Here is a 288358-nt window from a genome sequence, read left to right on the forward strand (position 1 = left end):
AGAAGAGGTGGAAGTTTCAGTAAAGAAATTATAGCCAGAGTTGAGAAACTCAGGCTTGGAATCAGGGGTGTGTGAGTTTGAACCCCAGCAAAGGGACTGCAAAAAGTTCTTGAGTCCGTTTCCTCATCTGTGAAATGGGAGTGATTTCCATCTCCAAGGTTGAGAGCAGTCACTAAAATAAAGTCCTTACCATGGGGTTAGCACTCCCTACGAGTCAGGGTGTGAGCAGGAACCAGAGAAAGAAGAAAATGGAAAGATTAAGCATATTCCCAGGAGGCGTGGGTCCTGAAGTGGGGGGCAGGGATCCTCAGGAAGCCCAAAGCCTTTGCTTTACCCGGATTTGCCTACTGCCTTGTGAGGGAAATGGGTGAGCTGCTCACGACAGCCACAGCCTAGTCCCCGCTGCAAAACATGCTTCCCTTTCACCGACGCTTCCAATTCCCCAGCCTCCCTCACCGCAGCTGCCCGCCCCACTCCCACTCCAGCAGGTTCTGGAAGCCAGACGCGCATGCGCCTTCTTGGGCCCTTGCCCAGCTTTCCACGTTTCACTTCCCTCCCTTTCCCTCCGCAGCTCCAGCTCCACCGCTACGATTGGCCAGCCGACCTCCTCGCCTTGCCCAATAAACGCCGGCCTCTCGCCCCCGTGTTACTGGGTAGAACAAAACAAAAACAGCGAGAGGGGCCTGAGACGCTACGAGGCAGCGGCGGAGGCTGAGGAGCAGGGTCGGGTCAGCGGACCAGGGACCTGGGCGAGCTGCGGCGGCGGCCCCGGGGGTCAGTACCGACGCGGCTCGCAAGCTCGGGAGGACTGCGCCCTCTCCCCCCAGCCGGGTCTCCTCCACTGCAGTCGCACGTTGGGAGGGGGAGGGGGTGTGGAGGCCGCGGCTCCGTGCGGTCAGGTCCCTGTCGACAAGGTTGGAGTCCGGCCACCCTCTCCGAGCCCCGATGGCCCCTCTGTGCCCTCCCCGATGCCCTGGCTGCGGGGAGGCGGCCCCACGTTTCCCCCTTTTGGGCTCGGGCCCGGAGCGCGACGGCGCGGGCCCGCCCCCTTCGGGACCCCCTCCCGGACCCCCTCCCCACCTCGCCGGGCGCGCGAGGCGCTCCCCGGAGAGGGGCTCCGTCTGGTCCCCGCTAAGGCCGAGGCTGCTTTTTGATCTGGGGAGTGGGCGTTGGGAGGCGCGTTTCTGGGCCGACTGAGATCCTGAGGGAGGCTTGCCCCTCCTGGCCGCCTTGAGGGTCTTCGGAGGCGTCGCCTCCCGGCCAGGCCTGCCCTGGCCCGGCCGCTTCCCGCTCGGGACCGGTGGGACCGGCGGTCGCCGGGGGCGGGCCTGTGCCCGCCGCGGGGAAGCGGGCGCGACCGCTGCAGAAGGGGCAGCGCGCTCCCCGGGGGCGCTGGGAGCGGACACGTGCCCGCCGCCGGGGCCCTGCGCGAGCTGCGCTTCGCCCCTTGTAAGGCAGAGGGTCGTTTTTTTTTTGTTTTCAGTTTAAATGAAACCCCCCAGAGAAAACAAAGGCACGAAGGGAGCCCCTCTTTTGTGAAAAGCATGCTGTGCTGCATTTGTCAGATTGGTGCTGCAGCGTGCACGAGAGGGTTGGGTGTCGGGTGTGTGCGTGGTTTTGCAAGAGCTTCAAAACCGGTTTGCTGAAGTCCGTGTCGCCCGTCTCCCGGTGTCCTGATGGGAACTGGCTGTGTAGCCAGCAACAGTGTACTACCTACAGATAGTTAAAGCACTTAAAATTGCAGCTTCCTGTGGATGAATCAGTCACTGTCTGTTTTTATTTATGTTTTCACTGTTGAGTTTTAGAATTTTGGCATTCTTGCTAACGAGGCTTTTTAGGAAACCACCATATAGACTTAAAAAAAAAGGAGGAACCAGTGCCAATGTGTTGTAAATTTGTTTATTGGTGTTTAGTTCTTTAACCTTCCTTTATTGTACGTTATTAAATTTCTTAACATTTCAGCAGGCCTCTTTGAATTACATTCTGACCGGTTTTTCTGTTGTAGTAATAAAAATGGTGGCCAGGAGTGCAAAAGTAAGTGACACTTTGATATTTTCTGTGGTGCTCACTTTTGCATCATTGTGGTTAAATACTTGAACCACAGAAAGTGTCAGAATGGATTATCAGGTATATTTCAGGAAATAGATTTTTGGAGGGAATTGGGTGGGAGACTGAGGCTCTTTTAGGGAACGATTGGCAGCTGAAGACTTCCAAGTATTTCTGTGAAACACTTTGGAAAACTGAAAACAATGATTAATTTAAGCATTAATTTTAACACATGTATAGTTTTTTCTCATTGAAATTTAATTTTGTAGTTTTGGTATGAAGGATAGGGGTTTAAACTTTTTTGCTTTACGTTTTCTTAGGTTTGGGGCAGAGATCTCAAGGGTTAAGTAAGCTGGGAGAAAGCCCACTGCTTCGAAGAGAGTAAAAACAGGGAACATACCTTTATCCTTCTCCAGATGTCTGTGTTGCTATCAAGCGTGACCGAGTTCTTGATTGCATTATCATTGCCTGAAGACACAGGGCTTTTTTTTTAAATGATTACTTAATAAAAACAAACTTGTAAATATAGATGATAGTTATTAACCTGATAATTTTCTTTGCCCAACTGAATGTCTTCTCTATAATAGTTTAAAATAAATATTTTTGTTTGGAGAGCAGTACTTAAGAATTTGCTGTAATATTAGGAGTCTATATTTTAATAAGCTTTTCTCTTTTAACCCTAGGAAAGAATATTCCTGTGATATACTTAAATTTGGTATTGAATTGTGCAAACAGTGCTGGATTTAGAACGTTTGGGTTCTAACCTTGGCTCCTGCACTGAGCCCCCTTTCCTGTGGACAGTCACCTGCCTTCTCAGAGTCTGGTTGTGTGCAAAGTGGAGTACCTACCTCAAGACTGTTCTGAGAGGTACAGGAAACAGTGCCTGCAAAATTATTTTTGAATTAAAAAGGGCTTTGCAAACATCAGTTATAATCATTTCCTTTATTAGCTATGTTCTGCACAAAGCGTTTTCTCATGAAAAAGACTAATGTAACTATAGTGTAAAAAACTCACATCATACGTTTTCACTTCATTGTAACATATACTTTTTATACAGAAATGAAATAGATATGGCATTTTCAGCCATGAAGGACACTAAATGTTTAGATTTGCAAACTTTTTATTCACATATCTATATGTATCTCTTCACACATTTTAAGGTCATTTTTTTTCTCCTAAATCCAGATTGTGGGAATTATGGTGTTAAAAGATATTTATATAAAATCACATACGTCTTTTATTCTGAATAGAATTGGAGTGATATTACTATTTTGTTAATTTTTGAAGCAGTGTCATAGTATCTAAGTAGCCTAAGGATTAGGTCATAGTAAGAATTTATGAGTTTATGACACAAAGTGTGTGTTTATTTTTGTTTTACAAAACAATACCCTTTTCTGGAGAACAGGGCTTTGAACTTATGAGATGTTTGAATAGTATATATTGAGGAATTTAAAAGTCAGTTTCACCTTTGAGTTCCAGTAGGCATCATATATCATTATTTTAAAATAATGTATGCTTTTTTGGTTTTGTTACGAGAAAAATACACTTTTCTGTATAGCTTTTCATTTTTGTTAATTTGTGCATTTTATATTTTAAAGGAAGAGCATACTGCTAGTGAAATTATTGTAAATGACTGGAAGGATTTAGATGTAACCTATAATACCTAAGTATTGTAAGCCACTGTTTGAAAAAGTATTTCCAGATGAATTTTGAAATCTTATTCAGTAATACCTTCTGGCAATAGTTCTCATGAAAATATGTTTTGATAAGTCTTTCAAATAACACTGAATTTATATCACTAAGTTAAGTCTAAATAAATAAGGTAACAGATTTCATCAAAATCTTTCAGCATTAGTAATTGTTAAGCCATTTTGAAATTGAGGTCTAAAATACTGAGATGCTAATGTCATTGTACTTCCTTTCAAAATAGGTAAGATTAAAAAATGCATTTTTCAGATTATAAAAATATTCTTGTTATAGAAAACAAGTTAATTTTTTCCCAATCTCAAAGTTGTATAACAGTAATTATAGATACTTAGGTAATGAAATGATAGATATGTCTGCCTTCAGATATGCTATGGAGTGAAAAATAATAGTCACATAATTTTCTCATTAACCAAAACTCTATATTTGTGTTTTGTAGTACTCATAACTTACTGGTAGCAAACTATCCAATATTTATTTATATTAGGTTAATTATGAGGCCTGTTAATTCATTGGAAGTGTGTGCGAGCTCCTTTGACTTGAAATAAATATGTATAACAATATTTTTTAATTCCAAGTTAAAGGTGTAATGTGGCACATTGAGAAGTATGAGCTTATTTTTTTTCTTGACGCAGATAAACTTATTAAGAAGATTGAAATCAAATATTATTTAGGGTAAGCTATCTTTGAAAGTGAACTGTTTTTTTAAAAAATGGAATTAGGTGGTAAATTTTTTGCCCAGTGTTAAGTAAATTGAATTTACCTTAATTATATCAGTTTGGAAGATATTGAAACTTTTTTTTCTTTTTAAAGAAATAGATCCCAAAGGAAGACTCCTATTTGGTAATTTAATCAGTGCAAGTAAAATTAAGGAATAATGGATGTAGAGAATGAGCAGATACTGAATGTAAACTCTGCAGGTAAGTATTAATATTTTGAACCTTGATTGTATTAGGAGCAAGTTTCAAGCCATATCAAACTTTATGAAAACATGATATTAAAACTGTCTTTACTTTGCTCTGACTGGTGCAGCTCAGTAGGTTGAGCACCATCATGTGAACAGAAAGATCACCAGTTCAATTCTCAGTCAAGGCACATGCCTGGATTGTGGGCCAGGTCCCCAGGTTGGGGCGTTAAGCAACTGATCGATGTTTTGTTCCCTCTCTTTTCTTTCCCTCTGCCTCTCTCTAAAAAATAAATAAATAAAAATAAAAAAATATATTCTTTACTTTATAAACAATCTTACTCATGCTACAAGAAAATAGGTCATATTATTTTTAAAACCAAGTTTGTGATTCTTATTTTCATCCATTACATGTCCTTAATTTTCTGCCTATCCTACATCCATACATTCTTACATGTACTATATATAATAAACTATTGTGCAAGATGGAGAATAGTGAACTTGCTCATTAATATTTTCATATGAGCTAGGTAGTGATTTCTGTAATAAACTGTTATTGGTATCTTTGATATCTTTTTAACTAATAATTTATATTTCATAAATACTTGTATTTTCTTATTTCTTACTGTGCCTTAATAGCATATTACTATGAAGATGGTTTTTTGAAGTAGGTACCCAAATGCAGAGTAACTTTAGACTATTTAGGATGTATTTCTTAGCTTTCAGAATAATCATTGTAGAGAATTAAATAGGATTTTGAAATACTCTGAATAGTGAGAACTTTTCATATTGGTATAATTTAGATAATTGCTTGCTTATAACTTTATTAATAATTGAAAACATTTTTTATCATTTAAACATATTTAAATTTCACTTTTTAATAGTACAGCTTCATTTTTTCCAAAAGACTAATTCACTTTTTGTATATGTTAATTTTCTTCAAACAGACACTTTGAAATTAAAATTTATTTGCCATCTTGTATTTATAAATCTCATTTCAAGTGTGCTAAAAAGTTATAGTTGAGAAATTGTTACAAGAATTAGTGTTTATTTTGGTGCTGCTATATATACAATAGCTATATGAGTACTATACTTATTTTTTAAGGTTATGAATGGGTATCATGTATCTCCTTCATTGAGGTGGGGTGGTAGTGATACAATTTAAGAATATATCTCAGGTATAGGTAATTGCTTCTTTAAAAACTTTATACATATTTAAAATCTATTGAGCTAACACTGGTTAATATCATATAATTTTCAGGTAAATAAGACTCTAGTTCTGTATCTGTGTATTGTGTACTCTTCACCTAAAATCTAATTTCCTTCTGTTTATATATTTGACCCCCTTCACCCACTCTGTCTTCCTGTACCCACTTTCCCCTCCAGTAGCCACCTTTCTGTTGTCTGTATCTATGAATTTTTTTGTTTGTAGTGTTTCTTTTTGTCTTATATTCCACATACAAATGAAATCATACGATTTTTTCTTTTTCTATCTGACTTATTTCATTTAGCACGATACTGTCAAGTTCCTTTCATGTTGTCATAAATGGCAATGTTTCATTTTTTGTGGCCGAGTAGTATTCCATTGTGTGTGTACACACACACACACACACACACATGGTAATTGCTTCCTTTCTGAAGTGCCTAGTATCATTGCCACTCACAGTTGTGAGTATGTAAAACACAGGTTAATTCTTGTATTATTATTTTTAATTATTTGTATTACAACTATAAACCTACTTTTGCCCACACCTGTCTTTGAAAAGATACTAAAATAGTGGAAATATGTTTAACTGAGTATATTACTTTAAGGGACAGTTTAAAGCACTTAATATATTTCTAAGTCTTTTATTTTCTGGATGAGTTTGGTGGTTCACCTTAATTGTAGAATAATGAAAAGCAGTTATGTTACAGGTAGAAGTTTAATGTTTTCTACAACCACTGCATTTAATTTGTCTGAGCTCTGGTCCTTCTCCTTCTTCTTAATGTTTTGCTTTCCTCTCTTTACATTCCCCACTTTGTTCATCTTGTGTCTTTAGCTGTCACCACTCTGCTGTACTCTAGCTTTGTATTTTCTATAATTATAATAATCAGAGATTCACATGTGGGTTTGAATCCTGACCACAATTCATTTTAAGTATGTAACTTTTCTACAAAACATCTTCCTTCTGTAAAATGAGGATAAACATCTTCATTACAGACTTTGTGAGGATTATAGAACCATGTATGTAAAATGCCTAGGGTGGAACCTGATTCCTAGTTAAGGTAACAATTGTGATGGTAATGACAAAAGATACAGTAGTATTCCTGTGATAGTTTAGTTATGATGATGGTTATGATGATACTATAAACTCACCCTCCTAAATCTGGCTTTCTTTGCTAGTCTAAATTCTGTAAGATATCATTTTATTTTTCTTGAATCTATTTTGTTGAGAAGCTCTTTATTTTTTTGTTGAAAGCGTCACTTTCTTACCCCAAAGATACTACCCTTTTGACTGACTTATGGCAGTATTTTCTTAGCTGGTCTCCCACTTTATACTTTTACTTTTTTTCTCATATGCTCTGCACTCTTTTCCTATACTAATCCCCCCATTAGGTCAGTAGGTCAGTAATGCTCACATATTGGTATAGCATATTCCCCTGCTATGGTACCAAATCTGAGGTCTGACCATTTGAATGTAGAGTGGTCAGGATTTATTCTGATGTTGTAAGCAGAGGCGAGATCATAAAGGACCTTAAGTTACAAGGTAATGCATTTACATTTTATTTTGACCCAGTGGGAATACGTTTAAATGGTTTTCAGTGGGCATGTTTTAGAAAATTAGTCTCCATGCAGTTTGGAGAATGGTGTGAGGACCAAAAGAATGAAGTGTTCTTATCAGACTAATGAAATAATTTGACTCTACTTAATGTTCTTAATGTTTGCTTATTACTATGAGGTTTGTTTCTAAATTTTATATGTTTTGTCAAGAATTATAAAGATTTTGCCCTGACTAGTGTGCCTCAGTTGGTTGGGCATTGTCTTGCAAAGTGGAAAGGTCACTAATTGGACACATGCCTAGATCAGGGCACATGTCTAGGTTGCGGGTTCAGTTCTCGGTAGGGGTACATATAGTTGCTTTGGAGAGGCAACCAATTGATGTTTATCTCTCATATCAATGTTTCTCTCCCTCTCTTCCCCCTTTCCATCTCTCTCTCTCTCTAAAAGCAATAAATAATAAATGAGAACATTTATTTATTAACATTTAATAAACATTTTACATGTTTATGCTTTTTAAAGGCTGACTTAAAAAAATTAGTTTCAGGAAAACTTCCAGCCAAGATGGAGCAATAGGTAGATACTCTTTGCTTCCTCACATGACCAAAAGTAGGACAACAAATTTAAAAACAAAACAACCAGAACTACCAGAAAATTGAACTGTATAAAAGTCTGACAACCAAGGAGTTAAAGAAGAAACATTCATCCAGACTAGTAGGAGGGGTGGAGATGGGCAGCCAGGGTGGAGAGGACGAGAGACAATGTGATGGACCAGGTGGGCGAGGTGGCAGCTGGCAGACTGGAGGTCCCACATTCAAATGTGGATAAACTGGGAGGAACACCTGGGGAGCAAGACAGACTGCACAACCCAGGGTTCCAGCATGGGGAAACTAAAGCCTCAAAACCTCTGGTTGTAAAAACCTGTGGGCGTTGCAACAGTGGGAGAAACTCCCAGTATCACAGGAGAGTCTGCTGGAGGGTCCCACGGGGTCCTAGAAAGTACACAAACTGACCCACATGGGAATCAGCACCAGAAGGGTCCAATTTGCTTGCGGGTAATGGAGGAAGTGACTGAAAAGGTGAGAGAGGAGCGAGCAGCATTGTTCCCTCTCTGACCTCTCCCCCACACAGCGAAGTGGGATGCCCTGCTCTGGTGAAATACCTAAGGCTCTGTCCCTTAAAATGTAACAGGCGCATCAAGACAAAGAAATATGGCCAAAATGAAAGAACAGATCAAAACTTCAGAAAAAGAATTAAGCAATGAGGAGACAGCCAGCCTGTCAGATGGGGGGTTGAAAATGATTGAGTATGGATGCAAAATAGAGGAAGAAGTGAAGGTTATACAAAGTGAAATAAAAATATATAGGAATCCAACAGTGAAAAGAAAGAAATTGGGACTCAAATCAACGATTTGGAACAGAAGGAAGAAATAAACATTCAATGGAAACAGAAAGAAGAAACAATTTAACAAAATGAGTGGCTTCGGAACCTCTGAGACAACTTTAAACATTTTAATGTATGAATCATAGGAGTGCTAGATGGAGAAGAGAAAGAGCAATAAATTGAAAACTTCTTGAAGAAATAATGAAGGAAAAGTTCCCTAATTTGGTGAAGAAAATGGACTTCCAGGAAGCTTAGAGAGTCACAAATAAATTGGACCGAAGGAGGAACACACCAAGGCACATCATAATTACATTAGCCAAGATTAAAGATAAGGAGATAATCTTAAAAGCAGCAGGAGAAAAGGAAAAGAGTTATCTACAAAGGAGTTCCCATAAGACTGTCAGCTGATTTCTCAAAAGAAATCTTACAGGCCAGAAAGGGCTGGAGAGAAGTATTCAAAGTCAGGAAAGGTAAGGACCTACATCCAAGATTACTGTATCCAGCAAAGTTATCATTTAGAATGGAAGAGCAGATAAAGTGCCTCCCAGAAAAGGTCAAGTTAAAGGAGTTCATCATCACCAAGCCCTTACTATATGAAATATTAAAGGGACTTGTCTGAGAAAAAGATCAAAACTATGAACAGTAAAATAACTCACAACTACCAACAACTGAACCTAAAAGCAAACTAAGCAAACAACTAGAACAGGAACAGAATCACAGAAATGGAGGTCACATGAAGGGTTAGTGGGAAGGGGGAGGGGGGAAATGGCGGAAAAGGTACAGGGAATAAGAAGCATAATTGGTAGGTTCAAAATAGACAGGGGGAGGTTAAGAATAGTATAAGAAATGGAGAAGTCAAAGAACTTCATGTACAACCCCTGGACATGTACAACATGGATAATGAACTAAGGCAGGAGGAATACTGGAGGGAGGAGGGTACAGGGCAGAAGCATAAAGGGGAAAAAAGAAAATGGGACAACTGTAGTAGTGTAGTCAATAAATGCACTTAAGAAATTAGTTTCAACATATTAGAACATGTTGAAACCCAGATACATAGACTTGACACGTCCTGATTACATTTAGGAATATTTAACACCATCTGAGGAATTGAACTCTGACTTGAGTTAGCCTAAATGAAAAAAAACTCAGGTCCAGGGTAACTAATTTAGTAGCTTTCTGACTTACTGTGGTAGAGTTTTTCAGAGCAAAGCTGAGTCTTTTTGTCATTTGATCTGCACAGACAGTTGATTTTGATGGAATGAGGGATACTCTGCTAGGTGCTGAGGATAAAAAGTATAGGTTGTCTTTTGGGGGTTATTATTTTGAAAAGCAGGACTACGATGTAAAAAGAAATACAGAGATTTTGGTGATGAGGTTAATGAGCACTATTTGAGCATTAGTTTTACTGTGGATAGAATTGTTAGGAAAGATTCTCTTGACGTATATCCTCAAGGATTTTGGTAGCTAAAAGAGCAGTGAGGATGACATTTTAAACAGGTGACTGGGAACTCCAAATATGTTGCTGTCTGTCAGGGAATAATGTGCAGATCTTATATAGGCTGGGAGATTTTCATAGGATGTTTTAAGTTTGGAGAGATGAGTTAGGACTTTGAGATGATGACTTTTAGAGAAGCTTATTTTTGAAAGCAGTGAACAGTTCAGCTAAATATTCATGTGATCACTTACTTGCCAGATTAGTATTTCCTAAGTATCTGTAATTACTCATGAGATATTTGTTATTTAAATATCGCCAGCCTTAGTTTCTTTATCTGTATAAAAGATGTAATAAGTAGTTTTCACACTGTGGGTACATGAAAAAGTGCCAACACAGCGCTTGATAAATAATACTAGGCATTCTCTGCATATTAGTTTATTTCCCTTCTCTCAAGATTCCTAGTCTTATATCTCCAATTGCTTAGCTCTCTTAGCTCATAAAGTCTAAAGGTTTTATATTTGGTGTTAATGTTAAGATAGATTGCGTGATCTAAATACATGAGATAACATGCTTTCAGTAAACTTTGTTCATTAAAATTCAGCCCTGGCTGGTGTGGCTCAGTGGATTGAGTGCCAGCCTGCAAACCGAAAGGTTGCCAGTTTGATACCCACTCAGGGCACATGCCTGGGTTGTATTCCAGGTCCCCAGTTGGGGGCAAAACTGATGGATGTCTCTCTTGCACATTGATGTTTCTCTCCCTCTCTTCCTTCCCACTTCTCTTTCTAAAAATAAATAAAATCTTTAAAAAAATTCAGTGCCTTAGTTTACTTTCTATGATAATGTGAAAAGTAATCTATTTAGTTGTCACTTATTACAATGAACCATATTAAATTGCTAATATGTGACCATTGCTGACATATAAAAATGGTAATTTCATGTGATTCAACCTAATATAATTTATGACTATAATTGGTATGACAGCAGATTGTTAAAATACTTAAAATTTTCTTTCTTCATTTTTCTCTTTAAGATCCTGATAACTTAAGTGACTCACTCTTTTCTGGTGATGAAGAAAATGCTGGGACTGAGGATATAAAGAACGAGATAAATGGGAATTGGATTTCAGCATCCTCCATTCATGAAGCTAGAATTAATGCTAAGGCAAAGAGGCGACTACGGAAAAACTCATCCCGGGACTCGGGCAGAGGCGATTCAGTCAGTGACAATGGAAGTGAAGCCATTAGAAGTGGAGTAACTGTACCAACTAGTCCAAAGGGAAGGTTGCTGGATAGGCGATCCAGATCTGGGAAAGGACGGGGACTACCAAAGAAAGGTTGGTATATACCACATCCAGAGATACCAATGGAAAAAATTATTGTCTGGTTCTTGTACAACAATTGCCTTGTTCTATAAATAAGAGAAATGTAAACAATGATAATGTACAATTTTGTGGTCTGTATATATTTCTACATGGTACTAAACAAAGGGTCATCCATTTTTTAAGTTGAGCCTTTTTTTCTTGTTTCAATAGACTTAATGTTATTGAGCAGAACTTAATCATTTCCAGCAAAATACAGTCATACCCCAGTGCTTGTCAACTTCAGAACTCATTAAAACCTGTACTTGCCACCTTTTGATGAGAAAAAGTGTTTCAGCACTCAGTGCTTACTCACCACTCAGCACCCCCCTCTCTTGATGAAACAGGTCCCTGTGTCAGTCTTATGGTAACTTGCAAACAGTTCAGTACTCGTGGGTTTTGGCACTTACCATGATTTCTGGAACGAATTAATTGCGAGTACCAGGGTACCACTGTACACGCTGACATTCTTCACAGTTATGAATTGTGCATGTACTCTCTAACTTTGCTTGAAAGAAATAGGGTCAGGAATTCATCACACCTATTCTCTAGTGAATCAATTTATGTCCATTGTGAAGAATACACAACATGTACAGATTTGGTAATAATTCGCTCAGAATTTTAATGACTTCATAGATTTGGTTCTGAGTTTTCTTAGCTCTGTTTATCTTGGGTACTGGAGTGGAACTATCTGTTTCACTGCTTTGTCTCCAGTGCTTGGAGTAGAGACTTGTAATGTAGGTAGTTAAATATTTGGTGAATGAGGGGTCTGTCAGCTTTTGTCTGTGGTAGGATTTTGATACAGTATGATGATTTCACAAGCTTGTGAATGGTGGGAGCTTCAATTACAGCCTAGGATTCCTGAAGAACTTTTTGTCATCTGTCTAAAATTGTTATTCTTGTTGAATGGCTCTACAGCTATTGGATCACCGTGGAACATAGTTCTCAAATTCTGTTTTGCTCTGGTGACAAGGATTATACTCTGGATATAAAATAAAAACCTCTCAGAAATATTGGTGATACTGTAAACTTTTAAAAAATAATTTAATATTTTGAGACCTAATGAAAACATTAAGTTTATGTAGAAAAGCAACTTTGAAAGTTCCATTTGTTAAACTTCTGGTGCATAGAAGTAGAAAAGGTTGGTGCTATTAATGCTTAAATAGCAATTATAATATTTTTAACATTACTAGTTACAAAGTATAACTTAATATAATCTAAAGAATATTTGACTTTAAAATATTTGATGGTGGTCACCCTGCTTCTTTGTTAAATAATTTCTACTGAGTTTTCTATGCATCATTTTACTGGCCCAACATATTTTTTTTTTGGTTTCAAGGAATGCCAAATAAAATTTAGAGCTAAACTGGCACGTCACCTCCTTTGAGGTCTCCGTTAGAGCTATTTTTCTGATCTTTGTTTTGTTTTTGCTTTTAAAGAAGCTGCCTTTTTAGTTTTAACCTTATAAGCTATTTCAACTTGATGTTTTGGAGTAGGTTGTAAAATATCTAATCATTACTGAAAAGGTAGTGATCTGAATAAAAAAGGTTTAAAGCATAACTCTCAACTGGAAAAAAACTAAAAAAATACAGTGTTTTACCTGTTATTTTAATTAACATCTGAACAATTAAAACAACTAGAATTATTTCAAATTTTCATCAAAATTAAAATTTATGCCCTGGCTGGTGTGGCTCGGTGGATTGAGCACCAAACTGTGAACCAAAGTGTCGCTGGTTCGATTCCCAGTCAGGACACATGCCTGGGTTGAAGGCCAGTCCCCAGTAGGGGGTGCTCGAGAAGCAACCACACATTGATGTTTCCCTTCCTTTCCCTCTCTAAAAATAAATAAAATCTTAAAAAATATACAATTAAAAAAATTTATGAACTATGAACTTTGTCTCTTTCTCAATTCAAAACTTTTCAGGTGGTGCAGGAGGCAAAGGTGTTTGGGGTACACCTGGGCAGGTGTATGATGTGGAGGAGGTGGATGTGAAAGATCCTAACTATGATGATGACCAGGTATCAGTATTTTTGCTTTTTCAGTATACATTTAAATACTTACAAACTCTTTTGGTCTCATGTTCGTAGTTTATTCATGACGTTTGTCAAATTATATGCTCCATATTTATAATTGATAGTTGTCAAATCATATATGTGATTATATATACACTAATGTGTGATGTATGTGACATGACTATGTATGTGTATATATACACACACATTAGTATATTCATGTAAGACATACACATAGTTCCTTCAGAATTTTAGTTATTTTTGGATAGGAAAACAAGATAACCGATAGTAATGTTACATAATTTTCACTTGGTTTCTAAAGTGAGTCAAAAGTAGATCTTGACAAATTCACTTAGCATTATCAAGTTGAGTATTTTTCAATAAATTTTTTGAGTTAGTGTAATTTCTATAGTAATGAGAATTGAGAATATTCTTTTGAGTATCATAAAAGACTTACAGGTATTAAGCTTTTAAATATTGCTGTTTAACATAGTAAATTTGGTAATTTTGAAATGTGGATCTTTTTCTAGGGATAGTGCTGAGAATATAAATTTTTAATGGATTTTTCTATTAACTACATATATTTACCTTTTTACTGGAAAATCTTTTTACTTATATGATAGTAGAACAGTATAATGAACCTGCTCGTACTCATCTTCCAGAGTTTACCAACTTTAATCATTAATAATTCATGGCCAAACTTCTTTCATCCTGTATTCCCATTTACTCTTCCGGTTGTGCCTGCTCCTCCTCCTCACCCCCACTCCTCTCAGTTCTGGGTGAGGTACTGTCTGTGTGAGATAAGATGTGGCGATTACAATTTTAGGAAATGATCAGGGTATATATATGTTAGATTGTTTTTATTGTGCATCATTTATGTACTTACCTGTTTTGAGTAATAGTTGGATAAGGAAATATTTCTAAGACAACATGAAAAAATATATTTTCAAACCAGTAGGATTCAAATACTGTAGAAAGTTTGCTAAGTGTTCTAGTTTTAATATACAATCTTTCAAGTTTTTGTTGTTAGATGGAAGCCAAGTTACAAGTTGCATATAAATATTTCAGGGATTTTTGCATGGGAGAAGGGGAGATACTCTTTGTGATTTCAGTTTAGTAGTGCTTTTTCTTAGAGAACTTTTTTGTCAACTACAACATAAATTTTTGTTAAAGGGACTTTTTTTGGTAAACTAATCATGAAGGCTTTGATTCCTGCTTCATTTTTTTTTTTTAAAGTGAAGTTTTAATGAAAATACTAGGTGTGATAAGAAACCATCTTAAAGCTTTTTGGTAACAAAAGGATTGGTTTTGTGGGAGATACAGAATTGACAGAAGATAGGAGTATTGGAAGCAAGTCATATTTGCTGTGGTTAGTGGTTCTAATCTGTATATTTATTTGTTATGATTAGATTTTATAAAAAGGATCGTGACAGATTCTATTTTTATATGTGATAAAAGCATGTAGCATGTCTTCTCTCCCAGAATTGGGATTACTAACCAGTTGGAATATAAAATTATAAAACCATTTCAGTTTATATGAATATTTTGCCTATTAATTTATAACTCTTTCTCCCCCTTTCCTTCCCAGGAGAACTGTGTTTATGAAACTGTAGTTTTGCCTTTGGATGAAGCAGCATTTGAGAAGACTTTGACACCAATCATACAGGAATATTTTGAGCATGGAGATACTAATGAAGTTGCAGTAGGTTTAAAGTTGCAATTATAATTTATTTCGTACAGGAGTGATTAAAAGCAAAACATCATACCTAGAATGATCTTGGATCACTGAATAAGAATTTTCTTTTTTGCCGTGGTAGGGTAGCTCAGATAGTTAGAGCATTGTTTCTGTATACACAGGTTGTGAGTTCGATCTCTGTTCAGGGAACAGATACACAAGAAGCAACCAGTGGCCCTGACTGGTATATAGCTCAGTGAATTGGCGTTGTCTTGCAAACTGAAAAGTCGCTGGTTCGATTCCCAGTCAGGGTAACAGGGCACATGCCTGGATTGTGGGCCAGGTCCCCGGATGGAGGCGCATGATGTTTCTCTCACATACTGATGTTTTTATCCCTCTCTTTCTCCCTCCCTTCCCCTCTCTCTAAAAATAAGTAAATAAAATCTTTAACAAAGAAGCAACTAATGAACACATAAATAAGTGGAACAACAAATCGATATTTCTCTCCCCTGCCCCTTCTACACTCTCTCTAAAATCAAGTTAAAAAAAGTTTTCTTTTTTATAAATGAATTTCTAACCAAGAAATCGAGTAAGATGTCATGAATTTAGGTGATATTTTACCTTCTTGGGATCTGATGAGGGCTATGTGCCATTTCCTTCCCTGGAAAATAACAATATTTTTATAATTTTTATAGTTGATACTATCAGTTGTATAATTTTAATGGTTTGAAGGCATTTATGGATCTGTTGACATCTCTTCAGGGACCTCAGTTAAAAATGCCTGACTTAAAAGTTCCATTTTCTTGACATTCACTTCAGTGCTTAGGATTTGGATAAAAATTATCATTTTTTTAAAAGATTTTATTTATTTATTTTTAGAGAGGGAAGGGAGGGAGAGAGAGAGAGAGAGAGAGAGAGAGAGAGAGAAAGAAACATCAATGTGTGGTTGCCGGGGGTTATGGCCCGCAACCCAGGAATGTACCCTGACTGGGAATCGAACCTGGGACACTTAGGTTCCCAGCCCGCACTCAATCCACTGAGCTACGCCAGCCAGGGCTTAAAAATTATCATTGTACTCTGTCCAAAACAAAGTACACAGATAAAGACTTGAAAAAGAATGTATACAGAAACCAAGAGAACAAATGTGGTAATTGGTTATATGGGAATATTTACTGTGTTAATGAATTTATCATAAAGTAAATCTAAAAGGCTAAAATAAAATTATTGGTCTAGTTATTAGGATTGCTGACTTAAAGCTATAAAACTGCAACTCTTAAAAGACTTAGCTTTTTTTTTTTTAAGATTTTATTTATTTTTAGAGAGGGAAGGGAGGGAGAAAGAGAGAGAGAGAGACATCAATGTGTGGTTGCTGGGGGTCATGGCCTGCAACCCAGGCATGTACCCTGACTGGGAACCGAACCTGTGACACTTTGGTTCGCAGCCTGCGCTCAATCCACTGAGCTACGCCAGCCAGGGCGCAAGACTTAGATTCTTTTAATTCAGACTGGGCTTTCTTGGTTTGTTTGATACCATGAAGTTTGATACTTTCGGATTTGTAGGGTTTGAATATGAAACAAATATTTGTTTAGTGCATTCCATGTGGAGAAATTTATAATAGGTGATTCCTGCCCTTTTGAAGCTCAGTGAAGTGAGGGAAATGATATATGAACATTAAAATATAATGTGGAACATTCTATTGTGGAAGGAAACTAAGTCCTGTGAAGGCAGGGACTGTTGAAAACAACTTACCTACCTTGCATGGGATGAATAGTAGGCCGTGTTTTTATTAACTGAGTACTACTATGAGCAGAGTGTTATGGAGTCATAAAATGGGGAGTAATAGAGATGATTCTGAGCCATCTAAGGATGGTTAGGAGTTTGCCAGGGTAAGATGGTTGGAGAGGGTTTTTTAGGAAGGAGGAGTCTTGTGTTCAAAGGCAATGATTTAGCTGTTCAAGCACAGCCCAGAAAGATGAAATGGAGTTGGAATTTCTGAAACAATTAACAAGGATACAATTAGGTGCTTGTGAAAATAGTACTGGCACCCTCTTAGCAGTATACTATGATTTAAATATTTCGAGAAAACTTTTAAGTAAAAAGGAAGGCACCCTATGTAACTAAGTTAGAATTTAGCCTCTAGGGTCAAAATGACTATATTCCATTTCCAACTTGGCCACTCAAGCTGTACGCTCTCGGCAAATAATTTTTCTGTGCTTTGTGTATGAGTATGGTGATAATACTGCCCCTCAAAGGGTTGTTTGAGTATAAAATAAGATAATATAAAAAACAGTGGTGGTTATAATGCCTGATACATTGTAAGTAGTGAGTATTAGCTGTAGGTTTATTCCAACATTTAAAACAATAATCCTACTTAAATGTAATAGTTTAAGATCTTGTTTTAAACTTTACACGACAATATAAATTTTTGTGCAAGAAGAAAGCTTTGAAGAAAAGTAGAGTATAAACAGCTTATGATGTAAAATGAACTCAATAAGGCTTATAAAGTAATATTTTTAGAAATAACATTACTAGATTGTAAGAGAGGATTAGTTAACTCCTAGCACCAAACTTAGTAATATTATGTGATTTAATAAACTATTTTAGGTGTATAATTAACATTCTTGAGTTCAGTGATTTTCAGAGTTAAAGCTTGATAAAGTGGGTCAATATGTAATTTACATAGAGAGTAAGATATTTATCCTATCCCTCAAAATATGACCGCTTTTCTGGTTATTTCTAGGTGGGGGGAGGTAAGGATATATAAAATTTTGATTTTTCAAAAATAAAATTTTTGAATAGGAACTTTTTTTTTGAATAGGAACTACTAAGAGATTTAAATCTTGGTGAAATGAAAAGCGGAGTACCAGTGTTGGCAGTATCCTTGGCATTGGAGGGAAAGGCTAGTCATAGAGAAATGACATCTAAGCTTCTTTCTGACCTTTGTGGAACAGTAATGAGCACAAATGATGTAGAAAAATCATTTGATAAGTTGTTGAAAGATCTACCTGAATTAGCATTGGATACTCCTAGAGCACCACAGGTATGTGTGATTTTCCCTGTTCATTCTTTGCCCCATGACCCTTGCAATTATAGAAATAATACATGCTCCTAGAAAATTGTAGTAGATAAAAGAGGAAAATATGACTTGTATTTCCAACCACACAAAAATGGCCTTTTAATATTTTAGTGTATTTTCCTGGAGCTGCTTTTTCCCCCAAACAGAGTTTTCATCATACTATAATTTTATATCCTACTTTCCTCCGGATGCTCTGTGTAGTTTTTAAGTCATACTTTTTTTTGCTGTCTGTAAATTCTCTATTATGTGTAGTTAAATGGTTTTATGATCTGGGATTTAAAAAAAATGTAGATTGTTATTATTGAGGATTGACTTTTCTTAACTAATGTTTATTATAAAAGTAATCATAAGTAAGACTTCCCTTTTTGTAGCATTGTGGGGAAATAGAAAATTCATGGTTTATGCTTCTGTTTAGGTTTTGTTCTCAAAGGCTTATACTTTTATCTATTATTAGACCTAATATATGCTGATATTATAATATGACTTTCTGGTTTGAAATTAAAAATGTATGAAATTGTTGTTTACTTGACAAAGTCTTAAATCAAGGTAGGAGCACTTTACTTAAACATTAATTGAGGAAAAAAAGTATAGGTAGGTTAATTCCTAAATGCTGTTTCTATTGTATTTTCCTATGACAGACAATAGTCAGTGTACGTTACTGCACTGTGTTTCAAACATGGACTTTTTTATACCAATACCCATTCTTAAAAAAATGATTATATAAGTTCATATCCATTATAGAATTTTTGAAAAACAAAGAAAAACCTAAACCACGGATATCCAACCTTTTGGCATCTCTGCGCCACACTGGAAGAAGAGTTGTCTTGTGGGTCCTCACATTAAATACATTGTGCATGTAATCACAAAAAAATCTCAATGTTTTAAGTAAATTTATGATTTTGTGTTGGACCACATTGACAGCCGTCCTGGGCTGCATGTGGCCTGCGTTCCCCAGGTTGGACACCCGTGAAACGAAGAAAAAGGCCAGCAAAAATAATCACTTTACATTTTGGTGTTAAATCTTCCATTCTGCTTTCTGTGGGTATAAATGTATGGTTTTTACATAGCCTTATTTTTTTCTATTTTAATAAAAAGTGGAATCATACTGAATCTGCTATTTGTAAACTTGATTTTCCTTATACTATAAAATGTAAATTATTTTTTCCTGTGGCCAGATAGTATTACATCCTTATATATATGTAGCATTTAACAACACCTTTATTGTTGGACACTGAAGTTTCCAGTTTTTATAAGAAATAATGCTATGAATATACTTTTGGATAAAAATTTCTGTACAACTTTTCACCATAAGATCATTCCTTTAATCAAACATTTTGTTGTTGTTGTTGTTGTTGTTGTTGTTGTTGAGAAAACCTACTCCTATTTATTTTTTCCAGAAGAGAGGTTTCTCTTGACTTTAAGTCATGGACTTTCCAGTATTTTTGGTCACTTACTGTTTGAGACATGGTGCAAGGTTTTGGGGATTCAGTAGTGAGCAAAACAGATGTGGGCCCACCCCTAGTCTCTCTTAACTTGAAGGTTAAGATGTGGGAGTGTGTGTTGAACATAATTAGTAGGTGCTGGATAGATGTGTTTTGAATATTCCAATCTGTTTTAGGTATTGACTGGTTGTGTTCAATCATCATTATGTATTTAGAAATTGTATCCTATAAAGGTTTATTTTAGATTTTTTTATATAGCTCTTTTTTTTTCTTATTATAGTTGGTGGGCCAATTTATTGCTAGAGCTGTTGGAGATGGAATTTTATGTAATACCTATATTGATAGTTACAAAGGAACTGTAGATTGTGTACAGGCAAGGTAAGTAAATTAATATTCTTACTTAGAATTTCAAAAGAGGGGAAAGTTTTACAGGATTCTATTGAAACAATACATGAATTAATCAGACTTGTCAGTTGTTTGTATTCTCCACATTAAAAAACAAAATTGAGAAATTGTTGGCTTGATAAAATAGAAAGAGAGCAAACAGTACTATAATGCAGAAGTTCTGGGTTTTAGCTAAACCATTAGCTATCTTCATGTCAGGCCATTCATCTCTGGACCTCAGTTTCCTTATTTATAAAATTAAAGGATTGGACTTAACAGTGTTCTTTAATGTTCCCTCAGGTTTTAACTTTCTGTAATTTAGTACTCTAATAAAATGGACAGTATTAACAACGAAGCGCCATTTCAATTTTATTTTATATTTACCTCCTATAGAAATTTTAAGAAATAATGTTTTTCACACTTGTTCTTGATATATAATTAGTTGTAACCTAAATGTGATATATGGGAGTTACGCTATATGATTTTTAAAAACTACCTGGAAACTTAGGTTTGATCTTAGCCATGTCTTAGGTTTTGTTAGGTGTAGATGTTAATTTTCTAGTACTGCTATAGGTCATAGTGGAGTGGTCACTCTGGTGGGAAGGCATGTATTTAAGTAAAAGTTTTATGTGAAATGTTCATTTTCATTGTAGATCACTTATTTTGTAATGACATTATCTTTCTGTTGACTAAGAAATGGAAGTAGTAGAGTATGAGAATATTAACATGAGACACAACTTTTAATTTTGCTCCCAATTTTTTATTTTGAAAAATAATTTTTGAAAAACTTTTGAATTTTATGGGTTTATTTTTTTCAACTTTATCTGTGATTGGATCAACCTGAAGCATGCCCAAATGTAAAAATTAAATTAATTAATACTTTTATTTTTTTTTTGTAGAGCTGCTCTGAACAAGGCTACTGTGCTCCTGAGTATGTCTAAAGGTAGAAAGCGTAAAGATAGTGTGTGGGGCTCTGGAGGTGGGCAGAAATCTGTTAATCACCTTGTTAAAGAGGTAGCTATTGGTTATTGTCTTTCACTTAATTTATATGTATTTCTCTAGAGAAATAAACTATGTCCTCTAGCTGGTATTTTTGTGGACAAAATTTAAGTCATTCTTACAGCTTGCAAATGGGAAATTGGATAATCTTTGTATATTAGCTTTCATACCCTTTTGCTATAAATTCTACAGTAATTATATAATTGTTATTAAATTTGTATGGTTTCCTTGACTTGAAAATGAGATTGCATTAAAAGGGATTTTATGATTAAGAGAGCTATGTGTGAACCTCAAAAGAATGCAATGAAGTCTTTTTCTAATATTGATATTTAATTTTTTTTCAGATATTTTTGAAATAAGACTTTTTATTTTGTAGTTATCCAGTATTATCCATTTTTATGTGAGCAGTTTGAAACTGGATAGTCTCAGATGGTTGATTATGAACACTAGGGTGGATCAGAATGGTAGATTTTTGTAAGGAGGATTTCACTACCTTTATGCATGCTTTGAAAGAAAAAGTAGTTAATTTAGTACATTAAAATGCCAGGCTTGTTCACTGGATTATTTTTTTCCTGGCAGTAAAATGATGTTCTGTGTCAAGAAATCAAAAAGAAAGTTTCAAGAACCAGAAATAAAATTTAGTCTTATTTGCAGATTTTTAAAGAAAATTAGAAGATTTTTAGATCATGTGCTTCTGATTTTAGAGTGTAATCTTTACATGTGGCTATAGTTTTGATACTTAATAAATTTCTTAATGATATGCATATCTTATCTCTGTGTTAAGGAACTTAAAATCTAGTTAAGAGCATTGACTATTTTTGCTTTCATGTGTCTTAAGGTAAATGAGTTGGTGTTTGTAATATGATTGTAATACCTTTTTTAAATTAAAAATTCATTAGAACAATTGTACAAAAATAAGATACCAGGGCAATTGGGCAATAAATTGAAATAAAAGGCACCAAGTTATAAAGGAAGTAAAATAAGTAAAATTATCTCTAGTCACAGCTGATATGATCTATCTAAGGAAAACCAAAAGAATCCACACACATACATACACACACACACACAAAACCAACAGAAGCAAAAAGCCAAACTATTAACTAATAAACAAATTCAACAAAGTAGCAGGATATAAGATCAATATACAAAGTCCAGTTTGACTTCTGCAACTAACAATAAATGATCTGAAATGAAATTAAGAAAATTATATTTACAATAGCATAAAAAAGATGACACTGTAAAAACATTGTTAAATTAAAGAAGACCTAAAAAAAAGAAAGATATCCCATGTTTATGGATTAGAAGACTTAATATTAAGATGGTAATACAGATGGTCCCCAAATTTGGATGGTTTGACTTAATGATTTTTTTACTTGATAATGGTGTGAAAGCTATACACATTAGTAGAATCTGTACTTTGAATTTTGATCTTTTCCTGGGCTAGCACTATATGCAGTATGATACTTTCTTGTGATGCTGGGCAGTGGAAGCAAGATGATTTTGCCTAAGTGTAGGCTAATGTAAGTTGTTCTGAGCACATTTAAGGTAGGCGAGGTATAGTTAAATGCATTTTTTGACTCAATGATATTGTCAGTTTATGAGGAGTTTATTGGAACATAACCCCACCGTAAGTCAAGAAATATCTGTACTCCCCAAAATCAGTATTTTGAGAAACTCCCAGACTATTTTATGGCGTGAATTATCTTGACAAAAAATGATCAAGATAAAAATTGAAATAAAACTACCTAGTATTTCAGCTTGACATTATTTAGATATTCATTTACTTTTACATGGAAGGATGAGTCGGACAAAGAAGATTTTTAGAAATGTATACATGTATTCATAATTTGTTATTCTCAAAACTGCATGGAACCTGATGGGAAATATTTAAAAAACTTTTCTTTTAATCCTCACCTGAGGATATGTTTATTGATTTGAGAGAGAGACAGAGACAGAGAAACATCAGTGTGATAGAGAAACATTGATTGGTTGGTTGCCTCCTGCACGTGCAGTGACCAGGGATCAAGCCCGCCACCTAGGTGTGTGCTCTGACTGGGGAATCAAACCCCCAGCCTTCTTTTGGTGCGTGGGATGACGCTCCAACCAACTTTGCCAACTGGCTAGAACCAACATTTAAATAACTTTTTAAATAACAAAGTTTAAAAAACTAAGTAATAAAATTTAATAAATACTCATTATAGAGTGAAAATGTTATTGAAATGACATGCTTTAAATATTTACTTTTTTTAAATAAGTGATTTATTTTTTTTGAGGGTTTAAACCTTTTTTTTTTTTTAAGAGAGAGAGGGGAAGGGAAGTAGAAAGAGAGGGAGAGAAACATCAATGTGTGGTTGCCCCTCACACGCCCCCAAATGGGAACTGCCCACAACTCAGGCATGTGCCCTGAACAGGAATCAAACCAGCGATCTTGTGATTCAAAGGCGCGTGCTCAATCCACTGAGCCACACCAGCCAGGCTAAATATTTACTTTTCTAAAGCATAATAGGAATTATCAGGCTGTATTCTGTTAATCAAATTTTATTTTACCTTTTTATGAAATATATTGTAGACGTGTGAAATATGAAGTAGAAAATACATGAGATTATTTTATTTAGTTAGCCAGCACTGAACATCAGCTAGGTGTAAAGGTGATTTTAATAGAACATGTGTAGGGGAGAACATTTCTAGTTGACATTCTCATGCTGAAAAACTTTTCCCCTTTTGGGTCTATAGATGTTTTTGTATAGATTTGAATAGTCAAGACAAGACTTGCCTATTTAGCTATATACGTGGTCTGTTCAGTGGTATCCAGCCATGTACTATGAAAAATACAGACATTATTGAAGAAGATACAAGAAACATTATACATAGGACAGTGATGCTTCAGTTGTCTTCAAAGTAGGCACCTTGGGGCCTTATGCAGTTCTCTCAGTCGTATTTTCCTGAATCTCATTGACTGTCTGAAATCTCTTCCCTCTCAAAGGTGATTTTAGTTTTGGGAAAAGGCAGAAGTCACAGGGTGCCAAATTTGGGCTGTAGGGGGGCCGAGTCACCTGGGTGATTTGATGTTTCACCAAAAAGCTTTGCAGGAGACATGATGCAGGAGTGGGCACAGTTGTGATGAAGCTGCTAACCACTACTTGTCCATGGCTGCGGCCTTCTAAATCATGTGAACAGTTTCTGTGGAAGAAGATTCAAGCTTAATGCAAAATCTGATCGTTGGCTCTACTCACTTATTTTGAATGTGATGGCCACACAATACACATGCTCACTCATTGGCATCTATCACTCCCACTGACCGGTACAGTGAAGTTGTCATTGTTTACACATGTGCATTCCAGTCCACTCTCCTTGGCTGCCAGGTTACATTCATGTCGTGCAAACCGCAAACCGTTTTTGTTCATTAACAATGGCTGGACTTTTTCTGGACAGACTTTGTATAACCGGAAGCTGAATTACTGATGAACGTTTTAGATAATAGGTTTCAAATTCTTAGTTGCAGAGAAAAGTTTATAGAAGTCTTTGTCCTGTTTAGTAAAGCACTGATGCCTCATTTTTTTAGCTTCCAGTGCAATTTAAGTTCATCTTGATGGAAGTGAGAGTTGGTGCCACGTTCAAAGTTCATTTTGAGACTTTCAGTTAGTGCCCTCTAGTGGTATTTAAAATCCCTTGTTTTACAGGGAACATTGGAGAATTACTGTTTCAACTTCATGCACATCTGAAGTCTACTCAAAAATCTCAGTGATTATTAAAACACACTGAAACACGTCATTTTCTTCGTAATTACAAACCATTTAAAAATTGGGGATTTTTTTAAGTGTGAAAAAATTCTGTTACAGTGTCATATCAAATTTATATGTTATTAATAGCTATTTGTAACCTATTTCATCATGTATTGTAATATATTGAGATGAGGGTAAATAAATTCTTTAGGAAAAGCACAATTTTTTAAAAAATCAGAAATTCTAAAACATCTCAATTTTTCAATTTAATAGATTGATATGCTGCTGAAAGAGTATTTACTCTCTGGAGATATATCTGAAGCTGAACATTGCCTTAAGGAACTGGAAGTACCTCATTTTCACCATGAGCTTGTATATGAAGTAAGATTACTTTGATATTCCAAAGAGAATAATTGTGTTCCTTTATGCATTACAGTGACTTAATGCTTCTTTAATAACATACATCTTTTTCTTTTAAAAAATTGACATTAATGGAGAAAGTTTTTAAATTTTTATGTTTATTGTTTTGTATTAGAAAGGATCTGATTCATTTTAGGAGCAGTTTCTTATATGAATTAATGACCAGAAATACATTCATTCATTCAATTTTTAGGCCATTGTAATGGTTTTGGAGTCAACTGGAGAAAGTACATTTAAGATGATTTTGGATTTATTAAAATCCCTTTGGAAGTCTTCTACCATTACTGTAGACCAAATGAAAAGAGTAAGTGTAACATTATTTTGAACAATTTTAAGGCTTATACCTTAAATATGTAATGATTGAATAAAGATTATGAATTGTTAATGAAATATTTCTTTAGATAGGTTTAGTGGTATTACGTCTATAGTTTTTTTTTTTTTAATGGCAGTGTTTATGTTTGAATCTCTTCTAGTCATTTTTTGGAGAGTATTGGTTCTTTTAACCTGAATTTTATTTTACATTTTATTTTAATTTTTATTTTTTTAATGTTAAATAAAAATTTTTAAAATTTTTTCTTTTAAACCTGTATTTTAAAAAATGTGATTGTTCTTCCTCAAGCGTTCTATTTCTAAGATATGGTAATTTGTTTGTATCTAGAGAGAAACATGAACATTTAACAAACTACTTTTAAAGTACATAATTTATTCCTATTTAGAGTTGTATGCATTACTATTAAAATGTTGGTGAGGTTCTTTTTATTTTTGAAAAGTACAGTAAATGTACAGGGGTGGGCAAAAGTATAGACTTAAAGTTTTGAGTATGTGAAAGTTTATTTTTGTACTACTTACTAATTTTTTTTTATTTGTGTTACAACTGTAAACCTACTTTGCCCTCCTCTGTATATAGAGAAGTTAGCTGGGGAAGAAATTTGTCCAGTATCTGATGTCTGCCTGAAGATCTGTTGAGAGAACAGTTTTAAATAAAACTTTATATAAAAATGTTCCTATTATCTATACTTTTCAAGGTTTAGATCTGACTTCAGTCTTATATGAACATTTAGCCTTAAATATAGCTTGATGACAGTAATGAGTTATATGACATTACATATTTTATATAGGCTAATAATTCTATATGTAATTTCATTGTTTTAGGGTTATGAGAGAATTTATAATGAAATTCCGGACATTAATCTGGATGTCCCATATTCATACTCTGTGCTTGAGCGATTTGTAGAAGAATGTTTTCAGGCGGGAATAATTTCCAAACAACTCAGAGATCTTTGTCCTTCAAGGTACTTTATTTATTACTTTCTCAACCTAAAATACCAGCTGAGGTGATTGGGAAGGCTAAACTAATTTCCTGTCATTCCAGTTCTGTCAGAAAAATAATACTATCTTTCCTGGACCCATTCAGGAGTGAAAATTGTCTATTTTGTGTTTATGGGAAAAAAAGGGCGAAGTTTATTTTGCCCCCTTGTGAATCCAAACAGACCTACCTGATAAAGCCACTGGAAGGAAACCAATTTTGTGGAACAGTTCTGTGTACCAGGCTCTGTTCTAAATAGTTTAAATATTATTTCTGTATAGATATTATCATCAATAAGATGAGAAAATGAAGGCTTAGGAAATTGTAACTAATGTACTTTTTTCTAAGGTTACACATGTTAGAGGCCAAGGATGAATCCAGACTTTTTCTGGCTTCAAAGATCTATATTATTCCTGTACTCTACGTTGCTTCCTTTTGCTCCATTATAGAATGGAGAATTGGGGCTAATTGGATCTTAATTCACTAGAAAGTGTATATGAGATTCTTTGGAGGTAACATACTGGGTTGGGCAAAAAGTCTATCTGTTTTTTTTCTGTAAAATAAAAGACACTTTTTTCATTTTCACCAGTAACTTTACTGATTTGGATATTTTGAGTATGTTGGCTATCTCCTCCATGGAATAACATTGTTTGTTCTCAGTCTCTCTATTTGACGCTACCAACTTCAACTCGTCTACCTGACACTGGGGTGGAGCATAGTCCAACAAGAAATCTCCAGCACAAAACTTCACAAACCACTTTTGACACATTTAAACACCTTCTCCATATACTAAACTTTTTCTGCATTTCAGTTGCGTTTTTTTACCTTTCTTGAAATAATAAAGTACAATATGCCAAAAATGTTGCGTATTTTCTTCCATTTTCAGTGTTTAAATGACTACACAAAAATTCGCAAATTTTTATAAGTTGCTCTTTTTTAAATGCACTCTGATATGACAACTGTCACAATATAATCTAACAAAATTGTTTCAAATGATGTTAAAAACAACTAAGCACTACTAGCACCATGTTGTGAAAGAAACTAAACAAACTTTGATCAACCCAATATTTGTGCTACTAGCATCTGACTCTTTAGTAATCACTAATTTTCTTAATGTCGGTCTATTTTTTGTACATTTTAAATTTTTACAATTTTTATCAAAGAATTTCTAAGCTTTGCCTATTTTTATTTAAGTGTATTGTGAGTGTTAAATGTCAGAAAAGTATTTCCTGGTAGAGTCCTTTGTTCTAGAAAGTAGGAGCCATTAAGAGAGAAGGAAAAGATAACAGTGAAAGGTACAGTTTATAGCTTTGATAAAAATGTTTGAAAATATAGAACTCTACTTGATGATGGCACCCTTTATGTGCTGATGCTCCAAGTGGTATATACATCAGTAAAACTGTCTGCTTAGGCAAGACTTCCTTCTACTTACTGCTTTGTTCCTCAGCTGGTCTCCTAACATTACAGTCTACACCTTTATGTTCATGAAAATATAGCTGGTTTCCACTTGGTATGAAAAGGGGTCAACACCTTGGCACTGGCTTTTTAAGTTTCAGGCTCTGTTCAAAGGTCTAACTGATTACTTCTGTTGTGGCTTTACTCTGAAGTATCATTTCAAGAGATACCTAAACTTTTTATGTATCCCATACCATAGAACTTTGAATTTTTAGCCTCTCTTTTTTGCTTATTTAGGTGAAGTGCACATTCGTGGTCTCAAATGCCTTTGCATGTTGGTGTAGGGTCAGAGAATAAGGGCTAATTCTGCCCAAGCTCTGTTTTCTACTTACCACTTTAGGCTGTTGGTCAACTATTTCTCCTGGACTGTTGCTGCTACACATAGCTAGAATGTGGTTCTAGTACAGAGCAAGGTCACTTGAGATTGAAATAAGAAAATTCCTGAAATGGGGCATAGACTAGACTTAATTTTATTCTGATTCTGATTTATTTTTCTGTATTCAAGTTACGGCTTTTCTACATCTGAAACATTTTAAAAAACATTTTTATAGGGGTATTTGGATAGGTTCCTTAGCTCTAGTTTGCATAATTCCAGATTATATCGTTTCCCATTTGGTTTATTGTTTAGCTTTCAAATAATATTGATGACATAGTAGAAATAAATATTAAATTTCTTAAATAGGAAATGTTTGCTTTATTTATAGTTTAACTTTTTTACATGACTCCCTTTGAACAGTGAACTTAATTCAATAATTAAGCTTAATTTATTAAAGTAAAAAATGCAGTTCAGATTAGCAGTTCATTTGATATGCCCTAGTTGAGTCTTTTTCAAAAGATTTAGAGGCATACTGACCTTTCAAAACTTAATGAAGAACCAGGAAATACCAAGTTTTACGTTTTTTAAATTGACCGTTAGTCAAAATTTATATCTGTTTTCATGTTTATGTTTTTTGCATTACAGGGGCAGAAAACGTTTTGTAAGTGAAGGAGATGGAGGTCGTCTTAAACCGGAGAGCTACTGAATATAAGAACTCTTGCAGTCTTAGATGTTACAAAAATATATATATCTGAATTGTAAGAGTTGTTAGCACAGTCTTTTTTTTTTTTTTTTTTTTTTAAGCACTTGGGTACAAGGCATTTCTGAAATTTTATAGACTTAAATTTAAGGGGAATTTTTAAAGGAAGTGTTTTTCTTTTTCTTTCATTCTTTCTAAATTTCTTATTGTCTTTATTTTTTTGACGGTATAAAGGAGGGACAGAAAAGTAACCACTTGTTAAGTGGAATATTCTCATAAGCTACCTTTTTTAAGTGCCATGTTTATGACCTAATCATTCCAAGTTTTGCATTGATGTCAGACTGCTACTCCTTTCTTTCAAGGACAGTGTTTTTGTAGTAAAATCACTGGTTTATACAAAGCTTTATTTAGGGGGTAAAGTTAAGCTGCTAAAACCCCATGTTGGCTGCTGCTGTTGAAATACTGTGCTTTGGGATTTAAAAAAAAAGTTATTTGTCTTAAAGAATTTTAAGAAAATGAGTTAGTCATGAGACTTATGCATCTTTCCAGGGAACATAATGATTGGTCTTAAAAGACTAGACAGTTAAGTAAATGGTGGCTGGAACATCTTATTTTTCTACAAAACTGGAAAATTGAACCTGGTTCTAGAAGAATGTGTGACAAAATAAAACATGTGAAGCAGTGTTGATTCTTTATTGGGAGTACATTTATTTTAGGCTTTAAAAAATTTATTTCACACAAATTTTAAATCACATAAGGTGTGTATTTGAACCTAGTGAGTTTAAACTTTGTTCCTTAAAACTTATTTGCTGCTGTTCTTCTCTGCCATTTCTTGTTGGCGAATCGTTTCCTGTGCTGCTTGTTGCATTTTTTCCAGTTTTTCCAGAGTCAGAGATTTTAAGGGTAAAAGTTTGGGTTTACACAGCACCATTGTGGTTATATCTTCCACAGACAACTGACCTAAGTTAAAAAAAAAAGAATTAATTTGATTGAGATAACCTAGTTATTTGGTGGTTTGGTGGTTTGGATTTGCAGGTAGAATGGAGGTCTAAAAACTTGATAAAATCTCTTGTTTCTCATAGTTTACCCCTGTAACATTTCTTCAATATATTAAAAAAAAAATTTTAATGCTAGGGAGAGTTTGTGAGGAAGACAAGTTTTGAAATTTCTACCTAAGATTCTAAGCTACCACAGGACACAGAACTTTTTGTTGTCAAATATTTAATTTGAAAAGATTTGGGAGAAATGCATAGTGCTTAAAAAGACTTGCATAGTGTCTAAAAATTACTCAAATTACTAAATGTTTTACAGAAACCTTCAGCATTTCTTACTATTGCTTGATTGAGGTTTCTTTCTTTTATTCACATTCAGACCTTATTTAATATTGTGGATTATTACAGAGTTCTTTTTCATTGAAAATTTAGTATTGTAACCTATAATCTTTAGTATAACAGGATTTCTAGGTTAAAGAAATAACACTTTGTCACATTTTTATTGGGAAACATAAAAACGTGATGGATTACTTGACAATCTACTCCTGAAAGAAGCATAGTAGAAATGGACAGTAAATGTGGGATATACATAGCACAGTAATTTCATATTTTTAGCTTTTGAGCCTACTATGTGACACTGCCAATTACTTTTTTAGGTCCCCATAATATTCTGTGATCTAAGTACTTGTGATTTAAGTACCTTGTTTTGGAAGAACTTCCCGGAACATGGACTTCACTTCTGCCATATCTGAATTGTTAAATCCAGTTTTTCCTTCAATGAGAAATCAAGTATTAGTATTATTTAAGAATGGATTCCCCAACATATTGCTTGAGATATTTCCATCGTAATTTAAGAAGTAAAATCGCAATTCCCATATAAAAAATGAACTACTTATCCTGGTATATTTTTTCCCTTAATTTCCTGTGGATCTTTTAACTGAAACAAGGTTGAGATAGTTCATGCAAGCATCTAGATCTTGTCAACTTCTACTAGTCAGTAGTGGTGTTAATTGGAAGGCTGCATAGTCTACATTTTCCCCCTTCCTAGTGAAAAATTTGTACGGCGTTTGTTTTAGATGATGGTAGTGATCCAGTAGTACTAGCTGAGGAAAAATAAGGGCATTTATGTGCATCCACCTTGATGTACTGATAGCATCTCCTCTCAGTGCCTCACTTAAATAACATGACCATTTGGGAGGTGGTTAAGTGGTAGGGAAAGAATGAGGTAGGAGGTAAACATTTCCTAACTTTCTCACTTCTCTTAGTAGCTAACAGCTGGTTTCTACTTTAACCCTTGTGCTATAATGACAAAAGTATCCTAAGGATAAGTTAACTTGGCTGCACAGCTGCAGGTTCTAAGGAAGTAACAAACAGGTGAAATTAGGCCTTGAACAAGTTGAGGTATGCTTTCAATTTTGTTTCCCTCTGCAAAAATACCATATGCTAAAGTACCCACAAACACCCTCGTTTGAGTCTTTTGTTAGGACTATTCTAGCATATATGCCATTTTGGGCTGATGACATTTGTTCCCACTGTTACATCCCAGATTACAGATACGTTATATATTCAAGGTGTTCTGGATGTAGTTTGTAGCATGGTCCCTTTCTAAACAGGTGCTTCTCCAGATAGTTCCACCCATTTTATGATATTTCGCCATACTGATGCATCCTTACCATGTGTCTTTCACAACATCACCAGCACAAAAGATTTATTGTTTGTAAAGTGGTAATGCTGGCCTGGTGCCTGCCTTAACCGCCCACTGCAAATGAGCTGTAATCAAGTGAAGCTGCTTCTGGTCTTAGTTATTCCCACTCCACTACTACATTCACGTTCCTAGTAAAAGCTTCCTACTTTCATTCACCAAGCCTCTCCCTGCTCAAATTCCCATTCTGGAACATCTATGCAGCAACTTTACCCTACGCCGCTCTTTCCAGCAGTGAAGATTAGGGAATGGGCCAGGAATAAAGCAACTCCTCCCTAACTGGAATGTGAGATAAATATGCCATATGTATGCAATTTCCTTAAGAGTGCACAACTCCTCTTGAGACATTTTTTTTCTTCGTGTACTTCGGCCTGCCAGTGATAGGTACATAGTGATCATTTCCCCCCTTTTTTTCCCCAGATTATGTTGAAGGCTAACAACATTGTCAATTCCTGATTAGCTTGAATATAACCAAAATGACATGAAACCTCTCTAAGATAAAAGCAATGAAAACATGCATTAGGCCCTTATTTGGACCTAATCTGACAGGACATGCCACTGAAGGGGAGGATATACAGTATAGGTGTTGATAAATGTGAAAGAAATAACAGCTACATGTTTTTATATTACCAGATATTTTTATCACCGAAATGCTAAACTGGTGGGTGACCCAAAATCAATTCTTAGCTATTTTATAGATTAGCAGTGCAGGCCACCCAGAATTCAATCTCTACCCTTTGCTTTCTGTAGTCTATCTCTTTCACACCCAAAATCTGGCCTGAGGAAAACAGTGAAACCTGGTGCACTCTACCAAACCTTAGTTCTCGGTTGCTGTTGGTATAAGAAGGGGTGTGGGGATTGGTGCCATCACCCGCCTGGGTGGAATGTCTGCTTTACTAAGGTTGGTTCTTGTTCCTAGTCCCCTCTGTGCGTCGGCGGGAGAGGAACAGGAAGGGAAGGGCTAAAATAAGCATGGTGGTGGCTGGATGGCCACACTGGCGAGGCTGTCTTGTTAATCAACTGCCCAGGGAGAGGAGGAAAGAGCATTTATTTCCTTGTCCAGATGGACTACTAATAGCCAAAGGTGGGTGTTTTGTTTGGTGTAACATGCCATAAGGAACTGTGTGGCTGCTTCTAAGAGTCCTTTCTTATTGGTAAGGTAAGATGTGTGTAATACTGGAGACAGATGGGCCAAAGAAGAAATATCAGCTATGGCTGGAACTCATGTTTATCATACAACTGCTGGGTCATTCAGTTCAATAAATATGTGTCTGTCATGTGCCAGGCTCTAATCATTAGTGAACAAAATAGACAACAAAGACTTTGCCCTTTTGGAGCTTAGAGACTAGAGTAAGAGGAGAGAAATAATAGAATGCTAGAAGAATGTGCCATAGAAAATAAAATTGTTTAAGGGGATTTAGGAATGCTGGGGGTCATGGTATTGCAATTTAAATAGGAAGATCACTGTGGGCTTCATTAAGGTAAAGTTTCCTCATTTGGTGCGTATGTTATGTCTCTAAAAATCACAAAAAAAGTCAAGAGCCTGTTAGTATTTGCATTTAGGGAGGGTACAGAGAAATCGGTGCTCTCCATGGTTGGGTGGGTTTGTCTGTACAGCTCTTTCAGAGGGTATTTTGTAGTAGCTACTTTGTAGTATTTTACCAAAACTAAACATGCACATTTCTTTGACCCAAGGTTTCTAGTATTGAGCCCTAAAGAAACAAAGCATGAATGTATAGAGTAACAATGCTCCATAAAGCACTGCATTGAATAGCAAAATGTTCAGCAATATGTCAAAGGTTAAATTATGGAACAGGTATACAATGGATTACTATGTCAGATTTTTAAATGACACTGCTTGTGGAGAATGTAGTGTCAGTCATTTTTTGAAGCTCTTGGTCTGGGTAATTAGAAAATAATGCGTGCTTCCTTTTCTCCCATGGTTCCTTTAGTTTATAATCTCTCCTAGAGATAATGGGTTTAGGTGGGTAGTACATTTGAAAGACAGGACAAAGTAAGCAAAGCCATTTGGGCTGGATGTCTAAAATTAGAAGAATCTGGAGGGAAACCAAGTCTTTGTCATGAAATATTTTACTAAGCCGTAGGAGTGAGACTCGAAAGACACTTAAGTCTAGAAAGGATTACTGCTTTAAATCAATCATACACATGCTGAGAAGTAAATCACACAACTAGTGTAAGTTAAAAATAGCTAGGGGGATTTAGTCTGGTAATGAAACTAACTTTTGGGTGTGGGAGTAGATAAGAGCAGTGAAGCATGCTTCTGATCCTTGAGAATACATATTGGTGGCTCTCAAATTTTATGCTTTCATAGTCCCCTGAGATTTTGAAAAACTAGGTAGAAAAACTATGTACTCCTTTACATATTTGTAAATTGACACACAAATTTGTTATCAGTTTAAGTAGTTACAAAGGATATAATTTCCAGCATACTTAAAAATAACTCATATCAGTCTTTGAGAAGTATATCCAATGTAATTTAAATATTATAGCAGTTTGATAGCTATCACCATCTATTAACTTTAAAAGGAATAATTTATTTTTTAGATATTTTACATTTTCTCCCTAGATCTCTATTTCTAGTCCACTTTATTTTAATGTAATGCATTTTCCTGTGTGCACACATTTTAATGATCATCCTACCATACTTCTCTGCTACAAAAAATGTAAATGAAAAAAATTTGAATTGAGTTACAATTAGTGGAAAATTGGTTAAAAATTACACATTAATAAAATAATGACTGAATATAAAAAATAAAGTTAATGGCTGTGGCTAGGGTGGCTCAGTGGATTGAATGCTGGCCTGTGGACCAAAATGTCACTGGTTCCATTCCCTGTCAGGGCACATGCCTGGGTTGAGGGCCAGGTCCCTGCTTGGGGGCACACGAGAGGCAGCCAACTGATGTTTCTCTTTCACGTAAATGTTTCTCTTCCTCTCTTTCCCTTCTCCTCTCTCCAAAAATAAATAAAATCTTTAAAAAAAAAAGTTAATGGCTATGTTAAGGATGGTGCTTTGGATGGGAACATTGGGCAGTAAAGATAAGTAGAAAAATACACTGTTTTTGGTGACAAGAATTATCCTGTCAGAGTGGAAAGTAAATAGAAGTGGAATTTGGGATCATATGTGCCAGTGCAAACAGACTTTTTCTTTCAACAAAGATAGGAAATGTCAATAATGTGCCAGCCACAGCTAAATGAGGGAGATACAGTGGATAAGAACCAGTTCCTCTCCTTGAAGAATTTGAGGGAGGTGGGATCAGGGAGAAACACTTGTAAATAAATAGTTACAGTGGAAAATAATGTAGTTTAATAGAAGCATATCTACTGTGCCTTATGAAACCAAGAGCATGAATGACTTGGCTCAGGGTGTGACAATGGCTGGTCTCTGAAGAATTACTACACATGATGTGGACTAGTCCCAGGAGGATAAATGGGGGTTTACTATGAAGAGAGGTAGTTGTCTAGCAAGGGGAGGGTGTTCTAGACAAAGTGAAAAGTATGTTCAAAGAAAAGCATTAAGAAAAGCCCAAGGAAATGGGAATGGTGTACACCCAGTATATGTACTATGGTGGGACTGGCTGGGTGGAGGCTGGTCGTGCTCAGCCTCCACTGCCAGGACTTGGAGTTTGAACTTCATAGATAGGAGGGAGGTAATTGGATGGCTCTGAGTGGGCTTGTGACATCTCATTTTTTGGAAAGACATTCTAGATAAAAAGGAAAAGACACTAGAGGCAAAGAAATTAGTAAGGAAGCTATAATTGTTTAGGTGAGGTGATTAGGGTATGAACAAAAGCAGTGATAACAGGCACTAAGAAGATAACGAGGCATTCCAGGATATATGGAGTTGAGGTTTAAACCCCCATCACCACTCTCCCTGTCCCCCCCCCCCCCGCCCCCGCCTTGGTGATAAGGAAATGACCAAAGTTGACTGACATTTCAAGCTCTAACATGTTTGAGTGGATGGTTGCAGGTATTAATTCAAGTTAGGAACACAAGAGAAACAGGAGGAAAGGGTAAAGACCATGAATTAGGTTCAGCCCCACTGAGTGTGGAAGTCCAATAGGAAGGTAAAAAGGACTGGAGGCCCACAGAGCCAATGATACAGTAGTTTAAGCTACAGAAATGGATATGATCTCAATTAAGGATGTGGAAGGATGGTAGATGGTGGTAGGACTGGTGGTGAAGAGATAAAAACAGTGTAGTATCTAAGAAAAGGATCGGGAGTCAGATTAGTCATTTGAACAAATTAATTGTCAAAGCCTCAGTTTAATTGGTAAAGATTATAATAGCACTGATGTACTGAATAACATAATTCATATAAAGCCACTAGACCAGTCCTTAGCACATGGTAAAAGCTCAGTGCATTTCAGTGACTCTTACTGTTTTATCATTACAGAGACATGTATTAGAGTTATTGAGGCTTATTAACAAAACAAAAACAGCAAGCAGGAACAGTTTATAATTGTCCACTCATCTCCTTTACACCCATATTGTCTTAAAAGTTATCTTGAAGAATAGTTTCAATATCCAGAAATCTATTTTAGCTTCTTTCCTTTAGTATAGCATAGTGGCCCTTACATTTTAGTTTGCTTAAGAATAACAGCACAGTGTTTTAGTACAAAATTATATATTTTAACTACATAGACATTTTAAGGGATTTCTGTAGTAATTTTGGAAATAACTTTTACCCTAAGAGTGAATTTTGGAATTGAATTACCCATTTATCCACCTCCCAATGCATCCCCTCATACATACATATTAAATTTAACAGACTCAAGCCAGGTCTAGGAAAAGTTACCTTGTCCAATATCACATAGTTGGTGAGCAGAGAAACAAGACTTGAATTCATATCTGCCTGACTCCAAAGCCTAGTCTCTTCAGTTTTCTCTATGCTGCATCTGTAGGAATGGCCTGATGCCCCCAAATGGATTTAGTATGGTGCCTCACTGCAGGAACACCCAATACTTCAGATGATGTTAGGAGAGTAGACTATGGTGTGTAGAAGCTAATGAAGGTTAAAGTAACACTATCTTTAATACCTGACAAAATGGGCAGTTTTAAAGCTGCTGATGACCTTTGTAGAGGAGGATGAATGTAAAATGAATCAAACAGTAAATCTCACAATAAAAATGTAGGTGCAGCGTACTAACTAGAAGCATTGCCATCTTCTCTTCGGGAATTGTGTCAAAATCAGACTAATGTATGGCTCTAACCAACACGTGGTTTTCCCTTCTCACATACTCCTTAATTTGAGGATTCAGCATTGCAGGGGTCATGTTTGATACTCCCCTGAAAGAAATTCAGCAGGAAAAAATACTGCTTTTAGTCTGTGGATTTTGTTTATAGCATTAGTTACTATTTTTTAAAAGATACCACTGGAAATTTTAAAATCTCAAGCTTAATTAGAAATGTGCAATATTTTAAAAGCATAAAAGTTTTGTATATATATATATTTTACAGATATATAATATGATGTGACCAAGGTCATGGGTTAAAGAGCTGGATGAAACTACTAGCTTTAGATTGTGCCTTAGTTTTTTCATCAGGGCATCTGGAAAATGCAGGCTTCAGTCAAATAGGGGCAGACAGAGAGAGGGAATAGATGACTAAAATCCAAATTCAGCTCCTGGCAATTCAAAGTGTTATGTACTATAGATCAGAAATACCAAAATGAAAACCATACTCTGGGTGCCACAGCCAAGTCTCAGTCTCTAAAAATGCTCAGGACAGTATTTGGATGCTGTAAAAACTGTCCTCCTAAAAAACAAACAAAAAACCCCCCAAAAAACTGTCCTCCTAGGTTGTATTAGTTTCCTTAATCCACTTGTAGCCTTTCCTAGGTGCCCCGAGGAGCCACTCTGTGGGTCAGTGTGTCCATGGTTATCCTCCTGTGTTCCTACCACTCCTAACCTGCCATTAATTCTTCATCATAATTTTTTATACATCCATTCATTTATCTAAATCTTATCAGCTTATCCTAACTGTACAAAACCCCATTTTAAAGTTTGAATTTAAATGCTTCAGTGTTCTAGAGTTCCAAGTATTTTAAATAAGCTGTGACAGTAACATCCAATGTATGATTTAAAACCAAACTTCTACTGGAGTTTCATTTTTTTCTAATCATCACATTTATACTTTATTTAAATTGGGCTACAACTTGTATTCTGGCTCTACTGCTAACTGTGTCATCTTGAATACATTTCTTAACCAATCAAAAGTTTTATTTTCTCACAAAAAATGTTTGGTATCTGTGCTGGGTTTCAAAGTTCAAGTGAAAAGCAGATGTGAAAGTGCTTAGAAATGTAGTGTGACATTTATTATCCCAGCTCTTATTTTTATATCACTATATTAAAGAATTTGTTCTAGATTTCCCATTAAGTACCTTTTAACTCTAAAACAACTTTGAATCCTCATCAACACCATGGTACCTATAAGCATGAAGGTGTTTTCCTATTCAAATCTATTCTACTTAATTTACTCTTCAAGAGCATGTGCTGCCATGTTTAAAAATCAGATTTCACATAAAGTCCACATTTCAGATCTTCTTACAAGTATGACACCACCAGGCCCGTATTCCCACACGGGAACATTTGGCCACGGCCGGGAAGTGATGCCCCACTTAGATGAGCATGGGGAGTTCTCCAGTTTCTACTCCAGTGTGTTGTTTCCCTTTCCCTTACCTGCCCAGCCACGGCAGGCACTTGATTGCAACTTCAGTAAAATGCAGAGCCACTACAACATGTTGTATGCCCTGTCCTATTTTATAATTAATGGGTATTCAGAAGCAAAAATACAATCTAGGAACCAAAGAAGACACCAGAAGAAATACTGTTCATGTAAAGGAAAAAGATACTTTTCTTGTATGAATATTTAATAAGTTCCTTTTAAGTAAATTCAATCTGGCCAGTATAGGTCATGTGGATGGGAGTAAAAGGAGTGGTGGGAAAAATAGCAAAAATTTTAAAATCTTTTGTTATCCAAGATTTGTGGTTAATTACTAGATGAATTTTCAAACACAGATTTCTGAGTGTAAATTAACATGAGAAAAAGGTAAAAGAGGGAGCTCAAAAAGAAAGTATTTTTCAGCAGACACAGTGTAGTAACACTCACTTTCACTGAAGTGGCTACCCACATGCTAGCAGAGTGCCTAATTTGGATTGATAATGTTCATCCGGAGATGCCAATAACGTCATATGTCATGTAGTTGGAAACCATAGTAGATTCTATTCTGTTTTGCTACTGGGCATCTCCTGGTAGAAAAATGTTGCAACATGCTCCGTTTGGCTAATTAATCCAGACTCATGTGAATAAAATGTGTGGTGTCTAGCTTCTGGAATGTGCCGAGGCTGAAGAACAGGAACTGTTCTTCCTGGGTGAACTTGGATGATGGCATTGGTTTTTGTATACTCCAGTAGCAGACACTACTACTCGGCAAGTAGAAAATGACACAACATCCTACTCATGCAAAATGTCTTTTTCTAATAATTTTTGCTATTTTAAAATCCAGTATTAGAAAGTGTTCCTAAAACTGTTAGCTATTAACCTTTTTAAAAAGTATCTGAAGAACTTTTTCACATTCTCAGCATCTGAGATATCTATTTCAACAGTATGCAAGGAAGGGGACTGATCTTTAGATCACCTGCATCAAAATTCTCTGGACAATTATTTAAAAAGTATAGATTGTTCTGGAGACTCTCAGAATCAGAATCTCTATTTTATTTGGTTCCCCACATGAAACTTGGAGAACACTATCTTAGATTCATTCTCACTCAATAAATATTTCATCCCTACTATGTGCCCAAATTGGTCTAAGAAGTTATTGGTAATATCTACCACACAGTGACTACATACCATGAGCTATACACCTGGTAAAGCACTTTATATATAGTTATATATAGTTGAGTCATTCTGTTCAACAATCCTAAAGGATTTTATGGGTCCATTTAATAGAGGATAAATAGAATGAGTCAACTGTCCGAAGTCACCAGCTAGTGAATAGCCCTGTTCCTGAAGCCCAGGTCTGATTCTAAATTCTGTGGTCTTAGTTGCCTTACTTGAATCTGCAGTCAACTTAAATTCATTTCATAGTCCCACACGAGCAAATTTCCTTCCACACAAAAGAAGTGACTGATGGAGTGCATCACTTACCTTTCAATTTCTGCCCTCCCAGAGCATTTCCTTCTGCTCCCTTAAGTGTATTTTCTTCCTTTCGCTTATCTTTCATGATCAAATATAAGTCTAGGATATGAGGAGTACTGAGTGTGGCAGTTTCGGAAGTCTTTCTCTTCTGATTATGAAGCAAATTGTGCAAGCACTTTGCTATCCATTGGGCAGAGAATTTTCCTAATGTACTAAGTGTTAAGTACAATTTTGATTTTGTAGTTTTTAAATGGCTCTGATGAATGTTACCAAAAAGCTATCACAAGAACACCAGGACCAACTAGGACTAGCAAGAAAATTTCAAGGGGAAAAGTAACATTGCCTAAATTGGAATGTGGCCAGATGGCCAGCAGTTGCCTTGGTATTTGCTTTGATAACATCAAGATTCACATGTATTTGAACTGCAGAGCTCACACATCTTTTCATCAACAGTCCTCTGAGTGCCATGAGTCGAAACTCATGAAACTATGCTGACATCAGTACTTTGCTGCAGATTGCATTGCATTAGCTCTACGTGTAGGCAAAGTAGCAGCAACACATTATTAAAGGTAAGCAGTCTATGTTGCCAGTCCAAGGCACTAACACATACTCTATGCTAACAAGATTAAATGCTAAACTCTTTGAAAGATGTCATAGAAGATTGAGTGTGCTGAAAAATGGAATGGATTCAAATCCATGGGTAGATGTAGCTGCATTTGAGAAGGCTTAAAGTATCACTACTGTGAGGTAATGCAAAAAATGTTAAATAGAATCTAATCAAGTCTTTAGACCAACTTCAGAGTTATAAGAAATAAGAAAAAAAGGAGACAAAGACCCTGGTCTGAACTCTTCAAAATGCCAATGTAACAAGGGAAAACAAAGAATGGGGGAACAACTATTCTACATCAAGGACGAAGAGTTACAATATCTAAACACAGTACAGAAACCTTGACTGGATTCTGTTTTTCTTTTCTTTTTTTTTTTTTTTTTTGGCCAGGAGGGTGGAGAAGATATAAAGATATTCTTGGGTCAAATGAGAAAATTTACATAGACTAGGTTTTAAATATTACAGAATTATTAATTTCCTCAGTTGTAATAATGATGTGTTTTGCAGAACTTTATAATTCTTAGGAAATACAGACTGGAAATTTAGGAGTGTCTACTTAACAATAGGCGTCTGCAACCCATTTCTAAATGATTCAATGACAATGAAAAAGTGTGTGAGAAGGGATGAAACAAATATGGCAAAATGTTAACTGGTGGACCCAGGTGAAGCATATATAAATGTTTATTGTATTCTTTCAACTTTTAAAATGTTTGAATATTTCTTTTAATAAAAAAATTGGGGGAATAGATCATGTTTGAAATCTTCAGAGGGGAAGCCTAAGAAAAAGCTGAGTAGTAAAGACAATGCTGAATTTCTGATCAACTGAAGTTCCATAACACTTTGCTGGTAGTGTCTTGGGCATCCAGGAGACATCTCAAAATTCAATCTTTCAATACTTACCAAAATATTATGTGCAGGATAAAATAATAGGTGGATGAATCTGATACCATTCTATTTAGACATAGCACAATGGTGAAGCTAAGAACATAAGCAGCTGTTATATAAAATAGTCTGTCACATAAGAGATACAAAAAGTGCTAGGTAAGCTCAGAGAAAATTACTTCCTGCTGGGGAGAATCTGGAAATATATCTCGAAGGAATCACAAAAGGCTGGTGCTTCAGTGATTAACCTTAGAAGAAACAAGTAGTTCATTTTGGCTGGAATATGAGTAGTAAGGAAGTAGAAATTAGGAAGGTAGGTTTGCTAAACAAGTTCAATTTATCTGAAAGTTCTCCTGGTCTTTTTCCTCTGCAGCTTTAAGCATCCAACCTGGTATTACCAAATTGACTGACAAGTTTTGATTCAAGCCTACAGAACGAATTACAAGGGATAGTGTGTGACACTCTTGTATTTACAAGCCATATAAAAGTAATTCTGTATTTTTATAGATATTCACAAACACTAAGTTTTTAATAAACTGTAGACATGCAGGATCAGGACAGAACTACAGTCAATGCTGACAAACCCTCAAGAGAGAAGGGAGGGAGAAAATTCAGAACTTGACGGAGGCAGGGAAGTAAGGCTGAGAGGTGCTGCTGCAGTGGTGGGGGATCATCCTTTTCCTTTATAGTTGAGAACGGAAAATGATGTTCTCATAGTTCTCCAAAAGTCAGGGATTGAAAGTACTTAATAGGAACTTGTGGGGGCGTGGTCAGGAACTCAAAATCGGAGTTAGGTTCTCCGCCCGCAGCCGGTGCCCAGGCCCCTCGGGTCTCGGCGGGCCGCAGCAGGGCGAGGGGTGCCTGTACAGCAGCCTCGCCCGACAGGGAGCCTCAGAGGGGTGGAAAGAGGGCGGGCCGCCGTCTGGCCAGCCCGGAAAGAAAAGCTCCTTCCAGCGGAAGCGGCTTTGATTCCCGCTCGCCTCCGCGACTCTCAGTCTTCCAGGGACCGTCCAGCCCAGGCCTGCACCACTGGTCGAGGCCGACCGAGGGGCACTCACCTCACTTTGCTACTCCAGTTGGAATGGGCACTCCCTGGGGTGCGGGGAGCGCACGCTTTCCCCACCCTTCCGCCATGACCCCATACAGAAGTGCCAAACGCAACTTCCGGGCAGAACAGAAATTATTGGAGCCCTAAACTCTTGTCCACCTAGGTAAGTGACCAGACGTCCCAGCAAACTAATGGCCTGGAAACCTGCTCCCTTCTCTCCCCGATCCCAGGCAGGTAATCCGGAATATTAATTAACTTGTCAAACATGGGATGTCTGGTCACCTTTGGTTCCATTTCGGGTCTACTTACAGGTAATTCTCTTCCCAGACCGCTCAACTGTTGCCCGGGCAACGGAGGGATTGGGCGAAGGGAAAACTACGTCACACGGGAGACGCGAGGCCAGAAAAAAAAAAAAACAAACTCCCGGTGCCATTAACAGTTATGGCTACCTTGGCTTCAGCGGTAACTTCCGATTGAGAGTTGTCACTCTACCCAGCTGGAGGCTTACTCTGTGACCAGGCTAGCCAGCGGCGCCCAGTGGGCGGGAGAGAGGGCGCAGAGGAGCGGAGGAAAGGAAAAGGGCGGGGAGAGGAAAGCTGGAGCCAATCTCTTACTCTCGTCCGCTGGCGCCAGTGCCTCATCCTGATTGGGCAGCGTCGATATCTCTTGCTCCGCCTGTTTTTCTTCCCTAGCAAGTGATCGGCCGGCGCCGGAGGGGTGGGGCGGCGCGGTGGGAGCGAAAGTGAGTGGAGGAGCGAGCGGGGCGGGGCGGGGCGAGTGGGGGAGGGGCGGGCGGGGGGCGGCGGTTGGGCAGCGTCGCTTCTAAGGCGGAGGAGGAGGAGGAAGGAGGGCGAGCGAGGAGGATGGCGGAGTCCGGGCTCCTGACGGTAACCCGGGGCCGCTAAGGCGGGAGGGTGTCCGTGGGTCGGTTCTTTCTGCCTTCCTTCCTGCCCGTCGGGCAGTCGGGCTGACTGTCGGCAGGGGGAGGCCCCGAGCGCCCTGACAGGCGCGAGCCGGCGGGGCCGGGGCGAGGCCCCAGGGGCCGGGGCCCTGGGAGGCGCCGCCGCCGCCGCGGCTTTCTTGGGTGCTGTCGCCGGGAGGCCTGGGTCCTTGGACCCGGCTCTCCGTGCGGGGACCGCCGCCGGGCGCCAAGAGCAAGCCGGCCGGCTCTGACAGCGACTGGAGCCAGGCCTGAGGTGGCGCCGGCGGGCGGCCGGGACAGCGCCCGGGCGAGGGCGAGCCGGCGCGAAGGCGAGGGCCGGGGGCGTCGGGCGGACCGTCCTGTTCCGCTCGGCTCCCGGAGCCACGGGGTCCAGGCTGCTGGGCGACCCGTGGGCGTCCAGGAGGGCGTGTAACTGGTTGGCGGGGACCCTGGCGCTGCGGTAGTGGTACGGGGTGGGGTCTTTCCTTGTCCCCTCCCTAAAGCCCTCCACGCTCTCCTCTCCTCGTCTCCTCGCCCTTTGGCGAAGAGTGGTGAAGTAGGTTTTGGGTGTGTTGCCTGGTGAAGCGAGTTGTAGACATCCAAGACTGCCCAGTTGGACATGCTTGATGGCAGCCTCTTTCGCGGTAGCCTTTAGGGATAGAGAAAAAGTGCTCTACCCCCTGTCCCCCCCCCCCCCCCATCCAGCTCAACGCTAGAGGCTTCAGGACACAACGATTTTCCCCCAGCCTCTCAGTACCCATTGTTTTGTACCATCCTCCTCCCCCGCCCCGTGCCTAGGTAGAAGAATAATGACACTAAACCATTAATTGCTCCCCCCCCCGCCCCGCCTTCAGCAGCGGATTTGTGTTATTGTGTTAGTGTGGATTTACAAGCAGGTGGAATGAATACTGATTCGGAATTTGTGTGTGAGTGTGTTTTTGAGCTTACAGCTCTTACAGTTGCTGATTTGATTTTCTATCTGTTGCTTTGTATCATAATGGGGGTGATGAGAATAAAAGAGGAAGCAATGTTTTGCAACCTACCCAAAGAAATGTTTTCTAAGTCTCTGGGGATGCTGAAGCAAAAGTGGGTTGCAGATGTAGACAGTATAGTATTTGCCTCCATCATAACTACCAGCAGTCTATAAGTTTACACTTGCACACTTTTGTACATTTCTTAAATGTCAGCAGCTTCTAGTAGCTACTCAGAGATTATTGTATCTAAAACTTATTTTTTGTTATGTTTTGCAGAATCCTAGGGTACACTTGTGTAACAAAGTGTTTTGCATCTGAATGTAACATCAACACTGAACCAAAATTGCCTTGGTTTTACATACTTGAGTTTATTAGTGTACTAATCTCCAGACTTCACCCTTCCATGCCATAGCCCTTATAGCTGTTACTTTGTATTTGAAGAGACTTAGCTATTGTGTACAATTTGTAACAGTCAGTACGTTTACATTTATAGTTTGAATGTATTGTGTTGAGGTTTTTCCATGTGACAGTGACAAGAATTTTGAGGATTATAAAGTATGTAAATAACTATTACCAAGATATGGAACTTAGACTTTTATGATAAAGCTTTTAATATAAGGTACACTGAGGTGCTTTTGTTTAATTATGAATACACATTTGGAAAATAGACCACAGACAAATACTTTGTTTAAGGTTTGTAACTTTCTAATGGCTTAAATGTGATACAAAGCTAACGTGTAAAACTATAATCTTTTTTCCAGAGTTACTGAGACATAATTGACATACATCACTGTATAGGTTTAAGGCATATAGCATGCTGGTGTGATTTTTATGTATTGTGAAATGATTACTACACTAGGTTTAGGTAGCATCCATCTTCTCATATAGGTGCAATAAAAAGAAAAGAAAAAAAGCAAGCACAAAATGTTCTCCTTGTGATAGAACTCTTGGGATTTACCCTCTTAACTTTCCTCTTCATCGTACAGCTGTGTTGGCTATATTCATCATGTTGTACATTACATCCCTAGTACTTATTCATTGTATAACTGGATGTTTCTACCTTTTGACCACCTTCCTCCAATTCTCCCTCCCTCCATCCTCCACTTCTGGTAACCACAAGTCTGATTTTTTTTTTAAAGGTTTCACAGCTAAGTGAGATCATACAGTAGTTATCTTTGTCCAGACTTATTTCACTTAGCATAATGCCTTCAAGGTCAATCCATTTTGTCTCAAGTGGCAGGAATTCCTCATAAACCTATATGCTTGAAATGCTAGTTTTGAGGTATGGACCTCACCTATTTCTAAGGTTGCTGCTTTTTCCCAAACTGCGATTGTGCAGTTTTTGAAGAAACAACTACATTTATGTCAGGTTGGCATGTGTTCTCTGGCGTCATTGTTAATACAATTTTCAAGAGTTTAAAAATTTCTCTTAATTCGTATAACATGTTCTGGTTTAAAGAGTGATATTAACAGCTTGCAGCTGGGTAATTTTTTTAGTTTGTAAACATTCAAAAAGTTGATTGGAGCTCTTTTGATAATTGTAGCAAGTAAGAGTCTTACAACAGCTTGTAAACTACAGTCAGAAATTTGAAATATTTCACTTTTCAAAAGAAACAGCAAAATTAGAAATTCTTTTGTTAGACTTGCTGGAATCATACTTTTTAAATAGTACTATCTTGGGTCAGGGCTTGTTCCACGTTCAAGAGACAGAAACTGGAATTCTCTGTAGAATACTCCCAAAGATGGTTTCTGAATAGTTGCCGGTAAAGTTTTTGCCTTGGCTCACCCGTGTGTATTGTGGGGGAAGGGTGAATAAAATTGGAATTCTTCATTATCCAGGTAGTTAATTGCTGTCATTTTTGTTTTGAAGATATGCTGGATTATCAATATCTCTCATGTAATTTAATATTTCTGTAGGAGTTGTGTTCTTTAAACAATTTAAATAAATTTTAGTATTTTTCTAATAAGAAATTTAAATATAAAAATAATCTGTTGTGTTTTTTACTAAAAAATATACTCTAACCTGTACGTGAAGGGTGAAGATTAAATGAAAGACTCTATCTTTAGAATTCAGTTTACTATATCATTCATGTATGAAAAAATGTGACATAGTGCTTATAACATAATAACCATAATGGAAAAACCAAGACCTCCCCTCCCCCTAAAACCCCCCAAAACAATAAAAAACAACAGATAAACAAGTTCACCCATAAGTCCTTCAGTGAGTTCCAAGTTTTGTAGCTTGGCCTCGGAGGGAAGTGTTCTTGAACTAGTTTATAATATATCTATTAGGAGAGTAAATTTAGATATATAATAAACACTTTGACAATTTCTAATAAGACTAGTAGGGAATTGGTAAATATTTTGTTATAGATGAATTAGATAGAAATTGGCTGTGATTTAGCAGCAGAGTGATACAAAATATTTTTATGTGGTACTTGAAAAGTGAGTAGTGCAAATATGAAATTGGTTGCTATTTTTATTGTTAGACGTAATGATTTATGCATTATATTATGCATTAGGTATGTTATAATGTAAGGATAAATCTTTCACATATAGATGCAATTTGTTATTCTGTTATCTGTCTTCTGACTTTTGTTTTGTCTACTTGTTACACTGCATCGAAGTTATGCCCTATTGATCTTTCTGGAAATATTTTCTCTGTTAATAGAGTGGTTAAATTTTTGTATTTTCATATCTCTGTCTACACTGACTTTTAAAACCTGAAAAATGTGTAAGTTCCCAAGTGACTCATGGTGTGCTTGAACTTGGTATATTATAAAGTTTTCTGAAATATAATTGTCAGTCAGTGTAGTTTGAAAAGAACATGCATATAAGTCTGAGAAACTGATTTACATTCTAAAATGTGTAGTTGCATTATTTTAAAGTAAACTAATGTTTATTATGTCTTTGTTAGGTATTTTCCCCTGATTTGCAACTTTTTCACAAATCAGAGTTCTAACACATGAAAATAATATTCTAATTACAAAGGACTCTTCAGCTTTTGAGATGTTGGTAACATATGTGCTTTTTAAGAAAACATGAAGTTCCCATTATCAAGAATTAAAAGAACTAATTAGCTTTCACACTATATGTCTCATCGCAACTTTTCTAAAGATCAGCACTGGTTGCAAAAAGTATTGCATGCTATAAAAGGCAAAGGTTCTTTTCTCAGGAAGAATGAACATATTTCTTGAAGCTAAAACATAGGAGACCTTTAAAGGGTATAATTGGTCCCTATGTGAAATGAACCTGAAGGACTTGCATGAAGTATTTGGCATGTCTATCTTCTAATGTTTATAGCACCGTGAACACTCAAAATTTAAGCATTTTATTTGTCCTCAAATACTATTTATAAACCCTACAATTTTAATTTAGTAATTTTACATTTGACCAAGATGTATCTTTTCCCCTTAGCTTTTCTAATATCTTGGAGGTAAAGTGTAAATGACTTGTTTGACACTGAGAATGTTTAGAATTTGGAGTGAATTTCATCAGTTAAATTTGGGCTTTCTCAGTTCCATGTTATACAGTATTCCTTCCTGCTTTTAAGACTTTCACAGGTTTTAAAGATTTTATTATTTAGTTTTAGAGGTAGGGGAAGGGAGGGAGAAAGAAGGAGAGAAACATCACTGTGTGAGAAGTACATGGATCTGTTACCTCTCACTTGCCCCCAACCGGGAACCTGGCCTGCAACCCAGGTGTGTGCCCTGGCCTGGAATTGAACCTCTTGGTTTGCTGGCTAGCACTCATTTCACTGAGCCACACCAGCCAGGGCAAGACTTTTGCAGTTTTGCATATAGTCTTTATGCTAACTTTTAAATTTTGTTCTATAAATATTTCTCACTAACCATAGTTGCGCATTTGGTAATGTCATAGATGTACTGAGTGCCATGTATTTCCTACACTCTGGGGATGCAGATGTAAATATACTGTTTCCTGCTTTCAGTAAGTTCATTTTGTTGCATGAACTGGACACATCAGTAGTTAATTGTTTTTTTGTGACAAGTGCTTTGATAGCACTATACACTGAAGAATTCAGCTGAGTGAAGACTTAGACTGCATGTTTAAGCAGCATTGCTTACTGGAAGACAGGACCTGAACTAACTCTTGAGGAGAAAGTAGGATAGGTAAAGGTTAGAAAAAGCACAGGAGTTAGAGATGTTGAAGTCCATTTGGAGAATTGCGGGTGAATAGCAATTTGGCTTCTGTGTATGACCTTCATGAAAGCTCATATTTTTAGAGACTGTTATTTTCTGTATGCTTAATTTAATTTGGGCCTTGAACTGTAGACCTCCATTAATGTTAGGGAACTACTCCAAATTATTACTTAAAACTTAATAAAATTTTTATTTTATTAATAGTTAAATTAAATACAAGGAGGACATATCAGAATGATGTGAAATAATTTCCAGACTTAGAAGGTGGATAATGACAATATGTTTCAAAATTGAAATTAAATCTTTTTCTCAGCATTTATGCATGAGTGTTGAGTAACATTTATGAATTATTTTAGAACTCATTGTAGGTTTTTATTATACTAACATTTAAAATTTGCTGTTTTGAGAATTAGAAACAACCACTTCCCAAATTTACTTAGAAGTGCCACCTTTTCCAGTAGGTAGGTCAGACTGTATGATCAGTAGTTACATCCTGGTAGAAGTCATTTCATAGTCTTAAATAATTTAGAAATTTTCTGAACTTGTATATTAAGTAATTTTTCATATAGAATGATTTGATACTTTTTCAAGGGCACAGTGAAGCCTTCTTTACTATCCCAAACTTCATTCCCCTCAAAGTATAATTAGTACCCCAGTTTCCCGTTTTAAAACACTCTCATGCTGCTTTTCTTTTGGTTTTTGATACTTTTAGTTATTTTCATTATAGAAATTTGAGAAATTTCTTTTTAAAATTTTCGCATTTTAGCAATTACCTTATAAGTGTTCTAATACCTCATTATTTTAAAGTTATTTATTAGGAAACTAAAACTTTCTGGTATCAATTCCTTGGATAGAACCCAATGCAGTGTTCACCTGGCTAACCTAATTGCCATTCAGCCTGCAATGTTTCTTCCCTGGGGAGGCCTTCTTTGATTTCTAGGTAGATTCTTCTGTTAAAGGTCCCTTAGCACCTGTACTTCTTTTTTATTCCACTCATCATTTTTGTAATGGTGTGTTTAATGTCTGTCTTTCTGCTAGACTGTAAACTTCATGAGCATCGAGTATTTCTCTGGTATCCTAGACTTTGTAGGCTCCTAATGGAAAATTAGTTTAAATTACCACTCTTGAGCCCCCAAAACAAACAGGACACTGAAAAGGACAAGAGATGTCATTGCTCTTAAACACATTTCCTGTTCTTAGAACCCCTCAGGACATAATTCAGGGCTTTTTTTACTCTCATAATGTACAGCTTGGAAAACAAATGTAAAAAGGCCTGTGATATTCCTAGAGGCCATATGAGAGTTGAAAATAAGAATAGAAGAAAGCAGTTAAAAAGCAGATACAAGACTCTAAAAAATATATCAGTTTAAGGCAACTTAATGTTTTGATAAACATTTAGAATCTTTTAAGACACCATTTGTTTTATATGCAGAACAGTATAGCAGTAATGAGGTAAGGTTATGAAGAAAAGGTTATTTGCTATTAGTGTATTTTGTTAAAGGTGACACAGGACTATGTATTGTGATTCTGAAAGGTTTCTATCTAAAATGATACAATTTAAAAATTTTAATGCATTGCACTTTTATTATTGGAAAGATGTGCTCAATGAGATGAAATATAGTAGATACCATAAGTATTTGAGTAAAATTAAGTAGAAGCAAATAATTATCTCACAGTACAGAATCAGTGCAGTGTAATATTACAACCTTATAATTTGCAGAAGTAGGTTTATACCTAATGTGTTCTTTGTTTACTTAGCTGTGAAATATGTAAAATTGAGTAACATGTTTTTCTTCATCAGTTTTGAATGAAAACATACCTGTTGCAATGATATGACAAAATGACGCATTTCTGCAACTTCTGTTCAAGAGAATAAGCTTAATCTCTTGGCATTTCCTGGTAACCTGGACTGGAAAAATTAGATTGGAGGTCATAATTAGTTTTTTGCCAGAAGTATGTGCAGTTTAACAGATTGAGTGACCTGAAATAGATTATATTCAATTCAATTTTGTTTTATATAGCTTCTGGGATAAAATGTTGCTTTAGTTCTGGGTCAGATAAATTTCATTTTATCTTAATATTGTAATCTATTCCATTCTTTGACAGTGTAAGAATAGGTAGAAGAGCCACATAATTATTTATTATTTTGTTGCTAAAATAAATAATGGTTTATCTACTATGTGTTAATTACAGTTTTGAACTCAGAAATAGAATGCTTATATACTTAGGCAGTTTAAAATAGTAAGGTTTTATGATTTAATCTTGAAGACATTTATTTCTGTACTTTGGAAGTAGGGATTTGAAATTTTTAATACTAGAAATATGGCCTAGTTTCAGAACACCCACTGAGCAACTGTGGGAAAGCATGCTTAATGGCTTGTAGTGCTGCAGTATTTTTTAATCCCCACCCCCACCTGCTGTTACATAATAGCTTATAGTAGTACACACTGAACATGAGTATTTGGGACAAGAACAAAGTTGATTGAAGCCCCCAAATATGTGAGACTGTATTAGGCTTTGTGTTGGGCTCTAAGGATCTAAAGGTGATCAAATGTAATGATTGCCAGTGAGTGCCATAAATCAGGTGGTTACAAATAAGGCATGGAGAGCGAGAATAGTTTTGGGGTTTGAGGAAAATGACTTTTAAAATGGAGTAACTGTCTTTGAAGTAAAAAAATTTTAAATGCTATTAAAATTTTAAAAATAACTTTGACATAAAACATTTCCATGAAGATTGTGTACATGACTTAAAAATGTCAGTAGAAATAATTTTAAACACCTCCTCCAGAATGTTGTGCAATATTATGCCAGTCTGTGAGACTGAGCTACTAAAACTGTTTAGAGACTAGCTATAAGAATGAAATTTTCTAGTTTACATACATTGTTCAGAAAGGTATGTTTGTAAAGGCATATGATAAAACATACTTCTGCCAGCTTATTAAGTAAAAAAGGGCCTGATAATCTGCACTAATTGTAATATCTGCAAATGGATATTAGAGTTAAATATTTCAGTTTAAGGGTTTTTATGATATGAAAAAGGAAGGACTTAATAAATTTGCTTTAAAAGTCAGCTATATAATTCTTGTAGATTTAGCTCTGAGAGTAATGCCTTAATACATGACTAATTATTCACATACAGAAATATAAAAAACTTAGGGCCTTTTCTCAACTGAAAAACTCAGTTACACCTGACATTTGTATGTTTTTGTGTGTGTGTGTGTGTATGGTAATAATTGATACAATAATAAGGGTCCTGTGGCAAGATATTAAAAATTTTGTTTCATTAAAGAAAGTTGAAATTAAATTTAATGTAATTGAAGTTTGCTATATTTTATTATACTCAAACTCTTTGAAAATTGATACTCAAACTCTTTGAAAATGCTAGAATCCTACGCTAAAAATAAAAACTTGTTAATTAGCCCACCTCTTTCCTCACTACCATTATCCAGTTTTTATATGTAACAATTTGATATTTGAGTTGCTTCTAAGAGTAATTAAAATTAAGTATTGTCAAATAATTTGTTTTCCTTTCTGGCATGGTTTAAGTAACATATCACTTGCTACTAGCAAATTACTACATGATTTACATTTTTTGTGATGTAATAATTTTTTTACATCAGTGCTTTTGTAAACTTTGGGATTCATATTTTGGGATTACAGTCATAAGATAGTTACATACCAGTTGGAAACTGGTTGGGTTTAATGTGTTAAATTACAAAAATAATAAAATGTCCTTTTACATATATTCAAAAACGTAAGCAAGGGCTGCCTTTATTTTGAGTAGCTTCTGATGGGAGAAATTGCTTTACTTTAAGTTAAATTGGGCCTGGCTGCTCAGTGTATTTCTTTTAATCTTAGATTTTTTTCTTTGGGATATTTTAAAAAATTAATAAAGAGATGTATTTTTAAAGTCCCAAATGTATTATGTAAATCTTATTTTAAAAACTGTCAGGATAAGTAGATTATGTTGTCTTCATCTAAGTAGTTTCAAAATGTGAAAAAGGCTATTTTATAGTAATGGCAACTTTCTAAATATTGATTCTTAGATGTAAAATACCTACCTTGAGACCACACAGTCCTCTAATTTTGTTACATATATCATTTATTTTTGTCTGTATATTTCTGACAGTTTCTGATAAGTAGTTTATAGAGCGAGTAATGGAAAGGCTTTATAACCAGATAAGACCTAGTGAAGGAATGTGTAGGTTTATACAAACAAAAATGAAGCCGTTAAATTTAATTAGTTTTTAGCTTACAAGTACTGAAAATCATTTTTTAAGTTGAAAATACTTTATTGAACACTATAGTCATCTTAGTATGAATAACCTAAGATAGCAATTACATTTTATCTTTTTTGCTTTACACTGATAACTAAGTCACCAATTTATTGATTTATTGCCAATTTGCCCCTAGTAAATAGTAAATTATATTTTGGGAATACTTAGGTTGTGCATGACATATTTTGAATTCCTTGGCAAGAAAGGCAGTTTGATCAGTATTTGGAGGTAAATCTTTTTTGGGGGAGTGTTTGTGTGGCATGAATTTTTCAGATATTGTTTGGTCAAGGATATTTGATGTTTACTACTATATCTTAATTCATATTGAGACATTTAAATCCCTCCTACACCTTTCCTGCTTTTCATTTTGATACTTTGCTGGAGAATCTTGGAGTTTATATACAAGGTGAATTGAAGTATTGTACAAGAGAGCTGTAATCCCAATTATGGTTTATATTGTGTGTTGGGTAAACAAGAATTTTCAGTTCTTTGCTCAAAACTTTTGTTTGCCCAAAATCAAAATTACATAATAAGTCTTATGCTTTCTCATAAGAAGGAACACAGATTTCCTGAAAAACTCTCATGTATTTGCTGTTGTATAAAAAATTACCGTACTTTGTTGTATATAATGCCACCCATGTTTTTGTGTGCATTATACATGGAATTATTATACCCATGTTGTGTAATTATTATACTCATGTATAATGTGCATCCTTATTTTTCTCTCAAAAGTTTGAGCAAAAAAGTGTGCATTATACATGGCAAAACACGGTAACCTTGTCTCTGTCCATGTCAGTTCAAACTATTTCATTTTGTCTCCTGACCAAAGGGGAGAAAAAAATTGAATGAATGAGTTTGAAGGTGCTGTGAGTTGTACATTCTTGACATAATTCTGATAAACAGAGGGTTATTTATTTTTCTTCACAGACAACTATTTCTTGAGCCTCCATGAAAACTGCTCTTAAGGATGCTGATTAAGGATGTGTTTTTTTTTCCTCTCTGAACAATAATGTTACCTTCTGCATGTTAATATGGGGTGCTTTTTTGACCTTAGGTCTTCCAGTTTTAAGGATTCCTTTTTAACTCCTGAATATGAAAATATTGGCTTGGCCAAAGTCTGTATGTTGTTTTCTATAAAATAAAAGATACATTTTTCATTTTTACCAATAACTTTATTGACTTGGATATTTTGAATATATTGGCTAGCTCCTGAGTGGTATAACAATGATTGTTCTCAGTCAGTGTCTCAGTTTGATCACTGTCAACTTCAGCTGTTCTGCCCGACTGTGGATCCCAGTCCGCAAGAATCTCCAGCATGAAACTTAGCAAACCACTTTTGATATGTTCGATCAGTTAAAACTCCTTCTCCGTACACTGCACAAATCTTTTTTGTGTGTTTTGGTTGCTTTTTTACTTTTCTTGAAATAATAAAGCATAATATGTATGCCAAAAATATTGCCTATTTTCTTCCATCTGCAGTATTAAAATGGCTACACAAAAATTTGCCGGTTTTGGTAAGTTTTTAAAATGCACACTTATATGACAGCTATCACACTATAATCAAACAAAATTGTTTCAAATGAAGTTAAACAAGTAAGCACTACTAGAGCCATCTTACAGAAAAAAAAATGAACTTTTTGGCCAACCCAATATATAGTTTTATTTAATTTGGAGGGGTGACAGTTTATTTTTGTCATTTAAGCTAATTGATAGAGTAAGGAGTGTTCAGATCTTTATAAATACAGGAAAACAGACATGAAATCTTGCCATTTTTAGGCATTTATTTAAAAATTTGAGTGATGTAGCCCTGGCTGGTGTGGCTCAGTGGATTGAATGCCGGCCTACAAACAAAAGGGTTGCCTGTTGATTCCCAGTCAGGGAACAAGCCTGGGTTGCAGGCCAGGTCCCTGGTGGGGGGAGCACACAAGAAGCAACCACACATTGATGTTTCTCTCTCTCTCTTTCTTGCTTCCCCTCTCTCTAAAAATAAGTAAATAAAATGAAAAATTTTTTTAAAAACCTTAAAACATTTGAACGATTTATAATTTTAAATGGAAACTATACATGAGACAAGGTTTTAACCTGTTTATTGTTTGACTGTCTTCATTCAATAAGTGTTTATTGAGCAGTTATTGTGGGCTTAAAAAGTTCATAATATTGTTTAACTTGTCCAGCACTTTATAGAGTAAAAATTGCCTCTTTAAGTAAGGACCCTGCTTAAAGGGCAGATAAAGCCAAGTTAACAAATATTTGTAATTCTTTAAATAAATATATTGGCTATATGTGTGAGGCATTATTTCTAAGGATACAACCGTAGAAGAGAAGGGTCCCTATTTTCCCATTACTTTAAATGAGGGAGTCAGACAACTAACCTGGTAAGTATAATACAGTGTGATACATATTTTGATAAAGGGGAGTTTCAAGTGGTATCATGGAAAAGGGCGGGATTCAGAAAGGCTTCCCGACCTCTGAGCTGAGATCTGAAGAATAAAAAATTCACCTAGTGAAGAATTGTAAATCTGTGTTTCTAGCAGAAAAACTTGTATGAAGTCCTAGGGACATAGCACAACCTGCTGTGGGATCTGAAAGAAGTTCTGTGGCTGGAGTGCCAAATGGGAAATAGTAGAGTCATGGCTGGAGAAGCAAGCAGGGGCCACACCTTGAAAGGCTTGGTAAATACTGCTAAGAATTTGGGTTTTATACTGAGAGCTATGTTTGTGGGGGCCACCCACTCTTCCTCCAAGTGTTTCAAATTGGACAGTAACCTGATTAGATGTGAGTATTTGAATGATCACTCTAATTACAGTGTAGTGATTAGGTTAAGAACAGGATGGGGGAGTGGATGTGGTAATAAGACCAGTTACAAAGCTATTAGAGGAAATTAGGTGTACCCTGGAGCAGGGTAGTGGCAATGAGAATGAAGAGAAGTTTGAAGGGTTGGGAGAAATTTGGGGAGAAGAATGGATAGGATTTGGTGATTGTTAGGATGTCAGAGTTGAAGAAGAGAAAGGAGTCATGATCACTGCAGGATTCTTGACCCTCCCCACCTTTTTAGTTGATTTCTCCTTAGCTTTTATCTTTTATTTTATTTATTTTTAGAGATGGGGGAAGGGTAGGAGAAAGAGAGGGAAAGAAACAGCAATAGGCTGCCTCTCGCATTCGCCCCATGGGGACAGAAACCACCACATGTGCCCTAAGTGGGAATTAAACCGGAGGACGCCTAACCAACTGAGCCATGCTAGTCAGGGCTCTTTAGCTGTTATTTATTTATTTTTTTTTAAAGAAGCCCTTGTGGGTTCTCCCAACCTGTAAGAGTGGTTTAAGTGCCTTCTCTTGGTGTTGCAGCAGTTCTTACCACACTCTTCTTCGCCTTTTCCGCTTGTTTGTAAGTTCACAGGCAAGACCTGTGTCTTGTTATTGCATACTAAGCACCTTGAACAGTGCATGACACTTAGTATATATTAAAGTGTTGAATGAATGGAAATATAGTTTTTATACTTATAAAATTTAAATATTTATAATTGTAGGAAAAAACTGGTTTTCTGAACTGTCACAATCCAAAAACTTGGTTTATAACTTCAGTGAGTTAGATCACTCCATGCGCTTTTGAATCTTTTGTAAAAACAATGTACATTGTAATTCACATCTGAAGTGCTGGGTATATTTAATTCTTCATTGGCTATCATGGACTATTTTAAGTGGGTTTTGATATTATGTTGACCTCCTCTTGTAGCATACATCAGCTTTTCTTTATAAATAAATTTTTAATTACTTTGATCCTATCTCAGTTTAAAAGTAAACATAACCAAGCCAGCACTTTTAGGATTTTTTCTGTTCAAAATGAAAATAGCTTTTTTTCACCCTTGATTATGAAAGGGAATGCTTATTATATATATTTTAAAAATAATACAGAGGTAAAGAGAAGTGAAAAACATCCTAATACATTGCAATAATTTGATGGGTGTTTTTCTAGACTTTTAGTATTTTATGTGTATTTATGAATGCCATGATTAAGTTAAAAGAAAAGCCATCAACGGAATATTTATGACATACATTAATGTGCTCATTAATAAATAAAAGGTATTGATGGTTTTCATATGAAGAATACAGATAACTAATATATAACCTAATAAATTGGGAAGCCTTGTATATTCTTCACAAAATGAATTATTATATTAACAGCATTGATAATTTCTGCTGTAAAAATAGAATATAATTATGTTTGAAATACATCTTATCCTAAACCTATTTGACCATGGAACTAAATGTTGTAGAAATAGATTTCGGGAAGTTCTGAGAATGTACTACTGAACATTTTCAGATTAGCATGTTATTAGGTATTCCAAAACATGTGTTTGCATGATAGTTATGATTACCTGTAGCCATGGATAAATGGAATGTAGATAAACTCAGAAAGTTTTAAATGATTTTATTTATTTATTTTTAGAGGGGAAGGAAGAGAGAAAGAGGGGAGGAGAAACATCAGAGTGTGGTTGCCTCTCGTGCGCATCCCCCACTGGGGATCTGGCCTGCAACCCAGACATGTGCCCTAGCTGGGAATCGAACCAGCGACCCTTTGGTTCTCAGGCTGGCACTCAGTCCACTGAGCCACACCAGCCAGGGCTCAGAAAGTAACTTTTGTATACCCAAAATTGGTCTTTGAAACTACTTTCTGTTAAGACTTACAATTGGAGTTTTGGAGCTTTAAGGTTCCTAGAGATCATGTAGCTCCTAAACTCCTTTTTTCAGATTAAAAAACCTGAGGCTTGAAATATAGCATTTCCCTAAGGTTGTATTGCAGTTTATCAAGGGATTCGGAACCCACATCCATAGCTCCAAATCTTTTGGTCTTTTTCACTCCATTTTTTCAATATGTTACCTTTAATCACATTCCATTTGAGGTAGAAATAGCTAGAAGATAAGATACCTTCATTTAACTTGAGAGTTGAACATAGAGTTCGATTTAAGGTAGGTCAAATTTAATATAGATAAAACACCCCAAGTAAGTGCCTGGACATCCAGTCTCCCCTCACTTATCTGAATTATTCTCTTTTTTCTAGACAAGAGAAAAATAGTTTTAAAAGATGCATGTACTCTTAATATTACTACTAAAGAATAATCAGTGATAGTTTTTAAGAATCAGTGCATGGACTAAGGATGAATGAGTCAGGTTCTTTTCTGAATTGAGCCACATTGCGTCATCACTTCCATAGTGGTCAGTTATAGAAACATTTATGTCTACATTCTACTATTAATGGAAAAGAGGACCTCAATGACTATAGAGTTAGACTCTGTGGTATTGAATTTAAACTGATTTATAAAATATATTCTTTTTATCATACTTTTCAGAAAGATACTGTTCAGTAAAAATAATTGAACTCAAGGTTATGTAAATTACACACTTAGACATATAATAATATATTACTGGAAGAAATGCCTCTGTTAAATGCCAGAATAATCAGTAAACTACTAGTGTACTCTATAGGATTAGGTCTTAAATGAGGTGGGGAAAATACTTTTTAAAGATAGATATTCAGATTTTCTAGAGTATTTTGTTGTTGGCTCTTTTTAGTCAACATTTTCTCAGGCTATAGAAAGCAATCCTACCTTTTCAAATTTTGTTCTGTGAACAGTTTTCTTTGGTTCAGACATCTAATCCTGATTATTTACGTCTACTGAATATATTCTGAAATAGTATAGTGTAGTAGTTAAGACACGGGTTTGGAGTCAGAACTATGTCAGGCTTGTGAATACCAGTTATGGTCTGTGTGATCTTTGACTAGTCATTTGATTGTCCTTGAGCCTCAGTTTATCCTTAAAGATTTTATTTATTTTTAGAGGGGAATGGGGGGAGAGAGAGAGAGAGAGAGAGAGGGAAACATCAATGCGTGGTTGCCTCTCTGCCCCCTACTGGGGACCTGGCCAGAAACCCAGTCATGTGCCCTACACTGAGAATTGAACCAGCGACCCTTTAGTTTGCAGGCCAGCACTCAGTCCACTGAACCACACAGCTAGGCCAGTTTCGTTATCTTTAAATTAGGATTAATCTTCCTCAGAACAGCTGAAAGCACTTAGTACAGTGTGTGGCATGTAGTAAGTACTCAGTAAAAACTATCTGTTGTTATTAGTGGTATTGTCAGATTCACATCATCCTATTGGGCAAATAATTTAAGTTCCATAAATCTTGGTTAACTCGTGTTAATGGAAGTAACACTACTTGTGGTGACTTGTTTACAGGCTTAATTTGGAAATCAAATGTGATCATGTGATAGTAGCTTATAAACTCTCAACCTGAACTGAGGTGACAAGTCTTACACCATTAGGGCTAGGCAGGTGAAAGAAAGAGTGGAGGTTTGCCTTTGGGAAAGGATTTAGCTGAGGGTTTGACGACACATCTGTCTTCCTTCAGTACTGTCACACCGAGGCGCATGCAAACATATAAGTTCCTTTCTGGCTCAGTCAGGCCCAGAATTCCTATCTATTTCCTCAGTGTCCTTCATGCAGTGTTCATAAGATCCAGGATGAAGAATCTGTGGCAGAGTCCAAACTTTCCAGGGAGGGGGGTAAGTACTTAAATAGAGTTTGGGATATTTTCTTTTATTTCTTCAGTGGTCTTACACAGATGTGTAACTCTCACATACATTTGTGTTTTTCTTCAAACAAACAGGTAAAAATACCCTAGTTAGTCATATTATGGAGAAGCCACATGTTCAGAGAGGCTCCTCTGGTCGTATGCCCACCAGTGGACTATGATGGCCGATTTTTCTGTATCCTCACCAGCACTGTTATTTTTTATATTTTCATCAATTCAATAGATATAACATTATTTCTCATCATATGTTTAAATCAGTATTATTTTAATGACCAGTGAAGGTACCTTTCTCGATCTTTCAAACAGCCAGGGAGGGACCAGAGTTCATTTGAGCATTTACTTCAAAATGGAAACATAGCTTTGGATTCTGTGATTCAACTTACCAAGCATTGGTTTAGCATACTACCTTACTGTGGTTGTTACCCTTAACTATAGCTCAGAAATCACTGTTCTAGATTTGATGTTTCTCAATCCTTTAAGTATGGCTAATCTTTATATATAAATATCTGCAATGTATATTTTCATATATTTTAAAACTTTATACAAATAGAACCATTCTTTTTAAAAAAATTTTAATGGATTTGGGTGACATTGATTTATAAAATTACATAGGTTTCAGGTGTATAATTCTAAAATACATCATCTGTACATTGTATTGTATGTTCATACCAAGTCAACTATGCTTCCATCACTATTTATCCCCCGTACTCTCTACTACCTCCCTCCACTCCCGTTTCCCTCTGGCAATTGCCATACTGTTTGTCTGTGTCATAGTTTTTTTTCCTCTTAATCCCCTCACCCAGCTGCCAGCCTCCTCCCCTCTGACAGCTGTTAGTCTGTTCTCTGTATCTATGAGTCTTTCTATTTTGTTTATTTTGTTCATTAGATTCCACATGTAAGTGAAATCATATGGTACTTTTCTTGTTCTGACCGGCTTATTTCACTTAGCATAATACTCTCCAGGTCCATCCATGCTGTCACAAAAAGTAAGATTCCCTTCTTTTTCATGGCCAAGTAGTACTCTATTGTGTAAATATACCACAGCTTTTTATCCCCTCAGCTACTCATGGGCACTTGGGCTGCTTCCAGATATTGGATATTATAGATCATGCTGCAATGAGCATAGAGGTACATATGTTCTTTTGAATCAAGTGTTTGTGGTTTCTTTGAATATAGTCCCAGGAGTAGAATCACTGGGTCATTTTTTGAGGAAACTACATACTGCTTTCCACAGTGGCTGCACCAGTCTGCATTCTCATCAGCAGTGCATGAGGGTTCCCTTTTCTCTGCATCCTCACCAACATTTGTTTGTCTATGATAGCCATTCTGACAGGTGTGAGCTAATATGTCCTTGTGGTTTTAATTTGCGTTTTTCTGATGATTAGTTATGTTGAGCATTTTTTTCATGTCTGTTGGCTCTCTGTATGTTCTATTTGGAGAAGTCTGTTCAGGTCCTTAACCCATTTTTTAATTAGATTGTTTGCTTTTTTGGTGTTGAGTTTTATAAGTTCTTTGTAAATTTTGAATATTAACTGAAAGGTTTTCTTCGGCTCTGCCGAGGAATAAATGCCAATCAGCCACAAAGTCAGGCAGTATAAAGCTTTTTATTAGAGTTTGTGCTTCCGGGCGAGGTTCTCTGGTCCAGAGAAAGGGGGCCAGAGAAGTTGCCCCGAGCAGGGAAAATGGCGGGGTTTTATTTTGGGTTGGCTCTCCGTGGGAGCTGGAGATTAGTCCCTTGTGAACAAAGCGGCATCATATCATTGGTGGTTCCCCTTGCGCCCTGGTTTGACGGCAGCCATCTCTTCTGGGTTGTAGTTCAGCCACCATGATTGATTGTAGTCCAGCCACCATTTTGTCCTACCCCGCCCATCCTGACATTAACCCCTTATCAGATGTATCAGTGGCAAATGTGTTTGCCCATAGAACCATTCCTTATGTATTATTTGCAACTTACATGTTTCTGTTTTTGTTGTTGTTCACCATTGTTTCTGAGATTTGTCCAAGTTGCTTCCTGTAGACTCAGTGATTTTTATCATGGTGTAGAGTGACTTTGCCACAGAGACTCCTTGTGCAAGCACATAGAAGTTTTCCTACTGTAAATACCTGCAAGTAGAATTGATGGATCTAATGGGTGGATATGGCATTTTCATATCATCAGGTTTTTGCCAAATTGCTCTCCAAAGTAGTTTTAGCAGTTGATACTTTTACCTGTAGAGTAAGGTTTTTTTGGCTGCATATTTTCCAGCAATAGTTGGTTTTATCAGACTTCTTACTTGCTAACCTGATGGCAGTGATATCACTAAATGTTGCTCAAATTACTAGTGATACTGGGTAGTTTTGAAACAATATTGGATTGGCCAAAAGGTTCATTTGTTTTTTTTCTGTAAGATGGTTCTAGTAACACTTAGCTGTCTTTAACTTCTTTCAAAACAATTTTGTTAGATTATATTGTGACAGCTGTTATGTCAGTGTGCATTAAAAAAATCTTACCAAAATTGGTGAATTTTTGTGTAGTCATTTTAATATGGAAGAAAACATGCAACATTTTTGGCATACATATTGTGCTTTATTATTTCAAAACAGGTAAAAAATGCAATTGAAACACAAAAAAGTGATTTGTGCAGTGTATGGAGAAGGTGCTGTGACTGATCGAATGTGTCAAAAGTGGTTTTCAAAGTTTCATGCTGGAGATTTTTTGCTGGATGATGCACGGTTGGTCAGGTGGACCAGTTGAAGTTGATAGTGATCAAATTGAGACATTAACTGAGAACAATCAACATTATACCACATGGGAGATAGTTGACATATGCAGAATAGCCAAATCAGTAAAGTTACTGGTGAAAATGAATAACATTTTACCAAAAAAACCATATAGACATTCTGGCCAACCCAATATTTATTGACTGTTAAAGTATTTCCTGTGATTTACCTGCCCACTTTTTAGTTCCATATTTGTATTATGGATACCCTTTCACTTTGCTTGTTTGTATTCTTAACTCTTCATGCCACGCCACCTACCCCTTATCTACCCAGTCGTCCATGTAGACATCTTCTGTACTTACCCCTTATATTGTAGTATGACACACTCACTGGTCCATTACCACCTGTGCATGCTCTTTTCACTCCATTCAGTCTCTGCTTCTCCATGCTGAGTCATCCCTCTCTGCGGATAGCCATGGCCACCTCACTTGGCCTCTGAACCTCTTGTGGATTGCCAACATATGTTATGTCCACTTTGTCCTGGATGGGTTCTGATTACCATGCCTCCTGTGCCCCTCCCCCCATCCACACAGTGAGCTGACCCTTTGTGGGATTGTCTTTCTCATCTCACCCAGGCTCTGAAATCCAAGATGGGGGTTAAATTTTCTGTACTCTACCCTCTTTACTCTGTTTAGGCTCTGACTTTCTGTTATGGGACACTTTGATTTTTCATCTACCATGACTGGGGGGGATGCCCACCTTGCTCTGCAATACTTAGTTGCTTTAGTTTTGACTTGACCAGGATGGGGAATGGGTGTGTTTAATTTTCTTGACACTCAAAAATGTTATTACAGTTTTATTAAGGAAATAAGAAAAATACAGCTCTAACAAAATATTATATATGAAAGATAAGTATATTGCTGTTGTGAAAGTTAACAAGAATTTGAGGTGTATAAAGATTTACCTATGAATTAGAAATAAAACTGTTAATTAAAAATATATATTATAAAGTAGAAGACATTGGTGAGAGCTCCTGGGGGTTATATAGCCTAATGAGAGCAATGTAGGAAAGACTTTCTGGAAAAAGTGACTCCCAGAAGTCTTAAAGGTGGCTTCATCTGGAAAGGTGGTGCCTGGAGAAGGAAGAGGTGTGAGGGAAAAGTAGGAGAAGGCATACAGGCAGGGGAGGAAACAATGAGAGTATAGACGTGGAGGGAGGAAACAGCACCATATATTCAAGAAACTGAGAATACTGATGAGGGTAGCATATAAATTGTATGACCATGGAGACTAGGGAGCAGAGGTAGAGAGGAGGGAAAGGATCATCCAAGCAGAGGGAGCAAGCTGAATAAATATGGTAATGCAGAAGCACTTTGAGCTGTCGATAGTAGGTCACACTGGAATGGAGAGTGTATTGGTACAAATGGTAAAGCTGGAAAAGATAGATTGGAGCCTGATTATGGAGACACTGTACACACACACGTAAGTGTGTACACTTGTATGTGTTTTTAGTGTGGGAGTGATTTCAAACCAATGATTTCTCAGAAGTGCTGTAACATATTGCACTCCTCTGAGGATTTAATAATATATTATCAACTACTTAGTTGTCATATGTTAGTGTTTTGGCTGTCTAAACTCGAACCTTGTATACGGTAGTACCCAAATTCTCTATATAGAAATTTTTAGCACATTCCTGTACACTTAGATGAGCAGTTTTCAACTGGTGTGCCGAAAGAATGTTTAAGACATGCAATACCTGATTATTTAGTCAGGCACACTGACCTCTTTTCCCTTAGCTTGTGGTACAGCCAACAACACAATAGCCTTCCCATCTGAATGACTTGAAATTATACCTATTTTTTTGTCAGATCAGCAAAAAATAGATTTTCTAGTGTGCTGCAGAATTTCATTAATTAGTTTATATAGGCCATGAGATGAAAAAGGTTGAAAATTGCTGACTTAGACTATCAAGTACTTTTTGTGGTTTGATAAAATTTTATTAACATCTTTTTAACCTCTTAAGCTAATCAGGTAAGATGTTATCGTTGTGTCTTTACTCTTCAAGCCCTAGTACCAAATAGAGATCAGTTATAAAATTAATAATAGAGCCACAAAACAAAAAATGTATTTTAAATTTTGAGATATTCAGGGAGAAGTACTTCACGAAGATTTTACTCATCTTTCCAGCCTTAGTGGATCCCTTTAGTTAGTTCTTTTACCAGTGAACATTTTTACCTTTAAGAATGCTTAACAACCCTAACTTTTTCAGTAGAACATAGACATCATTGGAGCTTGCTTTTTCTTAAGGTTTCTGAAAGGTGGTGCCCAGATCTACCTGCATCAGAGTCATCTAGAGTGTTTATTTAATTGCAGGATTTTTCATGCCCTTTTTCCTGAACTATTTCCTCATTTTGTTCTTTTGCTAGATTGCTTTTTTCTATATATCATCATGCTTGAAATCCTTCCTGTTACTTAAAGCTATCTGGGCTATCTGGTAATTACCGGTAGTTGCAGGCAGGGCAGTGTCAGTGTAGTGGTTTGGAACCTAGGCCTTGGATAATTACTACCAACATTGGAATCTCAGTTCTGTCACTTTTCCAAGATTACAGTGCTAGTTACTTAAAAATATTTCTGTGACTCAGTGTCTTTATGAATAAAACAGGGATAACAATTTATATCATAGGGCTGTAAAATGTATTAAATGAATGAATATTTATAAACTTCTTACAGTAGTGCTTGTACATAGAAAGCACTCCAACATTAGATGCTGTTGTGACTTTCCCCCCTTTTCAGCTCTTAACAAAGTTTTGTACTATGGTAACTTGTATACTTATCTTACCTCTTTCTGTTCAGGTTGCAAATTCTTTGAGGATAGGACCTAACTTACTAATTTTTATAGCTTGTCAAAAGATTTTACGTAAGTGATAAATATTTACCATATAAAAATCATGGGAAAATGGCAAAATTATCAGTAGGATTGTTTTTCAGAGCTCATTTGCTTAATATAAATTATAATCTAAAGTATTAATACTCTCTGTATTATGTTTCAGGAATTCTAATGAATCATTGATTGACCAGCACCATTTTACCAATTGGAATGAGTTATCAGAAATGGGAATAGATTCAACATGTAACAGATTGGCTCTTACTCCATGGTGATTACTTCTTCAAGCCAACACTTTTTTTAATTCCATAGGATTTTTGTCTCTTCATCTTTGAATTCCAGTTCCTATAGGCAAATAAAATAAAAGGAGTTCATGTAGTTTTTGCTCAAGCTTGAGTAACCATGAGTAGTAGCTTAGGAAAAGAAAAAGACTCTAAAGAGAAAGATCCCAAAGTACCATCAGCCAAGGAAAGAGAAAAGGAGGCAAAAGCCTCTGGAGGTTTTGGGAAAGAAGGCAAAGAAAAAGAACCTAAGACCAAAGGGAAAGATGCCAAAGATGGAAAGAAGGACTCCAGTGCTGCCCAACCAGGGGTGGCTTTTTCAGTTGACAATACGATCAAACGGCCAAATCCAGCACCTGGAACTAGAAAAAAATCTAGCAATGCAGAGGTAATTAAAGAGCTCAATAAATGTCGGGAAGAGAACTCAATGCGTTTGGACTTATCCAAGAGGTCTATACACATATTACCATCATCAATCAAAGAGTTGACTCAATTAACAGAACTTTATTTATATAGCAACAAATTGCAGTCCCTCCCCGCAGAAGTGGGCTGCCTAGTAAATCTCATGACACTGGCTCTGAGTGAAAATTCACTTACCAGTTTGCCTGACTCTCTTGATAACTTGAAGAAGCTACGGATGCTTGATTTACGGCATAATAAACTGAGAGAAATTCCTTCAGTGGTGTATAGGCTAGATTCTCTCACCACTCTCTACCTTCGCTTTAACCGTATAACTACTGTGGAAAAGGACATCAAAAACCTGTCAAAACTCAGCATGCTTAGCATTCGAGAGAACAAAATCAAACAACTACCTGCTGAAATTGGTAAGGGGCCTTGGTTTACCATTATTATTTTTAGTATTTGTTATGCTAAAGAATTTAATTGAGTGCTCTTCCATATCAGAATATATCTGATACTTTCCTAAAACCAGCCGGTTTACTTTAATTATTCAGTTTTAGCCATATTAATAGTACATGGTTTGAGATTTGAGGTCTTCCATAGACTTAAGAAAATGAGTGAGAATATAGATGTGATTTGACCTTTTTCACACAAACCTAGTCTGATTTCATTTTCATTGAAGAAAAAGGGAGTTTGAAGCAGGAAAAAGATGTTTGCCTAATTAAGTTGTTGCCACCAATTTTTAAGATATTTACACATGCAATTTTAGTGCACCCATTAAGACTATATTTTCTCATTTTCTGACTTCTTTACCTGAAAACTGTTTAAATTCACATCACTTTTCTACCAAGGTTACTACAAAAGATTGGCCTAACAGAGCCTTGTTAAAAAGCAGTGTTGTAGAAAATTAAAGAGGTGTTTTTTTTTTTTCATTTCGATAGTACTCATGTACATTAAAAATAATCCATGAACACAGAAAAGTCAGAAAAGTAGGCAAAAAGTCAGGTGTCCTAAATGCAACAATGTTAGCATCTTAGTAGATTTCATTCCAGTTTTTGTATATAAAGCTAAATTGTACAGAAATGAAGGAATGTTTTTAAAAGAATGGTAGTAGGAGAAAAATAAGTAATGTATATGTGTAATTAGGTCAGTACAAAGAAATGTGTTGTCTTGATATTTTTAATTATGGAGAAAAATTAGAAACATTTAGAATATAATAAGCCATCCACTTACCAATTGTGGGAAATTGATAAAGGTATTAGTGGGCCCTTTTTATTAATTTTTAAAAATTGACATAAAATTGATTTTCCAACTTTTTAAGGAAACTTTTCTTTTTGTGTGAAAGGCCAGTTTATTCTGAATAATACAGGTGAATTAAATATTTTGTTGCTTTGAGCATTGGTCTTATAGTGGGTAATAAAGGAAACTCTCTTTTTAGGCTCAGATTTGTAGAGATATGATATTCTGTGGGTATTTAAAACATTTTATCTAGTTTTGAAAAAGATCTGGTTTAAGTTTTAGGTATGTTTGTCTCTTACCTTTAAAATCTTAGTTTAATTTTGATTTATTTAAATGCACTTAGACAAATCATGATAGATTTTCTCAAGCAGTGCTCTGTACTTATAAAGTATGACTCACTTATGAGATATTAAAATATTCCCAGGAATTTGAATAGAAATGTTCCTTTCCACGTGTTCAGATAAGGGATGTGGTTGTTGAAAGACTTGATTTTATACCAGATTCAGTCAAAATTTCACCTGTGTGTATGGCTTATTGTGGGATAGAATTATAGGCTGTTGAAGAAAGAAATGCTGACTTTTTATATAGAAATAAAAAATGTTATTTCCTATCTTTGTTCTTGTTTTGTGTATGTATTATATATTCCATTCTAAGACTTCGGCTTTAATTCATTTGAAGTCTCTTTTTAAGTATTTTTTTCCATAGTGATGTTATCAAATTACATGGTAATTAAGAAGGCACATTTCTTAAGCAAGGAATTATTTCATGGGATTTTAAACTTCTTTTGTTCTTGAGCATATAGATATTTAAGCATTTTTACTAAAAAGTCAATGTATTTTTTAAACTGACAAATTTTATTTAATTAAATGATTGATATTTGTGGCTCCCTATTTTTGACTCTTATTCCTAAAGTTGTTATTTAAAAAATAACCATAGAATTTGGTTTTTAATGAGCACTAGTGACATTATTAAAGGTTATGTTGTAACTTCTGTATTTCTGTAAAACTACTAGCATCATAAATGTTATTTATTTTTTTCAAGAAGGGCATCAGGTAGAAAGTACAGTGCTTTTTAAACATAAAACTTAATATTTCATATAAGGAGTTAAGATTTATATGGTTTAACTGAGATGCATGAATTTGGGGCAGACATCGCTAAAGTTTGCATTATCTGTTTCCTTGTAGGGTAACGAGAAAATAAAGGTTCAGTAAAAATAATATAATTGTAGTAATAATAATGGCTGTTATTTTAGCATAATATGTCATATACCATTCACAGTTCTGTACATATATACTTTACATATATTATCTTACAAAATTGTTACAGTAACCCAAGGAAATGGGTGTGTCTCTTGTGCTGCACCCCCTCCCACCCCCCATTGCACTGAAGAAGGAACTGAAAATGTAGAGAGATTAGATAATTTACTGAAGATCTTGCAGCTGGGAAGTTAGTTGGCAGTAAGAATGCAAACCTAGGTCTCACTGTATTGCCCCCACTAGTCTAGAAAAGTGGACCCCATTCCCATAGATTATGATTTAGTGGTCCGGAAGGTCCAGGGAATCTGTACTTTTAAAGAATAAGTTGAGTTATTCTGCGTGTAGCTGCAGTTGAAAGCCATTGCATTAGTTTTGTTTTGTTTTTTTTTGTTTTGTTTTTTGTTTTTGAGGTGGGAAGGATGGAAGCAGCTTGAGATATAAATCATACACCATTCAAGTCACAGACTTGATGTGTACAGTCCAATGGTTTTTTAGCATGTTCACAGAGCTGTACGACCATCCCAAACAATTTTGGAACATTTTCATCACACCAAGAATCTGTTTTAGTAGTTACCCACTCCTATTTTCTCCCAACCTTCTAGCCCTAGGCAAACACTAATCTACTTTTCATTTCTATAGATTTTACTATTCCGGACATTTCATATAAATGAAATCGTAGAAAATATGGTCTTGGTGATTGCCTTCTTTCACTTAGTATAATGTTTTCAAAATTTATCCAGGTTGTAGCATGTATCAGTACTTCATTTCCTTTCATTGTTAAATATATTCCATAGCATGGATATACCTCATTTTATTTATCCATTCATTGTGTTGAACATTTGTGTTGTTTCCACTTGCTAGCTATTATGAATAAAATTACTATCAACATTTTTTGAACATTTTGCATGTTTTTCTTGGGACATTTATTTTTATTTCTCTTGGGTATGTACCTAGAAGTGGAATTATTGAGTCATATGGTAATTTTATGTTTAACATTTTGAGGAACTGCAAGAATGTTTTCCTAAGTGGCTTCACCATTTTACATTCCCAGCAGCAGTGTGTGAGGGCTCCAGCTTTTCTACATCCTCAACATCCTTGTTTTCTGTCTTTTTTATTATAGCCATTCCATGACTGTGGTTTTGATTGCAGTTCCCTTATGACTATAGACTTGTTTTAAAATCTTGAAAGTGATCTTTTATTATGAAGGACAGAGTTATTTTCTGTGATGCATATCTTCCTTTACTACTTTTGAAAGAAAATGAATAAAGCCAGCTCCTTTGAGCATATTTTCAAAATAAGACCCAGGCACAAAGATCAAGTAAAATGGAAATTTGACATTTTTTAAAAGTGTTACACACCTTTAATATAATTTGCTGAAACTCATAAGAGAATTTAGAATCCAAAATTTATGCAAATTATCATTTGGTTTTATAAGTATGCCACTTTCAATTATGCCATCCAGTTTGTGTTTGGCAGTGTATTTGAGGAATGTGAGAAATTAGAAGATTTTGAAATACAGCGACTATTTAGTTTAAATGATATATTTGGAATTTAACCATTACACAAGGTTGTACTGTGCTGCTGCCTTATAGGGAAATTATATTAAAATTAGAACATTTATCTGTTTTAACATTAGTGGCATCTTTATTAATGCCATGTGATTTGATACCAGTGATAAATTTTCACGTGGGTGAAAGTTGGCAGAAAATAAATATAAAAGGATACTGAACAGAGAATACATGTCAGCATATGAAGAGCCGGAGATAATATATCAGAGTAGCCAATAAAACTCTGCACTTGGTAATGTTCGTTTATTTTTGTTCTTATACAAAGGCATGTAGATAGATGGAAATCTTAATTATTACTTATTTTTATGGATCCATATTCTGTTCTTTCTTCCCATACCTTTCACCAGTTGCTTCCTTGAAAGAGACTCTTCACATACACCAAGAGTCAAGAAATCATGTTTTCAGAAGGAAGACAGTAAATAACCATCCCCTATCCCTCAAATTGTCCTTTGAGTTTCATATTAGAGATGAGCTCTCGTAAATTTTCTTTTTCTGCCTGGATGGATTAGATTGAGGGCCATCAGGTACTCAGTGTAAATAATGATCAATTTAGTTTAAGGAAATTATGGACAAGGAAGTTTTAAAGAATTTCTAGGAAGGAAATGGTTACTCTTTCAGATCAGAAATAAACTTCATCACTGTCTCTTACTAATATTCCTACAGTTTATTTTCTTTCACTGAATTATGACCTATTTCAGGATTTCTTTTTCTTAAAAACTTCCCCCTAATATATTATTCTTTCTAAGACAGCTAGGTTAGAGGGACCTAGCGCCTACCGCTAATTGTTTTAGTGTAACAATTTCATGTGAATTTGTCAAAATAAGCCTTTTTACTTAGGAGAATAATCTGGTATGTTAAAAGCATACGCTTTTTGAGAACTCATCATTTTTGTGTATTTAAAAAACAATCCACAGCATTCAGGTACATGAGAAAGTAAAATCAGTACATTTTTTTTTTTACACATTTGACTCTAACATTTGTTGAAATAAAAATCTATTGTTATACCGCAGTGTTACATTTTATAAGTCAAGTTAGATATATAATCAATACATAATAAATATATAAATAATATCTACAAAAATACAAAGAACAGAATCAGCAATTTTTAAAAAGTTTAAGGATCTCAGAGATTTTCTAACACCCAATTTTGTAATTTTCTATGAACTATAGTAGAGAATAAATAATAGATTTTCAATAAATGTGGCTTGAAGTGAATTTAATGATGCCTAGCACTATTACCTATTTTTCAGTATTAACTCAAATTGTAACCCTAGTCCCTAAAATTTTTGAAACTCTCCCAGAACTTCCAGGGGTAATACAGTTGCTTTCATGATCCAGTCAACATTATTTAATTATCTCATTTGAGTATTTCGTACAAGTGTTAATTAGTAACTTAGCTTGGCAAGAAAAATAAATCAGGAAAGGGAATTCAGAGTTGTTAATAACTCCTTTTGACTGGGATTCAGTATGAAACCTTAGAGACCTAGAAATGAACTGTTGATTTTGTTTATTGTTATCAAATTATCAGTGTTTCATTAAACAACAAAAACCTGGAAAAATTATTACTGCTAAAGGAGAAAGGAGGAAAACAGAGAAGATACCACTTGAGCTGTCAGAGAAGGATTTTTTGGTGGGATACCACTGACTTCTGCTTCTGCTGAGGTGTGAGGAAGAGGGTAGTCATTGTGCTCTAATGACGGCATTCAGACCACTCAAAGGAGTGTGGGCATTGTCGTCCATGTTGCTAAGTTGCAGAAGCCGTTGCTTAGAAGAGGTACTGAAGCCTTCTTTGCAGGGAAAGGGAGAATTAATTAAGCTCTATAAGACAAATTTAAATAATGTATAAATTCTGATCTAAGTCCCTGAATCCATTCAAGCTTAGGTGATAGGTATTTCTGGCCCTTGTTGATTATGTAGTTTTAGAAATAAATGTATTTTAGTAAGACCTGATGTGATTTTTTAGAGAGCTAAACTCAGTATTTGAAAAATATTCTTGTAAGTTCAAGAACAAGAGTTATTTTTGAAATATAATACATCCTTAAAGGGAATCAAATGATGGTATAGGGAAGGTCACAATTTATGAAACAAGCAAACCTAAATTACATATTACTTAGCAATATTTGAGTGCCTACTAGATACATTTTAATAGGACCTTTTTATATGTTGCTAGATTTAATAAAATTTTGTGAAGGATTTTTGCATCTATGTTCATCATGGATATTGATGTGTAATTTTCTTTTTGTGTGTGTGGTTTGTTACTAGGATAATGCTAGCTTCATATCATAGAATGACTTGGCAAGAGTTCTTTTATGTTCTGGAAGAGTTTGTGTAGAATTAATATTATTCTTTCAAATGTTTGGAAGAATTATCAATTATGTAATCTGGGTCTAGAGTAAATCTTTGTAGGAAGGGTTTTAATTAGTAATTTAATTTAGTTAATAGAGAGTTATTTTTTGAGTTTTCTGTTTCTTCTCAATTGAATTTTGATAGGTAAAATCTGTCAAAGATTTATTTTATATAATTGTTGAATATTTGGGCATAAAGTTCAAAATAGTTCTTTATTGTTCTCTTATTGTTTGTAATCCCTGTACTCATGTCCCTCTTTAATTCTTGATAGTAGTAATTTGGGTCTTATCTCCACTTGATCAGTCCTGACTGGAAGTGCATCCATTTTGTTGGTCTTTTCAAAAAACTGCTTTTGGTGTGTTTTTTTCTAATTGTCTGTGTTTTTGTTTTGTTTTCTCCTTTTTAAATAATTTGGTCCTTAAGTTTTATTTTATTTTTATTTTTTTAAGGATTTTATTTATTCATTTTTAGAGAGAGGGCAAGGGAGGGAGGAGAGAAACATCAATGTGCGGTGGCCTGTCATGTGGCCCCCACTGGGGACCTGGCCTGCAACCCAGGCATGTGCCCCCACCAGGAATTGAGCGACCCTTTGGTTCACAGCCTGCACTCAATCCACTGAGCTACGTCAGCCGGGGCTCTTCTTTGTCTACTTTTTTCAATTATCAGATTGATTTCCAACATTTGTTCTTTTCATTATACAGTTGATCCTTGAACAAAATAGGTTTGATGAACTGCTTGGGTCCATTTACAGATGGATTTTTTTTAGTAAATATACAGTAGGCCCTTTGTATCATGGGTTTTGCATTCAGGGATTCAACCAACTGCAGATGGAAAGCAGTATTTTCCACCATCTTTGGGAATCTGTGGATGTGGAGGACCACCTATGCATTGCTGTGTTCCATTTTTTATGTGACTTGGGCATCCATGGAGGTACTGGAACCAATTCCCCATGGACCCCAAGGGATGACTGTAGTTAAGTTTTTGGAAAGTCAAAAGTTCTGCCTGGGTTTTTGACTGCATGGGGGTTGGTGTCCCTTACCCCCACGTTGTTCAAGGGTCAGTCAATCATTCATGTAAGCATTTACAGTTATAAATCTCTGCCCAAGCCCTATTTTCACAGCAGTGCACAAATTTTAATATGTTGCATTTTCATTGTTGTTCAATTGAAGAAATTTTCTAAATATCTCTTGTTACTTCCTCTCTCACCGTGTATTATTTAGAATTGTTCAGTTTCCAAGTATTTGAGAGATAGTGTCAGATATTTCTTATTATTGGCTTATGAAATACAGTCTGTCTTGGTAAATGTTCTATTTGCAGTTGGAAAAATGTGCATTATGCTGTTGTTTTTGGAACAAGGTCAAGTAGGAGGATAATGTTACTCATTTCCTCTATACCCCCATTGATTTTTCTGTCAATTAGTGAGAAATGAGTGTTGAACTATTCCAGTATAATAGTTTGTCTTTCTCCTATTGGTGCGATTATTTTTTATTTTGAAACTTTCTTATGAATTATGTATATAATTAGAATTTTATTTTCTTTTTGATGAGGTGATGTTTTATTATAAAATGTCTTTGCCTCTGGTAATATTCTTGGGAATATTTTTCAAAATTCTATTTTATTTGATATTAATTATTGCTATTTCAGTTTCCTTGTTGAGTGGTGCTTACATTGTATATCCTTTTTCCATCTTCTTTTTAGTAATGGTTTCTTGTAGACAGTATATAATTAGGTGTGGTGTGTTTGTATCCTGTCTTGACAGTTTTTGCCTTAATTGAAGGGTTTATAACATTTACATTTACATTTAATATAGTTACTATATTAATATGATTGGGTTAAATCTACCATCTGGCTATTTATTTTCTGGCTATTCGTATTTATTTTATTTATGTGTCATTTGTTACTTAGTCCTTTTTTCCTTCATTTCTTGCCTCCTTTTGAATTTTTTGGTAAATTCCATTTATCTCAGCTGTTGGCATATTAGTTATACATCTTTGTTACTTTTTTTTAGTATCTGCTCTGGGGTTTGCAGTATATATCATAACCTAACACAGTTTATATTCAAGTAATACACAACTTCACATATATCCTAAGAACCTTACAATAAAACACTTTTACTTCTCCCATTCTTTGTGCACTTACTGTCATCCATTTTTACTTCTTCATGTTTATAAATCCCATAATAATATGTGGCTATTGTTTTTGCTTTAAACTGTATCTTTTTTAAGGTTTTTATTTTGAACAAATTTTAGACCTACAGAAATTTGCAAAATCAGTACAGAGGGTTCCCATATACCCTTTACCCAGTTTCCCCAAATAGTAAAATCCTATGTGATTGTTGTACAGTGATCAAAACCAAGAAATTAACATTGGTACAGTACTACTAACTGAACTACAAATTTTATTCTGATTTCACCAGGTTTTCCACTAATGTAATTTTTCTGTTTCAGAATCCCCCATTACACTTAATAGTCATGTGTCTATAGTCTCCTCTGACAGTTGGAAATACTAAATGCCTTTCCTTTTCTTTTTTAAATTTTTAAAAAATTTTAAAAAATATATTTTATTGATTATGCTATTACAGTTGTCCCATTCCCCCCTTCATTCCCCTCCACCCTGCACACCCCCTCCCACTCACATTCCCCCTCTTTAGTTCATGGCCATGTGTCACAAGTTCTTTAGTTTCTACATTTCCCATACTATTCTTGCCCTCACCCTGTCTATTTTCTACCTACCGTCTATGCTACTTATTCTCTGTACCCTTTCCCCCTCTCTCTTCCTCCTACTCCCCTGTTGCTAACCCCCCATGTGATCTCCATTTCTGTGGTTCTGTTCCTGTTCTAGTAGTTTGCTTAGATTGTTTTTGTTTTTGTTTTAGGTGTGGTTGTTAATAATTGTGAGTTTGCTGTCATTTTACTATACATGTTTTTTACCTTTTTCTTAGATAAGTCCCTTTTTTAAAATATATTTTATTGATTATGCTATTACAGTTGTCCCATTTTCCCCCCTTCACTCCCCTCCACCCTGTACACCCTCTCCCACCCATATCCCCCCCTTTAGTCATGTCCATGTGTCATACTTGTAAGTTCTTTAGCTTCTACATTTCCCATACTATTCTTACCCTCCCCCTATTTTCAACCTACATTCTGTGCTACTTATTCTCTGTACCTTTTCCCCCTCTCTCCTTCTCCCACTGCCCTGTTGCTAACCCTCCATGTGATCTCCATTTCTGTGGTTCTGTTCCTGTTCTAGTTGTTTGCTTAGTTTCTTTTGGTTTTGCTTTAGGTGTGGTTGTTAATAATTGTGAGTTTGCTGTCCTTTTACTATACATGTTTTTTTCTTTATCTTCTTTTCTTAGATAAGTCCCTTTAACATTTCATAAAATAAGGGCTTGGTGATGATGAACTCCTTTAACTTGACCTTATCTGAGAAGCACTTTATCTGCCCTTCCATTCTAAATGAGAGCTTTGCTGGATAGAGCAATCTGGGATGTAGGTCCTTGTCTTTCATGACTTGGAATATTTCTTTCCAGCCCCTTCTTGCCTGTAAGGTCTCTTTGGAGAAATCAGCTGACAGTCTGATGGGAACTCCTTGGTAGGTGACTGTCCCCTTATCTCTTGCTGCTTCTAGGATTCTCTCCTTCATTTTTACCTTGGCTAATGTAATTATGATGTGCCTTGGTGTGTTTCTTCTTGGGTCCAACTTCTTTGGGGCTCTCTGAGCTTCCTGGACTTTCTGGAAGTGTATTTCCTTTGCCAGATTGGGGAAGTTTTCCTTTATTATTTGTTCAAATACATGCTCAATATGTTGCTTTTCCTCTTCCCCTTCTGGTACCCCTATAATTTGGATGTTGGAATGTTTAAAGATGTCCTGGAGGTTCCTAAGCTTCTCCTCGTTTTTTTGAATTCTTATTTCTTCATTCTTTCCTGCTTGGTTGTTTTTTTCTTTCTTCTGGTCCACTGTATTGTTTTGAGTCCCAGTTTCCTTCCCATCACTATTGGTTCTCCATGTACCTTCCTTCATCTCTTTTATGGTAACCTGCATTTTTAAAAAAGATTTATTTATTTATTTATTTTTAGAGAGGGAAGGGAGGGAGAAAGAGAGAGACACAGGAATGTGCGGTTGCTGGGGGCCGTGGCCTGCAACCCTGGCATGTGCCCTGGATGGGAATCAAACCTGCGACACTTTGGTTCACAGCCCACGCTCAATCCACTGAGCTACGCCAGCCAGGGCTGTAACCTGCATTTTTTTCATGTAATTTGAGCCCAAAATCAACCAATTCCGTGAGCTTCCTGATCACCAGTGTTTTGACTTGTGCATCTGATAGATTGGCTATTTCTTGGTTGCTCAAAAGGATGAGTCCTGGGGGACTGATCTGTTATTCTGTTGGAGACATGTCTCTCTCTCTCATTTATTTTTTTTTTTTGGTCTGGTCGCTCCTGTTACGGTGAGGGGCGGTGTAGGTGTTCACTGGGGCTGGGCACCCCAGTCGCTAGATTGTGACGTTGTATGTGGGGGCGGGGGCGGGAGGGAACAATGGCGGTAGCTCTGTTCTCCTGGGATCTCAGTTCTCTGGGATCCTGGGTTCCGTGCTCTGCCCTGGTCCACAATGCCGCCTCACTGAGTCTGCCAGCCACTGCTTGCGTACCCAGGGTCCACTGCTATGTCCCGGATGGCTTACGTGCTCCTGGTTGCCTTATGCGCCCAGTTCTCCCCGATCTCCTTGAGCCACAACCCGCGCCCGCTCCTCCTCTATGCCCCTCCTACCGGTCTGGAAGAACGGGTCTACTTCAACTTCTTGGCTGTCCGACTTCCATTCAGATAAATTCTCTGTCAGTTCTGGGCGTTATTCTGGCTCTAAATTGTTGTTCTAATCTTGGTTGTGTGTGGAGGTACGGTGTGTCCACCTATGCCTCCATCTTGCCAGAAGTCTCAGATAAGTCCCTTTAACATTTCATAAAACAAGGGCTTAGTGATGATGAACTCCTTTAACTTGACCTTATCTGAGAAGCACTTTATCTGCCCTTCCATTCTAAATGAAATCTTTGCTGGATAGAGCAATCTGGGATGTAGGTCCTTGCCTTTCATGACTTGGAATACTTCTTTCCAGCCCCTTCTTGCCTGTAAGGTCTCTTTTGAGAAATCAGCCGACAGTCTGATGGGAACTCCTTTGTAGGTTACTACCTCTTTATCTCTTGCTGCTTCTAGGATTCTCTCCTTCATTTTTACCCTGGCTAATGTAATTATGATGTGCCTTGGTGTGCTTCTCCTTGGGTCTAACTTCTTTGGGACTCTCTGAGCTTCCTGGACTTCCTGGAAGTGTATTTCCTTTGCCAGATTGGGGAAGTTCTCCTTTATTATTTGTTCAGATAACTTTTCCACTTGTTGCTTTTCCCTTTCCCTTTCTGGTACCCCTATAATTTGGATTTTGGAATGTTTAAAGATGTCCTGGAGGTTCCTAAGCCTCTCATTTTTTTTTTTTTTTTGAGTTCTTGTTGCTTCATTCTTTTCTGTTTGATTCTTTCTTTCTTCCTTTTGGTCCAGTCCATTGATTTGAGTCCCAGTTTTCTTCCCATCAGTGTTGGTTTCCTGTGCATTTTCCTTCATTTCACTTAGTGTAGACTTCATTTTTTCATTTAATTTGTGACCAAAATCAATCAGTTCTCTGAGCATCCTGATCACCAGTGCTTTGAACTATGAATCTAGTAGACTGGCTATCTCTTGGTCGCTTAGATGTGTTGGCTCTGGGGCCTTGATCTGTTCTTCCGTTTGAGCAATTTTTTTTGTCTTGTCGTGCCTGCTATGAATGAGGGGCGGAGCCTTAGGTGTTCACCAAGGTGGGGCAACCCAGTTGCTGGGTTGTGATGCTGTATGTGGGGGCGGGGTCCAAGAGGGAACAATAGTGCTTGCTCTGCTCTCCCTTGGACTTCAGTCCCTTCTGCCACTTCCCCCAAGCAAACTGGGCCTTTCTGGTGCTAATTCCTGGGTGGGTGGGTTTATGTATGCTCTAGGACCCTGTGGGTCCCTCTAATAAACTCTACTGTGAGGCTGGGAGTCTCTCCCTGTGCCTCAACCCCCACAGGTGTTTTCAGTCAGTGTCCCGGGGCTCAATTTCCTGGCGCTGGGACCCTGAGTTGCGTGCAGTGCCTTGCTTCACAATCGTCACCTTGCTGGGTCTACTGGTTGGCACTCCATGCCCCAGGTCTGCCAGCCACCGCTTGTGCACCCAGGGTCCACCCACTGCGGTCTTGCGCGTCTGGGATGCCTCACCCGCCCAGTCCTACCACTCTGGGTGCCGCTACCCCGCTCCACCCGGCTGCCCGACTCCACCCCTCCTAAAGGTCTGGATGAATGTGTTTATTTTAACTCCTTGGTTGTCCGGCTTACATACAGTTCAATTTTCTGTCAGTCCTGGTTGTTATTCTGTTTCTAAATTGTTGTCCCTATCTTGGTTGTGCAAGGAGGCATAGTGTGTCTACCTTTGCCTCCATCTTGGCCAGAAGTCCTCCTTTTCTTTTATGACATTGATACTTTTGAAGAGTACTGCTTAGTGATATGTAATATATCACTAATTTTTGTGCTTCTATGGTGTTTTCTCATGACTAGTTTGAGGTTGTGCATTAATATTTTGCTCACTAATTTTAACATTCATTAGTGAATCTTCCCTTAAACAATTACTACTGTATTTGAATGTTTTTATTTCCCTTTTCTTTGCATTTATTAATTTTAATTCTTATATAAGGAAGAGCTGTCCCTTCTCCTGCATTTATTTATTTATGCAATTACTTAATGACATAATTCTGGACTCATTCTGTTCTGTAGGTTACAATTCGGTATTATTTTTATGTTTTTTTTTTTTTTTTGCTCAAATTGTTCCAGCTTTGGTAATTATGAACTCTTTTACGTTGGTTCCTGTGCGTTTTGGTGTCGTCATTCTTTTTTTTTTCCAATTTTTTTTTAAGATTTTATTTATTTATTTATTTTTAGAGAGGGGAGGCGGGGAGAGACGGGGAGAGGGAGAGGGAGAAACATCGAGAAACATCAATGTGTGGTTGCTGGGGGCTGTGGCCTGCAACCCAGGCATGTGCCCTGAGTGGGAATCGAACCTGTGATTCTTTGGTTCGCAGCCCGCACTCAATCCACTGAGCTACACCAGCCAGGGCTCGCATTCTTTCAGTTATCTTTTAAAGAGATTAAAAAGTGTGAAAAAGATCTTTAATATTTACCCATGTGTTTACCACTTCAAGTACTTTTCATTCTTTGTGTAGATCTGAATTTCTATCTGATATTTTCCTTTTGTCCAAAAATCTTCCTTTAGTATATATTGTAATGTAGGTCTTCTTATAATGAATTCTGTAGGCTTTTGTGTGTTTGAAAGCCTTTATTTTGCTTGGATTTCTGAAAGCTATTTTACTGGTATTGAATTCCAGTTGAATAGCTTTTCTTTTCATTATTTTAAAGATATGTCTTCTATTTTGGTTTGCTTTGGCTTGCCTAGTTTCTGACAAGAATTTTGTTGTTATCTTTATTTCTGTGTTTGTAAAGTCTTTTTTTTCTCTGTATATTCTTAATATTTTTTTTCTTTGTGCCTGGTGCTTGGTTTCCAGAAGTTTGTTTACAAAGTGCCTGTATTTGGTTTTCTTTATGTTTCTTTTGCTTGGAATTTATGAGCTTCTTGGATCTGTGGGTTTATGGTTTTCATCACAGGTGGAAAGATTTTGGCCCTGAATAGTGTGGCTCAGTTGATTGGGTGTTGTCCAGCAAAGTAAAAGGTCTTGGGTTCGATTCCTGGTCAGGGCACATGTCTGGGTTACAGGTTCAGTTCCCGGTTGGAGTGTGTACCTTACCCATGTCTCTCTCCCTCTCTTTCTCCCTCCCTTCACCTCTCTCTAAAAATAAATAAATAAAATTTTTTTAAAAGGCGAAAATATTTTTGTACTTTATTTCTTAAGATTTTTCCCTTTTTGCCCAGCCCCTTCATTGCTTTTCTCTCCTCTCTCTGGATCTCTACATATACGTATATTGTACGTCGTGTATTATATTGTCTTTGAGGTTACTAATGTTCTATTTTTTTGTTGTGTATTTTAGATTGTTTCTACTGAAAATTTTTCATTGCTACATATCATTTTTTCAGTGTCTAAAATCTATTGTTAATCCCATGCAATGAAATTTTAATTTTAGATAATATACATCTAACTTGCATACATTACATTTGGGGTTTTTTGTTTGTTTTGTTTTTGCTTTCTTGAACATATGGACCTTTTTCATTGTCTTCTACTTCCGTCATCTCTTTTATTTCTGTATACGGTAGCTTATGAATGATTTTTCTCCTGGCTGTGGGTTATATGTTCCTGTTTCTTTGCATGCTTGATAATTTTAAATTGGATGTCCAGCATTATAATTTTTATATTTTTGGGTTTTAGATTTTGTTGAATTCTTTCAAATAGTGCTGAACTTTGTTCTGGCCTAATGTAAAGTTACTTAGAGTCAGTTTGATCCTTTTGTGGCTGGTTTTTAAGCTTTGTTATGGTGGTTTCAGAGTAGCCTGTAGTCTAGATCTAATTTAGCCACACTACTAAATTGGTATCTTTCAGAGGAATTTCCTTGATGGCATTGTATATTATGAGGTCTTTTCTTTCTGTCTGGTAGGAACTCAGACTATTCCTAGCCTGTGTGACTGCTAGGAATTTTATGGGCTACTGCTTGTTTCTGCTGTTTTTTTTTTTTGCTTAATCTTTGGTAATTTCTTTTCACATATATGCAGATCAGTACTTAGGCAAAGACTGAAAGGAATTTTTCTGCAGATTGCACAGATCTATTTGTATGTCTCTTATCTCTCAAATTCTGCTTAAAATATTCTGACACTTGTCCCTTTGTAAACTCACATCTTTTGCTATTACTCGGTAAGACTATCGGCCTCTGTTTGGTATTCCTTCCCTGCTTTTTTAATGACCTGGATCATGCCAGACAATTATGTGGGACAATTATAATGCTCATGTAGTTTCTTTCCTTCATATCCAGGATCACAACCATGTATGGCTGTTGTCTCCTCTACCTTTTTCTTATATACAGCAGTCTGCTCCTTATCCACAGTTTGACTTTCCTGGTTTCAGTTACGTGCAGTCAGAAAATATTAAATGGAATATTCCAGAAGTAAATAATTTATACGTTTTAAATTGCACACTTTTCTGAGTAGTATGGTGAAATTTCATGCCTTCCTACTTTGTCCCACCCAGAACGTGAAACATTCCTTTTTCCAGTGTATTATACTACCTGCCCCCTTAGTCCTTTAGTAGCCATCTCGGTTGTCAGATGAACTGTCGTAGTATTGCAGAGCTTGTATTCAGGTACCCTCATTTTACTCAGTAATGACCCCAAACTTCAAGACAGTGATGCTGGCAATTTGGATATGCCAAAGCGAGGCTGTAAAGTGTTTCCTTTAAGTAAACAGTGAGTATAGCATAGTAAGATATTTTGAGAAATGCCATGTTTACATAATGGTTACTACAGTGTATTATAATTCTATTTTACTATAAATTATTCTTGTTTATTTCTTACTGTGCCTAATTTATAAATTAAACTTTATCTTAGCTATTTATGCACAGGGAAAAACATAGTATATATAGGGTTCTATAAAATTTGGTTTCAGGCATCCACTGAGGGTCTTGGAACATACCCCTTGCAGATCAGGAGAGACAACTGTATTTTGTCCATATACTAGTTGTATTATGGCAAGAAATAGAAATCAATCTAGAAACTTTTTTTCCCAGATTTTATTTGTTTATTTTTAGAGAGAGGGGAAAGGAGGCAGAAAGAAAGGGAGAGAAATATTGCTGTGAGAGAGAAACATTGATCAGTTGCCTCCTGCATGCACCCCAGCCAGACAGAACCCACAGCCTAGGCATGTGTCCTGATGGGAATTGAACCAGCGACCTTTTGCTTTGTGGGTGATGCCCAACCAACTGAGCCACACTGGTCAGGGCAATCTAGAAACTCTTGATTTTATAGTATAAACAGATGATATGTAATGACTAGGGATTCTGTTATTGACCTCTAAAAAAAAGTGTGAGATGTACCCTGGCCAGGTGGCATGGTTGGTTGGAACTTCACCCCACATACCAGAAGGTTGTGGGTTTCATCCTTGGTCAGGGCACATACCTAGGTTGTGGGTTCAATCCCCAGTCTGTTAGGGCATGTACAGGAAGCAGCTGGTTGGTGTTTTGCTCTCACACTGGTGTTTCTCTCTCTCTCTCTCTCTCTTTCTCTCTCTCTCTCTCTCTCTCCCCCCCTCCCTCCCTCCCTCCCCCTCCCTCTCCCCCTCCCCCTTCCTCTCTCTCTCTCTCTCATCCATTAAAAAAATACCCATGGGTGAGCATTAAATAAATAAACATAAATAAGCGTTAAATTTTATTCTGGTAGGTAACTAAATTACTATTGAGTCACTTTGATCCTGTAGAGTCTTGGACTTAAGCTCTTAGGGTGGTTCTATTTGGTTATGTTCTTAAACTCAGGGTGAATTCCAGTCTTGAGATGTGGTCTTTACTCCTATGCTGTGGTCATTTCAGGACTTTGTTACTTGATCCTTCTAACTTGGCAGGACCAAAATTCTAAAATCTTACCCACAACTCATGGCTGCTGTCAAATTTTCTGCTTGGCCTTTTTAACCTTCTAGCTGTTGTTTTCCACCTGGACCCCTTTCAGCTTTTTCTCCTATAGGTATATTTTTGGAGCTAGTCAAGAATGTGAGGGTTTTTTATGTACAGATTTTGAGACTTCGTTTTTTGTAGTTTCCTCCTCTTCAAGGTTTCCAACTTTGAATTCTAATTACTGTCGTAACTCTGGACCTAGTCCTCTGGCTTCTTGGGCTAATAGGACACTAGCTTTCTACCTGAGATTTATTTTCCACAGGCAAATTTATAACCTCTTGGTAAAAGCCTTATAGATGTGAATCTCGTCCAGTGTGATTCCTATGTTGGTTATCTACTGTTGTGCAACAAATTACTGTAGAAAAATAACTATTAAAACAAGATTCATTTTCAGTTTCTGTGGTTCATACTTGGGTACAGCTTAACTGGATCTTCTGATTCAGGGTTTCTTACAGGGGCTCTCAATCAAGGTGACAGCCTGGGCTGGGATGTCATCTGAAGACTTGTCTCAGGAAGGATTTGCATCCAAGCTCATTTGGTTGTTGTCAGGATTCAGATCTTAGCAGGCTGTTGGACTAGGGGATTCAGTTTCTTACTGGCTGTTGGCTGGAGACTGTGCTCAGTACTTTGCCATATTGGTCCTTTCCAACATGGCAGCTTGCTTCTTTAAAGGGTTAGCTAGCAAGTAACTGACTCACAGATGCAGCATCTCATCACCTTTGCAATATTCCATTCATTAGAAGGAAGTAATTGAGTTCAGATTACTCTGAAAGGAAAGGGTAATTATACAATGTGTAAAGTTATATATATGAGGCAGAATCATTGGGGCCATCTCAGAAATCTGCCCATCACAGTTCTCTTTTGGCAATACTTGAATTCCCTTCAGTTTCTACCTGCTTTTGGTCTCTCTGGATGCTTTTATGGTGTGTTTTTTAAAAATAATTTATCCAGAGTTTCAATAATTTATCCAGGCCTCCACCATTACCATTAGCCAGAAAACCGATACTTGACTCTATAGATACTAACCCCAATGCCCTCTTTAGAACAAAAATGTTCTATCAAGATCATGTTTTCTTCACACTTGTATGTTTTATTTGTTTTTTCCTAATTAACCATTAGATATTTTACCTGGATGTCTCACTGGTGTCTCTAGTTCAGTGTGATTAAAATATAACTTCTCACTAAAAACTCTTCTTCTTTTCAGATTCCATTTATTTATCTAACTGCATCATTTCTCTATCAACAAGGTTCAAGATCTTAGAATCAGAGGATTTTTTTTTCTTTTGTTCTAGTTGTAGTCAAGGTGTGGCCTACTCACCAGACAAGTGTTGAACCACCAATTTTTCGTTACCAGTTTGCCACAAGTTAACAAAAAGTAGAAGTTTGTATTTTACAGAATATTGACTCATAACAAATTGGGAAAAAACAAAACCACAAAACTGAGCCTTCATTATACATAATTGAAGAATCACCATTCTGTTGCATTCCAATTGCTTTTCCACCTCTCCTAGTAGCTACTGCAAGTGGGTCTGTTCATCCCACTGCTGTTGATTTTGCTGTAGTCCTTCATGTTATTTCATGTGGGCTGTCTGCAGTAGCTTGCTGACAGACTGTGCTTTCTAACTCTGCCTTCTCCAATCCATCCATTCAAATCTATAAGAAAGTAGTCTTTTCAGAACTGTATTCTGATTTTCATGCTTTGTTGAAACCCTTTAAATTGTGTTCTTACCTGATCAAAAAGGTCCAGATTCCTTAGTTTGGTATTTAAGACCCTAGGTCTCTTTCTTTCCCTTCTCTTTTCCCTTTCCTGCCCTGTGGTTCAGTTCAAATATGCTCACAGTGTCTCCTCTCAGTACACTTATTCCCAGCTTCCCTTTCCTTCTTTATTTTGTTTACAGCAGTTACTACTTTTTGTCCCTTTATTTCCTTGTTTTCTTATTCCCCTTCCCTGCACACTGGAATGTAAACTCCATGAGAATAGACTTTGTTTTCTTACCCGCTTAATCTCCAGAAGGTATACAATCTGTTTTTCTTGAATGAATAAGTGAATGAAATCACCTTAGGGAATTTTGACCACTGATGACCTTGAAGAGCCAAAAGAATGGCACTATAATGGTGAAATTTCATAAGCAGACTCCTGTCCAGCCTACCTCAAATTACATATAGTCAATTTCTAATTTTAAGTTTTATAAGAATAACTATTTAGTGTATTGTAAACTCTTTGTATCTTTAGTGCCTGGTAAAGAGACCATGTATGTAAGAATTTTTGCTGAATTAATGCTCAGTTTATTTTCTGTTATAGGGACATAGTATATTCAAATGTTTGTATAGTGTTCCTTTGTTACTAGTTTTGTCACTTAATCAAATATTTATTAAGCTTCAATACTGAACAAGCCATATGTAAAATATTTTTAGCATACTAAAAGTCAAAGATTATTGTAAAATAATATGAGAAACTCAGAAAAGTACCAAATAATCTTCAGGAATTTCGTATTTAAGAATTTTAATTACTTGAAGTCTCCAGAAGGAGGAATAAGCACTTTTTCCGCCTAAACTTGCCCTTCTGTTGTTTTATGAATGTTAGTTTTATATCCCAATTATCTAACTTCTGGATATCAGGGGCCATGTACCCCACTGCTTTTTGCATGTGGAATATTGCCTTCCTGTATTATAAAATGAAAATGACTAATATTTTAGTGTAACCTGGGAGACTATATTACTATAAAAATAGCAGGAAGAACTCCAACATAAGTCTAGTCAGCATTGTCACTTTTGAGAAGTGATGTGTCCATCCTGCAATGTCACACTTAAACAGCCTTGGGTAGAAATTCCAGTCTTTGTGTCCACTAAAGCCAGGATAAAAGGAAACTAAAGTTTTCAAAATGGAATTAGTTTAGACTTTAGAGACCATCCATAGAGAAAAAACACAGTATTTTACTAAAATATGTTGACTACTCTACATCTAATACAAATTTTAAAAATACCTTTTTTCTGTTTATTTGCTATAGTTGGATTAAGCCAGACCCAAAAGTAGGGACTGATTCTGAGACTTTTTTTTTCTTTCTTTCTTTTTAAAATATTTTATTGATATGTCACAAATGTACAACTCAAGATTATTTGCAAACTATGTAATCAGTATCCAAGTTAAAAAAAAAATAGAACATCAAGATCACCCAGGAAACGCCTTGTTCAGTCACTGTTCCCATCAAGGGTAACCTAGTATCCTGACTTCTACCAACATGCATTAATTTTCCTTGTCTTATTATAAATGGAATCATATAATATATGTATGTTTTTGTGTCCAACTTCTTTCACGTGGCATTATTCATCGTATTGGTATATATAGTCAGAGATTGTTCATTCTCACTGCATAATATTTTGTAGTGTATGTCACAATTTATCTATTCTGTTTGGTAGTTCTAAACTTGGGGCTAATAAAAATAGTGCTACTATGTTATCGTAATATAAGACTTTAGTTAAACTTAAGGACTCATTTCTTTAGAATATATACCTGGCAAAGGAATTGTGGAGCCCATGATTTTTTTTTTTGCCTCCTCTTTTCCTCATATTGTTTCTTTTTCTTGGAATATCTTTGTAGTTCCTGATTATCTTTTAAAGTCTAGCTTTCACCAATCAACCTAGTTAGAATCTCACTTCTCTATTTACTCACCTCTTTGTGTATAGGTATATACCTTCTACTTTATGTTTATAAAGTTCTGCTTTTTATATTTTAAAGTAGATCTTATTTTACTAAGAATAGATTCTAAGTTGTTTTTTGTTTTTGGTGGCAAACATTGACACATTATTATTGCTTTTCCATAAAGCTACCTTATATCCTGTAACACTGTACTTTAAAAGTACGACCACCACCACTAAATACCTATTAGAATGGCTAAAATCCAAAACACTGACAATGCTAAATGCTGGTGGGAACTCGTTTGTTACTGGTGGAAATGCAAATTAATACAGCCACTTAGAAAGACAGTTGGCAATTTCTTACAAAGCTAAACATAGTCTTACTATACAATCCATCAATCATGGTCCTAGTTATCTACTCAGAAGAGTTAAAAGCTTATATTCATACAAAAAAAAACCTGCGTACAAAATGTTTTTAGCTGTTTTATTTATAATTGCTAAAAATGGAAGTAACCAAGATGTCCTCCAATAAGTTAATGGATAAACAAATGTGATACCCATACGATGGAGCATTGTTCAATGATAAAAAGAAATGAACTATCAAGCCACAAAAAGACATGGAGGAACCTCAAATGCACATTGCTAAATGAAAGCAGCCAATTTGAAAAAGCTATGTGCTATATGATTCCAGCTATGTAACATTCTAGAAAAGGAAAAAGGAAAAAGATCAATAGTTTCCAGGGGCTCTGGGAGAAAGAGGGATAAATAAGTGAAGCACAGGAACTTTTTAGGGGAGTGAAACTATTCTATATGATACTGTAATGATGGATACATGCTAATAATGCATTTATTAAAGTCCATAGGCCTGGACAACACAAAGGATGAATTCTAATGTAAAACTTGGACTTCTAGTTAATATTATTAATGTATCAATATTTATCAACTGTAACAAATGTACCATACAGTGTAAGATGTTAATAGAGGAAACTGTGGGGAAGGGTGTGTATGAGAACTCTACTTTCTGTTCAGTTTCTCTGTAAACATAAAACTGCTCCAAAAATAATTTAAAAAAGCTCACTCTTATTACCTTCACCACTACTTCCTCAAGTCATAGCTGAAGTCTTTACACAAGATGCTCAATGTATTTGAATGACTTCTGGCTACTTCATCTCCTACCACTTTCTTACTCATTATTCCAGCCACATTCACCTTCTTTTGTGTTTTGAACTACTCTCTTGCCTCAGAGGATTTGTGCTTTCTATTCACTCAGCCTGGAACACCCTCCCCATAGATAGTCCCATTGCTTCATCCCCATCCCGTTATTCAGGTCTGTTCTCAAGTGCTGCTTTATCAGGGTCACTTTTCTTGTTTATTTGTTATCAATATCTCTAATTTCTCCTTTCCTCATCACACTCTTACTTTTAGCCTGCATTTTTTATAGCTCTTAATACTTCCTCACCTTGATCATCTATTAATTGGTATATTTTTCCTTATTAAAATATAAGTTTTATGAAGACAGGAGTTTTGTCTCTTTCTTGCCCTATTGTATCCTCAGTCCCTAGAATAGTGTCTAGCACATGGTAGGTGTCTAATAAACATTTGTAGAATGGATAAATGAAGTCAGTGTTCTCTCTGTAGGTAAATCTATGTGGGGAGTCAAATTTAAAGTCAAAAGATTGCTTAGTAAATATGGAACATACATGAGTCTTAAGATGCATATTAATGGCTGATGTCATCAGTATGATAGATAGCATGATGCATTCATTTTCACTAAAAGATACATCTGCTCCACAAATAGGAAACTTCTGTTTATGGGTCAGAGAATGTTCTTCCATGGAGTGTAGGAGAGACTGCTGGTGTTACCTCTTAAATCTCCTTCTTTACCCTTTGAATTAAAAAAAAGTACAAAAACAATTAAAAATCACAAAATACAATGTATAAAATAGAATATGAAGACCATATTTAAACCCAGTCAATGACAAGTCACTGTTAATATCTTGTTTATTATCCATTAGAACCACCATAGATAGACTTTTGTTTTTTTTATTCAGACCATATGTGGTGAAACAAATGTTTAAATGTACTATAGAATTGGACAGAGTATAGAAATAGTAAATAGTGTGAATGTATCCCGTGAACTGTTTAAAGATTTAATATCCTGTCTCTTGCAAATTGTAACATAGGCTCTTTTCCTGGCACAGTATTGTCTAGTGCAGAATTTATTGTATTTTCAGAATTTTCAAATGTTTCTGATTATTTGATTCAAAAACAGGAGCTGGGGCAGTTATGATTGTTATTCTAAAGAGAGAGAACTTTTTTTAATAGTCTATTTTTATTGTATTTTTTTCATTACCATTTATCATCCCTAAACCCTCTTCACCTCCACTCACCCCCTGCCCTGCTACCCCCTGCAATCACTACACTGTTGTCCAGGTCCATGAGTTCTTTTTCTTTTTTGCTCTATCCTGCCACTCCCCCAATTTACCCCCTACCCTGAGAGATCTTAAACTCTTTGTATTTTTAAAACCACACTAAAAATGTTTTGTTAATTGCATTAGGTAGGAAATTCTGGATTAGTTTGGAGAATATTTTAGATTTTCATGGAAAATTTTTATTAAGATAAACTTCCTTGAAGTTTATTAAGTCTTTTTTTATTGGACAGAAGAAAATTGAAAGTTCTTAAGAGAAAATGTTCTTCATGAATCTCTTAAAATTTACGTATGGATTTTAGGGAAAATCTAAAATAATTTTCAAATGTAACTCACAATAATGTATAGAACTTAGTTGTGAGTTTATTATATTTCATGCATTAACAGACCAAATTTACTTTTTATTTTTGTGTGCTGATGCTGATAAAAAATTTAAATCACAGTTCTGAATTTTGGCATTTTCAAAATTTTTAGGAATTTCTAGATTGTGAGAAAGAAGTGTTAGTGTTATTAGATGACACTCTTCCTATGTGTTGATATTCACATGATTTTCTTATTTGCAGAGTCATATTACTAGAGGATAACTTTCTGGAGAGAATATATGATTAGAATAAATGTGTTATGTGGTGATTTATGCAAATCAAAAGGGATTTTTAAAAATCTTAATGATTTTAGAGAGAGGGGAAGGGAGGGAGAAAAAGAGGGAGAGAAACATCGATTGGTTGCTTCCAGTAAGTGACCTGACTAGGGACCAAGTTTGCAACCTAGGCATGTGCCCTGACTGGGAATCGAACCTGCTACCATTTTGGTTTGCAGGATGAAAACCAACCAACCAACTGAGCCACACCAGCCAGGGCAAATCAAAAGGGATTTAATGTAATTTGAGTATAGGTGATTACATTCAACTTTTAAAAAACACTCAGGGTTTTTTTTTTTTTTTTTAGTTTTAATATTAGATAGTCTTAATGCAAGTTATTGTCCTAAGATGTTGCTAATTAATTTGTTTCTGTGTTCAAAAGTGTTCAACTCGCATCCCAAATAGTGAAAAAGCGTACAGATATGTTTGATAACAATGTTTTGTTCTGTTTTAACCTAAGAATTACTGGGTTAGCCAAAAAGTTTAGTTTTCCCTGTATGATTGCTCTAGTAGTGATTAGTTGTCTTTAACTTCATTCGAAACGATTTTGTTAGATTGTATTGTGACAGCTGTCATATTAGCATGCATTTTAAAAAAATCAAAATCAGTGAATTTTTGTGTAACCATTTTAATATTGAAGATGGAAGAAAATAATGCAACATTTTTGACATATTATACTTTATAAAGAAAGGTAAAAATGCAACTGAAATGCAAAAAAAAAAAAACCAGATTTGTGCTGTGCTTGGAAAAGGTGCTGTGACTGATTGAATGTGTCAGAAGTGGTTTGTGAAGTTTCTTGGTACTGTTGACATTCTGGCCAAGTAATTCTCTGCTGTGAGGTTGTCTTATGCATTGGAAGATGTTTAGCAGCACCCCTGTCCTCTACCCACTAGAAGCCAATAGTGGGAGATAGCTGACATACCCAGAATACCCAAATCAATAAAGTTATTGGTGAAAATAAAAAATGTGTCTTTTATTTTACACAAAAAACTAAGCAGACTTTTTGGCTAACCCAATATGATTTGCGTATATTTTCCTCCCTTCTGTGGGTTGCTCTTCAGTCTCTTGATGGTGTCATTTGATACATATAAGTTTTTAATTTTGATGAAATTCAGTTTTTCTATTTTCTCTCTTTTTGCCTGTGTTTATTTGTGGCTTAATAATGTATGCCACACCCATTTTTCAGAGTTCTACGCATTTTATTTGCTCATCTTACTTTTTTCAGCCTTAACTTAAAAAAAAAATTGTGAACGAACAAATATATCTGTTATAAATTTTAAAGTGTTTCAAGACAGAATAACATTAAGAATAACCTGGATTGTCAATACAGCCTTTTCAGTTGGAATGAAAATGAGAAATATTCCTTATTTTTGTACCCTTTTGGAGTACTATTAAATTGAGGAACAGTTTCAATTTACTTATTTATATAAAATCAGAAGATATGTCAATTTGAGAGCCTATATAGTTTGAAATAGAAAGTGACTCTGAAATTGAATCAAAGCCAATATTTTGTTGAATTTTGTTAAATAATTAGTGAGCTCTTGGAATATACAAATGTAAATGTTTGTGGTTGAATTGGTTACTTAAAAATATATATATCATGTTGATTGGTAATCATTTACAGCCAACATTTCAACTTTATCTCGTGTCATATTCTCTTTTTTTGAGATATAATTGAGATACAGCATATTAGTTTCAGGTATAGAACATAATTCAGTATTTGTAAGATGCCACTTTCAAATAACAGTTCTAGATTTTGTGTTTGACTTTAGTTTTTTCAGAAAGAAAGTATAACTATGATACAGAAAATGAAATTTTTTCTTTCAGTGTTATTATATTATTCAATTATTGTTATTAAATTTTTATGTTGGTTAATTCGCAGGTGAATTATGTAACCTCATTACGCTGGATGTAGCTCACAATCAACTTGAACACCTTCCAAAGGAGATTGGAAACTGCACACAGATAACCAACCTTGACTTGCAGCACAATGAACTGCTAGACCTCCCAGATACTATAGGTATGGTATGAGAGGAGAAAGAAGATTTTGATGACTCATTTATAGCTATTTGCACATTAAAAGACTTACTTTTGATCCATTTTGATAATAAGTATTAAAAGGTTAAAATTCAACATTGTCAAAGTAGTAAAACTTCTAAGAGATAATATCTTAAGATCACTATTTCCATTTCCTGGCAAAGAAAATAACTAGGTTTTGGGAAATGAGCTAAATTGGATTATAAAGAAGATAGAATATTAAATCATATGTATATATTCTACTATAGTCTGAGCTTAAATTGCAGAACAGGTGCATTTTCTATTTTTGCTGATTTTAGAATGTTATGTGCTGTTGTATAGGGTGTGATTCCTTCTTTCCTAAAGTAGACTACGCTGAAAAATAAAACCATTACTGTTTGGTTTTAAAAACACAGCCAAAATATAGTTTAAAGTGTGTACATCTATAATACTGAGGGACTGTACAAAATGTCTTGAGGTTCAAAATGTGTTTCAAAGACCTAGCCAAACTGTAAAATGTTGAATTGCACTTACTGTGATATGTTCTGTATTTACAGTCTGGTTAATTTTTCTGAATGCCCAGAAATTTATATGAATAGTAAAGAGAATTTTGAAAAATTTGGACATCTTTTATTTATAGATGTACTATAAGGTTTATAAGGTTACTGTGAGTTTTTTTTTTCCCAGAAAAATTACACCTGTACTTAATTTATGTAATTTCAGTAATGAATATTCATGAAGTTCTATTACTAAATCATGTAAGACTTATGATGATACCTTTCTCCAGAAGGATTTTTGTTTCCATTTTTCAGTACCTAAGGGACCCTTTAATTCATTTATGTTCTAAGGCATGAGATTTTCCTGATCCTCAAGGTGATTCAAAGGCAGGCTGCGGACTAATTTTGGGGCTGTTTTACTTCCAGTTCACCTTTAGTACTAAGTTGCAGCCCTGTAGGGTCCCAGTGGATATTGATTACTGTATTTTGACTCTTGGCAGAAACATGTCCTAGCCTTTCAGTTATATCTTTCAGTTAAGGAAGCACTTGCAGGATAAAATCATCTGCAGTGGTTTTGCTTATTTCTGCGTTCCCAGTGGTTTCTGGCCTGGAAGTTAGTATTTACTTGTTAGCTCTCTGATTTTTGTTTCGGAAGTATTTTTTTTTTTCAATGGGAGGGTTTGCTTGAATTACCCACCTAGTCAACCATTACTTGAAACAAAAGCAATTTTAAGGAATTTTGAATAAGTTATAATAGACTGTCTAAGGCTATATGACAACTATTTATTTACATAAAAGCAATCTGAGACTTCTTTAGGATATAATAGCTAGTCATTAGATCCTGTATCTTCCTGATTCTTGACTAGAGCTCTTTAAATCACATTACTATTTGTAATGGCAGCAAACTAAGTATTGTAATTAACTAGTTGTAATTGATTAAATTTATCTCTGAAAGACAAGATGGTCTACAACACAAAATGAATTTTTCTGTTAATATTCACAGTAATTATTTTACCAAATTTGCTATGTAAATAAAAGAATCAGATTTCTGGTTTTCTAGGGACTGAACAAAATTATTTCTTGTTTTTCTCTCTTTAAAGTCTATTGAAATGGCCAAGATGAACAAAGAGAATTGACCCTAGAAGAAAAAGAGCATAGAAAAGATATATATTATATCTATAAAATGTGATTTGGGTTCTTGGAAAATAATATACTTCTTAGAAAACTTTTGCCAAATGAAATTTAATGAAAATGCTGTGTAATATGAACACATCCAAAGGCCAAAAGAATAATGTGTAAGATAAGTGGAAGAAGTCCCCTAGAATCTAGAACAAAAAGAAAGATACAAAATAAGTGAAAAAAAAATCATGGCAGACAGTACTAGAAGTTGTGGAAAGAGAATAAAGGTAATACAATAAAGAAACAAATAAAATAAAATCTTATAGTATTTCCCTGAACTTTACAAAAAAACCCAGATAACAAGATTAAAATTGCTTACCAAAAGAAATAATGGGAAAAGATACATTCTAGTAAACTTCCTAAAAATTGAATTTACTTGTTTTGAATGAATAGTACATTCACATATAATGTTATAAAACCTCTGTGTAGTTTTAGTTTCAGGGCAATGCTAGCTACATATAATAAACAGGGAAACGTTCCCTTCTCTTCAGATTTTGGAACAATTTGTTTAAAATGGGCATTATTTCATCCTTAATATTTGATAAAATTCATCAGTGAAGCCACTGGGATCAAGATTTTTCTTTATAGAAATGTTTCTATGTATTTTTTTTAGTTGCATTTTTACCTTTTTTTTAAGGTTTTATTTATTTACTTTTAGAGAGTGGGAAAAGGGGAGAAAGAGATGGAGAGAAAAATCAATGTGTGGTTACCTCTCGAGTACCCCCTTCTGGGGAACCTGGCCTGCAACCCAGGCATGTGCCATGACTGGGAATTGAACCAGTGACCCTTTGGTTCACAGGCCCACTCTCAATCCACTGAGCTACACCAGCCAGGGCACCTTTTTACCTTTTTTAAAGTATTTTTTATTGATTATGCTATTACAGTTTCCCAATTTTTCCCCCACTATCCCCCCTCCATCCTGCCCCTCCAACCCTCCAGCATTCCCTCGCCCCTTAGTTCATGTCCATGGGTTGTACATATAAGTTCTTTGAGTCCTCTGTTTCCTATGCCATTTTTATCTTCTCCCCATCTGTTTTATGCCTACTAATTATGCTTCTTCTTCCCTGTACCTTTTCCCCCTATTCCTCCCTTCCTGTTCCTCACTGAAATCCCTCCATGTGATGTCCAGTTCCTCTGATTCTGCTCCTGCTCTGCTTGTTTGGTTAGTTTTTGTTTTCATTGTTTTTCTTTTCTTTTAGGTTCATTTGTTGATAGTTGTGAGTTTGTTGTCATTTTACTGTTCATATTTTTTATCGTCTTTTTCTTGGGTTAGTCCCTTAACATTTCGTATAATAATGGCTTGGTGATGATGAACTCCTTTAACTTGACCTTATCTGGGAATCACTTTATCTGCCCTTCCATTCTAAATGAAAGCTTAGCTGGATAGAGTAATCTTGGATGTAGGTCCTTGCCTTTCATGACTTCAAATACTTCTTTTCAGCCCCTTGCCAGCAAGGTTTCTTTAGAGAAATCAGCTGATAGTCTAATGGGACTCCTTTGTAGGTAACTCTTTCCGTTCCCTTTGCTTCTTTTAGGATTTTCTCTTTGTCTTTAATCTCCGGTAACTTAATGATGATGTGCCTTGGTGTGTTCCTCTTTGGGTCCAACTTCTTTGGGACTCTCTGGGCTTCCTGGAAGTCTGTTTCCTTCGCTAGCTTGGGGAAGTTTTCCTTTTTTATTTGTTGAAATAAGTTTTCAATTTCTTGTTCTTCTGGCACCCCTATAATTCAGATATTGGAACGTTTCAGGTTGTCCCAGAGATTCCTTGGTCTCTTCAATTTTGTGGATTTTTGTTTCTTCATTCTGATATGATTGGATGTTTATTTCTTCCTTTTTTTCCAAATTGTTGCTTTGAGTCCCGGTTTCCTTCCTGTCACTGTTGGTTCCCTGAATATTCTGCTTTATTTCATTTTAGGTATCTTTCATTTTTTGACCAAGCTCAATCAGATCTGTGAGCATTTTGATTACCAGGGCTTCAAATTTTCCATCTAATAGGTTGGCGATCTCTTCCTGGCTTAGTTCTCTTTCTGAGGTTACGCTCAGTTCTTTCATTTGGGCCATATTTCTTTGTCTTGGTGCAGCTGATAGGTTGTAAGGGGCTGGGGCCTTAGGTATTCACCTAGGCAGAGCAACCCTCTTTGTTGCACTGTGGTGCTGCCTGTTGGGGAGGACCTGGAGGGGGAACAGTGCAGCTTGCCTGCTCATTTCCAGTGCACTTTTCAATGAACTCTGGGAGAGTTCAATGAGACGGGGAGAAACTCCCAGGCCAGCAACCCCAGCCATAGCCCACAGCCAGCTCTGAGTCTCAGTTTTCCCCTTAAGTCAGCCCCTCCCGGGAAGCCCCACCCTATATTCACCTGAACAGGTGGTTTTCCTGAGTAGCCCACAGGGTCTGCGCCTTACCGGTCTGATTGCACTGGTTGACTTTTTCTTTAATTCCTTGGTTGTCAGAGTTTCATGTAATTTGGTTTTCTGGTGCTTTTGGTGGTTTATTGATTTTAGATTGGTTGTTATCCTCATTTTGGTTGTGTGAGGAAGTGAAGGGTTTCTACCTATGCCTCCATCTTGGCTGGAACTCCTGTAGAAATGTTTTTTAAAACAATTTTAATTTCTTTAATAGATATAAGACTTTTTGGTTATCACATTTTTGCTTGAGCAAACTTGATTATTTGTATCTTTATGTATAGTAATTAAATAAATATAATGTATCAATAATGTTAATTTAACTTGTCACATTTAATATGTATAAATTATTTATAATAATCCCCTATTATTTTAATATCTATAGAATCTATAGTAATACCTCTTCTCTCATTCCTGATATTGATAACTTATATATTCTTTTTCCCCAATCAGAAGTATATCAGTTTTGTCAGTTCTATCAATTGTATTGATTGTCTCAAAGTGTTATTGTCTCTTGTTTCTCTGATTCTTTTTCATTGATTTCTACTTTGACCTTTATTATTTTCTTTCATTGGCTTGCATTAAGTTTTACTCATTTTCTAGTTTCTTATGAGGGAAGCTTGAGGTCATTGATTTAAGACCTTTCTGCTCATATAGGCATTTAGTGGTATACACTTTCCCCTATGTACTGCTTTAGCAGCATCCCACACATTCTGAGATGATTGGTTTTCCTTTTTGTTTTGTTCAAAATACTTTCTGATTTACCTTTCTGTTTCTTTTGTGATCTGTGGTTTACTTAGAAGTGTGTTATTGCCCTGGCTTGGTGGCTCAGTTGGTTAGGGCATTGTCCCACATGCCAAGGTTGTGGGTTTGATACCCAGTCAGGGCACATGTAGGAATCAACCAATGAATGCATAAATAAGTGGAACAGCAAATTGATGTGTTTTTTTTTTTAAGACAGTACAAACAAACAAAAAAGAAGTGTGCTATTTAGTTCCCAATATCTCACAGTTTTCCAAAGGGTCTTTCTGTTACTGATTTCTGATTTAATTTCATTGTTGAGAACATACTTTGTGTGACTTGAATCATTTAAATTTATTGAGACTTAGTTTATGGCATAGAATATTGTCTATCTTGATTAGTATGCCATGCACAACTGAATGTGCATTCTGCTTTTGTTGAATAGAGTGACATAGATGATGCAATTGGTGAATTAAGTTTTCCACCTGTCCTTTTGTCTCTTTTTCTCCTAATTTTTGTTAGTTACATTGCCAGGACATGTCGTGTTTTGCTTATTAGTTTCTGCTTTTGTTTTAGTCTTAATGTTCATCAACAGTTCTGTCGCCATAGTTGCCTCAGTCATCTCTTCATTGACTAAAGTCAGTCTTGTAGTAGTATTTTCAGAAATGGTTCATGAAAAGTATTTTCCTAGTTCTTGTATGTTTGTAACCTTTATACTTGAAGAACAGTTTGGATGAGTATAAAAATCTTTGGGTCCAGTTTCTTTTCCTTGAGCATCTTAGTGGAGCTAAGAGGTAGTTTTGTTTTCTATAATGTAATGTACAAGAGTATGAGGCCAGTCTAGTTTTTTCCCTTTACCAGTGATTTAATCTTTTTGCCCCACCACCCCAAAGGATTATTTCTTTATTTCTGAAGTTCAAGAACTCTAATGTATTTCTCAGTGTTGTTCTTTCAGGTTCCATTTCCCTGAGATATTCTGAGCAAATTCAACATATAGGTTTAATTTTTATTTCAGTAATGTTTTCTGGAATTACATATTGACATACTTAGTTTTTGTACTGTATGTTCTTATATTAAGATATATGTCTGTAAGTTTGTTTTGAACAACCAACTACATTGGAATAGTAAAGGAGAAAAGAATCTTATGCAGTCTTACCGTGATCACTTTTCAGTGGAATGTCACATAAAAGCACATTTTAAAAGCAACTTCTTTTATAAAATTAAAGTCTTGCCCAGTATTAAAAAGAAAAATAAAGATTGTTTACTGCAAATCAGACAGTGGAACCAAAATTAAAGATGCTTGAAATATTATCATTTTCTTCTTATCCTTCTCATTGATGCCTAGTGACTGGGTATTTCTTAGGATATTATAGATGCTACTTTGTTGTTCTCTGAGAGTATCATGCAAGTTCTAGCCTAAGGGCCTTTGTACCTTTTGATTGCTCTGCTTAGAGCTCTTTTCTCTTAAATGTCCACATAACTTCCTCTATTCTTTCAACAGACGAAATGGATATATAGGTCATGATCATCAATCAGCTCTTCTCTTACTCTCAAATAGTCTGACAAATTTTATTATTTAATATTTTATGAGGGTTTTTATTCCTATCTTCATAAATAAAAATCAAAGGACGATACAATTAAAGTACTAAAGTGAATAGGCCTGGCAAACAGAGAAAGCATAGGTGGTAGTGGATGATAAAATGTTCCAGTTAGCAGGACTAGGGTCCTTTAGATTCACTTCCTCTGACAAAGGGTAATAATGTCTCCACGTATCCTTCTTTCTCTTGGTTTTTAAATTTTGTGTTTCTGTGTTCTCTCCGAAGTAATTGTTCTTCTGTATTTTAAGTGTATTTATTAGAATGAAAACATTTTACTTCACTATTAATTTCTTATAGTTAAGATGTTATATCAAAATATTACAAGTACCTCACTTCTGGCACATTCTACATGGTCAGATTACAACTATGTATTGGAAATCCATGAACTGAAACATTTAACAGTAAGACAAATTTTAGTATTTCATTTTTTATATACTTTGATAGTTCTTAGCATATAGAATATTGCTATTCTAAGTATAGTGGCAAAATGAATAAGTAATACTTACTGAAATTTTTTATATCATCATTTATCACATACCATACTTATTGAAATAATTACCTTTCTCCATCCCTCTTATTCTCAGTACTTTGATTGTATAGCAGAAGGGTGAGATTTGGTGAGAAATTTGAATATTTGGGCTTTGGTCTGTTACAGATCTCAACAGTCTTAATTGACCTCCGAGATTTTCCTTTCATTTACTGGAGAAGCACAATTCACCTAAAATAGTGGCAAACTAATTAGAATATAGTTTTCCTGACACTTTTCCTCTTTTTCTTAGTCTGCTTCTTAAAAAGTGTAACTTAAAATGAAAAACAAGCAAAAAACCAACACCTATCCCAGAGAGATGGTGCCAGTCCTGCAGCAGCTGCCCTACTCTCTCTTCTCTGGACTCAAGAAATAGCCCTAAACTCACAGTCGAAAATCAGATCTTCTAACTACCATCTTACAATTACTTTTCCAAAGTTCGCTTTCTTTCCTTACCTTCTCATTTTTAAAAAACATAGATTGAGATGTTTTGCCTCTTTTCTTTGTTTAACACGAATATTCTTAGAGTAGTTATCTTTCCCTGGTAGCCATCACTGCCCTTTGCTCCCAGGCTGAGCAGTGCCAGCCAGGATCGCTGACAGCTCCTAGAATGAATGGGGATTGGCAGCTAGATGCAGTTAAGCTAGAGAGTACTTAAGAACACATTTATTGTTTCTCTGATTTAATTAGTCTGCCCTGTGGAAGAATAAGAAGTGTATTTTCTTTCCTGTAAATATTTTTTAATTCAAGAATCAGTTATGAACTAAAGAAGGTACTAAGCTTCATTGCAAGTGTTTTGATTTCCAACTATGAACCTGATAATCCTAAAGCCTTCTGAGATCTCTGGTGGTTTTATGAAATTGAGGATGGGGAGGGTTATATCTGAAGTAGGAAAAAATATTCTACTTTCTATGTCTTTTCAAAATGAGATAAAGAGAGAAATAGGCAACAAGACCTTGCCATTCAAGGCTGGAACACAGAACAATTCACAGAGGTCTTTTGTTGCACTGGGTTCTGAAGAAATGTTAGAGTAGTTATGGTTTATCAACATGTAGAGTTTTAGTAGTTAGGTTTTAGGTAATTACAATGCAGCTTACATACAGCAACTTTTGCTAGTTTTCTTTTTAGTAGTGGCATTATTTTAGGTTTTGGGCATTTACGAACTTTTGTATTGCTTGCTTTTCAGTGTGCTTTCAGTTTTTTAGTTTAATGTTGAAAAAATTATACCTTTGATATTTCATTTTTAGAATTTTATGTCTTTTTCACTCACTTTTCACTACTTTGTTAAAATAAGTTTAAGACTAATTAAGTTAGTCTTACTCGAAGGTTATACTGAATTAACCTAAAGATGCTGGTTATATTTGCTGAAATTGAAAGCATCTAATTTTAATTCATAGTCATTTGATGTTGCCATATTTTAAAATCTGACAGCATAAGAAAGCAAGCTGTCAAATTGGAGCACAGAACAATTTACAGTCAAAGTTAAACACTTAAAAGCTAAATGCCAGTGATTGGCAATGATGAGCCTACATTTGTACACAGAATCATAGCAACACTGATTTTACTCAGTTGCAACAGCTCAACATTAAAGCAGGCTATGGCTTGATTTCTAGGTTGCAGTTTAGCTTGTGGTTAAAGCCGCTCATTGAAAGAGGTTAGAGGTTGAAACCACTGCAGGGATGAATCACAATAAATGCCAGACTTCTGATGTCAAGTTTTTTTTCTGGCATAGAGGGTTTCCATATTTCATCCTTAATTTTTTGCACCTCTTTTAGTTTTTTCTTGGCAGTAATGGATTTTGGCAAAATGTGGATGACTCTTTGAACATGCCATGCTCTCTAAAGAAAGTGATAAAGCCTTTGCAAATATGAATTTCTTCATCAGAGTAGCATGTTCTCAGACATTACATTTTTTAAAGATTTTTAACAATTTCAGTCCCTTCTACAGCTTCCCACAAGCAAATTGGGCCCTTCTGGTGCTGGTTCCTGGGTGGGTGGGCTTGTGTACGTTCTAGGACCCTGTGGGTCTCTCCAATGAACTGTCCTGTGAGACTGGGAGTCTCTGCTGGCACCTCAACCCCCATAAGTGTTTTTAGTCGGTGCTTTGAGGCTTTATTTCCCAGCGCCGGGGCCCTGGGTTGTGTCGTCTGTCATACTCCCTGTTTTCGCGTTGTTTTTCTGTGCACGAATGTGTGTCCATGGTTAGCCAGTGGCCTTGTGCACCTCACTGGGTCTGCCCATTGCCACCCCGCGCCCGGGGTCTGCCAGCCGCTCTCTGCGTGGCTGGGACCGCCAATCACCACTTTTTCCTGCTGAGACCCCTCTCTGCTGACCGCCAACTCCGCCCCTCTTTCCGGCCTGGATGAATGGTTGTTGGACTTCTGTACAGTTCAGTTTTCTGTCAGATCTGGTTGTTGTTTTTGTTTCTTAATTTTGGTTGTGTGAGGAGGCACAGTGTGTCTGCCTACGCCTCCATCTTGGTTGGAAATCTGCACTGTTAATATTATTTAATTAGGCATTATCTAAGGCTTAGTTTGTTATTAAAGTATGCCAATACTTTCTATTAATTTATTTTTATAATTGACTTATAGCTGTGTATTTCATTGTTTCTGTAAGAAAGTAGATATAAAAGTATTTTCAGTATTATCCTAATTGATAAAGTGTAATAATATGTTGTTCCTTGATACTTGAAGTTAAGGATCTTGCTGAGATAGTGCTTCACAGTAATTCATAAATATCTGGTTGATAGTCTCGGATAGTGAGAAGCTCATCATATTAAAAATTTTTTGTGTGTGTGTTCACAGGAAACCTGTCCAGTTTAAGTCGTCTTGGTCTGAGATATAACAGACTGTCAGCAATACCCAGATCACTGGCAAAATGCAGTGCACTTGAAGAATTAAATTTAGAGAACAATAACATTTCTACTTTACCAGAGGTAAGAAGTAGAAACAAGCCTGCAAGATAATGAAGGGAAAACTAGTAAGTCTTTACAGCTGGATAAATAATTTGATGGTTGAGATTACCTAAAAATGAGGATGCTGTGAATACATAGCCACCACTAAGGTAAAGATTTCAAAGAAGAAAGAATAGGTATTATTAAAGGAAAATACTAAAAGTTTTTGTTGTTGTGGAGTAGGGAGAAACCAAGGTGGAAAATTGTTGTGGTATATTCCCCTTTAGCACCACATAAATCTTTCTCATGTCATTTTGAGAACTGGCAATAAAAGCTATAATAAAGGAAAGGTTGTATGGCTGGTTTTAAAACTTGCTGCCCCACACAGCTCAGTAATTAAAAAAAGGTACTGTAGAAAGATGATAAATGAAAAGAAATGAACTGCATATAACATACTATTTATTAGGAAGATTAATGTTAGCAGCAACACTCCTGTGACCCAAGTTATTATCCTGCTTATACAATAATATTAAAGCCTATCTAGCATCTGTTTTAAACACATTAGTTTTAATTTGGGTTTTCTTGGTTCTATTAGAAAAAATATTTTCACTTATTTTGCCCAGATTAATTGGGCGAGATGCAATAATTTAAAAAAAAATTCTTCTCAACTTTATTACTTTTTTATTCTTGCCTTCCCTTCTTTTGCTACCTGCTATTTTAGCATACCCAACAACTTGTATATTTGCTTATGGTTATTTAGCATAATATCTTATTGTGGTATTCTAACATAAAAAAATGGAATTGTGGACTTATGGATTGAGCTTTTGCAAAGTCTTTTTTTCTAACAATTAAAAATGTCTAATATAAATGGCCCTGTTGTGTTTCAATATTGCTGGTTTTTCCATGGTATGTGTGTACGTATATTTGAATTAAGGATAAAGGTGCTGTGGATGAATATTTTTTAGATTTATGCTTTAATTTAGAAAGAACAATTGAGTAGGTGAAGCTATAGGTTGATAGCCGTTAGCTTATATAATAAATATATTCAGTATTTTTGTTTCTTAGAGATACAGAAATAAAGTAGCACCTCTTAATTTGGCCCCTATTAATCTGAGTGTTTCGGGTTTCAGAAAACAGCTTGGTCAGTGTACAAAAATGAGTTTCCCAGGATTGTAGTTTCTAGGCTAGACCTGTTTCTCATCCGTGGCAGAAGAATACTATTGTTAGCAGCAGTTTAAGTGGGATAAGGAATAGAGTCCACAGATTGTAGATAGAGCCTTGACAACTAGATTATCTGGATTTTTGTGTTTCTGTGATAGTGGCAATTTAGAATGATCAACATGGGTGAGGTTCTACTGCTTAATGTCATCATCCCCTTTTCTAAAAAGTCATTCATATCCATAATAAGACAAATAATACTCACATTAATTAGGCCTTGTTGGGATGCTTTTAGGGATGATTTGTGAGCTTAAGTAAGATTGACTGCTTTTACAGCTTCACTGTGCCTAAATATAAAGACTGGGTGTACATCAAATTACACAGCGAGAAATTTAAAAGTTTATTTATATATTTAGTCTTACTGTCTGTGAAGGGAAGCTGATAATTATTAGTTATCTCTTAGGATACAGAGATTGTGGTAAGTAGTTTCATAGATAATATTTTGTGAGAGAAATTATATTTGATAAAATTATAATGAGGACAGCTCTCTTCAGTCTGGCTGTGGAAGAAGGACTGTGTGCATGTGAGTTTGTGTGTGCATATGCGTATGTGTTTAAACTGGCCTGTTTTCAGGTGGAGAAGCTATGGGGGAAACCCTTGATTGGTGGTGTTCAAATATGGGAAAGCATTAAGCCTTATTTAAACATAGTGTATGTGCTTTGGAAGAGCATATCCTAATTAAATATATTGAATTATTTATAATAAATATAATACATTGTATAACACTATTAAATACTTTATAATATTAATAATTATTAACACTAATATTAGCAATGTGTTATAATATAACACATTACATAGCTCTGTTAAATATATCAGATTATTTATAATATATACAATACATTGTATAGCTCAAAATCCATTAGATAGCTCTTACTCTAGACATTCAGGCTGGTTTAGGCAAGAAAAATTAGGAAAGTGGTTTCTAGTTGGAGCTCATATTGGTGAAATCAGAACTGTCAGTATGACTATATACTTTTCTATTTGAAGACTACCTGAAAATGCACTAGTTTTAATGTAGACATAAACACATAAGCAAAAGGAACTTAATGCTCAAGGCTAGGAGTTCTGTATGTGTTAATCCATTCAAATCTTCATTATAATCCTACTAATTATTGGGATAGTCTTATCAAATAGGTAGAGAAATAAGACATAAGAGAAGTTATGTTTCTGGCTAAATTTGTTACCTTACATATTTTGGGGGGAATATGGTAAGAGATATATTGATTACCTAATTAATTCACCAGAGGTCACAAAACTGGTAAGCGAAGATCTAAGATGGGAACCTAGATATGTCAAACTCTAAAGCAATACTAAACAGCTCCAAAGCTTCACAGTGTGATCTAAGAATGAAAGGTTGGAGAGCTCCTTCCTCTTTTGTTGCTACTTTTCAGATATCATCAGTTATTAACATTTTTAATGGAAAAATGTCAGTTCAGTAAAGTAAGCTGTAAGGATAATAACATTTTTGCCATGAAACTCAATAGAAAACTCCTTTATTTTCAGTAAAGTATGATATATTTTTCCTGAATTTGCTGCCATGAAAAGCTTTCTCACCACTCTTATCTGTGCTCTTTCATCTGTGAACACCAGTAGACAAATGTTGGGTAGCTTCTTAACGTTCAGTTTAAAGAACAAGTCTCAGTTCACCATATAGTTACACCTTTAATGAGACGGTTATTACATGTCTTCTGCTGGCCATGAAAATCAAATGACACCTCAGGTATTAAGTCTTCAGTTTCCTCATGGTGGACAACCAAAATCTGACCATTCTTTAAAACACACACACACACATTTCACTCTGCTTGTTTTAATCCCTGCTCGGGCTTTTATTTCAGTCTACAGTGTTTTCTTCTGCCTCTCTAAATATTTAATTTTTTTTCATCCTTTGAAATTTAGGTCACTGTCAGCCTCCTGTTGCTTTTCCAGTTATTCCAGTATTCCTCATCTTTTCTTTCAACTTAAATAGAGAAGGGACTTACAGTTTAAGTACTTATTATATGCTAGATATTGTAAAACTGTAAATGTACTTTATTTCTTTTAAATGTCTTTACTACAATCTATGAAATAAGGCATCATCATTGACAAATGAATAAACTAAGGTTCAGAAAAATAATTTGCCCAGAGTCACAAACTACTAAAAGATAGAGCCAGGATTCAAAGTTCTTTTATAGCTTATCCTGGTGTTTCTTAAACATTAATGAGCATAGAAATTATCTGGGAATTTTAAGATTCATTTTATGATTCTATAGGAGTGGGGCCTAAGACTCTGCATTTCCAATAACCTCCCAGGGGGTGCTCATTTGCTCTTTTTGAACCAGACTTTAAATAGCAAGAGCTTATTTCATGTCATTTATTCTTGATTATATATAGTTATGTATTATTTTCTTTTTCCTATCTGTGTGATTTATTTATCTAATTAGGATGTAGTCTTCTTAATAACAGAGATTCTTTTGTAATACCTAAGCACCTAGCACTGTGGTTACATGATAGGAGGCTAAAGTAAAGGGATATGGGATCATGTGCTTAATAAATACTTACTTGATAGGTGCATATTCCCTGAGAAATTTTACTATATGGAAAAGCAAGGTATTATGTAATATCAGGAAGTATAATCATCTTCTGAATTTAATATTTGTAGAAGTTACCATTAAATTACTGAGTAACTGCTTACTCTGTGCCAGGCACTATGGTAATCTTAATAATAATTTTGGAGATAGTATTTAACTAAAACCTGGTAAGGATTGGTCACACAGCCAGTGGCAGAACCAGGACTGTCTGATCCCAAAGTTTCTGTTCTTGAGATATCTCAAACTGGCCATGCATGAGGCACCTCATCCCCACAGACATATTTCTTTATGAAGTGTTTTAAATAAATTGAGCTAAATAATAAAAATTATATTTCACACAAGTAATTGAATTTCTTGTTTCTTGTAAAATCTGAAAACCTGACTATATTGGCTCTGTATTCCTTCAAGAAACAATTAGCCAGAGTTGAGCAGTGACTGTTATTCTTCATGAGACATCACAGAAGAACCCAACCAGTCTCTGTTATTTCTTACCCGCAGGGCCCAGTAAGGTACTGGTGTTTGGGACTTGTGCTCTATACTCTACAGAATAAGTCTTTTTACAGTTCTAATTCTTATGTTTATTTCATTTGTTACAGAGTCTTTTATCAAGTCTTGTGAAACTGAATAGCTTGACCTTAGCTAGAAACTGCTTCCAGTTATATCCAGTAGGTGGTCCATCTCAGTTTTCCACCATCTATTCCCTCAACATGGAACACAATCGAATCAATAAAATTCCATTTGGTATATTCTCCAGAGCGAAAGTATTAAGTAAGCTGAACATGAAGGTAAGCCTCTGTTTGTATTAGGGGGAAAAATCTGCTATTACTAGCACTTCTGCTAATATTTATGTTTTCTCTGTTAGTGTGGACAATGGATATTTGCTTCTTGCTGATGGGGTCTAAACTAATAATAAGGATATTTCAGGGCAATTTGTATTAGGTAACAAATATCTTAGAACCATGGAGACAGACCCTTAGCAATTTGTCCTAAAGAAGTAATTAAGAATGTTCATAAAAGCATAGTTTTAGAGATATTTATTACAGATCTTTCCATTTAATTGGTACCAACTTATAATATTAAGAGAGATTTTATTTTTTAGAAGTACTGCAGGCATACCTCATTTTATTGTACTTTGCTTCATTGCACTTCACAGATAATGTGTTTTTTTTTACAAGTTCGCTTGTGGCAACCCTGCATCAAGCAAGTCTTCGGTGCCATTTTTCCAACGGCATTTGCTCAGTTGGTGTCTCTGTGTCACATTTTGGTAATTCTCACTACATTTCAGACTTCTAAATTACTGTTATATCTGTTACGATGTTACTGGGAGCACCACACATCATACTCATATAAGATGGTGATCTTAATTGATATGTGGTGTGTGTTCTAACTGCTCCACCAACCTGTCATTCCCCTATTTCTTTCCCACTCCTAGGGCTTTCTTATTCCCTGAGATCTAACAATATTGAAATTAGGCCAGTTAATAACCCTACAGTGGCCTCTAAGTGTTCAAGTGAAAGGAAGAGTTGCATGTCTCTCACTTTAATGTAAAGCTAGAAATGATTAAACTTGGTGAGGAAGGCATGTTGAAAGCCAAGATAAGCCGAGAGTTAGACTTCTTGCGCCAGTTAGCCGAGTTGTGACTACAAAGGACCAGTTCTTGAAGGAAATTAAAAGTGCTACTCCAGTGAACACACAAATGATAAGAAAACAAAACAGGCTTATTGCTAATGTGGGGAAAGTTTCAGTGGTCTGGATAGAAAAATCCAACCACTTACAACATTCCCTTAAGACAAATCCGAATCCAGAGCAAGACCCTAACTTCAATTCTTTGAAGGCTGAGAGAGGTAGGGAGGCTGGAGAAACCCTTTATGAAAGGAAGAGGTAATTGATGTGGCAAATTTCATTGTTGTCCTACTTTAAGATATTGCCACAGCCGCCCCAAGCTTCAGTAGCCGTCACCCTCAGTCAGCAGCCATCAACATCTAGGCAAGACCCTCTGCCAGCAAAAAGACTATGACTTGCTCAAGACTCGAATTATGGTTAGCATTTTTTAGCAATAAAGTATTTCAAAATTAAGGCATGTACATTGTTTTTTTTAGGCATAATGCTATTATTACACACTTAATAGACGACAGTATAGTATAAAAATAACTTTTTTGTGCACTGGGAAACCAGAAAATTCATGTGACTTGCTTTATTGCCATATTTGCTTTATTGTGGTAGTCTGGGACCAGTACCTGCAGTCTCTCTCGGGCACGCCTGTGCATCTTCAGTGGAATACTATGAAGCCATTAAAAATAACACTGTAGTTTAGAAGAATATTGAATACCAGCTGAAGCATTCTCAGTTTATTAAGTGGAAAAAAATTAAAGCATGTAAGACTTTCTTTCCACACATAGTTTTTAAAAGCTGTTTTAAATGTACTTAGTTATATATTAATTATCTATAGCTTTTTATGCAAATATAGAACCAGTGTTCACCAAAATACAATATTTATCTTTGAATACAGAATTATGTATGGGTATCTTTAGCTTCTTTTTGCTTATTCTCTACAGTGAATGTATTTTACATTGTGATAAGGAAAACAAGTTTATTACCAAAGGAAGAAAGAAATGGGAAAATTATTTGTTTAGTGATTTAATTTGTAGTGAACAAACGTCAGGGCCAGAGGTGAAAATAACTTGGCCACATAGCTAATTCATGGCTGACCTAGGAATTCAGGAAACCTGTATTTCCTGCTTCCAGGTGTAGTGTTCTTTATTATCATAAAACATCCTTTTGTCTTTGATGAACCATTTCAACATAATGTGGTTCTTTAAACTGTGGTCTAAACGTACAGTGATTCTTGATTCTATCTATACTTCTTCATATATATCTTTTAATTTGTAAAAGATACTTCATAAAGTATCTTTTATGATAGTTCTTTGGAAAGATATAATAAATGAACTAATGGAAATTCAAAATACTCTTATAATCTTAAACTAGTATAAAACTTGTTAATCATTTTGATTAAATGAGAGTTACCAGTGGTAACGGCATTACTCTGATGTTCATTTTGTGATAAAAGATTTAGATCACAGCAGTCCATGTAGAAGTTCACTAGTTTTTGCATTTGGTTATACATTTTTATTAATATGATATTCATATAATATGTTAGCTTGGGAAGGTTGTCTGTTTTCAGTGAAATAATAAAACTTTGCATGGAGCTTTGTCTCAGTTTTTCTTCAAGATTCTAACAAATGTTTAACAAAACCTTTTCTTTTTTTTTTAAAGATCTTATTATTTATTTTTAGAGAGGGAAGGGAGGGAAGGAGAGAGAGAGAGAGGAGAGAGAGAGAGAGAGAGAGAGAAACATCAATGTGCGGTTGCTGGAGGTTATGGCCTGCAACCCAGGAATGTGCCCTGACTGGGAATCGAACCTGGGACACTTTGGTTCCCAGCCCGCGCTCAATCCACTGAGCTACGCCAGCCAGGTCAAAACCTTTTCTTGAAAGAAGTCAGTTGAATCCTGACATTTCCTCCTCATACAAGCACCGGTAGTAAGTTTTTTTAGACTCTTAGCTATCAGTAGTTTGGGTATAGATAGACAGTAAGTTTAAATGGTATAATAAATAGGTAGTAAAGTTAAAATATTATAATGAAAGAAGAACTTGGTTTTTAAAGATTTTGTTTATTTATTTTTAGAGAGATTGGAAGGGAGGGAGAACGAGGTGGGGGGAGAGAGAGGAAACATCGATGTGTGAGAGATACATTGACCAGTTGCCCCTTGCATGCTTCCAACAGGGGACCTGGCCTGCAACACAGTCATGTGCCCTGACTGGGAATGGAACTGCGACCTTTCAGTTCACTGGCCAGTGCTCAATCCACTGAGCCACCCCAGCCAGGGCAAAACTTGGTTTTTAAATGGATATTTGCTCCTTGGGATTTGTCTTATGGATGATTTTTTATAAAATAAGACAAGTAATCAATGTACATTGCAAAAAATATTAAAAATACAGATTAACAAAAAAGGCATAAAGTAACCACCAACGCGAGAGGTAGCATCACCGTTAGTATATTGGCATATATCATCAATACCCAGTTGGGATAGTGGTACTGATGGTCCCCTCTTGAAACCAATACCCCCGTGATAAGAGTTGTTATTCATGAACATGTGTTTTAAAAATGAATGTGAGGAAACAAAAAAATATACTGAATCATTGGATATATTTTACTTTTTTTTCTGTGTATAGTTAGATCTAATTAAAAAAAATTAGACTCACACTATTTTGTCACCTGTTTTTATTATTCAGTGATATGTTTTTGTCATTGAATGGACTTTTAAAGTAAAATTGTGGGTCCTTAATTAATGTTTTAATGATTTAGTTTGCTGTGTGATTAAGACATTTTCTCTCTCGTACTTCATTGCTCAGCACCTCTAGGATTGCTGAGGTGGTCTGGTGTCCTTGTAGGCCACAGTTAGACGTTCATCTTCCACTGTGTTCACAAGCACCCACACTTTATTGAGTGATTCAGCACATTATTGCGAAATGAGGAGGATGTCATATTTATCACTGGGACATTTGAAATCTCAAGTGTTGGTTTCTATGCTATGTTTTCTCTATATACAGATAATCACATAGGGAACATACTTTCAATTTACCCTCAAAATAAAAACGGAATTACTGTTTGGGAAACTTTGGAAGCTTAGTGTTTTTGTTGTTGTTTTTTGTTCGTTCTATATTTGTTATCAAAAAAGGGGGAAAGGTTTTTTGTTTAATTAAGAATTCTCTTTCCATCAGGTGGTGATCATGGAATTCTGTTTTTGTGGTTATACTTTAGATGCATCTTTTTGTCTTTGCCAGGACAATCAGTTGACATCACTTCCTTTGGATTTTGGAACTTGGACCAGTATGGTAGAGTTGAATTTAGCCACTAATCAGCTCACAAAGATCCCAGAGGATGTGTCTGGTCTTGTTTCTCTTGAGGTGTGTATAAAAGAGCATTCGTAACTCCTTAGATCCTTCCACAGTCATCTCACTTACAAAGTTTCCCATTAAAATAAGCAATTTCTGTTTGTGTGAAAATAATAATTAGAAATGTTAGAGCTTCTCTTTTTTAAAATTTAATTTTAATTTTTAAAAATATATTATTGATTATGCTACTACAGTTGTGTCCATTTTTCCTCCTTGGCCCCACCTCTGCCCAGTACCCCCATTTTCTCTGGTATTCACCTCCCTTTACTTTATGTCCATGGGTCATGCGTATAAATTCTTTGGCTGCTCCACTTCCTGTACTGTTCTGGACATTGCCCTGTCTATTTGTATTGAACCAATTTGTACTTTTTAATCCTTGCACCTTTTCCCTCATTCTCCCCCTACCCCCTCCCAGCTGATAACCCTCCAAATGATCTCCGTATCTACAATTCTGCTTTGCTTGTTTGCTTAGTTTGTTTTTTAGATTCAATTATTGGTAGTAGTGAGATTGTTGTCATTTTAATTTTCATAGCTTTGATTTTCTTCTTAAATAAATCCCTTTAATATTTCATGTAATAATGGCTTGGTGACGATGAACTCCTTTAGCTTTACCTTGTCTGGGAAACACATTATCTGCCCTTCCACTCTAAATGAGAGCTTTGCTAGACAGAGTAATCCAGGTTGTAAGTCTTTGCTTTTCATCATTTTGATTACTTCTTGCCAGTCCCTTCCAGCCTGCAAAGTTTCTTTTGAGAAATCAGCTGACAGTCTTATGGGAACTCCTTTGTAGGTAATACTCTGCTTTTCTCTTGCTGCTTTTAAGATTCTCTGTTTATCTTTAACCTCTGTCATTTTAATTATGATGCGTCTTGGTGTGGCCCTCTTTGAGTCCAACTTCTTTGGGACTCTCTGTGCTTCCTGGACTTCTATGTCTATTTTCTTCACCAGTTTAGGGAAGTTTTCTTTCATTATTTTTTGAAATAAGTTAATTTTTTTCTCTCCCTCTTCTCCTTCTAGAACCCCTGTGATTCAGATGTTGGTACATTTGTAGATGTCCCAGAGGCTCCTTAGTACACTTGTATTTTTGAACTCCTGTTTCTTGCTATTCTGATTGAATGCTTCCTCCCCACCTTATGTTCTAAACCACTGATTTGATTTTCAGCTTCATCCCCTCCACTGTTGGTTTCCTATAGACCTTTCTTTTTTTCCATTTAACATAACCTTCATTTCTGCCTGGGTCTTTTTTATGCTGTTGAAGTACCCAGTGAGTTTTTTGAACATCCTGACAACCAGTTTTTTGAACTCTGCATCTGATAGGTTGCTTATCTCCATTTCACTTAGTTCTGGAGTTTTGCTCTTTTCTATCACTTGGACCATATTTCTTTGTCGCCTCATTTTGGTAGCATCCCTGTGTTTGTTTCTGTGTATTAGGTACAGCTGCTTTGACTCCCTGTCTTAGTAGTGTGGCCTATTGTAGAAAAGTGTACATATAAGTTATATGGGGCAGAGCCTTAGGTAATTGCTGGGGCTGGGCAACCCATGTCACCGCTCAGTGGCTCTGTGTGGGAGAGGGTTTGGAGAGGGGACAGTGCTGCTGCCTGGCCTCTAAAGTTGTGCCTGGGAGAAAGCTGTCTGCTGGCACTTGCCCTGCTGCCAGTCACCTCAGCCTCTCCGTGTGCCACTGGTGCCCTTCCAGCTGTTGCCCTGGCGCCGAATCCCAGAGTGTGTGGGTCTGCTTAGTTCCTAAGTCTGTTGTGGGCCCTTTGACAGGAGTATCCTGAGAATCCTGCAGTTTCTTCCCCTGCTCCAACCCCCACTGTTCTTTTTCTTTAGATTTTATTTATTTACATTTGCAGAGAGGAGAAAGGAGGGAGGAGGAGAGAGAAACAGCATTGTGCAAGAGAGCTACATCAATTGGTTGCCTCTCGCACCCCCCCAACCAGGGACCTGGCCCTCAACCCAGGCATGTGCCCTGACTGGGAATCAAACTGGTGACCCTTTGGCTCACAGGCTGGCAGTCAGTCCACTAAGTCACACCAGCCAGGGCCCCCCACTGGTTTTCACAGCCAGAAGTTATGGGAACTTATCCCCTTGGCACTGGAACCCTGGGCTGGTTGGTCTGGTCTGGGTCTGGGATCCCTTGCTCCCGAGGTGTCCCTCCCAATTTTCATCCACCACACATGGGTGCAGGACTGCCCGCTCCATGTCTCCATGCCCCTCCGTGTTTGTGTGCCTCTCAGGACCTCTCTGCTTCTCTGCCACTCCACCCCTCGACCCCTTCTACCTGTCTGGATGAAGGCAGCTTGCTTAAATCTTTGGTTGTTGGACTTCCACACAGCTTGAGTTTGTGATGAATCTGGATGACATTTGTTTTGTAGTCTCATAATTTTTACTATAGTTGTGCTAGGTGAGCGTGTTTACCTACACCCCCGTCTTGACTGGAAGTCCAGAGCTCTCTTAAATGTACAACCTCATTAGGATGTTGAGGTGATGACTTAATCTGGGCTCAGTGCTTTTGAATTACTCTTACCCACTAAAAAAGCTGGTTAGTTGGAGTGCTATGAAGTATCTTTGAAATAAAAAGTATCTAAAACTTACCATTTTTAGAACATATTTTTTTTCCCTTAATTGTTGAAGAACTCTACACCAACTCTGTCTATCAGAATAATTATGGATTTCTCATGCTGGCATTCAGAACCCTTCATATAACTCTGGCCTACTCTTCCATCCTAATTACCCACCTACTCTTTTATTTAGCAAATATGTTATTTTATTTATTGGAAATGTATATATTTCTTGATCTGTACATTTAGTCTTACTGTTTTTAATATCTAGAATACCCTCTTCTCATTCCTTGTTTTCTCTTAAAAATCTTTTCCATAATTAAAGGTCCATCTTATTGTCACCTTCTTAGTCAAGTATGATTTTGCTTGCTTCTGAGTCCCTATACCTTTCATTCTTTTGATGAGAAAGCTTACTAATAGTAAATACTTATTTTTAAAAAATTTCTCTGTATCGATATTTTCTAAAAGTCTAATTTCCTCTTGTGTTTTTTTAATGTAGTAAGGTGAAATAGTATGGTATAATGGTTAAAACGAGCTTTGAAGTTAAACAGATCTGAGACTCTTATGGATTTATTAACTTTTTTAAACTTCAGTTTCCTAGCTGTGAAATGGGGATAATATGTAGTATTTTTCCTGTGAGGTTGTAGATTATGCATGTAGTATAGTGCCCTACAAATAGTAAACTCAATAAATGAATAACTGCTATTATTATTTTCTTGGTCTTATTGTATATGTTTATTTTATTCTGAGTAGTATAACTTTGAAAGAAATAAGTTGGTACAAAAAATTAGCCAGACCTTATATATATCTTCCCATTTAGTGCTGTTTTCACTGTCCCCTTCCCCAGTGTTTTCTCCCCACACCTGCTTTGTAACTTCCATGAGAACAATGGCTGTCTTCTTCAACCTTTGTTTGCCTCATTGGTATGTTGTAGGAGGTTTTGCAATGTAAATAAATATACCACAAATGACAACTGTGGTGGATTGATACAGGCAGTTTAGAAGTCATTTGTTACCTCCATTAAATGATGGTTTGTATGGGATTTCAATAAATAACTGGTTTTCTATCAGACATTTATAACTATTCAGCATCAAAATACCATTAACTGTATGAACCTTAGTACAAGTAGATAGTAATTGTGTATGTTTTTGTAAGTTAATAATTATATATATATGTTTAATTTAGTTAAATTCTTTACTTTTGGTTATATTAGTTGTGACTTAAAATCTATATTTACAATTACTATGGTGATTTTTTAGAATAGTAAGTTAAGTGTTTTATGTGATATAATTGAATTATTACCTTTAATATTCAATGTTTAGAAAATTAGCATTGCTTAATAAATATTAAGCCAAACAACAGTAATAATAATTCCATTTTATGAGTTGACAAACACTGTCAATAATTTCTGCTTAGGTTCTAATATTATCAAACAATCTTCTAAAGAAGCTTCCTCATGGTCTTGGAAACCTTAGGAAGTTAAGAGAGCTGGATCTAGAGGAGAACAAATTGGAATCCTTACCAAATGAAATTGCTTATCTTAAGGATTTACAGGTAAAACATTATCCCGATGATTTTATACTTACATGATTAAAATTTTGGGGATGCGTTTCAAATTGCACATTTTTCTTAAAAATTTGATCTAATTCTTGGACTGGATAGATTTTCCTGTTAGAGCATTAAGACTGAGTTTTATGTTCATTCAACCTCTTTGCTTTTGTCTTCCTAACAAATGATATTTTTTGAAAGAAAAACTTAAGTGATTCTTGTCCTATCCATTCTGATTTCTCTGTTCATGTTATTGGATTAGTGTAGATGTATCGTTTTAAATTTACATCAGTTGTTGGAAATATGTGTGTAACCATTTTTATTATGTCGATCTTTTAGAAATTAGTCTTGACAAACAACCAGTTGAACACGCTTCCCAGAGGCATTGGGCACCTTACCAATCTCACACACCTGGGCCTTGGAGAGAACCTGCTTACTCATCTTCCTGAGGAAATTGGTAAGAAGGCTTTGGGTGCTTGACTCTATTAATAATTTGTTCTTTCTGTGTTCAAGTAGTATTTCAGATAATATGACAGATCTGTTTTTGTTTTTGAATCCTCACCTGAGGATATGTTTTACTGATTTTAGAGAGAGGGGAAGGGAGAGAAGACAGGGAAGAGAGAGAGCAACATCAGTTGGTTGTCTCCATTATGCGCCCCGACCCAGGATTAAACCCACAACCTTTTTGTGTATGGGACGGCATTCCACCCAGGCAGGGCTCTGCTGTTTTTGTCAGCTGAGGTTCCAGCATGCTCGAGGTGTCTCTGCTGTGCTGTTCTATTTTATCCTATTCTATCAAGCACCGGTGGTTAGAGGGTTGTTTGGTTTTGGTTAGGTGTCTTCATAGGGTTAAATTTGTATTTGAGAATGTTTTTGCATATTTATATTTCTAATAGGTATAACCTTAGTTTCAAAGAGCTATTTTATGTTTTTTCCAAATTTAAAAATTACACAGGCTTGCTTTAAATTAGTATCGTCTTATGTCAAAAGAACATTTTAATGAGATTTTAGGATTAATAATAATATTTGATGAATGTTAATATTTGAGAATACTTTGGAGTTTTCTAAGTGTTTTCATATCTGTTACTTCATATAATCAACGTAACCACCTTGAATTTGAGGCAGTGCAAGTTGTAATTCCATTTTATAAAAAGAGTTAATTAAGGTCACATATTAGTTTTTAAATTAGTAATTTTATTAACTATGAATTATAAATTAACTATAAATTAGTAATAGCCATGCTGTTCCATAGGCACTATAGATTGTTGATTAAGAATGGTTTTGAAGTAAAGCAGACCATTCAAAGTCTGGTTCTGTGCCTTTGAATAAGGGAGGGAGGGAGACTCTTGGGTTCAAGTGTCCTATTTATAAAATAAGGGTGATAGTAGTAATTTCTCATAGGGTTGCTCTGAATATTAAAAGAATATTAAATGTAAACAAACCCATTATATTAGTCTTCTACATACCACTATAAAATAACACAAAGTTTGAAGTTTAAAAATTGACAACATATGAGTTAACTTTCCACTTTTATTTCTAGTGTATCTATTCAGCTGGCCTCATGCAGTTGCTTGAGACATTTGCCTAGAAAGTATGAGTATCCTAAGACAGTCCAGGACAAATTTTTTTAGAGTATATAAATTGATTTTTGGCTTACTGCCAAGTATGTGGTAACTGTCTTAGTGAAAGATTTATACCAAGTAACAAAAATCTTTCCACGTGAGAAATGTATTAATAAGAGATTGTCACATTGTCCACAATAGAAAAATTATAGGTACTGACTGTACAACAGACTTGCCTCTGGAGTTTCCAAAATAACTCTCCAAGCTTGAACACCAGTCATAGGAAGAGATTCTGATTTAATTGGTATGGAGTGTGACCTGGATATTAGGGTTTTTCAAAATCTCCCCAGTTGTTTTGAACATGCAGCAAAGTTTGAGATCCACAGTTGTAAAGAGTTTTAATATTAGGAGAAGTGAGAGGAAATGGGTATTTCAGTGTATATAATGTGCAGAATAGCATCATGCCATTGACATTTTTTTAGTAGTAACTAATTAAAAAATAATAATTGATTTGGTTTTTTTAAACAGGTACACTGGAGAACCTAGAAGAACTGTATTTGAATGACAACCCCAACCTGCATAGCCTTCCCTTTGAGCTGGCTCTTTGCAGCAAGCTTTCAATCATGAGTATTGAGAACTGTCCACTCAGCCACCTTCCACCTCAGATTGTTGCTGGGGGTCCTTCTTTCATCATTCAGTTCCTGAAGATGCAGGGTCCATATCGTGCCATGGTCTGATACAAATCTGCTGGTCCCACACACTGTTCAAAAATAGACTGCCATTAATGTTTCACATCTATATCTGTATCTATTTATGTAGATATTGATATATTTGGCAGATTTATAAAGACTGCATTATGTGTTTCTGCTAATAGAGGAATCATAGCCATTTAGATTTTTTTTAATTCTGTACAAAAGGCTTATATAAGTTTTCTTTGCTGACCTTGGATATTTTTCTGTTTGTAATATGATACTCCAGTTTGCTTAAAACATTTGTAAACAAATTATGAATTTATTAAATTTAAGGGGTAGAGGTAGTATAGTTATACTTTCTCTTAGCAAATATAATGGGCAATTTTGTTGCAACTTTTCATAGGCATTTTCCCCTTACCAACTGTCAGACCTTTATAGTATTATAGGCCATGAAGGTAGAATTTTTCTTTAACTTATTTTGAAATTTGAGATTTAAATTTTATATATTGTTTACAGTCAGAGTAAATCACTGGATTTTTGTTGTTGTTGTTTTGATTTGCTCTGTTTTAATCAGTCAGATCTAGAGTTTATATCATCTAAAGAATTTGCATCAGCTGATTCAGCTATTAAAAGATATTTGTTTTTTGAAACAATGGCAAATTGAAGATACAGGCAGAAATTCTAGAATTCCTTTCATCATGATTCTCAGATCAATTGTAAAGCAAACTATTTGACAGGAGTCTTTGGGGTGGGTGGGGGGAGGGCACTGAGATCTTTTCTAGTACAAATGTCTTTTCTTAAGTTTGGGGGAAATACAAAAGAAGTTTCATTCTTAAAAGTTGCAGGTCCACAAAATAGAACAGAATAATTTAGCAAAAAAATACACATAAACACACATTCTATATATGTATATACAATGCTATATAGATATGTATTTATTATATCATAAACTACATTAGGCAACTTTAAGGATTTCTCCCTAGCCTTGTACAATGAAAATGAATGTTTTTCTTTGAACACTGCAATATATGTTCCAAGGTTATTTAACAGTGTACTATGGTTTCATATCTTGACTTGCCTTGTACATCTTTTCAGTTCTGGAATATCTGCGTCTAAGCACACTCTCTTCACACTGTGCTGTATTGCTGCTGAACTAAATGCACTTTTCCCCACATGTGGGGCACTGGCTTCAAACAATTCAGTTCAGTACCATTGATTTTGATTTCATCTTTCCTTTCCTGGTAGTTGCTAATACACTCATGGAAAAGAGGCACATTGCGTAGAAGCCATTGATAGTTCAGTGGAAGTTCTGTAAGATGTGCATGTGCTATTCGATGTGTTTTCTTTTGCTCTACTATTTTAAGGCTGGCCGTGTTGTCAGTGCGAGCCCCTTATTCAGTACTCTGACTTTTGGTAGGGTCAGTCTCAGTAGACTTAATTTTTGAAGAGACTCACAGAGCAAGGACTTTCTAGATACCATCCTAAAGAACACTTTCCATATAATGAATAACTATTATGTGTAATTACATGTTGCTGCTTGGATTTCTTTTTTTACTTCCTTTTAGATGGGCATTGTGTCTTAAACCATTTTTGAATTAAGGCCATGATATAAAGATAGAAATTTTGAGTGTTGTTTTGCTTTTCCTGGTGCTCAAAATCAGGACTAAGTTTGAGTTGGAAACTGTATTTGTAATTGGCAAATTGTTAAGGAGCAACTAAGGAATTGAAGGCAGGTGAAGATATAAAACCCTAGAATGCTTGTATGTGCTGTAAAACTATTGTAGATATCACTGGATTTTACCAAGTAATATCCTTTCTTCTTTTTTTCCATCTACTGTGGCTTTTCTGTTAAAATTTTGTTTATAAAAGGAATTTGTTTATTACGGCTCTACTTGGAGCTTGTGTGTATGTGTGGTTTTTAAAAATCCTCATATCCAGGCGTGCTCATGTATTGAGATGATGGAACTTGAATTTTAAAGGGAGTAACCTAATGTCTTTTTTCTTTTTGAAAAAATGGTTATTGTTCCTTAAAAATGAAAATACTTTTTTTTTAAACATTTTGGTTCCCCTACCTTCATTTATATTGATCTGTAACAGATGCAAAATGATCAAAATCTTACATGTAGAAGTGATGTTATAGGCAAACCGTATATAGCTGAGGAGTTACAACACTTTTTTACAAAGCATAAAACGTGTCCTGGGTATGGCTGCCACCTTGTAAGAGCCCATAAATTTTATTACTTCTTCTAACAAGAAACTAAAGTGGACTCTAATTGGTATACCCTTGTGAAATCAAGATATTTAATATTAAAGTTAGAATATAACGGATATTGTTGACTACATGTGTGCTAATACTTTTCCTGAATTACAGTAGGACTACAGTAGGACTACCCAGCATGTCCAAATTTTTCTTTTTAAAGAAAAATTGTCTTTTAAAGAAATTACGTTAGTCTCTCCATGAGGCACAATAACTTTTAAAAAAGTCATAGAATGCTACATTGCTCTAAACTTCGCCTTTTGTTAATCTACAAAATGGGGCAAAAGTAGGTTTACAGTTGTGCATGTGGAAAATATATTTAATAAATAATAATACAAGAATAAACTGTTTTATGTACTCACAACTGTAAACCTACTTTTGCCCCACCCTGGAGAGTAGGAAAACAGCAATAACTATGTCAAACAGTCCTTCTGTGGTAGTTTACTACTGTTTAAATCCCAAATGATTATTTCATACAGAAAGAAGGGGACGATCCTAAATAACTTAAGGACTTGATGGATACAAAAGAAAGCGGTAGAAAATAGAAACTCTCGGAGGAGAAAATACACATAAAACATTTATTTGTACTTATATTAAAAGATGGGTGATGCAATTGGAATAAGCTCAAGATGTAATTGCATATTTCTAATTTATCTTATAAAGTGTGAATCATTTAAAATGGATAAACTGTTACACATCCCAGTTTATCTAGTCTTTCTCCAATACCTTTGTTACAGCTTTTACTTTTCATCTCAGTTATTGCTAAGCCATGTGTATTGAATCCACATTTCAGCTTGCAGAATTTGTAATTGTTCATCAATAAGCATGGGTTGTGGTTAAAGCATATAAAATGGGACCCTTTGAAATGGAAAGGGGACACTACTGATTGTCGTATTGGGCCAACAACCGTACATCAGAACTGTCTCTGGAAAACGAGGATATGTGATTACTCTTGCATGATTAAGCTTAGATAAAAGCAAATGGCACAATCCCAAATAGGCAGAAGAACTTGTACAGAAAGATTTCTTTCCTCCTATACTAGAGGATAAGTAGGATACCAAATATCTTAGCTAAAATGTTTTTCTTGCTTTATTCTTTTGGGTAGTGTAGCCCTTAAGAGCCAGTTTGGACCATTGGAAAATGTGACAATATTTGGTTGATTATTGGATCTCTGAGAATTTGAATATGTAGAGTTGTGACATTGATTTGGTATCTAAGGGAATATCTTGAATGTTAGATTAATAAAGTATTATGAGAATGTTTTAGAAAATAGTTATCAATACTTTGTTATTGAACAGAATGCCTTCTAAAGCTGATAACACTAACTCTAAGGAAACATCTATGGGTTTATTTTAAACTTTGAAATATAAGTCAAAATATAAATGTTTTGAGCGGGTGATTTTTAACTTTTAAAATTGAAGTTGGTCATTATTATCTTTAAAAGGATTTTCTCTTTACACACTTGTTAATGATCCTGCTGACATTGTACATTCTAAATGTCAACTTTTTTAATGTAAATACTTGTTAGTGTCAGGACTTCAACAGGGCAGTGGTTTATCAGCTTCAGATGGGGGGTTTTTAGAGTTTGGCAGGAGGAACAGTGTCCACTGTGGAGAGCAGCACAGACCGAGCAGCCATGGACAGGCTTTGCAGGCTGTGCAGAGTAGCCGCCACCACATGTTGAGGGGGTCGTGGATACACAGATCACAGCATGGATTTGTATGTTTCTTGTCAAAGTTCTCAGCAGATGGCAATAAAGTGCCTTGTTCTAACGAAAGTCAGTATCTCATGTCAAATTTCTGAGAGATGGAAGTAAAGAGCCTTAAGGAAGGGCCATTTCCTCCCGCAGTTGCACAGTGGTGCTGGTGGGCTAACAACAGGGAGGTTTCATCCTCATGCAGATGAGAGCTCCAGCCTAACAATCCTAATAATAAAGGAATAATATTTAAATGACATTATATGCATTTTATATGATACAAGTACTATGAAAAATTATCTTGGAAAACCTAATTAGAGTCTTAGGTACTTCATCAGTGACCGTCTGTTCATCTAGCTAGTACTTAAAACCTGGTGTCAGTCCCCAAAGGGAATGTGTCTGGCTCACATTGCGTAATATTTGTTTGTAATAGAATAGTATACTAATGTGTACTTTTTCCTCATTCCGTGGTTTTCTTAACCTCAGAAATCATTTTATCAGAGCTCAGAACGTTGTAATGGCTAAATAAGAATGTAGCAAAGTCTTTTGTATGATGAATAGTATCCTTTGATTATATTTTCATTTGCACGCTAGAACTTGTTTTTAATTAGCAACATGGTAATTTGCACAGTACACAGTTCACAAGGCACAGATTGAACTATGTAAAAACAATAATATCTAAAAACAATATGTAACAGTTTTGACTTTTCTCTTAGTGAAGATCAGACTTCCACTGATGTTTGACAGGTTTTGTGTTGTGGTACGTACTTGGCTATTTTGGGTTATGTGATTCAAGGCTAAAAGGTATAAACAGCCTTCAGAAAATGTGCTTTTAACTTGAAGTTGTTAGTTATTTTGGCTATATAAAAATTATCGTTCTTTTGTAGTCATTCTGTAGTAAGGTATTCGATATAAATAATGTATTTGTAAATGTTTTGCCGTTGAGACTTTTAAAGAATTTTCCAATGCTGTAAGTAACTGGTGTTGCACATGAAATCTTTGCCACGTCATTGAACCAGAAAAATGTGGAACTAAGAGCGAAGACTCTTCACTATCAGTTAACCTGGAAAACTTTAAAACAGCAAACGTCATGCATGAGGTGTACAAAAGTAGTGCGCCAAAGATGCGACAAAATACATGGTCAGCAGTGACCTTCAGTATTGTTATTTATGTCTTCTATATTTTCTGTTTATGAAGTCCAGAACTATGGCTTGGGGGGGTGGTGGTTAAACTATTAGAATACATAATGAATGTATTCTATAATGAAGGTTGACCTGTAATGGAAACATTACATTATTAGAGCCCATTCTTTTAGCCCTCGTTAAAAAAAAAAGGCTTTTTGTGTTTTGTAACTTTTCATACATCTTCTCGGTTGTTTAAGATGTAACAAAAGGTGGAAATTAAGTGCAGGATTCTAAGAAAAAAAGTTGTGATACTAATAACATTATTTGTGTTTTTAATTGTTTCATGAGAACAAAAGCTATAAAAGAACTCATCCAGTGGGAACTATTTAATTGGCTGCAGAAAACTTATCAGGGAAGGTAACAGATATGAGTCCTATGCACAACTTGATTAATTTTCACCCTTCAACATTCTTGGATACGTATTTTTTAAAAATCAGTGTCAACCTTGAGAAGAATGTGTGGAAGGAAATCAAAAGTGGAGATCAAGTGGCTGGGTGGGAGCCTGTTGGAGTAATCCAGGTGAGATAACAGTGGCTTTGATTGGGATTTTATCAGTGGGGATGGAAGGAAATGGAAGGAAATGCACATTCAGGGCAGCCTGAGGAAGAGGTAGTAGTAAGACCTTGTGGCTGAACGGAAAAGGTGAGTTAGAGGATCAAAGGTTATTCTCAAAATTATGGCTTAAGCCTCTGGGTGTATTTGCTCAACTATGGAAATTTACAGCAGGGCCAGGTTCTTTGAGTTTGGGTGGGAGGAGAGGGTGTGTTCTAGTGACTGCAGGACATCAGTTGGAGATGTCAGGTCGGCGACTGGGGGACACCATCCAGCATATAGATTACAACTGAAGCAGGAATTGTCTACAGAGAGCAGGTAGAATAGGAAAAGGATGGAATCTCCTAGGATGGAATCCTGATCAACATGTAACTTGTGGAGGTTGGGAGGAGCCTGCAGAGCCTGAGAAGTAGCTACACTAGAAGTGGAAAGGAAACAAGAAATATACTCGATAAACAGACCAGCCACTTTCATTGAGGTCAGTTTTACTAACCCTCAGTATATTCTGCTTCAATATCATTTTATTTTCCATACCCATTTCACCTATTTGTCTAGGGTCTGCCCTATAAAAAATGTTTGCCACTAACTAGCCACATGTGACTTTTAAGATTCAGATTAAAGTTACATAAAAATTTAATTTCTTAGTTACGCTAACCACATCAGGTTCTCAGTAACCATATGTGGCTGGTGACTATTACATTGGTATAGATACAAAACATCTGTCATCAAAAAAGTATGTTGGACAGTGATCCTAGTTTATAGCTGCTCTTTCTTTGTCATTAGTTTTCAGCCCTGAAACTGAGACAGAGGTTACACCAAGTGTGTGTTCTGGTTGGGCCTGTGTGCAGTTTAATTTCCGCAGAGAACTGGGTGGAGGGTGCCAGATGAGGATTGTTAGGGGCAGCTCTTCATGGCCTTCCCAATACTTCTTGTACGATTAATTTTAATTATATTCTTACTTAAATTTGAGTTCCTTAAATCTTATCTCTAGAAATGTCACCTAAAGAGAGAACCAATTTTTCTTCATTTAAAAAAATTTTGTTTGCTCTTTTCTACATTCTAATTATTCAACTGATTTATGGTGGTCTTTTTCCCTTTTTGGTATTTAACTGTAGTTAATCTTGTAGGTCAGATTTGATATATAACTGGCTAAGTCTGTGCACTTGATTTTAACTCATCTTGGAGCAACACTGGCTTAACTGGTCTAGCTGAAGAACTAGATTTTCATGGTCTTAGCCCTGTTAGCAAGAATCAGGCCTAGGAAGAAAATGTCTGTATTTGGGAGGGGTACAGACACTCTGATTTGAGAAGAATACCATTATAAAATATTTAGATTAAATATAAGTGATTAGATGATTGACTCTTGAATGACTTGCTGTCAGTTCATACTACTGTTTTTGCTAAAGTTTTTAAAAATTGGCTAATAATTTCTTTTTCAAATTACAAGAGCAACAAAATCTAATGGAAGAGTTAGTATATATTACAAATATTACCTTCAAGTTAGTGTGAATTCCAAATCTTTATAAAGATACCATCTTGTTGAATATGAGGTCTATCCAGACAGTAACCAGCCATGTACTATGAAAAAGAGACATTTATTGAAGAAGATACAAGAAACATTGTACATAAGACAGTGATGCCTTAGTCCCCTTCAAAGTAGGCGTCCTGGGACCTCATACAGTTCTCCCAGTCGCCGTCAGCAGCCGTCCTGAATGTGATCGATGCTCGGAAATCTCTTCCCTTTGAAAGGTGATTTTAGTTTTGGGAAAAGCCAGAAGTCACAGGGCAGCAAATCTGGGCTGTAGTGGGGCTGAGTAACCTGGGTGATTTGAAGTTTCACCAAGAAATTTGCACCAGATGTGATGCATAAGTGGGCAGTTGTGATGAAGCTGCCAATCACCAGAAGGCCCATAGCTACAGCCTTCTGAATCATCTGAATAGTTTCCGAGGAGGAATGTTCAAGCTTAATGCAAAATTTGATGCAGATTCATCGCTCTTCTTGCTCAGTCATCTTGAATGCGACGACCACAGACTACACGTGCACATTCAATGACGTCTACCACCCCCACTGACTAGTACAGTGAAGTGGTCATTGTTCACACGTGTGCATTGTCCACTGTCCTTGGCTGCCAGGTTACATCAAGGTTGTACAAAACATTCTCCCTACATTAACAATGGCTGGATGTTTTCCAGACAGACCATGTGTATGGTTACTTTAAATTTTCCTGTTGAGATAATCCGAATGCTTGGATTTTTTTGTTTTTGTTTTTTATCAGTAACTTTGAAAACTAGTTAGAAAACCTAATTTTAATGTTATTTGTATCTTAGAGAGTTGGAATGCCCAGTGTTTAAGCATCTAAATGTCCAAATTTGGTATGACTGAAGTAGCATTCAAAATGCTTGGAATTAGTCTTTTAGTTTCTGAAGTGTGAAGATAGTAATAAAATTTATGTGACTACATATTGATGAGTATGTGAGTATGGGAGAAAGACAGTCAAACCATAATGCTGAAAACAAATGAAGTGAGTTTTGTGTTTTGAGTCAGGCAGTGTGATTGGTTTGTAAAGAAGTTCCTGTCTTTGTTGATTTGGGATCAACAAAAATTCATTGTATTTCCTGAATTTTACTTATTATGGGTAATATGCATTTTAACTAGCACTACTAAGTGCAAAATAATGTTTATCACATATCTTGACTTTTATATAGCCAAATACACACTATAGTGTTTATCATGTATCTTAAATATATATTATATAGTCAAACATACTACAATTTTTTTGCCATGGAGGAGGTCACAGCCCAATGAATTTCACACCTATCTCAGTAATCTACTTCTAAAAAATTAAGAATAGCTAATTTCATTCAGAGTTCAATTTTTTTAGCCTCAAAAGCACCTCCTGTTACTGCTTAATAATGGCCATCCTGAGGCAATTAAATATATTGGTTGCCTTTTAAAAAAGTACTAACAGACTTTTGTTTATGGAGAATAAAATATTAATGTGAAGAGTTATGGATGAACCTGGGTTTAGAATGATTGCCAGTTTCCTTTAAAATGTTGGTAACTTTTTTCTGAGAACATCAGCTTAGATGCAAATAGTCTACACATTTTGGCCTTCAATACCAACTTCAAAAAAACACTGTACAATCAAGGATTCTTCTAAGTAACTCCTATTTACTCGGGTTGCAGATGAAAACGAAAAGCAAACTGTTTCAAGTTTTCTGCTTTTGTACAGTAATAACTAATCCTGGTACTTTCCCAGGGCGTGAGTCTTACTGCATTCACCAGGTGTCATTGTAGATGTCTGAGTAATCAGGTTGACTTTTTTCACCTGTACTCACTCTTCTGCGAGATTACGTTTCTCCAGCTTTTCAAACACATTTGAATACCATGTAGTAAATAATAGCTTTAAAAAAGTACACAATTCTAAAATATACAAATAATTCTTCCAAGTTCTAAGTTCAAGAGTTTGTTTATACCCAAGAGCCTTGGCAGTTATTTAATAAAATTTGTATACTATTACTTGTTCAGGAGTAAATTTTAAAACATTTAAAATTTCGGTCCCTGGAATTGGCATGGGCTATACATTTTACTGAGGATTGTTAAGGACTCGGGTAACTTTTGAACCTTAAGAACTTGACAACCTTGGTAATCATTTTTTTTCCCACTTCTTGGTTTGGGTTATATTTAGGTGTTTTTGTTTTTGTTTTTTTTTAAGGATCAATGGTATATTATTTTAAGTAAGCTAATTCCATTTTTCCTTGCTATGTCCTTGGTTTTTATGTAAGTCTGACTTCATTACCTCTTTTCAAGACAAGGGAATATCCAGGATAACTGAATGAGTTGATACACCGATGCAGTATCGTGTCCACGATGAATTGGAGTCTGGGTGTTCTGACTCCTCCGGCAGTGTTCTCGCTGCTCCACTGCACTGCCTCCCCATCCGACCCACAGCATTTCTACCGCTCTGACTGAGATACGGGAACCTGGTAAAAGCCTAATCAGTGGAGCCTTCATTAAAACAGGTGGACCATGTGAAAGCCAAATCAAACAGATTTTCCTCCACTAAGAATCTACAAATTGGACACGAATCTGAACAATTTAGACTGAATTCTACACTTCTTCTAATCCTCTTAAACCAAATGCAAGCTACAAGCTACAAGCCACAGGCTAAGTGCTAGGCTGGAATCTATTAAGTCTATAATGTGTAATTTCTATATGTAACTGCTGCTGTTTTTGTGTAATCTTTCTTGGTGATTACAGGTGAATGATAGAATTTTCGTTGTGGACAAAGTCAAGGATTGTGACTTTATAGCGTTCAAAGAAAGCACCTGGACTACTTGTCAGAGGTTTGAGGTGACAAGGCGAACTGCGGCCCCGGAACTGGAGAGAGGGGCAGATACAGAGAGTCACAACCGCCAGAGCAGGAGCCTGTGAGCAAATCTATACCCAGGCATACCATGTCCAAATGGCAGGAAAAAAAAGTTACATTAAAAAGATAAAAAAGTCTTGAGGGAAGCAAGAAGGAAAAACACCGTACCTGTGGAGAAGCAAGGAAAAGAATTCTATCAGACTTGTTTTTGAAAACATGCAAAAAGTGAAATAGTTTGTGTTGAGAGGAAAAAACCCACTAACAGAGTTCTGTATCCTATGAAATTCTCATTTAAAAGGAGAAATACCTTCTCACATGCATTAAAATTGAGGGAATTTGTCACCAGTAGACCTGACCTGCCTTCTAAGAATTGCTAAAAGAAGTTCTAAAGTGAGAAGGAAAATTATATTGGTCAGAATCTTAATCCACTGTACATAAAGAAGAGCATTAAGGAATAAATGAAAGTAAAATAAAAGCATTTTTCTTGTACTTAGCCGATCTAACAAATTCTTCAAAATAGCGATAATGTATTTGGTGACTATAGATTATAAGTGAAATAAATGACAGCAGTGTTACAAGGGATGGGAGAGGAATTAATTGCAAACACTATTATGAAGTACTTGCCCTACCCCTGAGGTGATGTAACGATTACTTGAAAGTGGACTTGGATTAGTTGTAAATGTATATTGCAAACTCTAGGGCAACCACTAACAAAAGTTAAAGCGTATACTTCATACGCTATCAGAGGAGAGAAAAGGGAGTCATATACTCAATTCAAAACACATAAGGATAGAAAAGTATGGAAGACAAAACAAAATTTATATATAGAAGCTCGATATTAATCCAACTATATTAATGATCACTAAGTATCAATGCTGTAAATACACCAATTGAAAGATTGACACAGTAGGTAAACAAGGCCATATGTTGCCTAGAAGAAACATTAAATATACAGACAGATTAAAAGGATGGAGAAAGATATACCACGCTAACACTAATAAAAGTTGGAGTAGCTGTATTAATTGAAGATAAACTTCAGAGCAAGGAAAAGTACCAGATAAAGGAGCATTGCAACATTTTAAAAAGATCATGTCTCTAAAAAGACGTAATTCCTAATGTGTAGGTGCCTAACAGACCACCAAAATACGTGAGGCACAAACTGACGGAACTGGCTATAGGGAAATCAGTCCACTCTTACATTTGGAAATGTCAGTGCCCCTCTGGATGGGTCTAATGGACAGACCCAGCAGTCAGAAAGTCGGTGAACGTGGTTGAGCTCAACACCGCCATCAGTCAGCTGGATCTGACTGACATCTACAGACTACTTCCGCAGAATACATACTATCTTCCCAAGCTCACACAGAACAATCACCGAAATAGACCACGTTCTGGGTCACAAAACATGCCCATTCACAAATGTATTAGAACAGAAATCCGGGGGTGGGAGACAGGTGGGGGTGGAAGAGGGCATAGGGGAATAAATGGTAATGGAAAAAGAAAATAAAGAATAGAAATCATACAAATATGTTCTCAGACTGTAATGGGATTAAACTAGAAATCTGCTACTGCTTACTATTTAAGTACTTTCTGAAGTTTTTCCAGATGTTTTAGGTGTGATCAGTGAGAGAAGCTGTGACAGGGTTACTCCTTTTGTGATGCTGAGGATGGGTTTGCCTTTTAAAATGTATCTTTTCTTCATGATTGGATCAAGGAATGCATCACTGGAAATATTTGGTGTTCTTTAAAAAGCTCAACTATTTTATTTACGACTTGGAGCATACGTAAGGTCCATGAAAACAGGACCCCTCTCAGAGACGCGCTGCCCAGGCAGCAGGAAGTCTCGTCGGTGACTGTTCACATCAGGGTCTAGCACTGAGTCTGGCTCACTGTAGAGAATCAATACATAGTTGTTGTGAAATGAAAGCTCTGACGTTCGTTTTGGTCAAGCATTCTGTTTACACAGAAGAGAAACTTACTCCAGTAGACTGAAGTGAACAGGGGAAGTAGTCCTGGGGGTTCTGGAATCTTAGGGAATCTGAGAATGAAAACAAGAGGTCTATCGCAGCTTCACAGCACTCAAGGCTGGGATTTGGAGTGCTGGGGAAAACCGAGGCCGCGGAGGACTCTAGGGTTCCTCGCCTCTGTTGCTCGCTGTGCATTTGCTCAATCCTCTTGCCTCTACTGGTAAAGAAAGAGGAAATCGGGCCTTTAGGGAGAGCATTTAAGCCACAGCATCAGCCTTGTCCAAAGGCAACTCCGCCCCTGGCTTGAACTGTTTTTCGTTTATGTGAATTCATTTTTTGTTCTATTTTAGCCAGTTTTAGTTGGGCTTTCTATTGCAAACAAACAAAACAAAAAACAGCATCCCGAGACAGCATCGCCCTACTTACCCTGCTTAAAGTTCCATCAGCCCCCGATCCTGTGACTCTTCTTTCCTCTCGGCTCTTTCTGCACCTCCAGCCCAGTCCGCATCCGACTCAGAATCAACAGATAGACGTAAATCCTGCCTGTAAAGTACCCAGAGAAGGTCATTCCCAGTTTCCATCTCACGAACTTGAGTCCCTAATGACCTTGTTGGGGAGGCTTCTATTAAGTGCCATTTTCTCGGTTCTCTGAACTTCATTGATTCTGTGCCCCTTCTTTGGTAGCTAATAATGTAAGGAACTGCACGTGTGTCCTTGTTAGGGACAGATCAAAAACCTTCGACTTCCACCCCCCTTCTCTGCTGTTCACACACACAAAAAAATGCCTGTTAAGTTGTATTTTCCCACTTTCATCTTGTTTTCAATTGGTATTTGTCATGCTAATTTATTAGCTGTCAAACTTTAATAGAACAATTTTAGAATCTATTTGCATGTATGAGGAAAATTCAAATTAATAAAGGACAAAGTGTTGCCAAATAAACAAATATTCCTAATGCATAGTGAGCACCTATTAAATACCAAACACTGCGTTAGGTATTTTCCATGTATTTGCTCACTTAATCTTCCTTTGACAGTGTGCATGAAGCAGGGACAAGTTTTTTTCCCCATGTCCCTATGAGGAAACTGAAGTCCAGAAAGGGAATTCCTAATTTTTAAGGGACAGAACGAGCACCAGAACTCAGGTTTATTTATTTTACTCTGAAGCCCAGATCCCTAATGACTTCATTCTAATGCTTCCCTGGCAGGGGAGCCTTTAGGAAGGAAGAGAGTGTCCTCTTGTCATTAACTAAGGACAATGGAAAAAAAGAAATCATTTCTAGGGAGCAGTGATAGCAGCCCGCCTCTTAAATACTGTATGTGTGAGAGCGTGTGTGTGTTTCAGGCACCATGTCTCCTTGGTTTCCTTGAGTAAATGGGAAGGGTGAGTCACCTTACCTAATTAGATTACCGGGATGTTAGTTTAAGAGTTATTAGTTAATGTTGGTGACAGTTAGCTCCTTTACACCCCAGGGCCAGTGGACCTGGCTCACCTGTTTTCCTGAGAACAAACAGCCATCACTCACCACGGCTGTTTCAAGCCACGCGTTTCCTTACTATGCTTCTGGACACAGCAGGCAAGATACTTCCCCTGGATTTGGGGGGGAAGGGACACTTATTTGTAAGAACCAACCTGGAGGACCAAAGGAGGTGATGGTAAGGTTTGTGTATGCGCACAGCCCCCACTGGTCTCGTTTTAGTGGAAACACAAACATGTCCTGCAGGGTTGGGCTGCAGCAAAGAGCCAGAGGGGAGCCCAGCCTTTCCCGGCATCCTGGAGGTCAAGAGGATGCTGGCACGGACCACGGTCCTTTGGTCTTGGCCAGAGACAGAAGACACCTGGCTTCATCTTTCTCCCCGTCTGGGGCAGGATGGGCTGGCACTTGAGGATCTCTTTGATGAAGGGGGTGGTAGGACTTCTCGCCTGTTTTTGTGAACATGGCAGGACTCATTTGGCAGTCAGAGGAGAAGCACAGCTGGTGGTAGATAAAGCAGTTCCTACGACAACAGTCTCAGAGTCCACGCTTTGCTTTTGGCTTAACTCCACCTCCAGTAACAATGTGATTCCAAGGGCTCCGGCACAGGTACAAGGAAGTGGAGGAATTAAATCAGGCCTCAAAGGAAGCGATAGATTTTTTTCCTCGTGACTGCCTCCCGCCTCGGTGTCAGCAACGCAGCTACTTGACAGATGTTTTTGCTTCCAGCTGCGTGCGTGGCATGGGCGGCTGCGCGGACATTGTGTTCCCCACATGGTCATGGTGTTCAGAGGGGTGAGTGTGTGTTTAAGGTGTGTGTGTGTGTGTGTGTGTGTGTGTGTGTGGACTACCGTTTGTGAGGGTGATATCACAGCCTGGGAGTCCAAGCTGATGGGGCATGTAGGTTTTTCTTAGTCAAGCCTTCAAAGAATGTCCCCACCCCCCCAAAAAAACCCCAAACAAAAGTAAACTATTAATACCATCACTGCCCAGTTCCTCACTCATTTTAGATAAAGTCAGGTTGTATTTTGGTGTCATTTTGCCTGACTCTTTAACTGCAGATATAGTTCCAGGTTTTAATAAACCTGGTTCGGGTATGCTTTGGGAATACAAAGGCAGACAGGACAGTCCTTTCCTCTTACTAGGCCACCAAAAGGAGCCTGTACAGAAGGAACAGGTGAGGTGGTGCCATAAGGGTCCACCTAAGCTGCGGAAGAAACGGGAGGGGTGGCTGCTCCCACCAGCGGCTGGGAGGCCAGCAGTCTCGGCTGCACAACCAGTCCGTGTAGTGCTCGCTGTCCAGCAGGCTGGCCATTGGGAACTGTAGTGTCTGGTGCTTCCTCCAACGCAGCAGGCATCGTGTGTGGAGTAAAAACAAACATAACACATCTTGTCCTATCCTGTTTTGCTCCAGTAGCCATGAATGGGCAGGGAGGACCTGCCGGCTTGTCACCACTCTCATGCCTGGTGACCCTCTGGCTGGTTCCCCTTTGTCACTGTGGCAGAGGGCGGAGATCCTCAGAAAAGGAGTTAGAAATCTTGTTGGGCTTATAATCAGGAAACACGGGGTCCGGGTCCGCCCCTGCTGCTTATTAGCTGGGCAATCTCCTAGTCCCTCAGGGCCTTGTCCCCACCTGCAAACGCTGGTAAGGACAGCTGCATGTTAGGGTTGTTTTGTGGACAACATAAAATATCTGGTACACGAACTGCTCGGCGTTGGGCCTGACGGGGAGTCAGTGCTAACACACGGTATGCATGTATGTATGTATGTAATTCTCACCCGAGGCCATTTTTTTTCCCATTGCTCTTAGAGAGAGAGGAAGGGAGACAGGGAGGGAGGGGGGAGGAGAGGGGGAGAGAGAGAAAGACGGAAGAGAAATATCAACTGGTAGCCTCCCCTATGTGCCCTGACTGGGGATCAAACCCACAACCAAGGTGTGTGAACTGACCAGGGAGCGAAACGGTGACCTTCCGGTTTATGGGATGGCTTTCCAACCAACTGAGCCACGTAGGGTGTATTTAGTTTTATTACTCGGAGAAACAATAATGGACCTCTGTGTGTGTGTGCCCAGACCTGACTCTTCCTCAGGCTGCGATAGGCGACACGGGGTCTCCCCTGTCCGTCCTGCCTGTCAGATCCCTGGCGGGGTGTGGCACCCCCTAGCTGTCCCGCTGTCCCTCCAGCACAGCAATTCTCAACCTGGAACCCATTCTCCGTGGCTCTGGTTAGCCTGACAAACGTCTCCAGGTCATTTGAGCCCTCTCCCTGCCCTCCACTGAGAGGTATCGCTTAGTGCAGTGAGCCTTCAGCCTTGTGCTTGTGAGCGTCTCCCAAGGAGCTCTGTTGGGATACGCAAACTGCTGCCCACTGCGGTTCATCCGGCCCGAGTCACGGTTACCCTGGTGAAGCACTGGTAAGTGTGTTGGACCTTTCCGGGCAATGCTGCCGTACAGGCCTGGTGCATAACGCTGATGCTGTGAAGAGCTGCTGCCTCGTGGGTGTCTCCCTGCTCAGTGCTGTCTCACTAGGCTAGCATAGCCTAAATCTTCTAGCGAAAACAATCATGTCCAGTAGCTTTTCAGAGCTCAGAGGTTCTGACCCTGTGTGTCAAACTAAGGAGGCAGAGCCTTCGGTAATGAGGTATGCATGGCAAGAGGACCTCTGGCTATAAAGGGACTCTGCATATGGCCCTGGACACCATGCATTCCAATATTATGTATTAGCCTAGATCCTTGAAAAGCCTATTTCCACTGCAGGAGAAAAGACTCTACACCCAGGAATTAACCAACCAACTAGCTGCGGGGGAAGCATTTAAAAAAATGTGACAAGAGGTGTCATGCACAGTAGCAGCAGAGATTTCAAGAAAGAAAAGCACTGTGGTCTCTGTTGTCATTTCCCCTTTTGCTACTGGTGCTGAGCGGGGTAGCGCCGGCCTCCCGGTGCTCGGGCCCACGGAGAGCTACCAACAACACGGTGAACCCCCGCTGCCACAGCTTCTGGTTTTTGTCTCTCTCAGTATCTATACTTGATGTTTGGGGCTCCTGGTCGCTGTGCAAATATGAGCGTAACCACATCTCCAACGGAGCCTAGTGCAAAGTTCCCGCCCCTGCCAAGAGACTCGGAGCTGAGATCGGAGCAGGAGATGGGACAGGAGGGACTCAACAGAAGGAGGAAACGCTGCCTGTTCCGCCTTCTTTAGATCATTCAGATAAGAGGTTTAGAGAGACTCCTCAGAATTAAGAGAGGAAGGGGAGTTCCCCCTCCCCCTCCCCAGCAAAGACCGGGAGATAAAGACCCGGGCGAAGTACTTTGAAAGCACTTTAGCTAGACTTGGTGACTACATCAAGCGCAGCAGCCTCAGTAACTGTCATCCACGGGCTGAAGGTGATGCTCAAGGTCTTGAATTACTAGCCCTCAGCCCCCTGCCAGACCTCAGCCTGCGTCCTGCTGGGCTGAGGGGGTCTGTTCAATCCTCAGAACTTCCAGCTGAGGTGACTGCGGACAGAGGTATGAGGTATTCGGTACAGCGGACCCTTAAACAAGAACTTTTCTTTAGGTCTAATCTCTTTTCTGCTGATAGTCCCTACCCTCCTGGGCCTTGCCGGTAAACTGCCTGCTGCTTACTTGAAAACTGCACATAGCAGAATACAATTTATTATAGGACATCCAGCATACAGAGAGAAACAAACAATCCATCCCACTCTGTGCTATTCCTACCAAAGAGAACACAGAAAATCTCTCTCCTCTCTGCCAGCACCTCCCCTCACTAAGAGATGATGTGTGTGCATCTAGACTGGGACTGGGGTGGGGGCTGGAGGCTAGCTTTCCCGCTGCAGCAAGACACAACGGTTCACAGCTGGGCATCCAGGCGGGATCCGGGCCTGGCGGAGCTGCAGGGAGCGTGGGCCTTGCCAGTCCAGGGTGGGTGCCAGTCGTGGGCTCTGAAGCCTGCTGAGCCCTTCCTGATGTGACTTCATCAGACAAAGCCCCGCTCCTGCTGGGGGTAAACACATAACAAAGTGTGTTCTCTAGAAAGGTTTCTGCAACATGACGGTGCAATATAAAATATGGGTCCTGCTCTCCTGAGCTTGGGCCCACCCAAACTTGTCCGGAGATAGAAGGCGCTTTAGGCAAAGGACTGCAGGGGCGGGGGAGAAAGCGCCTGGTGCTGGCGGGTACCTTCCCAGCGGTGACGACGAGTGGCCAGCAGGTGTCAGTGCGCCCTCGCTCTGTCGTGGCGCTAGGCCTTCGCCTCCGGGACCCCTTCCCCACCGCGCGGAGGGGGAGTGGTCCAGACTGCGGATAGCTCCGCGGCTGGGACGACACTTGGTTACCCACCCCCAAGAGCAGCTGTGAACTCCGGCGGAGGCTTCTCCCCGGGAGGCGCTTACCCTTCCGCCCCAGAGGGTGGATCGGAACCTGTGTCTTTTTTTCTCACCAGAACTCCACTCTCCCCGTCCTCCAGGAGCATTTACAGTTGAGGGCGGCCCGGCTCAGGGCGGGACTGCTCTAGGGGCGACCCGTATCGTTGGCTGCTTTTCCAGTTTCGGGTCGAGGTCTCCAACCCCTTTCCTCCAGGACCCAGCTCGCTGGGGACGTTCCGGGTGCCTGCTTCTTTCTGCTGAGCCGGTCCGTAGCTGCTCTGCCGATTCCCAGCAGGGGCCGCTCCCCACTCCCGGGGCACGCTCCTTAAACCCCTCGCTCACCGTACCCGCTTCTCCAAAGGCCAGGTCCCGCTGGGGAGGCAGCACTCCCCCCGGGTCCGGCGCGGGGCGCGGGCGCTGGACCCGCGCAGGGGAGGCGCAAGGGGCGGGGGAGGGTCGGCTTCCCACGTGGGGGCTGACGCCGGCTGCTCAGCAACGCCGGCTTGATCCCGGGGCTATAAAACCAGTCCACGGCGAGCGCCGCGGAGCAGCAGCAGCTCTGGCTTCCGTGCAGACGCCCGGCAGCCGGCGCGCCGCCGCCGGCCACCCCCGGCATTTTCTACGCCCAGCCCGGAGCTCCTGCCCCAACTCACGCTGCCCTCGGACCCTGGCGCGTCCGGTCGCGCTCCGCACCAGCAGCGCGCCAGGCCGACGCCCAAGAGACCCTCTGCCTAGACCGCGGCTCCTGGAGGGCCGATCGCGCACCTGCCCCGGGCCGCCTGAGGACGGGGGCGCCTTGATGCGGCCCCCACACCTCTCACCCCGCCGCCGCCTCCTCCGAGCTCCGCGCGCTGCCCCCCAGCCCCAGCAGGGCACGCAACTTTGGAAGTCCCGCGGCGCTCCGAGAGGCGGCAGAGTCCGCACCCCGGCCCCAGCCCTGGCCCCGGCGGCACCGCCGCGTCTGGGGGAAGCAGGAGAGCTGGTGATCGCTTCGGGGATGTAAGGAGACAAACCTAGGACCCCGAGCCCGCATCAGCACTCCTCGGCTGCCTCCCGGGGTGGGGGCGGGCCCCGCACACGGTAAGACCTCTTGCTTTCGCTCAGGCTCCAGAGTCCAGAGATAGAAATATACATATGTTTTAAATTTCCTGTTATCCTTCCAAGTCCTCAGGCCAGCAGTGATTTTTGTTCTCTCCTCTTGAAGAATAAATCTCTTTCCCATCGGCTCGACCTAATCTCTCCGGCCCCTTAGAATAAAACTTGGCTGCGTTTAGGAGCTGGGAGCCAGAAGGCGCCCACCCCGGGCGTCCGAAGCGCAGACAGGGCGCCGTTCTCCGGGCCCATGGGCCGCTAGCGACCCCCCAGTTCCGGCCCGACCTCCCTGCGGCCTTCCCCCCATGTGAGGAGCCGCGGGGCGAGCGGGGTGCGGGAGGAAGAGGAGGACCCACGGGCTCCGGGCCGGAAGGCAGCTGGCGGCAGGCCCAGGCGAGCGGGCACCCGCGTTCATGTTCCGCCAGGAGAAGCCGCTGGCCGAGGGCAGCTTTGCGCCCATGGGCTCCCTGCAGCCGGACGCTGGCAACGCCACCTGGAATGGGACCGAGGAGCCGGGGGGCGGTGCGCGGGCCACCCCCTACTCTTTGCAGGTGACGCTGACTCTCGTGTGCCTGGCCGGCCTCCTCATGCTGCTCACGGTGTTCGGCAACGTGCTGGTCATCATCGCCGTGTTCACAAGCCGCGCGCTCAAGGCGCCCCAGAACCTCTTTCTGGTGTCTCTGGCCTCGGCCGACATCCTGGTGGCCACGCTCGTCATCCCTTTCTCGCTGGCCAACGAGGTCATGGGCTACTGGTACTTCGGCAAGGCGTGGTGCGAGATCTACCTGGCGCTCGACGTGCTCTTCTGCACCTCGTCCATCGTGCACCTGTGCGCTATCAGCCTGGATCGCTACTGGTCCATCACGCAGGCCATCGAGTACAACCTGAAGCGCACGCCGCGCCGCATCAAGGCCATCATCGTCACCGTGTGGGTCATCTCGGCCGTCATCTCCTTCCCGCCGCTCATCTCCATCGAGAAGAAGGGCGGCGGCGACCAGCAGCAGGCAGAGCCGCGCTGCGAGATCAACGACCAGAAGTGGTACGTCATCTCGTCCTCCATCGGCTCCTTCTTCGCGCCCTGCCTCATCATGATCCTGGTCTACGTGCGCATCTACCAGATCGCCAAGCGCCGCACCCGCGTGCCGCCCAGCCGCCGGGGCCCTGATGCCGCGCCGCAGGGCAGCGCCGCCGAGCGCAGGCCCAACGGCCTGGGCCCCGAGCGCGGCGTGGGGCCCGCGGGGCCAGTAGGCACCGAGGACGAGCCGCTGCCCGCGCAGCTTAACGGCGCCCCCGGGGAGCCCGCACCGGCCGGGCCGCGCGACACCGACGCGCTGGACCTGGAGGAGAGCTCGTCGTCGGAGCACGCGGAGCGGCCCCCGGGACCTCGCAGGTCCGACCACGGCCCGCGGGCCAAGGGCCAGGCCCGGGAGAGCCAGCTGAGGCCCGGGGACAGCCTGCCGCGGCGCGGGCCGGGGGCGCCCGGGCCCGGGGCGCCGGCGTGCGGGCCGGCGGAGGAGCAGCGCGGCGGGGGCGCCAAGGCGTCGCGCTGGCGCGGGCGGCAGAACCGGGAGAAGCGCTTCACGTTCGTGCTGGCCGTGGTCATCGGCGTGTTCGTGGTGTGCTGGTTCCCCTTCTTCTTCACCTACACGCTCACGGCCGTCGGCTGCCCCGTGCCGCGCACGCTCTTCAAGTTCTTCTTCTGGTTCGGCTACTGCAACAGCTCGCTGAACCCGGTCATCTACACCATCTTCAACCACGACTTCCGCCGCGCCTTCAAGAAGATCCTCTGCCGCGGGGACAGGAAGCGGATCGTGTGAGCGCCGAGTCCGCCCCCACCCCCACCCACGGACGGGCTCGCGCGCGGGCCGCCGCGGGGGTCGGAGGGCGCGTCTACGCGGTCCCGCGTTTCCCGGCCCCGTCGTTGCCCCGCGGCCTCCTTGGAGCCGCTCTTCCCTGCCGGGGAGGAGGGCCGGCGGGCAGGGCCACACCCCCCCGTTACCGTCGGGGCCTCTTGGGATCCCCAGCGGTCTTCCAGAGCTCCCGGGCCGCCCCCATCAGTGTTGTTTCCTGAAGGAATTTGCACCTCCCCCGGGCCCGGAGCGTTTCAGAGCAGCTGCCGAGCCCCAGCCGGCGTGGCTCGCGAAGGGTTAACGGAAGGGGTTACCCGCCGGGCCCGGCCGGCTGCCCTTCCCTCCCCGCAACTCTAGTTTTAAACGAAGCTCAGGGCAGCGCAGCCCGCCCTCTCACCCCGCACTGTACATATGCACTGTTTTCGATAGTCCTTGTCGGATGGGGGAGGGGTCCCTCGTGTCCCTTGGCGCTGGTCGTCGGAACCCCGGCTGTCGGGGATGCCCTGCAGGCGGACGCCGGGTGTCCGGTTCGGCCCAGTCCCTCTGCGATGCCAGCCCCTTCCCTGTGTCATCCCTGCGCCCTCTGTGTCCTGTTCACCAGCAACTGGTGACTGTTCCTTTGGGCCTGGGCCTGCTTGAGACTTCCTGAGGCCGGAAAGATTTGCCCGTTTTTCTCCTGTGCCTAACAGCACAATTGCCTTTTCCTTTGTAAATATTGCAGTGATGGAGCAAGGCAGAAGTAATGAACCTTTCCGCCCTGCATCAGCCCGTGTACAAAGCCATGATCCCCCATGTACCCTGGCCCCCCCCCCCCGGCGACTCACTTGAACACCTCCTCTTTCTGGTGTCCCTTCCTTCCCTTCTTTTCTCCCCGGCCACTGCTCGAAGACTATGTATGTTCCTATTTGATGTGTATGTACGTGTGCCTCTCTGTCTCCTGGAGTGCTGACTGTGGGGAAATCTTTCAGCTGCTGTTTTTAGACCCAGAGAAGTGTAAATTATGTGGAAGAGGCAAACCTGGTACGATTTGCCCAAGGTAAACAGATTGCAAGGACAGATGGGCCTGCCAAACTGGACAGTTCTTGCCCCAAGAGCTCTTAGGTATCAAAGTGTTGTCCTCCCCCCACCTCTGTTGTTCTGGCTGCGATCCTGTCACCGATGAATTCCCAAAGTCGACGGAGGAGGGCGGAGACCTCGTGTTTACATCGAGTTTCTACACATTGCAGACAGAGACTCTTTCAGGCCTGCGCTCTTATTTTACTAAAGAAAAATTAATGGCAGCACATGTTGCTAATGACAATGGATTTTTTAATATAAAAAGTTTACAGATCAAATGTAAAATAAATATGAATTAAATGGCCCTGTCTGTTATTTGAGTTTCCAAAGGCTTTGAGACTGAGAACACCTGGAGACTTTATATATATAAATAGAATATATATCATATATATGATATATATGTTTATATATACATTCTTTATGTATTCTTTGAGTTAAAAATACATGTACATTATAAAATACCTTTACAAGTGCAAGCCATAACAAAGCTACCATTTACCAAGTGTTTCTTATGTGCTGGACACTATGATGAGCCCGTTATAGGTTTTGCTTTATTTAATCTTCCCCCAAGCCTATGAGATAGTGACTATTATTATCTCCATTTTATAGGTGAAGAAACTGAGTCTCAAAAGGCAAGTGATTTGCTCGAGGTTAACGAGAGGTAAAAATGCTTTGCATCAAACTTTATCTGGTTCCAGGGTCTATGCTCTCAACCTCAGAGCCTGGCCATGGTCACATCCTCACCACTTTGCAGAATGCAAAGTGAGGTCTCTACACAAAGTGTGCTGTGTACACAAAGTATGGGAAGTATCCCAAGCGTGTAAATAGACACAAAGTGTGCACATACTGCTGGGTGTCTGGACGCCCTAAAGTGCGTACATACTTCACAGTGTGTGTATATATATCCCTTAAAGTGTGGTATATGCACAAAGTGTGGCATATACACCAAAATGTGTATCACACCTTACAGTGTGATAATACACAACATGCGGCGTGTAGCCCATAGTGTGGTGTGTGCACAGAGTGTGGTATAGACACCTTAATAGAACCATGTATTAGTTGGTGGTTTGAATTGTCTCTGGCCAAAAGCAGGGACCCTTCCTATTGCCTTTCTGTAATACCAAGTTCTGCCCTGCTGTGGAGGAGACCTTCAGGTCCTAACCCCACGGTTATGGTTAAGGCGCCTTGAAGTGGGAAGGGCCTTAGAAATCCCAGAGTCCAACCCCTCATTTTCCAAGAGGAGGGACTGGCACAGGGCCCCGCAGCTCTGGGTGGCGCGTCTCTGGACCCACCGGGCCTCGTCAGCTGGGGAGCAGCTGGAGCGGTTCTGTGCGCGTGTGCGACACACAGATGCTGCTGATGGGGAGCTGTTCACCCAGGAGCCACAGGTCACGGTTTGGGGAAGGACAGACTCCGGGAGGCAGACACATGTGCAGACTAACCCTCTGGGCAGCACTCGTCTTCCTTAACCTCTTTAGCGAGGGCCAGGGAGTGTGCGCAGGGGTGGGAGGGTGGGGGGCCCTGAGAAGTCATCTGGGCTCTGAGGGGCCTGGGGGAGGGAAGGCGTCAGTTCTGAGAGGTTTCGTAGCACATGCGAGCTTGCAGACAGGAGGGCGGCAGGCTGCCGGCTCCAGTGACCCTTGCCTGGGGCCTTCACACACCCTGGCGTTTGTCGCCAAGTCTGGCTGCCTGGCCTGGTGCTGAGCCCTGCTCCCTGCCCCCGTGCCAGCCTCTCTCTCCCTCCCACTCCAGGCACCCATCGCCCCAAAGGCAAACAGAGCCAGAACAATGGGCCAGCCTGGCAGGCCCCCAGGAACTGGGCTACACGTCTCAGACACAGAGGCAGATCCAAATGTGTTTGCTGTTGACTCTTTTCTGTTCTGTCTGCTGGTCTGTGTTTGTCTTGCCTTTCACCAGCAGAGGCCCTGCACCCTGGGGAAAGGGAAAGTGTGGGCAGTGGTGCACCATAGGGCAGAGGAGCCTCAGAGACGGAGGAATCCTGGGCGGTGTAGGGGAGAGAGAGCTGGAGAAAAGTGGGCATCACTGTTCATTGCAGAGGGCCCAGGCAATATTCTGCAAAGGCCTGGGGTCGGGAGGGGGTTGGAGGAGGAGAAATGGGCTTCTTGGAGATCTTAGCCTAAAGATCAGGAAGTGAGACTGTGTCTCTGCACAGCTTCCTGTCCACATCTGACCCCAATTATCTTGGTCCAAAGGGTCTGTCCTCATGATGGAACCTCATACTTCATGTGGCTTTGGTTAGCATGTCAAAAGCCACTGGCTTTTGGGTCTAACCTGTATGTTGCCAGTTTCACTCCTACAAGGTACCTTGAGTTGGGGGGTCGGGTAATGCCCTCGCTTGAGCCTGGGAGCAAGACTGTTCTACTGCTTCTGTGCTATAGGGTTAGGGCTGCAGGAGAGAATGATAAAAAGGGGCCTTTGGTTTTCCCCTCCTTATGACTCTATCATTGAATCAGAGTTTGAGAGCAAGAAGTTTCTACACACACCCTCCACTCCTATACTGTGCTGTTGAGGGGACCAAGACCCTGAAAAGGCATCTGGTTATGTGACATCCCAGGGAACCCCGAGTCCACTGCTCCATGGCTCTCTGTCTGATGCCACCATATTCAACAGGAATTCTGTTTTGCTGTTGGATTTGGCGAGTGGCTGATCAACCCCAGAGAAGCACCGTGCCGGGCACTGTGAGGCAGCTCTCTGCCTTTCGTGCATGGGCTCCGGGGAGACCAGCAACGGCCCTAAGAGAGTAGGGCCTGCCCTGTGCTCTGGAAGCACTAAGGCTGCAGGGGAGACAGGATGCGCCTGTGTGAAGCATCCAGTAGCTGTACAACCGTGACGGTGTGGCGGGGGTTAGTGGATGCTGCGTGCCCGCTGAAGCTCATGGGCACCTGTCTGTGCTGTGAGTGTGAGGTGGGGGAGAGGTCGCCGTGGCTGGGAGCTCGGGGAGTAGGATGTGGGAGCTGGGGTGACCGGACTGTATCTGAGGGAGGGGGCCAGCGAGGCAGCTGTGGTTCTAGCTGCTGGGCCCTTTGGAAACATTGCAAGGCCTAGGTCAGGCCTCAGCCTTCGTTTCTCCAGCCCGGCCCATGGGAATAGCAAGGTGAGCCCCTGTTCCCACTTGAGGACCCCCATCCTACCAGGAAACCTGCCTCCCTGACTCGAGTAGAGTAGAAGATCCAAGTACCAGGGCTCCTGCCTGCCCTTGTCAGAGCCAGGGCCCGACACCAGGCCTTGCATCCCCGCGGTGGCCCGAGGGCCTGGGATGCAGGACGGGCTGCCTTCCTCAGCAGAGGGTGTGCCTGCACAGAGGGGAGCCGCGCGGAGCCGCCAGTGCAATCCCAAACTCCAGGATTGGTTTGAAAACAGCATCGATCACTTCGATCACCAGAAATCCTGGGGTTTGGAGTGAAACACAACAAAGGGAACAGGGCCGGTCGGAAGGAGCCTGGACCTGAGAATCAGGAGGCCTGGGTTCAAGCCCAGCTTTGGCTTCCACTGGAGAGGTGTGTGGCCTCGGGCCAGGCTCTTTCTGAGCCCCCGGGACTTCATTTAGCAAAAGTGAAAGTGGCCAGTCTGGATCGCTGGTACTCACAGCTGTGATCTGTAGAGTTTGTTAACGACAAAATCGGTCTCGGTCTCTCTCCCACGCACATATTTATCGTCTACCATTTACCTGTCTGTCTGTCTGTCTACATCATCTACCCGATGAATTGCCGGTGAAGCGAACTCTAACAGGTACCTTTTCTTCAGGGCTTTTCAGAGCCTTGAGCATGCCAGTGTGGACGGTGATTCTCGGGGGTGGGCGGTGGCCATGGCGAGCTATGCTCCTCAGACTCCCTGGACCACACTTTTATAAAGCATCTCAGGGATGCATATTTGCTGGGTCACTGGCTGGGTCATACTAGGCTGCAGGGTCTCACGGGGGTTTTCTCTTGACCGGTTCTGAGATTCAGTGAAATGTCAGCCCTGCTCTCTCCTCTGCCCCCTGTCCCTCAGGCGAAGCGCGCTGGGCAGGGGCCAAGCCGTGTGTTCTTCTTGGGCACGGCTGACTCTAAGAGCCGCTGGCCTCATTGACACTCGGGGTTGTGATGCACTTGTTTTGAGTATGGCCAGACTGCGCACACACGGACGCACAGGCACATGGACACACAGGCACACGCCGGCACAGAGGCACAGGTAGGCACGTGCACACCCTCCTCCCGGCCAGCTGGTGAGTCAGGTGAGGGAGAGCCCCAGGGAACCGTGTGGCTGGCTCTCAGCCAAAGCTGTCTAGGCCGTCTTCATGCAGGTGGCTCAGGCTCAGCCTAGGAGGCCAAGAAGCAGACCCTGGGCTGCCTGGCCGTGATGACCCATGAGGCTGGGGTCTAGGTCGGCAGTGGTGGGGACTGGCCCAGGTCAATGATCCCGCCTGTGCCCTGGGCACACTGAGAGTTCTGCTGCCCCTTACTCAGCATCTGTGGGCACCCTTTGGCCTTCCTTAGCAGCAGAGACACACCTTAAGGATTCTTTTTTATGCCTTGGCCCCAGAGGAGGCACTGAGAGTTTTAACAGATGATAAATTCCTCCCTCCCTCCCTCTCTTCTTTCTTTCTTTCTTTCTTTCTTTCTTTCTTTCTTTCTTTCTTTCTTTCTTTCTTTCTTTCTTTCTTTCTTTCTTTCTTTCTTTCTTTCTTTCTTTCTTTCTTCCTTCCTTCCTTCCTTCCTTCCTTCCTTCCCTTCCTTCCTTCCTTCCTTCCTTCCTTCCTTCCTTCCTTCCTTCCTTCCTTCCTTCCTCCCCTCCTTCCCTCCTTCCCTCCTTCCTTCCTTCCTTAGTGGTTTTTTTGACCTGTCTTCAAACTAATATCACTGATACTGCACTCTTTGTGTTGGGGCTGGAGCGGGGAACGAGACAATTAGGATCTTCACCCCGAGGAGCTTCTTCATGTGAGGGGAGACGGATGTAGGTGGGCGCCAGGGAGGGGAAGCAGGTTGATGAGGCTGGTACAGTGGGTGACGGGGACTCACTGTTGAGGAGCCCGACCTGGGCTCAGGCGTCAGAGGACGGCCCCTTCTCCAGAGGTGACAGCTAAAGGAGAGCTGAGGGATGGGCAGGAATAGGTCCAGAAAAGGACTGGGGGGAAATGGGAAGCATCCTATGTTCGAACAGCTACACGAAACCCCCTCTAGTGGGATTGGACTGTGAACGGCTGAAAGGGAAGCAGAGAGCCTGGGAGAGGTGGGGCCGGGCCGTGCAGCCAGTTGGAAAGATTTATCTTGAGGACAATGGGAACCCCAGTTGGGGCAGGCGGCGGTGGTGGTGGTGGTGTCCTGGGGGTCACTCAGGCAGCTGATGAACATGATTGGATTTTTATTTTGGTTTGGAAAGTCCTTCTGGCTGCTCTGTGGGGACTGGTAGGGTGGGTGTATTTGGAGCAGATGACAGTGGCCTGGGTGGGGCACGGACGTGCCGTTCGGGGAAGCTCAGGGCGCCCGCCTCCCCGAAAGCCATCCGAGGGCAGGGCCGGTCGATGTGCCGACCCACACGTCGACGTTCCAGAGGTTCCCTGGCTTTCGAAGATGGGATGGCGCTGTCCCCACGCCACCCACCCTTAGAGAGGCGTTCCTGGGTTACAACCCGGCCAGCCTTGGTGGCGTGGGAAACTAGCGGCCGTGGGGCCTGGTGTGACTTGCTTCCTGTTGCTGAGCCTCAGCTTCCTTATCTGCGTGGCGGGCCGGGGGGATGAGAGGAGAGCACAGACAACCAGGCTGTGCGTGGCTGGGTGCGCCCCTGAGCTGCCCACAGACTAGCCGGCAGGGCAGGGCGCAGGAGAGCTTGAGGGTGCTCAGCACCCCGTGGGTCCTCCCTGGGATCAGAAGACCTGAGAAGCCCCCAAACCTGGGGCTCATCCTGCTTAATCCCCTACTGTGCTTGCCCAGGCTCCCCGAGGAGAAAAACCCCTCTGTGTGCAAGGAGTTCGGGAAACCTGTGACTTGACGCCTCCGTCTGCTCTGCCCGCTGCGAGTTGCCCCGAGCGGCAAATTCTCTGCTCCAGGCAGGGCCTTTCCGATGACTCCCCGCACGTGCTCGATGGCTTGAAGCCCAAGCCCTGCACTTTCCAGCACTTGCTGGTTTGCAAGGGGGCCCTCTCTCCCAGGAGTTTCCAGAGACAGTGTCTAGGTCTTGGCGGGAATGGCTGGTGTGGCTGAGAAGGGCACTTTAAAGCTAAGACTTGCACATCAAAAGACCTGATGACAATCCTGGATCCATCACATTGCTTTGATTTTTAACCTTGAACAGCTGATCAAGCCTCAGTTTCCCCACCTGTAACTTGGAATCTATGGTTCCCAGTGTTTTGGCGAGTTGCTCAGGCTAGTGCTTGGCACGGTGCAGAGAACCAATAGTGCCCACCTTCTCCCTTCCCGTTTGGGAGCTGGAGGCTTGGCTTTGCTCATGAAGCTGCCGTGGGGTGAGTCAGGCTGGGCTGGCCAGTTTGCACAGGGCCAGCACCGTGCCCTTGAGAACCGGTGTTTGAGGGTCGTTTGTGCTAGGGACATGAGCTTTGTGGCTCTTAGCTTTCCCTCCCTCCAACCCAGTGAAAGAAAGACCTTGTGTTTTTCAGTAGAGCAAGAGGGTGGGACTGCACGAACTCCAGGTCCCACACAGGACCCACGGCAATGGCATCGGTTTCCAGTGAAGTCGCCCTGACGCTGAGCCTCCTGATGCCCAGGTGAGTGCTCTTTGCAGCTTGTTGTCCCCCAGGCCCACCCCTGCCCCGATGGGCTTCCTGTCTCCTGATGATGACGCTCTTGTTTCTGCCTCCGTGACTCTGCTCAGGCTGGGCCGTCCCACTTGTGGGATCCCACATGGCTCTTCCCTGGCCGCTTGCAAAATCACACCGAAGCTTTAAAGCCAAACATCATCACAATGCTTTTTTAAAAAGATTTGATTTTTATTTATTTTTAGAGAGGGAGGGGAGGGAGATAGAGAGAGAGAGAGAGAGAAACATCAATGTGCGGTTACTGGGGGTCATGGCCTGCAACCCAGGCATGTGCCCTGACTGGGAATCGAACCTGCGACACTTCACAATGCTCTTTAATGTGACTCGTGGAAAGAACCTGGGGCTTGGCATCAGTTACCCCAGGGCTCAAACCCTGGGTCTGACTCCCTGTCCGCTTCCTTCCCTGTCCCCGAAGGTGGCAGATGCCCAGGGACAGTGTGTGGTGGCGTGCCCAGCAGCTGAGAGGGGCTGCCTGTGGGCCTGTCCCCTGCCTAGTCCATCCTCCCAGGCTCCCAGGGTAGGTCTCCTCACCACCCTTTCTTCTCGCTCTCGTGGTTCGGAGCCAGGGACCGGTGCCTTTGCCCATCTGCTCTGCCTCCTTTGTGGGGGGCGGGGGACTTTTGGTCAGAGGAGTTTCAGGTGTAAGCCACGAAGAAAACATGAGACGTGCAGATGTTTTGCTCCTGGAGAGTGTTCTCTCCTTTCAGCCACCCCTAGCCTACAAGCTCTCGCAAGCTCTCCAGCACCCGGGTCAGATGAGCTTGGGTTTTGGTATCAGACAGATGTAGGCTCGCCCTGTGGCTCCATCTCTGAACTTGGACAAATTGTTTTACTTTCCAGAGCCTCAATGTCCTTATCTGAAAAATGGGTAAAATGGCACCTTTTCCCATGGTGTTCATGGCGGCATGGTTATCGCATCAGACGCACATGTTTTATTTCTGAGAGCGTAAGTTCCACAGGGGGAGGGACTTTGTTTCCTGCTGAGTGTCAGGCAACCCACAGGAGGGACCCACTGGACATTTGTTGGATGAAGATGAGAATGACGCTTCATATGATGGGATACACCCATGTCAGGAGACAGGGCCATGGAGAGCCAGGTTGAAGCCGGGACGGTGAGTGCACACGTGAATACATAGTGTCAGGTGTGAAAAGGAAAGCCTACAGCAGGCACGCACACACTGGGCACCACTCCCCGCATGCGCACGCCAACTGCGGGACAGAGGGGGCGTGCTGCCCTTTGTGGAAGAGCCTGTCCCCAGGTGGATGAAGTCCCCTCTCCTGAAAGTGTTTAAGCAGAGGTTGATTTGGTAAAATGGTTTCTTCTCTGGGCTAAGGATGAATTAATAGAGGTCTGAGGTCTTTTTACCTCCAAGACCTGCTGCTCTGCTGTGCTTTGGTGCCTGAGTGCACTGGTGCAGAGAAGGGAGGCAGGGGCTCCGGAGTGAGTGGACAGACCTAAGACTGCAAAGGTTCCATGGGGTGAGATGAGCACCAGCTGGAGGGTCATGGAAGGATCCTAAGAGGATACCTTTTGCAGGGCCTTGAAGGTATAGGACGGGGAGGGGGGTGCAGAGAGAGAGAGAGAGAGAGAGAGAGGGAGAGAATGCTTGTGTGATGTCTACATATGTATATGTATACACCATGGATATGATAGATACAATATACACATGAGATATCTGCCTCTGTCTCTGTCTCTGTCTCCGTCTCTGTCTCTATTTCTATCTCTGTCTCTGTCTCCGTCTCTGTCTCTCCCCTGAGGCAGTGAAATGAGTGCTTGGGGACACGGGAAAGAGTTTCATCTGTTAAACCCAGAGAGATGGTGCATTAGTCAGGGTTCTCCAGAGAAGCAGAGCCAACAGGAGGTGTGCATCTGTGTGTATGGATGGATCTATCTCTCTATTTATCATGTGTCTTTCTAGATTTATCAGGGAATTGGCTCATGCGGCTGTGGAGGCTGGCCACTCCAAAGTCTGCAGTGCAGGCCGGCAGGCTGGAGGTCTGGCGGGAGGCTGAGGTTTGTGTCCAAAGGAGATCTGCTGGCAGCATTCTCCCTCGGTCGGTCGGTTGGGGAAGGTCGGTCTCGTTACTATCGAGGCCCTCAGCTGACTGGATGAGCCCCCCTCCCCTCCCCGCACGTTATGGAGAGCAATTTGCTTTACTCCAAGTCTGCCGATGTGAAGGTTAATCTCATCTAAAAATACCTTCACAGAAACACCTCAAATAATGTTTGACCAACAATCTGGGTACTGTGGACTAGCCAAGTTGACACACGAAATTAACCATCGCAAATGGGCTTAAAACCGAACCCTCGTCTAGGATTTTGTGTTCAGAACACTGGAGCCAGGGCCAGGGGCTCCCGCCCCAGCTTTTAGGCCACACACACAATGTGGTCCGAATGCCCCGAAGCGGCCCCTGACTCGGCAGGGGAGGCCTGGAAGGGGGTCAGGACTAATTAGCTCATGCGCTTTAGAGCTTCAGGCACATTCCTGGTGACCCTTTGTGTGCGCAGCGAGAAAGACACCAGCTTTGTTTGGCTCTCCGGGTGACTCAACTCCTGCACGCCCGTGGAGTCAGGGCCACTCTGGGTCCACGTTAATAGCCACTTGTGCTGGGTGCTCTGTTCTGCGGCCCGTGCCTGGCAGGTCTGGGTCTCCTTCTCATCATTCTCCCTCGTCTTCCGGCAGCTCTGGGGGGTCCTCACAACTTGCCCGCGTCATGTCTTACTCTCGGCTGTCCTGGTGACTGACGCGGTGGCTTGTTCTTTCATTTTTACATTTTTAAATTTATTTTGTCTTGGATTTAGCACATGCTCTTGTCTTCTGGGCCTTGGCTCCTACTGATGATGATGGTGATAATGATGATGATGCTCAGTAAGAGGAATGCCTGCTCTCTGTCTCAGGACCACATGAGAATATCTTGGACATGCCTCTCTGACCCAGTGCCCAAACCTGACCGCGAGGGTGGCTGGATGACTCACTCTCTGCCGGTCTCAGCTTTGCAGATGGGCCTGCACTGTTCCCACGGGGGGAGGGCCGTGGGAGCAGGGTGCGGGGAGGCAGTAGATGTAAGGTGCTCTTTGCTAGGCTCCCCCTCCATGCTCTTCATGGGTGGGACACTTTGTTTGACCTTCTGCATATGCTCACCTCCCCAGATTCTCCCCTACACTGAAGCGAAAGTAACAGAGGTGATGGTTTCTATCTGTAGCTCATTAAGGTCATGTATGTGATGGGGTGCCGGAGTGAAAATCAATCCATTTGTTATGACTCCTGTGGCAAACATTTGTGGTTTGCCTCCCTAGCCTCCATTCCCTCTTATGGCTATAACCACCCCCCCCCCCCCATCTGCTGGGACACTTCTCTCTCACCATTCTCAGTCCACGTGGTTGGGGTGGGCTCCCGTCCACATGAGCTGAGCCCAAGACCATAGCCTGTCAGTGTACCCCCCTCCCTGACCATAATAACTGGGTCATTGTCTTAGTCTCACCAGGATGCTAAAACACAGACCGTGATACCATAGACTGGGTGGGTTATGAATAAGAGAGCCACAGTCTGGGGGCTGGGAAATCCAAGCTCAGGGGGCCAGCATGGTTGGGTGAGGGTCCTCTTCCAGGCTGCAGACTCCCCTTGTATATTCATATGACAGATGGGGCAGGAGAATTCCGTTGGGTCTCTTTTATAAGGGCATGAATCTCATTCATGAGGACTTCACCCATATGACCTAAGTACTTCCCAAAGGCCCCATCTCCTGATACCATCACAGTAACAGTGAGGATTTCAGTGCACCCATTTTGGGAGATACAAGCATTCAGACCACAGCAGTGATAGTCCCACCCCTGAATCGGTCAGAGCGAATGGCTTTTCCTGTTGGGAGAGAGACATGTGTTCTTTCCCGCCGGACCTGCTTTGTGCACCCATCACCTGGGGTCACCATTGCAGATGGCAGAGCTCTGAAAGAGGGCATCTTGATGACACCGATTTAACCCTCTAATCCAGCTGTGTGTGAAGTAAGATCTACCTCTAGACATTAAAAATTTTCCCCCCTGACCAGTGTGGCTCAGTCAGCTGGGTGTTGTCCTGTAAAGTGAAAGTTTGCGGGCCTGAGTCTCAGTCAGGGCGCATGCCTGGGTTGTGGGTTCAGTCCCTGGTCTGGGCGCGTGCAGGAGGCAACTGGTTGATGTTTCTCTCTCACATTGATGTTTTTCTCCCTTCCTTCCCCTCTCTCTGATAAATAAATTAAATATATAAATAAGTAAACAAGCAAATAAATATTTAACACAAAAGATTTCATGAGCTAGTAAACTCCCTCCTTTTATTTAAGCCAACCTCCGTTGGGTTTTCTGTCCCTTGCAAACCGAGAAAGTACTCATGGACATTGGTCTGTGACCTCTGGGTCCAGGTCACTTTATCAATATTCTCAAAGGTACCAGACTTTGAAATGGGTTTAGTTGTCTTGCTTTTTAGTTGGGTGCCACTTGATCCTAAGTCATGGTCAACTCCTAATTCCAACCGTGTGGACATGCCTCTTGGTTTTCAACAGCCCTGAAGTGATCTGAAGGCCAATCCCTCCGAAGTCAGAACCTCACAACTCACTTGCCGTCCCCTGGGGGCCCGCAGACTGGGTGTATAGGGTTACCTGGCCCAACGCCTTGGATGGATTAGGAGGGACTTTCAGTCACCCATCGATTCTAGGGATTATTTTACCCTGTGGGGGAGTGGAAGGCTACTGGGCGTCTGGGCTTCCAGACCTAGAGTCCGTCTCACCCTCCCTGTGTTTCTAAAGAGGACAGAACGGTTGTTTTCACAACAATTTCCTGGCTGAACAAATAGTACAACACAGTTGTCATCACCAAAGGCAACTGAATTCGTGGCCCAAATTCTTGTTGTCCCTGAGTAGGAGTGTGCCACCCAGTGATTTATTTCCTGACAAAACCTTCCAGCAAGTGGGTTTAGAGGCTGTTGAAATGTGTGTGTATTTTCGTATGTTGAGTTTTGGGGATTTTCTGCCTTGATCTAGTTGGCAAAAGGAAACCATGTGAACTGAGAGCATGGCCGTGTGGGCGCCCAGCTTTCTGCAGTTACATTCGGCCTCTCCGCACGTTCCTGCGGACATTCGGTCTTCCGAGGTGGGCGGTGGAGACCGGGCACGAGTCCTGTAAGTGCCAGCAAAGCCTGTGAGTCACCTGTGTGTGGGATTGGGTCCCATGAAAGAAAGAAGGAGAGCTGTGGTCAAGAGCATACAGCCTGGGGGGACATGCCTCTGCTTCTTTTAAGCTTTGCAATTCCAGGGAGAAGGGACTCTCTGGGGAACCACACTTCTCTCGCCTTTCCAAGACCAGCTCGGGTGTTACCAACTTCCCAAATTCCTCCATGTTTTTTCCTGCTTATGATCTTTCTAGTCTGCTTAATTCCATGTTGTAGGCTAATTTTTAATGTGCCATAATGACTTGATATTTTTTTTTTTGAGGGGAGGAAGCCTTTTCTCTCTCTCGGGTCTGAAAATGCCTGGTGGGCCAAGACTCTGCTCTACCTCTACAAGCTGACCTCTCCTACTACCCACCTGCAGGCAGCCTGGTGGCCTCGGGGCTTTGGCTGTCATGGGGGCGGGGGTAGCCCGTGGGTGTGAGGGAAGAGTCTGAGAGCAGAAGTTAGGTTTGGGAGGGAGCGTGTGGGTGGGGTGGACAGAAGAGCCAGGAGGAGGCCAATGGGAGAAGGAGGCTAACCCACCGCTCCGCTGTCCGAGCTGTGTTCGTGCGCCCCACTGGCTGCACGGAGCCCTCCGCAGAGTGAGCCTGGACTCATGGCTTCAAGTAGAGACATGGAGGAAAAAGTAACCACAGACATTTAAACCCGGTGAATTGGCCTGCTGGTCTGGTGCCCTTCCCCCGGGCCAGCCCTGTGAGGTGCTCTGTGCTCTGAGCCACAAGGTGTGGATGACACAGAAGAGATAGTGGACCAAGGGTGTGCCCTTGTCCTCTGTGGGCGGAGAGCTTGGAGGAATCGAGCTGGTCTCTGATCCTCTGCTGTCTGCAGCCTTATCCGAAGGGTCTCGGGGATACAGGGATTTCGAAAATCCCAGCCCTGCTACCAGTGCAGCTGTACTGAAATGAGGCATGATCCCTACCTGCTGCCTCCACCCCAGGGGGGTGGCTGCCCCTCCGTGGGAGACAGCACCCCCATTTCCCCTGCCTATTGGCACCGTGCTTGGCTGTGACCAGGGAAAAAATGGACAGCCTTCTGGAAGGATAGCCCTGCCCTTCGCCCTCCAACTCGAGATGGCCTGGACACTGGATCCCTGACTCAGCTGGGTGCAGGGGAGAAGGGCAGGGAGAGGGAGGAGTGAGGGGGAGGGAGCGAGAAAAGGAGAGAGAGGCTGAACAGGAACAGGGGGCGGGGACAAGTGCAAAGGCACAAAAAGCACTTCCTGTCTCTCATCCTGGGCCCCTGGGAGGCTGGGGTGGGAGTGAGGTTCCAAGGAGCCAGGCACTTGCAGGGGCTTCCAGCAGTGAGCAACACACTTCGGTGGGGGAGACCTCCACCAGCAGCGTCCTGCCTTGGGGACCACGTGAGTGGCCTTAAATAGGCAGCTGGGCCCGAGCCAAGCCCCTCATCCTCCCACTTACTGTCTCTATGACTTAGGCACATCATCTCCCCTTTCAGTGCCTCAGTGTCCTCATCTGTAAAATGGGTATCCTACCGCCACTGCTACAGGCAAGTCACACGAGATGACCACAAGGCAGCGCTTCGTGAACTGTAATGTTCCTGCTGCTGCAGCGATGCCGGACACTGCGGGGACAGAGCTCGGGTCTCCCCGCTGCAGTGCTGGGGGTCTGCAGGGGGCAGCAGGGGCAGGCACATCTGCTCCAGGAAGGCGGATTGGCCCCCACAGGAGCTTGGATCTTTGCCCCTTTGTCCTGGGCCACCAGAAACCAAGCACTCGGCGGGGCTTGGGGAAGGTGAGTCTAGGTGGCTGAAGTGGGTGGAAAAACAGGCCGGGAAACCGCGGTCCTCGCTGCCTCTGACTTATCTGGTCACTTGCCCCGGCCTCAGAGTCTGTTCCCTTCCAGGCAGCGGCCGGAACCGCAGGGGCTCTTGGATCTTCGCGCGTGACACTTTGACGGAGGTGGGGTTTGGGGACTCGGGAAGAAAACCAGCCCTCCGTCTTGGCTGCCCCTAAAAATACGAGATGATGCGGCTAATGAGAAAGCGCAACAGGCTTGGCTCATCGTGACCTAATATAGCCCGGCATGCAAACCGAACCGGCGTGTAAATGGGGACTTATAATTGAAAACACAAGATGTCTCTCTGATGGGATGGCAGGCAGCCTGCCAGGCTCCCTACAGGGGCACCCTGTGGGGGCCGAGGCAGATCCCCGGCACAAGGTTGGGGGCACGTCCTGGACTTGCCAGTGTGGGTGGGGTGGGGTGGGGGCCCAGCTGAGAGCACCTGTACAGCCCCTTACCCAGCCTCTGGCTGGTGGGTTGTCATCAAGCTGACCAGCCCGACTTGCTCTTTAAGGAAGAGCAGTGGGCTCGGGGACGGCTGGGTCAGAAATTCCATCACCCCAGCGTTTTGGAGAGTAGCACGGGCCACCCTCCCCTGCCCCCCGGCCCCGCCCCAGGGACACCCTGGCTAGCCCGGCTGTGGTCCCACATGGAATCTCTGGGAGGGTCTGGCCCAGCCCCGCCGCCTCAAACAGTGGATTGATGCCAGCCTCCGGTGTGGATGCGCCATGGTGGCAATACCAATCAATGGGTTGTTCTTCTCCTTCCTCCCTCCTTCTGCATGAACGTGGTCCCGTGGGGCTGCCATGGAGCTGAAGGGCTCAGGAGCTGCTCTGTGCTGACTCGTGACTCAGGTCTGGGCAGGAAGAGGGGCCGGAACATGGAGCGCGGCAGCAGCTCTGCTGGGGGCCCGCTCACCCTCCCTGCCTGAGACTTGGATGGTGTGGGCACCTCAGTCGTCAGTCCTAGGAAGCCTGTCAGTCCTGTGACTCCCTGGGCGGTGGGTCACTCTGCTGTGTCACCCACCCTAAACCTGCTCATCGTGGGGGTCCAGTGTGCTCTGGCCTGGTGTTTTAGGTGACTCACCCAAAGTCACGGGGCTACCAGCTGGCAAAGCGAGGACTTGAATACAGGACCCTTGAACACAAGTTCAGGGTTCATTGACCCTCACCTGCATGAGGCAGGACACTTGGCTCTCTGCAGTGACCTTGGCCAAGGCCTTCCCCGGGGATGGGAGTGGTGGTGAAACAGCAGAAAGAGGAAGCCAGTGGAGACTTGGTCACCCTTGGGGGCGTGAAAGCTCATGGGACCCCAAGGGGGGACTCAGTCTCTGCCTTAAGAATTGCCTCTCTGGCTGGAAATGTGCCACAGACTTGCCCATGGGTGCCCAGCTCAGGTGCCACCTACACACCCGTACCAGGGAAAATAGGTAAAGAGCATGGCTTAGAGAGATGGCGTTACACTCATTTCCCTTAAATAATTTATTCTTCAACAAATGTTTATTGCATATTTGTTCTTAAATGTGTCATTCTCTCTCTTTCTGGGGCACTCTCATCCCCTCTTCCCTACCTCTTCCTCCTCTCCGTCATCTTTGCCTCACCTCCGAATCCCAGTTCCAGCCATTCCTCAGGTCTCAGCTTCATGCATTAAATGTACTGAGCACTCAGCACAGAGTAACCCACTCAGTCCCCACGAGAACCGTATGAAACTCCTGGACCCGTTTCACAGCGGAGGGGACTGTGCGGTCACCGGGCTTGCCCAAGGACCCGAGAACCTCTCCCGAGGCTGGAGTGCAGCCCGGCCTGCCCTGCCCCGGACGGAGGGTGTTCCCCGTCCATACGTCCCAGCCCGAGAAGCCTCTGTGCTTACTCCCTGGGAGCGCTTGCACAGAGCCCTGTAACGCCCATCCTTCTTCTGTTTCCGTGAAGCAGTTCCTGGACGGCTGGGACGCACCTGTGCTTCATCCCTGGGCATTTAAAAAAAAAAAACGCTCAGTAAATGAGCTTTGAATGAATACATGACTGAGTTGATGGGTGAGTTAGTGCTGACGCTGCTTGGAGGCTGGGGTCCTCAGTGGAGGCTTTGGTTTGGCCACTGCGAGGCACCACACACTGGCAGTGTCGAGCCAGGGGGCTCCTGATGTCACAGGATCAACGCGACTCTCCTGTCTGGAGTACCCCTACAACCGTGAGCTTGGGGAACCGGGTGATTTTTGAACATGAACACAAACGTGGACTTTTTTTTTTTGGAGTAGAGAGATATTTTTATGAGCTCTCAGGGTACCGCTGAGATTCAGAGGGAAATTCACGCTTGTCGTGGCCTCTGTAGGCAAGTCTCAGGCCTCACTAAACCCTTTGCCCCCACTGTAATCTCCCCTGTGCCGCTGGGTGTACTTCGGTGGAAAGTTTGAGAAATGCTGCTCAGAGGAGTGGCTGGAACTCGCGGCATGCGTGACCCGACTCGGTGTGGGGGACAAGGGGCACCACGCCAGCAAGTGCATGGGGACGGGGACACGCCGCAAGGTTCCGCTAGCGCCCGGGAGCTGGGAGAGCAGTCCGTCACCGCGAGCGGCTTTGGGTTCGAGCGCGCCAACAGCTGTTGAAATAAACGCTTTGTAGCCACATCCTGAAGTGCCACTACAGCCTCTTGGAAAACCTCACGCTATTTTTAGTCCCTTTAGCTCCAGAAAATACCATCTCTTTTCCTCCCCACAAGCCAGTTCATTGTCGATCTTGCCAGGGTCTTAAAACCCTGTTCTCCTTTTTAGCTCAGTGAGACCAATCAGCAGTGGGGTGGAGTTCCTCTGTCCATTTCTATTTCCATATCTTGTGTCACTTATTCACATGGGAAAAATCCAGCTCCCCCTCCCCGCCCCATGCAGGGGCCTGTGTAACCTGGCTTTGCGTTGTAGGTGTGGGATTGCTTTGAATCATGGGGGCGGGGGTGAGAAGGAAGGAACATCAGAAGTTAAGGTCCGAGGCACCTGAGGTTGGCATGACCGGCGCTCAGCACCGACCCTGTTTATTGCAGAAAGGTTTCCAGGGAGAAAGGAGAAGAGGAGGAACAGTGTCTCCCAGGACGCGAGAGGCCGAGGGGGATAACTTTCTCCATGGGAGGGATTCAGTCTAATTTAATAGGAACGCCAGAAGATGCTCAGTGTTTGTAGTCCTTTGCAGTTTGCAAAAATACTTTTCTTCGGTGGTCTATGTATGTGTCCACAACCATCACAGGGGAATGAACAGAGGGCGGAGGGGCCGATGCTGTCTGGGGGGACCAGGGAAGACCACAGGGGAAGCAACATGCTGGCTGGGACTTCAAGGATAAGGAGCAAGGAAGAGAGGTCCCAGGCAAACGGAACAGCATGCCCAGATGCAAGGAGATAAAAAAGGGCGCTGTGAACTCAGGGCGCAGGGAGGGGAAGTTCAGCACTCCGACACTGTGAGGGGCGTGTGTAGGAGAGGCACTGGTGAGACTCGGGAGGGAAGCTGGGTGCAGGCTTTGAAGGGTCATGGGTGGCCACAGGCCACAGGGAGCCGTGAGTATCTGCTCTGTGGACGTTCACTCTGGGAGCTGAGTGGAGGCCGGACCATTCTGGAGAGTGTAGGGCACTGTGCTTGCTGGGCACAGCATGTTGGAGCCCTAATGGAAGAGGGCTGACCTTTTATTTTAAAGGTCTCATGAGTGCAGACTGGACAGGGAGGGGAGGGAAAATTTCACGTAACCCTCTAAACAGGGGTTCACACAGGTGCAGTCACTCCTCCTTTTCTTGTCCATTGTGTACACTGCTAATCAGTTACAGCACCCTGCCGAGTCTGGCCTTGGCCGCAGGTATTCCCCACCCCCCCCGCCCGCCCCAGCAGAGCTCCACGTAGCCATTGTCATTTATCTGAGGTGGGACCTGAAATGGGGCATATTTGCCCTTCTTGCCTCGGGAAATGAAACCTAACATCGGCGCTGGTCTCCACCAAGCCACACCTGCTAGGAAAATCCAGTGGGAAAGGTCCTGAGACGTAGCATTCAAAATAGATAAAGGCTGTTTGTGGGGGAGGCTCAAGTTTACAACCTTGAGAAAGTACCACTCGAAAAAAGAAATTACCTTGGGATTAATTTTCCCCCAACGTGCCAGCGTTGCACAGTAATCATCACAAACCTGTCACTCTACCACATGCTTGGAAGTTAGGAGCGATTTTCGAGGCCTTGCCGCCACCAGTGTTGCCTCCCAGTTTCCACTTTCACAGGAAGAAAGAGGAGGGAGTCGCAAAATCTGACATAAAAAAGGAATCGGCTCATTGGGTTTCCAGAGGTAGCAGGGGGCAGGGCGGCCATATTCCTTACCTGTCCCAAGAAGGCCGGCTATGCTTCTGGTTAGGAAAGAGGTGAGACTCCACCTGGCCACTCCCCACTGTCCCCAGGGACAATTCCAGACTGACAGCAGGGCTTAAGTTCATTGGAAATTCTGAGCTTTGTGCTGTGGCTGCCAGTCACCTTCCCTGCGGCCTTTGGCAAGCAGATGGGACAAGCAAATACCACATTGAACTTTTGATCCTCGCCTCTTTGAACTTGACCTTTGGCTAGGGCCTATCTTTCCTTCTCAAGCCTCCGCAGTCCCACCCTAAAAAGCAGAAGAAATGTGATACTGGCCAGTGGTGTCCCTCCCACTCCTGGGTGTAGCACAGGCTGGCAGGTGCTGTGAAGGGTCCCGCCCCACCCCCCTGAGCAGGCCCCACCCCCTTTTCTCACTGTAAGCAAACATCTGTTTGCCTTCCCTTAATATCTCAAAGCCCAGCTGGTTTCTAACAGGCCCATCACCTGGGTGGGTTTACGGACCCAGCTCTCCACCCCTAAACCCAGATGGCACCTGTGAGTCCTGAGTCCCCTGAACCACCAAGGAAAGGACTCCTGCACACCCCGCGAGGACCCCACAGGCCTGGCTGTGCACAGAGTAGAACCTCATTCGTTACTGCCATCGGAGCAGCGGGACACCCACAAGAGGCTCCTTTCCAACCCCGACCAATGCAGGGCTGAGTTGTGCCTCCTCTGTAAAACGGGGACTCTCCCACCGACTGTGCAGGCTTGTCAGGAGGATTAAAGACTGTGCACGCATCAGGAACTGCCCGACATGGTACCTGGCACACAGCAGGGGCTCAGCACGTGCTGGCTGTCCTGGGGCCTCAGCTCACCGTCTCGGAAGATGTCCAGGTGAAAGGAGCTGACGTCCAGCGGGATGGCCAGTCCTAGCACCTGGGGAAGGCAAGAGACTTGGAGGCACCACTGACTCTCACCGGGTGGCGGGGAGGTTGCTGTTGTCGCTGAGAAGTAGAGCTGGGGCCGGACACTCTTGGTGACTGACATTAGAGCAAGAACATCGCATGCCCCAAACTTCCCCCCTTTCCTCCCGTCGCAGCTTTCCTGCGTCCACCCAGACTCACGGGAGGGATTCCGCTGGGGAGGGGGTTCCCGCATCTCCACGGATGGCTCTCCGTGGTGCCCACGGCGGCGGCCCCTTGAGCCCTGAGGCTGTGCTGCTCAGCCAGGCATGAGCAGAGCGGCCTGAAGACGTGGTGGCCTGGGCTGGCAGATAATCGGGCCCCCTTAGAAACAAACTCCTCTTCAATTCAGAGGGTGCCGGGGAGGACCTGAGACGGTGGTCCTCAGTCTACCCCCAAATGTACCCAGCACACCAGATGCTCATTGGAGAGTTGTCGCCACCCTGCTGAGGGGCCCTCTTACGTTCTGAACACATGTCAGTGGCCATTGGCTATCCCCCAAACCTCCAGCATCGTAGGACATCCCCCGAAGGCCACTCTGGTAACTGTTACCCCTCATGACAAACCTTCAGTGGGGGGTTTTGTGTCCTCTATGGATGGAGTTCCAGGCAGCTGCCCAGCTACCTGCCTGTCAACACTACTGAGGCCCCAAGATAATTCCCTTCTTACAGACCCGCAGATATGCGAATGCCAGCACTCACCCACATGATAGCTGCTCAGGCCACAGCCCATTCAGCCGCCTTTTCTCACCCCCCTTCACTGCTGAAAGGGTGAGGACGTTCCTCGGGCCGCCTGGCACAACACGGGACACTCGAACCCAGCACCCACTGGTCTGCGCCATGTCTGTTTAGAGAGTCGGTAGTTCTCACCCAGCTTCCTCAGCAGCATACTGGAACACAGAGAAGGTGGGGACCCTGCAAGTGAGGGCGTCCGGGAGACTGAGCAGGATGTATAGGGAGATGGTATATTAGCGGTGAGAAATACTAATGTTATTAATATTATGAAGTTATCATCGATGAGCACTTACCACACTCCTGGCCCTGAACTCACACTTAACATTGGTTATTCCCTTCCACCCAGCTTGCGGAGGGATGTTATTATCCCCATTTTACAGCTGAGGAACATGAGGCTCAGGGAAGATGACCGCAGACAGTGAGTCAGGACGGGGGAAAACCTGGGCACGCGCCCGTGTTTGTCTGAACCCCCAGGCTGCCCCATGGGTCACTGCCCCGTCTGGTTGTAGATACCAGTCTTGGCCCTGTTGCCTCCTAACGTGGTGGGATCCTGGGCCAACCTTCCTACTCCCATCTGTTTCCTCAATTATAGGATGAGAATGATGCTGTGACGGATTAGCCATGCCTGAAAGGGAGGAGTGATGGCACCTGTGTGAACCCCTGTTTAGAGGGTTACATGAAATTTTCCCTCCCCTGCCTGTCCAGTCTGCACTCATGAGACCTTTAAAATGAAAGGTCAGTCCTCTTCCATTAGGGCTCCAACATGCTGTGCCCAGCACAGTGCCCTACACTCTCCAGAATGGTCCAGCCTCCACTCAGCTCCCAGAGTGAACGTTCTACAGAACAGACACCCACGGCTCCCTGTGGCCTGTGGCCACCCGTGACCCTTCCAAGTCTGCACCCAACTTCCCTCCCGAGTCTCATCAGAGCCGCTCCTACACACGCACCTTGTGACGTAGCCGTGGCAAACTGTCTCTCCTAATGTCCTGAGTTCACAGCGCCCTTTTATACCTCTTTGCATTTGCACATGCTGTTCCCTTTGCCTGGGACCTCTCTTCCTTTCTTCTTATCTTTGAAGACCCGGCCAATTCGTCACTTCCTCTGAGAAGCCTTCCCCGAGCCGTCCGGACAGAATCAGTCCCTCCATCGCCTGTTTCCCCAGCACTCTGTTTGTTTCCCTCTTCTAGTGGACACACGACCGTTCAAGACACGGAAAACTGTTTCCCCACTAGCCCACCGGCCTCCACAGGGAGGGGACACCGTGAGATTCTGCAGTGTGGGCTGTCCTTGGCTCATAGACGGAAGGGACTGGGTGGAGGTTTAGGGACCGAATAAACATGAGGATGAAGAAACTCAGGATGTGTTGTCAGTGACTTGAATTTCTATTCCCATTTATTCCTGCCTGCCAAGGACGTGGCTTAAATCACCCTCGTAATGAGAGATGAGGGGGAAGAACGGTGATTACACGCGCTTGCTAAGACTTCTCCGTTTCGTGTCTGGAATAAAAAAGGGAAGGTTAAGACAAAACAGTGCTTATTTCATGTTGTGTCTATCAAAGCTGATCTGGCTTCTCCAGGCAGGGCCGTGGGTCAAACCCTCCCCTGCTGAGCCCGGGGGCAGGGAGAGTGGCACCGCGCCGGGCGGGACCGGGGGCGGGAGCAGGCGTGGCAGTGGGACAGAGGTTGCTGCCGAGGAGGCGGGGACGTGTCACACACAGGAGGAGAGGCCCCAGCAGTGGCTTGAATGAAGAGCAGGAGTTCGTCAGGTGGGGCGGCTGGTCCAGGGAGGAGCAGCGAGTGCAGGGATGGGGGACCTGTGCCCAAAGGGCCGCAGCACCTGGATCTCCATGCAGACGGTGGGGGAGGGGGACAGTCTGCTGCATTCCTCCTCAGCCAGACCCTCAGCTCTGAGAGGGTGAGCCTCATGCTGTGCTCAGCACAGGGCTGGCCGCTGCAGGGGACAACGTGGCGTGCTCACTGTCCGGCTGGCTGGCTTTTCTTCCCCCCGCTGGCCTGTGGACCTATTCTGTGCATCGGTCTGTGTGGCACGTGGCATCTTTGGGAGGGGGCAGAGGCTGTGAGTTTTCCCAAGAGTAGACTGTGGCCCTGTCTCATACTCACACTCTGCCCCTCTACACGGAAGGGCACGAAGGGAGGGTGACCCCACCCACACCCCAGAGCCACCATCCATCCTCCCTCCCATAAAAACCAGGCAGGCAGACTTGGAGCGGTGTAGCCAGGGAGGGCCAAGGTCCCACAGACCCCCTTGGAGCCGAGCACGAGTGGAGAGGAGCAGCTCAGGCACTCAGGAGAGTCCCTGCACTCTTCCCCCATCTGCCCCCCCCCCGCTTAGGACTGGGAGGGCTGGGGCCTCCGGGCAGAGTCACAGGGCTCAGCCCTGCCCTAGCCGCTTTTCCCACAAGGAGGCCGCGAGGATTTCAGCCAGGTCCTCGACATCGTCATACTGGGCGCATCCTGACTGAGGCCCTGCTGAGCACCTGGTGCTGCGCCCTGGCATGTACTCCGAGGGCCTCCCCTCACAGGGCTCAGGGCTCAGGGCTCAGGAGAGAGACTAGAGCAGGCGGTGAGAGCCAGCTAATGCATAGTGCGGATACGACCCGATGGTGCCTCGGAAGCAGACGCAGCCCCAGAAAGCTGTGCGAAGTGAGTTTCAGTCATAAATACTGGTTGGCCCAACGCACGTGTTGCCATGCCCTGTTCCGCCTGACTTAGCCCTCAAAGCAGCGCAGTCTGGTAGAAATACAACGTGAGCCACACAGGTAACTTGAACATTTCTGGTAGCCACATTAAAGAAGTCAAAGGAAACAGGTGAAATTAATTTCAATAATGCATTTCATTGAATACAATATATCCAAAATATTATTGCAACTCATAATCAATATAAAATTATTGAGGTATTTTATATATTTTTTTCATACTTTGAACTGTAGTGTATTTTGTAATTACAGTGCATCCCAGTTCAAACTAGCCACCTTCCGGGGCTCAGCCGGAGCATGTCATTTTAGCAACTATTGTATTGGACCCAGGGTCCTAACGGCTAAAGCAAGGTTGTCAGCTTCTCTGTGCCTCGGTGTCCTCATCTGACACATGGGGCGATAGTAGTACTTAGAGATGACACCCTCAAACAGTGCCTGGATCAGAGGCATTTTGCTACATGTTCGTTCATTGTATCGTTGGTGTGCTCAGGGCGTGTTGGAGGTGCTGAGTCTGAAAGGGACCCAGACGCTGGCCAGCAGCAAGGAGGTGACATGCTAGAAACCACCCCTGGAGCCCACTCCTGGAGTCCCCGGGGGCCCATACTCCGAGCACCTCACTTCGGTTCTTTTGTCCTGAATGTGCGGACCATTGCCCCCCATGTGCTCTTCGGGTATGGCTTTGCAAGTGACTTTCCTTAAACGTGGCTCCTGAGTCCACCTTGATGGTGTGTCCTACTCACGTTTTGTCTTCTCTCCCTGCCCTCTGACTCTCTAGGACTGTGTGACTCCCTGAGCAATAGGCATCGGAGTGAGGATGCTAAATGTGGGGGTACTTTCTGCAGGCCAGGGCCACACCTCCCACATCCTGGGCACTGCTGTGCGAGCTGGCCTGGGTCATGGGACCTGGTTCAGTTGCTCCAAATGGCCTCTGTTGAGCACCCACAGGCCCTGCCACAGCAAGCCGAAGCTGTAGGTGTTATGCCTCATTTGACAGATGAGGAAGGCGAGGCCCTGAGAGCCTGAATGGCTCAGTGGAGAGGGCTGGGCTGAGCCCAGAACACATTTCTCCTGGACTTCATTTTGCCACTTGAAGGAGAAAGGTCGAGAGCGTGGGGCAGGACCCCTGTGTGGCATTTTGCCATTTGGTCAGTTTCTCCCACGTGCATCATGGGCCTCATTAGGGGTTCCGACAGTCTTGGTGTCCAGAGCTGAGGGACCAGCCTCACTCCTTGCTCTGAGCTGCGCTTAGGGTCGTCTGTGAGGCAGAAAACCCTCAGCAACCTGGCTGGAGTCTCGGGTCAGTATTTCCTTCACCCATGGTGGGACTGATCAGCTCCCTGGAGGAAGCAAGTTGCCTGCCTGTCACAGCCCAGTCAGGGTCCTGTACCGCTCCCTGTGGGTGGCTGGGCCAAGGAGGGTCTCACTGAGGGGTCCTGGCAGGGTCCCCCTTCCGGCCTAGCTGTTGCCTTATTTCCTGCCTCCTGCTCTTTTCTTTAGGCCCCAGAATTCATCCATCCATCCATCCATCCATCCATCAATTCATCTAATATTTATTGAGCACCAAACTTTTGCTAGGCAAGTGGGACACAATGGCGAGCAAAGTAAGCACAGATTCCGTACCCATGAGCTTAGTGCCCAAGAGCGTGAGGCTCTAATCAGAGAGTCCCTGGCCCAGATGCACAATTACAGCTTCAGCCAGTGCTGGCGGGAGCGCTGTCCCAGCGAGTCCAGCCTGATCTGACTGGCGTGGTGTTGGGTCTGGCATCAGGACTGTTTTTCAAGCTTCCCAGGTGATTCTAAGGTGCACCCAGGCCCGAGGACCACTGGCGTGGGGAGGCCGAGCTCGGGGCGGGGGCTTCAGATTCTGTGCTTGGGCGGTCTCTTCAGTTTCCTATTGGTGACTGGCTGTGGCACAATTCGATACAGTCTCATCAAAATGCAAAATTGCATTTTTTTAATTTCCAGGAAATACACCGAGAACTTACCTCTGACCCTCAATGCTTTTTGCTTAAATGGCCCCTGAGCCTCACGGCAGAGTCTGGGATGGGACGAGGCTAAGGGAGGTGGGGTGTGGGGAGGCGGGGAAGAGGTTGTCTGTTTTCATATTGTGCTTGGTAAATCATGATAGAAATGGAAAACATATCAAAATGTGTTAAAATTTAATTTCTTGAATAGCTAATATGTTGACATGGAGAAAAGAAAAGGTCAGGAGTGACGCCTCACCCTCTACCTCAGTCCCCAGTTTTTAACAGGTGACATTTTTATTCATTTCTTTTATGCTTTTGTTTGTTTTGAAATACAAGTTAAAAAAATTATCCCCCCAATGCTTTACACCAAAAATCGCCTGTCATAAACCATGTTGGGCACTTCCCCCTAAGCACTATGTACGTGGGAGACCTTTCTGTATCAGCTCACGAAGAGCTTCCTCATGGTTCTCGCATCTTCTTTCAGGCAGCGGGGCAGTGTGCTCTTCACAGGGTAGACCCACCATAACTTACTTAGCCGGTCCTGACGGGTGGCCCTTTGGCTGTTTCCCGTCTTCTTCTGCTGTAAGGAATTATGCTGCGGTGAATAACCCTGTAACTCTGTCACTCCCCATGTTCTCAAGTCTGTCTGGGGGATAAGTTCCCAGGAGTGGCATTGCTGGGGGGAGGGGGGTGTGCATCTGTAATTTTGCTAGATATTGCCAAATCGCCTTCCAGGGGGCTGCCCCCACAAGTGACAGAGGAGGGGTCTTGTCTCCCCACAGGCTCGCCAACAGAGCAGATAGTTAAATGTTTGGCTTTTGGCTATCTTGCTAGGTAGACAACATTATTTCAGCGCAGATTTTTAAATATATATATTTTTAAGATTTTATTTATTTATTTTTAGAGAGGGAAGGGAGGGAGAAAGAGAGAGAGAGAGAAACATCAATGTGTGGTTGCTGGGGGCTGTGGCCCACAACCCAGGCATGTGCCTTGACTGGGAATCGAACCTGTGATGCTTTGGTTCACAGCCTGCCCTCAATCCACTGAGCTACGCCAGCCAGGGCTCAGTGCAGATTAAAAAAAAACATTTTATTTACTTATTTTTAGAGAGAAGGGAAAGGCAGGGAAAAGAGAGGGAGAGAAACATCTCTGTGAAAGAGAAACATGGATTAGTTGCCTCTCGTACATGTCCCGACCGGGGACTGAACCCACAACCTGGGCATATGCCCTGGCTGAAAATTGAACTGGGGACCTTTTCCTGTGTGGAATGATGCCCAGTCAACTGAGCCTCACTGGTCAGAGCTCAGAGCAGCTTTCATTTGCATTTTTAAAAATTATGAATGAGGTTGAGAATCTTTTCACGTATTTAAAGGCCATGTATGTTTCCTTGGCTACGAACTCTACTTACATCCATTTGTGTTAAATTTATACATAGTAGAGAGATTAGCCTTTAATCTGGGATATGGGTTATAAATATTTCCTTTCAAGTTTTTGTTGCTTATTTTTTCCATGCATGTGTGAAATTTTATTAATCAACTGATCCATTTTTTTCTGAATTTGAGTCTTGGTGAGAGAATGTCTACCCATGGCTACCTAGAAATCCTGTGGTTTTCTTCCAGTAATTTTATGGTTTCTATTCTTAGTTTTAAACCTTCTGTCCATTTGGAGTTTATCCTAGTGTGTGAGGTGGGGGATGGGTTCAACTTAATTTTTCTCCAGATGGTCACTCAGGTGGCCCTGCACCAGTTATCGATTCATTCTTGTTTTCCTCAGAGACCTGAGGGGGCTCGATGATCACATACTCAGCTTTGTAATAGCTGGGTCCATTTCCCACATTGTTATTCCGTCCTGTTGGGATATTTGCGTGTATGCAGTGACACACCAAGTTAATCACTGGGGATACATAGCATGTCCTTTTTAATAACTATTCATTTCTAGAATGTCTATGGATATTTTGTTTTTTTAATTTTTCTATATGAATTTTAGAATCTGATTGTCTACGTCTACATCGCCCCCTTGATGCTGTTGGTGTTTTATAAACCAGGGGTTGGGAGTGCAGGCTCCTGAATGAGACCGCCTGCTTTCCATTTGCAGTTGCCATTTACTCCGTGAATTTGGGCAAATTCCTTAATTTTTTAAGCTTCACTTTCCCCATTATATATTTCATAAGATATTCTATTATGAGGACATCTACATAAAGAACTCAGCTAAAAAAAAAGAACTCAGCTAACGTTATTTGGTTTACTGTGTACCAGGTACACACAACAAAATGATTATTTTTTTATATTATTCTTATCTTCTTCATCAAAATATCTTCCTGACTAAGTGAAGCACATCAGCATGGCCGTATCTTGAAACCTGTTTGCGGGAAGGTCAGAGTGCCGGACAGCCTTCCCTCCAGCCCCGTTTCTTCCACCCGTCACTTCAGCCCGGCACGTGTGTCTGCCTCCGTTCGCCTAGGCTGCAGACCCTACGGTGTGAACGTAGCTAAGAATATTTGAAGCTCTTGGTAGCACCTTCTAGAGTGTGGACTTCTGATAGGAAACTGTAGTTTTAGTTTTTGCCTTATTTTAGGTTGAAGATGGAAATAAGTCTATGCATATATATATATACACACACACATACACATATATATATATGCACTCCGTGTTGTTTCTGTGAAAGTATTTTAAAGTAAGTAGTAGATGAAATAATAGAGACATTTTTCAACCCTCACTTCACACACAGGGAAACTAAGCCTCAGGAAGGGGAAGTAACTCACCCAAGGTCACATAGCCACTAAGTGGGGTGCCAGGATTGGAACCCAGGTCTCTGCCAGCCCAAAGCACAGGTGAGCATCTGTCCTGTCCAACTTCCCCTGAGCGAGGCTCGGAGCCCTTGGAATATCCCCCTTGGGATTGCCGCAGTAGTGTCTGTGTCCGAGCTCTGGTTTGAGGTGGCTTCAGGGCCTCGGTTCCAGAGTCCCCAGAGACTGGCTGGAAGGGGACTGCAGGACTTGGTGGGTAGATACCCCAGGCCCGGGCTCTGGAGCCAGCTTGGCCACTTTCAGCTGTGTGACCTTGGGTAGGTTACTGCCTTTCTCTGAGCTCCAGGTTTCCCTTCTGTGAAGTGAGAGTGATAGTTCCTTCATGAATGTGTATCCAGAGCTTAATTCAGTGCCCGGTAATACTGGATTTGCGAAACCTTTTATGCCACTGTAAGGAATAGGACACCCAGCCTGAACTAGTTTAACTACAAAAGGTGGTGTTTGAGTCCTGTGACCAAAAAGCCCGGAGGTGGGTGGGTTGCAGGATTGGTTGATCCAGGGCCGTGATGGTATCACCAGGGACCCAGGTGTTCTCCATCTCCCTGTTCTGCTCGCGCAGGGATTGCCAGCTGCCTTGGGCTTCATAGCTGGGCTCATAGCCCCAAGTCAGAGCCTGGAGGATCCTTCTGATTGGATGGGCTTCGGGCACATGTGCTCCCAGGGACCGATGACTCTGGCCAGGGATGGGATGTGTTGATTGGTTTAAGCCAACTGGGGCCAACCCCTTGGTCTGGAGGTTTCAGTTCCTTCCAAGTCCATGGTGTGTGTGTGTGTGTGTGTGTGTGTGTGTGTGTGTGTGTGTAAGATGGCTGTCCCAGTGTGAACATGGCTTGGTTAGGGAGGGGAAAGAGGGTTGGCAGATGGGTGGGCAGCCAACACCCCCCTGTTGTGGCTTTTCTTCTCCGTTTTCCTCCACTCCAACAAGTACAAGGAAAACTCCCCGTGACATCATCGTGGCCCTGCAGTGCAGCTGGGGCACCGAAGATTTCTTCTCTGCCCCACGAACAGCCAGGCCTCACTCCTGTGTCCTGTCATTTGCATCCTTGGACACCCTCAGCCTGTTCAGACGGGCCCTTCCGTGAGGTTTCTCTGGGAAGCCTCCCAGATGCCTTCAGCCCTCAGGGAGTCTAGTCTACCCAGGCTTTGGCCTCGTGGGTAGGCACCCAGGAATGCTTTGCCCTGCCGTGCTTCCCAATGGCCTTTCTAAGCCTCGCTCAATGCGTGGGCTTTCAGGAGCTGTCGCCCTGACCGTGCCTCCTGACCCCACTCCCTGTCCTCCACCCAGCAGCTGTCACCCAGCTCAGGCCGACCCGTTCCTCACCAGAGTGGGGCACGGAGGAGGCACTGTAGCCTCACAGGGGGCAGGGCTGCGTGTTGGTCCCGCTGCCCCAAATCCTCCTGCCTTCTCCCGCCTCAGGGCCTTGGCATTTGCTGCACCTTCTGCCTGAAAAGCTCTTCCCAGAGCTGGCTCTTTCCCATCTGCTAGATCCTAGAACAAGTGGCCACTTCAGCGGGGACTTCTTGATCCCCTTTCTGAAGGTGGACTCCCTATAATTCTTCTCCTAAGCTCTCACGTTTCCTTCACAGGGCTTTTCAGAATGTGCAATTATTTCATGTCTTTTTAGGGGCCCATTTCTCCCGGTGTAGGAAAGTTGTTCTGAGAAGGCAGGGCCATGGCTGTCGAGTTACCCATTACACCCTGGTGCTTAGCACAGGGCCCAGGGCAGATGAGACAATCGATGGGCTGAACGAATGGATGAAGGTGTGTGTGAGTGATCCAGTGAATGAATGAACGCCTGTGTCTGGAATCCAGCGTGACCTCTGGGTTTCCGAGGGTCCAGCTGTCCTTTGTCCTCCCTCATTCTCTCTGCTGTTGGTTTACTGTGGCTTCTCTTTGGGTCCCCTGGGCCCCCCTGCTCTGGCTGGGCCCGGAGCCACGCCCTGAGCCACAGCCTGCCTGTACCCCGAGCTCGTCAGAACCATCACTTCTGAGGGTGCGACGGGGACGGAGGGCTTCCCCTGCCCTATGCCCCTGCCCCCTGGAGGGCACTGCTTCCGCTCTGAGCTCACTCGCACCTGGAGGCCAGTCCAGCCCCATTCGTCTGTTTGTGTCTCTTCCTCCTTTTCATGGGCCAATCCCCAGCTGCCCTCCATGTACCAATTTCACACTAACGCAGCTCACCCCTCCCTTCCTTCCTCTTTTCTTGCCTCCTTCAAGAGCCGCATGCTTGCCTAGTCACCCCCACTCCCCCTCCCGGGCAGAGCCGGGGTGGCGGCAGCCACAGCCCACGCTGAGTGCTCTGTGTGCTGGGTGGGCGTGCTGCAGGCAAAGCCATGAGTGAGCCTCAGGTGGGTGCTCCCCCCCCACTTTACAGGTGAGGAAACTCACGCACAGAGAGGTTAGGAGCGATCTCTGTTTGTTGGCCAGGGCTCGTGTTGACCCGTAACTCCGTGATCCAGGCCTCGTCATCGTGTGAGGCGCCTGTGGCTGGTGGGTGTGGCGAGGCCCACACATGCTGCCCTGGAGGACAGGGTCAGGCCGCTTGGTTGATCCTGCCCTATGGAGGCCGTTCCTCAGCCCAGTGCTCCAGCTCCCTCTTCTCCCAAGGAGGCGGGGAAGCGAGCAGGGAGGTGGACTGAATGATGTAGCTGGTGGGGGAGTGTGGGGAAAGAGACAGGTCATGGGAGCCTTCACCGTTTTTTCCTGCCTGAGTCTCCATCGTTCTTGGTCATGGGGCGAGTTGGGGGGATGGCAGCCTCCTCCTGCGTCCCTGTTCTGCCCTCAGTAGGACTGGGCGTGCCCCGGCTGCTGGTTGGTGGGGTGTTTCTCTGATCTGGAGGTTCAGTTCTAGGAGGCCCAGGTGCGTGCACATTCCCCCAACTCCACTTGCTCTGCCATCAAGGTGGCATTTGGTCTCCCCCCCTCCTCCTTTCCCTCTTCACCGTTGGTCAGGACCTGGCAGGGCCCTAACCCCACCACCCTGAGAGGGGTGCAGGGTGGTCATGGGGCTCTGTGAACACCTCCTGGCTGCCATAGGAGGAAGCGTATCGACGTCATGCCAGAAGCTCCCCGGCGCGGTGAAACCATCTGGGGGCGTGGGTGACCACTAGGTGAGAGAAATGAGGGGTTCGGAGTAGGGCGCCAGCTAAAAGCTAGGCCATTTCAATTTTAGCTAAACAATGAATAATTTTGGGGGGATAAGTATGTCCCAAATATAATACAGGACATACTTATACTAGAAAAGCACTTTACCTGAAGTTTAATTTTAACTGGGTAGCCTGTATTTTCATTTGCTTACCTTAGTTTTTTTTTGGCAATGCTAGTTTGGAAAGGCTGTAGATGTTACTCGAGCACGATGTAGGGAGAGGAGAGGAGATGGGCCCCTGACTCTCGTAGAAGGCTCCCAGCTACAGTAATGAAACTCCGAGTGGATGGGCCTGGGAAGCCAAGGGACCCACCGTTCCTCACGATGAGCCCAGAGACGGGAGGTCCCCTGGGCTCCAGCTCTACCTGCTCTGAGGTTCTCGCAGCTGGGCTTCCAGGATGGGGCCCCAGAGTCACTAAGTGGATGCAGTGTCTCCAGGCACCACATCTGCCTCTGCCGGTCATCAGGCTTGCGTCTCGTTGTCCTGGCAACACGCAGCCCTGGCCTGGGAGGCGTGGGAGGACGGGCCAGCGTTTTCATGAATGGCAGGCTGTTTGGACACTGCTGCTTCTCTGGCCAGCGACATGTACTGATTCTTTTTCCCATTTGGCTCCCAATGGGCCCGATAACGGAATGAAAGAAATCTGAATAAATTGTCTGATGCATCATGACTAAGTTTGCAGCGTGCCAAGTGTCCCCCAGGAGAGGCCCCGGGACAGCAGGGCCGCAGCGCCTGGCCTGCACGTTGGAGACTATTCCCGGGGACAGCGCCCTGGGTGGGCTGCTCCAAGCTCTAGGAGTACGTGGAGGATCCGGGGAATTGTCACATGAATCTGGGGCATGGCCTCTTGGCCTCTGGCTAACAGGTGGTGGCACGGTTTGTTGACCTGGCTTGGTGGTGGGCGGATCACTCAGTCCACACAGCCTGCTTCGCTGACGGCTCCGAGGACTCCCGAGTTCTGATAGTGATCCCATTGTGACAGCCCAGGAAGCGGCGTGTGTCAGTCTTTGTAGATTTACGGGGCCTTGCAGGATCATTCTCACTGCATTGCCGTGAGCACTCTGTTTCAAGTACACGTGGGGAGCCCTTTGCCATTTCTTTTCCTGCCTCCACGCCCCTCCGCCTCCTTCCCATGTGTGTTCTCTAGGGAGAATGTTCTCAATTTAATTAACTCTTTTCCCTGTGTTTTTATGTCTAAGACCTTTCACTATGCTGACCAGTGGCTATAAGATTTATTGATCTGTTACTATGAACTCTTTAAAAATCTGGTATGCATATGAATGGTAGTAGCCAAGAGTTTTTATTGAGCTTGAACCCTATGCCCACTGGACTTCATGTCCATTTACTCTTTGATTTCACAGTGACCTTTTGAAGTCAATATTATTACTACCTGCCCCCCCTACACACTTTATAGATGGGACACTGAGATTCTCTTACTCAGAGTTCCATGGCAAGTGACAGAGGCAGGGCTGGGACAGCACCTGGGAATCTAAACCCGGAGCCTGTGCTCCTAACCCCTCCACCTGCTACCCAAAGTGTGGCCTGTAGAGCAGCAGCAGGCAGTCGCTGGGGCCTTGTGAGGAATGCTGAGTCTCAGGCCCCCACCCAGGAACCCAGGTGACTCACATGCATGTGACAATCAGAGAAGCTCTGATCTAGCCTCCCTGGAGGGAAACGTGTCCCTTGATGTGGCCTTGGGGTCACGTTCACGTTGGGTAGTCACTGCCCTGCACTACTCTCGTTGACGTTGTCCTGTGGCTTGTCTTCGTCCTGCGCAGGCCCTGCCCTCAGGAGGCACATTTGGTCAGAATGACAGTGTGACGGTTCATGTTATGGATCAATTCGGCTAGGACGTGGGACCCATATATTTGGTCCAACATTATTCTGTATGTTTCTATGAAGGGTTTTGCTTTTTAGATGAGATTAGCACATAAATCAATAGATTTTGAGTAAAGCAGATTCATTACCCTGTATAGTATGGGTGGGCCTCACTCTATTAGTGGAAGGCCTTCATGACATGACCGACGCCTCCCTAATAGAAAAGGATGCGTTTCTGCCTTCAGACTGCCTTCACGCTCAGCCCGCAGCGCCAGCTCTCCGCTGGGACTCCGGTCTCTCTGCCTGCCTGCGGGCTTTGGGTTTCCAGGCTCGACAATCTCGGGAGCAAATTCCATAAAATCTCTGTGTCTCAGTAAATCTGATTCTCTCTGCCTCCCTCCCTCCCTCCCTCTCTTCCCATATATCCCATTAGTTCTGTTTTTTTGGAGAACTCTGACTGATACAAATAGCCTTGGACCAGTTAAATAACTGTATTATTTCACTGTCTCGTCCCCAGGCTGAACCAATCATCAGGACCTGCCTTTGTCCTGGATGGGACGGGCAGTGTGAGTTGAAGCGTGAAAGAAAGGTTCCTTCTGTGAGATCAGAGCTGCTGAGGACCCTGGAGAAGGCAGCGAGCTAACAGCAAAGCAAGGAGTTTATCGAAAGCGGGGTCCCTCGGGAGCGAGGGAGGGGAAGCAGTCGAGCTGAGGCCAGTTCCCAGCTCAGACCAGTTCCCATCAGGGTGGTTCTGCTCAGGGTTTTTAAAGAGAAAAAAAACAAAACAAACCAAAACCCACACACTGTGGGGAAGTAGTCTTAATTGCTTACTTTGAACTGTTCTACTTTTATTGTGTTTTCTCCAGTTCCTGGGACTCGTTCCCGCAGCTTCCTAGTTCTAGTTCCTGGAACTATCCCGTCGCTGACCCTTCACTTGGGTGCTGTGCCACCCTGGTCTGTTTGTTCCGGTGTCCCGTCTTGCTGGCTGGGTGCCTCTGTGCGAGGTCAGACCAGACTGTCGCCTTTCCTCTGGCGTGCTCTGCCGCTGATGCCGGAGAGGTGGTACCCAGTGAGTGCCTGGGCTTGGCTCGGCTCAGCTTTGGGCTGGGAAAGCATTAGAGCTCTGCCTTCCGTCCCTGCCATGTCCCTCCTTCCTAATCCAACCGGGAGTTTCCACCTGTGGCCACTGTGAGAGCAATCGGGGCCTGGGAACTCGCCAGTGCGGATGCATTCCAGTTTGCTCTGCACGTGTTGTGCTATAGAAGCTCGCAGGGATCCGACACCTCGGTCTCTGAGAGCGTGCGGAGCGCGCATGCGTGATGGAGGAGTTTCCCCAAGTGTCTTAGGGCAGGGCTGTGAGATTGTGGCTCTTTTCCTTTGGAAGGTGTGTGAGAAAACGTGGGGGTCCTAGCTTCCAGCCCTCTGCGTGGATGCTTTTCAAACCCAACTCTGTGCAAACAGCTAAAATTGATTGAGCTCTTCCACATGCCAGACACTACGTTAAGTGCTCTATAAGCATTATTTGGATATATTCTTTTAAATAAATAAATAGATAAGTTAATTAATTGATGCAAGTGATTTATCTATTTATTGTTTTTAAAACTTTGAAAAATCCTCACCCAAAGACATTTAAAAAACTTATTTGAGAGAGAGAGGAAGAGAGCAAGAGAAACAGAGAAACATGGATATGAAAGAGAAACATCTGTTGGTTGGCTCCTTGTATATGCCCTGACTGGGGATCAAACCCATGACCTCTCGGTTTATGGGCTGACGTTCTAACCAACTGAGCCACACAGGCCATGGCTAGATGCATTCTTACCACCACCTTAGGAAGTGGGTACAGGGGGAAGCTGAAGCTTTCAGGAATAAGGGACTTGTCCAAGATCACACAGCTTTTTATACGGTGGAGCTAGAGTGTTACTCAGCCCTGTCTGCCTGGGGACGGTTACCTGGGTGTGTAGGTGCTGGAAGTGGCGTTGGCCTCCAAATCTGCATCATTCACTGCTTGGTGGGATTTAAACCTCCTGTCTCCATAGGGCATAGACTTATCGACCTCAGCCAGTGCTACTTGGGCTCTCCTCTGTTGCGCAGAATATGGGGGAAGCCAGAGCAGATCTCTGGAGGGCAGCCCTACTCCAACAAGACCCCTGAAAAGCACACAAGGTGGAAGGAGGCTGGTGGCCCAGACCAATATGAAACCTTGCTGCCCAAGCTTCTTGTCTCTCCACAGGGGCAGGAGAGAGAATCAGAGGCAAGCAGGGTCAATAGCAGACATGGTGGGTGAGAAGACACTCTTTTCTGAAACATGACCCTGTTGTTCTTTGCATTTGGTCTGGCTTGTTTTGGTAGGAAGCAGGATGTGCTTTGGTCAATGGGCTTGCTCACATCCTTCTCCACTGGGTGTGGTGGTCACTGGAAAATGACAAGGTCTGTTGACCGGGGACCCACTCAGCCAGGTTTACTTCCTCTAGAATATAAAACCTGTGAGAGCACGGGCCTGTTCTGTCTGGTTCCACCCAAAAATGTGCCTCAGGTAGCAGATGCTCAATCAACATGTATTGAATTGAATGAGCACAACTTGTTCCACTCTCCTCTGACCGTGCTCAGAAACTGTACAGTGTGGACCAGGCTTGGGGGCAGGGGCTGTGGACCTCCTGGATTTAGGGGCAAGTTTCTATACTGCATTTTTCTCCCTGGGAAGTAGGTTGGTGGTAATCATTAATTTTCTTCAGCAATACTTCTAGCTTTCCTGGGCACACAGTAGGACTGCCCCCTTCAAAATCAGGTGTTGCCCTGGACTTGTTTTGGCTTCTGAAATGTGAGTCGAAGTGACATATATCACATCTGGGCAGACACTGTAAGAGCCAATGTGTGATTTGCCATGTGCTTTTCTTCCAGCATGATGAGCATGGACTTGCACGTTGAGGTAGAGCCCCTGTCAGTCTGGGTCTTTGATTGACGGCCATGAGCAGAGGCCCCTGATTCTGCTACATGCTGGACATGCAGCAGGAACAGGACCAGGAAGTACAATTTGGTTGTGTTAAGCCATGGAGATTTTGGACTTGTTTGTTATCGCAGCACAGCCTAGCCTACCCTGACTAGTAAAGAGCCTTTCGTTTTCATTGGTTTTTAGAAGGCGTCTATCAGCCATATGAAGTCAAGAATCGTTGTCTCAGGGCTCAGCTAGAAAGGGTGTGCAGGAAAGCAAAACTCATGTTTATTACGTGCCCCACTATGTGCCAGACACTTTGCTGGGTGCTTCACATATGTTACGATATTTAATCTCCAGTGATTTTACAGATGAGATGAGGCTGAGATAGTTTAGGGTGTTGCTACCCAGAGTGTGACCTTCAGACCAACAGCATCAGTATCACCTGAGAGGATATTAGAAAGGTAGACTTTTGGGCCCCTCTGCAGTCCTACTATAGCAAAATTTGTGTTTGAACCAGCTTCCCAGGCTGTTTGTGAGTGCACTGAAGTTTGAGCACATTAAAGCGAGCACATGGATGACACTGATTCGGGGGACTTGCTTGACGTTGTCTAGCTAGCTCATAGCAGATACAGATAAGGGATGCAGGCAGCCATCCAGCAAGAGACAGGAATGGCTATACCCCCCACCATCACCCTGTGCCAGAGAGTGGGGACAAGGATGTGCAGAATCTGGATCAGGCACCTGGATCTCCTGCCCAGTCTGTGTTCATGGGCTCCCCTGGAAGGCACGTCTTTAACCAGTTTGAGCGTTGATGGTAACCAAAGCTATTTATTGGTGTAAAACAAGCACCCTGCAAAGCACGCAGACCGTGTGTGCAGGGTGTGCATTCCTTCCAGCTGCGGATCCTTGAGTGAACATTGGGAACACTGGTGGTGGGCGGGGGTGGGGTCACACACTGCACATGGCAGGGAAGTGTCACATGACTGGGGAGCTGGGACAATCCCTTGGTGATGGTCGCCACGTACCTTGGGGCCTCTGTGAATGGCAGAGGTGGGCCCCTTTGGCTTTGAGCTTGGTGCCTGCTTGGACCATAAAGTGCCCCGAAACCCTGGTGCTGCATGTCCCAGATGACTTTACACAGTGCCCAGGCCTGCCAACGGCTGACACAGGTCTTGGCTCCCTGCAGCTCCTACCCCCGACTTCAGGGCCTGAGCGAAGCTGCTTGGTCGTCCAGTCACAGATGAGGAAGTGGCGGGGATCCTGCGCCAGGAGAAGGACTGCAGCTGCTTGGGGACATGGCCCTGGCTGGGCACCTGGGAGAAGCAGATCCCTGTGGCCCATGGCCTCTGGAACCCTGGTCAGCATGCATCTCTGTGGAGACACAGCGGAGATGCTGAGGAAATCGGGGCTCTCGTTCAGAGGAACGTAATGTGGCTTCTCCCCGTTGGAATCACGAGGCTGTCCTCTGCTGTTTTCTCTCCAGAGAGCTAGATTTTCCATGCAAAAGGTGCGGTTCCCTCTCCCTGGTTAAGCTCTGGTGGTCCATTCAGCTGAACAAGAAGTTTCCTATTACAGGGCAATCAGTGCCTTCATACTGGGAACCTGCCAAGTGCCAAGCACTAGGAATGCAAAGAGCAATAAGGCACAGTGGCACTGGTTAGGCTCTGGGCTAGGTCAGCTATGCAGAAGGAAACCATAGGCCCTGGCTGGTGCGGCTCAGTGGACTGAGTGCCGGCCTGTGACCCAAAGGGTTGCCGGTTTGATTCCCAGTCAGGGCACACGCCTGGGTTGTGGGCCAGGTTGGGGGCATGCAAGAGGCAAATGATCCATGTTTCTCTCACACATCAATGTTTCCCTCCCTCTTGTTCTCCCTCCCTTCTCCTCTCTCTAAAAATAAATAAATAAATTTTTTTTAAAAAAAAGCAGAAGCAAACAATAGTGTCTTGCCTTCACTTGCTCCGGATCCAGGGAGGCAGGATTTCATGTTGCTGTGATGTGGGTGATGGAAGGACAGGGAGAGTGTTCCCCAGGCCCAACAGAAGGAGGCGACAGTACAGGACACTGGCTGAGAGCACTGGCTGAGAGCAGTGGCTGGGTGCTCAGGCCTGGCTTCCTGTCCCGGCCCCACCATTTGCTTGCTGGGAGTTATGTCAGTTAGATACGGAAGCAACAGGACCAGGTGGTGAGGATGGAAGGAGGGCATTGCCTTCGATGGAGCTCCTATCATCAGCCAAACGCTGTGGGAAGGCACACTGATTATCGGACACTCGAATCCATGGGTGCTTAGGAGGTGTTGGGAGAAGGGGCATTGCCTTCGGAGAATCTCATTTAGGAGTTGGGGATGGAGTTGCCCGACGCTGCGGAGCCAGCTGGTGGCAGAGCTGTCTCCAGCTCCCAGACCTCTGGTCTCTTTCAGCACTGACTGGGCACTTGCTACATTTTCCCAGTGTGGCGGGGGATATGAAAATGTGGCTGCAGAGGGGCCACGTGGAGCAGAGAAGCTCATGCAGGACCTGACCAGCTCCCTTCCCCTCGATACCTGGAGCCTGGACCTCTGTTTGGTGATGGGCAGAAAAACAAAACAGAGAAGCTCTCATCTTCCCTTCACCCCACTCTGATGGATTTATTTTGGCACGTGAAAGGAGGCTAATGGAATCACTTAATTTTTCTGATAATAGATTACCCCCAAGTGCAATAATTAAACGTTTCACAACAAACTGGCTTCTTGCTGCATAATGTTCCTCATAGGTTTCTCCTGCTCTGACAGCCTTTCTCCTCCCCTTCCCCTGTCCTGGCCCTGAGCTGGCCTGACCTCTCTAGTGAGTCACTTTTCATTTCTGAGCTTTGGGAGTCCGACCCAGGTGATAATCATTGCAGGAGGACCCTATAGGATTGTGGGAAAGAAAAGAAAGGGTAATGAGAGAAGCAAGCAGATCAAGGTTTGAATCCTTGGCTCTACCACTTCCCAGCCATCTGACTTAGGAAAATCACTTAGTTTCCATGTGCTTTAGTGTCTTCAGTTGCAGAGGGGATGACACCGCTTCTTGGGCTTTCAGGGTGCTTACGAGGCTCACAGTGGTACCTGCCAAGTCCCCGGCACACAGGGCCTTCAGCAAGTGGGAAATGCTGTAATTTGAAAAAGAAGAATATTGCAAGTCTAATTCTTTTTAACATGCACTGGAAGGAGAGGGAGAGAGGCAGAGAGAGGCAGAGAGAGAGAGAGAGAAGGGGGGGAGGGAAAGGGGAGAGAGAGATTTGGGGGAAGAGAGAGAACAGTGGGGTAGAGAGAGAGAGAGAGAGAAACTATGAGAGATACAGAAATAGAGAGAAGTGGAACAGAGGCTGAAAGAAAATAGAGGGAGAAGGAAAAGGGTTGAGATCATGGCAGGACTCGAGTGAGCGAACATTTGTCAAATGGTGCACAAACCCTTATATAATCATGCGCTTCAGAGCCAAGGGATGCACATTTGCCAATCTTTCTAGCCAGATGTCTGAGGTTTCACAGAGCGGGGCCAGCTGGAATTTGGAGGCCTGCTTCTGTTCCCCAGCAGCTCAGGGGCTGGGTGCCCGTCTGTGTGTTAGCAGAAGATTTGGAAGCCATGGTGGCACTTTCCCCTGTGATGCATGATTAATGTACAATCGACTGTGACATGCACAGCTGTTGGATATTTTCAAGGCAAATGTCTCCCTAAGACCAAGAAAATACATGGGGCTTATCCACTGCAAGGTCTGGCCTTGGTGGTGGTTGTAGGCAGGAGGCAAGAGTCAGCCCTGCTGTCCCTTGAGCCTGAAGGCTCGGGACAGGGTGCCTAGTGGTCTTTTCAATGTCAGCACCGCTGGGAAGGAACACCCTGGGAAACATCCTGTGTTCTTATGGTTTCCTTTTGTGTCATGCCACATGGCTTCATGGGTGTCCGGCTCCAGCCCTGGGCTCAGCTGAGCTGGAATCCAATCTACACGGGACAAGGCACCCAATGTGTCTGTAGTCCAGAGGGGCACCAAGAGTGTTTGCATCTACTTTAAGAAGGACAGAGGCTGGGACAAATGCCATCCCAGGTTGGGGGACCGTGAAGAGGTACCTACCTCTACCTGGGAAACTGAGGAATGCTTCCTGGACTGTGGTCAGAAGGCATTCCGTGAATTGAGCCCTTTAAAAATGTTAATTATGAAGGGAGCCCAGAGGAGCTACAATATGGCTTTGGTGCATGGTCAGCCTATGCCCCTGAGTCTCAGTCTCATCTATAAAGAGACAATAGATTCTGTGTCACTGGAAAATTAAGTGAGATAATGCCCATACAGCGCACAATGCGTGAATGACCCACTGCAAGTGCTTAAGGGTGGGCAGCTGCCCCGCTGCTCTCGATGGGGCTATTCAGTCACTGGAGGAGGAGGCAGTGGGAGTCTGGCCCTGAGCCCAGGGTTCCCCTTCAGTCCTTTCTTCCATGCTTCCTCTAGGGAACCTTCACCCCTTCGTGCTGGAGTTCTGGGCAAGAATGGCTGGTCCACCCCAAGAGTTGGGGAGAGGAGGGGCTGATTGCCATGACTCCTCTCTCTCACACAAACCCTGTTCTTCCTTGCCTCCTTCAGGATGCTAACCCATGAACCCCTGGGCCCCTTGGACCAAGAGCCATTTTGGGGTGCTCACCCTGCCTGCTTTCGGCCAGGAAAAAACAAGATGCCCGTCCCCGTTCATCTGGGAAGGAGTTTCAGTCTCTTTCCAAAGTCCAGCTTCCAGTGGAGGCATTTAGCTGGCAACGTGGGGGGTAATCCAATAACCACACGCAGGAGGGTGAACGCTGCCTTGGCCGGGCCCTCATTCAGGTGACCTGTGGGATTAGCTGGGTGGCAAGGCAGTGGTGTTATTTCCTTACCGAGCCCAGTGTTTGGAATGTGGCTCAAGTGCATGGTAACCTGAGAGGCTAGTGTGGTCGGAGCTGAGCTGGCAGATTTACTTTAGCATGGTCATCAGGATCTAGAATTGAAAAGACCTCCGGAGAGAATGCAATCCAAGAGTCTCCTTTATACACAGGGGACCCTACCTGAGAGAGTAATGTGAACGCTGATCGTGGGTTTTTCTCTTTGTCATGAATGCAAGTGCCTGACTTGAGCTTTGAGGGTCAGGCAGCCGCTCCAAAGATGGCTACCGCAAACAAACACACTGCCAGCCGGAGATCTAGATAAGAAGCCAGGCCGCCTCCTCCCCCTCCCCGCCCTTCCCGCCCTGCAGCTCCTGGTTTCCGAGATCTTTGACTGAAAATTGACTGTTGGTCGATTTCCCCCCTTTTTCCTCCCAAGCATTAATTCCAGCTCTTAAATTGTACATTCACCAATTAAGAGTGGACCTGTGAAACCCTAAGCCCTTACCCTTAGCCCCAATAAAAGCAGAACCCCTTTACCCCTGCCGCCCCAGTTGTGACCTTACCATGTGGCCCCAGGTTTGCTGTGTACCTTTCAGGACTTGTGAGTAATAAACCTTGTCTTTCAAACGTTCCTGATGATCATGGTTGCTGAGGGTGTCTTGCGACCACAAGCTGGTCCTACTGCAACATTGGTTCTGAAAGGGGGACCCGGGCCCCAGTGAGTGGCCCTGGACAACTCTGTCCCATAAAACAAGGAGGCGCCCTTGGCTCTCTGCAGCAGGCCGGACCGGCGTCTTGTTCTTTCCTCTGGGGCGGGTTAAGTCAAGCTTAACCGCAGCTACCTGGGCCATGTGACCTGTGCCTCCTTGGAAGGAAAAGTATGCTGTAACTGTGTGTCCCATAAGCAATAAATGTTTGTTGAGAGAATGGATTTGTACTTGCTCCTTCGATTTAAACTATTGTCTTCAGAAAACCCAGTGAAAATGCAAATATGTTTTCTGGGAGCGGCAGCCTGTTAAGCTGTTAAATCCATATTGCCAGTTTATTGAATCCGCTCTGGTTACCTAACTGGATCCTGAGGAGCCGGGCAGGTCATTTTTGGACACAGAAGCTCGGGAGAGGACTGCAGGGTGGGGTTGTCTGCGATCCAGGACCTGCCAGGGAGTCCCCGACTCCGGAAGAAGAATGGCCCAGCTCGACACTTTGCCAGCCCTGTTGGCAGGGTTTTAGGCACTCAAGAGAAGGAATTAAAAATTGCGTCCCTTCAGGATCCTTCCAAATGCAGGTCCCCAGGGAGGAACTGGAGTTGGCCGGCGGAGGACGGCTGCGCATTGCCAGGTCACCAGCTATTGCGCGGAGACGATCAAGGAGATGTTGAGAACGATCCCAATTGCCGCATGGCAGATGTGTAGTCCATGTATATTGTTTAAAATTGGTTAAAATTGTTTTAAGAACTTCCTGTTTTCACCACTTTTAAGTGTAGGATTCATTAGTATGAAGTACATTCTCACTGCTGTGCAACCCTCGTCGCTGTCCAGCTCCAGAGATTCTCGTCGCCCCAAAGAGAAATTCTGTCCCCCTTAAATGAGAGCTCCTCAGCCCCAGCTGCCCTTCACCCCTGGCAACCAACAGTCTCCTTTCTGTCTGCACGAATTTGCCTATTCTAGTTACCCTGTGTACGTAGAATCACGCAATCTTACAATCTTGAAAGCTGGACTTTTGAAAGAGACTAAAACTCCTTCCCAGATGAACGGGGACGGGCACCTTGTTTTTCCTGGCTGAGAGCAGGCAGGGTGAGCACCCCAAAATAGCCCCTGGTCCAAGGGGCTAAGGGGTTCGTGCTTTAGCATCCCCGAAGGCGGCAGGGGAGAACAGGGTTTGTGTGAGAGAGAGGAGTCATGGCAATCAGCCCCTCCTCTCCCCAGCTCTGGGGCAGCTCAGCCAGTGACATGGGGCCCAGTGAGGCCAACACATGTTGAATAGTGTGCATGCGCATAAAATCAGGCACAAATGGCTCCCTTAGAACTTAATTAAATTTTATGTGGCCAAAATAAACTGAGTTTTTCCTCTTAATCTGTCCCTAGTATCATGCTCAGCATATGGAGTGTGTGTGTGTGTGTGTGTGTGTGTGTGTGAGAGAGAGAGATGGTGTGTGATGGTTTTCCCTGATGCTGTCCCTTCGCTCCGCCTTTGGTCCACCTGGGTAAGGCACTTTTTCTCCCAAGGAGCCAATCCTTCTGCATCTCTGTTTTCTACTCTTCCTTACCTTCTTGTTTTGGATGCTGATAGGATGACTACAAATAAACTTCTGGGCCCTGAGGCTGAGGGTCAAGAAAAAAGTCTAGCAAAGCCATAGAACCAAGTTCAAACCCTACAGATGTCACTGACCACCACTTCAGGCTATGTTAGATACTTTCTCATGTATTGATTTTGTGCAAGCTCAACAACAAGGCAAGAAGAATTATTCCTATTTTAGGGATGAGGGAACTCTTTCCCAGAGAGGCAAGTGATTTGCTCAAAGTCACCTAGCTGCTAAGAAGCAAAGCTAGGACTTACATCTGGGTCTTTTCACTGAATGCTTTTCTTCCTTGCATTACCACCTGCCCCTTCATAACAGAGGCAGTTGAATCACAGATGTGGACAGTTGACGTCTAAATTGTCACCACAGGAGAACTGCCTCATACCATACATGCTCATCATGCTACAAATATTTGCTAGGGTGCCTACTGCATGCTTTCCCTATGAACACAGGCTTCTGTATTCCTGCAAGAGCAACAAATCCACCTTTGAAGGATCTGTGCTTTTCCATTTTGAAGTTAGCAGACTGACCGTATGAGGACTGTAGTTATTTCTGAGACCCCTGAGAAAGCCTTCTGACTGACACTGGTTATTTAGGAGAACAATGCAAGGAAATCCTCTACAGAGGGTCTTGACTTTTCTCGGTAACACGGGCTATATTGCAGGATCTTAAGGATCCCGATGATGAGGATGATAACAATGATGAAGAACTTACTATTTATTAAGCTCAAACAAAATTCTGGTTTAGCTGGGGGATTTTTCCACTAAGGTTGAAAGTTATTTATTAATTTATGTACGCACTCAAAAATATTTACTTGGCACTTGATAGGTGTGAGGTACAAAGAAGAAAAATGGCCCTTGACCCACTCAGTCTCCGTGACTAACAGCGGAGGCAGGCACATAAACCTTTAACTAGAGCACAGTGTAGGGAGTGCTGCAGTGGGGAATGTGCAAAAGGACTGTGGCAACAGGAGGAAGTAACGATGGCCTCTGCCCACAGAAATCAATGAAGGGTCTACTGAGCACGGGACCTTCGAGTTGGCTATGGAAGGAAGAGTAGAAGCTTGCGATAGGCAGACATGGAGGATTAGTTGGTGAGGCAACAAGACTATAGCCACTTGACCTGGGACTAGCTTGATAAGGTTCACGTGGGGCAGGCTCAGGCATTTGGACTTTCCCCTGTTGGCATCCGGACCTGTTGGAGGAAGGATTTTAAACGAGGTACCCAAAGTACAGGGCACGCGTCTGGTCCCCATGCCCTAACAACCCTTTCCCAGGTTGCCAGGAGAACTGGTAAAGCCCATGTCTCTGAGGACATGATCATCACAAGCGTTTTATAAACCATCAGATGACTTCCAGATCATCTACAAGATACTTTTGGATTTACTTTTTTTAATTTCTGAGGGATCTTCTGAGTTGTGATGTTTTCAAAACTCTCTCCAGCCCTTCATAAGCCTCCCAGCCAAGTCCATTATGCCTTTCTTGTCGGGCTGTTCTGAGGGACTCATGAGCTCATGTGCTTGGCACACCAAGTTGCAGTAGCTGGGATTTCACTGAGCCAACTGGCCATTGAAAGGTGGGGAAACTCAGCCATGGAGAAGCCAAGCGCCTGGCACAAGGTCTCAGCTAGTGAACGGTGGAGCCAGCGTTGAGACCCAGTCCGCCTGGCTGCAGAGTTCTCTTAACTGTGACGCTGTTGTCCCCTCCACAAAAGCACCCAAGTGCAGCTCAGCAGTTTACAGTCTGCAGGAAGAGTGTTCAAGTTCGCCAGAAAACACGGAATAGTGGGGAGAACAGGATTATGGAGTAAGATCTTGGATTTCAATCCGGACTTCACAAATTTGGAGTAATTAGGCCTTTTTGACAAGTTGTTGTAACTTTCTGTGTCTTAATTTTCCCATTTCAAATGTGGGGTAGGACTTAGCGGTGACATCGCTGTGATCATTAGAAACAGCATACGCAGAGCAGAGAACGGGACCCAGTCCATGGCAACTGCTCAGTAAATGAAGGGGATTAATTAATAGTGATAATAATTATAGTTACAATGGGTTATAGTGAGCAGAAACACCTTTTCCTAACCTCAGACTTCAGAATATTAGGTGTTTCTGCAATAACAGTTGTTGGGAATGATGGTCAAACTTTTCTTTTTCACAGGAAATCAGGGCCTAGGAAACTTCAGCGCATGCACCCCAAGCCTGTGCACTTGGCTTTGTGTGATGTGCAAAGCATAAAAGGGCAGGAGGCAGTGGCCTCTCCACCCACCCACCCCTTACCACCCTTACGCTTGCTGGGAAAGTGTTAGAAATAAATAAAGACAATGCTCTGTGAGCGCTTGAGAACGGTCATAATTCTGGCTAATGACAGCCAGGAAGACTTCAGGAGAAGGTGGTCTTAGCCAGGCCCAGAGGGACAGGAAGGACAGGTAGAGAGGCTGGGGAGCAGGGAACATTTGGGGGGGGTAGCAGGAGGCATTGGAGGACGAGGGCAGGGACAGCCAGTGTGAGCCCTGTGCATCACGGCTGTGGATCGTGGCTCCCAGGGATGGGGGAGGCCGGTGGCCTGGAAGAGTCCTGGAGAGGAACGAAGAGACCAGGGGCTGCGATGAGGTCACGTGGCCGTGAGTCATGGAGACCGGCTACGGTTCTGGAGATAAGTAATGAGCGCACCAGTGTGGAGCCAGCTCGGAGGTTTTCAGGACAAACACACAGAGGTGCACCGTGGAGGCCAACCGAACCTGCCCCTAATGCATCCATCCAGGGGACTCTAAACGCTTTAGTACATCCTCTGATGAATAATTTCTCCAGCTCTAATCCCATTAGGGACACACGGGGCCATGGCTCGGTGCTCTGTCTGTCAGATGTCGTTGCCATTTAAGTGAGTGATGCAGAGTGGGTCGACCACAGCGCCCGGGTCTGCGGGTGCGGCAGGCAGCCAGGAGAGCTGGCCCCAGAGGTTTTATTTCTTTGGCTCTGTAATCAGATTGGAGGCAGAATGTTTTTCTGTTGCTCCTCCTTATACTCTGTTTTGATACCGTTTCTTCTCCTCTGCTAGTCCTCTCTCTGTCGGTCCTGAGGGCTGACGTGGTAAACGGCTCTGCCTCTCACCCCTCTAGGTCCACCCCGCCATGCAGGACCAGACAGGGGAAATGACCCCACAGCCACCCGGCCTTAATTCTGCACCCCCGGGGGAGTGGAAGCAGGGAGAGATAATGTGTTTATTCAATGTCCTAAAGGTACAGAGTCAGGAAACTAAGGTATCCATGACAGAAGCAGGAGTCAACAGGACCCCAGCAGTCTAGAAGTCAGGGTCAAAGCCACGGTGATGACATTCTGTAGGGATAAGAGCAAAAGTTGGCATTTAGGTTCAAAACCAACTGTATAAGACCAAGGGGAAAAGTCCCTGGGCTTTTTATTTTTATTTTTTATTAAGCAAATTTTTATTGAAACAAATTGTCTTAAGCTAACTAAATGTCCTTGATCGATTTTCTAAACTGTACAGGTAGACCGTTTCCATTTGTATTTTTAATCTACCAAAAATATTTTCATTGATATTGATTAGTTTCATTTTTGATTTAATCTTTATTGTACATTTTCCCATTACCATTTAGTCCCCTTCTACTCCCCTCCTCCCAGCAATCACCACCCTGCTGTCCATGTCCGTGAGTCTTTTTCATTTTTGCTCAGTCCCTCCACCCCTTCACCTCCCCTCCACTAGCTGCTGTCCTGCTTTCCATCTATGAGTCTGTCCCCATTTTCCTTGTTAGTTCAGTTTGTTCATTAGATTCCACATTTGAGTGAAATCACATGGTATTTGTCTTTCTCTGACTGGCTTATTTCACTTAGTATAGTGTTCTCCAGGTCCATCCATACCCTGAATTTTGTTTTTTATGAAAGACTTAATGTGGACTAACTTGTATGGTAGAGTATCTTAAAACACTCAATGTAATTTGAGTTTACAATACAAAATTTTAGTATTTGGAAAGAAACTCATATTCACTGTAAAAAATTAGAAAATTACTATATAGGAAAAAGAGATAGAGAGAGAGACAGAGAGAGAGACAGAGAGAGAGAGAGAGAGAGAGAGAGAGAGAGAGAGAGAGAGAGAGAGAGGGAGAGAGAGAGAGGGAGAGAGAGAGAGAGAGAGAGATGGCTCGGTGGGGGGATTACACTGAATCCCGTCTCCCACAATTGTCCATTAACCCTAACCCATTGTGTTATAAGCTAGTATTTTCCCTAGGCAAATCTAGTGTATACAACATGATCTAATCTTTGAAAGAATGCATTTTGAAAACAGACTTTTCAAAATAACTAAATATTATGAACAACTTTCGAAGTCATTAAATATTTTTCTGCAACACAAACATTTTCAAGTGTTTAAAAGTGTTCTATTTTAGGAATGTACCCTAATTCATGTACAAGGTGCTATTTTGTACAGAAATTAATTTTTCTGTAATTAAGTGAGTGCTGGATGAACCACCTTGGAAATAATTTACTATGCCCACTCTTGAGCATTTCCTTAATACGAAGTCCTAAGAGTGGAGGGCCTGTGGGTTAAAGGGCTCGGTTTTGTGGTTCTGGTGTGTGTGGGTGCACCACCGCTGCTGCGGTCCGATACTTCTCGTGTTTGTCCCTAGTACGGGGTAGTGTGGGTTTAAAATACCTCATCAGGTTGATAAGTGAAACGAGGTATCTAATTTTAATTTTCATGTTTTGGATTATTAGTGAGGTTAAATATTTTTCTCATATTTTGTCTTTTTAATCTCTTCTAGATTGCCCATTTGTGTCATTTGCTAGCTTTATCTTTCGCTAGGTATTATCTTTTCATTATTGATTATAAAATATTTTAATGTCAAGGCTTTTAGCCCTTTCCCTTCTAATTTGCAAATATTTCTTTTCTGTTTTGCTTCTTGCCTTAGTGTATACATAGTTCAGAGTTTTATATTGCCCAATCCATCAAAATTTTATTTAAATTTTAATCTATCAAAATTCTATTTAATGTTCTTTTAGAGTCATAGCTAGAAAAATTTTTTCCTGGCTTCAGCTTATATATTCACCTTTATTTCTTCCCAATACTTTTTGGGGTTTGTTTTTACATTTAATCCCCTTAGTTTCATTACAATGCACTTTAAACTGATATCCAAGTCAGAGGAGGTAAGAAAGATAACCTTCCTTATGGGAAGGAAGATTCTGATTCAGCATGTGAGTGAAATTTCTAATGGTTTAGAGAAGAGGTTGACAATGGAGGAAATAAGCTAATGTCGTTGCTTGACCTTCTGCCAGGGTGTCGGGACAGCCTGGCATTCCGTAAGGGCTCAATTAACCTTTGCTCAATGAATGATGGAATGAGAGACCTCCACGGTGCTTTTCGGCACTCCTTTCTGACTTTCTGGCTCGGGTTTTCCGCTCATTCCATCTCCACAGATCATTCCAGAAATGGAGACTGCGGCTCTCGGGGGTGAAGCCGGCATGAGGGCGGGACGGCAAGGCAAGAACTGACGCCAGGGGATCTGTTTCTCAATTGTCAACCTCCACACAGCGAGTGACAGTCTGCAGGGCACATCGCTGTCTGCGGGGCCCTGGGCTGGGATGGGGGTGGGGGTAAGTAGGTGAGCCCGTGGTCAGCCAAAGGGATTTGCAAGCAGGCTGGGAGGTAGGTGAAGCAGGTGCCTTGAAGACGGAAGGATTGGCACCTGTGACATCGAGGCGGCGGGTGGCGGGAATGCAGGGCTGCGCATGGTGGTGGTGGTGGTGCTGCGGTAAGGCCTCGAAATCAGCCAAGGTGAACTCGATGAGCAGAGTCCCAGAGTTTTGTTCCCAGTGGTTGTCTCCGGAAGGATTCTTCTTAGAGCTTCTCCACTCGGGTAAAGTAAAAGTGCCACAAGGGTTAAGAGTTTCTTCTCTACTTTTCAAATTACTCAGTGACTCGGGGAAGAGCACGCACATGTACACTAAAGTTATAAATGAAGGGAATGTGCATGCACGTGTGTCTATGCATGTCCCAATGTTCAAAACCCACACACATGTGTGCATGTACATACATGCTTGCCTGATGTTTATTTCTGTTTTTTTTCTGGATAAGTATCACTGCGCTTTCTAGATTATACCAGCCTGGGGTAAAAGTAGGCAGATAGGGATTTCTCCCTCCTACCTCATGCATTCTGTGGAAACGCCAGCCCTCCTCACAGGACTCGTGGACATGACAGCTGCCGCTCAGCATCCCCAGGCATCTGTCATCTCTGCCACACTGGTCTCTGGGGTGCCAACAGCGATAGTTCTGCTTCCGGTCCTGCGGCTGCTCCTGCTGCCGCCTGTGCCCAGCTGACTGCCACGCGGGAGGCAGGGGGCGATGTCTGCATCAGGGCGCTGACTCTGGCAGCACCTGGGTCTGCCCAGGGTTCCGGCAATTTTCACGTTAGTGACTCTGTTGCTTTACCGCGCATTGCTAAGGTTTACACGAGCCTTTGGAGACGGGGCTGGGAGATGTTCCAGGGCGGCTGTGTGCAGAGCTCCTTCCCCGTCCTGGCTTCCTGTGTTCGGGGGAGTTGGGCAACTCCACGCCCAACTTTCTTCTCCTTTCCTGGACTCCTTGTGTCTTCAGGCAAAGCTCTCGGTCCAGATGTGCCTGGAGTCTAGGATGACCACAGTTCATGGGACAGGCTTACCCATCAAGGACTGATGTGGTGGGTTCCCTCACTGGCTCCAGAGTCAGCCGCTTTGGTTTGTACTGTTTATCGCTGGGCGATCGTGCTCATGCGGCTCCACCCCTTTGGGCCTTAGTACTGATTGCTAAAGTGGAAATGATAAGAGTACCTACCTCACAGCATTGCCATGGGGGTTTTCTGTGTTAACACGAGTATAAATAAAATGATTAAGAGAGTGCCAGGCAGATAGTAAGCACAGAGTAAAAAAAATTACAATTATTATTATCACTTCAAGTTCATTCTCGTTTCTTAGGTCTTGCTTGATTGGAATATTCTCATCAGTGGAGACTCTTTATGGACACCAAAGAGTGGAAAGAAGAAAACAGAGGCAAGCCATTCAAATAGTGTTTATCATAACACCTGTCCTTTTGAGGACCAGTGGCCCGGCTAGACCAACTTTCCACTTGGATAGACAGGGAATAAAGGGGGAGGTAGAGAATTAGAAGAGGGGGAGAGAAAAGAAAGACTCACAGGGTGGGTAATAGTGTTGGGCGTACAAGTTTTAAGTCTTTCAAACCTGTCCTTGTCATTTCTACTGTGGCATTAAGTAAATTGCTTAACCGTTTTGAACTCAAGATCTGTGCCGTGGGTTTACTGATTACCTCTCTCAGGGGATGGATGCGAGGATCAAAGGAGAGAACTCCTACGGAAGCTACTCAGTAAATGCTCATTTCTTACCTCCTTCTGCCCTCACCCCCGTGAGGTGAAACCAAACCAAACGAATGTCACGAGTGCCTGCCCATGACATAGACCTTGGGAGAATGCGGAAGTCATGGAAAGACCATTTTTAAAGAGTTTACCCAGCAACATTCATTCTGTAATGTTTTCTTTCATCATTTTTTTTTCTTTTTTGTCTTTTAGAGGATGGAGTTTGTCCACAGCAGGTATAAGCGAATCCTGCCAGTGGTAGCCGGATCCAGAGATGGTGGCTCAGTCGCTTGCTGACTGACTTCTGCTGACTGCTGGGCTGTGAACTGATGTGGGCAACGGACACACTTGTCACTTTCCGTCTGTTCCCCCTCCCCCGTCCCCCCGCTGCGTCGGTATTTTTGGAAGAATGGTCGACTACATCAACCTTCAAAAAAAAGTAATGACTAAATCTTTCTTGTCATTGAGATGTCGTGGGGCTGTGTGTCGGGCATAGCTCTTGGCGGCATCTAAATCTGGGGTTTTGAAACACGATGACGTTTTCCCTTGGCCCTCTTGTTTTCCTTTTGAAAAAGTTCGGCTTCTGCAGCAGCCTATTGGTTACTTTTTAGAGCTTGCTCTGACTTAACCAGTAACAAAGCGACTTCCCCGTTTGAAAAGCTTTGCCAAGGTCCACTAAGCCACACAGAGCTGAGTGGTGGCTACAGTGGCTTTGCCACTTACAAAAAAATAGCTTTTGGTGTATTCCCTTCTCCTCTCTGGAGCCTAAACTGTGGGGCTTCAGCAGTTGGAGCCTGATGGCTGGTTGGCCTGCTGGGTGCATGAGCTGGAGCTCAAGGTGGCTGCTGTGGAGAAGTAACAACGCTCACCTACTGAATAAGCGCGCACCCCGTGGGAGCAACTGGAGAAGGACTTTAGGTGCCGTATTTCAGCGGAGCCCCCAAAACAACAGCCAGCATTTACCGAGCGCTTAATGTGCACCAAGCCGTGCTCTGTGATTTTAAGACATTCTCATTGGCTTGTCATATCATCGTCTGAGGTGCAGTTACCCAGTGAGGGTGCAAGTGACAGTGACCCGACCTAGCTCCCTGTGACGTCCAAGCCAGTTTTATCGGATAATAACACTGAAAAGAAGTCCCCGAGGTAACTCTTGATAACTTGAGGCCTGACTGAGTCCAGGTGCTCCAATGATGTGACCGAACTCTCTCTCTCTCCTCATGCTGCTTTACCTTTCTTGATGTTGACTTTGTTCTCAGCAGAAACTCTCTGTGAGATGGCAAAGATGCCTGCTAGTAGCTCTGGCTTAGATCCTACCAGCCTGGAGAGCGAGGTCCAGAGAAAGTGCTTTTGCCCAGTGGGTCCAGCATTTATTTACTCTCAGTGGACTCTCTCTGGCCACGTACTTATACCTGAACCAGACAGACAGACTAGATTGGTTGGCGTAAGCTGGGTCGTGTGTGTACCCCAGGTGCTTGTGGGGGGAGGGGGAAGGTCTACTCCATCCACCACACACGGACTGGGAGCGGGAGGGATGGTACTCCCTAAGAAAATCAGGGTCCTTTAACCCAAACAAGATAAAACATCAGCATCTCCCACAGTTCTATTATTGGGTTCATTTCACAGATGAAGAGACTGAGGGTCAGAGAATTCATATAATCTGCTCCAAGATCTCATCACTGGGAAGTGCCAGAACCCTTACCCCATCTTTTTTTCCATGATTTGGCCAATTTTGGGCCTGTCTTATTATATTACAGACCCTGTCTCAGGTGCATCTACTGTGCCTTTCTGCTGGCGTGGATTCCTGCAGGTCACTTGTGAAACCCTGAAGCCAGCTGCCAAACAAGAAGTAGCCCAGGGATGCAGGTGGGGGATTAGGAGAGAGGTCGGCTGTGTGCTGTGGATCTGATTACTGCGCGTGGTGAGTGGGGGCCAAAGAACCAGGGCACAGAGGCCCATGGCCTGTGGAGCGAGTTCCTTAGGAGCAAGGGAGTCGCCCAGGACCTCTTCTTCTGCACACTGCTTCGTGGGACCTGGGACCCTTCCTTCCTCTTTGGTACAGGGAGCCCAGAGGTCACCCCCGAGGGTTTGGGGGTGATACACCCTCCTGCCATTGGGGAAGGGACAGTATTACTGTGGCTTGTGCTGCTTCCATTACCAAGGGACAGGCACCCTAATATGTCACCAGGGAGCCTTCTGCTGGGCTCTGTTCTGGGGGTTCATGGGAAAGAGGAAGTCAGTGGGTTGATTGCACTGTTCTTGTGGCTGGGGTTGTCAGCTCCCTGCACATAAACCAAGGCCAGTCGTTCCAGACATTGAGTGAGCACCGTGAAGGATTAACGGTCCTACGCTGTTCGTCCACACCCCTGCCGTGTTGTCTCGGCAAGTTCCAGATGGAAACCTTAGGTTGCTCCACAGAGGATTTCAGATGGGACATATGTGGACGTAGCATTAAATAACACGGGATGCTCAGCACTCTGAGTCCTTTCCTCTGATCAGCCCCTCCCTGAGACTTCGTCCCTGATGTAGACTCATTGCAGCACCGAATCAGCTCACTCCCGTTTTCCTTCTGCAATAATCAGGACGGGCCTCATGCGTGGAGACTTTGGCAGGCGAGAGCATCCAGCTGGAATTGCATGGCATTGCTTTTGCTTTTATTGTGTTTATCTTTGTGATTCCTTCCATTATGGCAGGTGGTCCTAGTTTTCCACTTATGGTAGGGATATAAGTTGGCGTACAAAATAAATCTAGTCAAAAAATTTTGACTATATTTTTAGTCAAAGAAGGTGAGTGGGTTGAAAGAAAACATTCTGAATTATATGTATCTTATATGTGTCAGTCAGGGTGCAATCAAGTAAAGAGAGGCAGCAGGATACACATATTTAGAGGTTTATTGGTAGGAACTGGCCCACGTGGCTGGGTGGTCTGGCTAGGTGAGCTTAAAATCCATAGGGTAGGTGGGCAGGGTGGGCAGGCTGGAGCTCTCAGGCAGGCACTGAAGCAGCTGTCCACAGGTGGAATTTCTTCTGCTCCTGGGAAACCTTGCTTCTGTGCTTTTTTTAAAAAAATGATTTTATTTATTTATGGAGAAAGGAGAAAGGAGGGAGGAAGAGAGGGAGAGAAATATGAGCGTGGTGCCTCTCATGCACCCCCTACTGCGGACCTGGTCTGCAGTCCACGCATGTGCCCTGACTAGGAATTGAACTGACAAAACTTTGGTTGGAAGCCCGTGCTCAATCCACTGAGCTATACAAGCCAGGGCTCCCTTCTGCTCTTAAGGCCTTTCATCTGACTGAATCTGGCCCACCCAGATCATCTAGCTTTTCTGTAAAGCCCGCTGATTACGGACTGTAGTCACATCTACAGAGTGCCTTTACAGCAACACGGGGTCAGTGCTTGATCGAACACCTGGGGACTGGGACTGACGCAGGTGACACAGCCGGGTTGAGGCTGTGAGGGAGAATAGCAAGTGACGGGCAGTTGGCAAACTGGAGCTGAGCAGGTGGGGCGAGTAGCTAGCGCGTGAGGCCCCGGGCAAAGAAGCTGGGAACTTGCGGTCTGGGAGTGAGGCATCCTATGCTGGGTGATGGGTGTTTCAGCAGTCAGGGGTCGGGCAGCAGGGGGCAGTCGGTGGGCCGGGGAGAGCAGAACACTGCAGCCTGCCTCTTCTGCTGTCTCGGCTTAGGCCCCTTTCCTAAGGGGCTAGCTTCTGTTGGCCTCTATCTCCCTAATTTCTCCCTGTTCAACTTAACAGAGGTGAGTTTGTTCTTAGAAAAGGTCTGCAAAATGATCTGGACTCCAGTGGTTTAACGCCATGGTGATAGCGATACTCACAAAGCCTCTCCCATCACCAGCGACGCCCCTTTAGAATGATGCCGCTGTCAGAGTCATAGATGGACTTCAGTCTTTGACGCTCCTGGGTCACCCTGCCCAATGATAATGGTCGTCGAGCTGGAAATGGAATACACGATTATTAATCAAGTGTATTTTCTCAAGATTGAAGAAAGAACTGGAAAGGTCCCTGGGGCACTTTTTCTCATTAAGGAAGTTAGACAAGGTTGTAGACCTTGTGTCTAGATGAGGAGATTGACTTCGTGAAAGTCTCCTGAGGATGTGAGGGGAGGAGAGGGGAGTTGGCTTCACTTTTTGAAGACCAGAATTCTGTGTTTTTCTTTGGAGGCCTTAATTAATTTTCTGGATGGTGAGCCGCGCCTTCCCGGAGCACAGAGGTCTGGTCACGTTCCAGTGCTCGGCCCTCGGAGCAGCGGGGGTGAGCGGCCGTCTCCATGGGCCGACGCTCTGAGAGTGACGTGCTGACAGGTGCCGTGTGGCCTGGAAGTCTCTCTGCCATCGCTGCCAGGGCACAGCGCTGGTCAGGGAATGGCTCTGGGCCAGCCCTGCACCGGGAGTCCCAGAGCAGGGCTTCCTGCCAGACGCCCGGTCGCATCACCTTCTCTCTAACGCTGGCCAGAGTGAGACGGGTGGGTTTTTGGGTGCCTGTTTCACCTTCAGTGGTGTCTGGGAGGCCGATCGTGTTCCGGGGAACCCTAGGGGGAAATTGTCTTACTGAAGTCTGTGGCGACGAGAGAATAGGTATATTTCAACTGTGTGTGTGTGTGTGTGTGTGCATGTGGTTTGAAAACTTCAGGTTTGCAGGTGACAGTAAGCCAGGTAAATAGGTCTCTCATTTCAAGGGCCCACCTCACCTGAGTGGCAGGGGGCTGCTCGAGGGCAAGGAGGCTGCCCAGCCTTACCTAGGCCAAAAGGGGAAAGAGTGATAAGACTGTTACTGACCTCTGTCGTGGGTGGTGGGTGTGGGAGCAAGCTTGGTGTGGGGGTGAAATGCCAGCTCCAGGGGTTAAAGCATAGAATGGCAAGGTTAATATTTAGATTAAGGTAGAATTTCTCTGCTCTGTCTCCTCATTTAGTTTGCGAACAACTTGAGGGCGGGGTTCCGGTGGGCTTATTTATAATACAGGTGACTGGGTTCTCCTGGACAAACTGTTTTTTTGCCCTGTGCCTGCATTACACAGAGTAATTTTGCCACACCCACCTGCCTCTAGGAGCCCCTTCTGACACTGTCGAGGCTATCCAATCGCCTTGGTGAGTTGATTCCTGCAAGACGTAGGAAGATAGGGGGAGGAGTCCCATTGTTCGCCTTGGAGCAGTCCTTCATCTGAACCTTCTCTGGATTATTTAGGAGTTGGTCTTAGCTGTTTGAGGTGCTACCTGGACTTTTGTGGCTTAACCCTGTTGATGTAAGAAACATCCAACCCTGTAGAGAATTTTTATGAGTTTGTTTGAACCGAACTGATGACCATATGCCGGGAAGCAAGATCTCAGATGCTCCAGAGAGTAACCGTTTCCTGGTTTCTTTCTTACATTTGGAATTAAGGAGGGAACATAAGGAAGGTTACAGGGAGGTGGGAGAGAGCAAGGTGGGTGGGGACTGGATTACACGATAGTTAACAAGATTATGTGCTCTCTTGAGGGTAATTACTGCTACTAAGGGGTCTGAAAAGGGACATTTCAAAGGTCTGTAAATAGAGATGCCCCAAAGCAATGGACAGGGCTTCTAAGGCAAAGGCAAAGGCAAACCTTTTACTAAAGAAGTTATGTGCTTGGGGTGTGATTACCTACCTTGACCTCTCAGATTAGGAATTTATAATCAGGCCACCCTGTGAGCTTCCTTTTGGTCACTAGGCTTGCCCTATTTGTTATAAAGCTCCTTTTCACAACCCCGAGGGAGTTCATTTTTCCTTATGTAGCAAGAGTTCTGGTGGCGGGCTTCCCGCAGGCAGCAGCTCCACCGGGCTGTCAATCTTCCAGGCCTCGTGGGTCTTTGTGCTCCAGCATCTCCAGCATGTGGTTTTCACCCTCAGGCTGATCACCTCGGGGTGGCACAATGACTGTGTCCTCTGTCCGCAGTGTCTCAGGTTCACCTTCCAGGGAGGAAGGAAGAGAAGAGGGGAGACGCCAGTTGAGCTGTTTTTTGTTTTTTGTTTTTAAATTGGGGACATGCAGCAGGTTTCTGCTTCCTTGCTTCTATCTCACTGGCCAACATTGGGTCACACGGTTTCTTCTAGCCGTAACGGAGTCTAGGGTGCTTTCGTCTCAGCAGGAAGGGCAGAGTAGATATTGGGTAAGAAACCAGCAGGGATAAACACAGCTTCTAGCCCCTTCCTCGGCTTGCCTCTGTGGCTTGAAGACATTCCCCACACTCGCAGCCACACTGGTTCCAGCTTCCAGCCTCCTGGGGATCTGCTCCTCCTTCCCTCGGGACTCTTCCCTTACCTGGTGGTTAGGGAGATGCCCTACTCAGTTCTCTTTGCCTGGGGAGCATAGCTGCTCACTTTTGGGCCCCCCGGGATATTCATACCAAGACCACACTTCCCCTGGGCCCTGCCCGGCCCATGACTAAGGCCAGTGGGGACACTTAAGTTGGCCACTTCTGCTCAGAGTGGGACTCCTCTAACGGACGATCTTTGCTCAGAGCTTCTCTGTCCACCTGGTGAGACTTCCAGAGCTGCCCCAGAGTCTGGGGCCCTTCCTACCCAACCTTCCTTTTCCCCGTTTCTCCTCCCCTGCATGTTTGATCTGCATCACAGAACTAAATCTCTCCCCTCTCGTTCCTCTTCACACCCCTTTATCCTTTACAGGCATTCCCCCCCAGTAAATCTCTTGCCTATCTCATCTGGCTTGGCATCGACTGCTTGGGGAAACGGACATGGCCTGCCTCCCTTGCCACACACACAGATCCTTTCCCGCATCTAGAGAAATCCCGCTCTCCACGATCTCCGCTTTGCAATGAGAGGGGCACAGTGTTCCTTGTAATCTCATTACCCCTTGGCTTCTAAAGAGGGTGGAACCCAAGAGGGGTTCTTTGTCATTTGGGAATGTTTTCCTTGTGAGAAAATAAATCGATTGCACTTACCGAGAGCTGTGAAGCACTAGGTAGAGTCCGAGAGTGATGAGGCTGGGAGAGGCCAAGACTGATGAGGCTGGGTGCCTGCCTTGCTGGAGCACCTAGGCCGGTAGATTTGGGAAAGAACCGTAATTGTCCAGTGGTGGCTGGCGTGTTCTTCCGGCCCAAAGGGCATTTCTACCTTTTGAGCCTCTCTGCCTCTCTCCTGGTAAATTATAGAAGAAGCAAAGCAGCTGTTGCCCCTGCGTCCGGGACATCAAAAGTCCAGGTAAATAAAAAAGCAAAAAGCAAAACAAAACAAACAAAATTTTAATCAGAGAAAAACACTAAACAAAAAATAACAACAAAAAGAAAAACCAAAAAACACACATAACAAGAAAAAAAAAGTCCAGGTAACCGGGGCCTGGTGTAACCATGGCAACACTAATGGGGCGCAATGACCCAGCATAAATCCAGCCTCGAGCTCCTGCGGAATGCGAGGGAGCGCTGTCTGCTCTGGGTGTTTAGAGGGGAAGGTGCCTCGCTCCCCATGGGTGTCTGTAGTGACGCAGAGAGGGAGCAGGGGACGCTACGCTCGGAGTGAGGAAGAACAGAGAGCCGTGATGTCAGCGCAGAACGGTTTCCCATGGCCTGTGAACTGGGCTGACATGTCAATCTGGTCATTTATTTCCATGCTCTGGCTCTGCCTTGGACTTGCTAAATAAAGCCAGATGAGCAGCTCCAGCTGTGTGAGGAACATGGGATGTCTTGTGTGCACACACATGGGCCACATGCGTGCATGCTGTCAGGCATGTGGATGGGGCACACCTGCCTTGTGCACATTCCTCACACCAGCCCACTCTCTCTTTTCACCTTGCACATGTCATTGGCTTCATGACAGTGCGTGCTGGTGCCGGTGCTGCATTTTCTGCTCCCTGTGCTAAAGGTCGCCTTCTTCACAGCCTCCAGGTTTCAACCCAAGTGTCACGTGTCGGGTCAGAGCGGCCTCCCTGACTATTGTGCCAAGTGCCCACCCCTCACGACCGTCTCTTACTTCACCCTGCTTGTCTTCCTCATGGCCCTTAACCTTTCTCCCTTCCCCTTGCTCATTGGTGTGCTTGTTCTTTCTTGTTCTCCTCTTCTTCTTGCACATAACCTCCGTGTCTATCATGCTTGATCTCTTTATCATTTAGCCAAGGGCTTGGCACAAAGCAGGTGCTCACTAAATACCTCTCCAGCGCATGACTGAATGCTTCTTCCAGGTCCTCGTGCCCCAAAGTGGCAGCAGTGCTGAGGATGCACAACCAGGGCGGTATAGGGGAGACCCCAATCTTGAGGGCAGTTTCTTCTTTGCAGAAGTGGCCCCTGCCCCGGCTGTCCTGACACTTAGGTGAAGTTTGGCTACAGGCAGGCCCTTGATTCTTACCTATTGGAGAAGCAGTGCTTCTACTTTGGGTGCCAGGGGATCAGCGACTGGAGGGCGGCGCAGGGGGGCAATGGAACTGGTGCTACTTTCTGTTCTGTGTGTGCATATTTGCATATCTTTACCCCGTTGCTTTATTAAAAAGCCCTCTGGACTGTGTGGAGCAAGCTGGGAGGTCTCGGTTAGAACCAGACAAATGTCTCTCTTCAACTCATAAGCTGATTATATCCTGCTGTGTCTCAAAAAATAAAAGGAAAAATAAATGAAAAACTCCTCAATCCTCGCCTCTTTCAAATTTCATTTAGAAGACACGAATGAGTCCTGCTCCTTTGGCACAAGCGATGCCACTGAAAGGCTTGATTCCCCTGTCACTCCTGAGGGCTGACCCCCTTCCTCAGTTCTACTCCCAACACTGAGTGTTTGCATCGTTTATGGCTGCAGATAATTTATATGTGGGACTGACACCCCTCTGTCTAGCATGAGGCTGGTGATACAACACCGTGGACCAAGGTCTGGAATAAATGCCCTGTGGAGGAAGTTTTGGGGAGAGGATGATGGGATTGCTTCACATTTCTTTGACCTGTGACTGCAGCTGTAGACTGATATTGTACCAGTTCTAGTACCGCTGACTGTCTTTGAACCTGATTGGAGAGGCCAGCAAGCAGCTCGTCTTCCTGGTGAGCTGGGAAGGGCTGGTTGTTGCTCCTGCATCGCCTGAGTCAGCCTGCTCTCTGCACTTTGCTCCCGCCCCAGCTGCATCCATCGTTAGGGCTGGGTGGTGATGGCATGCTTCCTTGCTTAGAGCTGCTGCCGCCTTCAGCTTGAGCTGGCTGAGCTCTCTGCCTCTTGAGGATCCCGAAGGCTTTTCCTCTGCCCATCGCCCCCTCTGTTTGTGGTCCTGAAACAAAGAGCCTTGATTGCTCCTCGCTGAGGCTGATGTGATGGACTCCCCACCTTGTTCCGTGTCCCACAGTGTTTCCTAGGTGCTGTGGAGCTCCTGAGTGGTTTTCTTTTTCTGGCCTTACTTGTCCCTTCAGCCTCTGTCGCCACTTTCCTGCTGTTCTGGCAGCAAAGACTTCTGATGGCAAGCCTAGCCCCCCGAACCCCGGTGAGTGGCCACCAGAGGCTGAGCCGTCACCCGATGTCGGGGAATAGTTTGCTCAAAGTGGTATTTTGCTGACTCCCCAGTGACTCTTCAGATTCTTCCAGTAAACATTCTTGGAATCACTTAATTCCTCAGAGCTCATCAGAATTCTCCTGGTGCAAACGGGGCTGTGTTCTTGATCATATTGAGACATTTAAAAAGCACTTAGGGATTTGATTTCCCAGCCGCCACCCACTGCCTCTCACCACCAGGTGGTGGTGGTGGGCGGGGGGGTGGTGGTCTCCTTTGGCTTGCTGGTTTTAAGCATGAGGGTCATTTTCTTTGCAACATATTTGGCCCTCAAGGGTGGTGAAATCGTGGTGGTTGGATCTGTGCTGGGAGAATTTGGGAAGACTCATGGGCTCGAGCAGTGCAAGGGTGAGGCAAAGAGGCTCAGAAAGCATTGGCTGCAACGTTGAAATTTATAAATTGCACACTCACGCGAGCCCTGAGGAGCATAATTCTTAGGATTCTGGTGTTTCCTGTCAATAAAGCGGCACAAAGCGGACCAAGGGTGCAGCGTCAGACGGCAGGCGTCGGAGCGAAGTGGAGAAAACCTCTGGGTAAGAGCTCTGGGGCTGAGCTCGTGCAGTGGACACCGTCCAGTCCAGAGTCCAGAAATGCTGTTCTTTGGTGGGGGGAAAGGGTGGTGGTGGCCAGAAGTACTAGCTTAAGCATGTTCAGTGTACCGACAAATATTCTGATGTTTGATAAATAAAAATAATAAGTACCATTCATTAAGCTCCTGCTGTGTTTCTTGAAGTACTTTTCATATTTGCTTCCAATCATTACAAAAACATTCAGGCTGGTAGAATTGTCTTTATTTCTCAGAAAAGACATCCCGCTGAACAGGTCCAAGGGGATCTCCTGAGCTGCCCACTGTTCCCCAGCCTTGCCCATCTGAGCAGGTGGCACCGCCCCCCACCATGTGCACGCACTGGCAGCAAACCTGGCTTTCATCCCAGATGCCCTCTCCCCCGACCGACCCTGGCCTTCCACCCATGAGCTTGTTCTACTTCCACCTTGCACTTTGAACTTGCACATCTCTTTGTGTCCACTTTTACCAGCTCAGTCCAAATACAAATGGTCTTCTGATGTTTTCTCTTGCCCTCCCACCATCTTCTCGCAGCATCAGAGCAGTCTGTATAGACCACAGATCGTCCAGGGCATGCGACCGCTTCAGAGTCCTTAGCAACTCCCCACTCCCTCCCTCGTCTGGTCTGCCACCTCTCAACCCCTGGGCGCCTGGACACAGGTCTCCTTTCCTGTCCAGAAAACGTGTCCTCATGTCAGAGTCGTCCTGCATTCTTGTCCCTGCCCCTGGCGTGCTGCGACTTCTCCCCGCCCCCTGCCCCACCTCCCAGCTTCTCCTGCCTTGGCTCCTCCTCTCCTTTAGTTCTTGTCAGAGGCTCTGTCAGACTTTCTCATTATTCTCCACCAGTGGATTTGGTTTAATTTCCTCCTAGATTGAGGGTGGGGCTCAGGAATCTGAGTTTCAGCGTGTTCCTGGTCCTGTAATTCCAGTGCGGGCATCCGTAGCCCCCACTGTGGTGGGGAATGTAGTTTCCTTTCCTGCTGCTACAGCCCAAGACGTGTCTTTGGAAAGTGCCTGCGGACAGGGGTCCTCTTTGGGAGGAGCCTGTAGAAACACCACATGAGATATGAGACTTTCTGTGCCCTTGTTGATCAGTGGTCCCCAACATTTTAGGCACCAGGGACCAGGTTTTCTGGAAGGCAGGGGGCGGGGTGGGGGGTGGGCTCAGATGGATTGGATGAGGGTGACAGGCAAGGTGGAACTCAGGTGAGCGTCCCTGACTAGCCCGCTGTGGAAGGGGCAAGGGGCGGGGAGGAGACTGGAGGCGGAGCACAGGTGAGCATTGCTTGCTGCGGGGGGTGGGGGGTGGTGGTGGTGGGGTGGTAGTGGTGGTGGTGGTGGTTGGGGACCCCTGCCCTTGATAATGTGCAGTAGGTTTTTCAGAAACCCCAAAATGGGGTTACTCAGCTTGATCTTCCAGTTACACACAGTTGTCTTTTAGATGCTTCCCAAACCCTCACTGTTTGATCCTCAACAGGTAAAAGTAGCCACCTCTGCGGATATGTAAAGGTAGTTGCTGAAGCAGTTGGAGTAGCAGCTTTGTATTAGGGGGGCGTGTTTAGTCCGCCAGGTGGTGGCTGTGGTGGGGGTGCTGTTTGTGAAATGGGTACGTTGTCATGTAGTTTCATTACCCTGAGCCCAGGAGACTTTGGACTGGGGTGAGGGGTGCCCGTGCTGAACCCCACTGCACAGACTTTCCAGTTCGGTGGCTGGGTTTGGGCGTTTCTCGTTTCCAGTGGGCAGGTTTGGTGTTGTCCCAGAGCAAAGGATTTGAGAACCACATTGGTTCTGCCAAAAATTTTGAAAATCCTTAATACCCCCAAGGGACCTGTGCAATTTTTGGAAAGAGAAAAATGTACATTAAAAAGATTGTTGCACAAAAAGTGAAATAAACGCTAAGGATGACATGTTCTTTGCTCATCCCCACGATGGGGAATCCAGGAAGCTGGGGGTTTGCTGTAGTGAGCCAAGTTTTCTGTACACAGTCTTCATGCATAACGGACGATGCCTTCTCCTCCAGTGGTTGCATATTAGACAAGTTTTATGTGTGTCCAGCCAGATATCAACAAGCAGCATGTGCCGAAGCTGTGGGCAGGGGAGGGCACAGTGCACTCCAGCAGCCTGAAGAAGGCCGGCGTGGCATAGGACGGTGAGAGAGGCGCCTGGAGAGATTTGCAGGGGTCAGACCTGCGCAGGCCTCTGGGGGCCAAAGCCAACCCTGTGCACCGAATTCTAAGAGCATTAGGAAGCCATTGGAGTGTTTGCGCAATGGTCTGTGTTCTTCAAAGCTCACTGTGATGCTGACACCGATTGAAAGGAGACAATGGTGTGGGGTAGGGAGACCAGCCAGGGGGCCACAGGAAGAGCCTGGTCACTAGATCTTGTGGTTTGAAAGAGGTGACAGTAGTAAGGGTGGAAAGTAATAAATACACTGGAGAAACATTGAGGAGGTGAAATTGTTGATGACGCAGGGAGAAGGGGGTGTCAGGATGACTCTAGCATTTCCTCTTTGAATGCAAAGAAGCACCGTTTTCAGAGGTGGGGAAGCTGGAGAGGGTGGGGGTGGACGAGGTGGCTGGTCTGGTTTTACGCTCGTGAGGCTGGAGCTGCCTGTGAACCGTCCAGCTGGAGTTGTCAAGAAGGCAGGCCGCGTGCAGAACTGGTACTCGGAACACAGATCCGTCTCAGAGAGACACATTTGTGAAATTTCACCATTTGCTAGCACAGATTATTCTTGACTCCAACTGTCCCTTGCTTAAAGAACGTTACTGCTCCAGCTGCTACGCAGGATTCACAAAGCGCCGAACACTTGCTCCACCAACTCTGACCTGGAATTACGGGCGTCTGCAACCCTTTGCTGTGGAGGTCTTTCAGCATCGTTCTCTCCCCCTCCTCCTGCGGTCAGTCTGTGTGTGAGTCAGGGTCCTGCAAGGAAACAGAGCCAACAACATGGATACAGATAGAGATCTATAGTAGTCCCCCCTTGTTCATGGGGGGCATGTCCCAAGACCCTCAGGGGCTGCTTGAAACCACAGGAAGCAAAACTGCAGATGAGGGGGTGCTGCTGTGGATCCAGGTGCGGATACACACGGGGAGATTTATTTGAGGAATTGGCTCACGTGGTTAGGAAGGCCAACGAGTGCCACCACCAGCCATCTGCAAGGTGCAGGTGCAGGGAAGGTGATGTAATCTATCCGAGTCCGAACATCTGAGAATCAGGAAGCTGAGGCGCAAGTCCTGGCTTCAGCCTGAAAGTTCAGAAGCAGAAGTGCAGATATCTGAGGGCAGGAGAAGATGGGTGTCTAGTCCAAGGAGAGAGAGAGAGAGAGACATAGACATAGACATAGACATAGACACAGAGACAGAGATAGGAATTTGCCTTTCCTCTGCCCTTTTTGGTGCCCAATCACACTGGGGAGAGCTAGGGAACTTCTTTACTGGGTCTGCTGATTCAAATGCCAATCTCTTCTGGCCATGCCCTCACAGACACACCCAGAAATAAAGTTTTACCGGACATCTGGGCATCTCTTAGCACAGTCCAGCTAACACATAAAATTAGCCATTACCATCAGTTGCTAGTGTCCCTAGGGCTGGAGCAGGAGGCAGTGGTCACAAGGCACTGTGGTACCAGGGCTTGTCATCAGCTAGGGAAAAAAGGGGGACACACACAGGAAAGTCCTGGCTAGAGTATGATCTGTGGGTTCCAAAAGTCACTGGAGAGCCAGGTAAGCAAGTGCCAGGGAAGGAGATGGACGGCACCAGGGATGAGCAGAGAAGAGCCCTGAGTCGGGTGTTCAGAGGGTGGCAGGGAAATCAACAAACACTAGCCCAGGAAACCCTGGCCGGGGAGCTCAGTGGGGTAGGGCATCATCCCAATATGCCAAGGTTGTGGGTTAGATCCCCGGTCAGGGCACAGACAAGAATCAACCGACAAATGCACCAATAAGTGGAACAGCAAATCAATGTCTCTGTCTCCACCTCTGTTTCTCTCTCTCCCCCCTCCCTCTCTTCCCCCACCCTCCCTTCCTCTCTTTCTAAAAACCAATCAATAAATAAAAAATGAAAAAAGAAGCCAGCCCGTGAAAAAGCTAGAATATGGGTCATAAATAGGTGTTGCTGGGAAGGGTGGCAGGTCCGTGCCTCCCAAGCTCTCTCAGGAGGAAAATGCTATAACTGGGGAAACTCTAATAGAACCTCAAAATGACATGAAATTGCCACATAAATTGTGAAATGTAGCTTATAGTTCTACTCGTTTTGCAACAGTGTAAAAAGCACAGTCCTCCACTCCCTTTCCAAAGAGAAAAGAAAATTGAAGAAAAGCTGGGAAGAAACTGAAGAGCTTTGTTTGCACACTGGGAAGGACCTTTCGTTGGCTGCACCTGCCCAGCGTGCAAACATCGTCTTTCGTTCTTCTCTCTCCCTCATACTCTCTGTCTGTCCCTCCACCACCCTCCATTCTTCTTCATTCCTTTTGTCACGGGTTGAGCACTTCTGGAAGATTCTGAAAGTGTTGGGCAGGAATCATAAAAGACGATAGAGAAATAGCTGTGTGGTAGAACAAAGGGAGGAATCAAGGTTGGAAAGAACGGGAAGAAGGTGGTGACGGGCGGGTGTCAATGCTAATCTTGTCACAAAAGGCTGATTGTGAGGCTAGAGTCTGCTTCCCCTGTACACCCCCACCCCCCCACCCTTCCAAAAGAAATTCGTTACTGGTTTACCTTGAGAATGCGTGTGCCCAGGTGAAAGAAGGAGAGTGTACTTAACTGTAAAGGGGAGGAGAGGACACAGGTGTTCACGGGACTCAGTGCATAGTTCATTTTCTTTTTCAGTTACAAGATCATGAGTTCCCAGTGAAGAGTCTCAAATCTTTGTTTCCCTGGCTGTGTTGTTTAAAGCGAGCCACTCCCTCAGTTTACTGAGAATAGTCCGTTTTCCCTTCATTATAACTTTGAAAAAAAGTTAAAATAACATACACAAATCCGTGTTATTGTAATTGTAATTGGTATGACACTGAACATGAGTTTGTGGTAGTTTGCAGTGAGACAACTGCATGCATAATAGGACTGTAGCGATACGGGTAGGAAAATGTAACCGAGCCACTCGGTGGAATACGGGTACTAAGAAGGACAGCTGTAGATAGCAGAAATCTGAGGCCAAGGAGAATTCTCATCAGCACTGAGGGTTGAATTTGCTGGCAAATGAGACATAAAGAGAAATTAGCTTTTAAAAAATGCTCAGAGTTTCATCAGGAGCCATCCACTTTTTACCACGAGTTGCTGCTGATAATTCCATTCCCTGCTGCCAGCCTACGGTGCACGCGGAAAGTACTTGGTGACTTGGACACATATACCTCAGACAGGACCTTGGCTTCAGCCTAGTGCTGGAGAGTTCATTGTGAGACTCCTTACACAAGGGGCCAAGCACCTCACACGTGGCCAGTTTCCAAAAGCTACTTTACCAAAGAAACAGAAATTGTCCTCTTAGTGCCGTTTCTTCGCGTGGCTCCCATGGCTCGGTCCCTCAAAGATCATTTCTGGAGCACGTTGGTTGCAGACACTGCAGAGGGGAAGGTTCCCTGCAGACGGAAAGGACATCCGTAAGGACCCAGCGTTTCGATGTCTAGAATCTATCCCCTCAGAATATCCCCTTGTGGACACAGAGCTAGGCACACGGAAAGTTTATGTTGGTGGTGTTCGTACAGCAAGGAGGATCAACGCAATGCAGAAGTCATTCCACGGGCCCTGGGTAAGCGAGCCCCAGGGCCTCCCTGCAGTGGGATGCCGTGCAGCCGTCACAAAGCACGAGCCGAGCCGTGTGCCCCATCAGGGAAGCCTGCTCCTGTCGTGTGTGGCTCAGCGGTAAAACCAGGCTCCGAGACAGCATGGAGGCAATGATATCATCCTTCAGGACAATTATTACATTAATAACTTATATATTTTTTTATACAGAAATTATGGGTGAAATATGTTCCATACTGGCCATGGTTATCTGTGACAGAGAGCTTCTGGGGAATTTTCACCGCCTACACTTGGTCTTTCTATGAGATTGGAGTTTTATATTGCCGTGTATTACATGTGTTATCAGAAAAAAGCAATAAAAATACTAAGCGCTGTGTGGGAGCTTGGATACCATGGTGTGTAAGGTATTATCCCCACCCTTGTCAAGGTCAAAGTCTAGTAGGACAGAAAGCACTAAAGGAATTAAACCGCCATGTGAGCCCTGCCATGACAGAGCTGGGTCCAGGGCCGTAGGTGCTGGGCGGGTGTCCAGGCAGGGGCAGGGGCAGGGGCAGGGGTGGTCGGAAGAGTGTTGTGGAGGGGGTGGTCCATCTGGAGTGTGGCCTGGAAGCACACAGAGTGTCCGTGACCAGGCAGCTGTGACAGGTGCCAAGGGAAGAGTCAATGGTCACCAGCATGTTGGTGACTCAGGAGGTAGCTCAGTATGCGGGACATTCTGAGTCATGCAATGCCACCGGAGGCCAGACGGTGCAGGGGACACCTTAAAGACAGATGGTCTAAGACAAGCACAGAGGGTCAACTCAAGTGTTCTGCAGACCAGTCGCATGGTTCTGCTTGCTCCCCCGCTGGAAAGAACTTGGCATTAAATCAGAACTTTGTTGATGATCTAAGGACAAACTCCAGACGATCCTAATTAAATCCAAGCTTCCTGTATAACATCGTTCTTAAATCTTGACTTTATGGTCCACGGGCAAGACGTAAGTGTCATCCGAGTGAATTTATCTCGAGATGAAATCACTGAGATACTCTGATTGATAGCGGGGCGAAGGACAGAGCCTCAAGTTTTCTGCTGACAAAAAGAACTTTGTTTTCTTAATGTCCTCACGTGGCGTTTATCCCATGAAGAGCTCCAGTGGACACATCGATGACCTCGGGTCCTTACAGCTGGCCTCTTCGGGGCTGCATTTCCCCAAAAGGCTCCTCTTTAGACTCAGGCCTCTGATTTGGTCAGGATAGGGGGAGGACTCTCTCCACCTCTGCTCCCGAGCTGCAGAGGCAGAGAGGCAAAGGGACAGAGCAATGGGCAAATGGACTGTGGATTTCTTTGGGAACGCAGGTAAGAAACTATGGGCTGGGTGTGTCCAGCCCTGAGGGGAGCTGCAGGGAACTTGAACGCCCAAAAGACTCTTCTCTGTATCATTTCCTCACCTCTCTTTGCTCACAGACCAGAAAATTAAACCAGGCAGATAATCTCTACCGATGTTATCATCAAAGTCGTGGTTTCGAAAGTCTCCGGAGTCTGCCAGGAGAGGCTTATCTTTATCTGACAGTTGTCAGGTCTGGCTGTGCAGGCGACGGCCTGGCCCTGATGCACAGCCTGGTGGGTCAGCCGTCCAGCAGCCACGACCAGGACAGGCTGTGGTGGCTGCTACACGCGCACTACACCAGTAGGGAGGATCACAGCCACAGACTCGTCTGTGTTTGGGTTACAGGCCATCAGGGCCTGGACCTTTACAAAAGACTTTTCTTTCATCCTGTGCAAGAAAATTCATTTTTATTTTATTGTTCTTCCCCTTCTTTACTTGTTTTTTTAGCCAGTTTCTTTCCTGACCCTTTCATTTCTGCTATTCTCATACCTCTGGGTCTCCTGTTCCCTCCTCCTGGGGTGCCCACGTCCCCAGCCTTGTCTGGCCACCATGATCCGCCCTTGAGGACTGGGCCTCTGGTTGGCTCCCACTTTCCTCTGGCCACTCACTCTCACCCTAGTCCGCAGTATAAAGCGCTGTGTGTTCACATGCATTGACTGGCGCATAGCAGGGACTTTTCTTTTCTTTTCTTTTCTTTTCTTTTCTCTTCTCTTCTCTTCTCTTCTCTTTCCTTTAGGAAATAGGGAGAGAAGGCGGTTCATCTTTTTGTCTCATAAATCAAATGATAGGGGTTGGAAAGAGCACACAGTGTGTTCAGTACCCACGGCCATCTCGCACAGACCTGTCGAAGGAGACAGCCCTTCACGTTGCACGACTCTCATATTTGAGAATGTCCCAGACATGGGGCTGCACGAGATTTTGAATGTTCTCCAGAATTGACCTGAGGCACAACCAAGTACTTGTTTTCTCGCTTGTTCCTTTGTCCACTCATTTATCCAATATTGAGCTCTGTGTGCTAGTCACTGTTCTAGATGCTAGTCATGTCTCTCACGAACAAGGGGAAGAAAACCCTGTCTTCGCGGAACTTGCACTGTACGGGGGCAAGTGACAATGGGTGAAGAAATCTGCAAAGCCAGGGGTGATAAGCATGATGATGAGAAACACAGCAGTGTTAAGGTGGGGGTGGTGCATAGTGGGAAGTACTTTTGCTGAAACGATCAGGGCAACTTCCAGAACAGAGGCCTGGACAAAGTCAGGGGTCAGCCATTCACGCATCTGGGGGAGAAGCTATTCCAGGTGGAAGGAAGGGCAGTGAAACATCCCTTGGTGGGAACAGCCCTGCTAGAGATGACCACTAACATGTTTCTCGGTGATACGATGACCAGAGTACTTTCATTTTGTATTTTACCCTTTGCATCGTAGCTCTCACAGGATAAACCAAATACCGTTACAGGTGCATCTCATTATATATGGGGGGGCATAGTCCTGGAAATGTGAGCCTATCTGTGTGAGTTTAATTTTTCTAATTGAATTCCATTTTAGAGGCACACAATGGGCTTGTCATTTGAAGGGACCACACGGCCGATCCTTTTGGTGGAGCCTCAGAGAGTCCCTCAGGTTTCTCTCACTGTAAATGACTGTGCCTGCGTGTCTCCACAGAGGCTGAACTTCCATATATTATCATGAAGGTGGAGACAACACAGCCCCAAGTACCTGCAAATGGCAGCCAGCAGTTATGCAGGCAGGTGCAATTTCATTGGAAGAGATAGAACTTTTTTCCCTGAAATGCTGGCCTTATTATGCAAAGATTACCTTTTTTTGGGGGGGGTGGGGGGCATAAGGAAAATAGAAACTAGAAGCCAGAAGACTAGGAAAAACAAGAGTATAAAGTAGCTCTTCCCTAAATCTCTAGTTAAAAGAGGAAGCCAACATTTTTTTTTCTCTTAGGGGAAGTAACTTTGCCTTTTGAACTTGAGGTTGTATGGGCTGTGTCGTAAAAGGAGCAGGTAAGGACGATCCAGTTCCAAATCTTCTGGTTTCCCAATATCATCTTGGTTATCATAAACAAATGGATAAATTAAACAAGTTAAAAAATAAATCATACCATGTATGTATGCATGGGGGGGTTGACATGAATATTTTACATGTTCCCATGTAAAGGTTCAGTTCCGGCATGATGAGTACATTTAAGAGTGCAGGGATAGCACTGGGCAATATGGCTTCTAGTGGAGATAATTTTTTTCTATCCCCACCCATGCACCCAAGGATAGGTTTGTTGATTTGAGAGAGAGAGAGAGAGAGAGAGAGAGAGAGAATGTTGATGTGAGATTGATAGGTTGCCTCCTGTACATGCTCCGACTGGGTATGGAACCTGCAACCTTTTGGTATATGGGACGAAGCTCCAACCCACTGAGCCCCCCGGCCAGGGCTGGAGATATTTTTGGTGATAGACTGTTTGCTTGGGTGCCCAGCTAGTATGTAGCGTGACAACCTCATGTACCTTTTATAGGATTCAAAATGCTTTATTAGCCACTAAGGCAAAAAGAGAGAAAAACCAGAGAGCAATTATGTGTTATTCAAGAACAGGGTAACTTTCTGGTTTGAACAAGGAGCCAGTCCTCAAAAAAGCCTGTTCAGGAGGTTCACCCTCCAGCCATTCAGGGAGCTTCCCAGGCCACGGTCCCCACCGTGGCTCGCTGGGGCCGCTGGGGCTCTGTCTGTAGCCCTCTTGCTCAGCTGTGGATGGGGGGCAAGGCTCTTTCCTTTCGGCCTCGTCTTCTCACCATGGGTGAGTCAGGGGTTTCCTATGCTGCATGGTTTCCCAGCTCTTTACAAAAGGGAGCAGTTTTGTATGATTTTGTCGTGGTTTCCAAACCTTTGAAAGTTTAGGCAGTTCCACACTTAGGCACTGAAAGTGAACAAGGGGTTATGTTGCTGAGGGCAACTCCCACCAGGAGAACCATTTGTTTGGCACCTGTGACGTACTGTCACTTGTGAGATCATCCTAGAGTTGTCATTGCCATCCCCACTGATAAGGGAACAAATGAGGGTCCCTCTGAAATTGTCCGTGGGTGAAATTCTTAGTCTCTCCCTCCTTCTAAAACACCTTCCAAGCTCTCTCTTTCCCTGGAGCTGACATAGCTCTTACCTGACCAGATGCATCTGTTGCTCTTTGAATCCACATTTTGCATGGAATTTATCCATGTTTATGAGACCTGCAACTAGATGTCACGTTCTTTAGAAAGGCCAGGCACTCACTCGTCCAATGAATAGATACTCGGAGGCTGCAGCTCAAGCCCTGGTCCGGTCTTGGGTGTGTGGAGCTCCCATGGTCATGGCTTGTTACCAGCCCAGTGTCCACTCACCTCTGGCAACTTCACAGACAGATGTTGTAGCTCCAACAGTGTTGATGCTGGCAGGGGCCTGGGAGGCTTGGTCCAGTGGGCCTGCAATGAATGTGGATGGTGAAGGTGAAATAAACGTCAAGGATCCTGACTCCATTTTTACCCATTTTTTCTCATGTCTGCGGGTCAAGGTCCAGGTTTTGCTTGCTCTCTACCCGCCGCCACCCCCACCCACCCCATGGTTTGGCAGGAGAGAGCACCCTTGTGTTTTCAACTCAAACACAGAGCTTTTTATATCAGGCTTATGCTAAAAGCAAGTTAAACAGAACACAACAGAGGTTTTAAAAATATTTCTTTGCTCAATAGTTTGTTGTTGAACTAAATATTTTGTGAGAGATTAAAGGCAAAATAATTGAGTGGATCTCATTGCATGTACTTGACCTAGTCTTAGAAGAATGCGTGTTAGCCAAACTTCTGTAGGTGAAGTTCTATTTTAAGTTCACTCCGAAGAGTTGCTATTTAAAGAAACCCTGTACAAAGAATAATCAAAACCCCCCAGATTTTAGAGTAGATGGGGGAAGCAGATTTTTTTCTTTTTTTTTTTAAGAGTTTATTTATTTATTTTTAGAGAGGGAAGGGCAGGAGAAAGAGAGAGAGAGAAACATCAATATGTGGTTGCTGGGGGCCATGGCCTGCAACCCAGGTATGTGGCCTGACTGGGAATCGAACTTTCAACACTTTGGTTCGCAGCCCGCACTCAATCCACTGAGCTATGCCAGCCAGGGCAGCAGACTTTTTTTTAAAAGGAGAGTGGGGGATCTCCTTTCATAGGGTAAGAATCCCTATGAAAGGGGAATCTTCCCCTATGGGCATAAACCATCATGGTTTTATCCCCAGCCTGGTGGGGCCTGGGACACATGATTATATTCTTAGGGAACTTCGGGAATAGTGAGAGAAGAGAAAGTAGATAAAAAATGTTGCAGAGAATGGACAATGGCTCTGTTTTTCTCCACTGAGGGAAGTGATCCCACCCTCCCCACCCCCAAGGGATCCAGGGAGGTGGCCTCAGTTCATTCTGAAGTGGTTACACGGAGACAAGGGGGCACGTCCTGCCCTGACTCCGTCCAGTCGCTGGACATCATTTCCCAGGAGCCCAAGAATGCAACGTCGCAGAGCAAGGGGGCATTTCCACTCCTGCAAGGAAAAGTGCCTCCAAATGTGTTTGGAGTATTTGGTTTGGAAATGTGGCAAGATCATTTGTTTGAACATCTGGATTGGCCACAGAAATCCTATCCTTTGCATTTACTGGGGCACTTTGTGGGTTATGATCTTAAGAAGAAACAGAAAACTTTGGTTCCAAACCCAATATTCTACAAGGAAATGGAAATTCCACTGCTCCTTTGTGACATGAAAGGTCATCTTGTTGTTTATCTACAAAGCCAGGGGACATTGGCTGTTGACTATTTTGCATTTGGAAACACTGGCTCCAATTCAAAGGAGTGTGATGCTCTCTTCCTTCCTTGCCCTGTTTTTATTTAAAGATGTTGCGCTTCGTGAATCATTGGGTGAAGGCTTGAAATACAGCTCCTTCTGTTCCAGAAGATAAAAGCCTTAGTCCACAAGGAGAAACCCAGAGTCAAGGACGCCCTGGAACTAAGACTGTGGACACTGAGAAAAGAGCTGCCGTAATGTTCCTGGTCTCCGGGCTGCAGAATACACTGGACTCTCTTGTACTTGATGAACTCGCTAAAAACCTTTGGCAAGATGGTGATGTCAGACCCACCCTGAAGTTTTAGCAGAGTCTCAGAATAGTTACCCTCCAAGCAAGGCCGTGGCATAATAGATATGGCCCGGCGCAAAATGGAAGATGTGGGGCCCCTGGTTCACAAAAGCTATTACAATATAAACCTTTTCCTTTAAAAATACTTTACATCAAACATAATGGTGTGATTGTGATGTGGGAGTAACAAGGATATATGGTAAAAAAGTATGTCATAATTATATACACTACAATCAAGAAATAATACCTTGCCAATGTGATACTTTGGGGGACTGTACAATTTTTTGTCTCTCTTTTCTGCAAATTCATTTGCCAGATTATCAAAATCTATACTTCTAGCAATTTCATTTTCAATCACTGTAACTGCAAGCGGCATCCGTTGCCCTTTGAAAATAAGGTCGCAAATAATTTTTGATAAGTGTTTAATTTTGAGAAGGATCTTTCTGCTAATGCAATCTTTACTGGAGTTGTTTAAATATATCTTATTGGCTGTAATAGCATTAGGGTACATTTCTAAGAAATAATTTTGAAATACAGACTTCAGTATGTCTACAGCTGATGATTCTTACGATTTTTCTAAAAAGATTTTAACTCTTTATACAAATCAGTCTTGTGCAGGTTTGAATTTAATTTTAAATGTAAATTTCTAAAATGACATTTTAATGTTTTCCCTGACATTTTCTATAACTGGCAGATACCCTGCAAGCATCTGAAGTGCCTTCTTGATTTGCATATAATATAAAATGCTTGTTTATGCAGTGTATTGTGTTTCTTCATACAAGGAAACATTTATATAACAAATGTCTTTTTTGCTAGTAATTAGTTCATTTTAGAGTCTCCTATGGAAATTCTCCTGTTGAAAGTGACAGTTTACATCCCAGTTCTATTTTTAAGCTTGTGAATGTTTTCTTTGCAATGTTGCAGTAGTTTTGAAACCTGGAGATTCTAAAGTGAAGAATCCTAATCACTCCTGGACATGCTTTATTGTAGTGTCTGCATGTAAATGTTTATTTTGTAGTCATTTATTGACAAAGTTTATTGCCTGAGCACCGGCAGTCCCTGTCCCAGCACGAAGGAAAGATAATTCGTCCTATTTATGCAGATGTAACAAGGGTGGGCCGAGGACACAAGGGCAAGCTGGGCTCCCACCGCTGTGGCCACTGCTGCTACCCACCTGGGCTCCGGCGCACGCCCTAGCTGCCGCTCGGTGCCCGTGGCGTCCTGGACCGCCCGGCCCGCTGACCCCAAGGCTGTCTGTGCTCGTGCGGCCTGGTGCGTCCTCTCTGCTCAGACTTCACGTAGGTATGCTCACCCACGTTTTCAACCCAATTTTTCAGGGAAAAAAATCTTTCGTTTTAATTTTTAATTCAGCTATTTATTTATTTATATTTAGGTACTTGTTTTTTGTATGATAAAGGAGTTTTAGCCTTTGTTTTTGACCATACAGATATTGTTACTGCTTTCTAGAGTTATACCATTAATGCATAAGCATCAATCCAAGAGTTAAAAACATTTACATAGTTACAGAATTAGTACTATCCATATATAATGTGCATCCTTATCTTCCCCTTAAAAATTTGGGCAAAAATGTGCATATTATATATGGCAAAATGCGGCATGAAACTCACATTCAAAGATAAGATTATTAACACTTTCAGACAGCAACCACAGAGCATTAAAGCAAGGGCGGGCTCCTCTGGGAGGCAGTCCCCCTGGGAGGCAGTCCCCCTGGGAGCACACAGGTCATACACGCAGGAAGCAGCCCTGGCTTGACAAGCAGAATACGGCTAATTGAAGGAACATGGTTCCTTATCACAGGCAGAGTCACCCCATTTCTGGTGGCCCATCTTCATTGCCAGAAAGTTCACCGTCATGTCTAACCCTGGCCACGAGGAGGCCGTTTTTTAATTATTTAAAACTTGTTACTCCTCACTTTTATCAAAGCTTCTCATCAGTTTGTCTAATGAGCGCAGATTCTCTTGAGCACGGACCAGCTCTTGTTCTTGTATCTGGGGACACTGATTCCTTGTATTCGTGGCTTTACTTATGGACCATGAGATTTCAAAATTAGGAAGGGCTCTGTAGTTCCCCTAATCCAGGGGATCACCATTCTGGCTTGTTGTCAGAACTTCTGCAGGCTTGTAAACATGTCGTATTATTCCCTGTTCCTGTCCCTAGAGACTCGGTGCTGGACATCTGGGGTGGGGCCCAGGCATCTGCATTTTAACAAGGGTTCGCTAGGGATTCTGATGAGCCGCCTAGTTTGGGAATGTCTGGTGATTTTCCTGATCAGGAATTCATTCAAGGCTCCCCTGTTTTGTTTCCTTCTCTGTCCCCGAGTCTACGGCTCATCTCATGGGTCTTGTGATTTCTCTGGCTTTATCTGATTTAGCCGCCCAGGTCCCATCACTTGTATTCTCCCCTCTTGGGTCACATGCTTGCCAAATGGACGAAGTCACTCTTTCTGGACACTGCTTTTCCGTTCAAACCCTTCTGTGGCTCTGGGAAGTGACTTTCAGCCAATGCAACAAGGAAGAGACTGGGTGGCCAGATCCTTGCTAAGCTGGCACCATCAAATGGAGCTGGGTGTGTGTGTGTGTGGGTGCGAGTATGTGTATGTGCGAGTGTGTGTGCTCATTTGTACACGTGTGGGTGTATTCATGAGCGGCTAGGAGTGATAATGGTGGAGGAGGTGTATCAGGGTGAACTCTAAATGCAAGAGTGTTTCAGATGGAAATACCACACCTGATGAAGGATTTGATCAAGACCTACAATTCATGAAGAGTTCAGAAAAGTCAATATACATTAGCTCACCTAATTCAGGAATATACCCTTTGAGGCATAAAATAGGTAGCTTTAACTGTTGTACCATTTAACCCAGACTCTGTTTGGCCGCAATGACAAACAACTCCAAAACCTTAATGGTTGTAACAACTAACATCGTGCATCCATTGCATATCTTCTAGGAACCCGGTCCCGTGTCTCCTTTTCCTGAAACTCAGGCTGTTTGGGAGAAACAGAGGCAAGGATAACTTCGGAGCATCATGCGTAGCAATATCATGTTCTGGCCTGGAAATGCCACCTCCTTTCTGCTTAAAACTCATTGGCTAGAGCTGGTCATGTAAGTCATAGGAAAGAGATGATCGAGTCAAACAAACACAAGAACTGTAAAACACTCTGCAGTTTCCATTTCTCTTTCAAGGTATTTTTAAAGAAGGTACAGCATTATCCAGTGGCTAGTACACATACAACCTAAGGCGCGGGAGAGTCCAGAAATAGGCCCTCTCAGAAGGACCAGATATATCCATGAATAATAGATTCCCACCGCTGAAGGCTGAGAGGGGCTTCTCAGCTGGAAGAGCCTCTTTGGGAGGATCTGGCTGAGATGAAAATGGTTCATATCGTTCTCTCTCATCGCAACAGAGACCCGGGTGATCAATTGGCCTCTCTTCCTGCTTTATTTTCTAAGCATTTTTCTAATCCCTGTTTTTTTCTCCTGCCTTTATGTCGATCCTGACGTTGAGGTTGGAGTTGGTGGGTATGATTATAGGTCTCGGAGCCTAGAGGTGGCTGAATGGGAGCTGTTTTTCTTGTTCTTCCATAATTTTATGTTGTCCCAGTACTTTCATCATCATCCCCAACAGGAAACTGCTGATGAGGGGTCTCTTCCCTCCCATGCAGGGTGACTTGAGCAAAGGCAGGAATTCTGTGGAACAGCCTAGTTCTCCTCTGGTATCATTATTTCATGGTTCAGTTTCTCCGATGCAAATGTTAGTCTCTGTTTCAAGAAGCATTTCAGCCTACCTACCTGCTGGTGATTTATTTACAGTTAACACATTGCTCAGTATATTAGTAGGTGGCATTTAAAGAAATACGGATCTTCGGAGCCCCTTTCAGGAAAGCAGGGCAGAGGGGTTTCTGCAGGCAGCAAACTGCTTTGCCCAAAGGTGAGTGCTAACTCAGAGGCTCATTAATCGGGGGGTTCGAGAGAGTTCCAAGTGAGGAGGGGGGGGCAGTGTTTCCCATCTTTATTTTGTTTGCTATTAAGTAACGTGGCATTTTTATTTAATAAGCCTGGCAAACTCCATAGCTTTCTTTTTTAAATGTCAGGTTTATTGAGGCATAATTTACATAAGACAAAAGTCAGTCTTTTATAAGGTTTACAACTTGACGAGGTTTGATAAATGTATACAGTCATGTAGCCTTCCCAACAATAAAAATATAGAACATTTTTATTGGCTCCCAAAGTTCCCTGCGGTCAGTCCCCTCTCCACCTTCTGAGCCCCAGTAACTACAGATAGGTACTCTGTCCCTATAGTTTTACGTTTTGTGGAAGGAATATGCGTGGACTCATACAGTACAGAGCTTTGTGTCTGGCTTTTGTTAGTTATCATGATGCTTTTGAGATTCGTCCATGTTGTTTCAGGTATCAGTAGTTCTTTTTTAGTCGGCAGGTAATATTCCAGTGCGGTGGTAGAATAGAGTTGGTTTAGATTCCACTGCGGTGATGGAATGAAATTGGTTTATCGATTTACCAGATGAAGGAGCGTTGTTTTCAATGTTCCGCTATTATAAATAAACTGTTATGGGCATCCCACGCAGGTTTTTGTGTAGGCATACATTTTCATTTCTCTCGGGTAAATAACTAAAGAGCAGCATTTCTGGGTTAGATGATAAACATATGTTGAACTTTGTAAGAAATTGCCTAGTTGTTTTCTAAAGTGGCTGCATCGTTTTGCATCCCCACCAGCGGTGTCTCAGCATCCAGTTGCTCCACCAGGGCTGTCCAGCCTGCCGCCTGGGGGATGTGTGTGGCCCAGGATGGCTATGAAGGTAGCCCAACACAAAATTGTAAGTTTACTTCAAACTCTTTTTTTTTGGCTCACTAGTTTTCATTAGTGTTTGTGTATTTAACGTGTGGCCCAAGGCTACTCTCCTCCTTCCCGTGTCGCCCAGGGATGCCACAAGTTTGCACACCCCTGTGGAAGTGTACCCGCACAAACAGCACGTGGTGGTGTCGGTCCTTTTCATCTTAGCTGAGAGTGTTTCGAGCACCTTTCACGTGCTGTTGACTGTGTGCATGCATTTTTTGAGAACTCTGTTCAAATCGTTTGCTCGTTTTTATTGCTCTTTTTCTTATTGAGTTGTAAGAGATCTTTATATACTCATTATTATTTGTGGGTTTTTTTTGTCTGATTGGTGTTGTTGATGTATCTTCACCCAGTATGTTGGTTTCCTTTTAATTTTCTCTCTTTTTAAAAATTTATTTATTTTTAGAGAGAGGGGAAGGGAAGAAGAAAGAGAGGGAGAGAAACATCAATGTGTGGTTGCCTTTCATGTGCCCCCTACTGGGGACCTGGCCCACAACCCAGGCATGTGCCTTGACTGGGAATTGAACCAGAGACCATTTGGTTCTCAGGCTGACACTCAATACACCGAGCCACACCAGCCAGGGTAATTTTCACAACAATGTTTTGAAGAACATTTTAAATTTCAGTGAAGTCCAGTTTATCATAATTTTTGTAGTGGTTCATGCATGTTGTGTCCTATCTAGGAAATTTTAGGTAACCTCAGACAATAAAATTTTGTCTTCCTTTCTTTAAGAAATGCTATGTTTAGCTCTTATATTGTCTGTGTATATGGTGTGAGAATAGGTTTGGGAATCTTTCCTTCTGTTTGACTGCCTGTAAATATCCAACTCCTCTAGTACCATTCATTGAAAAGATTCTCTTTTATTGAATTAGCATGGATGCTTGAAAATAGATTGGACTTTGTTTTATTCACCTATATGTTAATTCTTATGCCATTAACATACTTTTTATTTTTATGGCTCTGTGGCAAGTTTTAAAATCTATTAATGTGTGTCCTCTAACTTAGTTATTCTTTTAAAAATTTATTTAGGCTATTCTAACTCCTTAATATTTCTATATACATTTTGGAATTAGCTTGCAAATTTGTACACAAAATCCTCCTGGGATTTTGACTGGCATAACATTTAAACTATAGGTTAATCTGTTGAGAAATGACATCTATATAATATCAATTAATTTATTGAGAAATGACATCTAAATAATATCAGTCTTTTAAGCCATGTATTTAGATCTTCTCTTGCAACCATTTTGTTAGAATTATTCCTAAGTACTTTTTCCTTTGATGCTATGAATTTTAATTTCCAATTATTTGTTGTTAATAGATAGAAATAAACTTGACTTTTTTTTGTCATCCTTCCTCTTTTGACTTGTGTATGACTTTGCTTTTACATGAGTTTCTCACTGTATAGTTAGATCTCACTTATTTTTATCCAATTGATAATCTCTGACTTACAATTGGACTGTTTGTATTTAACGCTATTATTCATATGACTGGGTTTAAATCTACCGTCTTGCCATTTGTGTTCTTTGTCCTAACTGTTCTTTCTCCTGTTTTCATACATGAAAGTCACCTTGCCATTTGTTTTCATATGTTCATCTTTTCTTCTTATCCTTGGGGGTCTAAGGCTTTTATGTTGTATTAGATGAGGAGAAATGGCTTTAATATCAGTGAACTTTTGTTTGAATCCTGATTCTACTAACTGTAAACTTGGGGAACTTACTAAACAACTTTGTCTCAGTTTTCTCATCTGCACAGTAAGGACATTGACAGCACCCTCCCCACCTTAGGGGCCCACGAGGATGAAGAGAGATAATTCATGTGAATCTCCTAACATAGAGCTGAGCTCCTAGTAAGTGTTCGGTACATAGAAACCACTTTTCAACCTTCAATTACATCATAAACATGATTTCATATTCCTCTGTAATCTTTATAACAATCATTTTTTTTTTCTGGCGGGATAATAGTCTATAATGCAAATATAAACCGCTATGACTAACTCACTTCCATTTGGTTTGACAGGTTATTTCCAGTTTTGGGCCATTTTAGATAATGCTGTAATCAATGTCTTTTTTCATATAACATGCATTTTGTTTCAGCTTACTGATTCCCTTAGAAAAGTCCTTGGAAGGATATTTCTGGGTCAAGGTTATGTATGGCCCTTGACGTGGTTCTTGTGACATAGCTGAGCGTATCTGTTGGAGTCACAGTGCAGACCAGAGAAAGACGTCACCCTCCACCTCTTGTTCTCCTGGGAACTAGAGGACATTCCTTGCTCACATCTACTCCCCCCGCACCGCCGAAAGAGGTCCCTTCATTTTGTTAGTTCCGCTACTGGGTAAACTGCCCTGGCCTTTCCCGCTCCGCCTAATAGCTCATTACTCACACCTGTCACCCATTTCGGTGGTTCTGGAAAATCGCAAGGTTCATCTTTATGTTGGCTGCCTCTGCTCGGAGCTCCTCAAGAAGAAAAGCAGCCTGCCCTTGATTGTGGGCTGCCTGATTCGAGGCCTTCCTTGGCTCAGCTGACGTTCCCTGGGAGGGGTTGCTCCTGAGCTGCTCAGGCTGTTTCGAGCTGGAGAGAGAAGTGCGCCCTGGTGTCTCCTGCCTAAGAGATCCCCTTGTTCGTGCAGACGTTATTGCTTGGGGGTGAAATGTGGGGAGAGTGGCTCTGCTTGTCCCACAGGGCCAGCCCCCCACGGCTATGCCCACCACTGTTCGGTCCATTCCTTTTTCTTCTTAGGGACTCAGTCCCCTATCAGTCTCCTCCTGGCTCACAGGGAACAGTAGGGAACACACGCATGCACACACCCACCTGGTTCCACATTAGGCCGAGGCGTCTGGTTTTGAGGGAGAATTCTGCAGATATGTCCAGGTAGCACAGGAAAGTTGCCACATCTGAGGAAGTGAGATGTTTGGCAGGAGGTCACAGGGACCCCACAGCCTTGCCTTCTGCTGCCTCAGAGGTCAGCCTGGGCCCATCGGCATTGGCGATACTGAGACAGATCATCTGATGTACAACTTGATTCCAAGTTGAGAATGTTGAGGGCAGGCAGTGTTTAGATTCGGAGACACCGTGAGTCCAGGCCTATGTTATTTGATTCCATCAGTTCGGGTGTCCTGGGTCAGCTCTCCGCTGCCCTGTCGCCTTGTCTGAAGAGCCACAGTGGCTCATGGCAAAAGCTTTGATCTGCGTCCTCTTCCATCCAGCAGCCTTAGACCTCCCAACACTTCTCCGGTTCTTCTCTTTTTCGTCTCAATTCCTGTTGATTTTTCATCTTTTGTCCCCACGCATCACCAGCCCGGGTTGGGGGTCAGCTTCACTCCTCTGTCACTTCTCAGATTCCTCTTTGTCAGGAACGCCTGTCACACACCTGCTTCTGCATATTGGCTCCGTCCAAGGCTGATTCCACACGTGTGTTTCCTAAAGGTACCAGATGGTGTGGGTGTGGCAGGGGGCGTGGAAACGAGGGGGAACCCCAAGGGAGGTGAAGTTATTGGCTTTGAATCCAACCTAGAAAAGTGGGTGATGGCAAGGGACGTTCTTCTTATAGAGAAAGGGATACGCTCGAGCCATACACTCAGAACTAAAGATCAACATCCTATGAAGAGAAACCCCAAGCTCATTCGCTGTCTGTAAAATTGCCTTGCTCTACCTATCATAAAAATTTCTCTTCCGTTGATGCCAAATTCACAAGGAAGGGGTTGGACTGCAGGGAGGCTGCATTTGCATGTGTCTGCCTCCGAGGGCCTCAGACTACTACCAGTGAAAGTCTTTCAATTATACAAGTTGGAGTCCCAAGTCAGAGTGGCTATACATGGATTCCCAGCTCTGCTGAGGGAGGGACCGCCACACCAGTGAAGACCTCGTGTTTCTTGTCCATGATGGCGCCTCTTACTTGGGCTGTTTCCATCTAGGCTTGGGGCGGCTTGTGCCCAGAGAGTGAGAGGTGACAAAGTGATTCCTGAGAGAGGACCCAGGAGTTTCTGGCCTTGGTTTAAACATCTGCAGAACTTCCTGGCACCCAGAAAGGAACGGAGGGACAAAGAAGCTTTGCCAGGCCACACAGTCTTCTAGGCGACGAAGTGGCTTCCTTCCATCCGCCTTTCCACCCGCTCTTGTTATTTTCCTGGGAAGAGAGTTTTACTGCTGACTTTAGTGTAAAGGCAGACTGAATATGTACTTAAGGTGTCAGCAAGACAAAAGCATTTCAGCAAGAAATTGATATTTTGTTTTATATCTCTGTGTCTGCGTGTGTCTGTACCTATATCTGCATTTATACATACAAACATATAGAAGATACAGACAGATTTTAAAAAAGATTTTATTTATTTCTTTTTAGAGAGGGAAGGGAGGGAGAAAGAGAGAGAGAGAGAAACATCAATGTGTGGTTGCTGGGGGTCATGGCCTGCAACCCAGGCATGTACCTTGACTAGGAATCGAACCTGAGATGCTTTGGTTCACAGCCCGCGCTCAAGCCACTGAGCTACACCAGCCAGGGATGATAGAGACAGATTTTAAAACAAATCAGAATGCATGCATATATGATATTCATAGGTTTTAAAATGAAACAAAGTGCATGCAAATATCAGTCTACCTATATTCACATACATGTACAATGAAATAGTATCAGGAGTGGCCCGAGGAAGGGAGGCCTTCACTACTTTTATGAAACCCAAACCCTGGGATATGTATGCAAACCACCTGCGGCCTCCTCGTCCCGGAATGACTGAATAAGGAGGGGAAACGAGTCTTTCTGCGAAGGTTTGGTGTTTCCAGAGGTACCAGAAGGCTCAGGGTGACGTGATAGGCAGGACTTCTCTGTCACTCATGATGTGGAGACATGGAGCCTGTCTCCGCTGTGACATCCTCTGTTGTCACTGGCTGCAAGTGCGACAGTAAGAGCAGCGAGTTTGGAATTCCTTTTTGTGGTTTGGTGACTTTTGTATTCCCAGGCAATTTACTGAATTTTATCCATTCCAGTAATGAATTCATTTTTGGCTCTTCAAGAAAATGTACAGAATGAGAACTTTGGAGTCAGGGAGTCATGGGTTAAATTCCTGCACTGATCAAGCTGTGCGATCTTTTTTTAAATAATTTTTTAAAAGATTTTATTTATTTATTTTTAGAGAGGAAAGGGAGAAAGAGAGAGAGAGAGAGAGAGACAGACAGACAGACAGACAGAGAGAGAGAGACAGAGAGAAAGAAACATCAATGTGTGGTTGCTGGGGGGCCGTGGCCTGCAACCCAGGCATGTGCCCTGGCTGGCAATCGAACCTGCGACACTTTGGTTCACAGCCCGTGCTCAATCCACTGAGCTATGCCAGCCAGGGCAAGCTGTGTGATCTTGAAAGTTACTAATCTCTCGGAGCTTTAGGGTCCTTGTCTGTAAAAGGGGCATCAAATGGACCGCTGCATGGCGCTGTTAGGAGGATCCTCACAAAACATTTGTTTGTCTGTTTTCCTTCCTTCCTTCCTTCCTTCCTTCCTTCCTTCCTTCCCTCCCTCCCTCCCTCCCTCCCTCTTTCATTCTCTGAATTCCTCACTCCTTTCCCTTTCTCCATCCTTCCCTTCAGTGTCTTCTGCTTTCCCATGCCGACTCTTTTGGAGGGAAGGATCTTGAAAGGTGGATTGGACTTGAAACAAACAGAGCTCATGGATGGGGCTGGCTGGGAGGGTGCTCTGCACGCAGCCTATCCTGGGTTGAAAGAGTTAGACCAGAATTTGGGGCCTCAAAGCCTATTAAGGGCAGAAGACCTGGCTGTGTACTCCGTTTCTTATTAACAGACAAATAGGAGCCTTTCAGAAGATGTTGCCTATGCAACACAGGTCACACTCAGATGGTCCAGATGACTTTTGCCGTCAGTTGCTCTGAGTGCTGAATGGGCGGGCCTTCAGGAGTGGGCTGGGGGGCTGTGGAGCCCATGGTGAGACCTGGCTGGCTCGCCTTTAAGAAGATGCCCCCCAGGGTGCTCGGCCGAGTTTGCTTGGGGACAAGGCTCATTTTATTGGAGCGGGACTCTTCCTGCTCCTTCTCTAAGCCTTTGGTTCTGATTTCCTTCTCGCCTCTGCTCAGCTCCGCTTCACATCTGAAAAATGCACTGGGAACGTGGATTGCATCGGAATCTCCTGAGCATTATCCTGATCACTCTCTGCCAGGGCTAACAAGGGTACCCTTCTAAAGCAGGCTTACAGGGGAATGAATGTGTGTGCTGCAGGAATTAATTTATTATGAAAACAAAGTCACTTCTTTCTCCAGATTCCTTCAAATATTTGGTCTTTTCTCTAGTTCTCTGGCCCTTGTCCTTCATGACCCATCTCTTTTCTGGGAACTTTTTCCTGGCTTAGAGTCCTAGCCCTGCTCCAAATGAGGAAAAGGGAGGTCGTGCCCGGATCGCTTTGGAGGAGCCAACGGGCAGACCCACCCAGTCCACTGAGCTTCGGCGGCGCACGCCAAGGTCCTCAGCAGGGACTCGGTTTCTTAACATGTCTGTCCGAAAATAGCTTTCTTGTCATAAAGCGGGCCCCAAGGGGGCTGTCAAACTGTCCAAGCAAACGAAAGGAATATGTGTACATATACCCATTAAAAACTTACTCATGTGATCCACTGTGTGGTTTGAACTTAGCTTGCTTGATGGCTTTTGAAAGTGAGTGTTTAATGTCTGCTGTGTTCCCAGATCCTTCCCAAGCCTTCTCCCACCCCCTCCCCAGCCTCGCTGAAGCCTGAGTCACGCCTGTCGCACAGGAGGTCTGTCTGGGAAGCAGTCAGGGCCCTGGCTCAGGGTTTGCTGATGCTGCCCTTTCACCTGGCTTCTCAGCTGATTGGACGTTGCTTGGGTCAGGGTGCGGTGGGTTTTGCTTACTCTGCCGTCTTTTACCAGTTTCTTGCAATGTCCCAAACGCTGTGCTCAGCCCCGGAGGCAGGAGGGAACTGAAACTGAGTATGGGTCTTGGACTTACCCCAGGACCTTGCCACCATGTCAGAGGGTTCAGCCCTGTTCCCAAATATGGGAACTAATTCAAGGTAAATAATAACAGGTACTTAAGTGCTCGCAGTGTGCTCGATGCTGTGGTGATTGACTTTCATGTATGATTGCCTTCCAGTTTTATCACACTGGAAGCGTATGTTTCCCCATCCCACAGATGCGGAAGCTGGGGTGCAGGGAAGTGAGCGGCCTTCTCTAGGTCCTAGTGCAAGAGCTGGGATTTGGACTCAGATCCGTCCAATTCACACCTTAAAGGTAAAAGGTGATAAATGCGCTCATAGCAATACTTACCTCATTTCTCAGTTTCTCGCCCATAAAACAGGGTCTCTTCCCCGATGTTCTCTCCACACGGCTGTTGAGAGGATAATAGCTCCCAGGAGCGAAGGCGTTGATATGCTGTGAGGACCACATGGGAGCCAGGTGGTTTATATTTGTTTTCTGGTGGGATTGTAATTGGAGTCTAGAAAGAAAAGAGGTAGAATCTCGGGCCTTTCCTGTCTAAAGACTTGGCACCCTGCCTCTGTTGATGGGAGAAGCCTGCTTGCTCAGAGGTGGCATCTGCCAAGGCTGCGGTGACATAGGAGGTGTCACTGCCAGCTAAGCCCCAAGTTGCCACTCTCTGGGGATAAATGAGGAGAATCTCTCTCTGCTCAGCTCACCATGCTTCCTGGTCCCCATGGCTGGGTCCTGTGTGGGACCCATAGTGCTCACCTGTTTGCCACCCACACCCCTCCCTCCGCAGTGGCCTTTGAGAAAAGACCTCAGCGTCTCTGGATTGCCATGAGCAACACTGTGTCATTGTGACAGGTGCCACAGGCCTCTGCTTGTGGCTTCGGACTTGGGAAGTAGAAAAGTGTGAGCTCGACCATAGTGACGCCAAGGCTGATACCAGTGCCAGGGCTGCCAATAGTAAGGTGTCGTTTGGGCACGTTGACCCTGCTAACCTTTATCTAGCAGGGTGGTCTCCCAGCTCCCCCTCCCCCAGATTCACTGCAATGTAGTTGACATGTAACATTGTATGAGTGTAAGGGGTACAACATGCTGACCTGATGCACCTGTATGTCACACTATGATTACTACCATAGCTCACACCTCCGTCACGTGACATAACTACCATTTCTTTTTTGGGGTGAGAATACTTAAGATCTACTATCTCAGCAACTCTGCAATACACAATACCGTATCTTCAGCTGTAATCACACTGCTATGCACTAGATCTGCTGTCTTTGAACCTAGGCTACCAGGGTCCTTTTCTTGGGCCCTGACCTTGGGAGGGTCTGGCTCCAACTCCCCTGCTGTGCCCTCACCAGAGGAATTTGCCCCTTTAAAGTCTTCATCCCCTCTCGCACTGGAAACCCTAGAACTCCCTGACCAGAGGGCCCTCTTGGGCAGGCCTCTTTATTGAATCCGCATTCCTGAGGTCAGACCAGGCTGCCAGTTTGCACAATGGGTGGCTGTGGCCGGGGGAGGGGTGGGGGGCATGCCATTCTCAGGGGCTGTGGACGAAACTTGGAGTGAGGCCTGGGGTGCCCACCCTTGACAGATCCTGGTGGTGTAGAATGGACCCTGGGTGGGGAGTGAAGAGGCGTGGGCTGCAGGTCAGGGGGCCTCTGCTTGCAGTCTTGCCCCAGGCCCCCCAAATGTTAGGGGTGAGCCTGTGCTGGGCACCGTTGCTGAGTTATCCCCTTTGAACCTCACAGCAAGCCCCTGTGGTGTGCACCGTATCATCCTGCAGACAGAGAAGCTGAGGCTTAGAAAACCTGACAGCCTTGTTCTGTGTCTCAGAGCTGGACTTCGGACTCAAGTGTCTGTCCAAAGCCCAGACCATACACCACCCCTTACACTCATGGGCATCAGCGCCACTGTGGGGTCACATTAAAAATTCAGATTCCTGGGCTCCAACCCAGTGCATTAGGGTCTGTAAAGGTGGGGCCGGGAGATCTGTTTGAAACAAGCTCCCCATGGGGCTCTATGCTCACTAGCAGGGAGCAAATCCAGACCTGCCCTGTCCTAGCTATGTGATCTTGGCTGAGAAGATTGACCTTGTTCAGCCTTAGAGACCTCATCTGTCAATAAGGATAATGACACCTGCTCTTGCAAGGATTGCAGTAAAAACAGACCTTGCGTGTTCCACATTTGGCATGGGATAGAGGCTTAGTCAAGGTGGGTAGAACATCTCTCTCTTCCTCTGATCTTTCCACTCACCTGGTGTCTCACCTTCTTTGTAGGTCATACCTGGGTCCCACTTTTCCAGGGTTAAATTTATTTCTGAGCTCTTAGCTACTAAGAGTTTATAGCTTAATAGTCCCTTCTGTCGCTATTGATAGAAGAAAGGGGACTCTCGGAGATGGGAAAGCACTCGGCATCCATGGGTCTGTTTCCCCTGCATGGAATGCTGGCTATGTCAAGGGCAAGGGAGAGAGTCACAGCTTTGTAGTGAATGACAGTCACCACAGAGGAAGCTTCAAACTGCGACCCCTTCCTGGGCCAGCTTTTGCAACCTTCTGAAAATACCCATCATCCGGGACCTGCACCTGCACCTGCACCTGCATGCTTGGGTCTCTACTGCAGCTTAGCACCTCGTTTTCCTGGTCTCCTTGCCTTGAAAGATGAAGGAAAAAAGGCATCTCCCTTCAGATGGGCTGTGCTCTGTTCACAGTTTCCATGAGCAGAACCCGGCCTTGGAAGGCTGCAGGGGAGGTGTTAGAGTCTGACAAATGTCAGGAGAAATTGATCACAGGGAAGATAAGACGCCAGGGAATCAATCACTCTCCCTCCCGGGGAGACGCGCAGACAGACAAGCTGTTGGGAAGTGCTCGCACACCTTGTGCTGTTCAGGAGGAAGGAGCTGCCCCCATAAATCTTTGTTTACTCAACATTCTCCACACGTGCAGTGGGGCTCTAGGTGTTATGAAGGAAAGGCGCAGGTGTGGTCGCTGGCCCCAGGGGCCCTGGGCTCAGCAAGGAGGCAAGGCAGAGAACTCAGGGAACCCTCAGCCACTCCAGTTGTTTTGGGAGGTGGGCACACTGCAGAGTGCAGTTGAGTGCACCCTCCTAGTCTCAGAGTGGCTTCCTTTAGGAACGGGACTGACTGGCCGCGGGGATGGATGGGGTCGTTCTGTCTCCTGAAGCATGTCCACACCTCCGTACCTCTGTCTCACAGGGTGAAGCCGCACAGATGCTGCAGCTAAACTCTGACTCTGTTCTTAACACCGCGGAGGGCTCATTCTGGCTCCCATCACGCTTGGCAGCTCTACAGGAATGCCGTTATTCTTGTTGTTGTTTCCCATCTTTTTTTTTTTTGGTGAGAGGCTGTTAGAAATTGTCAGATACCGTGCTTCCAGGTGGGGTAGCCACAGGACAAGGGTTGCCAAGAAAAACCTGCTGTGGCTCACTTGGAAATCCTTTGATGACTCCCAAACGTCACTGTGGTCCCCTCCCCTGGAAATCACTGCTCTGCACGTGGACTGGAGAGGGCCTCCATCCCTGGGCCCTGCTGACTTGTCCCGGTCCTCACGGGCACGCCCCTCTCCCTGGGTGCTTCTGCCATATAGAATTGCCCGGGCACGCCACGCTCTCTCGCGCCTTTGCACATGTAGCTCCTTGCGGCCCCTGGAAGGCTGCTTCCGCCTGTGTGCTCCTGCCTGCTCGTGCACAGACCCTGCATGTCTCAGCTCTTACGGTGCTCCTTTCCCGAAGGAAGACTGAGGGGGGCCTCCTCCTTTCGTGCCCCCAGCACACCTGGGCACCCACTTTCCCCATGGGAATCCCCTTGAGTCTCCATTGTGCTTAGGGCAGCAATTTTCCCACCACACTCTAAACTCCTCTAAAGGCAGGGGCTGGGGGTCAGTCCACGCTGTCCCTTCACTGCTCCTAGCAGGGGCCTGGCCCATGTTAGGGCTCAGCACATGTTTGTTGAGTGACTGAAGGACTGTCAGGGGAGAGAAACCCCACCAGACTGAGAATCAAGGGTCGGGAGCTCTAAAGCAGACCTGAGGGGACCATGTCGCTGCGTGCCCTTGGCCCAAACAGCCCCACCTGTGTGAGGTAACTTTCACAAAGGCGTGTGGGAAAGGACAGATAAGAGGCCAAGGTCCTCAGACGGTTGTCTTCATTTCCGGGTAAGCCTGTGACATCACGGAGAACAGTCAGGGAGAAGCTTTCCATCATTAACGGAAGCATGCAAAAGTTGGCCTCCTTCCAAACACCAGGTCCGTAAAGCCAGGAACTTAGTTTAACCATCAACACAAATGGAATACATGATCCTGGAAAAGGTACATAAGGCCTAGATTTCGGCCGTGGCTTCCTCCTCGTTAGCTGGGTGAGTCTGGGCAACACCCCTCTGACTCAGTTTCCTCAGTGCACGTGTCTGTTGCTTGTCCAATATAACTGTCAAGTGTTCTCGCACCGCTGGCCCCGCAGGGAGGCTGCAGTGGGAGGGGATGGTGACTCTGGGAAAGCACTCAGGGAGCCGCAGAAACAGGTGCGCGGGGCAGAGGATGCCGCGGGCACCCAGCCAGGTCCCGCACTTGAGAGGGCTGGCCCCGAGGGTGTGCAGCTGCGCCTTTCCTGACCTGCCGTCGGAGGAATGGGCATCTCCTTGCAGACAGCTGACCACCTCCCTGGCCTCCCACGGCTCACGAGTGCAGACACCAATAGGAGGGCACAGAAGAAAGGCTGGACTCCTCGTTTCACGATGGGCCCATCTTTGGTGCTGTTGGTGCCTGGCATCCCCTCCCGAGTACCTGGTGAGCCCCAGACGGCCCCTTTAAAGTGAACTGCCCTGCTCGTTACTGAGTTAATTCTCCAGAGATGGCCACCTAACCTCCATATATCAAACATCAAAATCACTTAAAGAACTAGAATGGTTATATGTCTAGCTTTCAAACACTGCTGTTCAGAGTCCTGGGGTTATGGTGGGAAACCCCAGGACCTGTTGGTATTTGTGTAAAGAAGGGGGAGGCATAGAGTGTGGCGTGGGCTTCTGGGCACAGATCCAGCCTCCTCTTCTGGTGATGAGGCGCAGAGAGGTGAATGATTTGGTCAAGGTTGCATGGCTAGTAAGAAGCAGAGCATGGTCTATAAGTCAGCTTCCCTTAATCCAAGATTAATGCCTTTTCCATTGCGCTTCTTAACCAGCCAGAGCTCTGCCAGGAAACACAATTCCTCTTGGTCTGGTGAGGGGAAGACATTTCGAGGATTGGGCAGGGTAATGAGGTCCCACAGGGGATGTTGGGGCAGCCCTGTACAAGTGAGATCAGGAAGCTTCCACCATCTGTGAGTTTGCAGAGTCGAAGGGCGAGGACGGTATTACTGGGACCCAGTGAAGCTGGGTGTGGAGGAGGGGAGGGGGGCAGCCCCCGGCAGCAGTGTGGCCCAGAGCAGCGAGCAGGTAGCAGGAGATCCCCACCCCTTCTCCTGCCCTCTAGCCGAAGTCAGGCAGCAACTCTGGTCCGGTGACACAGGTCCGAGAGGCAGAGGAGGGTGGGGCATGGAGCAGAGGAAACGGAGAATGACCAGCACAAGCCAAACCACTCAGCCGTCCCATCTGTGCAGGTAGTGGGTGGCAGCAGGGCGAGACTGTGGCGTATTTAGCGGCAGGCTTCCTGGCGTGTGGTGTGCTTGGTGGTGCATTTAGCACTTGGGAATGTGCTCTGTGTCCCCTCACCCTCAGAGCTGTCCCCTGTTCTGAGAAAGGCTTGTTTTTCAGAGGGCCCAGGGAAGAGAAGTTTTCTCCGGCGAAGCGGGAGAAGATGAGACACAGGACAGAGCGCCCCCTAGGCGACTGCATGAGAGGCACAGCAGGTTCCACGGCAGACCGGCTCTGCAGAGTGCTGGCGTGCGTCTGCATCTGAAGGTCGGGACAAACCTGGAAACGGGGTTTTGCTGACAAAGCCCTATTCCCGCATGACAGGCGGGGTGCCCCGGATCTTAATTTGTAGATTCGGCAGCTCAGTGTTTGCATGTCGTCTCTCTGAAAAACTTTATTCAGAGTTGGGCTGTTTACTGTGGTTTCGCATGTCCTAACGAGAAAAGCTTGCTCCTGCAGAAATAAGTTTATGATGTATGAAGCTCAGTCTCATCTTGTACATTCTTGCCCCCGAGGAGCAGAGCCTTTCCTTGGCAGGCGCTCTTCAGGGAAAGCCCAGGGGACCAAGCAACACTCTGTCTATTTTTAAGCCAAGCATTTCACACTGATTTCGAGTTCATTGTGATGCTCTTGTTGACTCAATAAGCATGGTCCTGCATAAGCAAAGCAACTATTGACGAGAAGGCTGTGTTGCAAAGTGGAATAGGGAATCTATGTCCTCTGTACCTTCCCAACCTGACGTGACAAAAACAGAATGATTCACATTGAAAATAAGATTTCCCGTCTCATATGAGCATGCCCAGAACATTTGCCACGACAGACTGTTGGCTGTGTGCCTTTCCACACTCCTCCAGGCCGACTTCCTCTGATGAGGGTCTCCCTAGCAATGCTCTATTTTCTGATTGGGTAAGGAGTACCGTGCCTTTGGATATCATCGCCTTCAGATTCTTGTGGGTGCAGTGAAGAAAGCTGATGGCACCCAAACAGATAGTCTGAGGGATCCTTGGGAAGTCCTGTCCCCTTTACTATGTGCTTTTCTTCTGAGGCTTTAGAAAGCCATTTAACTTCTAGGTGTTCCCAACTTGTGTGGGCAGTGTGTACAAAAATTAGCTCAGGAAGAACTGACCTTCTAGTTTTCTTCATCAGCATTAGTAAAACCTGTTATAGAAGCTGAGACACCGGAGTCAAAACTCATATGAACTTATGGACCAGCTAAGAATACATCTACCTTTTAGTGTTTGGCACAAGGAGAATGATTATCAACTATTTCCTTCTCATTCCTCTTTTGCTCAACCAATATTTCATGAAAAACTTATATGTGTATGGCAATGTTTTAGGCACTGGGGCTATACCTGTAAAGGAGGACAAGAAAATCTTGTCTTCAAGATGTATGTAAGTGTAGCTTTTGACTTAAATGTAGTGTAGTCTTGTTTTGTCCATCAGCTTGTCCATCACCTGTCCATCCATCCATCCATCCATCCATCCATCCTCCACCCTTCACCCATCTGTGTGTTTGCTTCATATTTCCTTACATCGTCACCTGGTTCCATGGGGCTAGAAGGGCTATGGAGAAACACTGAGTCCCATGTCATTACCCATAATTCAGCTAACAGGACAGACAACGTCTATGGCCACACTGCAGGTGTGGGGACCGTGATGCCTGAGGCCCTGGCAGCAAACTGGGAGGGCTGCAGTGTGAGGCTTTTCATACAATGGGAAGGATGTGGACCTTCAGTTGGAGGAGGGAGCCTGTCCTATGGCTCATGGCCCTTCTCTGGGACCTCTTGGTATTTACCTGTATAATCTCTCTAACTGATGTATGCATTCATTCAATAAATGCTGATTAAATACCTGCCGTGTGCTAAGTACTAGGGATATAGAGATGAATCGGATGTGATCTGTGCCCTCAAAGGCTCACAGCCTGGAGGTTTAAACTAGTCCTCAGTCAATCTGGAACTAGAGGTTAAGGTGTGTCCCCTTCTCACTCCTGCAGTCCCAGCCTATCTGATGGTTTGAAAAATGGGTGCTGTTTTTGTTCTCAAGACTCTTCCTAGAACGTTGGGCCAGACTTTCCACATTCCCCTCGTTGTGACAGTGACTGAGTACTGGGGCAGCTACACATTTGGGATCTGTTTGTGATAGAGTTTCTGACAATCAGATGTCCACGTGGGCTTGCACTGGGTGCGGAAATCCAAGGCAGCACAGCATTGGCCTTATAGCTGGGACCTGGTGCCAAGACCACCCAAGCAAAAGCTGACCTGTGCCTCTATTTCCTCACATGTAAAAGGGGAACCATCATTATAGTCCCTAATTCATAGGTAGACGTGTTCTATACGAACCTGTGTTAGTAGAGTACATGACCATGCATTTATCAAAATGCACAGGACCACAAAGAATATGTTTTATTGTATGTAAATTAAAAACAACCAACCACGATGTGTATATTTAGAATGAAACACATACTCACACTGAGGGGCATGGAGAAGAAGGGAGCTGGCGGGAGTAACCTTGGGGAAACAGTGCACTTACAGAATCAGCAAACAAGCAAAAAGAACTGCATGCACACAACCGTGCAATCGGTGAATCTGTTTCTTTAATTGGTGCATTTGTTTCTCTAATTGGTGAAACAATTAGAAAATTGTTCCAATTCTCTTTTTTTTTTAAAATCTGAAGAATCTCTCTTTAATCCTAGAGAATTCCTTGCTATTAGTCTTTCCTCCATTATCTGTTTTCCTTAGGTCTTGCTCTTTCTTTCACGTCCCCTGGCTTCTCTTTGAGATTCCTCATGCAGTGTCCATTTGGCTCCCCGAGGACGTTTGACAGGATACGTGTCCACTCACTAATTCCCTCTTTGGTTGAGTCTGTCTACGGCTTGAGCGGTCATTGATGCTAAAACCTTCATGCTGCTCCACCACTCTCTGCCACCATCCTCTCGCTTGCATTCGCTCCTCGGTTTCTTCAAAGAAGTCACACTTTCTGTCCTTGAGACCTTTGCACGTGCTGTTTCCTTTGCCTGGAAAATCCCTCTCCCAAGCCTCCTTTTCCTGACTGACTTCACTCATTCTTTATTTTAACGGATCTCACTCCAAGACTCTGAGGGACTTGCCTCATAGCTAAGCAGTATCACTCCCTGCTGTATTTGCTCAACTCCCTGTGATTTCACTGAGCTAACACTCCTCATTGACATTCTTCCCCCCACCCCCGCAAATTCTTCTTTTCTGCCTGGTGGGAAACTTGAGGGGGTGCACCGCATCCACGTCATATTCCCAGGACCTGGCTGAGTGGCTGGCACAGAGTCGGCGCTCAGTTCGCATTTGCTGAGTGAAGGGGTAGTGTTGGCAGTTCTTTAGCATCTGCTGAAAACGGATTCCATCCTTAGGATGGCTTGAGTGCTGCTGTCTCCTCATCTGTCTTTTCCTTTCTTCGCACTCGTTTCCCTTTCTCAACTTCCTCCTCGAGCATGGCAGTGAGGGAGAGCTTGGCGTGATTTAGGAGTGTCCCTGCTTCCCACCTCAAGCCCCCCTAGTTCCAACCTTCTCCTGCACGTGCATGGATGCAGCAGGAGGAGGAAACAGATCCAGGCTCATGGTCTGCGTCTCGGCTCACCAGGGAACCCGGTGCCCCCCAATGGATTATGGTCCCCCTTTTTCCTGTGCTGGGAGCCAGAATACTTGTGTAAATGATCCCGCCCCTGAGCACCGCTGAGCGACCAGGCCCTCAGCATGTCCGGGAAGCATGGCTCATTTTGGATTACGACGCGGCTCCTTCTGAGTTCGTCTCATTCTAGGCTTCAAAGGAGGATGGCATTTGCTGGAACTGTGCTGAACTCAGTCAACAGGGAGTCCTGCCGAGGGAGTCACGTACATACCCCGGATGCCCTCACCTGTCTCATTGCCCTTGAACGGACGTCCTAACCTTTCTTGCCCTGGTAGCCTGGGCTGTGGGGAACGCCATCCACTGGGGAGCTGGGTTGCTGCAGCAGCCAGGTTAATGGCTTGCCCCTGTCACCAACAGCCTTGCATGGCAAGTGGGGAGACTGACTGGTTTTCTTCATCCGTAGGGAGATTCAATCCACATAAATGTCTAACTTGGGTTCTGCCTCACTCCAACGGATCACGGAGTGGAGCTAGCAAGGTCCTGCGCGGGGATTCAGCTGGCTTCCCTTCTCTACATCTAACAGCTCATTTGGTTCAAGTGCAGCTGCCGAACACCATAAAACCCCCATAAAAATGCTTATTAGAAAAACATCCAGGAAATATTGCTAATTCACTCGCAGGAGCAGAGACCTATGGAGCAGCACCAAATGGTGTTGATTAGCAGAGGACAGGAACAAACGCGACCAGACACCGCCCAGGAGAGAGGCAGGCACAGTGCTGCCAACTGCACCAGGAGGGCAGGCACCGGGGTAGCCGAGGGTGGTTTTCTCAGGCTGACCCACTCCCCAGCTCTCCTCTTGGCTCAGTTTGGGTTTCTCTAAAAATAGACCCTGAGAGGAGGATTTGGTGCCAATAGTTCATTTGGGAGGTGACCTCAGGAACCACCGTGAAGGAGACGGGCAGGTGGGCCAGGCAAGAGAGGGAACGTAGTGAAGGGTGAGCTAGGGAGTGGGAGCCATTGCAGGCTGCTGGGCTCAGTCCTGCTGGAGACTCCGAGAAACTGTGCGGAACACGCCTGGGAGTTGGGCCTGCCCCTCATCTCCAGGGGAGAAAGAATGGCGGTCCAGCGGGCTGGAGCAGTTTTGCTTCCATCCCAGCTCTGCCCCAAGAACCTGCATTAAGGCGCGTTGTCTGTGCGAGCACCGACCACAGGAAGACTTAGGTTCCTGCGTAAATCAACTTGAAGGTCTAGATCTTTGCTTGAATGAATAACTGGCTTCTCTGCCCTTCAGGGGCTGTGGATGCCTCGCTGGCATTCTGCCTGGGAAATGAGAGAAGAGGGACACATCGGGGGGCCGCCAGGAGGGTGGCTTGGCGCTACCTCTTGTTGCTGGAGGGCAGCTGTGAGAATTCTCACGTGGCGCTCAGAGGTTAGGAAGGGTCTTGGAAAGGCTGGCCGAGGGTCTGTCAGAAGACGGTCCAGGCTCAGGGCCGGAGTGCACAGAAGCTGGCAGTGGCTCGAATTAGGGCTGTGCTGCCAGCCACTCTGAAGTTGAGATGAGACGATCAGGCTTTTAGGGGAAGGCCGAGATAATTCCCTTTGCAGATTCTTCTCTGGGTCTGTGCTTGGGGCTCTCTTGGGTTGGCTTGAATTCAGTTGGGTAGTTTGCTGAAAGTTCTGCTGAATTGCAGCTGCAGTAAAATTTGGGGGGTGATGCTATTTTATACATCTCCCTGACGTTGGGAATCTTTCCCCCACCGGATATGAGCTTCCAGTTTCAGGGGCTATGTTAGTTGGGTCTGTGCTTCACAAAAACCCAACCCAACCCCAGAAACCCATATCTAACTAGTTTGAGGGAAAGAAGAGATTTTTGCTTTTTTAAAAATGCTAAGTCCACAGGCTTCAGGCATGGCTGGATCTAGGGCTCAAGTGAAGCATCAGACCTCCACTGTCTTTCCATTTCTTGGCTCTCCTCCCCTTAGCACATTGCCTTTATTCTCTGGCAAACTTTCCCCGTTTGGAAGGAGAGAAGGCTACTGGCAGTCCCGAGCCAGCATCTTCAAAGTTCATAATACCCCCGCAGGAGGAAGGACTGCCCGTGTCCAGTATTTATATTTTCATCTCAGGCCTGAGTCTGGTCAACTCTCCTAGGGTGGTGTGCCCATTCAGGAATGAACCGCTGAAGCTGCGGGAGCACATTCAGGTAAGTTTGGTGCAACGCCTACCTCACCTAGCCGGGATTACCACCACAAATGCATTCATAAAGTAGGTTTCCTGAGGGGAAGAGGAGTTCTCTCATCAGATGAAAAGAGGGGAAGGGATGCTGGCGAGATGAAAGCAATGACTTTCCACCAATGCAGCCAAGCTGCCTTCTCCGCTGACCTATAGGGTGGTGTTGTGGGCTCTGTTTACACTTCTTCCTACCATTGTGAGGTTATTTAATTGCTTCAGCTGCATAATTGGCTAAATTGGTTAATGTGCCTCATTCTGTGGCTCCATAACCATCCTGTGTGCTCTCTCTTTTCTTTCTCCCATTCCTCTCCTGCCCCCTGCCCCCACCCCTGCGTGAGTCATCACCAGCGTCTTTCCAGGACTATACCGCTTTGGCAGGGATAATTCCTTACTTGTATCGGAAGAGGATGAGAGCAATTAGCTGAAGAGCTGGGGTCAGCATCCATCCAGGCCTCCTTGGAGGATTCTATGTTCTGTGGGAGAAGGATAATCAGGTTAGAGGTAATTTAGGAAAGCCAATGGGATGAGGATGGCTCTTGGGTTTGATGGAAAGGGCACTTCCCATGCCTGCCAGGGTGGAGCATCCTGAGCATCTTAACCTGAGAAGCTTGGTTTGGGGATCTCCTGTGTCTTTGGGCTCACTGAGCAATCACCCAGGCACTGGTGTGTATGTGTGCGGGAAGAATAGAAGGCATCATTCTTACTTGCAAAAGATTCTCAGTCTACTTGTAGAGACTTGGAATACAGGCATGAAGCATCAGTGACCAATGAGAGGCTAAACATAGTCATGTCTAAGCTATGCTCTGGGTTAGAAATGAAGAGACACAGATTAAACAGGGATAGAAAAATCAGGGAAGGCTTCCTGGAGGTGGCCTTTGAAGTATGAGTAGGAACTGACAAAGTAGTGGGAAGAGGCACGCCAGATGAAGGGGGTACTGTAAGTCACACCACAGCGGAGGAAATGGACGTGTGCAAGGGCCGGACTGGAAAGTGTCCTGGTGGGATGTGAGGAGGCATGGAACAGGGAAGACTGGACGATCAAGAGCGTGGAATGTGCAAGCCTCAGCCCCAAGCAAGAGACTGCCTTCCTGACTTATGCACGCTGGAGGCTTTGTCTTTGTTCAGAAACCCCCCAATCTGGACTTTCTTTGATTCCTTCTGCACCACATATTAGGCATGCACATTTCCAGTGCTGGTTACTACAGACTACAGGAAGTGCAGATTCTCCGTGAGGCTAAAGACCAGGCAGTAGAAGGACTTCCTATGGGATCTGGGATGTCCAGGGCTTGTTTCTCAGACATGGAAGTGAAGAGACTTCGGGACTCAAGGTTATTAGCAGACTCTTGTTAGCTGGAAGTTAGATAAGGCATAGGACACGGCAACAGTGGCTAACAGTCTGGAAAAGTACCAAGCTCCGATTATGGACGGGAGACTTTAACGATCACTTACAAAGCCATTACCCTGACTGCAAGAAGTGTGCCGCAGTCTTTGGTGGAGAAGAAAGGGGTCACAGCAGCAAACGCAGGTCTGGTGGTAGGACAGGCCTGACTTTGAATCCTGGCCCTGCTAATTGCTAGCTGTGTGACACCTTGGACAAGCTGCTAAAATGTCCGTACACCAATCTTCTTCATCTGTAAAGTGGGGCTAACCCTTGCTCCTCAGGGGTTTTGTAAAGATTCTAGATAACATTCGCAATTTAGTGACCTGGCCCACAGTGCATATGAAGTGAGTGTCAGTCACCAATATGACTTGAGTGGAAATCAGGAGGGTGTGCTTGGCTGAGATGTGAGGGTCCTCCTAGAGCACAATGAAGAGAAACCTGAACTTGCTTTCCCAATCCTTACAGGTCCGAGCACTTTTTCATTGGAAATACAAATACATTTGTGTTTCCTCGTTGGCTAATAGTAACGTTGAAAGTAAATCATCTGCAAGGCTGGCATTTGGGTAAATCTCAAACTGTAACGTTTGATGGAGGATAATGAAGTGAACACCATTTCTTTAGCATTCTCTCACCAGCCATGGCTGCACTCTGTCCCAGTTTCCTAGCATTGTTGGCATATCCTGCATTTAATACATATTTAATAAGTGATTACTATGTGCTGGGAACTTTTTTAAGTGATAGATTTTTGATCCTCTGTCATGAGCATAGAAAGGCTGCGTAACCCACCAGTCATCACCCCGGCTGATGGCCAATAAGGTTGCATGCAAACCCTGGCAGTTTGGAGCTGAAATCCAGCCCTCAGCGACGACCAGGGACTGCCCATTTCCATGGAAGTCCACTTCCAGATGTTGGCTGAGGCTAGTGTAAGATGGGAACCCTCCTGAACATGGGTATATTTTCACAGGGAACTTTAAAATAGTTTTTTTTATCATTACAATGTCGACAGAAGAGTGTCCAAAACTATAGACACATTATTTTGAGTGTATTTGAGTCAAACAGAGCACACACCTGGAAACAAGATGTCAATAGACAGAAAAAAAAAATGCTTCTCGCAGAGAACTCTTGAGAGTAGGCCAGGCCCCACAGAGCAGAGTTCCGACAGGGAAATGACAGGGCATAGGGTTGTTTGTCAGTGACCAGGTCTTCCTCCTGAACAACCCACCCCCGCAGTGCACCTCTGCAAAACGCCGCGGTAGCCCTGCTGGTTCGAGACCCCCTAGAGTCCCTCGTGGGCCAAATAGTAGCCAGTTCCAGGATTCCTGGGGGGCAGGGGCTACCTTGAAAACAAGTAGTTTGTAGTTGAAAGGGTCTTTGGACACTGTCTAGCCCAGGCTTCTTTCTAGTATGAGATTCACTGAGATCAGCCAGAAAGTGTCCAGCATCCTGTCCTTGACTTGAGTTCTGCCTCTGACATACAGCTCATTGCAGCTTCCATTGTGTCGCTGGACAGCTCCAGTCGTTAGAATTCCTTTCTTCCTCTCTTCAGTCAAAATCTTCCTCCTAACACCCACCAGCATGTTCCAGTTTCCCTGATAGAACAAATTTTATTTCTACTTTTGGATGGTAAACTGAAGGAGACAGAGTGTGTTACTGTTGGCGGCTGATGCAGGTTTGGCAGGAACTCCCTAACTTCCAGCCACTCATCTGACCCAGTTACTTAGAGAATGTGGGTTCTGACCTCTGTGCCTCTCTCTCCAGGGAGGAGATGCTTGCGCCTGGGACCCCTGATACCCTCGCACTGCTGCTTCAGGGTTCGTTGTCCGTCAGTCATCCCTTTTTCCATCTTGAACCTCTTTTTCTCCGTTGGCTTAGTGCAATCGGCATTTAAATATATTTAAGTTTTTCTACCTTAACAGCAAAAATAAAACTCTCCATGGTGTCCTCAGCCCACTCTTGTGGTTTTTCCTTCCCCTTCACAGCCAGACTTCTCAGAGTCGTATCTGTTCCCTCTTCCAATTCCTCACTTTCCATTCTCTCCTCAACCCATTCAAACTGGCTTCTCTCCCACCAGCTCTCTGCAGTGAAAGTCTCTCCAGATGAAAGTTACCTGAGATTTCTTTGCCCTTAAATCCTGCAGATACATTTCAAGTCTAATTTTATGTGATCTCTGTGTAATGTGACACCCTGCACCACTCTTTAATGCAACATGTGGCTTTCCTGACAGTGTGCATCCCCGATCTATCTCTGCACTACTTACTAATCACTTTGAAAAACATATTCTGAAGTATCAAGTATTGGGTCCATTGGGGCTCTGTCCTTGGATCTGTTCTGACTTGGAGCGTTCATGTGCACCCACGTGTTTTTATCACTACCTGTGTCTGACAGCACCAACATCTCTATATTGAGTTCAGATGTGCCTCCTGAGTTCCAGATCTATATTCAACTGTCCACTTAGCATTCCAAGATGGATATCCCCCAAATCCCCCAAACGTATACATGCAAAACTGAATTTGATAGTTTTCCTTTGAATTTGCTTCTTCACTGAGGTTCCCAACTCAATATTTGGCAGTACTGTTCTACCTATGTCCAGCCAGAAACTTTGGGGGTATTTTTGACATTCCTTTTTCTCCATATAAACCACATTTTGCTTATTCTGTTGGGTTGGCCAAAAAGTCTGTATGTTTTTTTTTTCCACAAAAGACACATTCTTCATTTTCACCAATAGCTTTGTTGTTTTTGATGTTTTGAGTATGTTGGCTATCTCCTGCATGGCGTAACATTGGTTGTTCTCAATTGGTGTCTTCATTTGATCGCTATCTACTTCAACTGCTCTACCTAACCATGGAGCATTGTCCAGCAACAATCTCCAGCACAAAACTTCCCAAACCACTTTTGACATGTTTGATCAGTCATAGCACCTTCTCCATACATTAAACAAATCTTTTTTTTGGTATTTCAGTTGCATTTTTACCTTTCTTGAAATAATAAAGCATAACATGCTGAGAACGTTGCTTATTTTCTTCCATCATTGATACTAACATGGCTACACAAAAATTCACCAATTTTGATAATTGTTTAAAAATACACACTGATATGACAGTTGTCACAATACAATCTAACAGAAGTGTTTTGAAGGATGTTAAAGACAAGTAAGCTCCAGTAGAGCCATCTTACAGGAAAAACCAAACAGACTTTTTGGCCCATCCAATATTTCTCAAAATTACCCTCTTCTCTCTAGTTCCTCTGTCATCACCCTTATATTGCCTATTATATTTTGCCCAGGTTAATGTTTCAGCCTCTATGCAGGTATTTGCTTCCTCCTCTATTCCTTGTACTAATATCTCTTAAATCTCCCTAAGGGTCCAATAGGTGGGTCTTGCTCCTCTGCTTAAAGCCCTTCTTCAATGGCCCTACATTTCTCTCAGGATGAAGTTCAACTGTGCTTGTGTTCAGTGACCTGAGATAGTGGTGGGCTGGGCTGTGGGCAGAGGATCTCAATAGATAGGTAAAGCTCAGTCCACTGTAGTTGGGAGTGCTGCAGAAAATTGAGAGATTGAGAAAGGGTGCGGTTGGAAAGGCACAAATTGGGACTATATAACCGGGAAAACAATGATAAGGAGTTGAACAAGGGCAGGAGCCATGGGCAACTCTACAGGAAAGACTCTGTGTGCCCAGGCTGCAGTAGCCATTGAGGCAGCACCAGGGACAGCTCCAGTGTCTTGGTCCCATTGTAGCAACTGCAGCCCTTTGCAATCTAATGGTTCCACACTTTATGAACTTGTTTGGGCCCTTTGATGCTAGAAGGACAGACTGAAGGATGCAGCTGACTGGTAGATTAAAAGCGGGTCCTCCAACAGGCCATATCCTTGTCCTTTCAGAACTCTCCAAAGTTTGAGAGTGGGTATCCCATAGTTCTGGGTGGGCAGTTTGAGGCTCAGGTAAGGGAGTTTGGAAATGATCTCTTCTTGTCCTTAGGGTTCATCTCATGGGAATCATGGGACTCCCTTTCATAGTTTTCACTATAGCCTTGGTATGGCTCCCTTCTTGTTCCTCTCAACAGCAGATTCCCCTGCTCCTGGCTTCAGAATGTATGTTGGCTCCAACCTGCACCATGTTGGGTTTCTTGCCCATACAGTTGTAAAATAGCATGATGAAGCATTACAGGCAGATGTTTGGATCTCGCTCCCTAGAGCCCTCTCAGGAACTTGCTCTGTCTGGGGAACTTCAGGAGAGGAAATAGAGAAAAATCGGTGAGATCGATGTTGCCTTCCTCAGGAAACCATTGTGGGTTCAGTTCAATAGCCAGCCCTTCCATACTTCTTTCCAAGCTGTTCTTCTCCTAGAGATCAGGGTCCTTCATCTGGAAATTTCCAGGGGGGACAGAAATGGAACTAGAGAAAGTAAAATTCTAGTTCTAGTCAACATGAAAAATAAATGAGCTTGTTGGGGAAACTGCTGACTACGCAGAACTCGGGGACAGATCCCAGCTATTTTACAGACATACTCTAAGAAAAGGGAGTCCGAATTTTCACATTTTTTTTCTCCTAGGCTCAGTCAGAAAATGTGTTTCTGCCTCCTGGGGAAGGAAACAGTTTTCTTCTTGGCATAGTAATGGTGCAGATATTATTAGGCTTTAGATGGGCATGAGAAATGAACAGTTTTTTTTTTTCGGGGGGTGGTAAGAAGGGCAAACTCATTTTCTCAAAGACTGGACTAATTTCCTTAAGGTGGCAGACTCTAGTGGCTCAATTTCTTCAAGACTCTTTATGTTCAAGGGAAGTAGAAGGCATTTATTGGTTCCACTTGAATATCTGATAATGGCACATACACAGGGCAGGGAGTGGGCTGGATCAGCCTTGTCATGCAGCTGTGCTGAGAGTTGCTGACGCTTCTCCAGCAGGCAGATGAAGCCAGCCTGGATGGCAAAGAGGAGAAATCTTAGAAAACCAGCCAAAGACTTTGCAAGACATCCACTTGGAACCCACGCTTGGATCCTGAGCTACCATTTGGTATTAAGGTGGGAACTGGAGAGAAGAATTTTAAGCCCATTGTGTATTGGATGATGGGGAGAGGGAGGTAGGGAGAGCCCACATCTGTCAGTTGCTAAGACAACTAGCACCTGACACCATAACTTTCTTCAGAGCTCCCCTAACCCTGTTCCAAAAACTAACAATTTATAAGTGAGAAAAATCCAAGCAGGAACCCTAGGATGAGCTGGAGGGAGGCCCAGACTCGCATAACATCCTCCATGGTCCATGACACAACTAGTGGGAATTTGATAATTAGAGCAACATTCGCCACCAATGTTCCCTTAACATGTTCCAGCCTGACGGACTGCATGTTGAGTGAATGCCTAGGGCCAGCTGCTTGGTCTTCAAAATTTGGGGGAGGGGATCAAGAGAGAATTCTGGGAATTTGCAGAGGGAAGTCTGTCATGATTCTCGGTATACTCTGCCAGTTCCATGCATCTCAAGTTTTTCCCCACTTGTAAATGGGAACTTCTGAGAGGGAGGTAGGTAGCCTGGAAGTGAAGGTTATGGGCTTTGGAGTGAGACATGGCTTGGGGTGGAGGAAGGCTCTGCCGTTCCCTAGCAGGATGGCATGGGACACAAGCTCTCGGTGCCCAGCTATCTGAGTAATACATGGAGGCATGGACCACATCAAAGTGCCACTGGAAGAATTTAGTGAGGATGAGGGTAGGGCACCCCATGTGGTGTTGGGACACGGCAGGCACATAACAATTCCTAGTTGCGTGGTAAGGAGACTAGAAGTTTGGTGCGGTCCCTTCTAAATGTCACAGCTCCAGGAGGAAGCTATAGCATGTCTTGTTGAATGTACTGTTTGGGAACTTTGACTCTGGATTCAAACATGTTTGGGTTCAAATCCCAGCTTCATTTTTTAGCAGCCAGGTGATCTTAGGTAGGTCTGTTAATGTCCACATGCCTCCGTTTTACACCTGCAGTGTAAGATAAGACACCGCAGACGTCGCTGAATTATTCTGAGAATTAAATGAAACAGTCTCACCCTGGCTGGTGTAGCTCAGTGGATTGAGTGCGGGCTGTGAACCGGGCATTGCGAGTTTGATTCCCAGTCAGGATACATGCCGAGGTTTCAGGCCATGGCCTCCAACAACCGCACATTGATGTTTCTCTTTCTCTCTCTCTCTCTCTTTCTCCCTCCCTTCCCTCTCTAAAAATAAATGAATAAAATCTTCAAAAAAAAAAAAAAACCAAAAACCAAAAACCAAACCAAACCAAACAGTCTCTATAAAAGGCTTTGCAGAATACTTTGCCCAATGAAAATGCTCTCAAATTTAACTGCTTAGTATTGTTATTTTGTAGCTATTGATTAAATGGAGATGTTTTGTCTTGGGTAACTTTGCCTGCAGAAAGAGGACAGCTACAAATGTGGTGTAGCTGTATCAGTTAATTGAATGTACTTCTCTCCTCCCCCCAACCCTCACAGGTTGATTTTTTTTTTCATTTAAATCTCATCACCAACTTAACAGAAACATTTTCTAGAATTCAAATTTGGTGGACGTTCCTCCTGCTAAGGGCCTTTATTAACCCAGCTAGATTTATCTGGGTGGACCAGCTAGTTTTATTAATTAGAATAGCTTCTAACGGAATGGTGATCCTCCGCCCCCCTCGCAATCCGGCATTTAGCACCGATCCTGTCCCTGCAGGGGCAGAGCAGGTGTAAATGCATTCAGTGGGTGTTTGCCTCGAGAAGTCCTAACCCTCAGTTATTGTACCTGGGATTTTGGGCCAGCGGAAGTGCAGAATCAGAGTTTAAGTTAACCTGAGAATTGGGGCTGGAGTCACAGCAGTTGGAGCACACTGCAGTCCGTCTAGGAGAGCCCTGTGGAGAGAAGGCCAGCTCCTGCTTGGTACTTCACCACTTAACTCTCCACGGGTAAGAAAGGTAATAGGTTTCTGTCACAGGCTTCCTGGTAAAGTTTCCCCCAGCACCAAGGCTGTCCCTCCAGGAATGGCCAAGAGCACAGGTGTGCTGGTTCCCGTGGCCTGCCCTGGGTCACGTCTGGGTAACAACAAGGAATTTAGTGCTGTGTGCAGCTGGTCCAGAGGTGAGTGCCTGACTGAGCTCTGTCGGATGGGGGAGACACAGCTGATGAGTTGTTTTCTTGTAAGTGAGTTATGTAATACCGAGGAGTCCAACACATGTTTGAGCATCTACTGTTCTGTAGCAGTGTGTCCTAGGTTTGCAGACAAACGAGGAAATGTTCCAGCCTCTGTCTCTGGGAGGCCATTTGGTCTTGGAGTTACACCTGACCCTTGAACAACACGGGAGTTGGGGTGCCAACACTCCTCAATCCCTGCAGTTGAGAAAATTCACACAGAGCTTTTGATTCCCCGAAAACGTAGTTGTCCCTTGGTGCCTGCAGGGATTTTTTCCAAGACTTCCCATGGATACCAAGATGCACAGATACTGAAGTCCACTATATGAAACAACACAGATCAGTGCACATGGTTGGGTCTCTGAATCCGAGAATTCCCAGCTGTGCATTGGAAACACTACAGGTATTTACTGGAAAAAATCCATGTATAGGTGGACCCGCACAGTTCAAACCCATATTGTTCAAGGGTCACCTGTGTTTTCCTGAGAACTTGAATTTCCTAGGAGAGCTTGAGCAAACCCTTTAAAATCTCTACTCCTTTGCCCTTAATGAAAAACCAGGAGCCAGTCAAGATCACCAACTGATGAGAAGTAAGAATACATTGGAATGGCCTCTCTTTCTCTTCTAAATTATCCTCTTCGCCATGGCATCCTTGGTGAAGCAATGATTCCCAACTGATTCACAAAATACTAATACTATGAGGTGATTCATCAAAAGAGGCGGTGGGAGGAACACACATGAGAAACGCAGAGGTATGTTATCCTCCCTTGCAAGAAGCTGGTTGTGAAATTGTGGTGGGAGTGCTGGGGGCAGGACTGGGTGACCTATGCTATTTGACTGTGTCTCGGCGGGGCCTGAGAAGGTTAGACATATACGGTGGTGGGAGAAGTATTTATGAAATGACTACCACGTTTCCTAAGAGCCATCACCTGGTGGTTTAACTTGTTCCCAAGCAGAGAAAAGTAGCGATTTAAAATGGAACAGTGTGGGCAGCACATGCACATACAGGGAAACTTATGCACAGATGTACACGTATCTTGTCTTTGGGATGCAAGACACTGAAATAGTCCAGGAGGCTGGACTAAATTGTATCTGTTGTCTAGAAAATAAGCAAGTTGGAGCTGTTCTTCCGTTGCAATCACATGTATATTTCATCAGGTGTGTACTTTTTACCAAGACTGGAGGGTACTTAGTTGCTTCCTCAGGAAAGCAATTGTTACCACCCCTTTCTTACAGGCTCTCTCCAGCAGTCCCCTTTGTCACATTAAGTCAGCCTACAGCCACAATCAAGCAAAAGGCAAATTTAGTTACAAAGGAGAGTTACATTTTTTCAAAGTAATGTACAGTATACAGAAATAATAGGTTTGCAGATGTAGGTAATGCTGATCAATTCTTGGGCTTGGAAATTGTACTTTCTTGTGAAGCTGGGGACAATCTAAACCAATCCTCCGCAGAGGCCCCAAGTCATGTACAGACCCACTCACTTTTCCTAATAGATGAGGCAGAGGTTGTTGCCAGGAATTTGGGCCTTTATGAAACAAGCACCTTGACCTCTAGATTCTAGCACGAGACAGTTGCCCCGGACAGGGTGTACTTTGGTAAAAATCCTGAGCACCACGAGACTCTAAAAACAAGGTGAACATAACAACAGCCAGCCCTGGTTTTGTTGCCCTCCAAGCAGGTGGATGTTTCTGATGGACAGTTGCAAAGAAAGACAGAAAGTACGGTAGCTAAGACCACCTAGCATGGGGCTAGAAGGCATTTAATAGGCGGTCGTGATGCAACACGTGTTATAATGGGGTAGGTGGGGAAAAGACCGGTTTGGGCTGGAGAGGAAGGGAATGAAATATTCATTGCCTCTTTTCTAAGGGCCTGGCAGGAGTTCAGGTGCTTTGCATATATTACCCCCTTTAATCCTCAGGATAGTTCTGTGGTACTGGTATGACTAGTCACTACAGATTGTCCATTACATCTAGAAATTCAGTTGAATATGTATCATGTCATTAAGGACATCTTTGATTTGCAAAATAATAGAGTTATTTTTTCTCCGTTCTCTAACTTTGTGGAATCCTGTAATTTGAAGATGGATAAAGGGGGGTTCAGTTGGTCATGCAGTTGCTGGGACCGGAACCCACACATGCCTGAATTCAAAGGCTAGGTTCCTCAGGTACATCCTACAGCCATGACCAGGAGTTTGACGTGCCTGGCAGGCAGCACACTGTTCTACAAACAGGAGCAGAGAAAGTAAAGCCCCAGACAGTCAGCTAGGGTAGGAGAATCAGCAAGTATCACAGATGTGGACAATATATCCAGAGCCAGGGCTCAGAAGAGCCCACAGTGGCAGTGCTAGGAAGCAGGTGATGCTGAAGCCCAGTGACTCAGACCCTGTGCTTCCCTGGGGGGTGGGTGCAGGGAAGGCTACAGAGAGTTCCGAGGTCTGACCCCACTCCAATCACTGCGAGCAGACAGGCTGTGTGGGAAATGAGCCTTTTCCAGCATCAGCGGGACCAGACTTTCAGAGGAGAGTTGGCTGTGGCCTGCACACATGGTACTTACAGTCCCAAGAAAAGCAACCTGAATGAATAAGAGGATGGCAAGTTAGACTTACAGGTGAGAGAAAGTGTACTGCCTTCTATTCTAAGAAAGAGAGGGGGAAAATGGCCAAGCTTTTCCAAAATCCCTCTAGAGATTGATCGGATTGAAACACACACACACACACACACACACACACACACACACACACACACACACCACAGTCCCCTGAGAGCACCTGGAAAACTCCATTCAGATTGAGAACGAACAATTCACTGGAGTTTTGCACAGGTCAGAGCCCAGACATGGATCTTCGCTATTACATTCTGCTTGCAGCCTCTCCAAGCTGAGTCCTTTCACTGCTCTCATAGTTTGGGGCTTTTAAAGAACCCAAGCACTGCTTTTGTTTGGCAAAAAAAGTTGGACGAAGAGAATCTGAATACTGCTCTCTTCCTGAGGCCTCACCGGACTCCCAATGAGCTGCGCCCGCCCCGGGGCCCCGCTGCAACGCAGAGGCCCGAGCCAAACCCGGAGCGCCGGGAGCCTGGGCCCAGGGATTCTGTGCCGCGGGACAAGCCGTCTCTCTGCCAAGGCCGAGGAAAACGAGGAGGGCCCACTGGTGTTTTCCTACTAGATAACTTGAGGATTTTGTGCTCAGAGCCAGGAGTTTTTGATGCACCAAGTAAAATGATCATTAGAAGGAGGAGGGGCAAAGTTATGAAAAGTTCTCAGTTTCAAGTCAACGTTGAGGGGGCAGGATACGTATGGATCCCCAGACAATTCTTTTATTTTTTTCTTAGTTGCCTGTATCACAAGTTGGAATTCTCTACTACTTCTCTAATAACTGGCTACCAGTTATCATTTCCTACCAGAGCAAGGTCTGCGTCTGCTTAGCTCCTTGCCCCACCCCCAGTTTCCCGCACAAAGCCCAAGGCGGGTAGTTCCGGAGGGTCTGAATGGATGAGCATCGGGGCGCGGTGGGGCTGAGCTGGGCCCTACGCCCAGACTGCGGGAAGGTCCGCCGTCTGTCTGCATCCGTGGAAGGAGAGGCGAGGCTGGGGGACCTTGGGTGTGTCACGTGAACGGGAAAACAAGGCAGCCAGTGTCAGCCGGAACACAAAGAGAGGGAGTTCACAGAGGGCTGGGGCGGTTGGGGCGGGCTCAAGAATGCTGTTGGGAGTCCGGGTTACGGGAGGGCGCCCTGGGGCGATCTGAGAGCACGGAGCAAGGTGAGCTGAAGCCATGGGGACAAGTGCACTGTGGGTGTGAGTGATGACTGCCCAACCCGCCAGTTGGAACCTGGCCTTGCAGGTGTGGGAAGTTACTGGAGATGCCCCGGGAAGAGCACTTGAGATGGTGCTGGACAATAACCCCACCAGGGATTTAACACGTACTGAGCTCTTGCTCCCCACCAGGCCCTGGTCTAAACATTTTACATAATTCTCCGAGCTTATGCATCAAGCCTGTGAATTGGAAACGGTTACCGGCCCCCACCCAACTTTATTTTTCTAAAAGAGGAAACTGAGACACAGAGCAGTCCGGCCAGTCAGTACGGAGTGTGCTGGACTGCAGACCTGGTGTTGTTACTGTAACACAACCAGTCTCCCTAACTCATGTCTGGGCTTAATCTCAGCTCAGCTGGGGACGGTTTCGCAATACCTTCCTGCCCTCCCAATCCAGCCTCCATGCAGGTGGTGCCATTCTTTAAGGGTTTCATCCTCGCCACGGACGTTCTGGACATTTGGTCTCTGCTCTCCCCCTTGGGGGACCCTGCAGAGAGTCACTTTGGGGTCCTAGAGTGAGAAGGCAGTGAGGCGGGCAGGTTTTGAGATCTGCAGGGGCCGGCTTCCAATCCCCACTCTGCCCCTTCCTAGTGTGTGAGCCCTCGCCTCATCCTTACAGTGCTGTTGGGTGAGTGTTATCACCTCCCTGCCACAGAGCAGGAACCGGAGCTCCGAGACAGAGAGAGAGGGAATGGACATGAGACACCCAGCCTGGGGCTTGGATTATGACTAGAGATGCTGGGGGGGTGGGGGTGGAAAAAAGGGAGGCTGTTTCAGTTATTAGGTTTTAGGCAGTGAAAGCAGCTTCAGTTGCTGGCACTGTGCTTTCGTGTGCACATGTCCAGATTTCAGGGAACCGTCAAAAAAGGAAAACCCACAGCAGGAAACACCACTGTGGCGTGGCCCTCTTAGCAGCTGGGTTGCAGAGCGGGGAGGGCAAAATGCCACGGCAGGCTGTGCGGGTCCAATGAGAGCAGGGATGCGGTGTGGTGTTTGTGGTGGGAGCGAAGGACGGATATGCAAAGGAAAAAAAGGTTGCTGTGGTTACAGCCTAGAAAATAAAAACTCTGTGTGCCAAAGAGAAGCCTCTCACAATTTAGTTGGAACTTAACAAGCTGATGAAACAGGTGTTCTTGCAATTTAATTGAACGCTGGAACCTTGTTCAGATCTGGTGAGGGGTTGCCAGCTAATACGTTTGCATGGCTCGGGGACATCGGAGCTGGAGTGTTCTGGGCATGGCTCTGTGGTTGTGGGCTAAGAGCATGCTGCATGCACTCATGAGGTTGCTGTATCCCCAGTGTGACTTTCGCGTCAAGTGTGAAGGTAGCCTGGTGCTGGGACTAAGGTGAGGACAGTATGGGGCTTGCCTCAGGAGCAAAACATAGGTGGCGCCAAAAGACACAAAGAGCAAGATAAAGAATATTTCAATGCATATTTTTTTAAAAAAAATCAAAATTAATGAAAAATTATGATAAACAAAATATAGAAATCCCAAATAAAGACAATATGAATAGCACCATGCCACCCCCTCAGCCGGGCTTTTGAATTCCTGTATTTGGGTGGGAGGAGATGGACTCTCCAGCCCTGTGGAGTTCAGAGAGTGGTGATGGCTTCTAGACTGTTCCATGGGATCACGATACTCATGGGATAGTGCAAAGAGGCAGATGGTGGGAGTCCGAAAGCCTTATTTTGAATCCCGGTTTGCCATTTCCTGGTTATATTTGGACAGGATACTTGCAAGTTCTTTTTTAAAGTCTATGTTTTTAGAGTAGTTTTAGGTTCGCAGCAACATTGAGAGAAAGGTACAGAAATTTTCCATATACACTCACATGTGCATAGCCTCCCCTCTATGCTTACGTAAGCCTTGATCTTCCCTTTGAAAGAAGGTAGTACAGTCCTACCTCCGGGGTCATCATGCAGACGTGAGATGACACAGAGAGAGCTCAGACCAGTGTCTGGCATGCAGTGAGTGCTCCCAAGTGTTGGGAAGAATCATTTGAAAGGCGTGAGGGGAGCAAAGGAGAGACAGCCTTCCATGAAGCAATACAAAGGGGCAAAACAGGTCGAAAGGCATCTTTTCTGAGGCTCCTGCAGCCAGAGGTGCTTTGGAGTGACTCACAGGCTCCTGGTGACAGTCACAGATGAGGCACGTTTCATTCTTCCAGAGTCTCCCAGGATTAACTTATTGCATATCCTGATTTAATTGTCTGCCCTTGTCATGCTGTCTCCCAGTCGTAGACATATTAGCAACAGGTATAATCTTATTGTTTTATTATTAGACGCTCATCATGGATAATGCACTTTGTTTATATCAGCTCTATGCACTTGGAACAGGAGCTGGAGTAGAAGATTCTGGGAACTTTATAAGCTGTTTTCGGCTGACCACCACTCCATGTACGTGATTGGGACAGTCTAGGCATTGCTGAGCTCTGATTGGCTGAGCTTTCTGACAGCTGATAGTAACAGACCTGCAGGCCGTGATATTGGTTCTTGCAGGGAAATAATGTTTCCTAGGCTTTCTATCTATAGCGTACTTGTTTATTTTTAAAAAGTCTTTTTTATTGCAACATAATATACCATTTGAGAAAAAGAGTTTGATACATTTTACTAATTTGACATGCTCAGGAAATGAGCACTGCATTCATGAACTAGAACAACCCCAGTCTCTCAGAAGCCCCTCCCGCCGCTGCCAGACCCGCTTTGCCTCATTACCGCTTCCTTCCTTCAGTAGTGGGGACCATCCTGACTTGCAGGAGCAGAAATTAAACTTGCCTCGTTATTTTTTTTTTGTAAATGAAATCATAAAGTAAGTATTCTTTTGTGTCTGGCCTTTAAATTTTTTTCTTTATGTTTATTTATTTCTTTAATAATTTTAAATTTATTTATTTTTAGAGAGAGGGGAAGGGAGGGAGAAAGTGAGGGAGAGAAACATCGACGTGTGGTTGCCACTCTCATGCCCCCTACTGGGGACCTGGCCTGCAACCCAGGCATGTGCACTGACTAGGAATTGAACCGGTGACCCTTTGGTTTTCAGGCCAGTGCTCAATCCACTGAGCTACACCATCCAGGGCATGGCTTTTTTTTTTGATCAACATATGGTTGCAAGATTCATCCATGCTGCTGTTATTAGTTATAAATCTTTTACTTTCATTGCTGTATATTATTCCAAAGTATGACTATCTCATGATTTAGGTGTTTATTCTGCTATCGATAGATGATTGGGTAATTTCTACTTTTGAGTGATTAAAAATGGTGCTGTTGACAGACATATACAGCAATGGAACAGAGTAAAAACCTCAGGAATAAACCCTATCATATATGGTCAAATGATTTTTGACAAGAGTGCCAAGACCATTCAATGGAGAAAGGATAGTCTTTTCCATGAATAATGTTGAGAAAACTGGATATCCACACTGAAAAGGATGGAGCTGGACCCTTACCTTGCACCATACAGAAAAATTTAACTAAAAATGCATTAAAGACCTAAATGTGAAAGGTTTTTATTATTTACTTCTTATTACAACCACCCTAGTGGGGGTGAAGTGGAATCTCAGTGCAGTTTTGATGTGCAGTTCCCTGATGACGAGTGATGCTGAGCATCTTTCACGCCTTCCTGGCCATTTGCGTGTCTTCTGTGAAGAAATGTCTTCTCAAGTCCTTTGCTCTTTTTTTAAATTGAGTTCTTTGGTTTCTGCTGTTGAGTTGTAGGAGTTCTTTGTATATTCTGGGTATTTGGATATTAACCCCTTATCAGATAAATAATTTGGAAACATTTTCTCCCATTCTATGGGTTACCTTTTCCCTCTGTTGACAGTGTGCTTTGATGCCCAATTTTTTTCATTTTAATTTAATTCAATTTATCTATTTTTTTTCTTTTTTAACTTTTATCATTGGGGTGATGTATAAGTATTATCTCATGGATTTAATTTGTATTTCTTTTTTTAAATTTTATTTATTTATTTTTAGAGAGGGAAGGGAGGGAGAAAGAGAGAGAGAGAGAAACATCAATGTGCGGTTGCTGGGGGTCATGGCCTGCAACCCAGGCATGTACCCTGGCTGGGAATCGAACCTGTGACACTTTGGTTCGCAGCCCGCACTCAATCCACTGAGCCATGCCAGCCAGGTGGATTTAATTTGTCTTTCCATGATGACTAATGAGATTAAGATCCATTTATTCTCTTTTTGGAATAATCTGTTCAAGTTTTTGCCCATTTTTTTATTGGGTTGTCTGTCTTTTTCTTATAGTGCACATAACTGTTTTTATTTGTCCCAGGTAACTGTCTGACTATACCTAATGTAATGGATTCTGAAATCAAAGTGCCCCAAATACCACTCAAATGCATATATTTTAATTGTGCGGTTTATGAAAATTGAACTTACATTACCAAGGCCAGATTTTCTGGAATCCCCTTGAGTGTGAGGGGGTACGCTAGCTTGAGCCTTTGTCAGCAGAGGCCCGAGACATCACTTGCTTGATGGCAGGTTCCAGTTAGCGTGTCATCCCCTGCTGCCCAGGACAGAATCAGCACAGACCCAGTGCGCTAAGCAAGAGTGAGTGAAGGGTGGAGAGACTGCATGAGCGGAACACCTGCTTAAATCTGTTAGGTCTGCTTTGGTTGCGCAGAGCAAATGGTTAGCCTTGATGAGCTGCAGAAGGTCTGTGAAATATTTAGGATTGTATGCAGAATGGTAAGTTGGGGGTCAGTGTGGTTTTGGGGGAGAGGGTCAAAACTTTCATTGTATTCTCCGAATGGGGGTGGCTGTTGTCTGTGGCCTCTAAAAGTCTGACATCCATCCTTGGTTGAACACGAGGCTCATCTTCAAGGCTCATTCTTAGTGTCTACTTGCTGTTTCCTCTCCTACCTGTCTTTTCTTGAGGCAAGCTTAGTAATGTTAGTGTTAACCCAACTGCCAAAGAAGACCGTCTGGAAGGTTTTGAGCCCTGTCTTCTCCTCATTGTGGGCGAACTGTGATAGGCTGAATAATGGCCCCCTAAGATGTCCAGGGCCTGATCCTAGAACCTGTGGGTGTTACTTTATATGACAAATGGGACTTTGCAGATGTGACGAATTTGAGATGAGAAAATTAGCCTGGATTATCTAGGTTGACCTACAATATAATCGCAAATGTACTTATTAGAAGGGGGAAGAGGGAGATTTGACAGAAGGAGGCAATGTAACAATGGAAGCAGGATGATATGCTGTTGGTTTTGAAGGTGGAGCAAGGAGCTATGGGACTAGGGCATAGGCTGCCTCTAGAACTGGGAGAAAGCAAGAAAACAGATTCTTCCGTGGAGCCTCCAGAAAGAACCTGCTTTGCTGGCCCCTTGACTTGACTTAGCCCAGTGGAACTGATTTCAGAAATTAAGAGGATACGCTTGCAATGTTTTAAGCCACTAAATTTATGGTAATTTGTTATGGCAGCAATAAAACACTAATATAGGGGTTTATCGAATTATCCACTATGGGAATCCAGGGAAGCCAAGCCCACAAGGATTGCTGGCAGATGGGCTGGGGTTAGGACTACTTTTGAATGAAGAGTGTGAAATGGGTCAGTAGACTGTGAGTCTTATTTTATGAAAATATAAAGCCCATGAGGCACTGGGTGGTGGTGCTGTCTGTCAGTTGCTCTCCCAGGAAGAGTCTGCTGCAAAGGAAAGGGACCCGTGGACTTGGATTTGCAGCCCTGGGGTCCTGGCTGGGTAATTTTGGGTGGTTCAGATCACCTCTTGGGTTGACAGTTCCTCCTTCATGAAATCTGGAAACCCCTCCGGAGGTTAGACGACCAGGAGACGTGTCACGTGGAATGTATCTCCCTCGCCAGAGAATCTTCCCTGGGTGATGCTTCCTTTGTATCTCTTGGATCCATCAGCATCTGTGTCCGTGGCTGTTACCTGAGTGGAAGTCACTTCTACTTCCCACCTGTTCTACTGCACTAATTTTCTGTAGCACTTTTGTCCCCATCTGAAACATTATGGACATAGCAACAAGACTGACATTTTAAAGCACAATTCTACTCAGGTGTCCTCAAGTTTAAAGCCCTTTGGGAGATTCTATGCCCCTAGAATAAAGGCCCCCACCTTTCTCAGCCTGCCTCTCTGGCCCTGCCTGTCTCTCCATGGTCATCTTAAGGCTACTGCTACTCTAGCCCCTGCTGCCCTGGCCTCTCCCAGGTCCCTCCTGCTGCATGGCCCTGACGCTGGTAGCCTGATCTTCCCAGAATGCTCCTCAGGCCACCCTCTCTCTTAATTCCTATTTACCTTTCTTATCTGAGCCTGCAGGTCACTTTCTAGGGAAGACTTGTTTCTTGCCCGATTAGGCCAGAGCCCCTGTTACAACTCTTGCAACCTCCCTGTACTTGTTCTTCATAACATGTACTCCAGAATGTAATTCTATATTTGTGTTATTATTTGACTGATATCTTTCACACACGCCCCCTCCCCAAATCGCAAATTCATGAACTCAGGGACTGTGTCTGCTAGGAACTGGAGCTGCAGGGTGAATCAAACACAAAGTCTGGCACATAGTAGGTACTCAATACATATTTGAAGAATGAGGAGAAGCATTAATGAGTGACCCATGTTCTTTGGTCACTGCCTCCTTCCATGACATCTGGCTCCTACCCATTAGCAAGAAATGCTGACCTTGAGCTTGGTGACACCAGCAAATAAGATGAGATGGTAGAGTCTGGAATCTTAGTCTTCTGCCCAGTGGCAGCCCCAACAAACCACTTCAAATCCACCAACAAGTGGCCTTCTCTTACTTGTGCCCCAAAAGGCAGTAGTCAAGGCCTCTGAAACCTGGATTTAAAACGTTGTCTTCTCTTTTTTTAAGATTGTATTTATTTGTTTTTAGAGAGGGAAGGGAGGGAGAAAGAGAGAGAGAGAAACATCAATGTGCGGTTGCTGGGGGTCATGGCCTGCAACCCAGGCATGTGCCCTGACTGGGAATCGAACCTGCGATGCTTTGGTTCGCAGCCTGTGCTCAGTCCACTGAGCTATGCCAACCAGGGCACTTTGTCTTTTCTTAAGCAAAACACTCACACTCCCAGTTGCTCTCTGTGAGCTTTAGACCCTTCCTCCGTAAAATGCCGTGTGCCTTGGGGAGCGCTGTTCCCTAAAAAGGTCTCATTAGCAGAGGTTTTATCTCAGGAGAGAAGGAAAATCATAAATGAACTTTGTGGCAGAGGAGGAAATACTATGCACATCTTTGCTCTGTTCATCCTGGTACCTAGCTGAAGATGTTTCTTCCTCCCCTCCCTGTTCCAATCGTATCTGCCGTCAGGGTTCGAACTCAATGCCGTCCCCCCTCCAGGAAGGCTTCTGTGACTGCCTCAGTCCACAGAAATTGTTCCCTCTCCCAAGTTTCAACTGCATTCAACCAGGCCTACCCAGGGTGACTCCTAATTAAATTTTAATAGTCTTACCACCAAGTCCTCTCTCCCCAGCTGCAGAATAAGCAACTTTCTGGTTCAATGGCTGCCCTGGGTATGTGTCCCTGGAGGTTAGACTTCCTCACCGCTGCCTCCCTGGCTTTTTGCCTGGTGGACTTCCGTGTGACTGGATGTCAGTCTTATTTATTTATTTACTTATAGTTCGACTTGTTTTATTGGTCAGTTTTTTCCTCGAGAATTGCAGACTCCCCCTGATGAAGTCATCCATTCCTGGAGCCGAGCAGTTGCTCTTCAGATTTGGTTCCCAAGAGCTGGTAGAGGGTAACAAGCACAGAGGTTGAGAGCGGGGGTTTAATTGTCAAACTTGTTCTTGGTTTAAATCCCTCTTCTCTGCTTTTTATTTTGTGGTCTCTGCAAGTTACTTGATCTTCAGTTTCTGATTTCTCATGTGGAATAGTAAGCATATCTAAATAATTAAAAATATAGAAATATATAATGTAATAAAGATGAAGATAACAAAATTATCTACATTTGGGGGGGAGATTAAATAAATAATGCATTTCAAATTCTTAACCCTTAACAAATGATGGATGATCATTTTTATTATGGATGCAGCTCTCCTGTCTCCATTTTGGGGGGTACTCCTCCTGTCTTGAGAGCCACCCAGCTCCCTCCCCACTTCATGTGGCCTCAGTGGCTGGGCCAGCAGCCAAAAGGTAGGGAGTGACAGGATACACAGCAGCAAGACATGTAGTCACTCACTGACTCTAATTCTCCAAGGAAGCCTCCTGAGTCCTCTCCCTCACCTGCCAGAGGCCTGGGGGCCACGTTTTGTCTGCCTCACAGCTGCGCTTGTGAGCTGCCCTGAGAATGGCCCACTCAGGCACATGAAAGGATGGTGGACCTCCAAGTGACCTGTCCCTTATCCCAATGCTAGTTCAAAGGCCTTTTCTACAAGCTGGACCACGTCTCCGGGTCTGGTGTTCATGGAATCTCACCTTATTGGACGTGTCATTACCCCACTCCACAGGATGAAGGGCTCAGTGTCGCCAGGGCTCACCCGCCGGGGAAGGAAGCACTAATGCACAGACGTGGCAGAGCAAGCTAATCAGTTCCCGGAGCTGGGCGAGCAGAGAGAGGGAGAGGGACCGGTTCCCGAGGTTCCAAGCCTTGCAAATGATTTATAAGGAAACGCATTATTTCGTTTAGAAATTAATTTCTTCTAGAGAGAGATAAATCACTTGTGATATATTTATTTCCTCTGTAATGAAGGCAGGCTTAGTGCAGCTTCCCCTCCTGCTTTCCACCCCGATGTTTGCAGCTGCCAAAGTGGAAAAGCAAAAGGTGTGTGTGTGTGGGATTCAGCGCAGGGAACTGTGAAGAACGGCGCGCGGCCGGCCAGCGGGGTCCACCTGTCTGTGCTGAACCCACCTGGCCTGGAGGGGGCAGCCAGGCACCTGGTTGCTCAGCTGATAAGAGCACAGCCCTCTCACACGTGGTTACTGCCTAGGAGACCGCACATCTTTCTCACTCTGCACCCCAGAAGGGCCCTCGCAGTGAGGCGCAGGTAGTGTCATTAGCATCATCCGGCACACGCCCAAGCAGAGATGACCAGATGGACATTGCCTTGCTCAGGCTGTTGTTGAGGCCACAACAGAGTGGGAACTGGGACCCAGGTGATCAGGTCCCTTCTCCTTAACTTGCAGAACTCTTTCCTTACATCTCTGACAACTTCTTTTTTTTAATGGGAAATTTCAATTATGTGCAATGAAAGAATACTATATTGAAGTCCCCTGTGCCCACCACACAGATTTATCTGTTATCAGCATTCAACCCTTCTTTTATCTGTCCCCTCAACTTTTGTTTTTTCCTGGGATGTTTTAAAACAAATTCCAGACATCATGTCATATCACCCACCCACAATTCAGTATGTGTTTCTAACTAGCAAAGACTTAAGAAAACAAACACCAGGTCATTATCACACTACTCAGAATGATCAGAAATTGCTTCATATGATCTAAATCTGTCCATATCTATTTCCGTGATTTATTAAAAAATTATATTTTGGTGTTTCACTCTAAAACATAAAATTTAAAACTGACAAATAAGTTGCGAGACGTGTGCAAAAAACTCTGATATATTCTATCCAAATTCAATATATGCTTCCACTTTTCTTTATTTGATTTCCTGTTCACATATTTCTGTGAGTGATGTGGGAGTGTATTGATGATCATATCCCTTTACTTGTAAACTCTTCAGTATATATTTCCTGAAGGCAAAGACATTTTCTCACATAACCACAGCATACTCATCAAAAGCCAGAAATTCATCACTGCAGTCCAGTTCAAAATTGGACCATTTTCTCAATAATTCTGTTATAGTTATACATTTTCTCCCCGTGCAGATCTGACCCAGAATCACCATTTAGTTATGATGTCTCTGTAGGTTTTTTTCATCTGGGAAAAATTCCTCAATCTTTTCTTTGTCTTTCATGACCTTGCCATTTTTTAAAAGGGTACAGGCCGGTTATTTTGTCGAATGTCTCAACTGGGTTTGTCTGAAGTCTCCTCATGACTAGATTTTTGTCTTTTTTGACAGCAATTCCAAATATTTTTTGCCAGTTATGTTGGTCTCTGGGCATTGGATCAGGAGGATCTTGGTGATGTGGACCTTGCTATTCGGTTAAAACAGCGTCTTCAGGTTTCTCCAGTATACAGTTAATTAATAAGTAATTAGTAGAGAGCAATTTGTTCTTTGAACACTTCCCTGATTTCTGGAGTAACAAGGTGTCCCAGATCACCTGTGCTTTTCCTGTTCCAGCTCTGGAATCAGCTCTTTCAAAAAAAAAGAAAGCAAAGAAAAGAGTTTTGTATTCTTTGTAGTGGTACTTAGAAACCGAGCTCTGAGTGCTATGTGTCTTACTCCTCTGTTATATCATTGCTCTTCTGCCATTTCAGTGGACAGAGATAGGAAATACTGTGAAAACATTAAGTTTTATTTGGAAAGTACAAGTTATTTGAAACTATAAATGCATATGGATGCCTCTAGTTCCAATCAATGTGTTCTAGTTATTCCCCTTCCCACCTTTGTATCTCCATCTGCTGAGGCCGAGACCCTGGCTCCGTGGTCCTCAATGTACTTACACTTGTTCAGGCCTGGAACACAGAATACTGTGCACAGAGTGGTCTCAGAGTTGTTACGCCTGCTCCTGTGTAGAGAAAACTTGTTGACTAGAGCTCAGTATTGCTTCATAGTTCTTTCCTTTGAGGCTAGGTTTACTTAGAGAGACATGTGCAAATCTTAAGCGTGTATTTCCATGAGTTTGACAAATGTATGCTCCCTTGTAACTCACATAGCCGTCGAGAGAGAGAACATTTCCGTCGTCTCAGAAAGTCCTCCCGGATCCTTTCCCAGCCAACCTCCCTCCTGGAGGCAATCGCTTTGTTTTGCCTGTTGTCGCACTTCATAGAAAGGAAATCATCCAATATTCCTTCATGGTGGAATTCTTTCATTTATCGTAGTGTCTGTAAGATCCATCCATGTTGTATACAGAGCAGTTCGCTCCTTTTTGTTAAGAACTAGTAACCCATTGTATGAATATATCACATTTGTTTATCCATTCTCCCGCTGATGGGCATTTTCTCCCCACTTTTTGACTATTATGAATAAAGTGTCTATGAACTTTCTGGTATATAACTATTTGTGGGTATATGTTTTCATTTCTTTTGGGTAAAGAACTAGGGGTGAAATTTCTGGGTCATAGGGTAAGTAAATGTTTAACTCTTACCTTGTTAACTAAGACATGATAAACTCAAAGGTTTGTTTTTTGTTTTTTTTTTTTTTTGCATATGGTTTTGCAGTTAGTTGCACAGTATCTAAAAAAGATCTCCATAATTGCATGTGAATTTTATGTCTCTATCAAGTTCTTCCCCAACCCCCCCTTTTTATGGCAGTTTATTTGTTGGAGGTACCAGAACATTTGGTTTGCATAATATTTCACATTTGGGATTTATTTGATTATTTTCTTACTATGTCATTAAGCTTGTTACTCTATTCCTGGTATTTCCTGTTATCTTGCCACTATAACTAGAAGTTGAACAGATTCAGGTTCATATTTTTTAGACAGAAGCATAACAGGTTTATAGATGTTTTTACTACAATGCATCACGAAGCATGCTTCTCCCATTTTCAGTGTTGCAGATAGATTTGTGTGTTTCATGGTGTCAGTCTGATTTCTCCATTGTAATGTTCCCCATCAGCCTCTCAGTTACTGAATTTTAGCATCTATTCTTAGTTATTACCTAAGTCTTTTATTTCTATGAGGTTGTGAAATGGTGAAAGTCTTATTCCACTACTCCTGCCTTTGTTACCTTTCTATGGAACTTCCCCAAACAATCTTTTTATTACTCTGAAATAAAATTAATACAGGAAAGACAAAGTAAATATTTGATCTTTTCACTTTATCAATTTTTGGAGTAATAAGTTGGTGCCTTAGCAACCTCCAGTGGTGACGAATGAGATTTTGTTTTATCGTGATGAACTCATGAATTTTTATGTACTTAGGATGTTTTAATTCACTGCATAGTTATTTTGTCACGTGATATCATCTTAGGTCAGTAAGTATGTCTCATTGTGACATTTTGCCATGACTCCATCTGTCTTTGATCCCTTCCTTGCTTTGCTGGTGCAGCAAGATATCTCAGGCTCATTCTGTGTGCTTCTAACCCCAGACTTGGAATGAGTCATCTCTTGGAGGAGTCCTGGTACCTTTTTGTGGGTAGAAATATTTAGAAAGCACAAACTGGGCACTAGGGTTTTTCATTGCTACTGGGCTATCATTGCTTCTAGGTATTTTTAGTTTGAACTAGGATATACATATTTTTAGAAAGGGAAAAATATGGGTAAATATGATATTTTTTATTCAAATTTAACTTTACAGGGTCTTTTTTAAAAAAAACTTCTTTGATTTATACTCTTTTATGTTCAATATTTTGATACCTGATGTCATCAAATTGATTATTTGCTACAAAATACATGTAACAGTTAAAAAAACCCAACATGCACATTACTACTCTATGCAGTTCTGCTCCATGCAGTGTTGATGGTACTCACGTGGTGTCTGGGCTTGGCTGGACTGGCCAGGGGGACCTAAGACAGCTCCTGTCCATGCCTGGTGCCTTGGGAAGATGGCTGGGTACCCACACTCAGCTGAGCTCTCCCCCTTCTCCAAGTAGTTTCATGGCCTTTCTGTGGGGTGGTCTCACTAGCAGGGTAGTAGTCCTCTTCCTTGGTGACTTAGGGTTCTAAGAGAGTGAAGTGGAAACTGCCGGTTCTTTCAAAGGCTAGGCTTTGACTGATCTAGTGTCATTTCTACCACATCTTATTGGCCCAGCCAGCCCAGATTCAAAAGGTAGGAAAATAAACCCTACTGGGGACATTCAGAAGAACAGGAAGTAGGTAGGAAGCCAACAGGAAGAAGCAATTCCTCCTTCCTCCTCCAGCCTCACAGTCTCTCTCTAGGACTCCCTATAATTAAAGCAATGCAGGGAGAAAAAAATATTTTTAAGTCTGTAGTACTGGACACTTAATAAAGTGATCTTACAGGTTTACATGGCCCATGAATTGTAGTAATAATCACTACATTGTTCACTCAGCTGACAAAACTGGTATTGGGTTTGCAGATTCCCATTTCTGCATCCCAAGCTGAGTAGTCATGGGAGGGTTTAGAGCTGAAGCACAATGGATGAATAACTGGCAGGATAGGTTAACTTTCTATTTGACTATTTTACTAAATTATTTCATTGTTTGTAGTAGTTTCATTCATGACTCTTTTGGGTTTTGTGATGATATAATTTTCAAATAGAGATTTTTTTACCTCTTCCTTTCTAATTTTTACTGCCAATTTCTTGATTTTGATTCCTAAAATGTTTCAAACACAATGACTAGGAAATCTAGGTCACCTGACTTTTGGAATAAATTACTCTCTGTGCTTGGAGTAATTTGGTGGGAGGGGATGGTGCAGGAGGAGGAAGCTTTTCTTCATGGTCCTCCTTGCTGAGTGAAGACTTACGAAAGCCAGTGCAGCACAGACGACTATCTCTTCACTCTGTCCGGGGCACCAGGGGTGCCTATTAAATGCTAAATCCTGGTGAGGTAGATGTGTAGGTTTGCCTGTCCATTCAACTTTCCTTGTTCTGGCCTGGTTCCATCCACTCTCTTTTCTTCTAGCTGGTTACATTCATTCTCCCTTCTTCTGACATGTGATCGAGACTTGTTCAATGAGGACATGCCATCCATGCTACTCTAGTGATTGGTTCATGGGTTGACACATGATCTAAGTCAGCCAATGAGCTCAATCTCAGAATTTTTGCTGAAGCTAATGGAAAGAAGCTCTCCCTCTTTTTTTTGAATCTCCTCAGCCATTTGCTTCTAAATCTGGTGCTCTTGATGGCTATTTTTGCTTCAACTTGTAGGAAACTAATACTGGGAAGTAACTGGAGGGGGAGAGAGAGATTTCTGATGCTTTTATTTGAGCACCTGGATCTAGCCGTGCCTGAAATTTTAGGCCCAAAGCCTTTTATACAAGCAGCAAGAGGGTTTTTTTTGTTTTTTGTTTTCTTCCTTAAAGCAGTCTGAGTTGGCTTTTCTGTTCTTTACAACTAAACATGTCCTAACTGATTAAGTAATAATTGTTTTCATTGTTACTAGGACTTAATGGGCTATGGAAACCTTTGAGATCTCTTAATTAAGTGGCCAGTACTACAGACCTGGACAGGTTTACTAGAATTTTCACAGCGTTCACAGATCTTTCTCTGCTTTGAGTAATAATCTTGATTCCGGTGACCTCACCTCTGCTCTGGCCTTCTTCCCTCTGTTCTGCTGTGACATCTTCCTATTCTCTCTTGAGGACAATTATGGACCACTGTTGAGCCACAAGATCTGTTGCTGTCCACAAACCCTGAACATCAGTGTTATTTTCCTTGAAGAGCCAGAGAACTAGAGAACCACAGCATCACTAACCCACCTCCTTCGGTCCTCTAGTCTTACCTGGTTTTATGCTGCGGCTTTTACTTTCTGGTCCATAGCTTTGCTGAAGTTAACTCCCTTGAGTGGTATCGCCTCACTGTCTAGTTGGGCACTCCATCTATGCAACATGTTTGGTTTCTCCACTTGATCTCTATTTGAACCTTGCAACCACCCCTCCTTGATGGTTACTATGCATCCTCCCTGGGTGGAGTTGCTATGGGGCACCCAAAGATTAACAAGACAAGGCTTCTGCCTTCAGAGGGAAACAGACAGGAAGCAAATGTTAAAGTGAGGTATAAACCTTGGGCTGTGGGGGTGCAGAAGGTGTGTGCCTGTAGGGCAGGGTGGTCTATGAGAAAGGCTTCATGGAAGAAATGACTGTTTGAGCTGAGACTTGAGGAATCAGGAATAGATTAACCATAGGTGATCAATTCAGTTTGGTTCAGTCACTCAGTTAGCAAATATGACCAACATTATTTCAAATCCTGTCCCAATAATAGAGGGGAAAAAACAAGAATCCCGTTGGAAGACCATGAAGGGCAGCATTATTTCACTGGTCATTGCACTTTGTCTCAGTTCAGTGCCATCTGACATGGTGGGCAACCAGAGGTAGGGACCCCAATCTTTGCAAGGGAGCAGAGCCATCTCAGAGACCTTGAGTGACTTGCTCAAGGACATGCAGTGGAGTAAGGGAAGTGTCTTGAACAGAGCTTCAGGATTTCTGTGCTTTTTTTCTTTTCTTTTTAAAAATCTTATTTCATTCTTGTTTATTCCATTACAGTTGCCCCAGTTTTTCCTTCTTTGCCCTCCTCCGTCCAGCCCACCCCCTGCTCCCAGAGTCCATCCCCACACCATTGTCCATGTCCCTGGGTCATTCATACATGTTCTTTGACTAATTCCTTCCCCTTCTTCCCACCATTCTTCCCTTCCCCTCTTTCCTCTGGCAGCTGTCAGTCTGTTCCCTGTTTCCATGTCTCTGGTTCTGTTTTGCTGTGTTAGTTTACTACACAACAGAAAGAAAGAAGAAGGAATTCCTACCCTTTGCAACAGCATGGATTTCTGCGCTTTACACCTGGCACCTTGCATCCCTGGGGAATGCACCTGGCGGCAAATAAAGAAAGTGGGATGGCTGAGACACAGGGAGGATGTGCGTACAGATGAGCCTTTTCTTTTCAGTAACTTCAGGGAAGACACAAAAGAGCTGGTCATTAAAGTTGTGGAAAATTGATCGAAACTTTCTCACCTTGCATGATTATTATTACCATTAATCAAGATAAACCTTCAGTGTGTGCTGACAGTGTAGCTAGCATAGTTCCAACCATAGCTGTGGATGCGGTCTTCATAGAAAAAAGAAGACAGAGCCCTGGCTGGGTGGCTCAGTTGGTTGGAGCATTGTCCTGTGTACCAGAAAGGATGTGGGCTTGGTTCCTGCTCAGGGCACTTACCTAGTTTGCAGGTTCAGTCCCTGGTTGGAGAGCATAAGGGAGGCAACTGATGAAATTTCTCTGTCATATGGATGTTTCTCTGCATGTCTCTCTCTCCTTTCCTCTCTCTCTCTCAAATCAATTAAAAATATCCTTGGGTGAGTATTAAAAAAAAGAAGACAGTCCTCTATGAAGCAGCAGGAGGAGACAGATCACCTAAGTGAGGAAGGGCATGTTGCCTCCTGGTTTCATTTTGTTTATCTTTAAGACCTTTTTATAATAGAGGCTTGTGCCCTAATTGCAAAGAACCTCAGCGCCTCTAATTTGCATGATGTTCATCTGTTAAGAACACAATGTTTTGCTTAAATATCATTCCAGCTGCACTCAGATTCTATTTTGTACCATCTCCCTTTTAGATCAGGAATAAAAACAGTAGTCATGCTTTGCAAAACTTTCATTATAAGAACTGAGAGGAAAAGTAATAAAAAAGGGATGTTCTCAAGAGGGAAACTTGGAACAGGACATAATATATCAACCAAATAGAAGGAGGAATTGCACGAAAGTGCCTCCTAGCTTACAACTCCATCAGACATGGGGAAAAAAGAAAAAGCCAGGTTGATTAAAACAACTTATCACCTTAAAAAAAAACTCAGGGAGATGATGTCTGGGCATATAAATTATACCTCTGTTCATGAAGCTAGGAGAACACCGCATCAAGGCTGCTTGGATGGAGTTCTTCAGGATATCGCTATAATCTTTATATCCCGTCCTTATCTCTCCTTCTTTTTGTAGTTCATGTTTGTTTACTTTGCTGAGAGTTTTTTCTCCTTGCTGTTATGCCTGCCCTGAAAGCTGACCTTAAAAGTGGGCCTCCTGGGCTCAGTCTAACTACGAAGATATAAAAACCTCGCTGTTGCCAGTTTTACTACATGAAACCTTAGCCACTTGGACACTTTTACAGCAGTCATATAGTTGTCAACTGTTGTGTGAGTTGAATTTAAATTTATAAGCATCCTTGGGCACCTACAAAGAGCTTGGCACCAGGGATGCTGAGATGAAAAAGAAGAGGTTCTTACCGTCAACTTTCTTATGGTTGAATGGGGGAAGCATTGTGTACACAACAAGAGTGAGGTTATGAATTTTGGGATACCCTCTCCCTGTCTTCCATTAATGTCCTGCAGGATGGCAGGGGCCATTACAGAGGGATAGAACAAGGACCGTGTGGGGCTGAGGAGGTAGTGGTCAACTTTCCCTGGGTAAGTGTGGAAGGACTTCACGTCCACATATCAGGTGTTAGCTTGAACTGGGAGGGAACTTACCAGGTGAAGGGCAAGGTGAAGAATGACAGAGGCATGAGGGAGAGAGCAGCTCAGTGGTTTGGGCAGTTGGTAGGAAGTTTGACTGGAGGTATGATTGGAGTGCGGAGTGTGAGGGGATGGGAACTGGCAGGAAACAAGCCTGGGAAGGAGAACAGGGGCCAGATGAGGAGGGCAGTGCCGGTATGACAAGGAACTGGGACAGCATCCTCCCGATAGTTGGGAGCCTTCGAGCACCGAGGAACTAGATCAAACCTGCATCTGTGCATAATTTCCTTCAATACAACTTTGCAAGCGAAGGTGAGTTACCACCAGCAGAGCATGTTGGCTGGTGGTGGGAATGAGTTTGAAATGAATCTTCATCCTGCCTTCCCATTTCTTTAGGGACAGTCATATGTGTTGTGAGATGACCACTGTTGAGCTGGGCCTGGGCCTCTTCAGTTCCTGAGGGGAGTAGTGTTAACCTGTGGTCTCAGCCATGGGCCTGGGCGGCTACACTCTTACCTCCGAGCTGGTCAGCTGTGGCTGCAAAGAACTGCTGTACCGTGGAAGGGTGACTGCAAGCGGACCAGGGGTTATGGGTGAATTAGAGGATGACCTTTGGGGTCTTAGATTGCCATCTTCCTTCAAAGTAGAAAGTTTGAACAACACTGACCAAGAATGCCTTGAGGAGTGTTTATAGTCCAAGAGAAAATGCTCATTGGGTTCAATCAGCCCCAAGATTTGGGGTTCTGAACCAAGTTTAACCAAAAGAAGGAGCTGCTCCAGTATGGCTACAAGAATACCTGAAGGGCTGCAATTGACTCTTGGTTACTGGAAGCCCTAGGAGTCTCAGCACTCTGAATGTCTCCATGCATGTCTCTTACCACTCACTAAATCTTCAATCTGTCATTTGGAAATAACAGGGAGAAGGAGAAAGAGAGTTGGGAATGGGGTGGGGTGAGGGATGAGATGACTTGCCCATTCAGGCCATTGAGCAAGCTCCTGGTGGAGCTGTGACTCCTGACTCTGGTCAAATGCTCTTGCTACAGTGATCCATGTGCGTGGCTTGATTGTAGGTGCTATGAGTAGGGATTTCTGAATATAGGGGCAGTTATAGCCTTTTTGGGGAAATAAGACTAAAGCTAAGAAGACTTGATAAGTTATCATGGTAGTTTCATGATAGTCACCACCATTTGTTGCACACTTACTGTGTGCCAGGCACTCTGTACATAATAAGTGTGCATAATAGCCAGAAAGTATGAAAGTACCCTTTTGTGCAATACTTTCTGGCTATTAAGAACAGAACACATGCAACTGATAATGTTATTCTCATTCTATAGATGAGGAAACTGAAACTCAAGGAGGTGGGGTCACTTGCCCGAGATCATGTTGTTGGGAACCGCCCTGACTGGTATCAGAAGCTGAAACCCCCACCTAGGCTAAGGCTAAGGGAACGCCCTTGGAACAGTGAGCCAGCAAGGAGACAAAAGCTTATCTCCCTGGCAGGAATGCTGCTTCTGCTGCTTTATTCATAACTGAACCCCAAAAAGCTTGGTCGGTTAGCCAAAGACGGGTAAGATTCCCCACGGGGGGAACGACCCTAAGCCAGGCACGATCACTTTTGGGAGGCCCCCCAAAAGAAGGACTTGGGGGGCTGCAGCAAAAGGGGGTGATGGACCCTCGCTCCTCGGCTTTGACATAGCCTGAGTTCTCAGCATCTGGGAAAAAACCTCCTTGTCTCTCGGTTGCCTTAGTTCCCTTGCTCCACCTAAGCCTGAAACAATGACAGGGTGGTGCAGCTCGGTACTGAGAAGTGCGGATTCCCTGGGGTGATCAGGCCTAAGAAAGAACATGTAAATTACTGTGAAACCTTCTTTGTTTAGAATGCTCTCAGTTGAATGAGAAGGGTCTTAGGAGGAAGTTAGTTTGTTCCTCAGTCTTACAGCTCTTTGACCCCCAACTCAATAGACCGGCAGAGTTCTTTGTTTTCTATGGTTCCTTACTTCCCCCTAATGAGTACTGTACTTTACCTGAATTATTATGCAGAATGAGCCCAATAAAAGCAGGTATGGATGGCAAATCAGCGCCCCCCCTCAGGGGGGGTGGCCATTTCGTCCCTACTTCCCCACAGAAACTAGTCTGTCTCTGTACATGTGTTGTTTTTTCTCGTGTGTTATTCGTCGAGCCATCCACAGCGTTCTGTGGTCACTGCTGGCCGGTGACCCACACGCAACATCATGTAACTTCTAAGGGGACAAAGAGGGGGCCTGTGGTGTGCTCATCATTGGGACTCCAGAGGCTATCAGATGAGGTGCTTAATTTGGGGTTGGCCAAAATGGTTATTCACTTTTTAAAGTAAAAGTAGAAGATACATTTTCGCCTTCATTAATAACTTTATTGAACAATGTATTCACTTTTTTGTTCCACTATCAGCTGCCATCTTTCAGGCAACTTCATAATTCCATCTTCTCAAAACGTCTTACCTCTTGAGCAAAGAACTATTCCAGGTGCCTTTTGCAATCTTCCAGGTAATTGAAATTTTTTTCTATCAGGAGAATTTTCTAAAGACCAAAATAAATGGAAAGCCAAAGTGCAATCTCTGGTGAAAACAGCAGATGAATCAGAACTTCCCAGTCAAGTTGTAACTGTTTTTGCCTGGTCATCAAGGAAACATGCAGTCTTGCACTGTCCTGATGGAAGATTATGCGTTTCTGTTGACTAATTCTGAACACTTTTCATGGAGTGCTGCTTTCGTTGGTCTGATTGGGAGCAGTACTTGTTGGAATTAGCCATTTTGTTTTCCAGGAGGAGCTCATAATAGGGGACACCCTTCCAATCTCACCATTTACACAACATCATCTTCTCTGGATGAAGACCAGCCTTTGGTGTGGCTGTTGGTGGTTCATTTCACTTGCCCCACGATCTCTTCCTCTCCATATTATTGTAAAGTATCCACTTTTCATCACCAGTTACAATTTGTTTTAAAAATGGAGCATTTTCATTACATTTAAGTAGAGAATAGCATGCGAAAGTATGGTCAAGAAGGTTTTTTTTGTTTAACTTATGTGGAACCCAAACATCAAAGTGATTACCATAACCAAGCTGGTACAAATGATTTTTTGTGCTTGATTTGGATATTTTGAGTATGTGGGCTATCTCTTGCATGGTATAACTTTGATTATTCTCAAGTAATGTCTCGATTTGATTGCTATCAACTTCAACTGATCTACCTGACCGACTGTAGAACACCATTCAGCAAGAAATCTCCAGCACGAAACTTCGCAAACCACTTTTGACACATTTGATCAGTCACAGCACCTTCTCCATATACTGCCCAAATCTTTTTTTTTGCATTTCAGTTGTGTGTTTTTATCTTTCTTGAAGTAATAAAGCATATGTAAAAAATGTTGCTCATTTTCTTCCATCTTCAATATTAAAATGGCTATACAAAAATTCACCAATTTTGTTGTTTTTTTAAATGCACACTGATATGACAGTTGTCACAATACAACCTAACAAAAGTGTTTTGAATGAAGTTACAGATAACTCAGCACTAGTGGAACCATCTTATAGGAAAACTGAGCAAACCTTTTAGCCAACCCAATAAACAGTCAATAGATGAGTGGAGGGGCAGTCACATGGGTAGTAAGTGCCCACGGTGGGTTTGGAACCCAAGTCTGTATGATTCAGGAGCAATTCTTTCTTCGTTACTCCACTGTCGCAGAACAGAAGGCAGCAGGGCATCATTGCCAGAATCAGTCTGATGATGGCATATGATGGAGAAGATCCAGTGAGAGAGCATTCACGGTGGCTTTATAGTGGGCAGTGAAGGTGTCGTGAAACAGCGGAGTGTGAGCAGAGCTTCGAAGGCCAGTGAAAATTTGGGTGGCTAGAGGCAAGAGGTGGGCCTCTCCTGGGTGGCTTCAGAGGCAGAGAGATGTCACAGTAAAGAGCTCAGCCTCCAGGGTCAGACTTTCCAGGGTCTGTGTGCCTTGGTGTTCTCGTCTGCCCCTGGGAGTAGTTCAGGATGATCCATGTAAGGCCTTTCACATGGTGCCTGGCACACAGTAATGGGCCAATGAATGAGCGGCTATGAGATTAGAGCAAAACACTTCCCTCATCTGGAATGGGGAGAAGAGTTGGGAAGACAGGATGGGATCAGAGTAAGGAATCTGAACTTTACTTCCTATTCAAAAAAGATCAATGACTCTGACAAGGACTAAATCACTGCTGATTCGATGTCATCCCTTCCTCATTGTGAATTGTCCCCTTGTAGAAAAATTAAAAAAAATTGAGTGTCCCAAGCCACTAAATAAAGTTCCTAATTTTGTGTGTGCTCATGTGTTTCTTCCCTGGGGGGCTTGGAAGGCAATCTTTGCTAATGCCCAGTAAGTGGAGGCCAAGCTGTAAGCAAAAGCAAACCCCAAAAGGCCCAATAAAAAGAGGATGGGCCAATAAATAAACCCACAGCCCAGAGAAAGGTAAGCTCTGTAAAAGCATTTGAAAATTGAGAAAACCCTGAAACCAGCTCTGCCCTGTCACCGAAACCACTGCACTGAGAGATGGCTGCAATATTCCCAGGCTTTTTGCACGTTAATGCCTGAAAAATGCAATAATTGAGTTTGCAGATGTGAAATTTACTTAGGAGGCAGCCTATTTGCTGTGATCATTGGCTTGGGATGCTGGCACTTGGGATAATTTTGCAAGTGGATAGAGATGCCAGCCTTCATCCCAAATGATAGGTTAGCACTGAATCATGATATTCAGTGAGCATTTTTCATCTGTTGCTTTAGAGTATTTTATAAGATGGAGTCCTATTATTTCCACTATATGTTGATATACCAGCTTGTTTAATTTTTCCAGAAAATTTATCTCTGTTCTTTTGCCCATCTTTCTTCAGTTTTACCCACCGCTACAGCTGCTTCCTCCAGAAGATTGAAACCCAGATGGTAATTGTCAGAGTAAATATAACTCAAAGAAGTTTGCATGAGGTGTACCAAAGGCCATGATCTTGGCATTTGTCATTGAAAATTACAAATTTGAAAACTGCTGTTAGTCTTATTAAGACAATATTTCTCATTTAGGACTCTACTGAGAAAGGTGAAAAACTTAAGATGGGGCAGGAGAGAAGGAACTCAAACATAATTCAATAGAAATGCTTTAAGGAGGTATGATGGCCAAAAGCACAGACAAGCTTGGAAACACCGTATGACTTTTGAAAGTCACTAAGTCTTCTAAGAAGAAAGGTAAAGGTGACCTGTTTTCCAAGGTAGGCAGCAGTGATGGAAAGATTGAATGGGTTTGGTGGAATCAGGAAGAGCTGGGTTGCCATCCTGGATCCACCATATAACTGTGGAACATCAGCCACGGTACTCAACTTGGTTGGCCTGCAGTTTTGTCATCTATGAAATGAGGATGATAACACTGATTTCGTGAGACTGTTTTTGAAGAACAAAATTGTGTATGCTGAGTGCCTAGGATAGTGCTTGGCATATCATAGGTACGCACTAAGTGCTAATTAATTATTATTATTTATTAAGTAATTGTTTATAGGAGTAAATAAACTTCCATTGCAAGAAAGCCATGAATGAAATAAAGCATGCTGTCTCTGCAGCCCATGACAAGAAGACATTTGTTTGGAGGCAGAAAAGCAGCTAAAAGGAGCTGGAATTTGTGGGATATATTGGAGATGCAGAAGCATGGGTGTTATACCGAGTTTTCAATGATGATCAGAAGCCAGGTGAGGGGGGAGAAAAATTGCTTTGAGGAAGGCACCAGACAGGGAGTTGTCTTTAGTCTCTGTAGGGACTCACTAAGTCTGATAGCCTTGGTCCAAACCTTGATGACCGTTGCCATAGAAACCAGCAGGTGTGCACAGCTGAAGTTCATTTCTCAGAGCTTCCAGCCCATGGCAACAAAGCATGGCTCTAGAGGTGAGAGAACCACTCTTTACCCTGGAGGGGAGGTCCTGGCACCTGGCAAAAGTTGAATCGGCTCAATTTGTGATGCCCCAGGAGCCCTGTCCCCGAGGAGAGATTGGGTCAAGAGATCCTGCCACAGTAGCATTCATCCCAAAATGATCAACACACAATTGAAAAAACAAAGTCCAAATATTGCTATCTCAAATCGATTGACAATGTACAAGACATTATTTTCCAAAGAAAGCAAAGGGCCTGCCTGCCTATGTTTACACTGTGCAGTGGGTCGTCCTGGAACAGTCCTCCGTCTCCTTTTTCCAGGAAATTTCCGCACAGCTCTGGGAACACCCAGCTCTCCTCTTGGCTCTTTGGCCTCTGCCTTCTTCTGGAAGCCCACCAGGATTCAACTTGTAAGTGGAAGGTGGCTTCTCACTTTGCAACATGATAAAAATTATATGCAATTTAGTACAAACATATATATTTCATTCTTCCACTAATTGTAAAAGTGGTTAAAGCCACATTAAGGCAAGTTTCATTTCCTAGGGTACTGAGTTTGTATATAACATTTTCCAACTTGGGGGAACATTTAGAAGCCAAGCTTTTATATCCCTCTGACAAAGGACAAAGAAAGAAATGTTTTGGGCTGAAGTGCCTTGTACCCAGGTTTGACAACAGGTGGGCAGATGACTGGCTAGCATGGTGGGAATGAAGGAACTTAACCAATGAGACAATTAAGAATTGCTGAGTTAAAAATGACTCCTTAAGCCATTAGGCCATGGTTTGCTAGAACTTCAGTTGTGGACCTGCAAATATCTAGTGAAAATTCATGCTCTGTGCTGCTTTGTGTTAGTCCACAGATACCAAAACTCACCGAGTGACTTCTCCAGCAGAGCGTACGAGACTGCAGACACCTGAAAGTTTAAGTAATCGTTCACGCATTGACATGTTTCTTTTTCCTGGAAACATGGAGCGTTAGCACCTCCCCGCGCACAAAATGAGCTGAGAAGCATTAGCCCTACTTCCGAATATAAGATCCTTGTAATGAAAGACAATGTAAGTTAGTTTTCTAGAGCTTCCAGCCTTCAGCTTCGTGTGCCTGAAGCTGGTGGGTGCCTGTGTTCATTCAATGGTTCCAGCATTGAGAAAAGGTCAGTTCAGTACTGGGTTGGCCAAAAAGTTCATTCGGTTTTTCCTGCAAGATGACTCTAGTAGCAGGTGGTTGTCTTTAACTTCATTTGAAACAGTTGTGTTAGATTGTATCCTGACAGCTGCCATATCAGCACATATTTAAAGAAACTTAGCAAAATTGGTAAATTTTTATGCAGCCATTTTAACATTGAAGATGGAAGAAGATATGCAGCCTTTTTAGCATATTATGCTTTGTTATTTCAAGAGGGGCAAAAATGCAACTGAAACGCAGACACATGCACGCACACACAAGACTTGTGCAGTGTATGGAGAAGGTGCTGTGACCGGTTGAATATGTCAGTGGTTTGTGAAGTTTTGTGCTGGAGATTTCTCATTGAATGGTGCTCCATAGTTGAGTAGACCAGCTGAGGTTGACAGCAATCAAATGGCACATTAATTGAGAATGATCAATGTCATATACCATGTGGGAGGTAGCCAATATACTCAAAATATCTAAATCAATGAAGTTATTGGTAAAGATGAAAAATGTGTCTTTTATTTTATGGAGAAAACCATACAGACTTTTTGGCCAAGTCAGTATCTCCCTGGAGAGGGAGGCCAGGTATGGCTGGGAGAAGGGTTCCCGGGGCCAGTCTCCCTGGGGCTGCCTGCAGCACTGGGGGGACATCCAGGGAGCCAGGTGTGCGGTGGCCCCTTCCCCCCTCCGCCCCCAAAGCCTGCTGTCCTTCTAGGGCAGTGGATCTCATCCCGTTCCCCTAGGACGGAGGTTCCCAGACTTGAGGGGACATCAGATAACCTGGGGGTAGAAAAGGCTTTTTGGCAATGCAGATTTCCAGGCCCCAGAGGTTTTGGTCCAGGCTGTCTGAAGTGGGACACAGGGGTCTGCATTTTATCCAGCTTCCTGGGGTGTTCCCTGGTCGTACGTCGGGTGTTCCTGGAAGATTTCTCACATTGGAAACGTTCCATCTTTCTCTTTATGGACGAGTTGTGGCAGAAATAAGATAAACTTCCCAGGGTGACTAACGTGTTTGTATTCTTCATACCTTGACCTTGTCCTGCCTTTACTTCTGCATGCGAGGACATGACCCCCTTGTCATCTCACACTCTCCAAGGTGCGGAGGGAAGAGGCTGGGGTGTGAGCCAGGTTATTGGGGTTTAATTGCTGGCCCTCAGGATTGGTGAGGCTCGACCGAGCTCTCACACCTGCACACGAAGAGCTGATACCACCCTGACTTGTTGTGAGCTTAAACGACATGTTGACTAGCGTGTGTGAAAGTCTCCAGTCCACAGCCTGGCACATTGAGGGGCTCACCTGATGTGCTCTAGGTGTTAAAGCACCATTTACATGATCTCCGGGGGGACCCGTCCACACGCTGTGCCCATTCTGGGGGGGGGGCAAAGTAATTGAGGAAAAGGCACCTGGGTGACTTCTGGGTGTTCCTCCCAGGGTTTTGGTTGCACATGGGAACAGGTATCAGATGAAGGGAGAAAGAGAGGGCTGAGGCAAGCTGGGGAGGCATCTCTGTGGGGAAGACTTCCCAGCAGAAATGCTGGAGAGGCATCAATGAAAACAGTCATTGCTTATGCCAATGTGGCAAGCTTAGGTATTTGGCACTTGTGATCTATGAGACAAGAGGGGGAGAGGGAGAGAGAGAGTGAGAGAGAGAGAGAGGGAGAGAGAAGAAGAAGAAGGAGGAGGAGGAGGAGGAGGAGGAGGAAGAGGAAGAAGGGGAGGAACAGAGGAAGAAGAAGGAGATGACAGAGGAGGAAGAAGAGGAGAAGAAAGAAGGAAAACTAAACAAAATAAATAAAGGCAACTTTGAATAATTTAAGCTGTCTTTTTGCATCTCAGCCCAACTCATTTTAATTCCTCTGATGGCCACGAGCGATGAATTGACTATCTCCTAGAGTTAAAAGATAGCTGTGTCCCTGGGTCGGGTTTTAGAATGTCTGTTGCACCGGAGAAAGGACGTCTGACAGATGGCAGGGATGCTTCCCCACACGGTTAATGCCAGTGGATGGATGGCACCATGTGTCCGGTCACAGGGCCCCCATTCACCCGATCCCATCTGCTACCGGACACATTCTCTGTGCAGGCCTCGTGCTAACCACTGAGGCCTCAGGGCTGAGGGGAAAGCACCCCCAGCTCTCAAGGAGCCCCTGATCTCGAAGGAGAGACAGACAAATAGATGAGAACAGTGTGCTTGTGGCTGTGACGTGACAAAGCAACCCTGAGGCCAGACTGCTTGGGCTACAGCTTTCCGCGTGGCCGCTTGGGCAACCTAACCTCCGTGAACCTCAGGATGACGTCATCTATAAACTTGGGATTACAATTTTGCCTATTTCGTGGAGTTATTGAGAGGACTAAACAACTTAATTTTTGATACGTGATAACAATAATTGTAATACATTCTAACAGTCATGCATCATTTAATGACAGAGATGCATTCTGAGAAATCCGTTGTTAGGCAATGTCGTTGCTGTATGTCATGGAGCACGCTAACGCAGTCCTACATGGTGGGGCCTGCCCTACACCTGGGCCACATGGCGGCATCAGCAGCGGGAGGCGGACGGGCCCTCCCGCACAAAACGGCACAATGGTAAATTAAGCACAAGAGAAGATGATGGTAAACACAACATACTGTTTTAAGCAAATGCTTTTTGTAAGTAGGAAGAGTATACTGTAAAATAACAATAAAAAGCATAGACAAGTAAATACATGAACCTGTAACATACTCATTGATTATATTTATGAAGTACTATGGACTGTACATAACCGTACGTGCTGTACTGGGATATGATTGACAGTGCAGTCGATTTGTTTATTCGTTTACGCCAGCATCACCACAGGCATCTGAATAATGTGGTGTGCTGCGACGTCAGGGCAGTATGATGTATGTCACTAGGCAGCAGGACATTTTCAGCTCCACTGTAATTTTATGGGGCTACTTTTATGGGGCCATGTGATCTGTTGATTGAAATGTTGTGATTGTAGTAGCTAAGACTTTATTATTGTTGTTGTTGTTGCTATTAGTAGTAGTAGTAACAGCAGAAGTCCTAGTTGTGGTACTTGTAGTAGTAAATGCAATTGCACTAGATAAGTGTTGCCCCGAGTGTACAGAACACCTCTCTGGGAGCTAACACCTCAGCTGAATGCTAGGGGGCATGATGAACAGGGTGCCTGTCGCTGCTCTTGCTGCTGGCGGGGGCAGCTCAAGGGGGCGCTCACTGGGGAAGAAGCAGAGCAGACGCTCAACCTTACTGTACCAGCGAGGCCTGGAGAGCCCTGCCCACCTCCACCCCAGCAACGGTGAGGCCTTCAGCTTTTCTGGATGCTGGGCCAGTACGCGCACACTCCGAAGGGAAGCCTGCGTGAGGGCGTGTGCTGTGTGTGCCAATGAGTGAGAACTGTGTCTGTCTGCCTGACCTGGTGGGGCTGACATTGTCTGGCAGCTGCTGTATTAGGAGAGAAGCAGGAGGGGATGCAGGGAAAATTCCCACCAAATGGTGTTCGCTACAAGGAGGGATCTTCATGGGTAGAGTTCACCTGTATGAGGGGGTGTGTATCGTTGGGATCATTTTTTATTATTATTCGCTACCTCATTCAACTGCCTAACAAACATTTTAGAATTTGTGAGTGTCACAGGTATTAAGTGGACATCTATTATGTGCAAGATTCTTACCTTGCCCAAGGACACACAGCCAGTAAAGGGGTCTTGGGATTCAGACTTGGTCAGCTTTAGCCACTAGAAGGTCCTTGGTGTCAACTGTTCCTCTGGGGACAGAGTTCATGACCCCTAAAGAGAGGCTCATTGTTGGGGCTTTTCCCCCATTCATTCACTAATTCAGTTCATTGATTTATTGACTGAGTCATCTGTTCATTTGACAAACCATGTTAGAAATGTAAATCCAGTCACCTACGAATGGCAAGGCCATGTGCTGCCCGCTGGTCTGAGATTTCTCTCCACACGAAAGGAGGGAGACACTGGGGTGTTTTAAGCATAAGGTGACTTGCTCAATAATATGACATAAGTAGTAAGTGATGGTCCTGAGATTTGCACTTCACCTCGCTGTAGCTCAGTGTTTTATGTTTAGCCAGTGTCACTTGAGTAGTTCAGATCAAGAGCATCGTTACAATGCTGCTCTGCTCCATCCCAGGGTCTGGACTTGAGGTTTTCTCTGAGCCGACTGCTGGATTGTGAGTGCGGTGGGGAGTTGTCTGTAAATGCGGTGCGAACAGCTCCGGCTCTCCTTGGGTGCATAAACTACTCCTCCCATTGGGGGGTGGGGTCTGGTTCTCCTCGCCTTAAATTGGTGCTGGCCTTTTGACCAAGAGAATGCAATGGACTTGACCCTGTGCCAGTTTCCAGACTAGTCCTGAAGACACCAGGCAGCTTCAGCTTCTGCTCTCTCGGGAGCCATGCGGAGGAGTCCAGCTACTCAGGAAGGTGAGAGGCTGTGAAGACGGAGAGACTCAGCTGGCTGCCGTTCCGGCCTTTCCAGCTTTGGTGCCAGAGATGTGGGTGAAGCCACCTTTGACTCTCCTGGTACAACAGAACCACCCACCTGATACCATGTAGAATGAAAGCAAGCCACCCATCCTGAGCCCTGTCCAAATTGCAAAATCATCAGCAAATAAATGACTGTTGTTTTCAATTGCTAAATTTTGGGATGGTTTGTGTGCAGCAATGGATATTGAAATGCACATACTAAGTATTACCGTATTTAATTCTCACAGCAGCCTTTGCAGTGCCCAGCCCCATTGGCTGAATACGGTTAACTTGCCCTTTCCCTCTGAGCATGAATGGCCTGGCCTCATACCCAGAAAGTTAAGGGCTTTACAGATGAGGACACTCATGGGGAAGGGCAGGTAACTTGCCTAGGTTCACACACTCAGTACTGGTGGAGGTGGGTTTCAAGCCCAGGCAACCTGGCTCCAGTGTCCGTGCTCGAACTAACCTCTGTGCTCTACCACCCAAGTTCTCCCAGCTCCTTTGGGTGCGACTGTACCTTTCCTGCCCTGAGTCAGATGCTTAGAGCTGTGCCACTGTCCCAGGTTCGATGGTGTGAGGGTTGGTTAGTCTTGGCCTGAACCACGTCCGCACTTTGCTCAGTCTGGCCAGCCACCCCACACATACTGTGTTCAGGGTGGGGGCAGTGTGCAGGTCCGAGTGGGTGCCTCGTGCGAACAAGCCTGACCCCTGGACAGAGCATTCCGAAGCAGCATCCAGCGGGTGGTCATTTGAGATAGTGACACCCGAGGGGAAGTGTGCTCCTCCAGGGGGAGGGGACACCTGCTGCTGTGTGACCCTCTTCCAGACCTGGGGGAAGCCATGTCTGGTGCGCATGCAGGGAGGTCTCCTGAGAGCGCCCCCTGCCCCAGCCCCGAGCCTGCAGGGAAGCTGCAAGGCCAGCTGGCATCACTTTTAGTGTATCTGAATGTCGGGAGCTTAGCGCCCACGCTGGCTGCAGCCAGGCCTGGGTCACGAGGCTCTGCCCTACACCCTCCTACTTCTGAGAGGTGAGGCAGGGTCAACATCCTCTGGGGCTCAACATCTCTGTACTCCGCTGCCCCGCAAGGGAAACCCCATGAAAGTTGCCATCCAGTGGGGGTTGTCAGCGAGGAGGGTTCTCGGTGTGTTTGTGTTTGTTCATTAAGGCAGTCCTTCACTCCACACACCAAGTGCCCATCTGTGCCAGGGGACACGCTGGTGGACGAGACAGACACACCAGGATTTGCTTCCTGAGGAGCTCACATCCTAGTGGAGAACTTCCCCAAACAAAGGGGTGGAAGAAAGACGCCCCCCACTCTTTACTGTGAACCTTGAACCAGGCAAAGTGTCAGATTCCAGAGGAGTTATTTGTTCAGAAGTTCATAAATGATCGCCCACTCCTTGACTCTGCATGTACATGTGTAAAAATACACGTCCTGGGCCATACGGGGCTCCTACCAGTCCTAGATCTGGGACAAACAGGCTCAGTGGAAAAAGCAACAAAGTTTTTCTCCAGCAGGTGGAGTTCTGGAAAGTTGAAGGGAAAGTTCTCAGTCACAGGGAGCCTGCGGATCTCAGCTGAACAACCCGAGTCTCGTAGAGAGAGTCCAAGCCACTAAAGGCGCACTTGTTCATTAGCATTTGATATTCCTTTGGCTCTCAGCACCGCACGGAAGTTGTGGGTGATACCAGAACAGTAGTGATAGTAACACTCAATTGTTTTAGCTGTGAGAAGGTTAGGGTCCGGGTGAGCAGGGGGACACTGCCAAGTGGAAGAAGGGTGGAGGGATGACACGAAGTTCTCAGACGGGCGCGATGCCCGTGAGCTGTGGCATTTGGGGATTTTTGAGTTGATGGGGACCTGCTGGGACTCCAAGTATGGGTACTCCTCAAGGAGGGGGAGGGGCGGGGGCGCAGGGAAAGGTCATTTGAGCGAAGGAGGTGCAATTTAGTGACAGGAAGCAGAAGGAGAGAACAGCGGCATCTGGCGGGAGCTGAAGGTCCCTGAGAAGTCACACCCCCTCCGGAGGGTGGTGCAGAGAGGCCCTTCAGCGGAGAGCTGGCACAACCCGGTCACCTGGCACTGGGACAGAGTGCGGGACAAGGTCGGGGGAGTCTGGGGCCCCTGTGCTGTGGCCCACCAGCCTGCAGCATCCTCACAGATGCAGGGGGCACTGGCTCAGGAGCTGGGGTGCAGCTGGAGCCAGCCTGGAGCGGGAAGGCGTTGGAGAGCAGGCTGGGGCTTCAGAATTGTTTCCTAGAAGCTACTGGGAACCGCTGAAGTTTCCCGAGCAGGGAGCCATGCTGCAATTCTGATATTTTATTTAAGAGTCATTGGCAGCTGAGTGTTGAAAATTCCCTGTTAGACATTTTCTGCCTCAGACCCGCTCCTGGGTCACCTTATCACCTGGGCATTCCCTTTCTAGCTCCTTCTGTTTTGTCAAGTAACATCAACTTCTTCCCTCCTCCCTCCTTCTGCAGGATTGGTTCCAATTTCTTGCTTCTTTACTATGCAGAGTAATTTTTTCACCACCTCCGTGTCTTGAACTTGCTCTGGGGCACTTACCCTTGACCCTCAGCAGGCTTTAGAGTATACGCAGTGTTTGCTCCAAAAAAGCCTTTGATGAATAGAAAAAAAATTCTCCACCGTCCTCTTTACATACTATTATAGGCAGTTCCAAAGGTTATGTCTGAATCGCTGTATTATTCGTCACATCTTTAGTTGTAAAAAAGACCCCTTCCCCAGGACTGGTTTTTTTCATCCTTCACCCAAGGGAAGAGTCCAACCCAGAATTTTGCCTGTAGTGTTTATTATTAAAAACCTGTGGCCCCGGCAGTGCGAAACGAGTCCATGACCGGAGAGCGAGAGTTGCCTCAGGTGTAAACACGGGTCCTTGCTGCGGGATTCCATGAGAGCGGCTGCGCTGTGGGTTGCGCGTTGGCTTGGCTTGGGCTGCGAGTTGCTGGAGAACATAAACATATGGGAGAGCATATGGAGAAGGGCTTGGCGGGTGTGTGTGTGGATGTGCGCACAATCTTCTGGGTCTCCAGGTGCACAGGGTGCAGGTCTGCCAGCGTTTCCTGCCAGCAAGTACCTGCAAAAGCACAGAGGAGCTTGGATCCTGCTTAGCAATCAGGACAAAACTCCTTGCAGAAAAGTCTTAGCCTCCTCCTCTCTGTCTCCATCGGAAAGAACATTGATTCTGGCAACATTTCGCTCAATCTGATGAACTGTTAGTTGGATAACCTACATTCAAGATTCCTCTGCCAAAGCCAAGGCGTTGAATTTCACTGTTATTTCATAGAGTTTCAAAGGATTTTCAAAGGATAGGATTTAAAACAGAAAAAAGATTTGCTTGTGTTGGTGGATAAGGAAGGCTTGCTTATTCCTCCAGCTGTATTTATTTATTTTATTCTTTGCACGTAGACACTGATGATAAGAAATAGCTCCGAGGCTGATAAAAACCAGCCTTCTTCAGCTTTCCTCAGCCCGCTCAGAGAGTTGCTCTTATTTCCAATTATCCAACTCACTGGCTGCTAAAGTATTGCTCCTTCAGTGCTAAGGACAAGAGGAATTAGTTACGCAGGCAAATTGCTTTGTTGTGTTTCTCGCCCGAGCCATAATTCATGTGGAGGAGTGTCCGGCATTGCGCTCTGATCCTTATTCAAAGTGCAAGTGGGCATGAAAGCTCTCTCCCCTGTGGGTTCCGCTGGGTGAATCAGCTGCCCGTCACTCAAACCGGAGCTCGCCAAATGCTGTCTCCACCATTTCCCTTCGGTTCAGGGGCCCTCATACTTTGATGAACCACCACAACTCATACTTATTGAATGTTCCTAGCTTCTGAGCTAGGAGCACCCTGTTGGGTGCAGTGCTCCATGAGTGGATACTTGGGAGAATTGTCTTTGCTGTCACTCAGATCTGGGTTTGAGTCCTGCCTCTGCCACTTACCAATTCTGTTGAATCTGTTTTGTCATCGACAAAAGGAGAATGATATTTATCCTAGAGGCGAGACAAGGACTGGGGAAAATAACATATAAGTCACGTCTCTTGGTACCTGCTACCTAGCAGGCCCTCAGCTAGCGTCCTTCCTTGAGATGGGTGGATTCCGCTCAATGCACCCTATGTATTGAGTGTCTACTGTATCCCCAGACACTGGGGATACAGCAGCAAGTGAGATGTGACTCCTGCTCTCTGGAGTCTTGTAGCACAGTAGTGAACTGTTTAAAGTAAAATGATAATGCCACTACTCTCTCCTGACCATTTTGGTTCTGTGGGGAGACTGGTTGCTGGAGAAGCAAGTTACAGTTGCAAAGCCACAGGGATGCAAAGTACAGAGCAGGGAATATAATCAATAATATTGTAGTGGCTATGTCTGGTGTCAGGTGGGCACTGACTTATTGGTGGGATCACTGTATGTTATATAAATGTGTAATCACTATGCTTACACCTGAAAGAAACTAATGTAATATGGAATGTCAACGGTACCTGAAAAATTAAAAAAATATTTTTAAAATAGCCAATTTAGCTTCCTTCTTAGTCAGTGCCTTTGGGTATTGATTCTGTCATTGTTTTGTCATGCGGACTGCAACCAGTCCTACAACCTCTAGAGTCTGGGGGGTGGGGCAGAGGTCCCAGAGCTTTGTGAGGCAGGAAAGATGACACGTCACAAGTGTCCAGCCACTTAAAATACTCGATCTTTAGTCTAAACTGATGTTTTGAAAAGAGTTTTGGGTCTGGAATTTTAGAGAATTTTCTCTAAATGTCGAGCCTTTGGAAACCGGCAAATTCCCAGAGATGCAGAGGTGGCATACTCTTGGTGCCCGACCTCTTCTTGCCCCGCACTACCCCTCGGGCCCTGCGTTGTGTCTGTGCGGGCCAGTCAGCTCCTGAGTGCACACCTTTGGGTCTGGGAGATGGGAGAGAGGACAGGCAGGCCCAGGAGGGAACTTGGACATGGGAATCCACTGTTCAGACATTTCAAAAACCTTCATTTGCTCACCCCGTGTGCCCAGCTGGCGGGTGGAGTGCATCCTTGGAGGTGCGTGTGTGTCTGGGGTAGTTGTGGGCACATGTGCGGTTCAGTAGGAAGGGGTCCCAGGGGTTTTGTTCCCAAGGGGTTTGCAGGGCAGGCTGACTCTTTTTACTTGGACTTCAAGTGTGCTTTGGGGCAGGGCATGCTGCTGATGGAGATTATTCATGCAGCAAATATCGAGTGAAGGTCTCCTGCGTGCCAGGCGTGATTCTGGGTGCTGATACGTGGTGGTGGGTGAAGCAGGGCCCCAGCCCTCGTGGAGATGCCCTGTGGGGGAGCCAAAGTCCCCCCCCCACCATCCCTTAACCTCTGGCTGCTTTTCGATCTCTAGTATCATTTCTGCCCATGACACCTTAACCATATTGCCTCGGATTCCCCAGAGGGTGGAGCAAAGTAACCAAGCAGCTACAGGGAGTTCACATTTTCATATGTGAACTGACAGACTGTGAAGTAAAAAAGGAAATAATCAGTTTATAAGGGGCTCTACTGTTCAGCCACATGGGAGAGAAGACATAAGCCCATGCAGGTGAAGAGGCGAGCAGTGGCTATCATACTGCATTATTCCTGATATTCATTAAAAACAAACAAACATGAACATGATTTAGGCCGTTATCTTCAGCACTATACTGGCTTGCTGTTGTTTCTTATACGGGTTCCTCTGGATACTGAGAAAGGAGGCCAGGAAGGAAATTAGTGCCTAAGCTGCTTGGGTGAGGCTTGGCTCCTCTCAGTGGTGCTGGTTTCTTGTGCCTGGTGACCTTGGTTTTGGCACCAACTTGCTGTGGGAACTTGAAGCTTTCTTTCCCCATGGTTGGCCACTGGTGTCTCAGTGCCAGAAACCTCAGAGCTGGTGATGGTTTGAAAGACCGTGCAGCTAACCACGCAAGGTATTGAAAGCAGACGTGAGCTTTTCTTAAATGAGATATACACACACCTGCTTTGTGTCAGGTTCCGGGGGTGTCTTCCTTTAGAAGTAAGGGTAACCCCAGCCAGCTGGAGTCACAAATTTCCTAAAATTGTTGTATGGTTTGGGGTGGTTCCTAGGGTGCATGTGCCTAGGTGGCCGGGAGGATTCCTCTCGATCTGCAGTCCTTCTCCTCCCCTTCCTAGTTTTCCTCCTCCTCCCCCCACCCCCACACCTTACTCTCTGAAAAGAAGTACAACTTTCTTCTGGCTTCTGACATGTGTTCACCAAGTCTCCCAGAGATCCCCAGAGGGACTGGTCTCGTCGCCCAGAGCGGAGACCTGCTCAGGAACACACCCTGTCATCAGCTTCATCCCCTTCCCTGACTCACTTCCCCACTCCTTTTGTGGGGCTTCCTGGAATTTCCTTCCTTCCAGATTTCCTCCTAAATCCTTGTCCGAGGGTCTGCTTTTGGGGGAACCTAAGTTCAATCCTACAGGTCCTTACCCAGAGGCAGTGACTGTACCCACTCTCCTGTACCTTCCTTTTGGACATTAACAGAATATCGTGGTTGTTTGTTTTACGTCAGTATGTTTGTTTGTTTATTTCAAGTTCCACTGTAGGGGGCCTTCAACCCTGGCAAAACTTTGTTTCATTTTCTAAACACGTATTGCACAATGGAGCTTTTTTTTGTTGTTTCTTGAATTCCAAATACTTGTGGCCTTGGGTTGGGCCCTGGGGTGCGAAAAACACAGGCTCTGGGTGAGCCAGGCCTGGATTCAAGTTCAGCTGTCTCATGCCACCTGCATGGCCTTGGACAGATTACTTAAGCTTCCCGAGTTTCACTTTCTTTGTAAAATGCCTAACTACCTCAGAGCAGAGGGGAGAAAAGTATGAATGCAAAGCACTAGGCCCATGATAATTGCTTAGTAACAGTGATCTGCATGCTGACCTCCACCCTGTCCTCCTGGGGTTCCTGAAATGTTGTAGCGACTGTCACCTTGCTCTCTAGTTGGTGGCTTTGTCTGGACTATTGTGGGACAGAAAGGAGGGAGGGCATCGGGATTAGATTCAGTGGAAAGCATTGGGTAAAGTGTCCCAGAGGAGGTGACATTTGAGCTGGGTCTTAAGAGTGGTTAGGGATTTACTAGGACAAGCAAGAAGGAACACAGACACTTCGAGCATTGTTCTGGGTAGTTACAGCTCACCTGGCTGGCGGTGAAAGGAGCTCAGGAAGTCCCACTGACAGGCTCTGCAGGAGGCAGGCCGTTTTGCTCGGTCACTAATTCCTGCGTCATCTGATGGTTCACACCCAACACTGGCCTTCGTGCCTCAGACAGGGCAGAGTGGATCTTGAGGGAGCTGGACAGGGACAGTCTCCCTCAGGGACACAGACTGTTCCTTCGGTCTCTGAGGTCTTCAGAGAATGCAGGTTTCTCCTGTTTCAGTCCCTAGTCTTTCGGGCAAGGGTTGCAGCCAACACATTTATTTTGTGTAGTGTTTAAAGAAGAAACTAAAGCCAGCAATTAAGACTTAGGAGAAGTCACTCGAAAGTCTGGATAGTTAGCATCTTTTGCAAATTGGGAGGATGTGGGCAAGCCCAGGCCCTGTTCCTGTGTGCCAATGGTCCACCGAGCCCGGGTGGGGAGCGACCCCCACCTTCCAGGCAGGACCTTTGCCCTCCTGCTCGCCCCAGGGAGATCACCTCTCCTCAACTGTGAGCCAAGGGCCACTGCTCCTTACACTATGCGTGTGCTATTTTTTATTTAATCCCCACCTGAGGATATGTTTATTGATTTGAGAGAGAGGGGTGGGGGGGCAAGAGAGAGAAAAAAATAGATGTGAGAGAGAAATATTGATCAGTTGCCTATTATATGTGTTCCAACAGGGCATCGAACCCACGACCTAGGTATGTGCCCTGACCAGGAATCGAACCTGCAACTTTTTGGTGTATGGTACAGTGCTCCAACCAACCGAGCTACCCAGCCAGAGCTATGCTTGTTGCTATTTTCATTAAAAAAAATCTTTGCGTATAATTTTTATTTATTTTAATTATATTTTATTGATTATGCTGTTACAGTGGTCCCAATTTTTCCCCATTTGCCCCCCTTGGCCCAGCACCCCCAACCCCCTCAGGCCATCCCTCTCCAGTGCTCATGCCCATGGGTCATGCATGTAAGTTCTTTGGCTTCTCCATTTCCTATACTGTACTTTACACCCCCAAGGCTATTCTGTACCTACCTGTTTGTACTTCTTAATCCCCTCACCTCTTCATCCATTCCCCTGCACCCGTCTCCCATCTGGCAATCATCCAAGTGTCCTCCTTGTGCTATTTTTAAAAAATAACATAATTTTTTCCCTGCATCCATGTCTCATCCGAAAGACTGGTGGTCACTTGCAGCTCTCCCGGCTGCAGGGTGGAGTGGTCGGTTTTCTGTCTCTGCAGATGGACTTGTGGAGAGGCAGTTCTATTTTCCAGAACTCTTCGACTTCCTTCCTACTAGGGAGGCACTTTTATTTGAAAGAAATTCATCATCTCTCTTCCAATCAGGACTCACTTAGCCAGTGACTCCGAGAGACACAGACTTCTTCCGTGTTGCTCATAACACGGTGTGTCAGGCTGGTTCTCCTCTCTCCTCTCTCCAGACCTTCCTTCCTCCACTCTCCCATCTAGATCCCTGGGCCAAAGGGTGTAAACTTGGAGAGTAAAGAGTCAATGCTAAGTGGCTCAATGAATGAATGTCTTCTAGAATGTGCGGTAAAACCCTCTCTCTGCAAAAACCAATTGCTGTTTGCTCCCAGAGTACCAAACCCGTAAGTGTGGCAACGGCTTTTTTTCAATAAACCATTTCTCTGGGTCTATTGAGCTTCCTCCTGAGCAGGTGCAAGTCCTCGAGGTAGTTTTGTGTCCAGGCACCTTTCAGGAGTCGCCGTCTTGATTGATGAGGTGAAAATTGCTTCACTTTGTTGGGAGGTGACCCAATCAAATGATCTCTGCTGCCCAAGACAAACAAATGGGTCTGAAATGAGAGAGCTGGGGGACAGTGCTGTGCCCCCCCTGCACTGGGGCCTTCCCGCTTTCAAGCTAGTGTCTGAAGCCCTCAGGCAGTCCGAGGAGCGGCCTCTGTCTTTGGGAAGACCCGAGAAACGGCTCCTGGGAACAGGGAGGAATTCTCCAGAGGATACTTGGGCGTGCTTTTTGGTTTCTGGGAGATTAGCCAGCAGTTTTTACATCTTTAGAGTTTTCTGGGAAGTGGGGAGTGACACTTGCCTCCAGCAATAGGTTTGGCCTTCTTTGGATGCCACAGCTCTGCCCAGGAGACAGAGCGAACTCAGGGTGGAGACCAGCCCCCCACCTCCCACCTGGGGTCAGCTCAGATCTGGGCCCAGAAGGTGAAGCTGCCAGACAATACGAAGCAGAAGAATCACCAGGGGCCCCTATTTAAAAAATTCAGTTTTCTGGGCTCCACCTGCTAACAACTGGGTTTGAAAGCTGGGAGGCGGGACCCAGGAATCTGTACTTGAACTAGGACTGGTCCTTTCTGTGGCAGCCACGCTCCACATCGCGGGTTTGCAGAACCCCATCTCAGTGTCCCTCTCTCTCCCTTTTTATTCAGAGCCACCTCGTGAATTTTTTTCAACTAGTTAGAAAAGTGCTTCAGGATTTATGAGTATGTCCTCAAACTGTGGACTCGGCACTGCTTCGACAGACAGCCTTATTATTTTGGATTGAGCACAATGGGACTATAAATTATTCATTCCCACTTGGAAAAGGGAGCTTGACTCAACATCTGGGGGCTGAACGCGGCATCCAGATCCCTTATGCTATCTCGGTAAAAACGGAGTTCAGGTTCCAGCGAGGCGCGTAGGCCGCTGCCTGTTTTTCCTGAACTTGCGGGTTGCTCCGTCCTGCTGAGAGCCTGAAGAGGGCTTGTCAAGCGCGGCCAGGCTGGCAACCCAGCTTCCCGTCTGCTTCTCCCGGCCATGCTTGCCTTCCCTGGGCCTGGGCCCAGCTCGCTGCTTCTCCGATGTTGACATGCAAATAGTCCGCTGGAGAGCTTATTAAAAATGCAGATTCCAGAAATTCTCATTCACTTGCACAGGGCGAGGCCTGAGACTCTGCATTTTAATCAGCATCCCTGGTGGACCACGGCTCTACCACACCTCGGGGACACTCTTGAGGCACCCAGTTATTTATTTCTTGGCATTCTAGGCACAGTGTCTATGGGCCTAAAAGCTTTTCTGAGGCGGACGGAAGTGTTCGAACTAGAAATCTGGTGTTGGCTCCAACAAAGAAACAGAAAACTCCAAAGTCACAATTGTTTATCAAACATAACGTGCCAGCTCTATTCATTATTAAATTTAGTATTCATAAAAATTTCATTACATTTGTGAACAATTTGTAGGCTGTATTTTTTTCTTTACTTCACCAGGATGCCTATATATGTGCAACAATCGTTAAGAAGGCACAGTCCATGGTAAATGACTTGTAACCAGATTTCAAAGGCAAAGTTATAAAAATCTCCTTTAAAATATTTTTATATTTGAATACTTATTTATGCTCACAGGTACAGGGTCCCGCATAAATAATGCCCCCATTTAATTACAAAATCTTTGATTACAAAATCATAACCATGTAGTTCTGTAACATAACACTATCATGGTAAGCACACCACATGACATTTTAGGTGAAATGTTCACATTAAAACTATAAATTATTACACCCACATTTATTACCCTCCCAACCACACTCAAGCAGGCGTTACTTCTGCCGCACCCGGTATATTTATGTTTATTATGGGATGTAGCTATGATTTAGTAGTTTTGATGCCATGTTGGGATGAATCTTTCAGAAGTGAAGGTTCTTATGTCTTCAAAGGGTTTGAAATGTCCCTAGAGTACATTTAGAGTTTTCTTGGTTTCTGGGCCACTGAGTTAGTTCATGGTACCCCATTTACTTACGAAGTAGACAGTGGTGTAATCTCCGCTTTACAGAGGGGGAGGTCAGGTAGTTCTTTGATTTACCCTATGACCGATAGCCAGTAAAAGACAGAGTCGAAATTGAAACTCAAGTGTTAGGACTCAAAATGTAGTAGACCCTGTACCTCAGTGTCAGGAACCATGAAATCGAAGACCCTACATACTGCTATCTTGGGAGGGCCCAATCTTTGTATCAGCCAAGAACCAATCATATCAGAGGGGCAATTTAGAGACTTTTGACCAAAGTAGAAATAAATTTCACATCCTGGGTCAGAAAGCAGCATGCTAGTAATGGTCTTCGTGTGTAGGAGAAGCCAGCCAGCAGAGAGCTGGCTTTGGAGTCGGGAGAGGACAGCTATTTTTGCTGAAGGTAAGGGAAGCAGGGCTATTGCTCGACATACCTATAGATCTGCTTTTTGAGCACATGAAAGCCTGGGCAATCTCGAAGTGTTATTCTGCTAAAGCCAGAGCCAGGTAGTGCATGGATCACAAAAGCCTGGTTGCTTAGAGCACAGCAGTCAAAAATCAGAGAAGACCCAGCAGACTGTGTCTGGAGAGCTCTGTGCTTCCGACCAGACTGCAGACCCCCCATTCTGAGAGCCCGGGTTCCTCACGTTCACCCACAGCCGTCTCCTCATGACTACCGCCCGTGTTTCCCCTCCTACCATTCCCTCTGGGGCTTCAAACGTTTTTCAAAAAGAGGTGAGGGGAGAGAGCTATCGATCAAGTTATTATTATTTTATTTTTTTAAGATTTTATTTATTTATTTTTAGAGAGGGAAGGGAGGGAGAGAGAGAGAGAGAGAGAGAGAGAGAGAGAGAGAGAGAGAGACATCAATGTGTGGTTGCTGGGGGTCATGGCCTGCAACCCAGGCATGTACTCTGACTGGGAATCGAACCTGCGACACTTTGGTTCACAGCCCGCACTCAATCCACTGAGCTACGCCAGCTAGGGCTCGATCAGGTTATTTTTATCCATCTGTGAACAACAAGAAATCCATGTTCATTGAAGAATAATGAGAAAATAGGGTGAAACAAGGCTGGGGGAGCTCTGAATTTTTTCCATCCAGATATCTGCCATTAATATCTTAGCATATATCATTCTGGATTTTTATTATGCATCAAGACACGCCTCCTGGTACTAAAACGGGACCACTTCTTTTTCAGAACCTGCTTTTTTCTACCTGACATGCTATGAACTTTGTACCATACAAACAGACAAACATCCATGGATGTAGATCACACTTGATACACAGCCTTTATTGTATGGCTGCACTACAATTTTGCCAATATTCTATTATTGGGAAATTCAGCTGTTTCTCAGTTTTTGCACTTATAAACAATGCTGTAGTGATGATGACTTTACATGATGACTTTGTATCTTTCTTAAGATGGAAGAATTGCTCAATACCTTTAAGAAGCCAAGGCCCTAAGCAGACATATACAGACATCTATAAGAAAGTGGCAAAATTTTGCCCTGAATGTTTCAAAAAGCACTTTTCCTTGGCAGCGAACTCTGGTAGGTGGGCATTCTGTGCTGAGAACTGTGCAGGGCCTGAAATGTCACTCTATTTGCAAGATAACAAGTTAGTCTCCCAACAATTTCATAGAGGCTGGCAGAAGATATCAGACTCCTGGGTCGGAAATAAAGGACAGTTTATTACTTACAACAATAACAGTAGCCCAAGTAGCAGCATTTTCATGTTTCCCAAGCCCCAGTTTCCACAGGTCCATGTGAAAAGAGCCAGAAGATGGCTGCACTTACAGTGTAGTGTGTTACAGAAAAGGAACCCCGCATTCAGGGAACCCGAATCTTTACTTGACTGGACAGTAAGCACACCTACGCTCTGCTTTGCAGGGGAAGACACTATCTCTAGGCTGTTCACTAGACACAAATGCTTGAAAAGGTAATCCAGGACAAAGGCTGTCAGCACCCCTATCCACAAGACACTCAGAAATGTGAGAGACCCATTGACTTATGGAGAATTGTGTCCCAGTGTTCTGTCTGTCTGCCCGTAGGAAACCTATTAGCATTTTGTTTAAAGTACGAAGTTATTATATATATGCTTACAAGTTTCTGTCCCTCCAAAATTCACATGTTGAAATCTTAACTCGTAATGTGATACATTTGGGAAGTGTTTAGGTCATGGGGGTGAAGCCCTCATAAATGAAATGAGCATTTTTATAATAGAGACCCCAGAGAGCTCTGCCACCCCTCTGCCATGACAGCAAGAGAACACAGCCATTTATGAATGGAGAAGTGCGCCTTCACTGGGCCGAACCCGCCAGAGCCTTGCTCTTGGACTTCCTAGCTTCCAGAACTGCGAGAAGTAACTGTTTTTAAGTCACCTAGACTATGTTATTCAGCAGTCTTTCTTTCTTTCTTTCTTTCTTTCTTTTTTCTTTCTTTCTTTCTTTCTTTCTTTCTTTCTTTCTTTCTTTCTTTCTTTCTTCTATCTATCATCTGTCTATCTATCTATCTATCTATCTATCATCTATCTATCTATCAGTTTTGAGATATGGAAGAATAGATGTTGACAGGCATACTAAATGAATACCTTTATCCAAAACAGGTATCTATAATGCTTCCTGTAAAGGTCATCCAAACCAGTCTTCTGCCTTCACCTAAAGTACTTTTCCCATCTATTATTATTCTCTTGCTAGCACCAGTTTGTGAGGTGTTGTGCCAGGTTACATTTCTGGAATAATAAAAGAAAGAGAATCCATCTCGCTCTCGAATATACAATAGCAGTGCTGAGATTATTCTTAAGCTTGTCCAGTAGTGAAATGTCTGGAACTCATGGTGCTTTGGGGAGCATCATGAAATACATTATTTTGTGATATATTGAGTTGAATAAACCAGGTATCTTAGAGAAAAATAGTAAAATGTACTCATGGCTTAATAAAAATTTGTAGGATATAGCTTTTAAG

The 288358-nt window shown here is 43.4% G+C and overlaps 4 protein-coding genes and 1 long non-coding RNA gene across 7 annotated transcripts; 3 read left to right on the forward strand and 2 right to left on the reverse strand.

Moving 5' to 3' along the window:
- Positions 1-617: 617 nt before the first annotated feature.
- On the forward strand, positions 618-29790 carry PDCD4 (programmed cell death 4). The gene is made up of 13 exons (XM_045854628.1): positions 618-774; positions 2730-2913; positions 4564-4670; positions 11261-11563; positions 13512-13606; positions 15189-15302; positions 18094-18315; positions 20074-20171; positions 21077-21191; positions 25172-25279; positions 25512-25622; positions 26471-26610; positions 29041-29790. The coding sequence occupies exons 3-13, from the start codon at positions 4628-4630 to the stop codon at positions 29099-29101; spliced, it is 1410 nt and encodes a 469-aa protein (XP_045710584.1). The 5' UTR covers positions 618-774; positions 2730-2913; positions 4564-4627; the 3' UTR covers positions 29102-29790.
- On the reverse strand, positions 29780-42940 carry BBIP1 (BBSome interacting protein 1). Of its 2 annotated transcripts, none has more exons than XM_045854629.1 (3): positions 42793-42940; positions 30788-30859; positions 29780-30055 (listed from the first exon to the last, which is right to left on the reverse strand). In XM_045854629.1, the coding sequence occupies exons 2-3, from the start codon at positions 30831-30833 to the stop codon at positions 29898-29900; spliced, it is 204 nt and encodes a 67-aa protein (XP_045710585.1). In that variant the 5' UTR covers positions 30834-30859; positions 42793-42940; the 3' UTR covers positions 29780-29897. The 2 variants fall into 2 exon arrangements, with proteins under 2 accessions (XP_045710585.1, XP_045710586.1); XM_045854630.1 differs by lacking the exon at positions 42793-42940 and adding an exon at positions 42494-42588.
- Positions 42523-118278, forward strand: SHOC2 (SHOC2 leucine rich repeat scaffold protein). Of its 2 annotated transcripts, none has more exons than XM_045854626.1 (9): positions 42523-42646; positions 65159-66097; positions 91309-91446; positions 101190-101320; positions 105663-105851; positions 109911-110033; positions 114002-114139; positions 114473-114590; positions 116224-118278. In XM_045854626.1, exons 2-9 carry the CDS (start codon positions 65395-65397, stop codon positions 116430-116432), a joined length of 1749 nt encoding a protein of 582 aa, XP_045710582.1. In that variant the 5' UTR covers positions 42523-42646; positions 65159-65394; the 3' UTR covers positions 116433-118278. The 2 variants fall into 2 exon arrangements, with proteins under 2 accessions (XP_045710582.1, XP_045710583.1); XM_045854627.1 differs by lacking the exon at positions 42523-42646 and adding an exon at positions 43284-43370.
- Positions 118279-124965: 6687 nt separating this feature from the next.
- On the reverse strand, positions 124966-130743 carry LOC123828836. The gene is made up of 3 exons (XR_006787518.1): positions 130041-130743; positions 128837-128953; positions 124966-126614 (listed from the first exon to the last, which is right to left on the reverse strand). It is a non-coding gene; the product is annotated as an uncharacterized LOC123828836 (long non-coding RNA).
- Positions 130744-135620: 4877 nt separating this feature from the next.
- ADRA2A (adrenoceptor alpha 2A) lies at positions 135621-138549 on the forward strand. Its single transcript, XM_045854225.1, has one exon. It carries the CDS (start codon positions 135753-135755, stop codon positions 137154-137156), a length of 1404 nt encoding a protein of 467 aa, XP_045710181.1. The 5' UTR covers positions 135621-135752; the 3' UTR covers positions 137157-138549.
- Positions 138550-288358: the final 149809 nt, after the last annotated feature.

The sequence above is a fragment of the Phyllostomus hastatus genome, unplaced genomic scaffold (genome assembly GCF_019186645.2).
Source record: "Phyllostomus hastatus isolate PE091 unplaced genomic scaffold, TTU_PhHast_1.1 phas_scaffold_1066, whole genome shotgun sequence".
NCBI lineage: Eukaryota > Metazoa > Chordata > Mammalia > Chiroptera > Phyllostomidae > Phyllostomus > Phyllostomus hastatus.

Excerpts from the sequence above, each read along its gene's own strand:
- BBIP1 (XM_045854629.1), bottom strand. The coding sequence starts at position 30,833 with ATGGCAGAAGTGAAGTCCATGTTCCGGGAAGTTCTTCCAAAACAAG. Across the intron at positions 30,056-30,787 it reads GGAAGTTCTTCCAAAACAAG|GTCAGTTGTCTGTGGAAGAT; the intron begins GTACTTAAATCA and ends TTTTTAACTTAG.
- SHOC2 (XM_045854626.1), top strand. The coding sequence starts at position 65,395 with ATGAGTAGTAGCTTAGGAAAAGAAAAAGACTCTAAAGAGAAAGATCCC. Across the intron at positions 110,034-114,001 it reads CTGGTCTTGTTTCTCTTGAG|GTTCTAATATTATCAAACAA; the intron begins GTGTGTATAAAA and ends ATTTCTGCTTAG. Across the intron at positions 114,591-116,223 it reads TCATCTTCCTGAGGAAATTG|GTACACTGGAGAACCTAGAA; the intron begins GTAAGAAGGCTT and ends TTTTTTAAACAG.
- ADRA2A (XM_045854225.1), top strand. The coding sequence starts at position 135,753 with ATGTTCCGCCAGGAGAAGCCGCTGGCCGAGGGCAGCTTTGCGCCCATG.
- PDCD4 (XM_045854628.1), top strand. The coding sequence starts at position 4,628 with ATGGATGTAGAGAATGAGCAGATACTGAATGTAAACTCTGCAG. Across the intron at positions 4,671-11,260 it reads ACTGAATGTAAACTCTGCAG|ATCCTGATAACTTAAGTGAC; the intron begins GTAAGTATTAAT and ends TTTCTCTTTAAG. Across the intron at positions 26,611-29,040 it reads AGAGATCTTTGTCCTTCAAG|GGGCAGAAAACGTTTTGTAA; the intron begins GTACTTTATTTA and ends TTTGCATTACAG.